The 207,034-nt window shown below is 49.9% G+C and overlaps 3 protein-coding genes and 1 non-coding gene across 6 annotated transcripts; 3 read left to right on the top strand and 1 right to left on the bottom strand.

Moving 5' to 3' along the window:
• Nucleotides 1–6,460: 6,460 nt before the first annotated feature.
• Sec24d (SEC24 homolog D, COPII coat complex component) lies at nt 6,461–79,993 on the top strand. Of its 2 annotated transcripts, none has more exons than XM_047566388.1 (23): nt 6,461–6,585; nt 8,998–9,156; nt 23,475–23,607; nt 34,828–34,967; nt 36,140–36,304; nt 36,483–36,604; nt 36,882–36,993; nt 39,728–39,855; nt 51,426–51,564; nt 53,626–53,741; nt 56,072–56,196; nt 60,981–61,172; nt 61,858–61,951; nt 62,943–63,059; nt 63,517–63,687; nt 64,568–64,664; nt 64,741–64,886; nt 66,581–66,719; nt 67,345–67,463; nt 71,696–71,875; nt 74,534–74,725; nt 76,627–76,716; nt 79,276–79,993. In XM_047566388.1, exons 2-23 carry the CDS (start codon nt 9,039–9,041, stop codon nt 79,414–79,416), a joined length of 2,976 nt encoding a protein of 991 aa, XP_047422344.1. In that variant the 5' UTR covers nt 6,461–6,585; nt 8,998–9,038; the 3' UTR covers nt 79,417–79,993. The 2 variants fall into 2 exon arrangements, with proteins under 2 accessions (XP_047422344.1, XP_047422343.1); XM_047566387.1 differs by having other exon boundaries at nt 36,480–36,604.
• Nucleotides 79,994–84,105: 4,112 nt separating this feature from the next.
• On the bottom strand, nt 84,106–111,005 carry Mettl14 (methyltransferase 14, N6-adenosine-methyltransferase subunit). 2 transcript variants are annotated; one of them, XM_047566625.1, is made up of 11 exons: nt 110,784–111,005; nt 107,476–107,564; nt 106,776–106,863; nt 105,595–105,675; nt 104,890–104,977; nt 101,901–101,991; nt 99,899–100,040; nt 91,466–91,558; nt 87,984–88,100; nt 86,777–86,987; nt 84,106–85,349 (listed from the first exon to the last, which is right to left on the bottom strand). In XM_047566625.1, the coding sequence occupies exons 1-11, from the start codon at nt 110,847–110,849 to the stop codon at nt 85,045–85,047; spliced, it is 1,371 nt and encodes a 456-aa protein (XP_047422581.1). In that variant the 5' UTR covers nt 110,850–111,005; the 3' UTR covers nt 84,106–85,044. The 2 variants fall into 2 exon arrangements, with proteins under 2 accessions (XP_047422581.1, XP_047422582.1); XM_047566626.1 differs by having other exon boundaries at nt 107,476–107,621; nt 110,784–110,909.
• Nucleotides 91,366–91,439, top strand: Trnav-cac (transfer RNA valine (anticodon CAC)). Its single transcript has one exon. It is a non-coding gene; the product is annotated as a tRNA-Val (tRNA).
• Nucleotides 111,006–143,759: 32,754 nt separating the features above from the next.
• Nucleotides 143,760–184,211, top strand: Prss12 (serine protease 12; the record flags this gene model as incomplete). Its single annotated transcript, XM_053743456.1, is given in 11 exon segments — nt 143,760–144,201; nt 164,149–164,200; nt 164,235–164,309; nt 167,045–167,220; nt 171,506–171,656; nt 179,490–179,668; nt 182,066–182,107; nt 182,110–182,155; nt 182,157–182,201; nt 184,018–184,131; nt 184,133–184,211. Coding segments are annotated over 11 exon segments (1,401 nt in total), but the record flags the coding sequence as incomplete, so codon positions are not given.
• Nucleotides 184,212–207,034: the final 22,823 nt, after the last annotated feature.

Genomic DNA, 207,034 nt, shown 5'->3' with positions numbered 1-207,034 from the left:
GACCTCTTTTCGTTATAAGGACCCAGCCTGGGTATTTTCTTACAGCATCAGAAAGCAGAGCAAGACATACACAACTGCATGGTTTCCTTGGTTCTTCCTACCTCCAGCCTCGCAACCTCCTCTTCCATTGCCACATGGCTGCCAAAGTCAAAAGCAGAAAACCAGCAACTATAATCACAGTGCTTTTTCTGCATTGAGTCCCTTACTGCCCTCTCCAGGATGAGCCACTAACACCTGAGTGGACCATAAAATGCTGTCCAGTACCTGGTGCTGGATTAGGACCTTCCTCAGCATGACCCCTGCTGTCTCTGTTTCTGCTGTATCCAAGCTATTGCTCCCACATGTCCTGGGGTACATCACAGCCCCAGGCCCTTGGCCAGTGCTGTCTTCTCTGGGAAAGCCTTCTCCTGTTCTGCCAGCAGAGAACATCAACTCATCCTTCCAGATTGTCCCCAGACCCATTTTCTCTGAGAACCCCTCTCTTCTCATTAGGCTAAACAAAGACTTAATTTCCTCTTTGGTTGTACTGTTTTGAAAGTGGTTATTTGCATTTGAAATCTGTTTGGGAAGCTATTGGCCATTAGCTTCTCTCCACAGCAGGAGGTGAGGACTTGCCCCTCCACAGGACAGAACATGGGGGTGTGGACGCGTGCCCAGGCTTGTGTTGTCTTAAGCACGCAGGAAAGGAAACTGAAACACTAGCAGGAACCACCAAATTAGGTGATTTCTGTAAAATTCCAACATAGAAACTGGCAAAAAGTTATGATTTATAAAATGTGTCCAATATCTGAGTGTTTATCGTGCCCTTTAAAAGCTAATTTAGAAAATAATCTTCTATTGCTGGATCTTATAGTCCTTGAATATTATGCAGTGCTGGTTTTTTATGGATTTGACATTCTTTTACATTCTTGCAGGGATTTTGTTTTTAAGAGTTTCTTTTTTCCCCAGAGCCATATTTCTAGTTTTTCATTTTATCATAGCTGGTCATTCACAGTTCATCTCAGAATAGGAAACTTCAGCAGCAGCCTCATGGCCCTTTCTACTGGGAGTAAAAGCCCCACTGGGAACGGCCTCCACCGGGACCTGCCTCTCTGCTCTCAGCCTCCAGCCCCTGGCTCCAGCCTCCTCCCTCTCCTCTCAGCCTCCAGCCCCTGGCTCCAGCCTCCTCCCTCTCCTCTCAGCCTCTAGCCCCTGGCTCCAGCCTCCTCCCGGCAGGAATCCTGCCCCAGACCCCCGGCCCGTGCCTTCCTGACCGGCACAGAGCCCTTCCCAAGGACGGGCTTGCCTCCAGGGCGAGGTGCAGTCTCACCTCTGGTGAGTGGGCCCCTGAGGTCCCCGGACAGCAGGACCAACGTGGAACTAGACACACAGGAGTTTTACTAGGACGACGCCCGTGTGGGACAGAAGTGAGGGACGGGGAGCGGAAGCCTTCAGAGCCGCACAGGTCCACGCCTGTGGACACTGGGACCGGAAGCTTTGGGGACGAGCCGGGGACACAGTGGACCTGAGGATACCAGCGCGGGCGCAGGAGCTCCACCGAGGTGTCCCTTTCACGCAGCACTGCTCTGGCTCCAGGACCCCATGCCGGAACATGGACCTGTGGCGCTGAGAGCAGGGCTTCAGGAACCTCAGTGCAGCCCAACCTGGCAGCCGGCTGGCTGCCCTGCACCTGGCACAGCAGCACCTCCCGGGACTCACCCTCCACAGCCCCGCATTCCCGACCCTCTCCACCCACTCCACCTGACGCTGCTCCGCGGCCCTTTCTGCTTCAGTTCACGGCCACAGGAGCGTAGTGCCTCGAATTACACAGAGCCAAGACTTGGCGAGTTTAGAAATGCCCATGTGGCCTCCACTGTCACGTGTATACTGTTCATCATAGTGACATGGTGACGGTTCCTGCTACAGCTCCTGAGTGAGACAATGCAAGAAGGTTCACATGTGACGTGATCACATCTTGAGAGCCCTGACGTCTTCCTTGGAGTAATGAATTGATAGGGGTTAACTGGGAGGTGAAGTAGGCGGGTAGGATGTGTCTGCAGGACGTAGGTGACCAGGGGCCTGCCTCCGAGGTTTGCATTTTGTCCTGGTGAGCAGAGCTCTCTCAGGTTCCCAGCTGTCGAGTCCCGAGCCGCTCTCCTCCATCACACCCTTCTGCTGTGCTGTTCTGCCTCCTCTTGGCCACAGCAATGGAGTTAGCTGACTGTGGACTAAACCTCTGAAACCATGAGCCAAATAAACATTTCCTCCTCTGATTGCTCATCCGGCCTTTGGTCACAGTGGTGCCATAATATTATTGAGCACTTGGGTACCAAACATTGTGCCAAGAGCTTTGTGTTAATTTAATACAAACAACGACCCTGAAGTTGCTGTTACTATTATTGCTTTCAATTATATAGATGAGGAGCCCGAGATTTAGAAAAGGTGCATGCAGCTGGTGAGTGACAGGAGCAGAAATATGATAGGCTTGACTGCAGAGCCCTTGTCTTTCTGCAGACTGACTTCTAAATGTTCACCACTGGTTGCCTTTAATTTTTTTTGGCACAGATGCCTCCCTACCTCCAGGAGACCCAGCAGGTGACTGGACATCTCCGCTCAGATGTCCCACAGAATATCACTGAAGCAGATCCCTGCTCTCATTCCTGGCTCCCCAATCCCTCAATAGCACCGATACCCACCAACTGCCAGGTCAGAAGCCTGAGAGTGGTTGACAGTATTCTGCCTCTCCTCCCCTGTCTCCTGCACCTGTCCCGTCCCATGCATCCACCCGTGGCCCCCTCTTGCCACCTTACTTTGCTGGCCACACCCCACTGTCTTTGCTTAGGCCATCATGTGCTCTTACCTCAATTGTTGCCAACAGTGCCCCAGCAGAGCCATCCCACCATCCTGCCTCTTCCTGCCTCCATCCTTTCACCAACTCTGACTGATCTTTCTGGAAAAATGTCCATTGTGTCATTCCTGTGTTATCTTTTGCTGCCTCTCCAGTGCCTTCAGGGGATCTCGGGGACTGCCCTCTCTACCTGCCTGAGCTCCTACCATAGCACGCCTCTCCAGAAACCCATGGGCAAGCCAGACCTGACCCCACAGCGCCTCTGAGGGCCTGTGCTCTCCACTTGGACCTTGCCTAACTTACGCCTGTCCTCAGGGCCACAGCAAGGTGCCATCCCCACCAGGGAGTTGGGTGTGTCCCTTCTTACCTGTTTCTGTGGCAGCCTGCATCTCCCACAGAACAAGCCGCTGGTTGTGAGTGCAGGTTCTCTGAGGCCAGGGGCTGACACACTTTTTATGCAAAGGGCCAGGTGGTGTGTATTTTAAGTTTTGCAGGCTTCAAGATCTCAGCTCTGCCATTAGAGTGCACAAGAAACCACAAGATCAGAAAATGAAAAATGCCCAAGTTCCAAGAAAGCTTTATTGATGGACACTGGGATTTGAATTTCATATATTTTTTGTGTGTCACAAAATATCTTTTTCTTTCCTTTTTTTTTTTTTTTACCATTTAAAAGTGTAAGCTTGTATGTGGTCCAGAGTTTGCCTGCAGGCTATGATTTGCCAATTCCTATGCTATTCCATAAACTTTTAACAGCCAGAGCAGTGTTTCACCCAACTGTGTATCAGTGCTTAGTCCAGTACCCAACTCATAGTAGGTACTTAACAAACACCACCTGATGCTATCTACAGGGTTTAGAATGCTTAGTTAAGTACCCAACTTAAGGTAGATGCTAAACAAACATGTTGAATAAATAAAACTTATCCAGATACTTGGGAACCAGACCTGAGTCGAGGTCAGCGCAGCGGGATGTCATATACACCATGATGTCACATAGGGTGACATCGCACTGCCCCAGGGGCTGGAGCTGAAGTGGTGTATTCTGCACAGAATAAACAAATGTGAGTCAGAATTACAAAAATAATTTTAAAATACACTTACTGTATTTTTGAGTTACACTTATTGAGTGTAACTGTGGTTGGCGAAGGTAAGCTAAGTCCAAAACCTGATAGGTTGTAACAGGAGTGTGCCCATCTATTTCCATGAAAGTGTAGTAGCTCAGAGCAAGAGTTTGAGATACTGGAAAAGGAACCCTAGAAATACCTTGATATTGCGCCTTGATGGACACTCGACCTGTCATTGTTGTTGTTAATTCTTGCTCCACTCAGCCTATTTGTACCTTTGCTATCAGCCCAATTTAACAAGGCTTCATTTGCTGTGCTTCTCAAATTTAAAATAGTCCAGTTTAAAAAAAATTAAAAAATAAAAAAAATAGTCCATGTTTTGTCATTTTAATAATGAGAATGAGCTTCTTCAAAAACTCTCTTCAGAATTAGAAACCTCCAGACTGAGCTGCATAAATGCTTTGAGCATCACAGCTCTGACCTTTGAAGGTCATTCATTAGAAGGAATCCTGAGTGTTGTCAGGGCATTCCTTCTCTTATGCACAATTGACTCTGCTCTCTTTCCCCTTTAAAACTTAGTGCAGAATCGCCAAAGAGCAGAGAGCTAATACCTGGGCCTTGCCTTGACTGATCATCTGCAGTCAGGCTATGGTTACCCGGGTGACCGAGTGGTTGCACACGGAACGCCAGAGGCTAGGCAACAGGGCCGGTGGCCTGTGGCAGGCTGGGAAGCCACCTGGCCCTCAGAGCAGAAGGCAGCAGCCACCACAGGAATAAGATCAGTCACAAAAGAGGTGGGCACTTGGGGCCAGGAGAGTGGAAGCAAAATGAAACCAAGTGTCCACTTCACAAGAGCAAGAGGCCTGTGATCAGCACTTCGGCTGCTGGTGGAACCGTGCAGCCACTCAGCACCTCAGTTAGTGGAGAGCTCAGAGGTCACACAGTTCCAGAAGATGGAAACTGTGAAGAACAGCAGATTGGAGGACACCAAAGTGCCAAGATATAGGTGAATGTGGGGGGAGGTGCTGGCACGATTTCCAACTAGCTGTAAGAATAGTGGCTCACTTTATGTTCTGGGTAAACCTCAGTTTGCTAACCTATTGCATGATTAGAACAAATTCAGTCCTCAATGAATATGGAGTTGATGACTCACACCTCTAAAGTCTCTTCCAGCTTCATCATTTAGGAACTGGAAACCACAGCTGCTGGTCCTGGTGTCAGACAAGCTGGCCTCTGAGCCAGGGTGAGGATGAATTTACAATCCGGACAACTTGTGCAGGGCCAGTGAGCCAGCAGGACATCTAGAGGTGTGGCTGCCCTCCTCTGCTGAGCTGTGACATGCCAACCTCTTCCAGCTCTCTTAGAAGCTGTACTTCTTAACAGAGGCCAGACTTCACAAACTCATCCTATGTGGAATATGAGAAACAACAAAATGGATTTTCAAACCTCTTTGTAAGCTCGGGCGCAGGGCTAATAAAATAAAATCGGGCCAAATAAAATCGGACAGAAAGTGACCCAAGCAAGCTTTATCTCGGGTGAAATTCCCAGCCCCCCGGGGTACAGGTCAGGGTAGGGAGCCGGAGAAAATCACACATGGCTCCGGCTGCCCAGGGTCTTTATAGGCCGGAATAGGTGTGTATGGGGGTCCGGCTGAGTGACAGGTGGAGGTAAGGATCAGTGTTTTTCTGCCCGTTTGATTGGACGCCGCGTGGCGCCCTGCCCTTTGCCTCAGTGGCTCCGCTCTCCCTCATACAGAGGCTCAAATTCCGACCCCACACTCTTCAAGGTTGAAGCTGAACGTGGACGGTCACCATACCCTAAAATCCTACACAAGTCGGGAAAGGCGCCACAGCCCAGACGGGCTTACGGTTCTGCACAGCTCACCTACCACCAGCATATTCCTCGAGTTTCACCTGGTGGAGCTCCGGTAAGGAATGCGTCAAGGGATTTCAATTTTTGGTAGCCCAAAGAAGCTACGTGTCGAAACCCAATCAGGGGCTGGGTTTGCTCTGTGAATGGAAGGAGCACTGGACGGGCCGAACCGCTGGCTGAAGGCCTTCTGCTTAGCAGCAGGGCGGTCCGACCTCGGGCCTGCAGGAGAGGCAGGCGGGCTCCCGCAGCCGCGGCTCCGCGCCGGCTGGGGGTCCTGCCCGGGGCGCCATCGCGCCTCCCGTACGCCGCTGCCGCAGCCCCGGGCGCAGAAGCCCGGGCTGCCCCTCCCAGGCCGGGGGGCGTCGGCGCCGGGGAAGCTCGGGCCTGCCTGCGCGCCCGCCAGCCCGGGCCCCGCACCGAGCGCCGGCTCCGCTAAGCACCGCGGCCCAAGTGCGGCGCGCGGAAGGGGCGGGGCGCGCCCGCCGAGAAACCGGCGAAAGCCGGCAACCGGGCGGGAAGGCCAGCGGGCGGGCGCCGGATAGGCCCCGCCCCGCGGCCCGGCGGCTCTCGGCGGCCCCTCCCCGCGCTGAGGCCCCGCCCCGCCCTGCCTGGCGGCCCCGCCCCGCCCCGTGGCCACGCCCCCGTGGTCCCGCCCGCGGGCCGTGCGCTTGCGCGTTGGGGCGCGCTGGTCCAGCCCGGCGACGCTGGGCAGCGGGTCTGACGTGGCAGTCCAGCTCTGGGAGTGGAGCAGGGAGTGGAGACTCGGGCAGGAAAAGGAGCGGAGGAGCGGTCTCCAGGCCACCGGCACGAGGAGCCGAGCCTCAGGTACTGCCCTCGGCCCAGGCTCGCGGGAGGCGTGAGGGACTTGCTCAGCTAGGTGGTCCTCAGGCAGGTTGGAGGCCAGGATAGGGACCCTCCCAACCCGGTGGACCTCAGACAGGCTGGGAGCCAGGGGAGGGAGGCACTCTACTGGTGGTCCTCAGGCAGGTTGGAGGCCAGGGGAGTGACCCGCCCATCCCAGTGGCCTCGGGAAGGTTGGGGGGAGGGGCAGGGGAAGGACCCGCTCATCCCGGTGTCCCTCAGGTAGGTGGGGGCCAGGGGAGGGAGGCACTCTGTCCGTGGTCCTCGGGCAGGTTAGAAATGATGGCGAGGACGGCGATGCTCTCAGTCCTTGGTCCTCAGGCAAGTTAGAGATGCTGGAGAGGGATTCCCTATGCTGTCTGGCCCCGAGTAGAGATGAAGGGGAGGGACCTGCTCAGCGTGAAGGTCCTCTGGCGGACTAGACCTTGGGGAGGGCAGGGGAGGGCTGCCCTCTGCTCCCTGGTCCGTCGGAGATGACTGGGAGGGACGCACCCTGCCTGTGGTCTTCAGGCTGGTTGGAGGTCAGGAGAGGCAGGGGGCGGGCACTTCACCTGTCCTTCCCAGCCTTGGGCGAGGAAGCTACCCGGTAGGTCCTGAGGCCACGTCCTCCAGTGTCATCGCTGGGTGTCCTTGTCCCATATTAACTTAGTCCACTCATTCTTAGAGGAAGAACGTGTTAGAGGTGTTCCTAGTGGAAATGGCAACAGTATCCATAAGCCTAGGGAAGTCCTGATGTCGACATGGACTTGACCAAGCCCCCAGCGTGCTCCAGGGTGAGAGATGTGCATGGCTAGGCAGGGGGCTGGGGTCTCTCCGGGTTGTGACTGGCCAGGTTTTGACCCCAGGCCATCAGTGCCAGGTGGCTTTCTGCCACGTTGCAGCTTGAAGCTGAGTCAGGTTTCTGAACTCTGTACGGTGCGAGGAAGTTTGACGTGGCAGGGGTGGGGAGGAAGCAGTTCCTCAGGACCCATCGAGACTGGTTCCATGCTCTCTGGAGAACATCCCTGCTTCCTTTCCTCATCAGCCACCGGCTACTCTCAGGATTCCGCTGGCTTCTTAAACGCCTGGGAAGGAAGCTGAGGCTGCCACGTCTCTCCACTATGTGGGAGGAGGGGAAGAAGTTGTGGCCAGCAAAGCAGACCAGAGACCTGTTGCCTCTTTCTGCCAGTCCAAGGAGAACAAAGCCATCTCATATTTTTTACTTGATTGCTTTGATTTTACAAACTTATAATATAACATGAAAATGAAACCAAATCACCAACTTTGGGCTTCAGATTTTAAATTTGAATGTCATTTCCTGGACATGGACAGATCCCAAGTCTTGGCAGGTATCACCAACCTTTACCTTAAAAGGCACTGAATAAGAGAGCAAAAGGAAGAATGTGCCGGTGCTGGGTGACAAGACTGGAGAGAAACTGCAGAAACAGTGTTTATATCTCAAAAGGCTTTGGGGGGGGGGTGCTTTCTTTTCTAAGAGAACAGAGGCTGGAGGTGTTTTCAGTCTATTCCATGTCACACAGCTAACTGTCGGCAGACATGAGTTGAAAACCCACTTGTGTGGGGCAGGATTTAGAACACTTTCTGCCTTGTTATAAAATGCTGTTTGAAAATAGTCCTAAGAACTGTCTCTAATATGAAAATCTGGAAAAATGAAAATTTTAAAGCAAAACGATGTTGGAGTTCTGAGAGACTTGAGATGGTTCTGTTACATTTGTGAGTGTGTGCGCCTACACACACATGAAATTACACTTTTTTTCTTACAGGATGAATATGTTCTTGGAAGTGTGATTATCATTTAAATCAGAAAAAATTCTGTCTGCTACTGAGAAACCACTGGTAACTCTGAAATGGTGTAGCTGCCTCCCAGCTTGGCCAAATTGTGACTCATAAAACAAGGCCATGACCAACTTCATCTTCTGCTATATTTGCTGGGCTGATTTCTCTTTGTCAGAACTACCGGGTTATAATTGCTGGTTAGAAGAGCACTATACAGGTTCGAGTCAGAAAGCCTGTGGCCGCAGCTGGCTAGCAGCCAGTGGCTGGCCAATTGCATGGCATGGTGCTGCCCTGTGGCCATGGAAACCTGGCCCTGGAGAGAGACTGCCAGATACTCGGGGCCTCAGGCTACAGATGTTTCCAGGTGTTGTGCCCAAGAATCAGTCCACGACTGTTGAAGTGATGCTATTGAGTTCCAAAGAACTGTGACTAACTTCCAGGGTCTATGGCATGACAGGGTAGCAGTGTGAGATAGAGATGCTCCTGCACCTGCTCCTTCTGCCTTTCCTCGAACTGCTAGAAACGTGTACTAGTAGTATCTGTATTTTGAATATTAAGTAACTAACACCTTCTGTTGACAGTAGCATTTTTCTGTTGCAGGGTTCTTTTGTAGAACTATCCTTGGGAATGGTATTTTCACAATGAGCCAACAAGGTTACGTGGCCACACCCCCTTACTCTCAGTCCCAGCCTGGAATAGGCCTTTCTGCTCCTCATTATGGGCACTATGGGGATCCTTCCCATGCCGCTTCTCTGCCAGGTAAGGCATATTCCTTTGACTTGGGTGTGATCATTTAGCCCTCAGGGTCAGAGAGTGGATGTTCTGAAGAGGGGCTTTGAAAGAGTGGAATTGCCATCATCTGAAGCCATGATTTCCCATTCAGGGTCACTGCCATCACCAGTGTGGCTATTGCATGTACGATAAGTCGAGTTTTTAAATATAGAGTCTTTCTTGAGTTTTACTGTCGCACTTATTCTTGCTGTTAATAATTAGGGTGAGGTTATTGTGAACATTCAGCAAAAATAAATATATTTGTGTTAAGTAGTTTGGACAATTCTATCATATCTCCAAATCAATTTTGAGATTAGAAAAATACTGTTAGATTTATACAGTAAAGACTCCTCATTTTTAATAGTAGCCAGAAAAGCAAGGCCTTTTCTTAATCATTATTGGACAATATTGGTTACTTTTTGTGGGGGAGGAGTACCAGGGATTGAACTCAGGGGCACTCAACCACTGAGCCACATCCCAAGTCCTGTTTTGTATTTTATTTGGAGACAGGATCTCACTGAGTTGCTTAGCACCTTGCCGTTGCTGAGGATGTTTTTGAACTCGCGATCCTCCTGTCTCAGCCTCCTGAGCTGCTGGGATTCATTTGTGTGCCACTGTGCCTGGCTCAACATTGTTTACTTTAATGTGGTACCCAGAGGAGAATCTTGCCTTTAGGGGCAGAGGTGAGGAAAGAAGAGGTGATGGAATGGACCAAGGGCTCTTGCTGATGTCAGTTCACACTGTGATGCCTCAGAGGACTGTTGTGGGGATCCAGCTTGAGTGAACAGGGCTGAGGCCAATATTGACTTGTTTCAGGTCTGATGGTCCCAGGTTTCCTGGGCTTCCTCCAACAAGTAACAACAGATCCCTCATTATGTCTTACACCGAGGAGGAATGGTCGTTCAAGTAAGAGAGAAACTGGAGCCAGGTGGAGGTGTGGTTCCCATAGACTCCCGAAAGCAAGATTGTACCAGCAGGAGAGGGCATTGCTCACACACAGTGACCGTCTGTCGTGGGCAGGGCTCTGTGCGAATGCAGGAGATGCAGTCAGGCCCTGGGATATCTAGAGGACAGAGCAAGGGCAGGAGAGCCCCCAGGCTCAGTTGGCATTCGCAGCACACTCAGGAGACACTTGGGACTATGCTCTTCCCGTGAAAAAGAGTCCTTCATGATTTGGTCCTCGAGTGTCAGAGGTCTTCAGAAGAGACTGCCCTCTGGAGCAGGCCTGTCCCCTGTGACACTGGGCCCTGCGGGAAGCCTGTGCCCACCTTTGCCCACTTCTCACTCTCCGGTTCCTTCCTGCCTAGCATGCATATGTAATGGCCCCTGTGGATTGGTCTTTCTTGGTTATTTACCATGTGTCAAAGTCTGGCCCTGGACGTTTTCTGTCTCTTATCCTAATCCTCACAGGACACTCTACGGCCACATAGGGGCGCTCTTGCAGCTGTGTAATGATGTCTGGTATGAGGTGGCTTGCCCCAGGTCACAGAGCTAGCACTCATGAGGCCAGGATTCGTGCCCACCCTCGAGGAAGCTGGTAGCAGCTCTCCTCCATACCCCGGTGTCTGCCCTCCCTGCCTGTCCTCGGCCATCTTCTCCAGGAAGTGCTGCTTTCTCAGGGTCTCTCAGTGCTGGCCTCCTGTTCCCTCTCTGCCCGGGGGAGGAGGGTGTGCCCTCAGCATGTGTGTGTCCACCACCCTCCTCCTCTGCATGTGGCCTCCCGTGACAGTGCGGTAGACACTGCCCTGTCTGCTTGGAATCCGATGTCCGGTACTGTGGTTCGGTTTCAGGGGCACTGTCCCTTGCTCTTCTTGCTGCACTCTGGACAGCTCTGTTGAAGGAGCACCTCCTCCTGCAGACCCCTGGATGTTGCAGTTTCCCCTGCTCGGTCTCCGCCTCCTCTCCTTCCCTCAACTGAGCCACTCCACCTGCAGTGCTGTATCTCAGTCTGTGTGTGCAGCCGTCCGCTCTCCCCGGCCCCCGGCAGTGCTTTCCATTCCCACTTGTTCAAGCAGCACGTCGAGCTCCTGTCCAAAGCAGTTTGGTATTGCTTCATTGAAACCTAGTTTTTCTGACTTTTCATATCACATCTGTGCATCATTTATTTAGTGATTCACACCAAAAATTTGCTCTAGTAAAAGAATGTCTCCCTTCTAAGTGATCTCCAGTCAGTTGATCTCCCAAATCTCTTTAGAAGTATTGTAAATATTTCCCAGGTGCTCCCTCCTTTTCACCCCTGCCGCTTTTCTCTTTGGTCTCCCCCTCCTGGATTGCTGGTGAGCACTCTTTGACTTCGTGCCCGTCCAGTGCTGCCTCTCTCCCTACCGTCAGCTCTTGACTGGAGGGATCTGTGCAGCCTGCCAGTCTCATCCGGACTTTGCTGGAGGGATCTGTGCAGCCTGCCAGTCTCATCCGGACTTTGCTGGAGGGATCTGTGCAGCCTGCCAGTCTCATCCGGACTTTGCTGGAGGGATCTGTGCAGCCTGCCAGTCTCATCCGGACTTTGCTGGAGGGATCTGTGCAGCCTGCCAGTCTCATCCGGACTTTGCTGGAGGGATCTGTGCAGCCTGCCAGTCTCATCCGGACTTTGCTGGAGGGATCTGTGCAGCCTGCCAGTCTCATCCGGACTTTGCTGGAGGGATCTGTGCAGCCTGCCAGTCTCATCCGGACTTTGCTGGAGGGATCTGTGCAGTCTGCCAGTCTCATCCGGACTTTGCTGGAGGGATCTGTGCAGTCTGCCAGTCTCATCCGGACTTTGCTGGAGGGATCTGTGCAGTCTGCCAGTCTCATCTGGACTTTGCTGGAGGGATCTGTGCAGCCTGCCAGTCTCATCTGGACTTTGCTTTGCTTAAAACCTTGTACGGTTCCCATTGCTCCTGTTTGTACTGAAGCTCCTTTGCCCTCATGATTCTACCCATTTCCTGCTTTGCAACTCATCTGCCCCATTCGATTGCTCCTTGCTCCACAGCTACTAAGTTACTATCATTTGGAGGGTGAGCCCTCTTGCTGCCCACTCAGCGGCCCTCTGCAGAGCCAGCCTGTGACCCGTGCAGTCTTTTTGGGTGGGTGTATCCTTATACCTCCTTCAGACTCCCACAGGCATCTCTCTGACCACGTTCACCCCCAAGCTGGCTCGTAGTCATCCCCTAACCCAGAGTCGGCCTTAACCACTCACCCTGTGCCTGAAGCAGTGATGGCACCCTTTGTTCAAAAATGTTCAAGAACATTGTTGAAACTCATATATTTAAAAACTCATTTGTCAATTAAAGTATTGTAATGTATCCTACCAACGCCTTTTGAAATGTGTGTGTCCTGCAGCGCCTAACCTGAACCCCTGTAGATGCTCTTCAGAGGCTGGTGGCAGGCCGCAGCCTGTGTCCACAGCTGTTCTTGCCAGATCAACCCCTGTGTGCTCCAGCTGAAGCCTCTCTCTTTCTCTTATTTGGGGTCACGTGGAGGACTGCTGTCATACCCTGTGATGAGGCTTTCTGTAAATCATGGTGCTTTCCTTATCTACTTCAGGTGTTCCTAGATCTCCCCACCTTTATTTCTCAGTGCGGAGTGCCCAGATACCTCCCTTGGAGCACCTGTCTTCTTTCTGATCCTGTGGCGAGCCTTTTGTTGGTTTTCTGACAGATGCAGGCAGCTGCGTTGAGGTTTCCTGAAGCACCTGTTCTGCTATAGATCTGGCCAGTGGAACTCTGACTGTGTATTTCTCATGTCACATCTCCATTAGTGCTGGTTAATTGTGTGTGTGTGTGTTTAATTCTTGTGCTGTGTAGTAACAAATTTAACAGATTTACTGAGTGGGCAAACTACTTGTGATAAAGCAGTGGATAAGGTAGCCCTCACCTCAGTCTTACTGTACTTACTTATCTGGACGAATGCACCGAGTACCCTGCCGTTGGAGTTGGGGCAGCGGTCTCACCAGGATGCAGCAGGTGTGCAGCATGCACACTCTGTGCTGTGGCCATTGTGCCTACAGGACGGGGGCAAGGACATGCCTTGGTGGACATGAGTGTTGTCGGATTGGGTCAGCTTGCTGGTTGGGGCAGTGGCATTGGTGAGGACCTGTGTGGCTGGGGCAGACTGCAGTGGACAGTGAGCTGCATCAAGGATCTAGGCGTGAAGGGCAGGAAGTACCCCTGCAGTGCTCAGGTCACAGCCCAGTGGGCCCTTAAGAGAGCTTTGCCTCACACCAGCTCTGCACTGTCCAGGGTGAGGAGGGATGGGGTGTGCTTGCTGCTTTCTGGAACAGGACTCCTCAGGCTCTGCATTGTTGGCTTCTGGGAACAGCTAACTCTGTGTGGAGGGCTCTGCCCTGCTCATTATGGGCTGTTCAGCCGTGTCCTTAGCCTCTACCTGCTGGGTGACACTGAGATGTCCCTCACCCTCAGGGTGTGCCAGACATGACCTGAGGTCCTTCCAGGGAAGATCATTCCTGACTGAGGAGCGGTGACATGCTGTGAGAGGCAGAAAGTGAGAATCAGGGCAGGGTCTTTACAGTAAGAGTCAACAGGACCTGTCCCTCCAGCAGGAAGCTTGTATTTGCTCATTTCAGACAGAAGTGTTCCCCACAGATGCTTTTTAATGACGGTTTTAGTGTGTTAAGTCTGGAGCCAAATTCAAGGTATGCTTTTCTGCAGTGCTGTACTGGTTAGGGTTCCTGTGCTGACAACTGAATCCCTTGCAGTGGATTTACTGATAGTCATCCAAAGTCTGGTGGGTATTAGAGAAAGGCTTATCCAGGACAGAGTGGGCCACAGAGAAGCACAAATCATGCAGCGCCTTTCCCTGGTTACTGCCTTTCTAGCCCAGAAGGATCTACCACACGCCATCTGGCCCAGGGGTGTGAGCCTTTGTGAGTTTAGAGTGTGCGACAACCCAGATCCACAGAAAGGATGGAAACAGAGGTTGCATTGCCCCGGTCAGGACCACACAGAAGGACAAGACCATGGGGACTGGACGAGTTGTTGAGCAAAACAGTCTGCAGCATTGGCCACTGTAGGAAGCCACGGATGTCTCAACGAGTCTTCCGTTGGCAGACCATAGTTGGCGTGTGCCCACCGTGTGCTGCTCCTTTGCTATCCAGATTCTCCTGCTGCTGGGTAAAGAACGTGATTCCCTCGTACATAGTCAATAATCTAGCCAGAGGAAGACTTTGGCTTTCCAGATAACAGTGATGCTGATTCCCTTTGCCCAGGTTGGAGTCCAGAGTCAAAGGACCTTGAAATCTGACCCAGCCAACCTGTATACCTCCCTCCCAGCCACACCCAGTCTCCCCAGACTGGCCTGTAGCTGGGCCCATGGTGCCAAACTCTGGGTTAGTTGTTACGCAATCTGACTGGAACACTTACCTGTCTCTATATATTAACAGATCTTCTTCTGATTCCCACCATGGAGCTAAACACTCACCCCAGAGTCCACCCTGTCTACTCCAGGGGAACCTCTGCCTGTCCCCACCATGCACTCAACAGTCCTGCTTAGGTCCACCCTGTCTATTCCAGGGGAGCCTCTGCCTGTCCCCACCATGCACTCAACAGTCCTGCTTAGGTCCACCCTGTCTCTACTCCATGGGAGCCTCTGCCTGTCCCCACCATGCACTCAACAGTCCTGCTTAGGTCCACCCTGTCTCTACTCCAAGGGAGCCTGTAGCTGTCCCCACCATGCAGTCAACACTCCTCCTTAGGTCCAAGCTGTCTCTACTCCATGGGAGCCTCTGCCTGTCCCCACCATGCACTCAACAGTCCTGCTTAGGTCCACCCTCTCTCTACTCCCGGGGAACCTCTGGCTGTCCCCACCATGCACTCAACAGTCCTACTTAGGTCCACCCTGTCTCTACTCCAGGGGAGCCTCTGCCTGTTCCCACCATGCACTCAACAGTCCTGCTTAGGTCCACCCTGTCTCTACTGCAGGGGAGCCTCTGCCTGTCCCCACCATGCAGTCAACAGTCCTGCTTAGGTCCACCCTGTCTCCACTCCAGGGGAGCCTCTGCCTGTCCCCACCATGCACTCAACAGTCCTACTTAGGTCCACCCTGTCTCCACTCCAGGGGAGCCTCTGCCTGTCCCCACCATGCACTCAACAGTCCTACCTAGGTCCACCCTGTCTCTACTCCAGGGGAGCCTCTGCCTGTCCCCACGATGCACTCAACAGTCCTACTTGGGTCCACCCTGTCTCTACTTCCGGGGAGCTTCTGCCTGTCCCCACCATGCACTCAACAGTCCTGCTTCGTTCCACCCTGTATACTCCAGGGAATTTCTCCATGTCCCCACGATGCACTCAACAGTCCTGCTTAGGTCCACCGTGTCTACTCCACGGGAGCCTCTGCCTGTCCCAACCATGCACTCAACAGTCCTGCTTAGGACCAACCTGTCTCTATTCTAGGGGAGCCTCTGCCTGTCCCCACCATGCACTCAACAGTCCTGCTTAGGTCCACCCTTTCTCTACTCCAGGGGAGTCTCTGCCTGTCCCGACCATGCACTCAACAGTCCTGCTTAGGTCCACCCTGTCTCTACTCCAGTGGGGCTCTTGCTGTCCCCACCATGCACTCAACAGTCCTGCTTAATTCACCCTGTCTCCACTCCACGGGAGCCTCTGACTGTCCCCACCATGCACTCAACAGTCCTGCTTAGGTCCACCCTGTCTCTACTCCATGGGAGCCTCTGACTGTCCCCACCATGCACTCAACAGTCCTGCTTAGGTGCACCCTGTCTCTACTCCAGGGGAGCCTGTAGCTGTCCCCACCAGGCAGTCAACAGTCCTGCTTAGTCCACCCTTTCTCTACTCCAGGAGAGCTCCTGCTGTCCCCACCATGCACTCAACAGTCCTGCTTAGGTGCACCCTGTCTCTATTGCAGGGGAGCCTCTGCCTGTCCCCACCATACACACAACAGTCCTGCTTAGGTCGACCCTGTCTCCACTCCAGGGGAGCCTCTGCCTGTACCCACCAAGCACTCAACAGTCCTACTAGGTCCACCCTGTCTCTACTCCCGGGGAGCCTCTGCCTGTCCCCACCATGCACTCAACAGTCCTGCTTAGGTCCACCGTGTCTACTCCAGGGGAGCCTGTGGCTGTCCCCACCATGCACTCAACAGTCCTGCTTAGGTCCACCCTGTCTCTACTCCAGGGGAGCCTGTAGCTGTCCCCACCATGCACTCAACAGTCCGGCTTAGGTCCAAGCTGTCTCTACTCCATGGGAGCCTCTGCCTGTCCCCACCATGCACTCAAAGTCCTGCTTAGGTCCACCCTGTCTCTACTCCAGGGGAGCCTGTAGCTGTCCCCACCATGCACTCAACAGTCCGGCTTAGGTCCAAGCTGTCTCTACTCCAGGGGAGCCTCTGCCTGTCCCCACCATGCACTCAACATCCCTGCTTAGGTGCACCGTTTCTACTCCAGGGGAGCCTCTGCCTGTCCCCACCATGCACTCAACAGTCCTACTTGGGTCCACCCTGTCTCTACTTCCGGGGAGCTTCTGCCTGTCCCCACCATGCACTCAACAGTCCTGCTTCGTTCCACCCTGTATACTCCAGAGAATTTCTCCATGTCCCCACGATGCACTCAACAGTCCTGCTTAGGTCCACCCTGTCTCTACTCCACGGGAGCCTCTGCCTGTCCCCACCATGCTCTCAACAGTCCTGCTTAGATCCACCCTTTCTCTACTCCAGGGGAGCCTCTGCCTGTCCCGACCATGCACTCAACAGTCCTGCTTAGGTCCACCCTGTCCACTCCAGGGTAGCCTGTGGCTGTCCCCACCATGCACTCAACACTCCAGCTTAGGTCCACCCTATCTACTCCAGGGGAGCCTCTGCCTGTCCCCACCATGCAATCAACAGTCCTGCTTAGATCCACCCTTTCTCTACTCCAGGGGAGCCTCTGCCTGTCCCGACCATGCACTCAACAGTCCTGCTTTGGTCCACCCTGTATACTCCCGGGAACCTCTCCATGTCCCCGCGATGCACTCAGCAGTCCTGCTTAGGTCCACCGTGTCTACTCCACGGGAGCCTCTGCCTGTCCCCACCATGCACTCAACAGTCCTGCTTAGGTCCACCCTTTCTCTACTTCCGGGGAGCCTCTGCCTGTCTCCATGATGCACTCAACAGTCCTGCTTAGGTCCACCCTGTCTCTATTCCAGGGGAGCCTCTGCCTGTCCCCACCATACACTCAACAGTCCTGCTTAGGTCGACCCTGTCTCCACTCCAGGGCAGCCTCTGACTGTCCCCACCATGCACTCAACAGTCCTACCTAGGTCCACCCTGTCTCTACTCCCAGGGAGCCTCTGCCTGTCCCCACCATGCACTCAACAGTCCTGCTTAGGTCCACCCTGTCTCTACTCCCGGGGGGCCTCTGCCTGTCCCCACCATGCACTCAACAGTCCTGCTTAGGTCCACCGTGTCTACTCCAGGGGAGCCTGTGGCTGTCCCCACCATGCACTCAACAGTCCTGCTTAGGTCCACCCTGTCTACTCCAGGGGAGCCTCTGCCTGTCCACACGATGCACTCAACAGTCCTGCTTAGGTCGACCCTGTCTCTACTCCAGGGGAGCCTGCAGCTGTCCCCACCATGCTCTCAACATCTCTGCTTAGGTCCAAGCTGTCTCTACTCCATGGGAGCCTCTGCCTGTCCCCACCATGCACTCAACAGTCCTGCTTAGGTCCACCGTGTCTACTCCACGGGAGCCTCTGCCTGTCCCCACCATGCACTCAACAGTCCTGCTTAGGACTAACCTGTCTCTATTCTAGGGGAGCCTCAGCCTGTCCCCACCATGCACTCAACAGTCCTGCTTAGGTCCACCCTGTCTCTACTCCAGGGGAGCTCCTGGTGTCGCCACTATGCACTCAACAGTCCTGCTTCGGTCCACCCTGTCTCCACTCCAGGGGAGCCTCTGCCTGTCCCCACCATGCACTCAACAGTCCTGCTTAGGTCCACCCTGTCTCTACTCCAGGGGAGCCTGTAGCTGTCCCCACCATGCACTCAACAGTCCTGCTTAGGTCAACCCTGTCTCTACTCCATGGGAGCCTCTGCCTGTCCCCACCATACACTCAACAGTCCTGCTTAGGTCCACCCTCTCTCTACTCCTGAGGAGCCTCTGCCTGTCCCCACCATGCACTCAACAGTCCTGCTTAGGTCCACCCTTTCTCTACTCCAGGGGAGCCTCTGCCTGTCCCGACCATGCACTCAACAGTCCTGCTTAGGTCCACCCTGTCTCTACTCCAGTGGGGTTCTTGCTGTCCCCACCATGCACTCAACAGTCCTGCTTAATTCACCTTGTCTCCACTCCTGGGGAGCCTCTGACTGTCCCCACCATGCACTCAACAGTCCTGCTTAGGTCCACCCTGTCTCTACTCCCGGGGAGCCTGTAGCTGTCCCCACCATGCACTCAACAGTCCTGCTTAATTCACCCTGTCTCTACTCCAGGGGAGCCTCTAGCTGTCCCCACCAGGCAGTCAACAGTCCTGCTTAGGTCCATCCTGTCTCTAATCCAGGGGAGCCTCTGCCTGTCCCCACCGTGCACTCAACAGTCCTGATTAATTCACCCTGTCCCTACTCCAGGGGAGCTTGTGGCTGTCCCCACCATGCACTCAACATCCCTGCTTAGGTCCACCCTGTCTCTACTCCAGGGGAGCTCCTGGTGTCGCCACTATGCACTCAACAGTCCTGCTTCGGTCCACCCTCTCTCCACTCCAGGGGAGCCTCTGCCTGTCCCCACCATGCACTCAACAGTCCTGCTTAGGTCCACCCTGTCTCTACTCCAGGGGAGCCTGTAGCTGTCCCCACCATGCACTCAACAGTCCTGCTTAGGTCCACCCTGTCTGTACTCCCGGTGATCCTCTGCCTGTCCCCACCATGCACTCAATAGTCCTGTTTAATTCACCCTGTCTCTACTCTAGGGGAGCCTCTGCTTGTCCCCACCATGCACTCAACAGTCCTGCTTAGGTCCACCCTGTCTGTACTCCCGGGGATCCTCTGCCTGTCCCCACCATGCACTCAATAGTCCTGTTTAATTCACCCTGTCTCTACTCTAGGGGAGCCTCTGCTTGTCCCCACCATGCACTCAATAGTCCTGCTTAGGTCCACCCTGTCTCTAGTCCAGGGGAACCTCTGCCTGTCCCCACCATGCACTCAACAGTCCTGCTTAGGTCCACCCGGTCTCTACTCCAGGGGAGCCTGTAGCTGTCCCCACCATGCACTCAACAGTCCTGCTTAGGTCCACCCTGTCTCTACTCCTAGGAGCCTCTGCCTGTCCCCACCATGCACTCAACAGTCCTGCTTAGGTCCACCCTCTCTCTACTCCCGGGGAGCCTCTGCCTGTCCCCACCATGCACTCAACAGTCCTGCTTAGGACCAACCTGTCTCTACTCCATGGGAGCCTCTGCCTGTCCCCACCATGCACTCAACAGTCCTGCTTAGGTCCACCCTCTCTCTACTCCCGGGGAGCCTCTGCCTGTCCCCACCATGCACTCAACAGTCCTTATTAGGTCCACCCTGTCTACTCCAGGGGAGCCTCTGCTTGTCCCCACCATGCACTCAACAGTCCTGCTTAGGTCCACCCTGCCTCTACTCCAGGGGAGCCTCTGCCTGTCCCCACCATGCACTCAACAGTCCTTCTTAGGTCCACCCTGTCTCTACTCCCGGGGAGCCTCTGCCTGTCCCCACTGTGCACTCAATAGTCCTGCTTAGGTCCATCCTGTCTCTACTCCAGGGGAGCCTCTGCCTGTCCCCACCATGCACTCAATAGGCCTGCTTAGGTCCACCCTGTCTACTCCAGGGGAGCCTCTGCCTGTCCCCACCGTGCACTCAACAGTCCTGCTTAATTCACCCTGTCCCTACTCCAGGGGAGCCTGTGGCTGTCCCCACCATGCACTCAACATCCCTGCTTAGGTCCACCCTGTCTCCACTCCAGGGGAGCCTCTGACTGTCCCCACCATGCACTCAACAGTCCTGCTTAGGTCCACCCTATCTGCCCCAGGGGAGTCTCTCCCTGTCCCCACCATGCACTCAACAGTCCTGCTTATTTCACTCTGTCTCCACTCCAGGGGAGCCCCTGACTGTCCCCACCATGCACTCAACAGTCCTGCTAAGGTCCATCCTGTCTCTACTCCAGGGTAGCCTGTAGCTGTCCCCACCAGGCAGTCAACAGTCCTGCTTAGATCCACCCTTTCTCTACTCCAGGAGAGCTCCTGCTGTCCCCACCGTGCACTCAACAGTCCTGCTTAGGTCCACCTTGTCTCTACTCCATGGGAGCCTCTGCCTGTCCACACCATGCACTCAACAGTCCTGCTTAGGTCCACCCCGTCTCTATTCCCGGGGAGCCTCTGCCTGTCCCCACCATGCACTGAACAGTCCTGCTTAGGTCCACCCTGTCTGTACTCCCGGGGATCCTCTGCCTGTCCCCACCATGCACTCAATAGTCCTGTTTAATTCACCCTGTCTCTACTCTAGGGGAGCCTCTGCTTGTCCCCACCATGCACTCAACAGTCCTGCTTAGGTCCACCCTGCCTCTACTCCAGGGGAGCTCCTGCTGTCCCCACTATGCACTCAAAGTCCTGCTTAGGTCCACCCTGTCTCTACTCCAGGGGAACCTCTGCCTGTCCCCACCATGCACTCAACAGTCCTGCTTAGGTCCACCCTGCCTCTACTCCAGGGGAGCTCCTGCTGTCCCCACTATGCACTCAACAGTCCTGCTTAGGTCCTCCCTGTCTCTACTCCAGGGGAACCTCTGCCTGTCCCCACCATGCACTCAATAGTCCTGCTCAGGTCCACCCTGTCTACTCCAGGGGAACCTCTGCCTGTCCCCACCATGCACTGAACAGTCCTGCTTAGGTCCACCCTGTCTCCACTCCAGGGGAGCCTCTGCCTGTCCCCACCATGCTTTCAACAGTCCTACCTAGGTCCCCCCTGTCTCTACTCCCGGGGATCCTCTGCCTGTCCCCACCATGCACTCAACAGTCCTGCTTAGGTCAACCCTGTCTCTACCCCCGGGTAGCCTCTTCCTGTCCCCCCATGCACTCAACATCCCTGTTTAGGTCAACCCTGTCTCTACTGTAGGAGAGTCTCTTCCTGTCCCCACCATGCACTCAGCGTCTCTGCTTAGGTCAACCCTGTCTCTACTCCAGGGGATCCTCTGCCTGTCCCCACCATGCACTCAACTGTCCTGCTAGGTCCACCCTGTCTCTACTCCAGGGGAACCTCTGCCTGTCCCCACCATGCACTCAACAGTCCTGCTTACGTCCACCCTGTCTCTACTCCAGAGGAGCCTCTCCCTGTCCCCACCATGCACTCAACAGTCCTGTAGGTCCACCCTGTCTCTACTCCAGGGGAACCTCTGCCTGCCCCCACCAGGCAGCTCAACAGTCCTGCTTAAATATAAAAATACTACTTAATATGGTTGTAGTATTTAAAAATTCTAACTATACTTGTGGAGGTAATATACTTTTTCTGCTTTCGGATTTTGTTTAAGGGAAGTCACCCTTGTGAACGTCTCAGTGGTACCTCATGGAAACGCCACTTCGGTGTGCAGGCTGCTCCAGAGCACCTGGCTGTCTGAAGCAGCTTCCAGAAGTGGCTCCTTGCTGGACTGCTCACCCAGGCACCTGCCTGCAGGAAGGTAGCCGAGCAAGGTGCTGTCAGCATGAAGCAGTGGCCAAGGTCCCCTGGAGGGGTGCAGGCAGGTCCAGGTCACTGGGGATGCCAGCGAGCAGGCAGGGTCTCAAGCAGACTGACCGAGCTGGAGCAAAAGGCAGACCAAAGGGAGAGAACTGACTCGAATTGTGGCTCTTGCTTTTCCCTCTGAGAGGCTGGAGGCAATGTTGCTCATATTTTCTAGAGAGGAAACTGAACCCTGAAAGAAAGCAGCTAGCCCAGGGCCTACGACTGCTAGTGAGCAGCTGGCTTTGGGCTACTCTATCCACGGTGGGATTCTCCTCCTCCACCACATCTCTCTAGCAGCAAAGAGTACAGGGCCTGACCCTCCAGAGAGAAACACAGGATCTGTCTGAGGAGGGCCGCTGAGGGCCGTTGTGCAGGGTGCCTGCCGATGGCCAGTGACCCCAAGGCTGCGCTGGACTCTTGGGGACTTGAGCAGACTGCGCTGGACTCTTGGGGACTTGACCCTCTTCCCACTCTGGGTCAGGCTGCAGGGTCTGTCTACCTCTCTAGCATGAGGGTGCTCCGCCTTGCCTCTCACAGTGGTCTCCAGGGGAATGTTCTGGTATCTACTGCATTTTTAAAAAATATTGTTTTTAGTGTATGGACACAGTGCCTTTACTTTATTTTTATGTGATACTGTGGATTGAACCCAGTGCCTCACGCGTGCTAGGCAAACGCTCCACCACTGAGCCGTAGCCCAGCACTCAATTTCTCTCTCTCTCTCTCTCTCTCTCTCTCCTCTCTCTCTCTCTCTCTCTCTCCCCCCGCCTCCCTCCCTCCCTCCCTCCCTCTCCCTCTCCCCCTCCCTCCTTCCCTCCCTTCCTCTCTCTCCCCCTCCCTCCCTCTCCCTCTCCCTCTCCCTCTCCCCCTCCCTCCTTCCCTCCCTCCCTCTCTCTCCCTCCCTTCCTCTCTCTCTCCCTCCCCCTCTCTCCCTCCCTCTCCCTTTCCCTCTCCCTCTCCCTCTCCCTCTTCCTCTCCCTCTTCCTGCCTCCCTCCTTTCCTCCCTCCCTCTCTCTCTCTCTCTCCCCCTCCCTCTCCCTCCCTCTCTCTCTCCCTCCCTTCCTCTCTCTCCCTCTCCCTCTTCCTCCCTCCCTCCTTCCCTCCCTTCCTCTCTCTCTCCCTCTCTCTCTCTCTCTCTCTCTCTCTCTCTCTCCCCCCCTCCCTCCCTTTCTCTCTCTCTCTCTCTCTCTCTCTCTCTCCTCTGCCCACCTCTTCTGTCTTCCTTCTTTCCTTCTTTTTTGGTACTGAGAGTTGAACCCAGGGGTGCTTAACCACTGAGCCACATCCCAGCCTCCTTTAAGTGGCTTAGAGTTTCTCTAAGTTGCTGAAGCGGTCTTTGAACTCAGGATCTTCCTGCCTCAGCCTCCTGAGCTGCTGGGATCAGGGGTCTGACCGCTGTGCCCAGCTTAATGGCATTTTCCACTGTGTGGACTGGTGTTCTACAAAGGTGCCTCCGCCCCGTGCAGTGTTGCTTCCTGCCCTGGTTTCTTTTCCCCTGTGTCATTGTGATGTTGGACCTGGCCAGAGCCTGGCCCTGCAGGCCTCAGCGCTGAGAGCAAGTGAGGCCTCTGCCCGACCTGTCCTTCTCTTTTCTCACCCAGATCTGCCTTTGTTTCCCCTCTGCCTCTGAACAGGCTTCTGACCATGCCCCTCTGTTGCAGGCGTGATGAAGCCACCGGGGCCTTTGGGGGCGGCTGCCCCTGGGGCCATGCTACCTCCCCTACCTCCTGGACCACAGCAGTTTGGCCAGAATGGAGCCCATGCCTCCAGTGCCCCAGGCCCGCCTCCCCACAGGTGAGCAGAGTGGGTTCCAACCCTGTGCACACGTGCACTGAAATCACCCGGGAAGTACTTGTAGGCTTGCATGTTCACTGGTGGGAAGTTCTTCTTCATGATAACCACATTCTTGGGAAGGTCTACTGGAAGCTGCCCTGGAAACAAAGCATTCAGAAGAGTTGTGGGGAGGGAATATTTAAATAGATAAAAAGTTTTTTGTCTCAATACCACATGATTCCATTTTGGCTTTTATTCAGTATTTAGAACTTTATATTATAAGTCCCAACTCCTTCAGAGGCCTGTGATCTTCATAAAATTTTAAATTGCCCCATTCTCTTGGGTCCTTCACAGAACTGAACTCGGTGCCTGTAAGTGCTCAACAGATAGTTTTAGATAAAATTGGATTGAAGCTGGGATGAGGCCTGTAGGTTCCATGTGGAAGGCACACAGTTGCCAGGGAGGGGGTTCCACTTGGCAGAAAAGCAACTGGAAAATGAACCTTGAGCTTGTGATGGCAACAGATTGAGGAAGAAGTTAGAGGTTGGTCTGGAGGAGCCCAGTGTGAGATGTCCCGGATCTTCTGAGCCTGCCACTCACAAGGGACTGTCCCCTGGGACCAGAGCCAACTTCAAGTCCTCCCTGTTGGAAACACCTCTATTGTCCTGTGAGCTCTTGCTGCCAGCCACAGAGCCAGGCTGTGGGCAGCCATCCTGGGAGCTTCTCCAAAGATGCCTGAGGCTCCTTCCCCAGGTTCCTTTCCCAGGTTGTTAGGCGGGGGCAGGGCAGGGAGGAGCCTCCACGTGACCTGGACCCTGCTAGTGCCAAAGCCATTAGCTCCTGCTGGTCAGGAGACTCCCTCTGGGAGAGTTGTGATTTCAAGTTCACGTTCCTGCAGGGCATTTGTGTCTGATGCTTCCTGATAGCATTTGCCACAGAGGCCAGCCTGGGTCTGCAGAGGGAGGGGCCTAGGGAACACAGAGGACGTGGTCTGGTTTGGTTTAAGTGTGCTTAGCGCACCGAGGGGGAAGTCAAGGAACCTGCGTGGCCTGAGCCCCCAGAGCATGGTGGATGGCCCCAGGGGAAGCACAGCCAGCGGCCACCTCTGCTTCAAGCAGGCAAGTGGATGCTGGTGATCCTCCTGCAGCCCTGCTCTGCACGGGTAAAAAGGAGACAGAACTCTCAGTCCAGAGGGAAGAGGAGAATCCAGGAAAATTCATCATTGTGAACCTCAGGCATCCAGCCATTCTCAAGACAAATGTAAGACTGAGCAGCGTGACAACGGCTTTGGTCCCTGGCACCTGCGTGGATTGGTTCCATCTTTGTGACGGATGGCCTTCTCCCTTGCAGCAGGCCACGTAGAGTGCGAGCTGGACTTCGCCATCATGCCCAGTGCGTCATGGTGAGCGGAGCCCAGGTCTGGCTTGAGGTGAGACGGGGCGACAGGACATGCCTGGAACCCTGAGGGTCCATTGCGGTGGCCACAGGTAGCCCTGGGCTACAGGACCGTGCTTCCACAACCACAGGCCTCGAGACAACCTGCGCAATTGTGCGTCAGCGAGGAGTCCCAAGCCTCCTGATGTAGGCCCGTTGCTGGTGTCACACACGCAGAAGACTCCCTGCGTCTCACATGCTGCGAAAACACCATGGGTCAGGCACATGGCATGCCAGGGACAGCCCTGCACACCGTGTAACAACTGCTAAAGGAGGTGTCCCTCCTGTGGGCTGCTGTCCCCGTCACTGTGAGGACATGGCCCTTCTCCTGAGGACACTTGGTCAGGTGTCCCACCTGTGGGCTGCTGTCCCCGTCACTGTGAGGACATGGCCCTACTCCTGAGGACGCATGGTCAGGTGTCCCTCCTGTGGGCTGCTGTCCCCGTCACTGTCAGGACGTGGCCCTTCTCCTGAGGACTCTTGGTCAGGTGTCCCTCCTGTGGTCTGCTGTCCCCATCACTGTGAGGACATGGCCCTTCTCCTGAGGATGCTTGGTGAGGTGTCCCTCCTGCGTCTCTGCTGTCCCCATCACTGTGAGGACATGGCCCTTCTCCTGAGGACGCTTGGTCAGGTGTCCCTCCTGTGGTCTGCTGTCCCCATCACTGTGAGGACATGGCCCTTCTCCTGAGGATGCTTGGTCAGGTGTCCCTCCTGCGTCTCTGCTGTCCCCATCACTGTGAGGACATGGCCCTTCTCCTGAGGACTCTTGGTCAGGTGTCCCTCCTGCGTCTCTGCTGTCCCCATCACTGTGAGGACATGGCTCTTCTCCTGAGGACGCTTGGTCAGGTGTCCCTCCTGTGGTCTGCTGTCCCCATCACTGTGAGGACATGGCTCTTCTCCTGAGGACGCTTGGTCAGGTGTCCCTCCTGTGGTCTGCTGTCCCCATCACTGTGAGGACATGGCTCTTCTCCTGAGGACGCTTGGTCAGGTGTCCCTCCTGTGGTCTGCTGTCCCCATCACTGTGAGGACATGGCACTTCTCCTGAGGATGCTTGGTCAGGTGTCCCTCCTGCGTCTCTGCTGTCCCCATCACTGTTAGGACATGGCCCTTCTCCTGAGGACGCTTGGTCAGGTGTCCCTCCTGTGGTCTGCTGTCCCCATCACTGTGAGGACATGGCCCTTCTCCTGAGGACGCTTGGTCAGGTGTCCCTCCTGTGGTCTGCTGTCCCCATCACTGTTAGGACGTGGCCCTTCTCCTGAGGACGCTTGGACAGGTGTCCCTCCTGACGGCTTCTGTCCCCATCACTGTGAGGACATGGCCCTTCTCCTGAGGACGCTTGGTCAGGTGTCCCTCCTGTGGTCTGCTGTCCCCATCACTGTGAGGACATGGCCCTTCTCCTGAGGACGCTTGGTCAGGTGTCCCTCCTGTGGTCTGCTGTCCCCATCACTGTGAGGACATGGCCCTTCTCCTGAGGATGCTTGGTGAGGTGTCCCTCCTGCGTCTCTGCTGTCCCCATCACTGTGAGGACGTGGCCCTTTTCCTCAGGACGCTTGGTCAGATGTCCCTCCTGCGTCTCTGCTGTCCCCATCACTGTGAGGACATGGCCCTTCTCCTGAGGATGCTTGGTCAGGTGTCCCTCCTGTGGTCTGCTGTCCCCATCACTGTGAGGACATGGCCCTTCTCCTGAGGACGCTTGGTCAGGTGTCCCTCCTGCGTCTCTGCTGTCCCCATCACTGTGAGGACGTGGCCCTTCTCCTGAGGATGCTTGGTCAGGTGTCCCTCCTGTGGTCTGCTGTCCCCATCACTGTGAGGACATGGCCCTTCTCCTGAGGACGCTTGGTCAGGTGTCCCTCCTGTGGTCTGCTGTCCCCGTCACTGTTAGGACATGGCCATTCTCCTGAGGACGCTTGGTCAGGTGTCCCTCCTGTGGTCTGCTGTCCCCGTCACTGTGAGGACATGGCCTTTCTCCTGAGGACTCTTGGTCAGGTGTCCCTCCTGTGGTCTGCTGTCCCCGTCACTGTTAGGACATGGCCCTTCTCCTGAGGACGCTTGGTCAGGTGTCCCTCCTGCGTCTCTGTTGTCCCCATCACTGTGAGGACATGGCCCTTCTCCTGAGGACGCTTGGTCAGGTGTCCCTCCTGCGTCTCTGCTGTCCCCATCACTGTGAGGACATGGCCCTTCTCCTGAGGATGCTTGGTGAGATGTCCCTCCTGCGTCTCTGCTGTCCCCATCACTGTGAGGACATGGCCCTTCTCCTGAGGACGCTTGGTCAGGTGTCCCTCCTGCGTCTCTGCTGTCCCCATCACTGTGAGGACATGGCCCTTCTCCTGAGGATGCTTGGTGAGGTGTCCCTCCTGCGTCTCTGCTGTCCCCATCACTGTGAGGACATGGCCCTTCTCCTGAGGACGCTTGGTCAGGTGTCCCTCCTGTGGTCTGCTGTCCCCATCACTGTTAGGACGTGGCCCTTCTCCTGAGGACGCTTGGACAGGTGTCCCTCCTGACGGCTTCTGTCCCCATCACTGTGAGGACATGGCCCTTCTCCTGAGGACGCTTGGTCAGGTGTCCCTCCTGTGGTCTGCTGTCCCCATCACTGTGAGGACATGGCCCTTCTCCTGAGGACGCTTGGTCAGGTGTCCCTCCTGTGGTCTGCTGTCCCCATCACTGTGAGGACATGGCCCTTCTCCTGAGGATGCTTGGTGAGGTGTCCCTCCTGCGTCTCTGCTGTCCCCATCACTGTGAGGACGTGGCCCTTTTCCTCAGGACGCTTGGTCAGATGTCCCTCCTGCGTCTCTGCTGTCCCCATCACTGTGAGGACATGGCCCTTCTCCTGAGGATGCTTGGTCAGGTGTCCCTCCTGTGGTCTGCTGTCCCCATCACTGTGAGGACATGGCCCTTCTCCTGAGGACGCTTGGTCAGGTGTCCCTCCTGCGTCTCTGCTGTCCCCATCACTGTGAGGACGTGGCCCTTCTCCTGAGGATGCTTGGTCAGGTGTCCCTCCTGTGGTCTGCTGTCCCCATCACTGTGAGGACATGGCCCTTCTCCTGAGGACGCTTGGTCAGGTGTCCCTCCTGTGGTCTGCTGTCCCCGTCACTGTTAGGACATGGCCATTCTCCTGAGGACGCTTGGTCAGGTGTCCCTCCTGTGGTCTGCTGTCCCCGTCACTGTGAGGACATGGCCTTTCTCCTGAGGACTCTTGGTCAGGTGTCCCTCCTGTGGTCTGCTGTCCCCGTCACTGTTAGGACATGGCCCTTCTCCTGAGGACGCTTGGTCAGGTGTCCCTCCTGCGTCTCTGTTGTCCCCATCACTGTGAGGACATGGCCCTTCTCCTGAGGACGCTTGGTCAGGTGTCCCTCCTGCGTCTCTGCTGTCCCCATCACTGTGAGGACATGGCCCTTCTCCTGAGGATGCTTGGTGAGATGTCCCTCCTGCGTCTCTGCTGTCCCCATCACTGTGAGGACATGGCCCTTCTCCTGAGGACGCTTGGTCAGGTGTCCCTCCTGCGTCTCTGCTGTCCCCATCACTGTGAGGACATGGCCCTTCTCCTGAGGATGCTTGGTGAGGTGTCCCTCCTGCGTCTCTGCTGTCCCCATCACTGTGAGGACATGGCCCTTCTCCTGAGGACGCTTGGTCAGGTGTCCCTCCTGTGGTCTGCTGTCCCCGTCACTGTGAGGACATGGCTCTTCTCCTGAGGACGCTTGGTCAGGTGTCCCTCCTGTGGTCTGCTGTCCCCATCACTGTGAGGACATGGCCCTTCACCTGAGGACGCTAGGTGAAGTGTCCCTCCTGTGGGCTGTTGTCCCCGTCACTGTGAGGACATGGCCCTTCTCCTGAGGACGCTTGGTCTGGTGTCCCTCCTGCGTCTCTGCTGTCCCCATAATTGTTAGGTAATGGCCCTTCTCCTGAGGACGCGTGGTCAGGTGTCCCTCCTGTGGGCTGCTGTCCCCATCATAGTTAGGACATGGCCCTTCTCCTGAGGATGCTTGGTGAGGTGTCCCTCCTGCGTCTCTGCTGTCCCCGTCACTGTTAGGACGTGGCCCTTCTCCTGAGGACACTTGGTCAGGTGTCCCTCCTGTGGGCTGCTGTCCCCATCACTGTGAGGACATGGCCCTTCTCCTGAGGATGCTTGGTCAGGTGTCCCTCCTGTGGTCTGCTGTCCCCATCATTGTTAGCCATGGCCCTTCTCCTGAGGACGCTTGGTCAGGTGTCTCCTGTCGTCTGCTGTCCCCATCACTGTGAGGACATGGCCCTTCTCCTGAGGACGCTTGGTCAGGTGTCCCTCCTGTGGTCTGCTGTCCCCATCACTGTTAGGACGTGGCCCTTCTCCTGAGGACGCTTGGACAGGTGTCCCTCCTGACGGCTTCTGTCCCCATCACTGTGAGGACATGGCCCTTCTCCTGAGGACGCTTGGTCAGGTGTCCCTCCTGCGTCTCTGCTGTCCCCATCACTGTGAGGACATGGCCCTTCTCCTGAGGATGCTTGGTGAGATGTCCCTCCTGCGTCTCTGCTGTCCCCATCACTGTGAGGACATGGCCCTTCTCCTGAGGACGCTTGGTCAGGTGTCCCTCCTGCGTCTCTGCTGTCCCCATCACTGTGAGGACATGGCCCTTCTCCTGAGGATGCTTGGTGAGGTGTCCCTCCTGCGTCTCTGCTGTCCCCATCACTGTGAGGACATGGCCCTTCTCCTGAGGACGCTTGGTCAGGTGTCCCTCCTGTGGTCTGCTGTCCCCGTCACTGTGAGGACATGGCTCTTCTCCTGAGGACGCTTGGTCAGGTGTCCCTCCTGTGGTCTGCTGTCCCCATCACTGTGAGGACATGGCCCTTCACCTGAGGACGCTAGGTGAAGTGTCCCTCCTGTGGGCTGTTGTCCCCGTCACTGTGAGGACATGGCCCTTCTCCTGAGGACGCTTGGTCTGGTGTCCCTCCTGCGTCTCTGCTGTCCCCATAATTGTTAGGTAATGGCCCTTCTCCTGAGGACGCGTGGTCAGGTGTCCCTCCTGTGGTCTGCTGTCCCCATCATAGTTAGGACATGGCCCTTCTCCTGAGGATGCTTGGTGAGGTGTCCCTCCTGCGTCTCTGCTGTCCCCGTCACTGTTAGGACGTGGCCCTTCTCCTGAGGACGCTTGGTCAGGTGTCCCTCCTGTGGGCTGCTGTCCCCATCACTGTGAGGACATGGCCCTTCTCCTGAGGATGCTTGGTCAGGTGTCCCTCCTGTGGTCTGCTGTCCCCATCATTGTTAGCCATGGCCCTTCTCCTGAGGACGCTTGGTCAGGTGTCTCCTGTCGTCTGCTGTCCCCATCACTGTGAGGACATGGCCCTTCTCCTGAGGACGCTTGGTCAGGTGTCCCTCCTGTGGTCTGCTGTCCCCATCACTGTTAGGACGTGGCCCTTCTCCTGAGGACGCTTGGACAGGTGTCCCTCCTGACGGCTTCTGTCCCCATCACTGTGAGGACATGGCCCTTCTCCTGAGGACGCTTGGTCTGGTGTCCCTCCTGTGGGCTGCTGTCCCCATCACTGTGAGGACACGGCCCTTCACCTGAGGACGCTTGGTGAAGTGTCCCTCCTGTGGGCTGTTGTCCCCGTCACTGTGAGGACATGGCCCTTCTCCTGAGGACGCTTGGTCTGGTGTCCCTCCTGCGTCTCTGCTGTCCCCATAATTGTTAGGTAATGGCCCTTCTCCTGAGGACGCGTGGTCAGGTGTCCCTCCTGTGGGCTGCTGTCCCCGTCACTGTGAGGACATGGCCCTTCTCCTGAGGACGATTGGTCAGGTGTCCCTCCTGTGGTCTGCTGTCCCCATCATAGTTAGGACATGGCCCTTCTCCTGAGGATGCTTGGTGAGGTGTCCCTCCTGCGTCTCTGCTGTCCCCGTCACTGTTAGGACGTGGCCCTTCTCCTGAGGACGCTTGGTCAGGTGTCCCTCCTGTGGGCTGCTGTCCCCATCACTGTGAGGACATGGCCCTTCTCCTGAGGATGCTTGGTCAGGTGTCCCTCCTGTGGGCTGCTGTCCCCATCATTGTTAGCCATGGCCCTTCTCCTGAGGACGCTTGGTCAGGTGTCTCCTGTCGTCTGCTGTCCCCATCACTGTGAGGACATGGCCCTTCTCCTGAGGATGCTTGGTGAGGTGTCCCTCCTGCGTCTCTGCTGTCCCCGTCACTGTTAGGACGTGGCCCTTCTCCTGAGGACTCTTGGTCAGGTGTCCCTCCTGTGGGCTGCTGTCCCTGTCACTTTCATCGAGCTCTGCCTTCACAGTGCTCTGGTGCTGAGTCGCTCTGCCCCTGGCATGGCTTGGGGCTAATCTCTAGAGCCTTCTGCGTCTCATTGGTTCTTTCTTGGCTCCTTCTCGTAGCCTCGCCCCTGCCCCTAACAGAGGTGGGAAGCTGCCTGGCCTGTGAAGGGTGCCTGCCCTGGTGTCCCTGCTGGCACAGTGACAGACCAAGCAGTGAGCCTCTCGGGCTGACCCTCCACGGCATAGTCACTACTTGTCACCCGGGTCCTTGTTCCGCTCAGAACAGTTGTGGCATGGTGTGGTTGGGGATTTCAGTTTTTCTGCACCCCAATACCTTGCCCAGTGGGCAGCACCGGGCTACGTGCGTGGACAGGTGCGGGCTGTGTTGCTGTGCCGATTCCTTGGATATGCAGTGCCCTGTCATTGTGCGGAGGTCTGTCCCGCACCGCGTCCTCCCTCAGCGGGCAGTCTGGTTACTCAGGCCCACCCAACCTCAGAATCTGCCCTGGCTGGGGCTCAGGGGGCACAGGGGCATCGCCTCCCTCTGTTCACCTGGGACACTCGAGAGCGGCTGAGGGTGGAAGTGGGCAGGCATGCTGCCCTGCGTGCAGACAGTGTGCAAGCAGAGGCAGGAGGCTGGCCGGCGAGGCCCGCGGAGCCCTGGCTTCACCAGCACGGTGGCTGTGGCCTCAGGTCTTTCATCTTTGTTGTTTCTACTTAGAGGATCCGTCAAGGAGATCCTGATCTCACTAAATCTCAAATGTCAAATAAAGACAGTTAATTCAGAGTCCTGTGTTGATTTGCGTTTTAAATATATAATGTTCTTGTTTTTAAAATTCTGCCATTCCAGAGGTAATATTTGATAAAAGTTAAAAAATCACACCTAGGGGCCAGGACTGTAGCTCAGTGGCAGAGCGCTTGCCTAGATGTGGGAGGCACTGAGTTTGATCTTCAGTACCACATAAAAATAAATAAATAAAATAAAAGCATTCTGTCCTTCTACAACTACAAAAAAATTAAAAAAAAAAAAACCACAGCTAGTCATTTGTCCTTTTGATCTTCACTGAGGCAGAGCTAACGTCTCATAGGTAGCCCTCCAGTGTTCTGCCTCGGGTCATTGCTGGGAGGGATTCGCTGAAAAATACAATCTACAACCTAAAAGTCATTTTTTAATTGCAAGAGAAAAAAATCAGTCAGTCAGTTGTAATCAATCTATTTTGACCAAGAACTGATAAATTGTAGTCAAAAGGGACTCAGCTTCCCACACTGAAGATAATGCATTTGCATCTACTAAGAAAATTGTTTTCAGTGGAAAAGGAAGAAGCAACAAAAATAAGAAACCGTTTTCTCCTTACATGTTTTTAAACATGCAGTGCAATGGTAGGACAGCAGTTTTCGTTTTCTCTGCTCCGTGGCTGTTCAGACTCCAGGCTTGTTCAATCAGACCTTGGACAGCCTGTCACCTGCCTCGGCCCACTTTCTGCTGCTGCTGTAGTGGAAACCTGCGGCTGGGTGTTTATGAAGAGAACTTTGTTCTTGAGGTCCAGGCCCCGGGGCAGGACTGGTGTCCTCAGAAGGGGCCGCAGGTATTGTTTCCTCCAGGGGCCCCCTTCCTTCCTCCCCCTCATGCACGCCCGTGCATGCTCCTGTGGACCAGGCAGCACCGCGGGCTTCGCTCCTCCTGAAAGCCCAGCTCAGTGACTGCCCAGCAGCACTGCCTGCTCCACGCCGCTGCACCATGCCCCTGGATGCAGGCCTCATGCCCTCACCTCTGCACCTGGCTGCTGCGGCTCAGGGGCGTGCTGAGCAGGGCCGCTGAGCAGCTCTGCAGAAGCTTGAGTTTAAGCCGAGCCCCAATTCCACTTATCAATCGTCTGATGGTGATTTCTTGTTGATCATTCGTTTCAATAGAAAATCTGCCCTCTTCTGACATTGAATGAAATAATAGATAAAATCTATATTCGCCTGTTTCTCAGCCCAAAACAAAACTCGATCTGACTCTTCATTTTAACCACATTATATTTGTAGCAGAGAAGGGGGCCACTCCACCCTCCCTGCTCACCTGTACAGCCTGAAAACTGAGGCCTGTTAAGATGGGGTGGCGTGCCATGGTCACACGCCAGTCTTCAGGACAGGGTGGGAAGACCTGGGTCCCTACCCAAGTGCTGACATCCACATGCTTTGTGGATGTGTAAATTGAAAAGTAATGAGATCGAAAAAAATATTTAACAATTTGTATGTTTTAAATGTCCTATTAATCTCATTTGGGATGTGACTTTTGTTAGGTATTAAATACTGTTCTATTTTTATTTTTATATTGATAACTTTGCTTTTAAAATCCAAGTCTGCGTAAGACAGAGTTTAAGTTGAGGGGAAGGACACCCTTTATGAACCTCTAAAGACATCCTCCTTCCTGGGCGTTTGTGAAGCCTCTCAGAACTCATCTGCCACAGGGAAGCCGGGCCTCTGAGGGGCCTGGAAAGCACTCTGCCATTTCTTCATCCCTTAGTGCAAGGCACGGGCGTCATCTTTGGGAAGCATGGTCAATAGAGGAATCATTTGAAGGTCAATACAGAGATTTATTTAACTTTTTGGGGGGGGCTAGGGATTGAACTCAGGGGCACTCAACCACTAAGCCACATCCCTAGACTATTTTGTATTTTATTTAGAGAGAGGGTCTCACTGAGTTGCTTAGGTTCTCACTAAGTTACTGAGGCAGGCTTTGAACTCGAGATCTTCCTGCCTCAGCCTCCTGAGCCACTGGGATTGTAGACAAGATTTATTTTAAAAAAAAGTCATTCAGTTTCACGGAGGAAAGTGAGGAGAGATTAGCGTGATGTTTCAGGAAGCGTGCTCCCTGGGCCTAGGACGGCAACTGCTGGCCTCCTCGGGCCCTGCTCCAGCCTCTCTCTGGGTGGGGCCCCACAGAAATGCTTCCCAGTGCACAGAGAAATGAAGTCAGACTCAGCATTTGGGAACATGTAATTTTTATTCACACTTTAAAGCTGTAAGAAGAGTCACAATAGTGTGGCTACAAAGCACACTGCCTTGGCAGATTAACTTGACAGGAGCACCATCCAGATGGTGGCCGAGGCTCAGATGTGGAAGAAGGAAAGAGGTCACACTGCCCCCAGGACCTGAGCATCTCAGCTCTGCCCCGGCAGCTCTGCTCACCAGGGAAGGTGCTGCTGGGCTCAGACCAGAGTGCAGGGGACGCTGTGCTCGTAGCATGGTGGGGTAAGCGGAACTGTCAGGAAGGTGGCCTGGACCGTGCAGTTTCCTCGACCCGCCCTTGACCACCGGCCTTGGTCTGCGCACCACTGCAGTGGGCTCAGCTTCCGTGCTGACTGCAGGCCGGCTTTGTGCTCACCTCAGAAATGTCCTTTTCTCTGTCTGGACACATTTCAAGGTGGGAGTGGAGACATGGGAGGAGGTGCCACGCGATTCCTGCGGAGGGACCTCAGGCTTAACCCTGGCACCCTGGGCATTCCCCGCCCCCGCCCTTTGCTTGGCTTTGAGGTCAGGACGCTCGCTCTGTGCCACCTACGATGAGGCGACGGCACTAGCATGCTCTCTCTCTCCAGGTTTGCAGGCCCTGCGCCGGTGGGCAATGTGGCCTCCGCGTACCAGCCCTCTGCACAGCCATCCTACCCGAGTCCCATGTCCACCCCACCTGTCGTCCAGCTGGGCGGCCAGCTTGGGGCCATGCAGCTCGACAGCCATGGTAAGGCCTTGTGTTGGGCCCTTCCCCTGAGGGGTCTTCATTTTGGGATGGCTCTGACTCCGGCACACCATGGCCGTGTGGTGTTTTGGGCCGTGGGGCATGACTCACGGCGTGATGTGTGGCTGCGCTTAGTGTGCCTCCTGGTGCCACTGCCCTTAGGGTAGCTGAAGGAGCCTCGGAGTCCTCTGCATTTAGTGCCAGAACAACAAAAGGCAAAAATACTGATTTCACAAAGAGACTTTAGAGCAGAGGAATTATTTTGAGAAATATGAGGGGATTTCAAACTTGCATTGTTTATTTTGGATCCCCAAAATAAAAAATAAAATACTCCCTGGCCCACAGTGCATTTAAATTCTGCGAAGACAGTGGAAGAAGAGAACTCAGACTTGGTGAGGCAGAGCAGAGTGAAGTTCTGAGAGCTGCCCCTGGAAGAGGTGTAGCCACTGAGGAAGTCTCTACTGTGGTGATAGGACAGTCAGACATCGGTTGTGTTGAAGGTTTCAATTTGCTTAAACTTATTTTTTTAGAAGTATCAATTTTAAAAAGTCCTCAGAATATTTCCTATAGTTGACTAATTTCAGCTGGGTAGGTCTTGGGGCTGTGGCTGTAGCTCAGAGGTGGAGCGCGTGCCTTGGGTGCAGGAGGCCCTGTTTGAGTCTCCCCCTAAAGGACTCTTAGAGAAAAAACTCGATTTCCCACGATGCAGGAAAACAATCTGGCTTTCTAGTTATTTCCACAGAGATTGGATGCTAGTGGCCCATCCCTTCTCTCTGGTTATTTGTACTTAGTTCAGAAATTCATTTGATGGAGACAAGCCCAGGATGCAAATACCTCATTGAATGTGCACATTACCTGAGTAATGCTGGTTATATAGTAAGAATGTTTGCTATATCGTTTTCTAGGTTTTGCACTCGGTTAATTCATTCATCCCATAAACTCAATGCTACTGGGTGAAAATGTATCCTGTTCTCACTAAAATCAGCAATGTCGCTTTTCCCCTTTGTAAGCCTTCCAGTCCTACCGAGTGCCCCAGATCGCGTCTTATCGCCGAGTGAGGACCTCTGGGTGAGGCACAGATGCCATGAACCGCCCTCTCCTGGCCTGGGCCACGTGGCTGCTCTTGGTGGTCAGAGGCCCAGGCTGTGCTCAGCGACAGCTCTTGTCTCCCACAGGTCCCGGTGCGGGCCCCACGGGCCCTGCTGCATTCCAGGGCCCTCCACTGCCCGCAGCGCCCTCCATTCTACAGCCTGGCCCCCGGGTGCTGCCGCCGCCACCCACTGCGCTGAACGGCCCGGGCGCACCCCCACTGGCCGCCGGCGCCGCCTTCCCGCCGCAGGGTAAGGGCAGGCGCTGGGCCTGGGTTCCCAGGAGCCCGTGGCTCACTGTCAGGTGGCAGAAGGGAGCAGCGAGCGCCCCTCGCTTGGCAGGGCGAGTAGGCAAGGTCTCCCTCCAGCACGCCGCAGGGGGCCCGGGCCCTGCCGGCGGGCATGACCCTCCTTTCCCTTCTCCTAGCAGCCGGCTACGGCCCGCAGATGGGCGCACCCGCATCCTACCCGGGAGGCCTCCCTGCAGGTCCCGCGCGCATGGCTGGGCCACAGCCCCCGAAGCAGCTGGACCCGGATGCCGTCCCCAGCCCAGTAAGCGCTGTCTCCCTGGAAGGACTCTCGTTCTGTTCCAGGACTCTTCGTTCATTAGCATTTGCCCTGCCCTGGACTGCAGGAGCCCGGGTCCCCATCTGGGCATCCACAGGAGGCATGCAGGGAGAGGGCAGGCGGTGGGTGCAGGGCGGGCTGCGGTGAGGGCAGGCTCTGGCGGGGGTCTTAGAAATGCCCCTGGCGGGGAAGGAGAGGGTCAGGCCTGGCTGGGGCGGAGGTCTCAGCTTCCTTTAACTCCTCTTGCTGTGTCCCGCCCCAGATCCAGGTGATCGAGAGTGACAGAGCTGCCAGAGGGGGACAGGTGTATGCCACCAACACCAGAGGCCAGGTCCCGCCCCTGGTCACCACGGACTGTGTGATTCAGGACCAAGGTGCTTGTTTTCAGAGGTCTTTATTGAGTGTTCTCGCCGGCGGTGAGCCTTGGGCCCTCTGGCCAGCCTGGGAGCCCCAGCACAGCTGAGAACAGCCCCTCTGCTCCCAGCAGCCTGGGGCTTCTGTGCAGGCAGCCACAGCGTCTCCATTCCAGAACCTTCTGTTCTGAACCACGTCTGAACTGACGCTCGCCCGCCTAGGCTCCTCAGCTGGTGACTGGCATCCTTACAGGGGCAGAGGCTCTTGGGAGGTTAGCAGACCTGGTTCTGGTCTGGAGATGTCTTCCGGTGGGCCCTTTGACCTTTGGGTCCTGGTTGCCCACACACGCCAGGAGGAGGACAGGCCGAGCCCCCTACTGCTGTGGCTCCAGTGTGTCCCTCAGCACTGGGCAGCTTGGCTTTCCTTACTCTGTGCCACCCGTCGCTTGTGGCGAGGGGAAGACGCAGCCTCATGGCTGCCCCAGCCGTGCCCAGCACACTCTGGGCCAGGGTTCCTTCCCCAGCACCAGGAAAAGCATCCTCCGGGGCTGAGGCTCTGGGTGTGCCGTTCTAGCGGGTGGGGGGCTCGTGGCCAGAAGAGCAGCGCTGCCTGCGGGCTTCCTGAGGCAGTGCCAGCTGGGCCGGAGGCAGGGGCCCAGGGAGCGGGTCAGGCTGACGGGCGCCCCGTGTTGCTCTGGAGCTCCATCCAGGTGGTTCATGCCACTCACTTGCTCTGAAGAGTTCCTGTTTGTAAAGCCCTATGACTAGGCGGAGCTACGTGAAACCGCTGGGTTTTCTCCACCAGTGTTGCTGCTTAAAAATGGCGACTTCATGTCAGTCTGGTAGTGTGGCACAATTGCTTGAGTTCCTCAATCTGGTTTAATACATACGTAAATACTGTCCTGCGACTCCTCGCACCCTCCTCAGGCCCCGGCTGGAGAGCCTGGTGGCCCCGGGTCTGGCCACTCTGCCATGGCTGCCCTCGCCAGCCGCGCTATCTTCCATCTCCTCGCCCTTCAGCCCTTCTCCTCCTCTGGCCCTTCTTGGAGCCCCTGGCCTTGTCCTGCTACCTTACTCCTAGCCTCGTGTTGTGCTCAGTCACCACTGTGTGCCTAGAGCCCTGACCCTCCCAGCCCTGCAGACTCAGCACAGGCCTGCGGGCACTGCCTGTGGGCTGCCCTAAACCAGGCTCCTGATCTCCACATGCTTCCTCCGTGGCCCTCCTCCCGGCCTGTCCCTGCTTGGGTGAGGCTACTTTGACATCCTCCTAGTTCCTCAGGCCAAAGGCTTGGGTTAACCTGGCCCTCTCTCCTGCTCTCACCCGCAGCTGCACCCCAGGTCCCCCGGCCCATCCCCAGACCTCACTGCACCTTCAGAGCATGCAGAAGCTAGCTGTTCCTCCAGAGCTCCTCAGCCTCTCTGGCTCCCCACACCCTTGCATCCATTTCCAAAATCGCCATCAGAGGGAGCCCTGAATTTAGAAATGAAAATCCTACTTACAGCAAGAATGTTACTTTTGAGGGGCGGGGACCAGGGATTGAATCCAGGGACACTTAACCACTAAGCCACATCCTCAGCCCTTTTTGTACCCAGTTTGAGCAGAGGGTTGTTTTAAAAGTAACGTTCTTGTATTTTATTTAGGGACAGGGTCTCACCAAGAACACCCCTCTGCTCAGGCCCAGCCATGGCTCTCATTGTACCTGGACTGAGAACCAGCGGGTCTTGAGAGCGGCCTGCCCCCCGCTTCTTGAAGGTGTCGCCGGCTGCTGGCCAGCAGTGGTGTGGCCACGCGGGCCTCCTCTGTCTCCTGCCAGGCTGAGCATGCCTGGCGATCCCTTGCTGGCTCCCAGCTCTGCCGAGCGTTGCCTTCCAGCACTTGCCCTGCCCTGAGCCCATCCAGGGGTCTCTGTCTCCTTGTCCCACTCTGTGTCCATCAGCAGGCCTGGGTTTCATCACCCATGACCTCTGCCAGAACTGAACTCCACAGGAAGCACCTGGGCCAGGGCCAGAGACAGAGCAGGCTCCGTGGGCCTCGCTGAGGGCCACGGGCTTTGGCTTGTGGTGCACTGCAAATCTCAAGATTCTAGTTAAGTTTTCTAGTGATTAAAAATATCCTTTAGGGCTGGGAGATAGCTCAGTTGATAGAGTGCTTGCCTTGCAAGCACAAGGCCCTGGGTTCGATCCCCAGCACCCCCCAAAAAACAATATTCCTTATGTTGTGCGAGATGTTCAGCATGCACGTGTGCATGGAATAAAAGATGTGGTAGAATACACATTAAAATGGACTAGGCTGTTCCTGGAAGTAATACTCTTGTTACAAGTAGACTTTTCATTTCTAAATTCAATTTCTGAGTTTAGGAAAAACAGTCAAAATGGAATGCTGTTTGACAAAGTGTCCCTGATCATCAGAGTGGTCTGGTGGCTTCCCAGCCAGTGGTGGGCAGCTGGTGAAGGATGGCCACGGGAGTGCTGTCCTCCAGGTTTCTGTGCCCCTTTGTTTCCTGTCTCACTGAATCTAACACTTCCCAAGTCCAGAGTCCACATGAAGACCCTGCTATGGAAAACGATAGCGTAATGGCGGTGTCTCCATTGATGTGTGCAGTAGGATTCAGAGGGCTCCCGGGAGGTGGGCTGCAGATTTCTGTAGAAAGGAGCCTTCTACAAACAAGGCATCACCTGCAGTGCCTCTGGGACATTGCAGCGTCAGGGTGCAATTCTTCCAGCCGACTCTCACGTGTGTCCCTCTGGGTTGCAGGCCACGCCAGTCCTCGGTACATCCGCTGCACCACCTACTGCTTCCCCAGCTCTTCCGACCTGGCCAAGCAGGCACAGGTCCCGCTGGCCGCAGTACTCCAGCCCTTCGCCACGCCCCCTGCTGACGAGGTGAGTGCTGCCAGGGGCTCTTCCTCCGCGCCCTTCCGCATCACCCAGGGCGCCAGGACGCCGGGTCCTTGGAGTCACTAGGAAGGCCACGTCTCACGGCCGTGCTCTTCCCATCTCGTGCACCAAGCTCTGACGGACGCACACCTGTAGGACTTGTGGACCCTCACAGGCAACAGCCCAGGGCCTGGCGAGGCCCCTTGGCCCCTCCTGTTCAGGGCCTGACGTCTGAGTCCTGCCGGGATGCAATAGGCCTGCAAATGTCCATGCACTGCAGACCCCAAAGCTTGGGTGCAGAGGTCTGCCCACATGGACCTGGAAGGCGGTAGCCAGTATATGGTCCAGAAGGGAAAAGAGACTGGTGTGCATTTCAACTCTGTGACCTGCGGGTCTGTCAGTGGGTTTGGTCAGCTACCTGAGGGTCTGTCAGTGGGTTTGGTCAGTGACCTGAGGGTGCCATCAGTGGGTTTGGTCAGTGACCTGAGGGTGCCATCAGTGGGTTTGGTCAGCTACCTGAGGGTCTGTCAGTGGGTTTGGGCAGCCACCTGAGAGAGCCACCTGAGGGGTTTGGTCAGGCTGAAATAGCCTGGGTGCACCTCCACCGCTGCCACCCTTTCCTAGCCACTGGTGGCAGCTGCTTCCAGCACACAGATCCAACAGCAGGGAGAGGAGCTCTACCCCCCGCAGTGCCCCTCATACCAAGCACAGCGGGCATTCCCTATTGCTCAGTAGTCCACCTGTTGCAGAACTTTCATAGTTGCTCCTGAATCTGTGGTTTGCCAGTTTCAGTCTTAGACACACAATCCTGTCTAAGCAAGAATAGGGGCATCTGCAGAAGGCAGCAGACCTGCCCCGTCTTTCACAATGCTCCAGCTGGTGTGGAAGCACTGAGGCTGGGGACCGCGGGTGGTGGGCCACTCCAAATCAGCAGAGGACAGGAAGAGGAAGAGGTGACGTCCCCTGGACAGTGGCTCTCACCCTCGGGACCTCTGCTTCCTGCCCGTGAGTGCTGGCACTGCTGCCGCCTCTGGGCTACAGTAGGTCACGGGGAGAGTCTGAGCTGCTCCTGGAAGCCAGCCTTCCTTGTGGCATGGCTTCCTATTTGCAAACCAGGAAGAGCATCCGTGTTCACCTCACCCCTTTTGTACCTGCCCCTCCCACCATGGTCCCACACATTCAGTGAAGGGCTGTACATCCTTCTTCAGAACCACAGTACCTTTTGCAGGTGAGGCAGACCACTTGCTGCATTTTAAAGTGTACATTTTAAAGACTATCTTCATAGAAGTATTTTAAGCTGTTTTCTTCATTTTATGACGAAAAATTTTAAGCATACAGAAAACTTGAAAGCATTCCACAGTGAACATCTATATTCCTGCCACCTAAAGACCTGAACGACCATTTCACTGCCCTTGTTTTTCACGGGTGCCTCCTTTTTATTCCCGGGTGTGTATCAAGGTGAGTGGCAGTGTGAGCACACTTACCTCTGGCATGCAGGTTGTCAAATAGTGGTCAATAATTGCTTGCAGATTATTTTTCCTTTGGATGCAAAATTCATTTACAACAAAATATACATATCTTACACAGTCATTGAGTTTCAACAAATACATCTGCCATCAGCCTAAGCTAAGGGAATGCAGAACGTCAGTGAGCCCAGAAGGTCCCTCACGCTTCCCAGTCAGCCCTTCACACAGCCCTTCCCTCCCCCTGTTCTTTCCACGGAGATTTGTCTTGCTTGTCTAGGACTTCATACATACAGCTAGAGTCATGGGGGCACAGCTGGCACAGGATCTCCCATAGTGTTCTACAGTCGCCATCCCCTTGCTTGTATAATAGTTGACTTCTTGTTTCCTGCTGACTACTGTTTCACTGTGTGGATATGCCAGTGTGCTCACCTAGTCTCTTATTGATGGATGCCTGGCTGTTTTCACTCTTTGGCCATCATGAATAGGACTGCTAAGAGCAGTGTGAGTGGATAGTGCAACACTCAGTGCACACCACCCATGACTAACAAGTGTTGATATTCCGTCAACTTTCTTACAGTAGCCTTCTTAGAGAACTGTGACTTCATGGCTGTGGACACCCCCTTTTATCAGGCCTCTCCTTTCCCTTCCCTCTCATGGCAGACACTGATGCCTGTGGTGTGTCCCTCCCTTCGTGGGTTCCATGTGCGCACTTCACACGCAAGCGTCCATGGCAACATGATGACATTCAGAGAGGACAGGGCACAGTGAGAATCGGCCCTTCCTGCCGTTGCTGCTGCCCCTGCAGGATGGCCCCACCATCCTGTGACTCCGTGTACCTAAGGCATGCTTGCCGCAGCACACACCACCACCTGTGCAGGACCCACCTGGTGTGGTGCCACCGCGCCCGCTTTGCACCTCCCTCCACCTGCACGCGGGGCGCGTCCCTGCTGCTGCCCAGCAGCCTGGTCCTCTAGCGTAGTGTCAGTTCACGATGTGTGCAGACTGCAGAAATGCACAGCCTCTGCAGATGACCCAGTGCTGATGAACAGCGTCGAGGCCACCACGCCGTGGGTGCTGCACCCTGGAGTCGCTCGCTCTCTGCCGCACTGTCTGAGGCTGTCGTTCTCATAATCAGGAAAAGCTGATCTTTTTATCCTGAAAGAAATCCGCGATGTGTATGAAGGAACACCTTGCTGCCAATCAGCAGGGTTCAGCCCCACAGGTGCTCCGGGTCCAGCTGGACTGAAGCAGAACCCTCTCCCGGCCACACACGCAGGGAACAGAGGAAAACCCAGTAGTGTCTCCGGGGTCAGAGCCTAACCTCACCATCGGTTAGTGCACAGTGAAGCCGGTGCTTCCGGACGTGAACCCAGCCTTGCTGAGGAGCTGCGGACCTCCCACACACTGACCCAGCGCCCATTCTCTCAGGCTATTTGATTTAGCCAAATGCTATCTGTCTTCCCTCCAACGTGAAGTTTTCCTTCTGTGAAAACTTGTCCTGAGGTGAAATCTCTGTGCTTTTTCCAAAGTAATGAACAGCAGCTGGTGGCTTATTCCTGAAATCTGACTTTGGAGGAAGCTGTACTTGAGAGCATGTCTGCTCTGGGCATGTGCCTTTGCATGCTGACAGGCGGGCATGCCTGACAGTGTGGCCTCTCCTCTCAGCTCTTCTGAGGAAGCCCTGTCCCCACGCAGGAGCTGGGGTTGCTCTGGACTCCCTCCTGTGGGGAGGGCAGCCTGTGAGGGTCACTCTTTCTCAGGAGGGTGCGGCAGGAGCTGGGCTTGCTCTGGGGTTGCTCTCTCCCTCCTGTGGGGAGGGCAGCCTGTGAGGGTCACTCTTTCTCAGGAGGGTGCGGCAGGAGCTGGACTTGCTCTGGACTCCGTCCCTCCTGTGGGGAGGGCAGCCTGTGAGGGTCACTCTTTCTCAGGAGGGTGCGGCAGGAGCTGGGTTGCTCTGGACTCCCTCCCTCCTGTGGGGAGGGCAGCCTGTGAGGGTCACTCTTTCTCAGGAGGGTGCGGCAGGAGCTGGGCTTGCTCTGGACTCCCTCCTGTGGGGAGGGCAGCCTGTGAGGGTCACTCTTTCTCAGGAGGGTGCAGCAGGAGCTGGGCTTGCTCTGGACTCTCTCCTGTGGGGAGGGCAGCCTGTGAGGGTCACTCTTTCTCAGGAGGGTGCGGCAGGAGCTGGGCTTGCTCTGGACTCCCTCCTGTGGGGAGGGCAGCCTGTGAGGGTCACTCTTTCTCAGGAGGGTGCGGCAGGAACTGGGCTTGCTCTGGACTCCCTCCCTCCTGTGGGGAGGGCAGCCTGTGAGGGTCACTCTTTCTCAGGAGGGTGCGGCAGAGCTGCTCTTGGAGCCCTGAGCCCTGATCCCTGGCAGAGCTTCTGGAGCTCTCGGGATCCTAGGGCCTGTGCATGAGCCCCTTGAGTTCTAGGCTGCTCTCGGCACAGCTTCCCTGCTCTTGCTGGTGGTGGTTCAGCAAGGAGCCTTTTCCCTGCAGGCTTGTGAGTCATCTTAGACTTCTTTTCCTGAAATCTTTTGACCCTGCGCAACTGCTTAGTTTCCTTGAAGGCAAAGACCACAGAGTTCAGCCCTGGACCCAGCACCGTCAGGGCTGGGCTGAATGGGCTCCCTCAGGGGCACAGACCTCAAAACACCAGGGTAGCCCAACTCCAGACAGTACGGACTCTAAACTGGTAGTGAGTCCTAGCTGTGCCTGGGCAGCAGTTGGTCTTAGGATAGGCCTGTTGCTCAGGAAGCGAAAGCTCCCATCCTGCCTTGGCTGTCTCCTGAAGAGACTTCACTTGTAACTCTTTACCTGCCCAGCGAACTCCATGGGGAGGAGCATCACTTGAGAACCCATTCTGTATCTTATCCAAGGCCACCAACGTGTGAGGAGTAGCCATTTGTTCCATCACGTGGTAGTGAAAGGGCCTACTTCATTGTAAAGGACGCATCGGCAAAACAACCACAAACAGTTCTCATCAAGATATTTTGGAAACCAATATGAATTGGGTGCCTTCTTGAAAGCTTAGTGTGTAGTAGCCACACATGGACACAGGCCCAGGAGCCAGGAGCAGTCTCAGGCTGTCTGCTTGTCGCCGGTTCACGGGCTTTCCCAGGAGAAGGGTGTGGCTGGTGCTGTCCTGCATGTCCAGCTACACTGTGCGTTCGGCGTATGGCTACCATTTGTATGGAAATCCCATATGACTAGAAATTCCTGTGAACAACTGCATAGCCCAGCTCTCCTGTGCAAGCTGTCACTCAGGCAGACCTCACACGCCCTCTGTCCAGTGTCAGAACTTAGTGAGTGACAGTGAATCCCAGGCTGCACCACTTCCATCGGGGGCAGTTCACTGGATACCTGTGGGTCACCTGCTGCCATGAACCAGGCAGCCACAGGTTCGTAATTCCAATCCTGACCTCTGGTATCTGGAACACCCCAGTCACACACTTCACACACTGATACGTAACTAGGTCACAGAAAGACTAAGAAAGCGTTAAAGGGCCGCAGGGTCACCGGGTGCTGAGCCCAGGGCACAGGCAGAGAGAGAGAGGAAGGCAGAGTCTACGAGCCACTTTGGGTGGTCAGAGAAGGACTGTAATGCAGCAGCTCTGCAGAGCTGTCACGGCGGAGGTCCAGGTGGGTGGCAGTTTAAGGATCAGAGGACCAGCTTGGAGCGTCAGCTTGGAGTGGGCTGGGCATGGTCACCATGGGCAGGAGGGACTGCTGGAACCCAATGGGAACAGGAAATTGGAGGTTCGTTGCTGTGGCGATTTGCCTGGGCAAAGCCTGGAATGAGTGACCAGGTGATGGGGAGAAAGTGCTGCTGTGTCCAGCCTTGGGGGCTTCTCCTTCTGTGTCTAGAGTGAGGGGTTGTGCCTGATGAGGCTGATAAGCTCCTGTGTCTGGTGTTCCTGACATCATGGGATGTCCACATGCCCAGGTGCTCCTGATTTAGTCTGATAAGTTGGCACATAAAATTATTCTTCAGTTTGAGCCTTATGTGGTGCCAGCTGATGGTGGTCATTTACTTCTAGAAATATGATATGGCTCATACTACCTTGGCTCTTGAACTCAAAATGGATCCACTCAGGGCAAACTACAGTTACACACCATGGAGTAACGCAGGCTCAAGAAAGCCTGAGAGCTGCTGTTCTGCACACCATGGAGTCACTCAGGGCAGGCACAGCCTGAGAGCTGCTGTTCTGCACACCATGGAGTCACTCGGGGCAGGCACAGCCTGAGAGCTGCTGTTCTACACACCATGGAGTCACTTGGGGCAGGCACAGCCTGAGAGCTGCTGTTCTGCACACCATGGAGTCACTTGGGGCAGGCACAGCCTGAGAGCATTGTTCTTCAACGTGGAGTCACCCAGGGCAGGCACAGCCTGAGAGCTGCTGTTCTACACCATGGAGTCACTCAGGGCAGGCACAGCCTGAGAGCTGCTGTTCTGCACACCATGGAGTCACTCAGGGCAGCACAGCCTGAGAGCTGCTGTTCTACACACCATGGAGTCACTCAGGACAGCACAGACTGAGAGCTGCTATTCTATATATCAAGAATAACTTGCATCAAGGCACAACCTTCTCTCCATGATCCACACCCTGATTCCTGAGAATATGAGCCTAAAGTCTCTGAATGGAGAGTAATCTCAGATTGTTTTTTCTACATGATGCTGTACAATGGCTGACATGCAAGTTTTGAGCAAATAGGATCCAACTACTATTGCCAATAGTGAGCAATGTTTCTTTCAGATAAGACCAAATTGTGCTGGTGAGGTTATACCAACCAGTCCTGATCCAGCAGTTCCAGTCGGACCATAAACCTGTGTGTGGTGTGTGTGTTGAAGGATTTCCCAGCTAACTGGAAGAACATGCCTTTTGCAGGATGCCATCAATATTTTTTACTTCTTTTTTTTTTTTTGCCAGAATATTTTCTGAATTTATTTTAAAGAAAAATATACTTCCATAGATAAAACAAGCTAAATAACTGCAAGAGGGTAAGCAAAAAGAAAATAAATCAAGTGCATCAAAATCAGTTTTCCGAAAAATATTTGTGATATTTAATCTTTTTTTATTTTTTTATATCTTTTTCAAGTGCAATTAAATTTGCATTTAGCACTGCAACAGCATGTTTGGTAAGCTCAGTTGAATTCCTGACAGCAGCTTATTGTTTGTGGAAGGCATTGGATGCTCTTTTGAATTCCTCCTGGTTGTGTGAATACCAGTGTCCTTGTGTGTCAGGTGGACCCACAGAATCCTTGGGTTCTACCATGCCGTGGTTGAGGAAGGTCCCTGCAGGACATTTCTTGGGCCCAGGAGGTGAGGTCAGGTTTTCTATTCACAGTAACATTGATCACGTTTGTCCACGCCACATGTCCTGAGTTCATGACATGAGCATCTGACCTGAGTGTGGTGGCGATGCCGCACCTCAGCCACTGGCGCGTGGCTCAGTGGCCACACGGTTTCCTGTGTCCCGACATCTGCAGGTGCTGCTGCCGTGTCTGTGGTTGGGGAGGTTGCTCAACATGACCATGTGTGACCACTTCTTGGTTAATCGAGCATCATGCTGTATGTGACAGATCTCCCCTGGCTGAGGTTTGACCTTCGTGGTCATCACATGTTGTGGCACCCCTGTGAAGGGGCGCAGTGTCAGCCGTGTGCTACCTGGATGCTGAATGGCAAGCCCTGAGCAGCCTACTGCCGCCGAGCACCAGGGCCTGGAGGGGTCTGTGTGCTGCTGCTGTGCTGATCCAGCTGTCAGGGTGAGAAGACCCCGGCTGTGCTCCTTCTAGTGGCTGTTGTGTCTGGCACAGTGTTGTCTTAACTTCCTGGATTTCTTCTTCTATCCCTGAAACTGCTAAACTTGCTGTTATTCCCTGTGCTGCAAGCCTGGCAGGGCTTCCTCGAATGGTTACCTGCAGGGTGTTGTTTTCTGCAAACATTGTGCAAAGTGGCATGACTTCAGCTGTGACAAGTCATCCTTCCTAAAACTGTGCCACTCTTGTCAGTGTTGGTTTGTAGGTGATCTAATCAGAGGTGGTTGGGTTTATGAGGTCGCAGTGCAGGTAGCTTTGTGGCTGCTGCGTGCTGCTCTCTGACACCCTCTGCAAATACATCTCATCCTGCACCCCTGCACACCACGTTATATCCCAGCACCCTGCACACGTGTGTCACCCTGGCAACCCTGCACATGTGTGTCGTATCCCAGCACCCTGCACACGTGTGTGTCACCCTGGCACCCCTGCACATGTGTCTCATCCCAGAACCCTGCATATGCATGTGTCACCCTGGCACCCCTGCACACGTGTCTCATCCCAGAACCCTGCATATGCTTGTGTCACCCTGGCACCCCTGCACACGTGTCTCATCCCAGAACCTTGCATATGCATGTGTCACCCTGGCACCCCTGCACATGTGTGTCGTATCCCAGCACCCTGCATATGCTTGTGTCATCCTGGCACCCCTGCACATGCATGTCATATCCCAGCACCCTGCACACGCGTGTGTCACCCTGGCACCTCTGCACATGTGTGTCGTATCCCAGCACCCTGCACACGCGTGTGTCACCCTGGCACCCCTGCACATGCGTGTCGTATCCCAGCACCCTGCACACGCGTGTGTCACCCTGGCACCCCTGGCACATGTGTGAGGGTCCTGGGGAGGTGTGGTCAACACAGCAAGGTTGACATGGTACATCTACAGCTACGTGTGGGCATTCTCTTGCCCCATGGTGTTAGGCTGTTTCCTGGGTGTTTTGCTGAAAAATGTGCCCTTCCAGGATCCTTCTACAGGTAAAAATCATAAATTATAACCTGTGATCCAGGTCCTGCCTGACTCTGTCGTCAGTTAGCTCTGTGCCGTGTCTTCCACTCAGAATGCCCTTCCTGCGTGCAGTGCTATCCTGTGAGCCTTTGGAAGTCTGAATTCGTGTCTTCCTGTGTGTGTCTGGGCAGTGTGCTGGTAACAATGGGTTTATATTTGTCTTGCTTTCAGAGGTGTCTACTATGTTTTTAATGTGTCGCTAACTGGGTATGCCTTAAATGATTGGAGTGTGGCCCCATGGTCAATGGTGAATTAGCAAGTAGCACACCATAATTTGGAAGTAATTCTTCACACGTCCAGTGCAGCCCCATGGGTATAAAGAAACTGCACACTCCACGTTCTTTTAATCTGTCATAATGAGTCCATTGCACCACAGGAGTGTGGGATGACTCCCTCTGGGAAAGTCTTTCTGGGCTTCTGCAACTGCCTTGAGTGTTCTCCCAGGTCCATGGTGGATGGAACCCATGGTGGGTGTCCCCAAGGTGGTGGGTTTTTCTTGGTTCTGGAAAGGTTGTGCTGTCTCATGGCATCTGAGTCATTAATCACGTCTCTCCATAGTTTCTTCCCAGTTCATGTCTTTGGAATGCATGCAGTTCATGTTACTGTGTGGTGTGAGGCCAAGCCCTTGACTGCTCTTACTGTTTTGTGTTTTGTTGTGATGTGTGCGAGTTTAGAAGAGTAAGAAGTCTGTGTCTGGAGAGGATTGCTTCTGCCAGGAAATCCTGAGTTCTTGTTTGCAGAAGAAATCTTTTATTGCGTCTTTTCTGCTGCATGTTTGTCAGGGGTTCTTGGGTGTCGCTGTCCTTGTGGGAAATGTGTGTTCTATTTTGCTTACCCGTCCATCATCTGCTTTGCAAAAGAATGGAAGTAGGAGAAATGCAGGTATTTAGTAGCCTGGGCAGAGGCATGGCTCGACTCCAGTTGGCCCCTGGACAACTGTTTTCAGTTCTGGAAGCTGGACTCTGCCCACTTTGGAATTCTCAGGTGTTGGCTGCTGACAGTTCACAGTAATATGGGGTCGGGTTGCCTTTGAGAATCATAGTGGAAAAAGGCAGATTTCCTTCCCCTACCTCTGGCTTCTCTGAAACATAATTCCATCCTTTTATTTCTAGAGTCTCTTAGGGACTTGATCAGTCTCTTCACTCTTGGAGAATAAAACACAAGGAAAGCAAATTTGGCAAGAGTGAAAGCAGCCTGCAGGATTTCTGCATCTGGCTGAGCCTGGAGCAGCACGGGGCTGCAGCAGTGAGATCAGCAGCCACCACACCCAGTGCACATCCCCATGGCCCACTGTCCTTGTCCTCCACCAAAGGCTCAGTGTCCCTGGCCTGTTTTCAGTGCCCTATCTTCTGCCCTCTCATCAGGTCCTTTCTTACTGTGCAAGGACTTGTCACTCCTCGCCTTTCTTTCCAAATCATGTTTAAGTTGTGCCTTACAGTCACACATACTGTGGGTTCACTGCATCTGTGTCTTTCATACCAGAGGTCTGCATGAACGAGCGGGTACAGTGAATTTGTGTGTATGAATATACATGTGGAGCAAATTCCTAACAAGTTTAAAAATCCACTCTGCCTCTCCACTGCTTATGGTAGATCATATCTAAGTCTCTTGAGAGGTAGATTCTGTCTTCTAGATCAGTTTCAGGACAACATTTTGTGTAACTATTAGGTTAGCTTCTGGGACCTCACTCCCATCTCACACTTACCCAGCTGTGGCCCTCCAGGTAAGGACGAAGACACTCTGGGTTGGGAGTGTGACTCTGTGGGGGGTGCATGCTTAGCATGCCTAGGCCTGGCTCCACCCCTGCACCACAGGCACACATAAGTGCATGCACACACTCACACATGTGCACACATGCATGCACACACATACACACATGCACGTGCACTGCACATAAGTACTCACACACATACACACACATGCGCACTTGCGAGAGAGTGGAGTAGGGAGCACAGGCACACAGTCCAGCCGTCTGCGCTCATCCTGCGCAGCTTGCTGTTCTCTGCTCTCCTTTCATCTCAGCCCTCCAGTGGAGCACCAGAGCCATGTCCACTGGCTGGGTCAGAAGACCCCCTCCAGCTGGGCCTGGGGGCTCACACCTTGATCCAAGTGGCTGCGGAGGCCAAGGTCAAAGGATCCCAAGTTCAAAGTCAGCTTCAGCAACTTGGGAGGCCCTGTCTCCAAATTTTAAAAATAATTAAATAAAAGAGCTGGGGTGTGGCTCATTTGTTAAGCACCCCTGGATTCTATCCCTGAAAGAAAGAAAAAGAAGAGATGCATTTGGAAGGAAACCCTGTCCTCCCGCCTCCTGCAGGGAGCAGGCACAGTGCTGGGGCCCGTGGAGGCCTGAATGCACTTTCCAGCCCTTCCTCGGCTCTTGTGTCTGTTGCACTAGACCTGCCTGTGTCCGTCCATTCGTTCATTCCCTCTGCTCTGGGGCCTCACGACTCCTGCACCCTCAGCTGGGGATCAGTTTTCACATGGAATGTGCAGGCAGGACAAGAGCAAGCCTCGTTTTCCAAGGGTCTAGCAGGAAAGGGCCTGATGACCCACAGCCCTCCCTCCGGCTGCAGGCCTCCCCTGAGAAGCAGTCTGCTTTACTTTTCATCTCACTGACATGCCAAGACCTGCCTGTCTCCAGCTTTCCTCACCATTGTTCTGCGAGGCCGTTTGAAAGATGAGAAGGGTCTCTGGTTTCACTCGAAGGCTGCCTTGTTCTCTCTGGTGCTTCCTGCCTGGGTTGTGGAGGAGCAGGCGGCATGCGCTGCTGGATCTGGCCAGGCACCAGCGCGTGGGGAGAGCGCCGAGCTCTGCCCTGGTGTGGGAAGGCACACGGTTCGGCTGCTCCAGGTGGCGCATTGCACGCGCCTCGAGGGAACCACCTGACCACAATCCGCTCTGCAGAGCAGGACCTTCTAAAACCAGGGCTGGTCCTCCTTACTCACAATCATAAGGAAACTGAGCACGTGCATGATGCAGGTGTGCAGGGCCTTCTAGTGCGAGCACAATGGTCACCTGCACCATTATGCCCTCTCCCCACACAGGTACCGGCAGGTGTGTGTGCACCTGGACTCAACGTGCTTATAAACAAGATGTCTTGTGCTTATCAGTGAGATATGAGTTTAAATGAGTTTTTGTTGGGTATTGCTTTGAACTCAAGTGTATCAAGTGAGGATTCCTCACTGTCCTAGCAAAGGCTGGGTGTGGAAGAGCCCGTAGTGGGCCTCGGTGGTCCTGCTGAGAAGCCCTGTGCCTGTCGCCTCATGGAGTCTTCCTCTTCTTGTAGACGCCCCTCTACCTGGTGAACCACGGAGAGAACGGGCCAGTCAGGTGCAACAGGTGCAAGGCCTACATGTGTCCCTTCATGCAGTTCATCGAGGGCGGCAGGAGGTATCAGTGTGGGTTTTGCAACTGTGTGAATGACGGTAAGTGATGCCGAGTGCTCTCTGGGGAAGCCCTTCATTTAAACCTGCAGGCACTTTACCACCTGGTGGGAAGACAGCAGCGTTGGTTTCTGAGTAGCGCCCTCTCATGATTCCCCTGGAAACTAGGTGTCTGGGAAATCCACGTCCCTCTTAGCCCACGTCCCTCTTAGCTTAGGTAACAGCTCAAACCCATGTGGAAGTTGTGAACTCAAAAGGAGGGTAGTCCCCTTCCACAAAGCTGCAGCTGGAGGCAAGATGAGCTTCCACTCCTGAGCTCAAGTGACAGTCAGTGGGGATTGCTCTTTTGTCCTGAAGTGAGCTTGCTGGCCTCAGGAAAAGCTAAGGAACGGGAGGGGATCTAACACTGCGTAGACGTGCTCCTCTGGTGTGAGCCTGTGCTCGTATAAAAGGAACGTCTCGGGAGGTGCCTTCCACAGTCCTGTTTGCAGCTTCATCTGGTGACGATGAAACAGCTGTGCACATGCAGAGGCGTAACCACGCCACGTTCATCCCGTTTTACCCTCTGGTGTTGAATGCACACCCTGTTGCTGAGGACATTCCCAGTTGGTCTTGGTTACAGTTTGTAACAACGTGACAATTACTGGTGTGGGTGTTCTCTGGCTCCACACTGGCCCTGGGATTGGACCTGGTCTGCCTGGTTGTCTCCCTCAGCATTGGGTGCTCTGAGGGCTGTGAGCTCAGTTTTCTTCCTGTGTCACTGTGGGCTTGCTTCTTGGCTTCTAGATTCTCTGTGGGGCGCTCTGCTGGATCCATTTCCCTCCACAGTCACACATGGTCCCTGGCCTTGTCCAACAGAGAGGCTGGAGACTGGCCTTGAGAGTCTTTCCCACAACACCATGGCAGGTGCCTGCGGGGACTTCGGGCTCCTCTGCAACTGCACATCTGCTTGGTGCCGGATGCGGGGGGCCTGGGTCTCAGGCATGCTAGGCAGGTGCTAGGCAGGTGCTTAATGTGCTACGCCCCAGCTCCTTCTATTTTATTTTGAGTCAGGATCTCACTAAGTTGCTGAGGCTGCCTTGAATGTGCCATCCCCCTGCCTCAGTGGACCTACAGAGTCCACTCCTATAATCTCTATAAGGCATTGAATTTTCCATATTCAGGGAGCCACATGTAAATATGTGCTTTATACAACTTATTTTAAAAGAAACGACCATGAGATTGTAAGAGAATAGAAAAGTCAGGCTTCCAGTGAATTCTTCAAAACAGCCCTGTGGTGCTTCACAGGAGGAACCCTGGGCTGCTGTCTCAGAGCGAGCGCTTTGCTCTGGTGGTTTTTATGAGTGGGGATGCTCCTCGCTGGGTGCTTGAAGCCAGCGTATCCAGCTCTCCTGAGTCTTGCTGCAGGCACCCTCTGACCACAGGCTTTTCCCGCAGACTTCAGGACTCAGGTGTGCAGTGTTCAGTGTGTGACTACTTTCAAACTGACCTTCGGAGCCTTTGAATCGAGCCAGAGTTCTGCTGAGACCTCATAGCCAAGTCTTTCCCAGTGCAGCCATCCTCTGCACTCTTAAACCAAATGCTCAGAGATCACTGTGCAGACTCACCTCTGCTGAAGACGATTCTTCATCAAAGTATAAATGTGTCATAGTTCATAGTAAACCCAAATAACCAGAGTTTATCTCTGTGAGGTATAGTGAAATTTCAAACAGAAATCTCAGAATTCTTTTAGAAAGATTTAATTAAATATGGACCATTAAATATTTGGGTTGCAAAGACTTAAAAACAACACTTTTTTTTAAATACTCTTTTTGCAGTGTTGGTTGGGGTTATGTTATATCAAAAGTACTTTCATTCTGTTTCTCTAGGTTGCTCCAGATCATGCATGTCCTCAATAACTTATAGAAGGGTCAAGGGGTTTTCAGGAACATCCTTATACTTTCCCAGGAATGCGTTTGAAGGAGTGGGCATTTGGAACACACTGTATTCCAGCCGTAGAACTTGTTTTTCTCACGCTAACTCCTTTCCTCCATAATAAATTCTGAGAGTTCCTTAAGCCGTCTGTGTTCATGCACGTAGCTTTCTTTTCCTTTCTTTTATCAGTCCCACCCTTCTACTTCCAACATCTGGACCACCTCGGGAGAAGACTGGACCACTACGAGAAGCCCGAGCTTTCCCTGGGGTCTTATGAGTACGTTGCCACGTTGGACTACTGCAGGGTGAGTGTCCCGGGCTTGGGGTCAAGGTCACCTTCAGGTGAACACCTTGCTATGTGCACACAGATGCCTGGCAGCACCATGGCTGCAGGGAGGTGGGAGACAGATGTGGCCTCCGGGAGGTCAGCCTGATCCAGTGGCCAGACCATTGCTGATGCGCCAGAAAGAGGAAGCAATGATTTTTCTCTTCTCCAAACAGAAAATGCTGACTTCCTAGTACAGCAGTTCCACCGGGGCCCCCAGGGTCCCCCAGGGCCTCTGCCTCAGTCACCTCTGGGCCATGTGCTCAGAGGACGTTGCTGGCCCTGTCTCCTTGCTCCTCTTCAGCTGTTGCCTCAGGGGCCTGGGGTCGGTCTCTGCTTTCCTTGTTCCAAAATACACTCATAAGCCTCCCAACTGCCTCTCACGAACCGATTCTAGTTAGGTTTTTTTCCTAAAAACTTGAGTTAAAGTATTTTGCCTTCCTTATAAAGCCTTTTTTTTTTTTAATTTTTTTTTTTCTTTTGGGTGCTGGGGATTTGAACCCAGGGCCTTGTGCTTATAAGGCAAGCACTCTACCAACTGAGCTATAACCCCAGCCCCTCTTTATAAAGCCTTGACTATTGGGCCCCAACTGCCCTTAGCTCTGTCTTCCACATGCTCTGGGCTCCCGGCCCTGAGAGTTCATGCTTACCTGTGTCCTTAGACGGGGACGTCTCCCTCTCCGTCAGGAGCCTCTGCTCGTGCTCCGTTGCCTGGCTGAACTTCATCTTGTGCATCACGGTCGTCCCTGTGGGCAGGGCTTGCTGCCACCTCTGTCCCCATCAGATGTGGTCTGGATCGCTCTTTCAACATTCCTCCCGTGGAATTTAGGTCTGGCACATTCTACCGTCCTTGGGCCCCAGTCTTGGCCTAGTCGTCAAGGGCATTTCCCAGTGACTGGTAGAAGCCTGTGTTGGCGCCACTGACCCGCAGGCTTGGAGGTACTCAGTGACATCCAGTCGTTTCGCTAAATCAAAACCAATTTCAGATAGAGAAATGAGGGCTGGTCTGGGTGTCGCACAGCCACACGGGGCCTCCTGTGAGGGAGCGTGGGTGGCGAGTGAGGTGGATGGTCTGCAGGGGGACAGATGGCCGGTCCTCCCAGTTTTGTAGAGCATGCTCTGGGGAAGTTCCTTGAGGAGTTGCTAGGGTAACTGCAGCTTCTGAAACCCCGAGTCTGTGGTGCCCGCAGACCTTGCTTGGAGCTGTGCAGAAGCTCCCGGAAAGTGCTGGTCTGGAGCCCAGGCTAGGGGAGCCAATGAGGCTGCCCTCACAGTGGCTGGAAGACGAACTTCAGGCACCTGAGAGTGAGGCTGCGACCAAACACAGTAGAGGAATCGCTCTGGAGACGGGCCCCTGACCTGGGGAGGGGCGTGGTCAGGCCTGAGCCGTCCAGCCGCGCTGATGCCCAGGTGGAAGAGGAGCCCCTGGGCAACGTTGCTGGAGCAGACAGGCTGGGCAGGAGTGTGCTCAGAGGGAACTGCTGACCAGGGCAGAGGCAGGAGTGGCAGGACGGCAGGCGTTGAGGGGAAAGGCTGCTGGGCTCACCTAGCGTGGGTCAGCAGACCTGCTAGGGAGAGGAGGCGGGAGTTGCCTCTGCCAGGAAAGCACGTGGTCGCAGCAGGGTCCCTTGGCCCTTGACTTTGGGAGTGGCAAAGGTCTGAAGTTTTCACGCTGATGATCTTACCCCTTGTGCTCTGAGAACTTAAGCGGATACTTTGGGCCAGGCGGTGGTGATGCCTGTTATCCCAGCTTCCTGGGTGGCCAAGGCAGGAGGATCAGAAATTTCAGGCCTGCCTGGACGAGTTGGTGAGACCCTGTCTCCAGACAAAAAATTCAAAAAGGGTGAGAAATAGGTTCTAAGAGAGTACCTCTGGGTTCAACCCTCAGCACCACGAAAATACATCAACAAAATGAAGTTCTATTAGAAAGCATTATATCTGCCTTGAAGTACATGCAGAGTGAATCAGTAACTTGCACACATTGTCTGATTTTATAATCAAAATATAATTTTAGAACATTTTCGTGGTTCAGATGATGGTTCTGATTCAGTCAGAGCATCACCCCAGGCTGGGCTCTGCAGGAGGGCACCCTTTCTGCTGGGCATCCCAGGGCTGCCTGATTCAGTCGGATCCTGGAAATAAGCTGCTGTTTGGTTTCTATTTTGGCATCCGACCGCAGTCTTGGAAATAATTTGATTCCCCAGATGTTATATCCTAAATATTCAGTGAGACTTCTGAAGACCTTTCCTTGTCCAGTGAGTGAATTTAACACGAAAGGTATTACTGTATGTGCTTTCTGCTTTCCTGCAGAAGAACAAGCCTCCCAACCCCCCAGCCTTTATCTTCATGATCAACGTTTCGTACAGCAACATCAAGAGTGGTCTGGTCAAGCTCATCTGTGAGGAACTGAAGACGCTGCTGGAGCAGTTACCAAGGTAAGATGCTCCTCTGCGACCTGCACAGGGTTGCTGGCTAACTTGGCCAGAACCCAGGACTGAGTGGCCAGTTAAGGTCATTTGCTAGTGAGGATATTGGGTAATTACTTACAGATCAAATGGCACTATCCTTTTGAGTTTTTTAAATGTTAGAATGATGTTCTGGATAAGGCAAAAGAAGCAAACCAATAAAATAATTTGCTCAACCACATTGCAAATTAAAAGGAGAGTCCCACAGTGCCAGGAAACCTTGGAATCTGCCCTTTAACTTTCAAAGCACTGATTTTCCAGTGGGATTGAGTCTTGTGGTGGATGTAGAATGAATCAATAATTCACTCACATCATCAGCTGATTTCATGATAATTAAGATATCATTTTATTTTAGAATATTTTATGGTCTATCAGAAGGTTAAAAACTGAGCTGGTCTGTACTCCACGTAGGTCTTGGAGACTAATTAATGGGGTATCGGTCTTGGAATTCTCCCACAGGCTCTTGGTTCTAAATCTGAATTTTGAGCTGCTGCAGTTTCTGTGATAGGTTTTCCCTCCTCCCGTTCTTTCAGCCCCATCTACACTTGAGCCAGCTTCTCCCTTTGCGTCCAGTGGGTAAGGGTGCTTGCCATGCATGGACCCCAGGTGTGAGACCACAGCTATGCCCTGGAGGAGACCTGGCAGGATGGAAGGGTGCCCCAGCTCCTGAGCCCGCTGCCTTTCCCTCGAAGTGTCCTGAGGCCCCTCATCCCACCTGCGTTAGGACAGATCTGGCCATTTCTCCTCCTGGGAAACATTCTGGCTGTGCAGGTGTGGCTTTAAGGTTGCCTTGTCAGTTTGACTCACCTCTGTGCTGCAGCAGGTAACGTGCCGGATGGCCTCTTGGTGTGGTTTGGAGTCCTGATGGATGTCTTAGGGTGTGTTCGCCTTTTAGCTGATCCTTTGAAAGGAAAGGCCCCATGCTTCACTATCTAACTCTGAATTTCTGACTCTGAATTCATGTCTTTGGCCTGGTCAACTTGCCAGACTTTTCCAACCTGTCTGTTACAGGAAAAAAAGCTTTGAGATGTTTCACCTGGTGTCCCTACCTGGCTGCTAGGCTGAGTGTGTGGCTGTTTGTGTTTCTGGGATTTTCTGGTTCCTCTACTTGCTAACATCCTCAGCATTGCTCTGGTTGGTTTGCTCTGATAAAACCATGGCACGTTTTCAGGAAGTGAGAGAGGAAGCAGGATGTCACAGGCCACACACTCATGACATGGGTGGGACTGTGGATATAATTGAATGAGGTAGTTATAATGTCGAAGAAAACTTTAGGTCAGTGTTTGATTTTTCAAAGAAACTTTAAGAAATAAAATGTGTTCCCGTGGAGATAATGATATCTTCCCAAGAGAGGCATCCTGACCAGGTGCTTTTGGAAACGCTCCTTCAGGTTCTGAGGGAGCCCTGTGAGCCCCAGCCTTCTCCCTCTTGCCTGTGCCCCTGCCCAGTGGGATCCGTGATCCAGATTGTTTCGGGCCATTTTTCTTCGGTGTCTTTTGCCCTCTGTGACTCCAAACTAACTACTAAAGGGAATACAAGTCTTCTGGGATTTGCTGGACATTTTCACCTCGTGTGATAGAAGTCAACTGGGAAGTGGAGGCCTAACCATAGTTCGGGGGTAAACTGTCCCTCAGATAAACAAAGCCTGGGTTGGCAGTGTCAGTACTGTGGCCAGGCTGGCCCCACAGTCACAGCTGGGACATTGTGCAACGTGCATGGACTCATCCATGAAACCCAACCCAGGGTCTCACCAGCATGGTCATCCCCAGCAGACCTCTGGCTCTCCCCTGTGCTACAACCTGTAGGGCAGAGGACAGAGCCCGGATGCTCCCGAGCCTCGGACTGTGTGCAGTACTCAGTAAAGATGCTGTACACCAAGAGCACAGGGATAGTGACTTACAGGAATCCAGAAGAGGAAACGGCCTCTGGTCAGCACGGGGTGCGGGAAGTCTTCACAGGAAAGAAGGGTCCGCGCTTGGTATTGAAAAGTAAATTCTAACGTGAGAGGAAGAGGAGAGTGTGGCTGCAGCTTGGTATGGCGTGACGTGGCTTGGTGTGGTATGGCATAGTATGGCTTGGGTGTGGCATGGCGTGGTGTGGCTTGGCATGGCTTTGTATGGTGTAGTATGACTTGGACATGATGTGGTATGGTGTGGGGTGGCTTGGTATGGTATGGTGTGGCATGGTGTGCCATGGTGTGGTGTGCCGTGGTATGGCGTGGTGTAGTCTGGCTCAGGTGTGGCATGGCATGGCATGGCTTTTATGGTATGGCTTTTATGGTATGGCATGGCATGGCATGGCGTGGTGTGGCTTGGCATGGCTTCGTATGGTGTAGTATGACTTGGATATGATGTGGTAAGGTGTGGCGTGGCTTGGTATGGTATGGTGTGGCTTGGTATGGTATATAGTATGACTTGGGTATGGCGTGGCATGGCATGGCTTGATATGGTGTGGCATGGTATTGTGTAGCATGGCTTGGTCATGGCATGGCATGACATAGCATGGCTTGGTATGATCTGCTGTGGTGTAAGATGGTGTGGACATGGCCCGGCTTGGCATGTTGTGGCGTGGCCTGTCCTGAGTATGGAACTCTATGGTACAGCATAGTGCAAATGACCTGAAGTCATACATCTAGGTTACTGGGGTGCACCTCAGCATCTCTGTCTCTGTAGTCACCAAAGATGAGGGCTCCTACCTCTGAAAACTTTGCAAGTGTCCACAGTGCCAACGTACACTGATTATATCTGCAAGGGGTTATGAGAATCTATAAACTGTTCACGCTTTTATCAAGGCTGCAATAAAGAATACCCTCAGTTGGCAGAGGAAGTAGACAAGAAATGAAACAGTCCAAACAGCGCTTGCCAGCCTGCCCTCTGCTGGACATCAAAGAAACCAAGGGGCCTGCAGCAGAAGCAGATACTCAAACTAGGCAGTTCTCATCTGAATTCTCCTATCTGCCTTTTTCTTGTAACTCATGCCATGTGGAATTGGACCAGCCAGGTCCTTCAGAAAAGTTGTCCCAAGCAAAATGAGCTGCACTGGGTCTCAGGGTCAGAGAAAAGGGCATGTGTCCACTGTGTCTCTCACGGAACCAGAGCAGGACGCAGTGCATGCTGGAGATGAGAGGGTTTCAGTTCCTCCCTGTGGTTAATCGTGTCTTAGGGAGAGAAGAGCGGGAAACAGTGATCCCATTCACACGACCACTGAGTGCAGACCACTTCATTCTCAGCAGCCCTCCCCAGACCGCACCTGGAACATTCCAGGTTCTACACTCTCAGGATGTCAAGGCCTTGTCAAATTCACAACACGATCCACTCTATTACATTTTAGTGCTTTTGATACTTTATCATGACCTTCACAAAAGGACCCCTAATTAGAACTATGTTGTAAACTCCCAATGTAATCCACTTTGAATGGTGACATTGTTTATACGACACAGAGTACCAAAACCAAGCCTACTGGGATCCTGCGGGAAGGGCAGGTCCTTTCCTGGAGAAGTTGAGAACCCTGTGCTCATGACAATGGAAGTCCTCCCTGTTCTGTCCTCTGCTGCCCTGTGCTATGTCCTGGTGACAGCTGAGGGCCTGTGCTCATGAGGAACAGAGCTGCTCCCTGTCCCCGCTGCTCTGTGCCATGTCCTGGTGACAGCTGAGGGCCTGTGCTCATGAGGAAGGAGATGCTCCCTGTCCCCACTGCTCTGTGCCATGTCCTGGTGACAGCTGAGGGCCTGTGATCATGAGGAAGGAGGTGCTCCCTGTCCTCATCTGCCCTGTTCTGTGTCCTGGTGACAGTTGAAGGCATGTGCTGAAGAGGAAGGAGGTGATCCCTGTCCTCATCTGCCCTGTTCTGTGTCCTGGTGAAAGCTGAGGGCCCGTGCTCATGAGGAAGGAGGTGCTCCCTGTCATCATCTGCCCTGTTCTGTGTCCTGGTGACAGCTGAGGGCCCGTGCTCATGAGGAAGGAGGTGCTCCCTCTCCCCGCTGCTCTGTGCCATGTCCTGGTGACAGCTGAGGGCCCGTGCTCATGAGGAAGGAGGTGCTCCCTGTCCTCATCTGCCCTGTTCTGTGTCCTGGTGAAAGCTGAGGGCCCGTGCTCATGAGGAAGGAGGTGCTCCCTGTCCTCATCTGCCCTGTTCTGTGTCCTGGTGAAAGCTGAGGGCCCATGCTCATGAGGAAGGAGGTGCTCCCTGTCCTCATCTGCCCTGTTCTGTGTCCTGGTGAAAACTGAGGGCCCGTGCTCATGAGGAAGGAGGTGCTCCCTGTCCTCATCTGCCCTGTTCTGTGTCCTGGTGACAGCTGAGGGCCTGTGCTCTTGAGGAATGAGATGTCCCTGTCCCCAACTGCTCTGTGCATGTCCTGGTGACAGCTGAGTGCCCGTGCTCATGTGGAATTGTGGTGCTCCCTGCCCTGCTCATCTCCTCTGGGTTCCTTCCTGGTGACTGCTGAGGTCCCTGTGTTCATGAAGGGTGGGATAAGCCTGGCTTGCTCATAGGTATAAAAGATTGAAATTACACAGATTAAAAAATGTGAGCAAGGGTTCTCTTAATATCTATTTTTTTTCACACAGAATTTTGAAAGTCTTCACCAGCTTGCCTGGTTTTTATCCCCGCCCCCATCCCTATGCTGTCGCTTGACATTGTTTTCTTCAAGAAACAGCAAATCAAACACATACTCATTAGATGTCCAGCTGCTAAGTCTAGACAGAAACACCTCTCAAACCTGTTTTCGAAAGCCCCACAAGTGTGCTCCCTTGCAGGGAAGAACAGGAAGAAACGTCTGCAGTTCGAGTTGGCTTCATCACCTACCACACAGTTCTCCACTTCTTCAACGTGAAAAGCAACTTGGCCCAGCCTCAGATGATGGTGGTGACAGATGTTGGAGAGGTGTTTGTTCCTCTGCTCGACGGGCTCCTTGTCAGCTACCAGGAGTCCCAGTCGGTGATTCACAAGTAAGCGTCAAGTGTCCTGTCGCTTCACCCAGCCCGAGCCTGTTGGAGTACGGGGTCTCGATTCCGTCACTCTGTGCTGCCGTCAGCGGGGCTAAGACATGGACCATGGTCCTGCTGTTCACGCTCTGCCTAGCTCTCTTTAATGTGGCCCGGAATCTCTGCCGTGGGTCACACTCGGCTCGACCCTCTGAATTCTTCCTCTGCTGGGAGTGCGTGGGAGGTGCTTCCCACGTGTGAGTGAGTGTCCACGATGACAATGATAGAGACACAGCCAGGTGGCATTCCTGCACCCCCGCTACTGGAGGCCGAGGCAGAGGAGCACAAGCTCCAGCCAGCCTGGGTGATGTCGTGAGGCCCGTTCTCAGAATATGAAGAGCTGGGGCGGCCCAGAGCTCTCGCGCCCTCGATTTCCAGCCCTGGTGCTGTGAACAAACCCATGAACTCTCTCAGAGACTGTGGTCTGAGAGACCAAGAATGTGCATAGGAACACTCGCAGCGTCCTGTCCAGGTCCCACACCTGTTCCCACCGTGCTAGGAGGCCCTGCCCTGAGCAAGGCCTGGCTTCCCGGAGGCCTGGGGCATGTGGGGCCCTCACCGTGTGCTGGGCCCGTGCCGCCAGGTTGGCTCCTGGAGTCTGCGGCAGGCCCGCAGGGCGCTCAGCACCTCCGCGCTCCCTGTCTTGCAGCTTACTGGACCAGATTCCCGGGATGTTCTCGGACTCCAGCGAGAGCGAGGCCGTCTTCGCTCCTGTGGTGCAGGCCGGCATGGAGGCTCTGAAGGTGAGAGCTGCCCCTCTGTGTGCTTGCAGCCGCACCTACGCCCGACCTGGCTCAAGTGCCCTGCCCAGCCAGCCCACCAGGCCCGAGCCCTGACCCGGAGACCGCAGCCTGGCACCCCTCTTGGCTGCAGGAGACCTGTTTTAAAATCAGCTGAGCAATAGCCGACCCACCAAATAGGAGAGAGAGCCCCTTCCCATGGGGTTTCCAGGCACGCAGGGCAGGGACTCGGGGCCCAGTGACAGGGACGGCAGTGTCACGTGGGCCTGGCTGAGGCTGAAGAGTGGAGGTGGCCAGGTAGCCACTGGGGACGTGGTGCCCAAATGGTTCGGGCGGTTGCCACAGTGATGGGCAGTGAAAGCAGACAGCAGGTCGGCGGGAAGCCTCGCTGGAGGTCGCTGAAGCCTCAGCGCACGCCAGGCCCAGCTGCAGCTGCCCAGGGTTGGTTCTGAAGTTCTGCCCGTGAAGTTAGACAAGTGCTGGGCAGCACTGGCAGCAGGCAGCCTTGTCCCTCCTGCCCTGGGGCGGCCGTCTGTCCCCTCCACAGCCTCTGCCCCCGGCCCAGTCTGCCAGATGCCTCGGCCTCCTCCTGAGGGTCCACCTGGTTTGCCCTGCTGTGGAGACTTGACGCGCAGCCCGTCTCCCAGACCCGGACCCTGCCATCCTCCCTCTGTGGGACTCACCTGCCCAGAAGGCTGAGGCAGGGCCGGACACGGTGCTGCCGCTGTGCTGGGCTTCACAGCCTTCAAGGCTCCCGCACGCAGACCGGCACTTGGCTCTGGCCCATTGGAAGCCTGCTCGGTGGGAGGCCTGGCCTTGCTGAGCCTGTTTCTTAGCCTGTAGCATGGAAGGCACCTGCCCGAGGACACAGAGTTGGAAGACGGCGGCACTTGCCTCGCAGAACCAACCTGTGCATTGTGACGTATTTCTGACCCCCTTAAGACAGAGTCCCCACACTGAAGCCTTTTCCAAGCTTCTTCTGTCTCTGTTCTAGGCCGCAGATTGTCCTGGCAAGCTGTTCATCTTCCATTCCTCCTTGCCAACTGCCGAAGCACCAGGGAAGCTCAAAAACAGAGATGACAAGAGGCTGCTCAACACAGACAAAGAGAAGGTGCTTTGCAGACGGGCAGCTGTGGCGGCAGGGCCTGGCGCCCTGCGGTTAAGCGGGGAGGGTGGAGCGGACGGCTGCGTACCTTGCTTGGTGCAGGGATGCTTGGCGTTGCAGAAATCCTTCAAGTTTTATATTCCTAGGAAAACATAAATATCGGAAATAGCTACATTAAAATAAGACTCCAGACAGGTTCTGGGCATAATCTGTGTGGCAGGCCAAGCGAGGAGACGAGAGATGAACCAGTGGGGATCCCGAGCACGGGCTGGGCACCAAGGCAGAGCTGCTGGGGACCACGGGGCTGGCACGTGGCCGTGCGAGGAATGAGGACAGGTTTCCTCAGCCCGCTTAGCCGGGAAACACGCTCTTCATTTTAAAATCTCAATAGTAATTCAACAGAAACTTAGATCTCGTGCCTCAAATGCCTGGTGGTTCTTCTCTTTCTTTCTTGCACCCTCAGGTTCTTTTCCAGCCCCAGACCAGTGTCTATGAGTCTCTGGCCAAGGACTGTGTGGCCCATGGCTGCTCCGTGACCCTCTTCCTCTTCCCCAGCCAGTACGTGGATGTGGCCTCCCTGGGCCTCGTTCCTCTGCTCACGGGAGGGACTCTTTACAAGTACAGCAATTTCCAGGTAGGTGACACCTTTGCCCTGGGCTCCCACTGTAACGCAGGGCGAAGGCCGTGGGCGGGGAGCCGTGCTGCGGTGGGCACCCGACAGGGGTAAAGGCAAGTGGCAGGAGCGCAGGCCGAGGCGGTTCCTGCCGCCTGGTGTTTGCCAGCAGGTCTCACTCTCGGGTCTCACTCAGTCTGAGTCAGACTCCTACCTACCCTGTCGTGATGGGAAAGTGACGGGTTTGAGGTAGCAGTTAGAAACATAAATACTTGTGTCCAGGCCTTGGGGTGGAGGTCAGGGTGTCACACGCTCTCGTCCATGTTCGCCCAGAGACAAACCTGAGGTGGTCAGAGCCGCTGCCCTGCAGGCCCCAGGCTGTGGGCGAGTGGCTCCCCTGTGTCGCCCTCAGTCTACAGCCCACACCCGGCGGCCCCGCGTCTCCATGTTTAAAGCTCGACCTCCCTCAGGACGAGTGGTTGTGCTGGGCTGTCAGCATGGCTCCCAAACAGCCTCCGACCTGGTGAGAGCAGAGGGCCAGCGTGGCGGGTGAGCAGGCCCCTGGCTAGCCTGGAGGTGAGGGTGGTCCGGCCACCGTCTTCCCGCAGCCTTGTGATGTGGGCAGCACGTGGTCTTGGTCTTGCCTCTAACCTCTCCCTGAAATTAGCGCCTATTTCCCATTCAACCATTATGGAAGTGAAAGAAGAGACACAAGTTTCATTTGAAAACTTAAGGATCTCTGTCCAAAGGTCCTATATTTTATTTAGCCAAAGAATATAAGCTGTGCACATAAATATGCTAAATCATGATTAAAAATGACGACTACTGTAAATCAGGTTTTAAAAACGAGGATCATGGGGTATTTTACCGCCACGCGTGCGTGACCGTCCTGTCTCCCCAGATGCATGTGGACAGCCAGCAGTTCCTCCGCGACCTCCGGGGCGACATCGAGAAGAAGATCGGCTTTGATGCCATCATGCGGGTGCGCACCAGCACAGGTACCTGCCCGCACCGCTGGCGGAGGAGGGCTGCGTGCCACACAGCCGGCGGTAAGCAGCGCCCTCCTGCACGCAGGGTTCAGAGCCACCGACTTCTTCGGCGGGGTCTTCATGAACAACACCACGGACGTGGAGATGGCCGCCCTGGACTGTGACAAGGCAGTGACGGTGGAGTTCAAGCATGATGACCGGCTGAGCGAGGACAGCGGCGCCTTGATCCAGGTGACTCGCCGGCCCACGCTGCAGCACAGCCCCTGGGGCCAGGGCAGGGCTGACCAGAGAGGACAGGACAGCAGGCCCTTCACCAGGAAGTGCAGCCCTTCTCAGTGGAAGGCCCTGCAAGTGTGGCAGTGTGCCCACAGTGTCCTGTCCCGCACAGGACAGCTCCTGGCTGCACCCACGTCCAGGGTCCCCACCAGGGCCCACCCACTCTGTCCTCCAGAGAGCCAGGCTCCAGGCTGCACCCACGTCCAGGGTCCCCACCAGGGCCCACCCACTCTGTCCTCCAGAGAGCCAGGCTCCGGGCTGCCCCCCACATCCAGGGTCCCCACCAGGGCCCACCCACTCTGTCCTCCAGAGAGCCAGGCTCTGGGCTGCCCCCCACATCCAGGGTCCCCACCAGGGCCCACCCACTCTGTCCTCCAGAGAGCCAGGCTCCAGGCTGCACCCACGTCCAGGGTCCCCACCAGGGCCCACCCACTCTGTCCTCCAGAGAGCCAGGCTCTGGGCTGCACCCCACATCCAGGGTCCCCACCAGGGCCCACCCACTCTGTCCTCCAGAGAGCCAGGCTCCGGGCTGCACCCACGTCCAGGGTCCCCACCAGGGCCCACCCACTCTGTCCTCCAGAGAGCCAGGCTCTGGGCTGCCCCCCACATCCAGGGTCCCCATCAGGGCCCACCCACTCTGTCCTCCAGAGAGCCAGGCTCTGGGCTGCACCCACATCCAGGGTCCCCAGCATCCAGCATCCACCCACTCTGTCCTCCACAAAGCCAGCTCTGGGCTGCACCCAGTGTCCAGGGCCCACCCACTCCGTCCTCCACAGATCCAGCTCTGGGCTGTACCCAGCGTCCAGGGCCCACCCACTCCGTCCTCCACAGAGCCAGCTCTGGGCTCCCCCAGCGTCCAGGGCCCACCCACTCCATCCTCCACAGAGCCAGCTCTGGGCTGCCCCCAGCGTCCAGGGTTCCCTCTAGAGCTCACCCATTCCTGCCGCACGTGCATCACTCAGCTCAGGCCTCCTGAGTGCAGATCTTGTGGAGGCGGCCAGAACTCTGTTCTGGTGGTTCTGGGGGTTGTGCAGGCTGGTGGCCCGGAGCTGGTCCTCCTGAGTGTCTGGTCCCCCTCCTGCCCTCATGTCTGTGCCAGGCTCTTTCCCTGTGAGGACCACAGTCGGGTTGGAGTTGGCCTCCCTACCCTGTCCCATGGCATTGCTGCCTGGGTCCCTCTCCAGCACGGGCGCCTCCCAGGGCCGGGCTCGGGTCACAACTCAGCTCCAGCAGCCCTCGAGCTCGTGATCAGCATCAGCAGGGGCCAGAGTGTGCTTCTGTGGGAACGGTGACTAGAGGCCGTGGTGGCAGAGAGGTCGGGCTTTCCGAGGGAGCTCTGACGTCCACAGCCACGGCACTCGGGCTCTTTGAGGCACATGTGGTCAGCATGAGCCTAAGCACCCCATGGACCTCACTGTGGCTGTGAGTGGACAGAGCCCGGTGTGGCCACCCACTGGAGGTGCGGTGCTCCCTGTGTGTCTCTAGGCAACGTAGGCCAGTGGACAGCTCCCAGAAACTCAGGGACAAGCAGGGCACCGCCGAGGGAGTGTGGGCTTGTAGGGGTCCCCTCCACGCACACAGCGTGGCGAATGAGAGCCCAGCGCCCAGTCTGGCTGGACGGCACCAAAGCCCAGGCCTCGCCCCCACAGTGTGCTGTGCTCTACACCACGGTTGGGGGCCAGCGGAGACTGCGCATCCACAACCTGGGCTTGAGCTGCAGCTCCCAGCTGGCCGACCTGTACAAGAGCTGCGAGACGGACGCCCTCGTCAACTTCTTCGCCAAGTCCGGTAAGCCCTCCGGGCGCTGGGTCCGGGCTGAGCGTGGTGGTGGCGGGAGTGGGTGGAGGTGCAGCCAGGCGGGTGGGCACCAAGCGCGTGGAGGCAGAGGGCAGGAGGACGCACGTCTGCAGGCTGCAGCCGCAGGTGCCAGGCCGCAGCTCCACACCGGGCTGGGAGACCCACCCGTCCGCCCCAGCGGGGGTCAGACTGGAGTGCAGGCAGCAGGGGGCGCTGCAGGAGGCTGCAGGCCTGGCTGGCCTGGCACCCTCGCCTCGCGGGCCCTGAGCTGCACAGACCCAGCACCTTTCTGCACGAGGTCACGGAACACGCAGCAGTCCAGCCTCAGGGATTCAGGACTCCAGAAAGGGACAAGCTGGCCCTTCTCTCTGTGCAGGACTGTTTCTAATGTTCTGGAGATGATTCTGGGGCCACAGTGGCCTCCTGCTGTAGGCAGGCCACTGCTCTGCACTGAACTAGATGCCACCCCGTCAGGAGGGGCGGTCAGCAGGATTCCCACTTCTGAACACGGCCATCCTCACATCAGCCCTGAGAACAATAGCAGTTTGCTCTACTATTTGAAGAGATCAGTATCTGGAAGTTTGATGCCCGTTGACTAATGGCTTTTTGCATTCAGCTTTTAAAGCAGTTTTACACCAGCCTGTGAAGGTCATCCGGGAAATCCTAGTTAATCAGACTGCACACATGTTGGCGTGTTACCGGAAGAACTGTGCCAGCCCGTCTGCAGCCAGCCAGGTGAGCGGAGGGAAGGGTGGCAGGAGAGCGAGAGCGGCTGCTCCTTCGGCACACAGGCCAAGGGTGCGGTGCCACATGGGGAGCAGGCAGTGGCCACATGGCAGGGGGCCAAGGACTGGTCTTGGGGGCCATGATTATTTATAGCCAGCATTAACAATGGTTTCACAGAGCGCCTGAGCCAAAGACGCTCCGTGTTTAACTGGGGGTCCGTATGGATGTGTGGACAGCAGAGCACGGCATCATCAGTTCCCTGCCACCCACGGATGGCGTTTGCATTGCTCGCTGACCACATACTCTTGCAACTGAGTCACTGCTGGGGAGCTGCTCCGAAAGCCTTGCTGCACCCGCACCAGGAAGCAGAGGCCTGAGGGCCCTTTAATTATCTGGAACTATCAGTATCAGTATCTGGAAGTTTGATGCCCGTTGACTAATGGCTGTTTTTCGGAGCTCTGCTCTGAAGGTGGACCCCTGCCTCTGCGCTGGCCCTCCCTGAGGCAGTGGGCCCTGGGTGCTGGCCCTCCCTGAGGCAGTGGGCCCTGGGTGCTGGCCCTGCCTGAGGCAGTGGGCCCTGGGTGCTGGCCCTGCCTGAGGCAGTGGGCCCTGGGTGCTGGCCCTGCCTGAGGCAGTGGGCCCTGGGTGCTGGCCCTGCCTGAGGCAGTGGGCCCTGGGTGCTGGCCCTGCCTGAGGCAGTGGGCCCTGGGTGCTGGCCCTGCCTGAGGCAGTGGGCCCTGGGTGCTGGCCCTGCCTGAGGCAGTGGGCCCTGGGTGCTGGCCCTGCCTGAGGCAGTGGGCCCTGGGTGCTGGCCCTGCCTGAGGCAGTGGGCCCTGGGTGCTGGCCCTGCCTGAGGCAGTGGGCCCTGGGTGCTGGCCCTGCCTGAGGCAGTGGGCCCTGGGTGTTGGCCCTCCCTGAGGCAGTGGGCCCTGGGTGCTGGCCTCCCTGAAGCAGTGGGCCCTGGGTGCTGGCCCTGCCTGAGGCAGTGGGCCCTGGGTGCTGGCTTCATTGCCCTGCACTGAATAGCTGGACATAGAATCTTGGTTAAAGGTGAAGATGGTGAGCGATCATCAGAAGTGGTCAGTGGGTAGAACAGGAGGCTCCTGCCCAGGGCCTTCAGTGGCCAAGGTGGTGCGGTGGCTCTGGGTCCACATCCATCATCTGGGGAGGGGTGGGAGATGACGCACACAGGCCTACTGGATCTCCAGGAAGCTCCCTTCTGTGTGGTCTGGGACGGTCAGCCGTGCACTCCTTCCTCTCCCGCACCCACAGTCACATGAGTGTCTGTGGTTCTGTGACTGAGAGGTCGGCCACCTCAGCTCATGGCAGCACCATGCAGAGACACAGCCAGCGCATGGGCCCCACAGGCCTCGGCACCTGTGGTCGGGCACCGGAGACCAGGACCAGCGCTGGCCGGGCTGCGAGGCTTGTCCCTGAGTCCCTCCCTCAGGATGCAGTGATTGGGACAGTGCAGTTGGCGTCCTCTGCAGCTTTGCTCGCTAATGGCAGGATGACTAGGAACCTCAAGAGGAGAGAAGATCTGCCAAAGGAAGAGGACACCCAGCTGTCCTCCCTCCTGGTCAGCAGCGCACAGTGCTGGCCGCGGCCAGGCCTTCCCTTAGGCAGTCCGCTCTGTGTAGACACCACAATGCCCCTGCTCTCTGGCACTCGACCGAGACCATTCCTGTTCACATAATGGATCTTTCTTTCTCCGCCAGCACATTTGAAGCCTTCAACCGACAATGCACTTGAAATAGTGATGTAACGTAGATGCCATCGTGGAGTCCAGAAAACATAGAGGCTGAACACCATTACAACAGTTCTGTCAAAACAAGCCGGTAGCCAAAAGTAGACGGCCGAGCTTTCGGTTCTCTGCAGAAAATGCAATGCAAGCTGCCTAGGGAGCCCGAGGGTCTGCCTCTGCTGGAGCTGCCGTGTCCTTGACGTGACCCTGCCCTCCATGTAGGAAGCACGGACCAGGCAGGAGAAAGGGCTAGGGACAGAGTTCGGGGAGCCCCAGGAAGTGGGAGGTGCAGGGCTGAGACAGGCCAGAGACATAATTAAACAGTGTGAGGGTTGCTTGCTTTGTCAGATCCAACAGCTCATGGCTCTGAGCTAACACATATTACATTATTTGGGTAAAGTAATTCAAAAGACGAATCAGATGACCTTATTGCAAATTAATCCTTGTTTTGTCAATTAAAGGCAAAGAAAGGTTTTTAAACTCAAGCAGACTACAATCCCTCCCTCCTCACCTACAGCTTTTTTCTCCCAGAATGATTTGTTGCGAAGGGGGCCACAGAGCTTGAGAGAAACATTTTATGCTCACAATATGATACTACATTTTCTTTTCCCCTCACATATTTTGACTAAGTCGTCACCATGCTTTCTTCTACCATGACCTGTGTGGTGCAGTGGAACCCAGGCCTCAGCCTGCTAGACATGCTCTACCATCAGGTGTGAGCTGCACTGGAACCCAGGCCTCAGCCTGTAGACATGATCTACCATCAGGTGTGAGCTGCAGTGGAACCCAGGCCTCAGCCTGTAGACATGCTCTACCATCAGGTGTGAGCTGCAGTGGAACCCAGGCCTCAGCCTGTAGACATGCTCTACCATCAGGTGTGAGCTGCAGTGGAACCCAGGCCTCAGCCTGCTAGACATGCTCTACCATCAGGTGTGTGCTGCAGTGGAACCCAGGCCTCAGCCTGTAGACATGCTCTACCATCAGGTGTGTGGGTAGTGGAACCCAGGCCTCAGCCTGTAGACATGCTCTACCATCAGGTGTGAGCTGCAGTGGAACCCAGGCCTCAGCATGTAGACATGCTCTACCATCAGGTGTGAGGTGCAGTGGAACCCAGGCCTCAGCCTGTAGACATGCTCTACCATCAGGTGTGAGGTGCAGTGGAACCCAGGCCTCAGCCTGTAGACATGCTCTACCATCAGGTGTGTGGTGCAGTGGAACCCAGGCCTCAGCATGTAGCCATGCTCTACCATCAGGTGTGAGGTGCAGTGGAACCCAGGCCTCAGCCTGCTAGACATGCTCTACCATCAGGTGTGAGCTGCAGTGGAACCCAGGCCTCAGCCTGCTAGACATGCTCTACCATCAGGTGTGTGGGCAGTGGAACCCAGGCCTCAGCCTGCTAGACAGTGCTCTCCTGGTGGGCTACACTCCTCCCTTTCCTTAACTCTTTACTCCACTCCTTCTCCTCTCCTCCTCATTCTCCTTCTTCTTCTTTGTCTTTCTCCTCTTCCTTCTCCTCCTCCTCCTCATCCTCCTCCTCCTCTTCCTTCTCCTCGTCCTCCTGCTCTTCCTTCTCCTCGTCCTCCTCCTCCTCCTCGTCCTTCTCCTCCTCCTCCTCCTCCTCCTCTTCCTCCCTTCCTCCTCCTTTCATTGTCATTCACCTCTTGTTTTATTCCCTGTACTCCCTGTCATCCTACGTCCCGTTTTCAGGTATTTGGGTCCTTTTTGGGTCCTCTTCGCCAAGGCCACCCCTATGTCTTTTAGGTCAACAAATGTCTGAACTGTAGTAAACCAACCTGCACCTTTAAGTTTTAAGATATATTCTTTAACTGTACTGTTGTCACAAATAGTACGAGCTTCTTAGAACATTCTGAGTCCACAATGGTATGTAATATGCCTACCCTGTAACCAGCTCAGAAATAGCACCCAGACTCCATGACTCTGGCACATGACCATGATCTGATTCCCACACCTTTGGTCAGTTTCCTCGCTGAGAATTAACAGGGTTCCAAGTGTTGTCAAGTGGAAATGTTATGCTAGAGAAGAAATAAACATCAGGTGACCCTTGACTGCCTGTGGCTTTGTGAAAGGAGTCCAGAGGTGGGGCAGAGGGAGCTGCAGGCAGGCTTGGGGTGTTTCCCAGGCTGGTTGGGAAGCCCTCTCCTGTGCCTAGCTTCCTGGACCATGAGAGACCTTGATGTGAGGAGAGTCAGCAGAGCCCCAGGGAGACCATCTTTTCCATCTGGATTCTGTCTTTTCATCATTAACAGCTAAGAGAACCCCTGGGCTTGCAAGCCAGCTTTGTGGGGATCTGCTGCAGTTCTCATGGTCTCCTGCGGATGGTCTTTCTGGGTGTTTCATCAGCTGCTTGTATGAATGGCTGGGAGGGACCAAGAAGCGTGGGCTGTCAGCAAGGACGTGGACGTGGCTGGCTTGCTGTGCGGCATGGCATCCTGGCACGGACTCCAGGGCAGTAGGGACATGCATCTTTCTTTTTCAGCTCATTCTACCAGATTCCATGAAGATATTGCCAGTGTACATGAACTCCTTGCTGAAAAGCTGCGTGCTGCTCGGCAGGCCCGACACCCCCACAGACGAGCGGGCGTTCCAGAGGCAGCTGGTCATGACCATGGGAGTGGCGGACTCGCAGCTCTTCTTCTACCCACAGCTCCTGCCAATCGTAAGCTGCTCTGGGAGGAGAGCCTTCCGCTAGGCGGAAACCGGAGGCTGCAGCGCCCACAGCACATGCAGGGCAGCTTGAGCAAGTCGCACGTGTGCAGGACACACGCAGGTGTCTGGAGGGCATCAGTGCAGCCGCTCGCTCCCTGACGGGCTCACAGCACTCTCTCCTCTCCTCCCTCCACTGTGCATCCCGGGCAGGTGCATGGAGAGCCACAGCAAGGCCAGGCCCCTAACCCAGCTGTGGAAGGGCTGAGCATCAGACAGCCTGGGCACGTGAACATGGGATCGCACACGCCTGCACTCGCACACACGTGGGATCTCCGGTGCTCACACGTGCCCGTCGTGTGTACAGACATCACGTGAGCACATGTCCATGACGTGTACAGAATTGTACGGCACATGTGCTCATCGTGTGACTGGGGAATCATGTGCATGTGTGTTCATATGCACATGTGCACACCATGTTTACCAGATCTCACGGGCAAACGTGTGCACCACCTGCACACATTTGTTGTGTGTCTAGATCCCACATTCATGTGCCTTTCATGTGTGGGAGATGCCGTGTGCACACACATTCACCATGTGTTTGGGATCACACAAGCACACGCTTCCTCCTGTTAGGGTGTAAATGTCTAGGGGTCTGGTTATCCGATGAGGTCAGCACCACTGGCCTGGCTCAGGTGCAGTCAGGGTAACAGCTGACTTCCCAGAATGACGTTCCCTGAAGGTTCTCCCCTCTGCTCCTGCTTATGCCTGGACAGCCTCTGTGTGGCCAGGTCTTTCCCTGAGACCCAGCAGGTCAGGCTGGCGGTGTGAGGCAGGGCCCTGGGGAAGGGGCCCTGAGGCTAATGCAGCTGGAATAGGAAACTACAGTTCCTTCTGTCTTTATGACTGGCAGAAGTGACTCTTCAGCTAGAGCTGGACAGTCCAGTCCTCAGAGTAGAAAGAGTGGGAATCTGTGGGCCACAACACCACCTCTCCTCAGAAATGCCTGGCAAGCCACCTGCAGCCAGCCTTGGGCTCATCCCCTGGCAGAACCCAGTCTCCTCGTTCCTCCGTTGTCTCCTTATGGCCAGGACTCACCCTCTCCTCACTCCCACCCTCCCAGAGTCCCTTCTCCAGCCATCTGGCGCTTCCCCTGCCTGGGAGCTCGTGCTCTCCCCAGAGTGGTCTGGAGCGCAGGAGCCGAGTTCACTTTCTGTACAGTCTACGTCTCTGCAGAGTCTGGTCTTCCTTCTGTTCTTAAATGTCATTTACATACAAGTCACCCTGAAGCCTTTCAGAGGGCCTCCAGCTGCCCTCCAGTCGCAACGTCCCCATTACCTGCTGTGTGTCTCTCTCCTGGGATACGACCTCAAAGCCCAGCCCTCCCCCTGCCCCAGCTGCCTCCCTGCCCCTCCCCCTTGCCCCCAGATGCCTCCCTGCCCCTCCCCCTTGCTCCCAGCTGCCTCCCTGCCCCTCCCCCTTGCCCCCAGATGCCTCCCTGCCCCTCCCCCTTGCTCCCAGCTGCCTCCCTGCCCCTCCCCCTTGCTCCCAGCTGCCTCCCTGCCCCTCCCCCTGCCCCAGCTGCCTCCCTGCCCCTCCCCCTTGCCCCCAGCTGCCTCCCTGCCCCTCCCCCTGCCCCAGCTGCCTCCCTGCCCCTCCCCCTTGCTCCCAGCTGCCTCCCTGCCCCTCCCCCTTGCTCCCAGCTGCCTCCCTGCCCCTCCCCCTTGCTCCCAGCTGCCTCCCTGCCCCTCCCCCTGCCCCAGCTGCCTCCCTGCCCCTCCCCCTTGCCCCCAGCTGCCTCCCTGCCCCTCCCCCTTGCCCCCAGCTGCCTCCCTGCCCCTCCCCCTTGCTCCCAGCTGCCTCCCTGCCCCTCCCTCCTGCTCCCGCCCCTCCCACATGCCAGCTCCCTCCTGTCTCCTGACTTCTGCTTCTTCCTCCAGGTCCTCAGGCTGCAGTCTGGGAGTCTGGCAGCCTTCCCTGCAGTCCTCTCCCTCATACCCGCACACCTCTAGCAAGCTGTCCAGAGCTTCCCTCCCTGCCCCTTGTCTGCCTCAGTGTACATGCAGTCCAGAGCCCCCACTCTGTGCCTGTTCCACCAGATCCCAGGGTGCCCTCCCTCCTCCACTAACAAGTTCCTGCTGCACCGCTCCCTCTCCTTGCGCCTGCTAAATACCGTCAGCTCATGTCTGCGGGAGTGCGCTCACATGTCCCCTCTCAGGGGGAGCCAGGGCTTCTGATCCCTGGCCACTGGCCCTTGTATTCTGCTGCCCTCCCTTCTCAGCCTCCTCTCGCTGGCCCTCAAACCCCCATCAGCTCTTGCCCAGGACCTTTGAGTGGCTCTTCCATCCACAGTGTCTCCTAGATGTTCCCCCAGCTCACTTCCCTGCACGCAAGTCCACCCACCTCCCTGGAACACCTCTTCCACCTGGTGCTCCCGGCGCCCTTCTCAGTTCTCTGCTTCCTAGCTCTGACCCCCATCCACAATGCTGCATGTGTTCCTGTTTCCTGCCCTGGCTGTAACTTCACGAGGCAGAGGGCAGACATCTTCCCCCACATGTCCTGGGGCAGGAGGGAGGGGCGGGGAGGCAGGTGGGCACTCAGGGAAAAGGGAGGGAGGGAGAAGAACCGGCAGGCAGGAGGGCGGCCTCTCGACCCCACCTCTCCTGCACAGCACACCTTGGATGTCAAGAGCACAGCCTTACCTGCTGCCATCCGCTGCTCCGAGTCCCGTCTCTCAGAAGGAGGGGTCTTCCTGCTGGCCAACGGTCTGAACATGTTCTTGTGGTTGGGAGTGAGCAGCCCACCCGAGCTGATCCAAGGGATTTTTAACGTGCCGTCTCTTGCACACGTCAATACAGATATGGTAAGAGCCTTCCACTGTTTTTATAGTAATATACAAGATGTAAATTCTTAAATAAATGCTGTCTGCAATTTTATAGCACAAAGAAGAAAACAATAAGACCTAGTTTTGTATAAGGACGAGAAGTTGGTGATTTCATAAAGCTACAGCTAGCCGATGTGAAAACGTTTGGACAGGGGTCAGCCATCACGGTGACTGACAGAATGGGCAGCACGGCAGAGTGTGCTCGGTGCCAGCCCCACGCTTCCTCTCCCCTCACAGCCAGTGAGCTGGGCGCTGGCCTGCATTCTGCAGATGCAGGTGAAGACTGTAGCAGCCCAGGCAGCTCTTGAGCTGGGGTCCCCCTCCACCGCAGTGCTGAGCTGGCAGAGCACTCAGAACAGTCACATCTCGGGGCGCAGATGACATCAGATAGAGTCACAGAAACAAACCCCCCTTCTGTTAAGATCATAGCAAGAAATCGTGGGTCTGATGTGGGAACGACTGCAGATGTCTGTCTTGAAAGTAGTTTAGGAGCCGGCAGCTGCCGTTGGCTGGAGAGTGGAGCTCGCTGTGAGCGGCTCACACACGGGTGCCTCGGCTGTGGCGTGGGGACCCAGAACCTCACTCCGGCTGCGGCGGGTGGCTCGTTTCTGGGCATCACACCTGATTTCTGTCTGAATGTATCGGTAGTATCTACAGCATCGTGAAGATCGGGCAGGGCCAAACTCCAAAGCTAAAAGGCAGGAGGTCAGTGCCGTCCACAGGAATGTCAGTCTGTGCGGCGTCCAGTTCTCACCAAAAGACCGGTCAGGTTAAGATTCACAGACAGTAGTCTGCCTGTGACTGAAAGTAAAGAATGGTTAGAAATGCAGTTTTCAAAAAATATTAAACAAAACTAAAATTCAGTAGGCAAGAACTGCATCCAAGAGGTTTGTAAAATTTAAGGAAACACCCTCTCGTATCATGAGTACAGGCTCAGAGCCGAAAGAACATGCTTGCAAAACAGCCCGTCTCTCCACCGAGAGTGGGTTGGCAGTTTGTGCTGCCAGCACACCCGCTTCTCACCTTCGCCCACAGTGACACAGTCAGAACCCAGGGCAGGCCTTTGCTTTAGAGGAGTAGGTACCTGAGACAGGCACAGAGGCAGACTCAGAGTTCGGGTAGCAGGACGCTCGTGAGGGAGCAGGGTGCATGGGACACGCGGCAGGGTCTTCTCCCAGGCCTTGAGGCTCTGCAGGGAGCCTCCTGCTGCCTCCAGCGACTCTGGGGCCTGGGCATCTGAGAAGGAAGCCTTGGCGCTCCTGGAGGCCAGGTACAGCTGGACTGTCCCCAAATAGCAGCTGGACTTCTGGGACCTCCAAGGCCATGCACCCTGGAGAAGTGGGCGCCTGGACCTGGCTGCACGGTGGCCCTGGGCAGTGCCTCCCAGGCAGCCTCTGAAGGCGCAGACCCGCTCTGCTAACTGGAGAAGGCACTGACCCTTCACGGGAGGTGGCCCCAGGTGTCCTCTGTGTAAAGCACACCGCGTGTCACCAGGGATGTGCCTGTCGAGTCCAGAGAGGGAGGTCCACTCTCAAAAGACGGAGACATTGGCTGGCTGGTGAGAATGTCCACCCACTAAACGAGCCACCTTCCCTTCACCCCTCACTTTGATTTTCTGGTAAATCGAGGCAGTGTTCCCCTTGGCATTAGAGGCGTTTTCCACGCCCTCAGCCCCTTTGCTGAAGGTCCCCTTGGCATCAGAGGCGTTTTCCACGCTCTCAGCCCCTTTGCTGAAGGTCCCCTTGGCATCAGAGGCGTTTTCCACGCTCTCAGCCCCTTTGCTGAAAGGTCCCCTTGGCATTAGAGGCGTTTTCCACGCTCTCAGCCCCTTTGCTGGAAGCATTGTGAACTGCTCTCAACCTTGGTCTCCTTGAACCCAGACGCAGCTGCCTGAGGTGGGAAGCCCACACTCCCAGCAGCTCCGAATGCTAATGGGCATCGTCCAGCGGAAGAGGCCGTACTCCATGAAGGTAGGAGCCCCTCTCCTTTCCTCAAGCTTCACTGTTCCCCTAAAGACTTCGGGAAGTGTGTGTTCTGTGACTTCGTGACATGATCTGCATATCGACCTGCTTGGCTGGCACGTGCCCAAGAGCTCCAAGTGCGTGACGGCCCAGACCCGGTGGCACAGGGGCCCAGGAGCCCTGGCCAGCTGACGTCGCCTTTCCTTGAGTACCATTCAGAAATTCATGACACTTGCATTTTTTTTTAAATAAAGGGGTTGAACTGAAGTAAACTGAACCAATGAGCCACCTGAAGCCTCTAGCATGCATCTGGGTCAACACAGAACCTTCCAGAACTGTGTCCATACCCTCTGTTACCTACTGCAGTTTGTTTTAAGGGCAAGACCTGGAGGTGGCTGAGGAGGTCACATCTGGGCCACTTGAGCAAGCCAGTTCTCCTACTGAGAAGGCACACGGGAAGCTAGGGAGGCCTGTGACCACATTCCGTCCCACTCCACAAGGCCACCTCCCCCAGTAGAAAGGCAAAGAAGGAAGCAGCAGGTCCCTCCTGTCCACCCAGTGTTGCCCCTCGGGGTGGGTGAGCCCTTGAGGAGCCACCTCCCTGTGCAGCACCGGACAGCCCACCCACCCATCCTGACCCGCGCAGGAGTGGGCAGCCTCCGTGCTGGAGCAAGAGTTCACTCCTGGTTCTCTAAGCCCCTCCGTCCATGGCCAGGCATTGCCAGAGGACATTGTGTGGTGGTCACCCTGTGAGAACTCAAGCAAAACTGAATGCCCCGCAAGATGAGCCGTATCAGCTTCTCCACTGACCTCCATGGAGGAAGCAAACTTTAAAGACATGGACCCCGGGGTCCTCCTTCCACAGGTCCCATTCGCAGCCTCTGGCTTGAGTTGCACTTCTGATATGGACCACACCGTGCTGCCCCACCTGGCAGGCCCCATGGCGCGGGGAGCGAGTGGCACAGCGTTCCAGGCGAGTGCGAAGTCTTTCAGACGCACTCCGAGAACTCCTTGGAGAAGTCTCCACAGGGAAGCCCCCAGCTGCAGCAGCACGCCACGCACTGCCTGGCCTCCCGCGAGGAGTGGCGCCCGCCACGCAGGCAGCAGTCGCAGTGCCACTCTCAGTGCCCACGCGGCCCCACACCACCACTCAGGGCAAGAACCAGCTGCTCACCTCATGCCGGGCACCAGGACTGCTCTTTTCTGTGACATTTGACAGAGACTCAGAGCAAATGAAAACATGCTTTCAGAAAGTCAAGACTGAAGAGGAAGCCGGGCACGGTGGTGCTTGTCTGAAATCCCAGCAGCTCCTCTGAGGCAGGAGGATCCTGAGTTCAAAACCGGCCTCAGCGAAAGGGAGACCCTGTCTCTAAATAAAATACAAAATAGGGCTGGGGATGCGGCTCAGTGGTCAAGTGCCTCTGAGCTCAATCCCCAGTACCAAAAAGAAAAAGAAAATTAAAAAAAGACTGAATGGGAGGAAACAAGTTGGAATGGAGGTATCAACAATAAAATCCAACCACGTCCACAGGGAGTGAGCAGGGCGTGGGGCCAGAGTCACGCGTGTGATTGAGGGTCTTATTAGGCCAGAGCACTTGGAAGCTCATCAGCCTCAGGCACAGGTCAAAGCAGCAGGTCAGAAGGATCCTGCTTTCCCAGAGCAGACGAGGCAAGGGTGGGGAGGCCGGCCCGGCTCACAGGCCCAGGCCTGGGGAGGGTCAGTTCTGCCCCTCTCAGCTTTCTGCAGGAAGCCTACTTAACCGTGGAGCCTGCCTCTCAGTTGTGCATAGCTGCCCCCTCGTGAGGTGCAGCAGGTGCCTGTGAAAAGGGCTCTTTCCTCCTACCTGTTTTGTGCACAAGGCCTTCGGCCACATAGATTCAGAATTTTTTTTTTAAAAAGAGGAACAAGCCCAGTGATAGGATGGGTCTAAGATGACATCAAGACCTACGAACACCGTGAGAAGCCATGAATCAGGGCTCAGAATCTGGAGTTTCATTTTCCTCGGGCCTCTTGGCATGAAGCTTGGAGTCCTCCTCTGATGCTGCGCTGCGTCCCCGCCAGTCTGTTTCCCTTGAGGCCCTCTGTGCAGGACAGAACTGTTCCCGCTCCCGTGGGGTCACTGTGCGCCACTGCAGGGGCTCTTCACGTTTTCCTTGCCACGTTGTCTTCTACGGCTCGGAAGCACATGTGGCTGTGACTTGTCCTAGCAGCAGGGCCCTGAAGCACTGGGCCAAGCAGGGAGTAGCCTCCACCACCCCCACATCGGCCATCCGTGTCCTCTCCCTGTCCAGTCTCCCTCGCCTGCTCGCTGTTACACCTGCTACCAGTTGGCTGCCCCATTCTGATCTGCACTGCCACAAGGTCACATTGCCTTAAAGTCAAATGTCCCAGAGCCCCTGCCTCCTAAAGCCTGTTGCGTCACAAGCCAGCCGGCCCCAGCTCAGGCCTGGGAATTGAAGGCCACCCACAGCTCGCCCCTGGGAAGACTCTCCAAGGGCACTGTGCCTGGCCGGTGTGGTGAGGCGGGGCCCTGGGACGGCCCCTAACCACTGCTCTTGTTTCCTCAGCTCACCATAGTGAAGCAGCGGGAGCAGCCAGAGGCGGCCTTCCGCCAGCTCCTGGTGGAGGACCGGGGCCTGCACGGAGGCTCTTCCTACGTGGATTTTCTCTGCTGTGTCCACAAGGAGATATGCCAGCTGCTCAGCTAGCCGGGGCCAGCGGTCTCTGGGCACCCACGTTTCCAGAAGGCAGCAGGCTTGCTCTGATGCCCGCCACCCTGCAGGGACGCACTGGGGAGCGCAGAGAAGGCGCCTCGTATCATGAAGGAAGAGCCTACTTCTGATTGCAAGGTTTTAATTTTTAAAACTGATGCAGTTTGCATTTGATGAAGAACAGAGTTTACAGAATATTCTCAATTTCTTTCTTTGTGCTAGACATATAAATTATTTTTTAAACTGTATAGATTTGGGGTAAAAAATTGTCTTGGTTCCCCTCCTATTTCCAGTGAGGGGAAAAACTTAATTTTTACATTAAACCTAATTTTTTTAAACCACATAGCTCCATTGAACATACTTTTCAATGAAGATTTGCAGATTTTAATAACTTGGACTCTATCTAGTAGAACAATGTGTGCTCTACTCTTTTTTCATAATTATATATTGTCTTTATTTTCCAGTTGTTTTGTCTATAAAACTGTCTTAGTATTCTTAATGGTTCTTTGTACAATTTCAGCAGTTTCTACCTGTATATAATGAATCTTTACCTGTAACAATAAATAACTTCATATAAAAATTCAATGTGTAGAATCACTTTTATGTATTGTGAGATTCAAAAAAACTGGATGAAGCACTAAGCAAACCAGGATAACAACGTTATCTTTATTCAGGGTTGAGGACTGTTAGGCAATAAACCTAGGAAGTGTCGGAGACAGAAAGTGGAAAGGGTACTTGACGGCCTTGGCTGTCCCCTGGGTGCCGTCAGCGGACGCTGGTCCCACAGGACCACACCGATGGCACGTCAGGCCAGGAGTGGCTGAAGTGGGCCTCGGCGCCCGTCCCCACCAGGAGCAGGCGTGATGCTGCTGGAGTGGACATGGGTCCTGTTCCAGGAGCTGCGGTGCCATGAGGCCTGAGCAGACTGACCACGTTTCCAGCTCACTCTCGGAGCAGCCCGAGGCTCAGTGGGGCTGTTCATCAGCTGGTGGAGGCTGTGGGGCGAGGGCAGGGACAGACACTGTCGGGATGGGCCCCAGGCCTATCACCACTGTTTCAGGAGGACTGGCCAGTTTAACAAGTGCTGCAGGCTCTGCGGCCTGTGTCCAGGACACACAGCCTGCCTGCCAGAGGCCCTGGGAACAGCAGCTGCAGAGGGTAGCTGGTCGCTGTCAGTGGTGGGAGACCATGAACGTGATCTCGGGCTTCTTCAGTGCATTAGGAACCCAGCAGACAATGGGAATGCTGGCAATCTGGGTGGCCACTTGCCCAAAACAGGGTCCATCCACCTGCGGAGTCTGAGGCCTTCGGAAACAGTGCTCCTGCGCTGCAGCAGCACCGCAGGGCGCGTGCAGCCCAGGCAGTCAGAACACTGGAGGCAGGGAGTGCACAGGGCGTGTGGGCTGCTGCAGAATCCCTTGCTAGGGCTTTCCTGAATGGGCCAGGGTGACAAGGGCGGGGATTGTCCAGCTCCCAACTGGATTTGCTGCGGTGTCACGGAGGTTTAACTGACCGAGCTCCTATCTTTAAGTAACAGTTTCAGGGATGAGACACAGGGCCTCGATGCCAGAACCTCTCTGATGTATGAACCAAGGTGAGGATTCTGTTTCGAAGTCGCATCATTAGGAAGAGGTCACTCACTCAAGAAGGCCATGTGACCTGCACTTCCCAGAGGTCTAACCTAATGACAACAGGCCAAGAATAACTAAGAAAGATCTGTCAATGACTTTCCAGTTTGGCCAGATGGGAACATGTTTTATGAACGTAACGAGGAGTCCAGATCCAATTCCAGCTTGTCTTTGAACATGGAAAATGACCTAAACTGGATTTGAGGGCTCCACCAGGAGGCACCACACGCCCTACCCCGGGCATGCTGGGAAGTGAACGGCCGCCCTGGGGCCAGCACCTTCCCAGGCCCACCCAGCCCCTGTGCAGTGGCCGCCTCCCTGTGGGCATCATTCTTGACCACGCAGCTTCCCAGGACTCGGGGGGCCACCCTGCACTCCTCCCCTGCGCCTGTCCCTTCAGGAGGAACAGATGGTCCCTTTCCATTCGGGTTACTAATGAGGAGGTTCAGTAAACCACTCTTCTTCATATTTTAACAGGCTGTGTGTGGCAGAAAAGTAACGAAAAACTTATATCCTGAGCAGAGTTGCCTTTTAAAATTCAGTCAGTGCAAAGGAGGCTGACTGTTCAAGATGGCTGATAAATGGTAATTCACTGGACACTACTGCTTCCTCATCCTCAAGATAATGTTCTTGAGACAGTGGGCAGGGAACCCTTTTAGAGCAACAGCCTCCCCACTCAGCAAGAAGGCATCAGCAGAATGGAAAAGGCCTGGGAGGCTGAAGCCGCTGGAAACCACCATGGGAAGCAGGCCATGGAGAGCTACTCTTTCCTGAGCGGTCTCTGCATGCACAGGGACAGGTGAGAAAGGACCCCGTGGTCTTCAGGTAACAAGCCACAGACTCATTCCCCACAGCCAGGACCTGCAGAAGGGCAGACTCATTCCCCACAGTGAGCTGTCTGACCAAGGAGAAGTGAGAGCGGCCCGAGACCCTGAGACCACGTCCCGCGTCCGCGTCTTCCCAGGGAGCAGTTGGGACTCAGACTTGGGGAGCTCGTCAGCTCAAAATCTTGCATCGGCGTTTACATTTCTCTAAATTTTGCGCTGAAGTTATTTTTATAAATGCAGTAGTCTTTTCTCCTTTCCCTGCGATGCTGAGATGGAGCCCTGAGCCCTGTGCAGGAGCCACACGCTCTAGTGAGCCACGCGCCCAGCCCCAGTGTTCTTAACCATGCACATGTTCCGCTTTCAGCAAGCCTCACAGTAGTAAAGAAAGCTGTACTCTTGAGCTCCTGTTGACCAGTGTAAGCTCAGCTTCCTGGGGTTCTTAGTTTCACCTGAATTACGGGCAACAGCATTACATCAAGCTTTTTTTGAAGTTGCCTTGAAATCCATAAGCTATACAACGGCAGCAGATTGGACCACTGGACTCCACAACTACTGACCTGGCGACATCTGCTTTCCAGCGGCCCGTCTGACGCAGCACCGCAGCCCACCACACGGCACGGCTAGACTGGCTACCAGCCCCTCCAAGGTGCCCTCAGTGCACTGCAGAGCTCTGCAGCCGCTGGCCACCTCCTGTAACCTACATGCTGTGGCTTCAAAGGTGATGGCTTCTTGTTCTTCCTCTTAGTAAATTTTATCAGAGTATTTATTTATTTTTTTTTAATTTTTGGGCACTAGGGACTGAAGAACCTAGGGGTACCCTACCACTGATTCCCAGTCCTTTTTCTTTTTTACTTGAGACAGAGTCTTGCTCAGTTGCCCAATCTGGCCTCCAACTTGTGATCCTCCTGCCTCAGCCTCCTCAGTTTCCAGGACTACGAGTGTGCACCACTGCACCAGGACAGGCTTTTGAACAAGCTGCTGTAGCTCCTTGAAAGACACACATTAGCGGAGATCAGCAGCTTCTAAAATAAGCTGCTACAACTAATGGAAGGTATGAATTAGCGGTGAAGATGAATACACACCTACCAATGTCTCTGCTGCTGATGCTCACTGTGGCTCCAGGTCCCCAGCACAACCCCCTGGGCGTGGGCACAGGAGCTGATCTCTCCGCAGGGAGCCAAGGCTCGTAAGGCAGCAATCCTGTTCCTGTCCTGCCTACTAGGTGCCCTGGCACCAAGTCAGACCCCACGCTGACCCTGCCCCTAGTCTGACACTGACCTCTTGCACTGAGCTGCTTTTCACAATTGCCTGATAAGAAGAGCAACTCAAAGTTCATTTCTAGACTGAAAATGTGGGACATGTAAACATAAAGAGGACCAAAAACTAGGCAAGGCCAGAATATGAACTTCCACCAAAACCTTCTTGAGTATCCAGCCTTCCTAAGGGAGAAGGCAGCGGAGCCAGGGGTCTCTCCCAGCCTGCTGCTTGGAAGGCCAGGCTGTCTCTCAAAGGGATCAATTCTAGTCACACCTTGTTTCCCTTGACCTACTCTCTCTCTCTTGCTCTTCTCTATTTATGGGGGGCTACTGTGCCCCAACTTCCAACAGACCAAAGAGCCACTCCTCTCCTCTGTAAGACCAATTATGAAGCGGCTCTCACAGGGCCTGGGCCACCAGCCACAAGAAGGCCCAGGTGTGGAACACAGGAGGGCCCTGAGCCAGCCCTTCTGCAGGCCTGTCAGTGGGCACCTGGAACTTCTCGGTCCTCTGCATTCCCAGGTCAAGTTGACACTTCACTTCCGCCTCCAGTTAGTTTATAATGTCATTACAACAAACACTCTACCAACTGGGAGACACAACACCTGCGTCAAGAAAGACATGCTCTGGGCTGGGGAGATAGCTCGGTTGGTAAAGTGCGTGCCTGTACAGGGCCCTGGGTTCCATCCCCAGCACCAAAAAAAAAAAAAAAAAAAAAAAAAGACAGACACGATCGGACGCTGTCAAGACGCACTGGAAAGCCTAACCGGCTGAGCGAGCGAAGCTCGCCAGGCTTTCAGGTATCCCTCTCTCTCTATTGAGCTGTCCTCTCCACCCGAGGGTCTGGTGGGTGTCCCGCGTCCCTCTTACGTGTGAGGACACAAGGGCTACCGCCACGCAGAGACCAAGGGAACTCTGTTCCACGTCAATCCTCTCACCTGGCAACAGCAGTAATTCCACTTACGGAAAACACTCTCAAATTTCAAAGATTTATAGTTTCATTAGAAAAATAACAAAATAAAGGTCTCATTTCATTCATCCAATTCCCTTAAACACGAGTCACGGTACAGAAAGGAGAGCACGAAGTCTCAGGCGACAGCACGGGGCCAACATGGGCCTGACCCAGGGCAGCTGTGTCCGCGAAGGGTCTGCACACAAGCTATTCCTCATTCCTTCACCTCCGAGTACTGCCCGGGGCGCAGGCCCAGCCTGGCGACCCAGGGTCTCCACTGGTGCCTCGGCTGCTTTCACTTGCTGTGGAAAGGGGACTTCCAGCCTGCTCTGTCCTGCCATCAGGAGGACGGGCGGCCTCGTCTGCCTGCCTGCTGAGCCTGCCTCCTCCTTGTCCTGCCCTGGCCGTCCACCCTGCCTCTCAGATTCAGACCTGGAGGGAAGGGATTTTGTTCAAAGCCTCTCAATTTCTTCAGTACTCAAATTACACCTGAATTTATTTAAAGTCTTTTTAAAAGAAAGTAAACTGCAGTCTGCACTTTCACTACTTCAACGAGGAAATGCTGAGCCCCAGCAGGAGCGCCGAGCGCCCCACTCCATCATGGCTTAAGCAGTTTCCCGCCTGCCCGTAGACTCCCGTCACTCGGCCGACACTGCAGACCGGCCTCTCGCTCCCAGCCATTCCCAGAAAGCAGAAGCCGCTGGACGGTCTGAAACGGAGGGGACCCAGCCTCGAGCCTCCGAGCTCCGACAGGGAGGCTGCCAGTGCTGCTCCTCCCGCTCAGGGACGTGCCCGCCACACAGGCTGACTGCTCCCCAGCAGACGGGCGCGTGGCAGCTGCGGGGAAGTCGGCAGGCGCTCCTGGCAGGCAGGGCAGCCAGGCAAGGGCGGGCGGGACGAGTCCTGAAGGGGGGCTCCCACCCCAAGGCCGGGGGCAGGACCCGGACGGGCGTCCCAGAACGCTACCGAGGGGGGAAGCCGCCTCTGTGCGCTCCTCCTCGGCCTCCCCGGAAGCCACCCCTTTCTCCTCGGAAGTTGGATCGATTTCTTTCTCGACCGCGGCCAGCAGAAGTCCCCCCTCTTCCTCCTCCTCTGGGAGCGCCTCCACCCCGATCGGACTTGGATTTGGGAGGAGGCGACTTTGGTCGAAGTCTCTCGATTTCCTCCGTGCAGCCAGTCAAGTAGGAGTTAGGGGCACTGAAATAGGATGCATAGGTCTCTGCGTTGTAGTTGCTGTTCGTGAGCGTCGGTCCAACTGTGAGCCAGCCTGACAGGAGGAAGAGAGACAACCTGTGAGCTGCATCCTCCCCGCTGAGCCTTCAGGGTGGACTCAGATGCCCTGTGCATCCTTGAGCCAGCCCTTCGCTGGCCCAGGAGTCTGGCCTCCCTTACAGAACGCACAGCACCACACCATGGTCACATCTTGAGGATCGCACACTGCGCAGCGTGCCTTTGTGCTATATCCCACTCACTGGTCCCCACCCGTGTGAGAACAGCACGTATATACTATGCTGAGTCTCGCATCTGTGAAAACTTAATGAATCATATATAACTTTGCTCCTCATGATAACAGTACCACTGTTTTGTGAGTCAACTCTCAGAAGCGATTTCTGCTCTACTTTTCCCAACCACAAAATATTTCCGTTGATAGGTCCTAGAAATCCAACTACTATGGCACTTCTCAAGAGGATAAGCACATGGCCAAGGCTGTGAAGAAATGTTTAACACCAAAAATCATCAAGAAAATGCAAATCAAAACCACGGAAAACATCACCTCGCCCCTGTTAGAATGGCTATTATTCAAAAGACAAGAAATAATATGCTGGTGAGGATGCAGATAAAGGGGCTCATGTGCTGTTGGTTGGAAAGTAAGTTAGAACAGCCACCATGGGAACAGTATGGGGCTCCTCAAAGACTGGATGCGGACTCCCTAGGACAGACCCACGCCGCTACAGGCAGGCAGTTGAGCGACCCGCCCTGGCACACCTGCACAGCGGCTCACCATGGCAGGCGGCGCCACACGGCAATGTGGGTGCAGCAGACAGCAGCACGACACGTTCTCAGCTACAGGAAGAGGCTGGGAAGCTGTGGGCTGGGGAGAGGGCTCATGGGTCAGGGCGAGCGAGGAGGAGCGGCTCTGACTTCCACACGGCAGAGCAGGATGACCACCGCTGGCACCGGAGTGCTTAAAACAGCAGGTAGGGAGATTTTCAATGTTCCCAGTACAAAAGAGCAACGTGCACCTGAGGTGGAAGATCTGGCCGTCACCCTGATCCGGTCAGTACGCTCTGTACGCACACACTGAAATGTCAACCGGTACCCCGCAGACGTGTGATTACTATGTGACAATTAAAAATAAAAATATAGTCAAGAAATAAGGGGAGCAGAGAAGACTTTCAGGGTGGTGAGTCACCTGACAGGGCACTCCAGTGGTGCAGGCAGGTCGCTGGCTGATCATTAAGTGTCCCGTGCAGGTGGGGAGCCCTAAGAAGAGAGCATGTGAGGCGCCTGCGAGCAGGCAGGACGTGGGAGCCCTCCGCACCATCCTCTTAGTTTGCTGCAAACCTAAAACTGCCAATATCTGAAGTACTGCAAAACAAGCCGAACACGGAAGGACCTCATCTCGCTGCCCTGCTTTCCTTTTCATATCCACGTCCCAAGGAATCACAGTCTTTGTATTGACTGAGGTCCTACCTGGTCGAATTGTACTGTCTCTTCCAAACAGATGGAGACGTCTTCTACCGAGACAGAAGTGCTCGATGATGTGGAAGATCTCCACGGGCTTCTCTATGTTTCCGATCTCGGGCTCTTCCGTGATGATCAAGTCAATGTCGACGTTGGCATGGATGAAGTCCCCGTCCGTGCTTCGCTTCACGGTGCCTTTGATCCCCATGAGGCAGTGTTCCTGCGCGGCAAGAGCAGAGCATCACACTTTCTATCAAGTCAGAGCTCGGGACATTTTGTGATCCTCAATCCAAACCATCTTTGTCTCTGAGTCTGTGGGATTCAGTCAGGTGTCTCTATCAGGCGACAGGAAAGTGCAGCACGTCTTCTATACCCTCCCTCGTGACACGCCTCACTTCAGAATGTGTCACTTCCGCCACGATGTGCGTGCGGGCTGTTCCCTCACCCACAAGTCTCCACTTCTGTGCTGAAGCCAAAGTTCAGGTCGATGCTGACACTCTACCCATTACCAAACCACAGGTCGGGGCTTGGTCCCACAGGGCTGCTGACTTAGATGCCACCTGTGCTTCTGATCAAAGGCTACACACTGTGGGTTCCAACGGTCCCTCCTGGATTTGATCATTCACCACAGTGGCTCACGGCATTCAGGACATTATCATGAAAGGACACACCTCAGAGTCAGCCAGATGAAGAAAGACTATGGCAAGGTACAGGCAAGAGGTAAAGAGCTCCCAGTCCTAGCTAGGAGTCCACAGCTCAACAACCGGACACTCCCCAAATCCTGCCCTTGCCCAACACAACTCCAGCCCAAGAGACCTCCCACCAGGGCTCCCTGTAGAGCCTGACACCAGCAGTCACACGAGCGGTTTCTCAGAGGTGCCCGCATACGGAAAAGAGGGGAAGAGAAGATGTCTCCAGGCTACTCAACCGTCTGCTGTCATCTTTTCATACTTGGTCTAGAGAAAAGGGAGTTCTGGAAGTCAGGGGCATCAAATGCCCAACCTAACTGGAAAATGTGGCAGCTGAGGACACGTGGGCACAGAGTCCCCTCCTAGCACAGGAGGGACTGTAGAACATGTGGCCGTCTTGGATGCTCACGCTCTGCTGACGAGCCCAAAAAAGGACCCTTCCACCAGATTAACTCAACAGGAAACGCTGATTTGAAACACCTGAGAAAAATATGAGATAAAGAAAACAAAACAGTGGAGGCCAATACCTTTGTTCTCTGGAAAACAGCCTTAGGATCCAAAGTCTTTGTCTTCCCAGGATTGTTTTTGTTGGTTTTAATCCAACAAATATCTTCACATCTTCTGTAACCCCACTTGCGTAAACACTAGAAATACAAGAATTAAAGACAGAAATCCTGAACTTAAACAATACTTAAAATGACCGACCAACCATACAGAGCTCGCCAAGTTCCAGGGGTCATGGTAAATGCTTTAGTTGAGACAGAAAAGAAACCCCAGGCTCAAAACCAGAGCCATGATGGAGCGCACACTCTTTGGACACACTGTTAGATACCAAGTACTGAAGCATCACATCCTGCCCCAACTGTTTAACACAGATCGAGCGTTCCTAATCAGAATATCTGACAGCTGAAATGCTTCAGAGTTCAAAATTTTTGAGTGCCAACAGCTCCAAAGGTTTCAGATTTCAGAGCATTTTGGATTTTGATTTTGGGATAAAAGAAGTTCAATCTGCAAAGTCTGTGCAAATAGTTGAAAATTCAAAACCTCGAAAATCAGCACTCTGGCCCCCGCATCCTGGATAGGGTACCCGTATCACCTTCCATTGTCAGCAACAGATGTGTTTCAGACGCTTTTTCAAACTTCAAGACTTTTCAAACTGATTCAAACTGTTAACTTCTCTTCAAATGAGAATCTAATAAAACCTTATTTCTTCATTTATTACTAACTACTGCAGAAAGTTCAGACTTAAAAGCTGTTGCGCATCTCTCTTTGGGTAGAACTATTCTGTCTTCATCCAATCCTGGAACTAGAGGTATAAGGCTCAGCATCCCAAATGCTACCCATGAGCATGAAACCAGCTGGGTGCCCACGACAAGTTGGTGCAGGCTAGGACTAAACAGGCACAGAGCACAGCTGCCACCCTATTGGTCAGAGTCAAGAGGGGGACGATGGACTGAGCAGCACAGCACTGATGGACTGTGATCCAGTACCAAGATGCCGCAGAACACGAAACGTGCTTCCCGAGAACTTTCAAAGTGAGACAGACCTCAAACTGAGATTTCTTAAATCTATTTAAAATCTCAAAAATCAAGGTCAATACGAGAGTCCTCCTTATCCACAAGGAGATGTTCCAAGTCCCCTGGTGGGTGCCTGAGACCGGAGGGTACTGAGCCCTACACATACTGTGACTTTTTCCTACAGGCGTACTGTGATGAACTTTAAGTTATATATCAGGCAGGTAGGAGATTAGTAACAGTAACTATTAACAGAAAAATTACAGCATATGTAAATAAAAAGACATGTGATGTGGGGGGTTCTCCACGTCCCACATGGATGAGAGAAAGAGTTTCTGTTGGAGGATGATGGTGCCAGCAATCAATTAATTACTAATAAATTTACCTAATCAATAAACACAAAAACCAATACTATTTTCAAATGTAAGGGAGTGTGATGATCAGGCCATACCAGCTCAAGCCTCTAACAAGATGGAGGAGCCCACCCACCTTCACTTTTATTTACAGTTATACAGGTAAAGGTGCCAAGACCAGGAGGAGCGGTTTCTGTGAGGAATAGGATGGGGTGGAGTTAGGGCAGTCATTTGCTTAGAGAATTAGCATTTCCTCAGGGTGAGCCACCTACTCCCCAGCTGTCTGGAACAGTCTCTCATGACTGTCAATTCCTGGGAGTCAGACCTCTGTATCCCATGGCTCAGCCACGCCATGGACATGGACGGCTCCCCACAATGTGATTGGTCTGCCTCTCTGTCTCCCGCATGCTGCATGCTGCATGCAAGTCACCCTGACAACCCAGAAGGCCATCAAGAGAGGAACAGGCAGGTGGCATACACAACACATACACAATTAAAAATTTATGATTTCTGGAATTTTCCACTTAATGTTTTCAGACTACAGATGCCAAAACTGCAGGGGTGAAGATTGGGGGTATTTGTTTCTGTTACAAATATTTGGTTTTTGCTGGGTGTAGTGATGCACGCCTATGATCCCAGTGACTTGGAAGGCTAAAGTAGGAGGATGACCAGCCTCAGCAATGAATCAAGACCCTGTCTCAAAATAAAAAGGGCTGGGGACATGGCTCAGTGGTAGAGCACCTGTGGGTTGAATCCCCAGTACTGCCAAAAGTTTGTTCTGCAGTGGGTGTTCATAATATCACCATGACCTGGTCCACTAATTTACTGATAGCTAATGTATTCTATTGTAATCATTTTAGCCAAACTCTGCTTCCACTAAGGAGATGCACTGCTCCATAAATGAAAAGGATAAACCCTTCTAGTAATTTTCAGCCTAATTTGGGGCTAGGGGTGTGGTTCAGTGGTAGAGCACTTGCCTAGCATACATGAAACCCTAGGAGAAATCCCCAAAACTGGAGAAGGAAAAAAAAACCTGAAAACACATCAACCTAATTTGAGGGTGAGGAGGAAAGTCCAAAGTCAGACATTAGAACCAGAAAAGGTAAATACCACTACGCCTATAAAAGCAAACAGGGCTCCTTTCTCTCCACTTTCTTGCTTTTCCACAGCACCTTGGGGAATTAACACTTAAAAAAAGGACAGACCCAACTAGAATACCCTTATGGTCTCACCTTGGAGCCAGCAAATGAGGGAAACAGCAAGGCTGCCCAACAGTCTCAGCTCTCTGCTTCCATGGAGCAGAGTGACCACAGAGCTTCAGTGCTGGGGCAGATTTAACCCAGCATGCGCCTGCTTGTCATCGCACACACTCCTACCTAAACTCTTCAGCTGCCTCCCCAATCAGCATGGTGGAATGAGACACCTGCCACACGCCAGGCAGGGTGTCCTGACTGGGAAGTCTCACTCCATAACGCATATCCAGGACGGAGACCCAGTGCCTGAATCTCAGTGCTGGGGAGGGCTGAGCGACTCCTGAGCCCGCTGTGTCGCTCTGAAGTTTATTATTTTGTTTCCTTTGGCACAGAGAAGCTCTGATATAACTGAATATAAAGGCACTGAAATTTACTAAAAGTGCTATAACTTCTTTCTCACTCATTCATTCAAACTATGTTTCAAATGCAGTCACTACTCCAGTTTGATCTGACTTCCATTTGCGATTCAGGAGTCCATGCTATTCAGAGCAACAATAATAAGGAGCCATAAATGACACCAAGCTCATTTTTGTGCTATGGTTTGGAGCTTCAAATCTCTAAACTGTTGTGCTCTTGGAGCTGTGACAAACTGTATTTTGAAAGAGCTGCATTCTCCCTAGTGAACCTTAGCTGAGTCAGGGGTACTGCCTTACATTCTTTTTCCAAACCTTTTTTTTCTTGAAAATATTTAAAACTATTCAAGAAACAAAGGACAAAATAACACCAATCTTCAAACTTATTATGTAACATATTATTTTATACTTTATAAAAACAGCATCTCTAGCAGGCTGGGGATATAGCTCAGTTGGTAGAGTGCTTGCCTCACAAGCACAAGGCCCTGGGTTCAATCCCCAGTACCTCAAAAAAAAAAAAAAAAACAGCATCTCACCACTCTTCCAAGGTCCAATCCCTCCCCAGAACCACACCAGAGAAATATAAATGACCGGGGTGCTGCAATCTCATCGATTTCTAACTTCATGATCTGTAAGAAACCAAACGTACATAAAATTATGATTCATCCCACATGGAAACTAACAATCACCAAATGTTCCTACACCAGGATTCTCAGATGTGTTCTTTAAATACACCCATTAGGAAATACAATGGAAAATCAATTTTATCCTTAAAAATCACTGATTCTACTGTTGTTTTGTTAGTTTATATACAAGCAACACAGACACATGCAAACATGCACATATATTCACTTCTATATGGAAAGAATTTACAGGAAATTGTATTTACAGAATTACGGCATTTTATAAGAGAACTTTAGAGATACATAAGCAACATTTTACTAGAAAAAAGAAACTAAAATGGAATGAGGTTAAATGAACCCAGAGTTAGGGACAAAATTAAAATAAAATTAAACAACAAATGTTTGGAATGTACTATGATTTTGGTATCTGTAAGAATATTTCTCAATAAGTCGATATACATTGTTTTTTATGATTACTTTAAGTACAAAATACCTTCCTCCAGTCCATTATTGTTTGCCTTGAATGTGTTATAACATATTTTTTAAAAAAGTCCTTCAATAATTAAATCTCTGAATTTTGGGAAGTGACTGTAGAAGCAACCAATTTATATGACATTCTTTTTCTTTCAGTTTTCTCTAAAGTTAAGAAATTTCTGAGACCATGGTTCACTCAAGAATTTACTGGTTTCATCTATTAAAATCTTTAAGCACAAGGCCCTGGGTTCAATCCCCAGCACCGCAAAAAAAAAAGAAAAAGAAAAAAAGAAAATCTTAATTTCTACCTCAATCAAATCAATGTTAGTTAAAACCATTCCATTTCTAACTTAAATCAAAAATATTTTTTGTAGTAATAATGAAAATAACACGTGTATAAACCTATTTTTTATACTTCAGATGTTTTTTAAGTCCTGAAATCTCTCCTCATCTAATATGCTCATAACATAGTAATCTTTTATCAAATGTAAGACTATGAATAAATACATACAAGTACATACACATACATTCCTACATGTGCATAAGTGGTACAGCAATAGATAGGTGATGATACACCTCAGAGAAGAATGGACAGCATATATTAATTATTCTCTAAAGCTACCTGTGGGTGTTTTAAAAAGTGCTTATGTCCCCTAGTTAAAACCCATCAACCACTAATGGCTCTCCAACGTGAAAATGAATGCTTATAAAGTCAACATTTCTCTTTTTCACATTCTGCTTACTACAGTAACCATCAGTACTTTCTTTAGAATAATGCCCCATAAAATTTAAGAGTTTAGCAATCTGGGGGCCAGGCAGAACTTTTCAATATGCCAGCCAGAGCTGAAACTCAGTAAATTAAACTCAAATCAAGAATCTGCATACACACAAACCAAAGGAATGCACTATCTTTTCAATGAAATAATATTGGAAAATTCCCCAAACCTGAAGAATCAAATGGAAAATCAAATACAAGAGGCTTTCAGGGGCTGGGGAGATAGCTCAGCTGGTAGAGTGCTTGCCTTGCAATCACAAGGCCCTGAGTTTGATCCCCAGTACCGCAGGAAAAAAAAAAAAAAAAAAAAAAAAAAAAAAAGAGGCTTTCAGGACCCCAAATATACAAAATTACAACAGACCCACAAAAAGGGTCTAGCATAATGAAAATGCCTAGCATACAGAATAAGGATAGACTTTTAAAGGCCACAAGAGTAAAGTATCAGATTCCATATAGGGAGACAACAATTCAGACTTCAGTCATTTACTCAACCCAGACCCTCAAAGCAAAGAGGTCCTGGGACCACACACACCAAGCTCTGAAAGAAAATGAATGCCAACCAGCAAAACTAAGCTTCAGATCTGAAGACGGAATAACAACTTTCCACAACAAACAAAAGTTAAAAGATTCACAACTAGAAAGCCTGCACTGCAGAACATTTTCAGCAAAATACTCCATGGGGAAGAAATTAAAAAAAAAAAAAAAAATGAAAGGAACTACACTAAAGAAAAGGTCAATTAAAGGAGAAACTAAGTCAAGTTAAAAACCAAAAAATACCAAAATGACCAGGAATACAAATCATATCTCAAAAATAACCCTGAATGACAATGGCCTGAACTCATCCATCAAAAGACATAGACTGGCAGAATGGATTTAAAAACAAGACCCAACAATGTGCTGTCTTCAAGAGCCTCACCTCATAGGCAAAGACATCCACAGACTAAAGGTGAAAACGATGGGCAAAAGCATCACGCACAGGGACCGCGTAAACAAGCAGGGGTTTTCATTCTCAGATCGACAAAGTGGACTTCAAGCCAAAGTCAGAAGAGACAAAGGAGGACTCTGCATACTGCTTAAGGGAATCACACATCAACAAGACACAACAATCTTAAAAATCTATGCCCCTAACAATGGAGCATCAATGTACATCAACAAACCCTTCTCAATTTCAAGAATCAAACAGACCACAACACAGAAATACGGGTGACTTTAACACACCTCTCTCACCACTGGATAGACCTTTCAAACAAAAACTAAATAAAGAAACTATAGAACTAAATAATATAGAACTTTAGATTTAACAGACATATGTAGAACATTCCATCCATCAATGAGCAAATAAAATTTCTTCTCAGCAGCACATGGATCCTTCTCTAAAATAGATCATGTTATGCCATAAAGCAACTCTTGGCAAATACAAAAAAATAGAGATACTACCCTGCATTTTATCAGATCATAATGGAATTAAATTTAAAAATCAATGATAAAATAAAAAATAGAAGCTCCTCCAATACCAGGAGACTAAACAGCATGCTACTGAATGATGAATGGATAGCACAAGAACTCAGGAAGGAAATAAAAAAACACTTAGAGGTAAATGAGAACACCAATGCAACATATCAAAATCTCTGGGAGGCTATGAAGGCAGTGCTATGAAGAAAATTCATGGCATTGAGCTCATTCATCAAAAGACTAATCAGAGATGAAATTGAAACAAGAAACAATTCAAAATATTGACAAAAGGAAAAGCTGGTTCTTTAAAAAATAAATAAATACAATTGATAAACCCTTAGCCATGCTAACAGAGAAAACTCTACTAAAATTCATGATGAAAAAGGAAATAGCACAAAAGACACTACTGAAATACAGAAGATAATTAGAAACTATTTTGAAAATTTATACTCCAAAAAAATAGAAAATTTCAAAAACATCAAAATATTTCTAGAGACATACAATCTACCCAAATTGAATCAGGAGGACATATACAATTTAAACAGATCAATTTCAAGCATCAAGATGCCATCAAAAGCCTACCAACCAAGAAAAGTCCAGGACCAAATGGATTCTCAGCTAAGTTCAATCAGACCTTCAAAGAAGAGCTAACACCAATACTCCTCAAAGTATTCCATGAAATAGAAAAGAGGGAACCCTTCCAAACTTGTTCTATAAGACTAGTATCACCCTGATACCAAAACTAGACAAAGACACATCAAGGAAGGAAATTTTTCAGATCAATACCCCTGATGAACATAGATGCAAAAATTCTCAATAAAATTCTGGCAAATCACATACAAAAACATTTTTAAAAGGTGCATCACAATCAAATGGGGTTCATCCCAGGGATGCAAGGTTGGTTCGACATACAGAAATCAATAAATGAAATATATCACATCAATAGACTTAAAGACAAGAATCATAATATCATCTTAAGAGATGCAGAAAAAGCATCTGACAAAATACAGCACCCCTTCATGTTTGAAACACTAGAAAAATTAGGGACAGTAGGAACATACCTCAACATTGTAAAAGCTATTTATGGTAAGCCCAAGGCCAACATCATTCTAAATGGAGAAAAATTAAAAGCATTCCCTCTAAAAACTGGAACAAGACAGGGATGCCCTATTTCACCACTTCTATTCAACACAGTCCTAGAAACTCAAACCAGAGCAATTAGACAGACCAAAGAAATTACAGGGATATGAATAGGAAAAGAAAACCTCAAACAATCACCATTTGCTGCAGACATGATTCTATATTTAGAAGATTCAAAAAATTCCACCAGAAAACTTCTAGAATAAATGAATTCAGCAAAGTAGCAGGATATAAAATCCACAACCATACATCAAATGCATTTCTATACATCAGTAACGACTCCACTGAAAGAGAAATTAGGAAAACTAATTAGGAAAATGACTTCACAATAGCCTCAAAAAAAAAAAAAAAAAAAAAAAACTTGGGAATCAATCTAACAAAAGAGATGAAAGACCTCTACAATGAGAACTACAGAACACTAAAAGAAGTTGAAGAAGATCTTAGAAGATGGAAAGATCTCCTATGTTCTTGGATAGGCAGAATTAATATTGTCAAAATAGCCATACTACCAAAAGCATTATACAGATTTAATGTAATTCCTATTAAAATCCCAATGACATTCTTCATAGAACTGGAAAATGTAATCATGAAACTCATTTGGAAAAATAAGAGACCCTTTGATGGTTTAGATGAGAGGTGTCTCCCAAAAGCTCACGTGTGAGACCATATAAGAAGGTCAGAGGAGAAATAACTGGGGTTTGAGTGTTAACCTGATCAGTGATTAATTCCTGATGGGATTTAACTGAGTGGTAGCTGTAGGCAGGTAGGGTGTGGCTGGAGGAGGTGGGAATTGGGGTGTGGCTTTGGGGTATATATATTTGTGTCTGGCAAGTGGAGTCTCTCTCTCTACTTCCTGATGATGCAAGCTACTTCCCTCTGCCACACTCTTCTGCCGTGATGTTCAGCCTCACCTCGCCCTGAGGAATGAAGCCAGCCTTCTATGGACTAAGACCTCTGAAACTGTGAGCCCTCAAATAAACTCTTCCTCCTCTACAGTTGTGCTGGTTGGGTCCTTTTAGTCACAGCAATGAAAAGGTTGACTAAAACAGACCCAGAATAACCAAAGCAATCCTTAGCAAGAAGAATGAAACTGGAGGCATCACAATACCAGACCTTAAGCTATACTGAAAAGCAATAGTAACATAAATGGCATGGTACTGACACTAAGATAGTCAATGTAGATCAATGGTACAGAATACAAGACACAGAGACAAACCCACATAAATATGGCTATCTCATACTAGACAAAGATGCGAAAAATATACATTGGAGAAAAGATAGCCTATTCAACAAATGGTGCTGAGAAAACTGGAATCCATATGTAGCAAAATGAAATTAAAACCCTATCTCTCACCCTGCACAAAACTCAACTCAAAATGGATCAAAGACTCAAGCACTGGAACACAGACCCTGTGCCTAAGAGAAGAAACAGCAGGCCCAAATCTTCATCATATCTGCTTGGAACCTGACATCCTAAGCAAGACTTCTAAAGAGCAAGAAGTAAAATCAAGAATCAATAAATGGGATAGATTCAAACTAAAAAGCTTCTTCTTAGCAAAGGAAACAAAAACATGAAGAGAGAGAGCCTACAGAATAGGAGAAAATCTTTACCACATGCACCTCACATACAGCACTGATCTCCAGGACACATAAGAACTCAAAACACTTAACACCAAAACACCAAATAACCCAGTCAATAAATGGGCTAAGGAACTGAACGGAAACTTCACAGAAGAAAAAATATAATCAATCAATAAATACATGAAAAAATGCTCCACATCTTTAGCAACTAAAGAAATGCAAATCAAAACCACTCTAAAATTTCATCTCGCTCCAGTCAGAATGGCAATTATCAAGAATACAAGCAACAATAAGTGTTGGTGAGGATGTGGGGAAAAAGGCACACTTGTACATTGCTGGTGGGAATGCAAATTGGTGCAGTCACTTTGGAAAGTAGTACAGAGATTTCTCAGAAAACTTGGGAGGAAACCACCATTTGACCCAGCTATTCCACTCCTTGGTTTATACCCAAAGGACTTAAAATCAGAATACTACAGTGACGCAGCCACATCAATATTTATAGCAGTTCAATTCACAATAGCTAAACTATGGAACAAACCTAGATGCTATTCAACAGCTGAATGGATAAATAAAATGCGGTATGTATACACAATGGAATATTACTCAGCCTTAAAGAAGAATAAAATTATAGCATTTGCAGGTAAATGGATGGAATTGGAAAATATCATGCTAAGTGACATAAACTAATCCCAAAAAACACAAAGGTCAAATGTTTTCTCTGATATGCTGATAGTGTTCCATAATGGGGGTGAGGGTAGGGCCCTAGGGAAGAATGGAGGAACTTTGGATTGGGCTGAGGGGTGTGAGAGGAGGGGAAGGGGTGTGGAGTAGGAAGGATGGTGGAACGAGACGGACATTATTACCTTATGTACATATATGACTGCACAACCACTGTGCTCTCCATCATGCACAGCCAGAGCAATAAGTTGTGCTCTATTTGTACACAATGTGTCAAAATGCACTCTGCTGTCATGTACAACTAATTAGGATTAAAAAAAAAGAATCTGCATGCACAACAGATGAATCTGTCACATGTAACTGAAACTCTGTGCCTTTAAGATCAAACCTCACAGACTGGCGAGAGAATGCAGAATTCAACCCAGTGTCAATCCTAAATGTGATAAAACTCAATGCTTAGATTTTCTTTACTTTTGACCAAACTGACAGAAAGACGTTTTCCAAATTACTCCTCAGCTTTGATGAGGACATGATGAACTGGAGGCTGTTAAACAGGTCTGGAGAGAATGTGATTCTGTACAACCAAGATGGAAGCTTCTCAGCTACTAAATCTTTACGTCTGGGGACACTGCATTCTGTACACTTTTGATTTTTCAACAATGAGCACACATTAAGAGTTATGTCAGGGAGAACATTTCTAAAGTGGTAATAGCCATCAAAACCTAAATAAAAATGCTAAGGGTATTAAAGCTAATAGGAAAAACTTCAAGAAGGAGGAAAACATTATTTAGAATAGTAACAACCATTAAAGGAGAATGAACACGCAAGGACCCACGGCAGTTTTCCATGTGGTACCAGGCTTATGGCTTCAGCCCTTCCTGACCTCCTGCACAAGACACTTCTAACTGCGCTTCTTGAAACCTCCTGTTCCTTGGTTCCTAGGACATTCCCTTTCTCCTGGTTCTCCTCACTCAACTGTGGCTGCTCTTTTTTATATTTCTTTTATATGTGCCCTTTAACTGTAAATGCTTCCCTAGACTTCACTGAGATATTACCCCAGAATGAACTCACCTGTTCACATGGGGTAATGTGCTTATCCTCCAAAATCTGAACAGATTTATCAGTTCTTTGAGTTTCGCATTCTTCCACTTGGATGTCTTACATACACCCCAAGTCAACATGTTCAATATCATCAAGTCCACCTACTCTGCTTCTTTCCTTAAATTCACTCTGTCAATACTCAATCCTCTTATCTCAGAATGGAAATCTTGACTCTTTCCCTCATCCCACACATTCAACCTTACCAAATGTGTCTCCTGAACTTTACTAAATGTGTCCACCTTTTTTTAGGACTAGGGTACTCCAAGAGACTTCTAACTGTCCTCCCCATCACTTCCTTGCCTCCAATCCAGCCTCTACGTACTAATCCAGTCTTCTTACTTAAGGTGGTTAAAACCTTCAAAGTCTTTGTATTGTCTTCAGAATGAAAGTCAAGCTCCTAGCACAGCTTAATCTGTGTCCAACAAGAGCAGCACCTATGAAAACCTGCTCCACCTACAAGCCAGTCTGTGGCTTCCATTCCTCTTGTTCTCATGGTTCCTTTTGCCCAGAAGGCCTATCCAACATCTTCCTCTGCCTGGCCAACTCAACTGCTCCGCTGTCCTCTTCTCTGAGCTCACATATCCCATACTGCTAGGCTCAGCTCACTGTACTCTGGTCGTCTCACGCAGTCCTCCATTACTGAGCCAGGGAAACTGCAATGCACCTATTGGTCTAGAGCAACGTGAGCCCTGTAAGACTCTAAGGCGGAACACCAAGTCCTGTTCATCTGTGAGTCTCCACGTATTACATACCAGCATGGTTCTTGGTGTCTGGGATTTTCATCACTGCAGACGCCTGTGTAACTGAGGTTAATAGCTTACTTCACTTCCTTCACTCCTGTAGAATGAGTAATCAATCATTCTACACTCTTTCATACTTTCCTAGCCATATATCCAAGTACGCTAAAACCAAGAATGAGTCTTCCACAGTTTATACTCACTACTTGCTCAATTTTTGCCTCAAAAAGAAGAATCAAACTAAAGATATGTAATACCTGTCAATGCACCTTGGACCTTCCTTCATAATACATACTTGAAACCTGTATTTGTGACCCCTACAAAAGCAGGGATGGCATATGTGACCTTACATTCTATCACGTAACCCCTATTCATCTGAAAAGCAGAACACCCCTCACGCCACCATACATCATCCCACGTCCAGCATCTCTCACTGGCGGTGATGCCAGTCTCTCTGTAATACTCTTCCAGAGGAGGCTCCAGGAGAATCACGTCAAACTTGGGGGTCAGTTCTCTAATGTCAAAAGCTTCTATATCGGCTTGTAAATACCTGTGATTAAAGCAAAAAAGGGTTAAAAGATTTTCAAACATGTTAAGATATAATGAAATCTCTTCAATAGCACTGAACATTTCTTACTAAGTGATCATGAGCTCATTATTCAAAGTCTTTTTTATGGAGCGTTTTCTTTCTTCAGCACAGACATTAAGCCATCTACCAAAAGCCTTCTCTAGGACACAGATATGATCACTAAAAAGCAAAAATAACGCTATTCCCCATGCATATCTGGACTTTTTTTATGTTTACACTGAAAATGTAAGGAAAGATGTGCATCTCTGAGCCTCCTTCTATTGTCACTCGAATTTCCTAAGGAATATGACTGGCTTTTTTCCTCAGAGCTTCAGGTAATTCAGAAAAACTCTTCCTCCAGTAAGTTCAAATTAGGCCCTTTAAAAAATGGCTTCTAAATAAGAATATAATTTTCTTTTGTGAGTTTGTTCATTAGTAAAACACTCATATTAACATATTAATAGTCTTTTCACATTACCTAGCAAATTATTATTTGTTGTTTTCATATAGTATGAAAGTATTTTAAGCCTAATATGCTTTAAGTGTTGAAAGTATTTTTTTTTTTTTTTGCGGTACTGGGGATTGAACTCAGGGCCTTGTGCTTGCGAGGCAAGCACTCTACCAGTGAAAGTATTCTTAATAGGACAGATATTAGAGTGTAAGACTTGCCCACAACAAGACTTACCTGTGGATCTTCTAATGACTAACAGAATACATTTTTAACTTGTTTACAGTATACAACATTCAAAGTTAGTTAAATGTGATATGTACATTCTCCAATTTCAAAGACATTACACACGTTTTGGAGGAAAGTGTCATGTTGAGGGCTGTGGCTGGGCTGTGGCTCCGTGGCAGAGCGCTTGCCTAGCATGTGTGAGGCACTGGGTTCGATCCTTAGCACCACATAAAAATAAAACAACTAAAATAAAGGTATTCTGTCCATCTACAATTACAAAAATTTTTTTTTAAAAAGTCAAGTTGAGCAAAGGTTAAAAGGTATGGTCACCTTCCAAGTCATTAAGGGGCTGGGGATGTGGCTCAGCTCTGTGGCAGAGCTACACGCAAGCAAGGTCCTGGGTATCAATCCCCAGCACCCTAGAAGGAAGGAGGGACCTCAGGATGGCAAGTTATAATTAACTTGTTTTCTTTTCTTCCTTCACCTAAGTTTTTTAAGTTTTCTTCAATAAACAAATTGCTTTGTAAGGAAAAGTTATTTAAAAGAATTTTAGGCAAATCATCAAGCATACGATATACCTGAATGACTTTCTAAAAAGAAAAAGAAAAAGAAAACACTCAGAGGTGCAAGCCAATTTTCTGTAAAGCTGAAAAAGAACTAGAGAATGTGTTTCAAACCAGAGTTTCAAACTAACAAAGAAGAAATACAGCAAGTTACTCTTAAATAGGTACGTGGCCCCCTCCCCACCAGTTTTAACTTTACTATTCAACCCAAAGTATCAAGCAGTCAAATTTTATCTGGGTAGAATGAACCCTGTGGCCTCCTCTGACGCAGTGTAGATCCCTGCCGCCCATGGGCACATCTGTGTCCCAGTCCACCAGAGGGGAGGCCCACAAATGTGGGTGTGCAGCACACCCTTGTTCCCTGAGATCCGCATGGGGGCACAAGGAGTTCAGCAGGCCTGCCTCCCTCCTGGAGACCCCAAATACCACCTTTCTCTAGAGTCACTTCACAGGCAGGATCAGAATACCAGAGTCTGGTACCAGGATGACACCTATAGAGCTGAGAGGTTCATTTTTCTTTTACAAAAAGGAAGGTTAGAGGATAAATAGCCTGACATTTAAACCTGAACCGGGAAGGAAGGGTAATTGAATAAAACCACTCACATAGGAGGAGTGTTAGATTTTGCTATTAACTCGTCCTTGAGTCTAATGAGCTCCCTCAGTTTAGGGTATTCTTCAAATCTGTCAGCTAAACCTGAGAAGAAAAAACAGTGAATGAAATTCAATTCAACCGAACTCAAAGCTGAGTGCTCTGGGCAGGACGACGCACACACTGCACCACCAACTCTCACAGCCTCTCTCTCTTCTTTTCTAGCCCACTCCCCAAGGAATTATATTCATAACAATATAAATTATGTCGATTTCTTAGTTTAAAAACCAAAGGTTTTTATTATGAAGAGAAAACAAGAGGGCTGGGGTTGTAGCTCAGAGGTAGAGTGCTTGCCTAGCACATGTGAGTCACTAGGTTCAATTCTCAGCACCATATATAAATGAATAAATAAAATGACAACTAAAGAACTATTTAAAGAACGAGTAAACATGAAAACATCTTGAGTTTCCTCAGCTAGTGGTATAGATTACATTCCAAAGAAAACAAGAGTGAAGATCTTATTGCAATCAGGTTTCCACAGTCAGTTCCCAACACTACAAAACAGAAGGCACAACCTGAAACCACCCTGACCATGACCTCCTGTGGCCTGAGGAACCCGTGTGGTGCCTGCTTGCAACCTGGGAATGTGGTCAGGCCTGCTCCTTGTCAGCGGCTTTCAGATCTCACACAAATCACTTATTCTTTCTAAGTCTTCCTTTCCCAACTTCTTTCATCATGTCATCTTTGAAACGTTCAGCACTCTTTGTTCCCAGCATACAAGGAGTTTCACTCTGATTTTGAACTCCAACTTCTATTTGATTCAAAATACATTCATAAAACTTTTTCTCAATCCACAATAGTTTTCCTTGCCTTGGATAATTATGCAAATAAATGTCTTAAGAAATGTTTATATCCAAATATGGGTATAACATTTGTCATAACTGGAGTCGTGGTATATAGTTCAGTGGCAGAGTGCTTGCCTAGCATGTACAAGGCCCTGGGTTCAATCCCCAGCAACACACACACACATACACAAACACTCATGAAGAAGAAAAAAGAAAAAAAATTATAAATTTTTATGCTACATCTAAATTTTGCTTATAAAAACATTAAAACTAATTTACAATTCAGAAATGTTGCTTACAAGTGACAAAGAAAAAAATTGGATCATACCAAAATTAAAATCTGTGTTACAAAAAACACTATCAAGAAAATGAGCCAGGCAGGGTGGCACACTCCTGTAATCCCACCAGCTCAGGAGGATGAGGCAAGGCGATTATGAGTTCAAAGCCAGTCTCAGCAACTTAGTGAGGACCTAAGCAACTCAGGGAGACCCTGTCTCTAAAAAAAATACCAAGAAGGTGTGGGGATATGGCTCAGAGGTTGAATGCCCCTGAGTTTAATCCCCGGTACCCACCCCCGACGGATGGAAGGAAGGAAGGGAGGGAGGGAGGGAGGAAGGAAGGAAGGAGGGAAAAAGGAAGGAAGGAAGGAAGGAAGGAAGGAGGGAAGGGAAGGGAAGGGAAGGGAAGGGAAGGGAAGGAAGAGAGGGGAGGGGAGGGAAGGAAGAGGGAGGGGAGGGAAGGGGAGGAGAGGGGAGGAGAGGGGAGGGAAGGAAGAGGAAAGGAAGAGGGAAGGGAAGGGAAGGAAGAGGGAGGGAGGGAGAGGAGAGGGGAGGGGAGGGAAGAAGGAAGGAAGGAAGGAAGGAAAGAAAGGAAGAAAATGAAAAGTCAATTAACAGAATGGGAGAGAACACATTTTTTTGTAACAATAAAACAAATTTTGGACTGAAGACTTACTGAGAAATGTCCAAACGGATATTTCTCCAAAGAAGATATTTAAATAGTCAATACACCTATGTAAAGATACTAAACATATCATTAGTCAGTAGGAAATGCAAATCAAAACTACGAGGGCATACCACTCAACACCACTAAGAGCTGTAATCAAAAACTTGGACAAGTGTCCAGGATGTGAAGAGACTAAAACTTTCCACAATGACGGTGGGCATGTAAAATGTGCAGCCACCTTGAAAACAGTGGAATAGTTCCTCAAAGAGTGAAACACAGAATCATCCCATTAAAACTAAACCCAACAATAAAGTAGTTTAACAAATTTTTTTTTGTAAAAAGAAAAATAATTACACAAGCTCCAGCAATTGTACTCCTTGGTATATATTAAAGAAAATGAGGAAGGGAAAAAAATAACAAAATGAATCAAACAGCATTACCCTATGTAAATTTATGATTACACAAATGGTATGCCTTTACGCCATGTACAAACAGAGAAACAACATGTATCCCATTTGTTTACAATAAAATAAAAATAAAAAAAAAAGAAAATGAAAACATACATTCACATAAAAACTTTTACCTAACTATTCATAACAGCATTGTTCCTAACAGACAAAGGTACAAAACCAAATGAATGGGTAAACAAAATACAGTGTGTACACACACACATATGCAACAAAATATTATTTGTCACCAAAAAGAAATGATGGGCTGATACATGCTAGGACATTAACTGCCCCTGGAAATAGGTGAAATGAAAGAATCCAGGCAGAAGAGATCACCTACTATATGATTCCAATTATATGAAATGTCCTGAAGAGGCAAATTTATACAGAAAGAAAGTTAATTAATGGTCATGTAAGACTGGGGGCAGATGAGAGGAAGTATGGACTACCTGATAATGTACGGTATAAGGCTTCCTTCCTCACAGGAGATGAAGATGTTGTAAATTAGACTGGTAATAGCTGACAATTCACTGTGGACACACTAAACACTGAATTACACCCATAAAATGGGGGTGAACTACTCTGTATAGAAACTATAATAAAAAACTAATCTTGCTAATGAAAAAGGAAGGTGTACCAGAAGCGCAGGAAACTGAAAGAGGAAGTCAGCTAAAAAAAATAATTTTGTTACAAATAATCTACAAAACTGAAAAACAACAGGCATATAATCTAGCAAAAGCATTATCCAAATAAATCTGACATACCTACATCCCTGATGAAATTCTGAGGTCTGTGTCCAGTGTCTACAAAATGCTGGCAGTAATCATTATGGGGATTTAAGCTCTGCGTTCCCTGAAGAAAAATTCAAAGTTAATGGCATGCACTCTGATCCAAATACACTAACTTCACACTGTCTTTTCTTACAAAGCCAGACAAAATATGATTTTAAAAAGTTGTATATTTGAAAATAACACTGAAATGTCAGTATCACTTTTTAACAGCTACTGATGTGAATATACCATTATCTCATCCTAACTAGCCAACTATCAGAAGAATATTTCACAAATAATTTACATAATCCTTATAATAATTAGCCCTCAATAAATAAAAAAAAAATCCTGAAGAAAAATAGGTACTTAAAATCTTTTCTGGCATGGCTTGATATGCACATGCCTGTGAACCAGCAATTTGGGAGGCTGGGGCAGGAGGATCCCAAGTTCAAGGTCTTAGGGAGAACCTGTCTTAGAACAAAAAATAAAAAGGGCTGTGAATATAGCTCAGTGGTAAAGAGCCCTGGGTTTGATCCCAGTACTGTTAAAAAGAGAGAGAGAGAAAGAGAAAGAGAGAAAGAGAGAGAGAGAGAGAGAGAGAGAGAGAGAGAGAGAGAGAGGGGAGAGAGAGAAAATCTTTCAGGCACAGAGCTTAAATGTGAAGCAGTATAAGATTTGAAAATTACTTGTTTCATTTACCTTAAGAAAAGTACTAGAATCTTTGTAAATCTCTTCTTCATATGGCAAATTTTCCTCCTCCTGCTGCATTTCTAGTTCATCCTTAAAAATAAAGATATAAAGAAACATTTTATATATACAGGCTATTTTTAAAATTATAACACTTGGCATATATAGTTTCCATAAGACATAATAAATGTTTCATATTAGCATTAAAGTGAAACATTGAAGTCTTTTCTTTCTCATTATTAGATCTAACTAGTAAATAAGCTGGTGAGGGGGTGGATGTGGTAATTATCTTGACCTAATTTTTCTACAATGTTGATGAAGACCCAATCATTACATGGTACCTCATAAATATACAAAATATTTGTCTATTAAAAATAAAGGAAAAAATTTTCTAAAAAGAACTAGTTGATTACATTTACAATAAAACAAATTTTCTATCATTATCATGAGTAATAATTACCTGTTCAACTACTAGTGTTTGGCTGACTGTACTGTCCAGAACTATTTATCTCTATAAATTACTATAATGTTAGCATTTAGCCTGAATCATGAAAGGTAGGATCACATATGGAGGAATTCTGTTTTTATTAGATTGAACCATATGAAATTGTACATTTTACAGGTCAAAAATGTTAGAATACCAGAAATTGACATGATTTGACCTAATATAGTCACAATATTTAAGTGTAAACACACATCAAAGTGTAAGACAAAACACAATATTCATGAGAATTCTGGGAAAATGTACCTTTCTCAAATGATTAATTTTGAAGGGAAAAAAAAAGAATTTAGGCTTTTCTTCCATAATACTTTCTTTTAAACTAAATAATGCAATTACAAGTACAGAAGCTGGATTTTTCTTGGGTTGATTTCAGAAATGGTTCTACACTGCTCTCCAGCCCCTGAGTTCCCAGAATATTCCCATTATCCTACTCTATACTGTTAACATGAAATAACCCAACTCAATAAAGACTGGACCAGTCTCTCGGAATTCTAATCAAACATGCATTTCTTCCTTCTTCTGATAAATATTATGGCCAGAGTTCACCAGAACTGACAGTCTCTGCTACCAACAACTATTTTAACCTGCCTTAAAACTCAGCTTTCTATCAAATTTGTTTTCTTGGATGTCAACCTGTGATTATAACGATTTATTTTTTCTAGACTATAAAATCACTCCATTCTCCACTTGCCTTATATTCCTCCACTTTATCTTCATCAGTCTCTCCTTCATCCAAGCACTTACGCTTTGCATTTGGAGCAGAGGTGTCATAAGAAGCCCTGAATATTAAAACAGAAGAATCACACACAATTACAAATAAGATGCTACATGCACCTACTGGAAATAAGGTATAGGCAAAATTTTCCTGATGAAACAGTATCTCTTTGCCCAAATTATAAATCATCCAAGACACTGATACAATGACAATTCTGTACTTTAGGAGAAAGGAACCAAATGAGAAAATAAGCTATTATAAAGAAGTATTATGAAAAGAACTTTTATATTATGTGTCATTCTAATTGTCTTGAGCAAAACTATGTCTAAATTGATAAACTAGAATACTGAAAGAATTCTGAACTGCTTTCTTAACTATCAGATGTATACATTTTGAGGGTCGAGTACATTCTTTATAAATGTATAAAAATTATAATTTTATCACACCTGCAAGCCAATTCTAGTCTAACATTCCATTTTCTAACTATTTATAAATGGGCAGTGAATATAGTAAAAAATAAATATTTCATGATTCACAAACTGACAATACAAACCTGCGTTTCTAAAACTTTATTTTGATGTTTTTCATAACATCACTCATACCAAGAGTTACTTATGTATTAAAACAAAGATCCTTGCCCAATATCAACGTGCCACTGGAAGACCATCTGGCTCACCTGCAGGTCTCCCTCGCTTCTGCGATTTCCCTCTGCTCATCTTTGCTGTTCAATACGGCCCCAATGCTGTCGGCGCTCTCAGCTCCCAACTGAGGAATGGCAAAAACCAAATCAGATCACGATGCACTGGACAGCCCTTCCTGGAACTGTGGCAGAATGGAGTGGATCGAGCATTCAAAAACAAACCAGTGGGAAAAAGCATGACTTGCACAAAGAGATGGATTAGCTGGTAAGACAAACTGGAAATACTCTGGAACAAAACCATGTGAGTTAAGAATGACTCTGACAGCTAGAGAAGTATCTTATTACGCTTTCAGTTATACTTGAAATGAAGACCCAACTTTAGCCAATCTCCTGCTTTTATATAAAGTATATAAAAGTGATTTGGAAATAGTAGCAACAAACAAAAAAGAGCAGATGATGGAGATTTTATATAAGATACTTACTATGAGTTAATTCATATATTGTACCTATTTATTCTATGCTCTAAGAAAAACCTATTCCATTTTATTCAGGCACAATTACGGGCACAATTGTGAACTTACTAGTTCCTTAAACATTGTAATGTTGATTTGGGTAGGCCACTGGGAAAACCATGCAATTAAATGTGGCAGAAAATGTGAACACAGGCTGGTCAAGTCAAAAGGGCCAACTCACATGAACTGAAAGCCAGATCAAGGGGCCAGAGTGCCAGGAGGAGCCATTTACATGTTTATACACAAGAAGGTCACAGGGAAATCTGCACTAAATAGCCCCTTGAGCTCAGTAGAGAGGAGGCTTATCACAGCAGCAAGTTACTAGCCTTGACTTTAAACAGCTACCCACTATCCTTGTAGTACACCCACTTCACATGGTTACCCTCAGGCTTCTCCAGTGATAAATCTCTTCCAATCTTATCATTGTTCATAAAATTTCAACTCCTCCATAAAATCATCTTGGCTCCTTTTCTTTTTAGTTAGAGACACATTTGCTTCCTATGGTTAGAAGTCTTGCTCACTCTTCCCTCTCAGAGCTCAGGTGCCTCCTTAGTCTATCCATGAGCACTACGGATAGGATAGTGAGTCCCTCTATTATTCTCCTTCCTAACCCACCACGATTCACTTCACAGCACTTAATACGACTTTCAGTTCGTAGTTTTGCTTTTCTATGTGCAGTATTTTATAGTCTCTACCACAACTTCCAATTATTTGTACACTTCAATTACTTTTAAGTTAATTTTGTTCACTTCTCCCCAATATAGTGTGAATTTCCTGAGGGGAAGAATCATGTCTGTCATGTTGACACCTGTTATGTTCAGTAGCCTGGTCCATAGTAACTGCTCAATAAATATATAAATAACAGAATAAGGTTGTCTACCAGGGTCTAAATGAGGATACAATGCATTACAAGAGAAATACCTTATATCAAAATTCTGCTTCTATTACTTCTCACATTCAAACTTCTTAAATTGCAGAATGACTATACCAAGTCATTCATTTTTTGTTAACTTTCAAATAAGTATATTATTGCACTAATATGATTGTTTCAAGTATATTACCAGTACTAAGAATATTACCCAAGTGATCTCTGACAATCTGTTATCTTTTGAAGGCATACATTTTCTCTGAAACAAAGGCAGAAGTTAAAATAAAAGGCAGGTGTAAATTGTTGCTGGTCATATCTACAGCCACCACCATAGCCTGGGCCTACTTATCGTACCCATGTCTTCACACCACAGACAACGCTGAACTGGGTTCTACTCCTATGGTTCATCAACCAACAAAGTTTTATTACAGGCTTACTTTGTGCAAGCATCAATGCTGGGGTAGAAGTCAAATGCAAAGACCGTGCCCTCACACTGTTTATAGTGTATGTGACAATAAATAAGCAATATCCAGTACCAGATTAAATAATAAGGGCAAGAATGTCTCAGAGGAAGAGCTTCGGCCAAGGAAATCAGTACAGATTTCTTCACTAAGTTCTGAGTTGTGCCATGGAGGACAAACAGAATTTAGAAAGGAAGAATACATTTTAAAAAATGAAAGTATATACTGTATAAACTGTGTTCTGGAGACTACTACACCATTTGCCCTGTTCACAGAGTGCATGAGGTTGAGATTAGTGGTAAAGCGGGTGTTTGTCACTAACTGCATCAGGCATTCTAACGTAAATGAAATAGTTCATATCCACCTGAAGACTGGGGGCAGCTAGGTGTACTAGAAAGACTCAGTAAGGCCCATGCTAAAATTGCAGCTCATGAACTTCCAGTTTGTGGCCTTGGGCATATAACTTAAATTCTTTAAGTATATTTCTTTCATCTACAGAATACTGAGAGCATCCTACTAGCAAGATCAAAGATAATGAATGTTCAAAGCTTAGCAAGTATGACATATAGAAAGCAATTAATAAACGGCAGCCATTATTAAATCTTATACTTTGTAAGCTCTTTGAGGGTAGGAGCTACCTACACTATTCACAGTTCATTTGCCAACACCTACTAAGAGTCCCTAGTATCTACTGAATGTAAGGCTATCAACAAATAATCATTCTGTGAATGTATTTTGACTTAAATATGTTTGAATAAAAATTAAGGTCTAAAACGCCTTTCTTGGGGGCAACAGGAGCCACTGAACCCTTCTGAAGTAATAATAGAAGGTGGAACAAGCACAACTTAGACACCTGGTTTGTCCAAGCTCTTAATGCAAGAGGGAAAAGGTATAGATCCGATTCAAATCCCCACATTTTGAATAGGATACCACACATTTATTCATCAGATCATAAAGGAGGAGAGGTTTCAGACTGCCATTCACTATAACTAAGATCTAACGCTGAAAATCAGCAAGATGTCTCACAGAGCCGGTGTGCATTTCCCGCTCCCTGTGACGATCCGAGCGGCAGAAGTGAAGTCTCTGATAATACGTGTACTCTGATCATCTGCCAGCTCGGCCTGACCCCCGGAGGGCAGCTAAGAAAGGAGGGCCAGGAGAGAAGCTGGGACAACTGGGCCCAGGGCGAGGCCGTGTCCCCGAGCTCCCAAGCCCGCCTTCCAGGGCAGTAAGTGAAGACACTACCACCCATTTCCGGGGCCGTGCGGCTCTGCACACTGGAATTCCAGCTCTGGCCGCGGACGCGACCAGTAGGCGAGCAGACGCAGAAGCTAAAGCCTGCACTCCCTGCGGAGCGATCTCCGGTCCCCAGCGGGTACTGCAAGCGCGCGAAGTCGGCGCTGGCCGCGAGGGCGAGGCACCATCGCCGGAACAGGAGGGAGAGAGGGAGCCCCGCCGACCCACGCCGCCGACTCCGCGGGCCCGGCCCCGGCCTCCGCCGACCTGCTGCGCGAGGAGCTGCCGCCGCAACTTCTGCCGCTCCCGGATCTCCTGCAGGCGACTGTCCATGTCCCCGCGGCTCGCCGCACCTGGCACTGGACACTCGCGAACCAGGCCCCGCCCAGGCCTTCCCAGTTCGCGGGACGCCACGTTCACCCAGAGATCCACTCCGCGAGGGTCCCCGCTTCCCGTCTCAGGACCGACTTCCGGCACGGTCCGCACCACCGGAAGTCCCGCCCCCAGAGCGCCGCGACGGATCCTTTCGCACCGGCAGACGAGGGGCGCGCGTCGGAAGCCGCGGCGGGGGTGCCGGAAGCGCGGCGGACCGCGGGTGGCGCGCTCGTCTCCCGTGCGGCGCCGGCCTCCTCGCGTGCTCCTCGCTGGCTCTGAGGTATCGGTTCCCTTCTCCGTGAATCGCGGGCGTGGCGTTTCCCGCAGCTCACACTCAGGCCTCGGGACGCGAGGTGTTGGGCCCGGCGTCGGGAGGACCCTCGGCCCCGCTCCTGCAGCAGGGCGGCCCGCACTGGGGAGGCGGGGAGGAGCAGCCGGTGCGCACAGATGCGGGAGCCTACTGGGTATTTTCAGCTGTTGGGGACGGCAGTTTTGTGGGAGGGTTCGCTTGATGCCTGGCTGTGTCCCTTGTCGCTCCGAAACTCGCACGCTTTTTCTTTTCCCAGCCTTCTCCCTGACCTCTCTGACCTACTCCCTGACCTTCTCCCTCATCACTTCTCCCTGACCTTCTCCCTGACCTTCTCCCTCATCCTCTTCTCCCTAATGGTATTCCCCTGAGTCACCTCTGCAACAGCGCCCTGTTCCTGCTCGTGGGCAGAACCACAGCCTTTGGGACAGGAGTCTCCTGTTTCTCCTTTGCTAGCAAAGCAATAAACTGTCTTCTTCCTTTTTCTCAAACCTGTGTCCTCATTATTGGCTTGGCATCATGGACAAGGACCGAGCTTTTGGTAACAGTTTCAAGAGGAAGACCTGAAAAAATAGCTCGAGTAATGGCAGCATTATTTGGAAAACATGAACTTCAAGGCGCTATGCCCTCAGACGTTGAACATACATGTTAAAGCATTTTTTTTTTTCTGTAGAAGTTTATTTAGGAAGTAGGTACACAGAAGGGAGAATGCAGACTATCTCCAGAAGGAGATGCCCCTCCTTGGCTTGAACTCCAATATTTATAGGGGGGCAGTAGACTGGAGGTGGGGCCAGGGCGGAGCCTGGGGGCTTTTCCCTATTTTAGGAGGGTGGAGGCCAAGTCATGGCACTCCAGAGTTATGACTTTTTTTTTTTTTAAGTATGTGTGTGTGTGTGTGTGTGTGTATTTTAATTGTCAATGGACACAATATCTTTATTTTGTTTATTTATCCTTATGTGGTGCTGAGGATAAAAACCCAGGCCCTCACACGTGCTAGAGCCACAACCCGATCTCCAGTTATGACTCTTGAGCACAACTCTTGAGCACTTTCTGCAGCTCAGTTGCTCATGGGTGTTCCCTTTGAGAGACAGTGTATCTCTTTACCGAAATCCCTACCTCCTCAGCCCCACAAGTTAAAAGTTTAGTGAAGGGTGAAGATCTGACTTCTATGGCTGCTCAGGCTGGCAAGGGGTAATGACCTTGCCTGGTCAGGGATTAGTTGTCTCATCCTGACTGATCTGCAGATGGTTGTGGGAATGGATTAGAATTCTTACACTGCCTTACTTTTAACATGAAATTGTGATCTGGAAGAGACAAAAGGGCCACCAAGAGATGTCACAGGAGAAAAGATTTCTCCAGAGAAGAGTGTGAAGACTTCCCAGTGGAGGTGGGGAGATTCAACTTGTGGGGGGGGGACGCTCTTAGCATAGGTGATAGAATCTCAATGGGCACCATAGGAAGGCATAAGCAGATGTTTGTGTAGGAAATAGGTTCTCATTCAAGGGAAAACAGGCTATCGAGGGTGGGGGGATATGCAAAAGTGCATTTCTGTTGGGCGGGGGTACCAGGGATTGAACCCAGAGGCACTTAACCCCTGAGCCACATCCCCAGCCCTTTTTATTTTATATTTAGAAACAGGGTCTCACTAAGTTGCTTAGGGCCTCTCTAGTTTGCTGAGTCTGGTCTCCAACTTGTAATTCTCCTGCCTCAGCCTCCTGAGCCACTAGGATTACAGGCATGCCCCACCTTGCCTGACTTTAAAGTGTATTTCTTGACAAGTAAGTTGAGTATTGATTTGAACTATTTACTTACTAATGATGGGACTAAGCATTTGTTCAGATATTTATTGATAACTGAGCATTTTGCATAGACCCCAGAGAATACAAAGTCTATTGAAGATTAAAGACCAAATAGCCCAGTCTTTCTGTATAGTGTTCACTGTCTAATGGAGAGCCCTGCCCAAAGTGTCACATCAGCTGCTCACTTGTGGGCTATGCCCTGTGGTCACCCGCATCCTGCTCTGAGATGGTGGTTGGGCCAGGAGTTTACACACTGCATTTTGCAGCCATCCTTGTCATTTGGCCTTCGGGAAGAATCTTCCCAGAGAATACAGGGACTCAAAAGGCAGAAATAGGGAAAGCTGTAGTTCTTAATTTCTCTTATGCTTCTGGAATCCAGGGAATTGGCTGTCTCCCTTGCAGACTCCAGAACCAGTTAGAGCAGCCCCTTTCCCTCCTTGTGTGGCTCCCTAGCAATGACTGTTTGGGCTCTGATAATACAACCCAGCCACCAGCACTAGGATTGGTAGCCACTCCCCCTGAAGGAGTTTCTGCTGTAACCACACCTTCCACTTTTGCTCTTCAACACCTGCGTGAATATTTCTCTGTAATAGATGATGTCTCTTTAAAGTAATTTGAATTATTTGTTTTTCTGTCTGGGAACAGGACTGATAAAGATACTGATAATCAGTACCTTATGGTGTTTACAAAGCTATTGGACTCATCAGAGGATTATTGCGATTTTTGTAAGTGGGGATGTAACTCCAAACCAACAGATTTTAAAACACTCCACCCATAACTGGGTTCAAATGGATGAAGTTTAAGCAATTGGCATTTTATATAACACTCTACTGCCCTGTCTAGCCTTTCTGTTCTCCTTTATGTGCCAAATCTTATAGGCACAGTTAAGCTTTGGGGTTCCCCCTCAAAAAAATGTACCTTTTTTCTTGTGTATTTTATGAATTTACAACTGGGTAAGAGAAAATTCTCCTAGGGAAAAAAAGGGTCTTTGATGTTTTCAATCTGGAATATCCCCCAAAAGTTTGTGTGTTGAGAACTCGGTCCTCAGGGCTGCAAGGTCCAGAGATGGGCTTTTAGGCAATGATTGGACCATGAATGTTCTGGCCTCATTAGTGGACTAAGGGGTGGGACCTAACTGGAGAAAGTAGGTCTCTGGGGGTGTGTCCTGGAAGAGCGTCCTCTGCCCCACACTCTCTGGCTCTCCGCCCCCTCCTCCCTCATTAGGTGCAGAAGCATTCTGGCCTGTGCGTTTATTGTGCATAGCAGGACAGCAGCCCAGGTCTCGAGTGCTGCATTTAACAAGCCTCGTGTGTTAACCAAGCACCTATATGAGAAACTGGCGAAAGCTGTTTTTCTCATCACTTAAAGTTTTTAAGAATATTGTGTTTATATAGAAATAATCGTAAAGCTTGACTTGCTGGAATATAAAGTAAGAAGAAATATATTTCATAGCCTATATGTCTATCAGATGGAAATATGTGATTAATAAGTATAATATTTTGAAAATTTGTACAAAACATACTTATTGTACTTTCAAAATTATGAGATTTATGGTTTTGTCAATATTGTATGTGTCTTTTATGCCAATTATTAAATCTCTGAGACCAAAATAACTATTTTTAGAGGTAAATACAACAAAGTCCAACAAGTTTCTTTTAATTTGTTCTAAGTAGCATTGCAATTGTTTTAAAAAATGTTTACTGCATTTTTAAATCATGTAAACTATCAAGAAGAGAGAAAAAACTGAAGCTTTAAAAATATGTATAACTTAGAGGAAAAGCATATGAAATACTGCTTTCTGTAAAAGTCTAATACCTATAAACAGTTCCTGAAACATTTCCTGTATAAACAGTATTTTTAAAACAGTAATAATGCAACTGTTTAACAGTCTGTGGGATTAATGATTTAGTGAAATTAAATATTCCCTCAAAAGGAAAGTATCATTTATTTTCCCTGGTCACTGGCTTGAATGTGTCCCCCCAAAAGCACACGTGGAAGATAAATCCCCAGTGTGAGTCGTTGGGGTGGGCCTGTGCCAGGTGGTGGGGCGGATGCTCCATTGTCACGAATGAGCTACCTATAAGGTAGGTTCATCATAAAGGGACAGTTCTGCCTTCTGCTCTTTGTTTTTTAATTTTTTTCTTCCTCTCTCTCTTTCCTCCCCTCCCCCTTCTGCCAAGGAATGGCACACCTAAGAGGCCCTTTCCAGAAGCCAGCCCTTGACCTTGCACTTCCAGCCTCCAGAACTGTGAGCCAATAAGTTTACATTTGTTATGAATTACTGGATTTGTGGTATTCTGTTCAAACAGCACAAAATGGACTAAGATATTGTACCTCCTTGCATCACACAGAAGATTGAATTAAGACCCATCAACGTTAGTAGAAGAGCTACGTATATAAACTGCATCTAGGGATCTCTTACATACGAAAGAAAATGATGCATGAAGCCAATGCTTTTGGAGGTTTAGCTTGTGCTGTTTAAAGAATATGAAATACTGCAATTTAGTTCATTTAAATTAGCAAACATTATATTTAACACCTTTTTAAAATTACAATTTAAATTTACAATTAGTTTGAAGTTGAGTGTTTCCTCCCTTACAAAGCTATGTTTGAAATGGTAGAAGCACCTAAAAAAAGAAAGTGCATTCTGTGATGAATCACGAATAAAACCTGCACTTAAAGAAAATGATAGAAAGTATGATATCATTAAGACCTTATTTTTTTTAATGATCTTTTCAGGATTTTAAATATTTATGTTATTTTATAACTAAAAAAAGAAATAAAAGATCTGTTCTTAGAATTTATGAAGTACTAGTGAACTGTGAGGCATTAAAAAATATTTATTAATACAAAGAAAGCCACTCCTCTAGAGCTTTGGATCAGATGTTAGAACACTTAAAAATATTAACTTATATCAAACTGCCATAAAATTTGATTTAGTTATATACAATCCTTACAACACAAGCCATCTTATTGCAGTCAATGCAAATACTGTAATTTTTACCCTAAATAATTTAATTTCAAGTGAATGTGAAAGGCAATCCTTCTAGTGTTCTCAAAAGAAAGATGTTGAAGCCAAATTGAGGCTGCCACACCAGACCTGTTTCTGATCAAGAGCAGGTGCATCTGCAGAAGTCTCCACCTCCCCAGCTCTCCAGTGCTCCTCTGAGCATGTGCAGAATCTGTGTTCCTTACAGTATGGGTAATGAATGTATGTCTGCACTCTTTACCCAGAATTCCCTCTGATTGGAATTAGCTGCACTGCTTTTCCTCCCATCCGTTCACGGGGAAAACATAAAATCAATCAAAACATGTTGATTCTAGTGAAACTCAGAAGAGAAACGGACCTTTTCTCATATGTGATAAGAACTGGGTTCCAACTGGACTTGGCCCCTGTCATTGTTTTTCTATTCTGGAGTCTGAACCTTGTAGACAACAGGCCCAGACACAGAGTTTCATGGTGATTTATTCAGGAGAAGTGGGAATTGTACCATGAAGAAGACTCTGCCATTCCCATGTCCACCCCTGGGCTGGCTGCTGCGAGGAGCCCATGTGTGCACCTAGGGAAGAGAGCATGATGTGCATGGGCGTGCATGCACACACCACTGCAGAGGTGTGCAGGAAAGTCCCCTTGGTGTTCAGAATGCTGAACAAGCAGGACTTGGCACACAGTGTAAAGCTGATTGAATTTCCTCCTGCTACCCTCTGTGGGGCGGGTCCTGCCCTGCCCAGGATGGAAGTGGGAGTGGCTTTTCTGGGCATTCTCAGATGTCAGAAACAGTTATATGGGTATTTAAGCTTAAGTCTCCATTTAGGAATCGAAACATGGGTCAGTGCCATTCTGGCATTAAGAGTTCAGGCTTCTTTCCTTGGCCATCTCCAGGCCAGGTGCCTCCTGAATGGAGGTGGATGGCCCCACCTTGAGGGCCCTTGCAAGGGCAAGGAGTAGCCTAGGGTCAGTTCTAACTGAACTGATGCTGCTTTCATGACTTAGTGTCAGAACTTTCTGGATTTGACAGAGGTTCAAACTGCTCTCTCTTCATGAGCATTCCCATGGGTTCTCCCATGACCCTTCCTGCTTACCCAGTGGGTTCCCATGAGAACTGTTGAATCTCTGTTCTGACTGGTCTTTAATTTGTTTTTTTCTGCCAATCTTTTGAGCAAAATCCAGGAGGACACCATGCTGGCTGTCTTCAGTGAGTAGCTTGCTTTGGTTCATGAGAAAACCACATTGTTTGCCTGGCAGTCTGGAAGCAGTACTTTACTGTTGAAATTCAGGAAAACCAGAAATCCTATTACAAAACAGCCACTCTAAACATCCTCACTACCCCTTCACGTCTGTGCCTTTAACCAGCTAGCAGCTACCTAGTGCCTGGTACTCGAGTGAGAAGCAAACACTCCCAGGCACCCAAGACCTTGCCTTCTCTCCGTGTCCTCCTTGAAGTTGCCCTCTCCATCAAGGGTGAGCGGGGTCACCTCCAGCTGCCCTCCTGTGGGCAAGGGGGATATGAGAGTAACAGGGTGATCTCCAAAAGTGTGCTCTGGTCTCTGCTCCTTGGCTTGTCAGACATGCAGTGGGTGTAGTACCTTCCACCCTTGCAAACAGCGTGGCTTCCTGGAGGAGCCCCACCGGGGTCTGAATCCTTGCTGGGAAGTCACAGTTCCTTTCTTAAGGTTCTACCAACTCACCTCTTGCACAGTAAGTCTTTTGGTACACTTGTGTGAGATACATATATATTACACACACATTAATTTTAAGATAATAGTTGATTTCCATACAGTTCTAATAAGAAGTAATACAGAGTTCTCATGCCCCCATTACACTGTCTCCCAGGATGATATCTTGAAAATCTATGGAATCCCAAGGCCCCCACAGGATGCTGAGGTTGACCACAGGGTCTCTTTGCTGCCTGTTTGCCAACAAGCTTACTGCCTACCCACTTAGCCTAGCACCTGTGGTTGCAGTGCCCTAAGGGTTTATCTGTGGAGTAACACAGTACGGAATCTTTTCCACTCAGCAGAGCTCGTAGCCATTCGGTGGTCATCTGTACTGTGGTCTGTTTACTTCATAGTGTGACTTTGCCCGAGCTCACTTAGCCACCCTTCTGAGGAGGGGTGTATTGTGATGTTATGAGCAACACAGCTGTCACCCTTCACATGCAGGTTTCCGTGCTATCTCTGTTCTCTAGACTGAATGGCCAGAGAGAAAGTGCTTTGGCCGTGTGGTAGTTCCATATCTTGTTTTTAAAGAAACTGCCAGCCTGTTTTCCATACGTCATTCAGCATGCTCACCTGCAGTGTAGGAGCCGCCTGGTCTTTCCACACCCTCGCCTGCCTCTGATCTCATCTCCATCTTCCTCTGCCCCTTCTGATGGGCCAGTGGAGCTCACTGTGGTTTTAACTTGCACTTCCCTGATGGAAAGTGCGACTACACATCATTTCACAGGCGCAGTTGCCATCTGTGTGTCTCTCAGTGAGCTGTCTCTCCATCACCCATGTTCTCATGGGATTGTGTGGATCTTCTTACTGTTAAGGTTTTTTTGTTTGTTTGTTTGTTTTGTTTTGTTTTGTTTTTGTGGTGCTGGGGATTGAACCCAGGGCCTTATGCTTGCAAAGCAAGCACTCTGCCCACTGTGCTATATCCCCAGCCCCTCTTAGGGTTAAGTTTTGAGATTTTTTTTTGCTTTTTGTGTTTTTTTTTTTTTTTTTAATAATTAGGGTCAGGTTTATTTGCAAGTAACAGGCCCAAGTTCTGTTGGTGTACACACATAAGACTTATTCTCTGACCTAAAAGAACCCTGGATGGGCAACTCAGCTTGAATGGGGTTGAGGTGTCCAGAGATACACACTTCTTTCTCCTCCTCTGTGCTGCCTTGTTGAGATAACCTTTTTTGGGGGGCAGGGGGTTACTGGGATTTGAACCCGGGGTACCTAACCACTGAGTCATATCCCCAGCCTCTTTTTTGTATTTTATTAGAGACAAGATCTTACTGACTTCCTTAGGTCCTTGCTAAGTTGCTGAGGCTGTCTTTGAACTCATGATCCTCCTGCCTCATCCTCCTGAGCCAGTGGGATTACAGTATGTGCCACTGTGCTTGACTTTGAGATAAACTTTTGTCTCCCGGTGGCTGTCAGATCTCCAATCGTTGCACCTCATTCCAGCCAGGAAGAAGAAGGAAAGAGAGAGGAGAGAGGTGGTCCCTCCTTTAAGGACCGTTTGGAAGTCTCACATAGCCTGTCGTCTTCTGGGTTGGAGAAGTGCTGGAAGACGGCTGTGACTGTGATTCCTTTTTCTGCCACTCATGTGTTGCAAGTACGGTCCAGTCCTGTCCACCTTCTCTCCCTCTTCCTCCTCTTCTTCCTTCCTCCAGCACAAACCTATTACGTACTCACTATAAAAGACTTTAAAGGTTCAGGAATGCAGACGTAAAGAATGGAGTATGTTCCCCATGCTTACATCTTCCTTGGTTACTGGCTTGGTATGCATCCCTCTATTATCCTGTGGATTTTTGGAAGCATGATTTAATTACCATGATGTACTCCTTTTAGACACACAGGTCTGTGTTTGGTAGACTTAGCTTTTGTGCAACTCTTGCCACTGCCCAGAGGCAGAGTGCGTGCCTGCCCGGGCCTGGTCTGTGCTGCGTTGTGCTCCTCACACCATCTCCCAGTCATGGCCGCCTACTTGTGCTCTCCATGGTCTTTCACAAAGGGAAAGTCTTGACAGGACAATTCCAGGTTGCCCTTGACCTAGTGAACGTTAACGTGTGTGGGGGACATGTGTCCTCTCACTCCCTTTCTCCCACGTGCAGTCCAGTACCTTCCCAGTGTGATGGGCTGACAGATCTGGCTCCATGGGAATGTCACAGGCCAGACTCTAAGGAGATGACTAAACAGACTCCATTTTGCTCTGAGACTCCATGTTATGTAGGAGGAAATAAGCTTCTCCCATGGGAACACCCCACCTCTGTGCCCATCCCCAGTTACTTGGTGTGACATGTTTAATAATATACAATGGCAACTCCTATGTAGTAAAGAATTGCTCTCTTTTGATTCCTATTGCTCCTAAACAATGTACCATGTGAACAGTGATTGTGTGGATATTAGTAACCATTCTTTAGTTTGTACCTAGGTAAGGGTCATTTTGACCCACTTCCCCCTCTGTCGATGATCTCATGATGTTAGTTTGTAATTTCGAATCATAGCAACAGACACTTATGATTGATGTGATTTTTGGTATAAGAACCCCTACAACCCTGTGGTCGGGGCTGTTCTCCCAATAGCCATTTTTTGGGGCATTGTGTGAGACAGTCAGCTTAATAAAGACTCTCAAATTTGGACTTCTCAGTGGGGATCGGTCCGTTCTTAAGTTGCGCCCCACAACACCAGGCTGTGGGCCAGTGTGTCCACTTCTCCATGCTGCAGCTGTTGCTGGGCCCTGAGCACCACCACAGTTGCCCAATTGCTTCCGTTCCTTTTTTAAAAATATTTTTTAGTTGTCAGTGGACCTTCATTTTACTTATACGTGGTGCTGATGATCAAACCCAGTGCCTCACACATGCTAAGCAAGTGCTCTTCCACTGAGCCACAACCCCAGCTCCTGCTCCCCTTCTTCTTATCTCACCTGCTCTTACAGTCCCCAAGGTTTCCCACACACCAGAAAGGAACCCGCTCCACCAGGCTCCAAGGACCTGCCTCACTCACCTCCCCGTCACCCTGGTGCACTAGCTAGACCTCCTCCTCCTCACCCTGGGCACAGCTAAAACCACACCCGTTCCCTTTGGTCCCTTAAACACAGGCTCCCTCTCTCGGGTCCTCACCTGCAGGTCCCTCCCCAGCATCTGAGGGCCAGCTCCCCACATCAGGACTGAGTGCTGTGATTGAAGGAGCTGTGTCTCTCATCACTTTGTGTCGTTGGCCTTATTTTGTAGCACTTTACTTACTGAAGCATCAGTGCGCTCGCTGTGTCTCCACCATGCAAAGGTCTGTGGGCAGGGCCAGGCCTCGCCTGCCACCACCCCATCTCCAGCTCCACTAGGTGTGCAGCACTCCCTCCTCTCCAGAAGGCTGACTTCCTCCACATGTCCAGCTACTGCTAGGTCCACTCTCTGTGACAATCAGGTCCATCAGAGGAACAAAGAAGCATGGGTTCTTCTGGTTTCCCGTCCAATTCATACCACACATCGCCCGAAATACACAATGTGATAGCAAGTGAAACGTGTCTCAGACATATCGATTCTGACTACAGTCAGTAGTACTGAGGGCACCTCTGATGCACTTTCACAAACCTCAAGAACTGTAAATTTGCATTCTTGGCTTCACCAATACCTCTGTGACTTGTCCCAGGCTAGTCTGAACATGTCTTCGCAGTTTAGATTCTTGCCCTATTGAAGACTGCAACAGGAGCTTACCTCACCACAATGCTATGGAAAATAGTTTCTATTTATTCTAAGTGCTGTGTGATTTCTGTGTTTATGTTGGTGTGGAACAGCACATTTGTTACTTGCTTCTATCAGAAGACTTATGCCTTGAGGGAAGGTCATTCTTCATACTAAAGGGATTACATTGCACATGTCAAATTAATTTTTGGTATTGTGCTGTACTTAAACCCAAAGGTAAATTTAGAATTTAGCTAAGCTGAAAAATTGTCTCAAATCAATTGTGTTTTTAGAACACAACGTGGATCTCCCAGAATAGCCTCACAGCTTCAGTAGGGAATCCGTGAAGTGTAACACATACATATGCCAAGCTTCCAAGTATGCACCGATAGTATAGATGGAACGTTGTGTGTGGGTGTAAACAGGCATTGCAGACACAGACCTTACTTTTAAATGAATCCCCAATATTTCTTTACTTAAGACTTTGTCTTAAGTAAATTTCAGGCATTTCTTTACTTAAGACTTTGTGGAATGCAATGACAAAAAAAAAAAAAAAAAAAAAAAAGGAACTATAGAAAGGGTGGTTAACCGATAAAAAGGGATGTAACCGATTCTGAAGTGACACTCTCCATGTTCCTCAAAGAAACTGACTAGCAGAGTACAGTTTGGTAAGAATCACCATACGGTTTTTAGAAGGGTTTAAAAAGTCAAAAGAGCCTCATGATTACCTTAGTATAGCTAGCTATATTCTATTCTGTTAGAAATTCAGGAAAATCAGATTTCAGGGACTTAGATTGAGTCATTAGCCAGTTTCTGTCAAGATTCCCCAACTGCAATTTAAAGGGAATGAAATAATTCTCAGATTATCAACATTTTGGTGAGTATTCTATTACTTTCTTCACACTGGAGGATCTCAAAGATCTCAATCTGCATCTGTCTGAATGGTCTACATCACTTACAATATTGTAAATTAAAATTGAAGGAAAATAGGATTTACTAGCCGGGTGTGTTGGTGCACACTTGTAATCCTAGTAACTTGGGAGACTGAGTAGGAGCGTTTCAAATTAAAGACCACCCTGGGCAACTTAGTGAGACTGCTTCAAAATGAAAAATAAAAATGGCTGGGATCCTCATCATACCGCTCTTGAGTCTATTAAAGTGCCTGGAATGACATTTTCCCTTTTATCTCAGGAGTTCCTTTTGATCAGTCCCTCTAAGTGAAGGTTTGGTCCTTATTCTCTGATGAAGTAAGGGTTTTACGTTATAGTCAGAGAACAGTCCCCAGAATAGCTTTTCTAGTTGCTGTCCTTGATGAGGGATCACCTGGTACTGCAGAGAAGCAGACCCGTGAGGTCCACCTATTCTCCATGTCCTCCTGAGGGGGACTCCCTGTCCCATTCATTAATAACCCCCTGACCATTCAGATGTCGGGTCTACTTCTTCCGTGTGACCCAGGATAGATCTCATGCTAGCAACTTGCTCCCAATACTGCATTTTATAATCCTTGCCTACAGTCAGGTGCTCCAGAGCTGCAGTCTCAAGAAGCCTGCAGAATGTCATCAGGGAGGAGCAAGGAAGATGCATCAGAGTAGAGGGTTGGGATTTCCTCTGAACTTCCCACAGAGTTGTGACTCCCCAGCTGAAGAGTCTCAGGAAGGAATGTCTGTGTGGAGAAAGCCCACACAATCACATCCGACCAGTTACAGATCTGTGCACTTTTCCATCAAGGATCCCTTGAGGGTAAGCTACTTAAGATACCTTGGACCAGGATGCCTGGGAAGCTCGGAACAAGTTTTCCCCACCTACAGTTTCCCAGTGGTAGGAGTGGCTCTCAGAGACCAGCCCCAAGACGCCCAGAGCTTGATGGAAAATCAAGCTACACTCCTCTCACTCGAGCCAGGTCACTGGGGCCTCTTCACTTCGCCTTGTGCTATGGGTACTGAGATATGGTCACTGTTGACCTGGACAAGCCAAGACTGTACCCTAATGTGAGTGGGTGGGCAAGCCCCTCCAGGCAAGAAGAGACCAGAAACTGCCTAAACAGGCATTTCTGAGTGAGACCTCTGCTCATATTTTAAAAGAGGCCACTGCAGACACCACTGAATATTCCTTTTGCTTACCTTTCTTTTGATATTCTCAATGATTTTGTTAAAACTGCTAAATCAGAAAAATAGCTTGTACCTTGTGGTTGATCAGAAGATGTTTCAAAGTGAAAAACTGAAGTGATTAAGATAGGGCAAGGTGGCCATGCATACCATCCCAGCAATGTGGGAGGCTGAGGCAGGAGGATCACAAGCTCAAGGCCAGCTTGGGCAACTTAGTGAGACTCTGTCTCAAAATGAAAAAAAAAAAAAGGAAAGGAAAAGAAGTTGAAAAGGCTGGGATGTAGCTCAGTAGTTGAGCACCCCGGGTTCAATCCCCAGCACCACATCCAAACACTGAAGTGGTTAACAGAATATGCAAGTGAGAAACTGCTAAAACCTACCATTGGAAAGGACAGACATGGACGAGTTCTGTGGGGAGTCCGGACAGCCAGCAGGAGATGAAGAGGGCTCCACTTCACCTGTGGTCAGAGCATCTCACAGGAAGTCAGCAGGAGTTGAAAGCCAACACCAGCCAGCTAGAGGAGCATGAGCAAGCTCATGTGCTTTGGGAGGGGAGAGCTGCAGTTGCCAGCAGCCTGAGACAAGGCGTGTTCTGAAAAGAGTTGGAAGGACTCGCATGTGCAAGCAGCATCGTGGAGGGCCCTGACAGAGTCATGGACACAAGGTCATCAATCAAGGCCGCCAGTGCCAGGGGGGCCTCCGCTGACCTGAGAGTGTGCGGCCACTGCTGTGTAACTGGGCATGCTGTCCACAGTAAGTTTTTTTTTATATGAAGGAAAGCAGACTCTAAAACAGAGATAAAAGTACAGCACAGTTCACCCTGGAGCCAGTGCCACAGCCGCTTGCAGTCCTTACCGAGTGTCGCGTGCTGTGCACAGTGTACATGCTGTGCTTCTGCTGACCTTTCACGAGATGGGAGCACAGCAGCTGTCACGCTAGGATGCCCAGACTGAGGGTGGTGTGGTGTGCAGCAGTGCCTGACTGGTGGGAGCCTCCCAACTCCACTGCATCTGTGGATCCACCATGGCATACGTGGGCCATTCCCACCTGGGCTCTCACTGTGCACGGGTCCTGAGGGGGACACCATGAGAGCAGCATCCTGGCAAAATTTCTGTGAGCTAAAGGTGGAGCCAGACCCCTCCCTGGGGAAGGGCCGACCAGGAAGCAGGAAACACGGCACAGTTGTAAGAAGTTGTGGACCATTTTTATCTGGCACTGAGGATAGATCTCAGACATGCAGAATGTATTTCACAGGACAGAAGAATATAAATTCAAAACACATGCTCAGCTGAGCATGGTGGCACACACCTGTAATCCCAACCGCTCAGGAGCCTGAGACAGGAGGGTCATGAGTTCAAAGCCAGCCTCAGCATGGCAAGGTGCTAAGCAACTCAGTGAGACCCTGTCTCTAAATAAAATACAAAATAGGGCTGGGGATGCGGCTCAGTGGAGTGCTTGGTTATTCAAATTCAGTCCCTGGTAACCCCCCCCCCCAAAAAAAAAAGTACACAATGCACACAGGTGGAAAACAGTAGCATGTTGTGTCTCAGGGCTGTTCAGATGACCAAGGAAACCTTGTGTATATTGGTGTGAACATCTCTGGGGAAAAGGGTAGTGTGAATGAGGATGGACAGAACCCAGGGAGAAGAGGAAGGATAAAACGGGTCGTGTGGCCCCTAAGGATGGCAAGGCTGGGGTCTGCTCTGGAGGCGCATGGCACAGGGGGAATGCATGAGCATCCCAGTCTTCAGGGGGAATGTTTAAGGAGTGTTTCCAGCAGCAGCACACAGATTTTAAAAGGCTCTGGGAGATTTGAACGGCTTCCTGGAGAAGACAGATACTTGACTAATACAAATCCTTACTTTAAATATATTTCTTCACCAAAAGTGTTAGAAATGAGTCTGAAAAGTGTTAGAAATGAGTCTGAAATGAGTTGGCCTCCCACAACCATTCTAGGAAAGGAGGGGAAAACTTCTGAATGTGGTTGTTTAATATTCAAAGGGAATTTCCCCATAAACCTGGAAAGTGTAGATGCCCTGTCAAGGCTGTCTTTTGCTGAGTTTTGTGTCCGTAGCTGGCAGTACTTTTAAGAGCTTCTGCTGGATTTGTTCTGATAGTGTTTCATTGTGTGCGCTCACCATCCAGACCTCTTGTTTCTTAGTGAGATCCCCGTCGCTGGTTGTGAGGCCAGCACACCACGGTGAACAGCTCCTCAGGGGCATTGTTGCAGGTGTGCTGAGTGTTTCTCTTGGGCTCCTAGTAATGCCTCCTGGGCAGCCTGTTCTGCCCATCGCACTGCATAAACAACAGCAGTGCTACCCGTGCAACCAAGTGAGGGATGTTCCAGACTAAAACATTCAGAGAGCACCACTTCCTCATTATTCAGCTGTATGTGGAATGTTTCTCTTGTTTTAAAAAGATAGTGTTTGCCACGATAACTTTTGCTCTGACTTCTTCACATTATAGAAACATGATTTGCACTGCTTTTAAACAAATGTTTTAAATAAAATCCTTTAAATCACAATTAACATCTCTATGAAAATGTCTTAAAGCTTATCAAAAGTGTTCCTAATAATGTTCTTTATATATTTTTGTGTTTCTTATTGTTTATGAATTTTGTGATTATTCAATGCATCTAGTTCTTTTCCAATATAAGGAAAAGGGAGTCAGTGAACAAGTGTTCTGAGCCTACCAGTGTATTTCTTTCTAACATTTTCCATGCTCTGGTAACACACTGAGAGACCTGGTGAAGTGGCTTCCAGCAGAGGAGTCGCCTGCCTGGACCCTGCATCACCCCTCAGCCCAGAGGCTGCCCCACACTCTGGATAGCTGTTTGTGCCCAGCAGTAATTGGAAAGCTCTGAGTTACTGCTCTGGATTTTTCAAAAGAAAGGACTTCCTCTGCAGGCTCAGGAGGTGAAATCAACTCCAGAACTTCAAAGTCTCCTCTAGACTTCAGAAGGAGTCAAAGATGAAGTAGTACAGCCCCTAGAGTGGGGCAGACTCCAGGAAGGCCTCAAGGTGTTTACTTTCTTATTTCCGTCATGATTATGTGTGCCTGGTGTCTGGAATCACCCAGTGGGGGTCTGCTGCATTAGCTCTCAAGAAATGCCAGCAACCTGGGGAGAGGTGAGGGCGAGCAGGAGAGAACACCTGGAAGTGGTTATGGGGGAGGTGACAGGAAGCTCAGTTAGACACGAGACAGAATATTCCAGAGCAAGGAGCCACCTGTGTCCACCTGACCCTTTAACATCCAACACAGTGGGAGTGCACTGTCTGCATTTCCCAAGCTGGAGCCATAAGTAATTTTTGTGAGGTATTCATACGTGTTGGGAGGGAACACTGAATCCTCTTAAATAAATTTGAGAAGTCCTGAAACACCAAGTTAAACTCAATGTCGGATCTCTCACACTTTAAAATGCTGGAATGTTTTGTGTTTTTGGAGCATTTGAGTGCATTTGGCCACATGAATTGTATCTTATTTTTTCTCAAAGCACCTGTTAACTTCTGTCAGAACAGGAGGCTTTTCCCTAGGAGAAGGACATTCACAGCGGGAATGTGCGCTGTTAGGAACAATGTATACCACCCCCTGCAGCAAAGTCAAAGCTGAAGAGATCCTGAAGAGCTGTGGCTCTTAAGGGTGGGGCCCAAGCAGGCGCAGCAGTCCTGGGAAGGCATGCGCCAGTCAGCTGAGAACATTTTAAAAAGAAGCTCTTGAGACAGAGCTGAGAACCGGAAACAGCTCAGGAATTGGACATGCACCTATAAGGTCTTAGGAGTCTGAGAAGTACATTCAAACCCAAATTTCAGCAGCCTAACATAATGAAAACACTTGCCACCAGGGAGTGTAGAGTCTTGGTAATGTGCTAATAACCAACCCTGAGCCAGACCTTTGGCTCCTGGTCATCCTGAGTTAGGTGGTTTTTGGTTTGGTTTGGTTTGGTACTGGGGATTGAACCCAGGGGCGGTTAACCACTGAGCCACATCCCCAGACCTTGTTTGTTGTTAGGTCGGAAATTAGGCGACTGTAGGGGGCAAAGCTGAGCAGCCGGAACAAAGACCAGCCCACCAAAGGTGGCCAGAAAGTTCCACTGACCCTTTACACCCACCTGTCACTCAACAGGACCCCCTCCCATCCCAGTCTATAAAAACCCTGGGCAGCCAGGGCCACGTATTTTCTCCTGGTCACTATACCCCCAGGGTCTGGGAATTTCGCCCTAGAGCCAAATTCCAATAAAGCTTGCTCTGGCCACTTTCTGTCCAATCTTATTTGGCCGCTAACTGTGCCCGCCAAGCCCGCCTAGCTTACATTTGGTCCCGCCTCCGAGACCCGCTGAGCTTACATTTGTATTTTATTTAGAGACAAGTTCTCACTGAGTTGCTTAGGGCCTCACTAAGTTGCTGATGCTGACTTTGAATTTGGGATTCTCCTGTCTCGGCTCCCAAGCTGCTGGGATTTAGAGGTGTGTGCCACCAAGCCTGGCTGAGTTAGATCTTAATAGTTCTGCTCACAGGTGGGAGCCCTGAGGATGTTGGCTGTGAACTGTAGAGCAAGGCTTTAAGCAAGGCCTTGCTCTGGAAACCAAGCTCTGAACCTAGGCCTGACCTGCCTCTGTACCATAAGACCTTCTGAATCACACTTTTGTTTCTAGAAATTTACTCAAAGGGCTGATAATTAAGTTATTAAAATATATGTGCAACTTGGAGATAGTGGCGACAGATGATAAGCATCAAAATGAGGCCATAGATCCTTGGAGTCAAGACCCCGTGGTCAGTTTCTGGTCAGATCCTGTCTGTTGAGACCAGAGATGATGCAGGTGTTTAAAATAAGGACCTGGGTCCCCATTCCCCTAGTGTTGAAGATTGAACACTGGAGAAAAACCCAAGCAAGAGCAAAAAGTTTCATTTAAAGGATAGAATAGAGGGAGAGACTCCTCCACAGAGGAGGGGGCCCAAGCTGGTGTCCCAGGGAGTGGGCGTGTCCTGCCCCTTTTATAGATTTGAGACCTCCTTTGTTCTTATGCCCTCCCCACATCCTGCCTACTGGACCCCAAAGGTGGAGTGATCCAATGGCGGGAAAGGAGCCAACCAGGGGTACCGGCAGGCAGGAAGCCACCCAGGGTCTACTCATTAGCAACTCCTCACAGGGAGGAACAATTCCTGGAGGAAGGTGGCCTTAGCAACAGGTTGGGGGGGGAAGTGTTCTGGAGGTATCACATTTTATTTCCTTTGAACCAGCCCCCATCTTCTTGACCAACCATTCATTACCTACCCTGACCCTCCTTTTGCCCTGGCCTCACTGTCAACAACCAAGAGACTTCAGTAAGTCACTGACCCCCTCCAGGCCTCTTCCATAAATAGATCAGCTAGAGCTGACCATGGGAATTTGAAGTAGGAAAGCTCTGCTCTCTGCAGGGCTGTTACAGAGTGGCTGTATACAGCAACGGAAGTCCTCCAAAGTCTCCCTGTTAGTGCTGACAGTCACAGAGCTGAAGGAGACTGATGCTTTGCGCTGACGCTAGTGGTTCAGTCTTCGGCAGATGACAGTTTGGTAAACCTTAAGGGAAACTGTAAACAGCAGATCCCAATATACCCCCAGCTCCCTGCTGCAGTGGCACGGTGGCCACTGCCTTCCCTCTCCGTCCTTCACAGACCAGCGTTCCCTGCTGGTGAAGTTCTGTACCACCTCCACAGAGGCAGTGCCCCATGTCTCCAACCACATCTGCTTAGTTTTAGTTGTAAAAATTATTCCATCCGGTTTTACACCTCCAAAACGCTATGTAATTTTCAAGATTTCACAACCAGAGGCAGAAACTTGTTGAATACCATGGTGCTGTGTGCTCCTCTCAAGCTGGACGGCCAAAGGGGACGTTGATTTCTGCGAGTGCTGTGGAACTGCAGTGCTTTAAACTTTTATCTTCACTCTGTTTGCTGTTATATTCCCTTTTTTGTCCATTTGGAAAGATAGTATTAAAGACAGAATTAAAAGAGAGAAATTATGTTTCTGTTACACTGATTTGGACAAAGCAATCTACTGAATCCTGCATTTTTTTGGAAAGGCTGCCCACAAGTTTAAAAAGAGAAGTTTATAGCCCCATATGGTAATCCCAGCTCTCAGGGAGGCTGAGGCAGGAGGATTGCAAGTTCAAAGACAGCCTCAGCAACTTAGTAAGATTCTTAGCAACTTAGGGAGACCCTGTCTCAAAAGAAAAAGGAGGGGGTGTTTGGTGATATGACTCGGTGATTAAGCGTCCCTGCGTTCAATCCCTGATACCAAAAAAATAAATAAATTAAGAGAAGTGGCACACCCCTCATACATGTAACAGATTCCAGAAGTGGAGTTTGTAAGGAAAAATGTGGCTCAGCTCGGGGTGGCTCCAGCCCTTCCAACGGAACTGGTGCTCCGTCCGCCCGGTCTCAGTTGTGGCTCAACAATAGCTCCCAGAAATCCACGATGGACACAGGACCTCATGCAAGAGACCTTATTATACGGACAACCAGCGCCTCCGCTCCAGGGTTGGCAAAGAAGAGAAAGAGAAAGATGGCGTGGACGCTTCTCCCAGATATTGGAATCTCTGGGGCTGGAAGGAACCAATAGCGGAGGAGAATACTTGCAAGCTGACTGATGAACCAATAGCTAGCTAGCATGTTCAGACTGACAAGCTAGGATGTAGCGTGGGAAGCAGGAAATGGCGGGAAATTCCTGCAACGTAAGGGGCGGGCAGAGCAACTTTCAGACTGGCAAGTTAGGTTGTGGTGCAACGGAAGGGGCAGGAGATGGGCTTTGTACTCAGAGTTCAGTAAGGATCGTCTGCTCCTGGAAGAGGAGACAGGCAGAGGAGGGAGGAGAACAACACCAGTTGTGGCACCCTCCTGACCTGGGTGTGGGCGGGAGCGAGCCTCGAGGTGTTCAGAAGCCCCCAGAGGTAGAGCAGCAGGTGGGCACTTCTCCTTCCCTGAGCGGGTCAGGTAGATTCCTAACCAGGCTGCTCACCACAAGCCTCTGACCACCTGCTGTCCCTATTACTCCTACCTGCTCTGCATTTTAGCCTCTTCTCCTGTTCCTTTGGGTGACATGCCAAAGGGACTGCTGTCTTTAAAAGCCACTATTAATTCTTCTCAAGGGGGCTGGGGATATGGCTCAGTTGGTAGAGTGCTTGCCTTGCAAGCACAAGGCCCTGGGCTCAATCCAGTACCACAAAAAAAAAAAAAAAAAAAAAAAAAAAAAAGTGTTCTCAAGGGAGGGAAGATGCCCAAGGGCACCTTCAGTGAATTTATCAAATTCACTGGCACCACTGGAGCACCAAGAACCTGCCATGTCCAGTAGAGGTCCTACTGAGGGCATCACAGAGGGACAGTCTGCCCAAGGCCACTTTCAGGGACATACACCTGAAGGCAGGGGGCCTGGGAAGGGAGGCCCAGGACCTTTCACAGAGGGTGAGAGGCTCCCGAGTGAAGGACAGGCTTTGTTTCATGCAGGGCTCACGTGGCTTGACCTCTACCAACAGCCCAGCCTGCAGGGGCTGCTCCTGCAGTAGCCCAAGGACCATGCTGCTGTGCTTCCCAGTGCTCCAGGTGGGAGACATCGCAGGCTGACGCACTGGAGGACACACTCCCCAAGCTGTGTCACGTTGACTCCAGCCCTAACACAGTGGCTGGCACTTGGGTCACTACTGGGAGCAAAGAACAGTCCAAGCAGGGTGGGTTCTAAAGGCAGACCTGGGATGGCTGTTTTAACCACACTGGGCTGGACTCCTGCAAGGACATTTGTGGGCAAATAGAGCTCTTAACTGCTGAGCTTCGGATGGTTGGAGAAGAGTGCAGATGGCTTCATTCATCCATTTGTGCTTTCAAGAATGTTTATGAGGGCTGGGGAGATGGCCCAGTTGGTAGAGTGCCTGCCTCGCAAGCACAGGGCCCTGGGCTCAATCCCCAGCACTGCAAAAAAAAAGTATGTTTATGAAACTACGACAGATAGAATTTGATGGCCTCCTTGTCTCATAGTTTCACTATTGTGGAAAAATGTTAGGACTCCCAGGTGGGAAAACGAGTGTCAGCACATAGTTTAGTTCTTAGAGGTGATATTTCATTTGTTCTGTGTCTCGAAGGCTCAACGACACTTGAATCCAGTCCAGATTCCTTTGTCCACCAACTTGAAAGACAAAGTTCACTTCTTTCTCTGTGAGCAAGGATTTTAATCAAGTGCACATTGTTTATGGGACTCCAAGGTCCCAGATGAACACGGGGAGAAATTTCTTTTCTGAAGGCCAGCATGTCCTCAAGGTTCTACCACAACTGTTTCCGACCAGTTTCATTTTGGCCTGGTTTGTGAAATGCCTGCTTGACACACACTTTTGAAAAAGGGAATAAGCTTTCATCTCTATAATGATGTTGAGCAAACAGGGGAGTTTATACAAAGGAGAAAATGGAACGAAAACCTACCACGCATCGAGGGCCTAAAGTAGTGAACACAGCACTAGACCTCACCACTGTGAAGTGGCCTGTCTCCCACAGATGCAACTCAGAGAATGAGCAAAGGCTCGAGTCCTCACAATGGAGCAGAAACCCACACAGTGGGGCCACCAGCCCAGCTGCTGTTCAGACAGCACTGTGCCCCATATCTATTTTTGTGTGCTGGGGGCTGGGAATTGAACCCAAGGCTTCATGCTTTCCAGGCGAGCACTCTACCACGAGCCACATTCTCAACCCACTGCCCCATATCTAGACGTGACAGAAGAGGAACAGTAACTGTATCTACTAACATTAAGAAAAAATAGTACTCAGCTTATGAATTGCAACACTGCTTTGTTCTAGGGAAAAGGGAACCCTGAGAAATTCACCAAGAGTGAAGTGTGCCTTTTATGACATGGGAGGCCGGGGACAGTGGGGAGCCCTGGAGGAGTCACACAGAGCTGAGCTGCCCACCTGGAAATATCAGAAACAAGCGGTCCTCATTTTTCCTTTTTTAACAACAAACACAGTCATGAGCCACAGACAGGACATGTCTGAGAAGCACACTGTTGGAGACTGTGCCATGAGCACACTAGGAGTGGCCTTGCAAGAAGCAGGACAGCTGTGACACCGCCAAGTGGCAGGATCTTATGGGACCATCTTCGTACATGTGGTCTGCTGTGGCAGGATCTTATGGGACCATCTTCGTACATGTGGTCTGCTGTGGTGAGCGAGCTGTCACCCAGGCAGACCTCACATGCCCTCTGTCCAGTGTCAGAACTTAGTGAGTGACACTGAATCCCAGGCTGCACCACTTCCATCGGGGGCAGTTCCCTGGATACCTGTGGGTCACCTGCTGCCATGAACCAGGCAGCCACAGGTTCGTAATTCCAATCCTGACCTCTGGTATCTGGAACACCCCAGTCACACACTTCACACACTGATACGTAACTAGGTCACAGAAAGACTAAGAAAGCATTAAAGGGCTGCAGGGTCATGGGGTGCTGAGCCCAGGGCACAGGCAGAGAGAGAGAGGAAGGCAGAGTCTACAAGCCACTGTGGGTGGTCAGAGAAGGGCTGTAATGCAGCAGCTCTGCAGAGCTGTCACGGCGGAGGTCCAGGTGGGTGGCAGCTTAAGGATCAGAGGACCAGCTTGGAGCGTCAGCTTGGAGTGGGCTGGGCATGGTCACCACAGGCAGGAGGGACTGCTGGAACCCAATGGGAACAGGAAATTGGAGGTTCGTTGCTGTGGTGATTTGCCTGGGCAAGGCCTGGAATGAGTGACCAGGTGATGGGGAGAAAGTGCTGCTGTGTACAGGCTTGGGGGCTCCTCCTCCTGTGTCTAGAGTGAGGGGTTGTGCCTGGTGAGGCTGATAAGCTCCCGCGTCTGGTGTTCCTGACATGATGGGGATGTCCACATGCCCAGGTGCTCCTGATTTAGTCTGATAAGTTGGCACATAAAATTATTCTTCAGTTTGAGCCTTATGTGGTGCCAGCTGATGGTGGTCATTTACTTCTAGAAATATGATATGGCTCATCCTACCTTGGCTCTTGAACTCAAAATGGATCCACTCAGGGCAAACTACAGTTACACACCATGGAGTAACGCAGGCTCAAGGAAGCCTGAGAGCTGCTGTTCTGCACACCATGGAGTCACTCAGGGCAGGCATAGCCTGAGAGCTGCTGTTCTGCACACCATGGAGTCACTCAGGGCAGGCATAGCCTGAGAGCTGCTGTTCTGCACACCATGGAGTCACTCAGGGCAGCACAGCCTGAGAGCTGCTGTTCTGCACACCATGGAGTCACTCAGGGCAGGCACAGCCTGAGAGCTGCTGTTCTGCACACCATGGAGTCACTCAGGGCAGGCACAGCCTGAGAGTTGCTGTTCTGCACACCATGGAGTCACTCAGGGCAGTCACAGCCTGAGAGTTGCTGTTCTGCACACCATGGAGTCACTCAGGGCAGCACAGCCTGAGAGTTGCTGTTCTGCACACCATGGAGTCACTCAGGGCAGCACAGCCTGAGAGCTGCTGTTCCACACAGTGGAGTCACTCAGGGCAGCACAGCCTGAGAGCTGCTGTTCTGTATACTGTGGATTTGCTCCAGGTAAGCACAGCCCACTCTTTCCATCTGTCCTTGATGGAAATGTCATCCTACATTGATTGAAATCATCAAGCACAGAAGCTCTCAGATAACGTTTGCATTTATGGATCCATTTTCCCTTGACAGGAGATTGTTTTTCAGCCTGTGGGATCAGAGTACCCATTACTTACCTAGCTTGGGCAGGTCACATCTAATTGTTATCCAGCCTCAGACTTTTTAACCATGTGCACAGTCACCTCTCTTTGATCTTTCAGGGACATTTGTCCAGTGTGTGGCCAAACCAGTGGAAAGCAGTTGGGGAAAGTCAGTGTTCTTTTCCTCGGCTTTCACCTGAGCTTTAGGGTTCTCATTTTGTACTCATGTTTTAACAGTAATAATTGTAATGATATGAGCACCTGCCACTTATCCCAAACCAGCCATCTTTCATGTGACCAGCTGTCGCTGCACTGTCTGACTTCATCCTGGGAAGCTGTCTTCCCTGAGTTACTTCCCTCTCAGCATACAGACGGGAACTCACCCAGGGCAGCAGTGATGGGTTAGAGCCCAGACTTATTCTGGCTGCTCTGGTGTCTTGGTGCTTAACAGATACATCTCAGAACAAGTACAAAATTCTTTGAGATGCTTCTGTTGGAGGCCAGCAGTTTTCACATGCTCACTATTATTTTCAACAAGAGCAGTTATGAACTCAGCCCTTGTCTCTTTCTCTTTGACCAACACCCTGTTCTGCTTGCCTAGACAACAACACAAGCCAGGCCACAGCACAGTCAGTGCTGTACAAATCTACCCGCTTTCCCTTTCCACAACCAGCAGGCTCACAGCCCAGCGACAGGCACACGCTGAGCCTGTAGGACACTCCCATTTGGTTTCCATCTTCTCAACCAGCCAAGCTTCACATTCAGTTGCGCTCAGGAGTCAGACTCCTCCTCACAAGTGAAGTCTCCAGAGCCCAGAGAACTTCAGGTCTTCTGGTCTGCTTTGCTGCATAGCGACCACTTGACCCTGATTCTGGTCTCCCAGAATCATATAATTTGTAGGTTCGTTAATTCTTATTAGGATCTTTGTCTTTGCCTCTGAGAAACAGTAAATAGTGCATCTGCACTGAATTCTACAGTTGAAGGTAACAGTTAGGGTAGTTTGATGGAAAAGGAAACTGGTCTTATTCTGTGATGAAGTGGTCTCCACACATCATCTCCATCTGCTACCTGTACAGACTTGGCAAGATGACTGAACTCTCCGACCCTCAGTGTTTTCTTCTGTTTTACCCCCAATGGGATAAATTAAGCCTATATTGTAGGATTTTTTCAGGATCGATGAATATATATTAAATGAGTGATTAATAATGCACTTAGAGCAGGTTCTTGAGCAGAGTAACTATTCTGTTAATGTCGATTTTTTGAATTTTTAAAATTCAATTGTCCAGATGTTCACTTTGGCTCTTCCCCAGCCTGTAAACTACTTGCTGAAGCTTTGACTATGAGCTGGGATCAGCCCTCAGATGATCAAAAGAATAAGGGTGCATTTTGAAACCCAGAATTTATGAATTAGATTTATTATTTATATTTCTTTAGAGGGGTTTGTTCCTCATTAGTTCAAAATATTTTCTCAAGAACAACAGCTGCAGGTAGATGTTTAAAGTGTGTTTACTCTGCACCCTTACTTGAATGATCTACAAAAAGATACCAAGTACAAAATCATAACTTCCAAAGACAATTCTGAACACAGGGATACTGAAACTCATGTCCTTATATAGCTCCTGAAAACTCATGCCCTTGTTCAGCTTTTGCACCAATATTCAGTGTTTAAACACTTCAACTTTTCACTTGAAGAGATCTGTTTCTTGGGTCTTCCATCTGCTTTACTCATTAGATGCCCCTTGGGCTACTTATGGTGCAACAGTCACTGTCATTCAAAGTTGTTGTTGGGTCCTTGAAATAGCTTGCTTAAAATGTATCTGAAGACAGGCTCTCCACCGGCGCCCGCCTGCGGGAGTGGGCACAGAGCCAGCTCCAGCTCCTGTGGAAAGGGCCTGGCGCGGCCCAGCACCTCCTCAAGGTCCTGCTCAGCCCAGCTGTGGCTCCCGCGTGCAGGACGTCTGGTGCCACACCGCCTGCATCTCATGACCTCTCCATGGCACGGAGCATTGAGTCATAGGCAGATGCTTTTTACATGAGGAGTGAGTTTTAAGCCTTCTAAAAATAAAGGCCAGTCTAGGGTAGCGTCATGCTTTCAATGCCCTGAGTTTTTTTAATTACACAATTCAGCTATAAATACTGCCAATGCGTCTTTGTTTGAAAGCAGTGTCAGTCTTTGAGTACCAAAGTGAAACTGTTGTGTCCTTCACAATGTAACTTTTTCATGCAAGAGGGGAGAAAAGAAATTCTGGCTGCTTTCAACTCTACCAGCTATTTGTTTCTAGTTGTTATAGCTGCATGGTGGTGAATACATGCTGTATGATGCTCTGGGATTTTTTTGTTTGGGAAAAGGTACATGGGCAAGCCATAGAAATATGTGTGGCAGAGTCTCTTGCACAGGAAGCTGCTGTGTTACAAAAGGCCCAGGGTGATCTGACCGGACACACTTGGCAACCTTAGCAGTTAGGCTAGAGCTGGTTTCTGTGTTTCCTCCTCTGCAGCAACGTTCTAATACAGATGACCTCAGCAGCGTTCTCATCACCTTATCCAAATCCCGCTCTGCTGCATCTCAGTTCAGGGGATGCCAGATTCCTCTGTCTGCCTGCTTTCTTCCATCCCTGTTGGAATATTGACAGCTGCAGACTGGCACACATGTCCAGCCTCATCAGACAGCTGATACACTAGAGGCTTCTACTGGGAATCTGGATGCCTGATTTCATTTATAGAATCTTGTTTTCTTGCAACCAAATAACCATCTCATTTTCTGAGTCTGTTCAGAAAATGAGATGGGAGATGATATCACCTCTGCTTGGAGCTGGCACTGTATCTAAAATGGCTCTTTGGTTGACAGTGATATTCAACATTTGGAAAACTCATGGCCACACTGCGAGACCCCAACAGCATAGTTAGGCTCTGAAGCAATCGATTCTGGAATCTCAGTGCTTAGAAAGTTGGAGACCACAAAGTCCTTTAAAGAACCTTATTTAAAGGCAATTTGAGTTGAGGGTTATTTTACTTGCAGCCAGAAGCATTCAAACAGATGTGCAGGGGAAGCTAGTACACTTTAAATGCTCCGTTTCAGAGTGACTCTACAGGACACAGCTGTGGCAGCCGGCCTCAGAGATGGCCCCATGGCCCTCGTCTTCCAGTCCGCACATCCCTGTGTGGCCCTCCTGCGATGCCAGGGCAGGTGTTCTCCGAGCGGCTGAACATGAGCGGAGCACCAGTGCCATCTCTGGGGCACACTCCAGCCCTGGTGGCTCTGCCTCCGTCGCTCCTGGACCTCCCACACTCAGGGATGCTGCTGTGTGCTGTGAGTGCGCCGTGGAGACACACAGGTGGACAATCTCAGAAGCAGGTCCTCCAGCCAGGCAGGCCTTCAGACAACTGCAGTCCACTGGCATCCTGCTGAACATCAGAGGAGGTGCTCCCAGGAGCCAACCCTCCAAAGCTCTGCAATAATAAAGGCCTCTTGTTCTAAGTCACTAAGTGATGGGACGGCTTGTCACTTCGCTATAGACAACCAGCGCTGTTATCCATTCACCATTAGGGAATCTATAGGCTCGGACACCCACAAACATCAAAACAGCTGAAATTCCTCTAGATAAAGAAGTACGAACCAGGTGTGCAAACCAAGTTCAGACAAAGGCCAGGCCCAGGACCATGGGGAGCAGAGCACTGTTCTCTAGGTCCAAGGATGGAGACAGCTACAGACATTAAAGACTCTGTGGACAGACGTTTGACTTTTCATGGTGTGGTACACGTGGGCTGGTGTTTCCAAGCATCCATTATTTCTCAGATAAGTAACCCAAGCTGAGCAGGGAAGTGTCTTCTTCCTGCAGGGAGGGTTTCATGGAGAGGCATGTGACCCAGTTCTGGCCCACAGGCTCGGGGGTCATCTATGAGGCTTCCAGGAAAGAGATTTTGCTTCTAAAAGAGAGGTCCAGCAAGAATAATTCTCTTCTTTCTCCAAACAGAGGCTCTGTTTTGTCATTTGCTGGCAGTCTGCAGACGAAACCAACATTAAGACAGACAAGCAGAGAGAAAAAAGGACACTGAGACCCCCAACAGCATAGTTAGACCCTGAAGCAATCACTCCTGGGAATCTTAGAAACAGTCTGAGACTACACGTTCCTTTAAAGAAACTTTTTAAAGGCAGTTTGAGTTGAGGGTTATTTTATTTTCAGTCAAAAGCATTCTAACAGATGTGCAAGGGAAACTATTAAGTTTTAATTTTATGTTAACCACTAATTTAAAAAATATACATAAAATTCCATTTCTAAAGTGATTCTTATTCCAAGGAAAACATACCTGGATGGCATGTCCATCCTGCTGACTGCTGCTTTCTGACCTCTGTCCTGAACTCGACACTCTACACCACAGAGCACGAGGACTCTCATGCACATTCAGCTGGCAGGCCTCATGTCCAGTAACTCTCAGTGGCCACTCCAGGCCGGTCACCACGGGGCATACAGCTCTCCATCAGGAGGCTGTCGTGAGGGAACTCTGGAACGATGTGCGTGGCGTGAAGCGGTACAGGTGCGGCTGCCAGGCCAACACGTATTTGAGAGCAGAGTTTGGTCAGGGAGACCTCGAAGTTTGAACAGGACCTGAAAGGACATGGTACAAGCTCGGCAGCTCTGTGCTCACGGTGTCAGGGCCCAGGGCTTGGGCTACGAAGAAGCACTTGCCATCACACTGTGCTATTTGAAGCCCTTTCCCCTTGAAATCTGCATTGCTCAAGTAATCGCTGAGTGTGGTTTTAATACAATGAGCTTCAGTTTAGTGAGTCCACTTCCAGGCTTGGGTTCCAGCACATGGCATGGCAGTCAGAAACGGTAGAGGAAATGGTGGCATGTTTAGTCAAGGAAAAGCAGGAGGGCCTGGATAATTGTCCTCACATACTGAAGGGTGGTCATTCAGCAGCATCTAGCACTTGACAGGGAGGTTCTTGTCCCAACAACTCTGCGAAGCAGAATTGTCATCTCCACCTTACCAACAGCCCACCCATGCCTAGTGAGGCTCGCAGCAACGGATGGGTGGCCAGAAAACAGTCCCTAACTCTAGCCCTGTCCCCTGAGGCCCCAGGCAAGGGCAAGCTAGGGATTTGCCAAGCCCTGGCATAACTTCCTAGGAGCCAGGCCTAGCAGCTCTCTTCTTTCCACCTCAACCCATACCAAATCTCAGCTATGTTACGGTTCCTAAGAGTCCAATGATGATGTAAAGAAAAACATGCTGAGCAAAGGGAGGAAGAATGGGGAATGGATCCACCATTCACAGCTCAGCAGGAAACCACTAAGGGGCTCTAGCATTGGGGAGTGACTGATGTTGTGAATCAGCCTCTCCAGACCACAGAGCCGTATACCTCCTCCCAGAGGGAGAGGAGCAGGGGGCCAAGGGTTTTCAGCACACTGAAGCCCTGGAGCAGTGCACACCGACTGTGTGAGCCCAGCTCTGCAGGACCAGGTCACCCCACCCCACAGGGCGGGGGAGGGTGGAACCAGAAGTGCAGTTGGACACTAGTTTCTACTGGGGACCACCTGACCCTGCAGAAGAGGAGATTTCAGATGGTCTGGGCTCCTAGGCATGGAGCATGTGGCTTCCAAGCAGACATTCCCCATGATCAGTTTTTAAGAAATGGGTGGCGGTCCACTGTCAGGATGCTCTGGGAAAGACTCACATTTGACCAGAAGGTGGAACTCTGAGTGCTTGTCAACACCAAGATTTTGAGATCCCCAGACACCGGCAGCAGCTGAGAGCAGCTCTTCTTCCCCTCCATTTGCTCTTTACATATGTGGCTGCAGCCCACTCGCAGCTGCAATACTGCCGAGGGACTGGAGGCACCTGTGGTACTTGGCCAAACTCCCCAGGGAAGCGTCTCAAGGACATTCTTAGTATGTCATTGGTCTTAGGGACAAAAGCTGTTGAGAGGGAAAGCAGGAGGGGAAGAGGGACATGGCTCAGTGGGCAGAGTGGGGCAGCCTCCTGCCTGCCAGGCTCAGAGGGTGAGTGGGTGAGGTGTAGTGGAGAGCCAGGGTGTGGTGGGGAGGGCCCCTGTCCTCCCGGCTTCAGGGAGGGGGGTTCCCGCAGGTGACACTGTGAGGCTTGCCACTCCTGTGGAGGACGTTCAGCTGTTCTCTGCCCTGCAGTCTTCAGGCACTGCTCCTGTCGGCCTGGCACAGGGCTGTTCCCTCAGGATATGTCCAGTGCCCCACAGTGGCTAAGGTCTGCAGCCAGACTGAGCGCAGATTCACATCTGAGGCCAGAGAGACCACTTACGGGAGACATGTGCACATGCATATTTCTCTTGATTGTGTGTAGTTTGAATAACCCTGAATATGAGCTTGAAGAACTAATTTCTGTATATACCAACCTTAGACAAATTTTAAAAGTAAATTCAAACCTAAAATGCATTTTGTTCTGCTTTGAAAATTCAGCCTTAAAGAGAAAAGTATATCAAATGACTCAGGAGTGTTAAGGACCCATCCAGCCAAGCAAACCCCTTCTTCTCTTGAACACCACCACCCCTCCACTTCTTGCCAGCTCAGAGCAGGCAGGGAGGGAGTGACCAGTACCAGGGAGATGCTGAAGTCTTACCTTCACTGCCAGAGACCTCTGCCCCTGGGACCTCCAGCCTGAATCAGCATCCTTTCAGTGGGTAGCTCCTCTTGTACTTTGGGTCTTTCTCTCTGTTTTGTTACTATTGCATTGCTATGTTTTCACCCCTCTGAAAGCCTGACAACAGTAACTTATAGTTTCAAATCTCCCGTAACCTAGAGACAGGTTTCTTTTGGTGTGAAATAGCAATGCTCAGAGTTCTTTTAGCACATTCTTTTGCACTTGGTATCATCAAAGTAAACACAGCTCTTACGCCATCTGTTTAAAAGCTCTTAGTTCTTCCAAATACAAGCAGTGCCTAAATTACAAATGGGCCTTTTCCAAAAGTTATTTTGTATATTGTTTTTTGGAACTCTGTAAAAATTATATTTATATATATATATATATATATATATATATATGATCCATTTCCAAATTAAACTACACAAAAGGCCTTTGGGCTACCGTGTATGTGAAGCAAAATGATCACCATAAAACCAAATGTCCACGTGACAGTCTTCCTGGAGAGTGCAGCTGTGCAGCACCCAAGGATAGCCATCCCTGCCTACTGAGGTGGATGGGAGCTCCTCCTGCAGTCCCCCAGCGCTCCATCTGTGTTCTGGATCTAGGCTCTACCGGGCTTTGGGCTGGGGGAGTCGCATTCTTGGGTGCCAAATCAATGAGCTGTGTAATGGAATCGTGTCAGAGGAGGATTAAGGGGGCTTCTGGGAACTTCCAGGTGTTGTGGTGTAGAGTGCCTGCAAGGTGTCATTTGTTTCTTTGTTCCCTGTCTTTGCTCCTCTGCTGCTGCTGAAGCTGCTGAAGGCAGAGAGAACCGACTGTGGGGCTGCTGCAGGAGACAGAGTTGCCTTCCCTCTTCTTTGGCTTTAAGTCTGTGAGAGAGGCAGTGAGAATGGAGGGAGCGTGGCCAGGACGTGGCCTAATGGAAGTTGAATGGGTTCTAGTCCCTCCACTGCTATGGATGGGGTGGAGCAATGCTTGTCAGATCGCTCTGGAATTTGGAAATACAAAACACCTGCATGTGGGTAGCTGTGCCGAAGTGGAGGACAGCGAAAGGGAAAGTGTTAACAGAGGAGGGCAGTAACAAGGGAGAACAGACTTAAATCACACTGTGACTGTGAACAGGAAGCAAAGCCCAGACTGAGGCCCTCAACTGTGTGCTCCCATGATATAAAAGCCATTTTATTTTCTAAGAAAGGTATGTTTTAAAACTTAAATGATTCACTCCAGATGTGGGGCTTTCTGTGCGTGACCCCATTTTTACCTATCGATCTTACAGTCTGTTAATGTGAGCAGGTCTTGGGGAATCTTTCATTCCTCTTCCATACGGGCCCTGCCCAAGGCCCTGCTTCTCTCTGGAGCTTAGTTCCCACAGTCTTCTCTTCGCCCCCTTTTCTTCTCCTTATTTCCCTCTCTGAAGGGTGTGTGGACGTGCGGGAAGTGGCTGTGTCTACAGTGTCCAGTTATGTGAGTCAGGGATCCTGAATGGTGCAGGGGAGGTGGGGGTAGCAGGGTCCAGGTCAGCCCACCAGTGAAGCAGATTTAATCCTGAGAGCCTTCCTGGGCCATAAAGCAGCCCAGGGTGGAAGACAGACAGAGAAGAGGGGCTGTCTCTGATGAGAACTCTCCCACTGTGCTTAGAATCTGTGATTGGAAAACTCAGTTCCTGCTAAAATAAGCAAACAGACCACCCCAGATGTGTATTCATCTTGCACTTTCTTCCACAAGTACGGTTTAACTGTGATTTTGGAGCCTGAAGAATATTAATAAAAAGGGAAACAGTGCATCTTGAACAACAAGAATCTTGAATAAAGACTTGACAAATACATTCCTATATTTCTAATACCAATTCTCTTTGAATTAAAACCAAGTATATCATTAGTAGGAGTGAACAAGGATCCCAATAAGATGACTCACAAAAGGTAAGCAAAGATGAGTTATTTAAATAGGAGTAAGGGATTCGGCTTCTAATTGAAACCTCAGTTCTAACAGCAAACACTTAACCTTTGCTTTTCGGGGTACATTTGCTTGTTCCTCCCTGGTAATGAAACACAAAAAGGAAGACGTTACCTTCGTTTTCCTTGTTTCACTGTAGCGGCACTGTCAGCAACTGAATGGGAGATTTTAAAACCTCTGGCCCAGTTAACTTTTTACACATTCTAAGCTGACTTAATTCTGGACGGGGGCGGCGTGGAAGGGAGCTACTCAGCGAAGCTCAGGCCAGCAGTTGCTGTAGAAGTGCTTGCAGGTCAGAGACAAGGAATAGACTTAACTCAAGTCCCTTGTCCGCAAAACCCGACAGGTGCTGAAAGGATGGAGTTTTGGATAGAATGGAGACCGGGACAGTTGACGTATCCTCTGGTTACCGAGGACATTTGATATGAAGAGAGCCTCCCTGAATCCCCATAATAACCCACAACTGGCATTGTCCAAGGTGCGGGGAAGTGGGAGGCTCCCGCTCCTTTCCTTGGGTCGGTTCAGGAATTAATTTCGGCACTGTTCGCTGGGCACGAAGCTCAGCACCCGGACAGGGAGCTGAACAAGACGCGGTTCTGCCCTTGAAGAGCTCACAGCTCAGCAGAAGGCCGGAACATCTTCCCGCGCTTTGGTAAGGCGGCCCTGGGAAGTGGCCAGGCAGGGCTGCATCCACTTTCAGCCACACTTTCTAAAGACTTCAAAGCAGAGAAAGCGCGACAGGGTCCGGGTGGGAACAAGGCCGCGGGCAGCGTGACCCGGGACCGCTGGACTCGGGCTGCGCAGTGTTCCTGGCGGCAGGGGGTCGGCAGCTGCCCGGGTCTCCCCACCCGCGCCTGGGCGCCCGGAACTCGGAACCCGCCTCTCCCTGACTGGCGACCCCGCCACCCCCTAGGCACGGGGGTGGGTGGGGCGGTGTCCGTTCGCGGGCTGGGAGGGGGCGCGCTCCGCCCCTTCGGACCCGCCGCGCCGGGCATGGACCAAACCTCGCAGTGCCGGCACCATGACGCCCGCCGGCCTGCTGCTGGCGCTCATGCTAGGGGTTCTCCGCGAGGCCACCAGCGTGGATCCGCTGCGTGGATACCCGCTCCGCCCCCGCCACCCGCCCCCGGGGCGCCAGCACGCGTTCTCCAGCACCGTGGCTCAGCGGAGACCTGGGACGCCCGCGCCGTCCCCGCGCTCCCCGCCTGCTGCCCGGGCTCCGCGCCTTCCCGGGGTCTGCCCCGCGGGCGCGCCGTGGGTCAACGAGACGGCCCGGGGCGCCCCGTGTCTGCGCTGGGCGGAGGTGCCCGCCCTCCTGGAGCGGTCGCCCCCGGAGGGCTGGGCGCCGCTGCGAGGGCAGCGCCACAACTTCTGCCGCAGCCCCGACGGTGCGGGCGCTCCCTGGTGCTTCTACCGCAGCGCCCCGGGCAAGGCGGACTGGGGCTACTGCGGCTGCTGGCACGGTGAGTGGGGTGGGTGGCGGCGGACGGCGCGCCGGCCTCCGGGTGCGTGTGTGTTGCTTGTGGGGTGCCTGTGCATGTGTGGGGTGCCTGTGCATGTGAGGGATGCCTGTGGATGTGTGGGGTGCCTGTGGATGTGTGTGTGGTGCTTGTTGGGCCTGTGCATATGTGGGGTGCCTGCGCATGTGTGGGGTGCCTGTGGATGTGTGGGGTGCCTGTGGATGTGTGGGGTGCCTGTGGATGTGTGTGTGGCGGGGGAGTGCCTGTGGATGTGTGTGTGGTGCTTGTGGGGTGCCTGTGGGTGTGTGTGGGTGTAGTTGTGGGGCGTGGGCGTGGGGAATGTGGTGATAGGGGCATGGTGTATAGGCTAGGAGCATGTGTGCTGGCGGGGGGCATATGGGCGTGGGGGATGGGCGTGTGTGTAGGTGGTGTGCTTATGGGGGGTCCTGCGGGGTTGTAGGGGTGTGAGGTTGTGCCCCTCAGAGGGTGGCTGTGTGCTTGTTGGCTTTTTCTCTGAGTCATTTTGCTTTGAGGGCTTTATATTTACCTAAAGGAAGCAGAGTCAAGGAGGCAAAGTTGCCAATTATTATTATTATTATTTTTTAACCAGTTATTGAACCCAGGGGCACTTAACCACTGAGCCACATCCCCAGCCCTTTTTTGTATTTTATTTAGAGACAGGGTCTTCCAGAGTTTCTTGGGGCCTTACTGAATTGGGGAGGCTGACTTTGGACTCTTGTTCCTCCTGCCTCAGCCTCCTGAGCCTCTGGGAATACAAGCATGTGCCATTGTGCCCATCGCCAATTACTCCTTTTAGAAAGGAAAATACTATTGTCTTTGATTATAACTGTCATCTAACTTGACAACCAGCAACCTTCCTTCTTTCCTGTAGAACCGGATTTGAGGGAAAATGTGGTAGATTTTTGCCTAGATCCCATCATTTGTGTTTGGACAAGTAGACAAAATTCCCCAGGCCAAGATAAAAGGTGTTCTGGGTGGCAGTGTGTTGGACACCTCATGAGTGACCAAGAGAGGGAGGGAGTGAGGGCTGGAAGCCATCTTAGTAAAGTAGCAGTTCTGTGTCCAGCGGTGCCTGACTTGACTCTGTAAGCTGTTTGTGGGGAATCTGGATGAGCTGATGGCATCGGGAGGAACTTGGTAAGATGGTTTAGCTGGGTAGCAGTAAAAGCAGTACATCAGTAACTTGCATGTAAATGAGCAAGGTGCCTTAAGACAGTGCTTCATTTTGAATTGTTGGGATTTTGTTAAATATTAACTTTTTTATCTTCCATAACAACTGGGAAATGAAAACCTTCAAAAGTTGAAATTTCTTCTTTAAAAAAAAAAAATTGGCGACTTTTCATCCAAGCGGTGGGGCAGGGCTGAGTCGTGCTGCGATTTTCGTGGTCCACCTCGCCTCCCAGGGACCTTCTGTTTATCTGCCTCAGTCCCAGCTGTGCCTTAGCTGCAGCAAAGTGACAGGAAGGTTGAGCTCAGTTGTCCTTCATCCCAGAGAATGAAGTCATCGCTCGTTGTGTTCCTGGGCAGAACGTCAATTGGCTGTGAAGGGTTTGAGGTGATATCAAGCAAAGAGCCTTGAGATTGTCTTATTATTTACTGTCAGAGAATATTTATCATAAAATTTCATGTCTAGCAAGCATTGATAGTTTTTTCATTTTCCAATTAGTTCTAGTTTTATAAGTAGATGATGGTGGAGAAGAATTAGGGAATAAATGTATAGGAAATAATACACAACTTCTTAAATTATATAAAAACATACTTCAAAAGGAATTCAAAGTTTAAAAATTATAGTGATCTACTCTTTTTCTCAGATGTATATCACTGTCAGTTTTACATTCCCAATGAGAGAAGTAGCTTATCCTTGGATTCCCAGCACCCCATCCCCTTCAGTTGGATAATAATTTAAATATTTTCAATGCCTATGTGTCATAGCTAACTTTCCTGGGGGGGGGGAGAAGGAAACATTGCATAATAGTTGTGTATAGGGCTGGGGAGATAGCTCAGTTGGTAGAGTGCTCGCTTTGCAAGCACAAGGCCCTGGGTTCAATCCCCAGCACCTCAAAAGAAAGAAAGAAAAAAAAAAAGTTGTGTATGAGAGGCCTCAACACAAGAAGGACAAAAGGAACTACCAAGGTCCCCACTTCAGACGAGATCGGGCGCGTTCAGAGTGGTATGGCCGTAGACAAGGTCCCCACTTCAAAAGACCAGACAGGCAGCGGCACCTACTGATGGATAAGCGTCAACCAGAGCCCCGTCTGTGGTGGCCCTCCTGACTGTGTGACTCTCCTGCTCCTCCCCTGCGGGGCTGTGACCACAGGTGCCCTGGCGTGTGGGAGAATGCTGCTTGTGTGTTGGAAAACACGGGTGCTGTTTCGGCACTCGGTGTTGAGTGTTTGACTCCTAAAGCTTCAGCTTTCTGCCCTGGAGAAAAGCTTTGAACAGATTGGTTCCAAGGCCCTTTTCTGATACTGACAGGTAGGGTTGAGCATTTGTTCTGTGCTGACTGCTGGGGAAGCATTTCATGTTTCACATGTGATTTTCATGGCAGAGGTAAGGAGTCCTACATTTACCATGGAAAACACAAAAGGCATGTTACTAGGAGTGCAAGAGAACACAGGGTTAGGTACATATGTTTTCACTTTGCAGCTTGTTTCGCTGTGTTTCTTCACTTACATATCATGTGTAAGTATCTGTGTGGTGTAGGAACCCTCACTTGGTAGCTCATGGACTAGGAAGAGAAAGGGAATTATTTTTAGTGTATTGAATGTTATTTCCAGTTTCTTGTTCTCTTAAAAAAATGTGTGTGTGTTTTATGGAAAACCAGGGTAAAAAATATGGTTTATAGTAATATGACCCCTTCTTTAAAAATAAACTGGTGGCATTAGGGAAAGGAGGAGGTTGGTGGCTCTTGAGTGGGGACTTGGTTGAAGTCAAGCTGAAGGGACAGGGTGGGGTCTCCTGTGAGCCAGCATGGTCTCAGGTGAGCCTGGGCAGGGTGGGGTCTCAGGTGAACCCGGGCAGGGTCTTCAGTGAGCCAGGGCAAGACAGGTCTCGGTGGGCAGGCTTTCAGGTGAGCTAGGAAAGGTAGGCTCTCAGGTGAGCGTGGGCAGGCCTGGCCATGCCAGAGGCTCCATCTTGGAGCAGAGATGTGGTGCCTGAGCCCTGGACTCATGGAGCTTGCAGATCAGTAATGAAGAATCAGTCTGGGGATTGGAACCCGCGTCAGCCCAGGAAGCAGCGCTTGTCCTGAGCTTTTGTCACTGGGGGTTGTTCGAAGGCAGACTTGTGGTCTTGAGTGTGCGCCCTCCGTGAGTCTCCGATCTGTCTCAGAAGTGGAATGTGCCTTTCTAAGAGATTCGAATAGAAAACTCCCACAGCCACACCCTCGTGGGAGGCCCTGCAAGCTTTCTAGAAAGTGCGGTGGGCCACAACGCAGAGCGGCTCAGCCCGACGCCGCGACGTGACCCTGCCGGGCTCGGGCGCACGGGGCACCCCAGGAGCGCCTCGGTGTGGTTCAGAAACGGTGCTGCCGACAACTATGTGACTGCTGTGGGGCAGACAGCCTAGCTCACCAGAAGGGGACGTGGACTGAGTGTGGGCAGGGCATTGCCCCCGTCCACAGGAGGAGGTAGCGGGCAGCTCCCCGAATCCCTCCACAACCCCTTGCAGAACGTCGGTGCATCCTGACCAGAGGGGCAGTGCCCTCCCAGCCCAGGGTGGCCCAGCAGGTGGGGCGACTTGCGTGGCGCCGTGACAGGAGCCCCTTTCTCACGAGCATGGCTGAGTTCCGCTTGGGAGGCTGGTGACCTGAGTCGCAGGTGGAGCAGACGGTCACGTGCAGCGTGGAGATCCGCGAGTGTGGGGAGGTGTGTCCTGGCTCTGGGCTGCCTGGCCCTGCGGTTTCAGTCTGTAGTGAGGCAGCGCTTGCTGACAGTGAGACGGTGGAGGGAAGCTGCTCACCGCCCGACAGAAGACGAAGGTAGAGAGGGCAGGGGTCCCGCCCTCTGTCCCCTGCTGGGGCATCCCCCGCAGCCTCGCTCCCTTCCACCAGGCCTGGCCCTCCAGGTGATGACCAAGCCTTCCTGGGCTTCTGGGGACGTTTTAAGATCCAGACAGTAGGTAGCGCAGTGAGCCGCAGCTGGCTTCCCGGCGGTGATGGCCTGCGTGCATGGAGCCCCCTGTCATGGCTTAGGTGTGGGGCATCCCCCAAAGCTCTGGGGAGCCAGTGCAAGAACATTCTGGGTGAGGGGATCGGGCTGTGAGGGCTGCGGCCTCGTCCATGGGCCAGTCCGCTGATATGGATGGGCTGGGTGGTGACTGTCGGCAGTGTGGTGTGGCTGAGGAGAGGGATTTGGGTGCCTGTGGTAAGTGGACCCCGTGAGTGGAGCTCTGCCTCTGCTCCCTGGCTGTCACACCCCCAGCTGTCCCTCCTCCACACCTCCCTCATGATGAGCTCTGCACCCAGAGCTGTGGAGTTGGCTGACCAGGAACTGAACCCCTAAAACCAAAATAAACTTTTCCTCCCCTACCTGGTTCTTGTCAGGTCTTCTGGTCACAGCAATGGAAGGCTAAAAACACCACCCAAATCTCTTGACTTGCACAGAGAGGATGGACGTGTGAGCAGGTTCTGCGGCTCACAAGCTGTCCTCTGAAGTCCACCTGCTGTTTTAAGCGAGCTAACTAAGAAGTGATCTGACTGCTGCCCCTCTTGCTCACCACTGTCTTGACTCTAGGTAACAGTGGTTGAAAAGTTTATTAGCAGTATCAGACCTGATACCTTTCCTGGCTGGATTTTAAATATTGAGCTCAATCTGGCTAAGGAAGATGTACAGTATTTAAACTTGAAGCGTTATTTGACTCTTAAATCTTTGTTCTAAAAAGAAAGATATCCAGTTACTATTGCTTTTTATGAGGTTTTTTCCAAGGTGTATATGTCTGTGGTCACTGTCTTGCGTATGTGCCTGTGTGTTAACTAACTTGCACAATAATTTGATTTATAACCATTTGGTGGGACCAAACAAATATTCAGCAGTTAAGTGCTGCTCAGAGTACTTTACATGGGGCGGATCCAGTGCCTACATAAAGTAATAGTTAAAGAGATCATGCATAGGAAGTAATGATGCCTGTGGACATCAGGAGAAGAAAGCAAATGACGATCATTAACTTGGGTCTGGATGTGGCTCGGGTCAGCTGCGTTGGTTTTGATGGCTGAGCATGGAACCCCGCTTGAGTGACTGGAACTCTAGGGAGATTTGTCGTCCACATTGCTGGGTCTGGCAGATGGGCAGCTGCCGTGTGGTCCACACTGTTGCTTGCTTTTTTCTCCTGCTGCTCTGTGTGGGACCTCAGCCCTGGGCTGGTGGGCACCCAGGCTCCAGGTAGAGACAGAACTGTATGGGTCCTCTTCAGGCATGTCCCTTTAAGAGAGCAAGGAGTCCGTTCTGGAATTTCTTCACTCAGGCATGTCATGAACCCAGAGTGGAGCACATGCTTCTTCTGGTTCTCAGAGAAGAGACAACAGTGCTGTTGCCTGGATTGGCGGCTTCAGCCTTGAGTCCTGTGCAGGCCTGCTGGTGAGGCTGGAGCAAAGTGTGGGTCACCACCAGGTTCTGCTCCGGAGCATGCTCCGGTTTGTTCTTGTATTTGGGTAACAGTGCAGTTAAAGAGTAAGCAGCTAAAAGAGTCATGCTATGAAGTGCTGCATCTTTCTTTTTAAATCCATGTCTAGATGCATAACATTTAGACCTTGGTTTGGTGGGTAAAGCATATTTTCTTATTTGCAGATGCTATCTGCAGACAAATATTACTTGCAAATTTATTTCTGAAAGGAATAATTCTCTAATTGTTGAGGATACTAAAATTGGTTTTGTCATTAGGTGAGAATGATTTTAATTCTTGCTGTTCAACATTTTCCTTTTTTTTAAATGAATATGTGGAGAGTGCTGTCCTCTGAAGCTGACCTCTGCAGGCTGTGCCCACATGAAGGACTGGTGTACACTGCCTACCACGTGGTTGGCACATCGATGTCAGAAGTCAGGGACAGCTTATTCTTGCATCCTCAGCCACCTCTTCCTCCCTCCTCTCCTTGCAAACAACACAATATTAATAAATTTCATTGTGAACAAAGAACTAAAGTAATGAGATTCCCCCACCGTGCACCGTTCAGGCACACTCACCGTGAATGCTTCTTGTCAGGATTGCCCGAAGGGAAGGGTGGAAATATTGATTCCTGTAATGCAGCAAGGATAGATTTCATTCTCTGTTGAACATTGACTTAGTTTGCACGAGGTACAGTATTTACCAAGATAAAGAAAGGCATCTGGTGCCCTGTATTGAGGGTGTTTGGAGAACAGTGTTTTTGTTGCCTTCCCCAAGGTGTGTGCTCTGGAGACAGATGAGCGGCTGCTGCTCGGTGCTGTGTGCTCGCTCATGCTGTTGTGTAATGGTTCCAGGACGCTCCCCTTGTGGGGTGCTCTGCTGGGCGTGTGCGCATGATGGTGTGCCAGAGCTTAACCACAACGGAGATGACTTCATGCAGTGTTTCAAACCAAGAGATAACCTAAGATTTGCATAATGTAAGTGGATGAAATGCTTTCTCATTTGAACAGACCAATTCAGGATTTTTCCTCAGCACTAAAGGTAGCCACATGAATAAAGAATGAACAATTAATATGAATTATAGATGTGAACTAATGGAGGCAAATGCAGTTCCGCTGGATTCATGCCCTGTATGTTGGAAGGGGATTTGATTTCATTTTGACCTGGGGCAATTTGAATAAGTCTACTCTTTTTCAGTGTTAAAACATGTGAGTTATGGGTCAGTATAATTATAGAAAAGAATAGCATGTCTTAGTATCATCCAGGTGTGGAAAGAAACTCCAGATTAGCCTCACACCCTGTACTGTACTTGAAAAATGCAACTACAGTTCCCCAAACCGGTTGTTTCAGATGCTGTGATTTTCTGTGTACTTCATGGTTAAGATAGAAGATGTTTATTTCACACACTTTCCCCAGTGCTTGGAACAAAGCAGCAGGATATTTTTAACTCAGTGATAAATGTGTGTACTCAATTGCCCACCGTGTAATGGGTTTTTCCTGTTCCTTTGATAGTGCATAAATTGAAATCACTGTGTTGCTCACAGCTTTATGTGTATTTTTGTCAAGGATCTGAACAATATCTTGATGTTACCAGCATGCTTTCTGTCCCACCATAACAGAAATGACTAAGATTAATTGTTCTGTGCATCTGTGAAGTTCAGTAACAGATAAAAAATATTTATGTGATAACCTGATTTTTTTTCACTATATATTTTTTCTTATATTTCTTATTTCTACAGACACGTTTTGATTCATCGTACACAAATGGGGAACAACTTTTCATTTCTATGGTTGTACACAATGTAGATTCAGACCATTCATAATAATACATATACATAGGGTAATACTGTCTTTTTTCCTACTGTTTTTCCATCTGCACCCCCTCCCACGCCTTTTTTCTCTACATCATCCAAAGTTCCTTCATTCTTCTCTTCCCCCCATCACCCCCCATCGTTATATATTGTCATACACTTATCAGAGAAAACATTGGGCCTTTGGTTTTTTGGGCTTGGCCTGTTTCACTTAGCATGATATTTTCCAGCTTCATCCATTCACCAGCAAATGCCATAATTTTATTCTTCTTTATGGCCAAGTAATATTCCATTGTGTATATATACCACAGTTTCTTTATCCATTCGTCAGTTGAAGGGCATCTAGGTTGGTTCCACAATCTAGCTATTGGGAATTGAATCAATGTGAACATTGATGTGGCTGCATCACTGTAGTATGCTGATTTTAAGTTTTTTTTTTTTTTTTGCGGTGCTGGGGATTGAACCCAGGGCCTTGTGCTTGCAAGGCAAGCACTCTACCAACTGAGCTATCTCCCCAGCCCCTAATTTTAAGTCTTTTGGGTATAAAACAAGGAGTGGGATAGCTGGGTCAAATGGTGGGTCCATTCCAAACTTTCTGAGGAATCTCCACACTGCTTTCCAGAGTGGCTGTACGAATTTGCAACTCTACCAGCAATGTATGAGTGTGCCTTTTTCCCCACATCCTCGCCAACACTTATTATTGCTTGTGTTCTTGATAATAGCCATTCTAATTGGAGTTAGATGAAATCTTAGGGTGGTTTTAATTTGCATTTCTCTAATTAGTAGGGATGATGAGCACTTTTTCATATATTTGTTGATCACCTGTATATCTTCTTCTGTGAAGTGTCTGCCCATTTCCTTAGCCCACTTATTGATTGGGTTCTTTGTATTTTGGGTGTAAAGTTTTTTAAGTTCTTTATAAACTTTGGAGATGAGTGCTCTATCTAAAGTGTGTGTGGAAAAGATTTTCTCCCACTCTGTAGCTCTCTTTTCACATTATTGATTGTTTCCTGTGCTGAAAAAAAGCTTTTTAGTTTGAATTCATCCCATTTGTTGATTCTTGATTTTATTTCTTGCATTATGGGGGGTCTTGTTAAGGAAATCTGGTCCTAAGCCAACATGATAGAGATTTGGGCCTAATTTTTCTTCTATTTGGTGAAGGGTCTCAGGTCTAATTCCTAGATCCCTGATACATTTTGAGTTGAGTTTTGTGCAGGGTGAGAGATAGGGGTTTGGTTTCATTTTACTGCATTTGGATTTCCAGTTTTCCTATTTGTTGAAGAGGCTATCTTTTCTCCATTTTATGTTTTTGGCACCCTTGTCTAGTATGAGGTTACTGTACTTATGTGGGTCTGTCTCTGTGTCTTCTATCCTGTACCATTGATCTACCTGTCTGTTTTGGTGCCAGTACCATGCTGTTTTTGTTACTAATGCCCTATAGTAGAGTTTAAGGTCTGGTACTGTGATACCTCCTGCATCACTCTTCCTACCCAGGATTGCTTTGGTTCTGGGTCTTTTGTTCTTCCAGATGAATTTCATGATTGCTTTTTCTGTTTCTATGAGAAATGTCATAGGTATTTTAATTGGAATTGCATTAAATCTGTATAGCGCATTTGGTAGATGGCCATTTTGATAATATTAATTTTGCCTATCTAAGAACATGGGGAGATCTTTCCATCTTCTAAGGTCTTCCTCAATTTCTTTCTTCAATGTTCTGTAGTTTTCATTGTAGAGATCTCTCACCTCTTGGAGAGATTGATTCCCAAGTATTTTATTTTTTTGAGGCCATTGCAAATAGAGTTGTTGTCCTCATTTCCCTTTCAGATGTTTCGTCGCTTGCGTATAAAAATAGTTTAGATTTATGCGTATTGATTTTATAGCCTGCTATTTTGCTGAATTCACTCATGAAGTCTAGAAGTTTCTGGAGGAGTTTTTTGGATCCTCTAAGTAGAGAATCATGTCATCAGCAAATAGTGACAACTTAAGTTCCTCTTTTCCTTTTCGCATGCCTTTAATTTCTTTAGTCTGTCTAATTGCTCTGGCTAGTATTTCAAGGATGATGTTGAATAGAAGGGGTGAAAGAGGACATCCCTGTCTTGTTCCTGTTTTTAAAGGGAATGCTTTCAATATTTCTCCACTAAGAATGATGTTGGCCGTGGGCTTAGCATAAATAGCCTTTACAATGTTCAGGTGTGTTGCTACTATCCCTATTTTTTCCAGTGTTTTCAGCATGAAGGCATGTTGTATTTTGTCAAACACTTTTTCTGCATCAATTGAAATAACCATATGATTCTTATCCTTAAGTCTATTGACATGATGGATTACGTTTATTGGTTTACAGATGTTAAACCATCCTTGCATTCCAGGAATGAACCCCATTTGATCATGGTGCAGAATTTTCTTTCTGGTTTGCCAGTATTTTGTTAATGATCTTTGCATCTATATTCATCAAGGATATTGGTCTAAAATTTTCTTTCCTCAATGTGTCTTTGCCTGGTTTGTGTGTGGGGGTGATATTAGCTTCATAGAATGAGTTTGGTAGGGTAACCTCCTTTTCTATTTCCTGGAATACTTTGAGAAGTATTGGAATGAGTTCTTCTTTGAAGGTCTTGTAGAACTCAGGTGAGAATCCATCTGGTCCTGGGCTTTTCTTGGATGGTAGGCTTTTGATGACTTCTTCTATTTCATTGCTTGATATATATCTGTTTAAATTGTGTATGTCCTCCTGGTTCAGTTTAGGAGGATCATATGTCTCCAGAAATTTGTCGATGTCTTCGATATTTTCTATTTTGTTGAAATATAGGTTTTCAAAGTAGCTTCTCATTATGTTATGTATTTCAGTGGTGTCTTGTGATATTTCCTTTTTCATCATGAATTTTAGTAATTCGAGTTTTCTCTCTCCTGTTTGTTAGTGTGGCTAAGGGTTTGTCTATTTTGTTTACTTTCTCAAAGAACCAACTTTTTGTTTTGTCGATATTTTGAATTGTTTCTTTTGTTTCAATTTCATTGATTTCAGCTCTGATTTTAATTATTTCCTGTCTTCTACTTTTGGTGTGTTCTGTTCTTCTTTTTCTAGGGCTTTGAGCTGTAATGTTAGGTCATTTAGTTGTTGACTTTTCTTTTTTTCTTGGATGCGTTCCATGCAATGAATTTTCCTCTCAATACTGCTTTCATAGTGTCCCAGAAATTTTGAAATGTTGTATTGTCGTTCTCATTGACCTCTAAGAATTTTTTATCTCCTCCCTGATGTTTTCTGTTATCCATGCTTCATTCAGTAGCATATTATTTAATCTCCAGGTGTTGGAGTAATTTGTTTTTTATTTTGTCATTGATTTCTAATTTCATTCCATTATGATCTGATAGAACACAAGGCAGAATCTCTTTTTTTGCATTTACTAAGGGCTGCTTTGTGGCATAACCTATGGTCTATTGTTGAGAAGGTTCCATGTGCTGCTGAGAAGAAAGTGAATCTGCTCGTTGATGGATGGAATAATCTATATATGTCTGTTAAGTCTAAGTTATTGATTGTGTTATTGAGTTTTACAGTTTCTTTGTTTAGTTTTTGTTTGGAAGATCTATCCAGTGGTGACAGTGGTGCGTTAAAGTCACCCAGAATTATTCTGTTGTGGTCTATGTGATTACTGGAATTGAGAAGGATTTGTTTGATGTACAGGGATGCACCATTGTTTGGGGCATAAATATTTACTATTGTTATGTCTTCCTGATTTATGGTTCCCTTAAGCACTATGAAATGTCCTTCTTTATCCTTTCTGACTAACTTTGGCTTGAAGTCCACTTTATCTGATATAAGGATGGAAACCCCCGCTTTTTTACTGAGTCCATGTGCATAGTAGGTTTTTTCCCATCCTTTTACCTTTAGTCTATGGGTATCTCTTTCTATGAGATGAGTCTCTTGCAGGCAGCATATTGTTGGGTCTTTCTTTTTAATCCATTCTGCCAGTCTATGTCTTTTGATTGATGAGTTTAGGCCATTAATGTTCAGGGTTATTATTGAGACATGATTTGTATTCCCAGTCATTTGGGCTTATTTTTGGTTTTTAACTTGACGTGGTTTCTCCTTTGAAAGGATTTTTCTTTAAGGTAGTTCCTCCCTTTGCTGACCTACATTGTTGTTTTTCATTTTCCTCTTCATGGAATATTTTGCTGAGAATGTTCTGTAGTGCAGGCTTTCTATTTGTTTATTTTTTTAACTTTTGTTTATTATGTTTATTATGGAAGGATTTTATTTCATCTTCAAATATGAGGGTTAGTTTTGTTGGGTATAGGATTCTTGGTTGGCAACCATGTTCTTTCAGAGCTTGAAATACGTTGTTCCATGCCCTTCTAGCTTTTAGAGTCTGGGTTGAGAAGCGGCTGCTATCTGTATTGGTTTCCCCTTATGTGTGATCTGATGCTTTTCTCTTGTAGCCTTCAAAATCCTATCTTTATTTTGTATGTTAGGCATTTTCATTATACTATGCTTTGGTGTGGATCTGTTGTGATTTTGTGCATTTGGTATTGTGTAAGCCTCTTGTATTTGATTTTCCATTTCATTCTTCAGGTTTGGGAAATTTTCTGATAGTATTTCATTGAATAGGTTGTTCATTTCTTTGGTTTGTATCTCTGTGCCTTCCTCAATCCTGATAATTCTTAAATTTGGTCTTTTCATGATGTCCCATAGTTCTTGGAGATTCTGTTCATGATTTCTTACCATCTTCTCTGTTTGGGCAACTTTATTTTCAAGATTAAATATTTTGTCTTCATTGTCTGAGGTTCTGTCTTCCAAGTGGTCTAGTCTTTTGGTGATGCTTTCCATTGAGTTTATTTGGTTTATTGTTTCCTTCATTTCTGTTTGTTGTTTTTGAGAATCTCTATCTCTTTGTTGAAATGATCTTTTGCTTCCTGCAGTTGCTCTTTCAACTGCTTATTGGTATTATCATTGATTGCCTTCATTTACTCTCTTATCTCATCCTTTGCTTCACGAATCATTTTAATCATGTTTAATCTGAAGTCCTTTTCTGACATTTCTTCTACCATGCTGTCACTGGGTTCTATTAATATAGAATCTAAATTTGTTTGGATCATTTTCTTCCCTTGTTTTTTCATGTTGTTCATGTATCTTCCCCTCTAGCAGTGCAGACCTGGGGTGTTGCAGTTTCCCCCCTGTAGGCGTAAAGTGACCCTATAGGTTTCCAAATCCTTTTCTTTAAGGGGGAGATTAATATTAGCAGTGCCTGTTCAGACAGTATGCAACCCTAGACCAAATAGCCCCTATGAGGACATTAACAATATTGTCAAAATAAACAGAATGAGTTCAATTATTATCTTCAGTATAACAAACAGATTTGCAATAAGGTCTTCAATTTCTAATGGAGGAAAAAGAGGATGGGGAGGGGTGTAGTATGTAGCTGTTAATGGAATAAGAAAATATATAGAAGTTCTAGATAATAGAAAGAGTGAAAGTGTAATCAAAAGAAGTTGGTTGTTAGCATGTGAAAAGGGAGAGTCTTTGAGGGAACAAGTAAACAAAAGGAAAAGAGAGTAAGAAAAGTAAAGAAATAAAAACTTAAAATTTTTTAATAAGGAGAAAAAAAAATCTAGACTCTAACAGCCATAAAGTATTCAAACCTCCCAGTCTTCAGTAGGCTGATGCATGAGAGGTACCTTTCAATGAGCTTCCAGGACTATCCAAAATGGCCACTCTGGCTTCCAAATGTGTTTGCAAATGGGGAGCTGCAGCTCGGGATGTGGGCGTGCTCGGCTGCAGGTCCTGGAGGTGGGGTGTGGTTGGTTGGGCTGGGGTCCTAGAGGTGGGGCATGGTCAGTCTGGTTTCAGGATCCTGGAAGCAGGGTGCAGTCAGTCTGGGGGTCCTGGTGGTAGGGTGCAGTCAGTTGGTCTGAGGGTTCTGGTGGCGGGGAGCAGTCAATCGATGTGAGGGCCCTGGAGGCAGGGAATGATCAGTCAGGCTGAGGGATCCTGGAGACGGGCTCAGTCAGATCGGCCAGGGGTCCTATGGGCCCTGGCTGTTGTCTCAAAATGGCGGCAGCCACGTGTAACCAAACATTGCAGGTACTGTGACACTGAACTTCCAAGCAACAGCAGGCAGCTGGTGCTCTGTTGGTGGTCTCTGGTTGGTCTGCTGACTGCTGTCGAACCTTCAGGAGGTGAACCTCAGGCAGTGGGTGATGGGTAAGTGAAAGGCAGGCAATGGACAGGCAAAAGGCAGGCAAATGGCGAATGGTAGGTGCCAGTGAGCAATCTGCATTCAAAAAGTAGTCGATGTACTGGCAGACTGCAGGTGATCACAGCAGACAAATGGGGTAAACAGCAGGGGATTGACAAGATGCAAAAACTGCCTCACCAAGAAACAGATATCCTCTGCTTGAAACCCGAGTTATGGAGTGACAAGGAACGCAGCCTCCCTCTAGTCCACCATTTTGGATCTCCTCGATAACCTGAATGTTTAAACTTGTTTCCACACTGATTTTAAAAGATTTAAAACTATTTATTATTAATTCTGTTCAGAAAACTTCTGTGTCTTTGTTTTTGCTGGCTTTCCCTCTTTAAATGAGCATATGTTATTTTATAAGTACATTTTATTCAACTGAGTAGTCTTATCTTTTAGTTTGCCTTATTTTGGAAAGAACTGGATTCACAGAATAAAGGTAGCTGTTCTATTGGTTCCTCCCAGAGTCTTTCCTTGATTTGTGGAGTTCAGGAAGAGGAGGGGCAAAGCCATAGATGTGCCTTGGCTTTCCTAGTGCTGCCTGAGAAACACCACCCACTGAATGATTTAAAAACAGACATTCAGAATGGTTCTCTGGGTTCTGGAGGCTGTGTGTCCACCACCAAGGTGTGGGCCAGGCTGTGCTCCTTTGTAGGCTCCAGGGAGGGATCTGCTGCAGGGCTCTCTCCTCACTTCTCCTGGGAGGGTGTTGCCATTGTGCACATGGCATGACCTTGTGCATCTGTGTCCAGGTCCCCCTTCATGTGAGAACAGTCGTGCTGGACTAGTGCCCTTCCTAAGACCTCATCTTAACCAGCCCATCTGCAGAGACCCAGATTACATGTCTCTCACAGGTATGGGGGGGGGTCAGCATTTCACCATCTGGGGTGCACAAGTCAATCACAGCAGCGACCTGGGGATGCAAAACCAAGGAGACTTGTGGGGGAATTCCAGTGTCATCCTTGAATTGGTAGCAAGGGATAAGATGGTTAAAGAGAACCTTCTTGAATGTTCTCAGTTTGGGGAATTCCTAGTTCTAGCAAGGTTGTCCATAAAGCAAATTTCTTATAACATGAATCTTTCATGTTTCCTTAGTTTATAAAGCTAGAGGTATATCCCTATAAAAGAAAAATACTTGTAAACTAAAATGACAGTAATCTAAACATTTCTGTCACAGATTTAGGAAAGTAAAATTCTAAGCATTATTGACCATCAGAACTTTTGCCTTGGAGTAGCTGGATAGCAGCTGACTTTCTTCAGTGGCAGCTCATTTCATGAATGCTGGGGCTCTTCTAGGCCTGTGCAGTCCCAGGCTTCCTCCCTTATGGGTTTGGTATACCCACTTGTAAGGACTGATAGAGTCGACCTAAAACCTGTAAGTTTTACAGTGTTCAATTATAATTATTAACAAAGCTTTAGGACAAGAATATTTAGAAGAATTCCCATCAAATTAGCACTGGAGAGACTTCCAGGTAGTGCAGTAGTCCATTGCTGGGTGCCATCCAGAGATGGTAGCTGCGGCCCCCAGGGGCAGAGCAGAATACTTTGCTGCACTAGGAAGGGCCAGGGGAAGGGGAGGGCGTGTTCTTGATAATATGGATGGTGTCAATTAAGAAAGAGTTTTAGCCAAAGAATTTGGGCTAGGTGTATGTGAAGAACTTTATTGTCAGGAGGATTAGAAGAGAAATTAGTTAACCTGGCTTGGGGAGCAGGCTGTACCTGTCCTGAGTGACTCCATGGTGTGTAGAACAGCAGCTCTCAGGCTGTGCTGCCCTGGGTGACTCCTTGGTGTGCAGAACAGCAGCTCTCAGGCTGTGCCCACCCTGAGTGACTCCATGGTGTGTAGAACAGCAGTTCTCAGGCTGTGCCTGCCCTGAGTGACTCCATGGTGTAGAACAGCAGCTCTCAGGCTGTGCTGCCCTGGGTGACTCCTTGGTGTGCAGAACAGCAGCTCTCAGGCTGTGCCTGCCCTGAGTGACTCCATGGTGTGCAGAACAGCAGCTCTCAGACTGTGCCTGCCCTGAGTGACTCCATGGTGTGCAGAACAGCAGCTCTCAGGCTGTGCCTGCCCTGTGTGACTCCATGGTGTGCAGAACAGCAGCTCTCAGGCTGTGCCTGCCCTGAGTGACTCCATGGTGTGCAGAACAGCAGCTGTCAGGCTGTGCCCACCCTGAGTGAGTCCATGGTATGTAGAACAGCAGCTCTCAGGCTATGCCCACCCTGAGTGAGTCCATGGTATGTAGAACAGCAGCTCTCAGGCTGTGACTGCCCTGAGTGACTCCATGGTGTGCAGAACAGCAGCTCTCAGGCTGTGCCTGCCCTGAGTGACTCCATGGTGTGCAGAACAGCAGCTCTCAGGCTGTGCCTGCCCTGTGTGACTCCATGGTGTGCAGAACAGCAGCTCTCAGGCTGTGCCTGCTCTGTGTGACTCCATGGTGTGCAGAACAGCAGCTGTCAGGCTGTGCCCACCCTGAGTGAGTCCATGGTATGTAGAACAGCAGCTTTCAGGCTGTGACTGCCCTGAGTGACTCCATGGTGTGCAGAACAGCAGCTCTCAGGCTGTGCCTGCTCTGAGTGACTTCTTGGTGTGCAGAACAGCAGCTCTCAGGCTGTGCTTTGTAGAGACATGCTTACAGCCATTTGAGGAAGTAGCTCTAAGATGGCGGCTGGCATTGGGCCAAGAGGTGGCGCATAATTAGTGTTAACATGGTGTGATCTCTCATGACCTTTTGCCTGATTGGTTGATGTCTCTTCAGCACTCGTGGTCAACAGATGTTCCTCATTCTTTCTTGATTGGTACCGTGGCGCATGATCCAATCGTACTACTTAATCCTAAGCTGATTGGCTGCCTTAGTGTATATAAGACATTCTCTTCACCTGGGAAAAAGGACACACCTCTAAGAAGGACGCCCCTCTAAAGAAGCAGCCTCTCTGAAAGTGTAGCCTCTCTGAAAGCAAGTAAGCCTCTCTAAAAGCAAGCTCTATAAAAGTCTCTTCCTCTATAAACTAGGGAGCAAGCAAGCAAGGAAGCAAGCAAGGAAGCAACACAAAAAAGATAAAGAAGTAGTTCATTCCCAGTCCACCTCCGATAAATTCCCATGGTCTCGTTACTGCAGGCGGCAACAGTGCCTGCCCTGGGTGACTCCTTGGTGGGCAGAACAGCAGCTCGCAGGCTGTGCGTGCTCTCAGTATTTTGAGTTTTGAGTGCTGAGGTGGAATGACTCCACACCTTCTTTGTATAATTCAAGAACCACCATCTGCCTGGCCTAACCATAAGGCACGAACTGATAAAATTAATCTTGCTAAGAACGATGGCTGCCTGGAATTTATTGGGTCAGTCAGAAGTGCGTGATGCACGGGAGTATGAAACTCATGTCAGAAAGCAGGCGCAGGAGCTTAAGGAACACAGCGGGTCTTCAAATGTCTCAGCCCCTCACTTGAGACCTGTAGAAGGAGGGGCACCCTGAGGCTGGACGCAGTGGCACCCTGACCCTGCCACCTGGTCGTTCATTGAGCCTTGCCTGGGAGTGTTGCCGCAGCGATGAGCTCTGCATTTCTGTCCTTGGCCTTCAGCAGTCTGGCTCCTCCTGCCCCTGAGGACCTCGTCAGTCCCACTCGGAGCTGACATCTTAGTCCGTGCTCCAAGGGGACCTGACACTGCGCCTTCTGGACCTTGGCCTGGAGTGACTCTGTGCTCTGACAGCTGTGCGCCTGGACAGGTGCTGCTGGTTCCTACTCGTGTCTGACCACCTGTGGTGCCTGCCTCCTCGCTGCTTCTGCCTTTGCTCTCAGTGCAGCCTCCTGGACCCCGTGTCTGCCTTGCCCCTTCCCTAGCCTTTCTGTAACCTGTACTTATAATTGTGTCCAGTGTGATGTGCGACCCGAGTGTTTAGATATTAGAAGTGACGACGGGAGTACCAGAACCTGGAGTGCCCAGGTGATGACCCCAGGTGACCTGCAGGCATTCAGTGACCTTCCGCTGCTGGACGTGGTGCTGCCTGTGGATTTGCTGTCGTCCAGGGACTGACCTTGTGGAAACACACAAACGCGTTTCATCTGTTTTGTGACACAGCTCACTCACAACATTGGAGTTGACCTTGTAATTTCTTTACTGTTTTATCAGTTTTTCCATTGAGCAAAGGTTGTTTCTCCTTTTTGTAATTGTGTGTCTATAACTTTGTGCAGTAGATTTATAGGTGCATAGACAGACACTCGTATTCCTGCTACAGATTTGTACAGTTCATGGACAAATTGATCTTCCCAGGACCATCAGCCTCAAATGTAAGGTAGCCAAAAGCCACTCCTCTTTTGTAGTGGACAGAGACTCTCCAGGCTCTCTTGTCCTTCTACAGGGCTGGTTCATTCCCATGTAGAGTGTGGTGGGCTCTGCAGTGTTTCCAGTAGAAGGGGAGTGCCCACAGGATACAGTGCATGTGGTAAAGAATGGGATTTCAACAGGTGCTGGTGTGCAGCAGGATCCTTGCAAAGGTTAGGCAGGGGACAGGGATCTAGGTAGCACTGGCTGTGGCTCTGCACTTCCTCTTGCATGAACTGAGGGAGAACTCAACCACCACATCAGCCTAAGACAACGCCTGGAGCAAAAGCTTCTCCCTGCCCTAAATGTGCACGGGGTAAATTGGATAAATTGTGTGTTCAAATTTTGACCCATTTTAGAGACTATTATTATGCTGCTGTTTTTAAAAAGCCAATTCAAAATTATTAGAACAATTGAGAATTCACAGCCTGTTGTCATGGCTTGGCCCTGAGGTGTCCCAGAAGCACCTGTTGATGCAGGGATGCTCAGAGCGGGATGACTGGGTTATGCACCCTGATGGGTCTGTCCTGGTTTTAATGGGTGGTAATGAGAGGAGGTGTGTCATGGGGCCTGCCTAGAAGGGCACTTCTTCCCTGCGGCCCCTTCCCCTCTCTTCCTCTCTCTGCTTCCTGGTCCCACCCTGAACCGAGTTGCTTCCATCCTCTGGTCCCTTTCCCCATGATCCTCTGCCTCATCTGGGCCCAGAGCAATGGAGCCAATTAAGGCAAGACAGGGCCTGCTCAGCCTGGTCTGCAGGGGAGGCCTTGGCGTCTGCCTGGGGTGCAGAGGATTCACTGCGATGACCCACGCCACAGTCTCTGAGTCATCAGGTCCTGTCAGGGCCGCATTTGCTCCTTCACTGTTGCCTTTGTGTGAATTAAGGGGACTTTGCTTTTGTCATGAGAAATACCAGTATTTTCTTATGTTTGCTTACATTTTTTAGGGATGATGATGTGGAAAATGGAGTGGTGGGTGGTGAAGCCAGTGCACATGAAGTGGAAGGATAATTTGTGAATAGAATATTCCTTGAAAATTTTTCGGAAAGGTGTGCATAAGAACTTTGAAATGCACAAGTCAAATCAGAATTTTTTTGTAGGACTTAGTCTTTTCTTCTTAGAGTCTTGGCCTGTGGAAGAAAGGCTACTGTAGGCGACTTTCAGCAGAGTTCGATGAATGTTGCTAAATCTAATTCAGCCTCTGCCGAAGCGTCCATGGCCTTCTTGCAGCCTTGAAGGAGAGTGCAGGCCTCCACTCTCACCTGGAGGTAAAGTTGAAGTTGTTCTTTCCTGGGTGCTGAGACTTAACTAAAGACTGAAAAGTGACTCAGATGTGGGTTTTGGGACAGCTCAGTAGGGTGGTGTGTGAGAGGAGGCAACGTCCAGGTCCAGTTATACCAAAACACTCTACTGCCTGTTCTCCTAGGACTAACATTAGGCCATGTCTGCAAAACTAGCATCTTTTTTTTTAAATTGTGGTCATAATCTTTAGAATTCTCATGAATAGTGTTTGAGGCTGAAATTAGAAAAAAAAAAAAAACCTCTTTAGCCTTCTTCAGTGGATGAGCAAATCAAGTAGAAAGAAGAAATAGCACAGCCAATTGCAGCCGATTTTAAGCGAGAGCTCATAACTTGTTTCTGATTGATGACCGTGTGTGAAGGTGGCAGGAAATACTAGATGATAAGAAGGCCATCTGATGCATTCTGATACTTGGGATGCAAGACCTGATTCTAGACTGTCACTTTTCCTCTTTCAAAGTTATAACTGGACTCCGTTGACCAAGATAAAAAGAGAGAGTTTGATTTGCATTGATACAAGGTTGTTAATTGAAAGAAAAGCAAAAGAGGGTGTTGAACCTCCCTTAAGAAAAGAGGCACACCTGGATCTCTCGCCACATAGGTGCCTGGACGGTGTCCACAAAGAACACATCTGTTCCTGTGGTCGTGAGCTATTCAAGACTGGGGACTTTCTTCCCCTTTAGGGTCTGTTCGACTTCATGGTGGCAAGAATGAGTCTGAAGGCACTGTGGAAGTGTGTGAACGGAGGCTGGGGTGCCGTATGCAGCAGCCACTGGGGCGCCATATGCAGCAGCCACTGGGGCGACCCTGATGCGTCCGTCATCTGTTGCCAGCTGCAGTTGGGGTGAGTCGGCCACATCCGACCCAATCAGCCTCTAGTACAGGTGCACGTAGGGATCATTCTGTAGTCCAGAAGGATTGAAATGGGCCCAAAGTTCCTTTAATCCACTACTTTTACTGTACCTTTTCAATATTTAGATATGCTTAGATGCACAAATACCACAGAGCTTCAGATCACAGGATCCAGTACAGTGATATGCTGTTCAGTTTGAAGCTTAGGTTCAGCAGACTCTAACCAAACCCCGGGGAGCTGCAGGCACACATCTGGGTTGTGTAAGTACACTCCATGAGGTTTACACAACAAAGGAATCGCCACGGATGCTTCTCAGAGCGTCTCCTGGTGGCGGCCTGGAGTGGGGCTGTGCCTGACCCTTGCTGGACAGGTGCGAGTTCCTTCCTCCTTGTCAGTTCCTCCAGGAGTGCCAGGAAGGAGCTGTCCCCACAGACGTCACTCCGCTAGTAATGAACCACCACTGCTCATGCAGGAAAAGTGCAGATACCAAGCAGGCGAGAGCTTGCTGGGAAGCTGGATGTCGCTGTTCGCGATGTAGGGCTGGAGCCCAGAGCCTCTCGCAAACAGCTAGCTATCACCAGCTACCCCGCCTGAGACACAGCTAGCTATCACCTACTACCCCTCCTGAGACACAGCTAGCTATCACCTCCCTCCTGAGACACAGCTAGCTATCACCAGCTACCCCTCCTGAGACAGGGCTAGCTATCACCTCCCTCCAGAGACACAACTAGCTATCACCTCCTACCCCTCCTGAGACACAGCTAGCTATCACCTGCTACCCCTCCTGAGACACAGCTAGCTATCACCTCCTACCCCTCCTGAGACACAGCTAGCTATCACCTGCTACCCCTCCTGAGACACAGCTAGCTATCACCTGCTACCCCTCCTGAGACACACCTAGCTATCACCTCCCTCCAGAGACACAGCTAGCTATCACCTGCTACCCCTCCTGAGACACAGCTAGCTATCACCTGCTACCCCTCCTGAGACATAGCCAGCTATCACCTGCTACCCCTCCTGAGACACAGCTAGCTATCACCTCCTACCCCTCCTGAGACACAGCTAGCTATCACCTGCTACCCCTCCTGAGACACAGCTAGCTATCACCTGCTACCCCTCCTGAGACACACCTAGCTATCACCTCCCTCCAGAGACACAGCTAGCTATCACCTCCCTCCTGAGACACAGCTAGCTATCACCTCCTACCCCTCCTGAGACACAGCTATCACCTACTACCCCTCCTGAGACACAGCTAGCTATCACCTCCTACCCCTCCTGAGACACAGCTAGCTATCACCTCCTACCCCTCCTGAGACACAGCTATCACCTACTACCCCTCCTGAGACACAGCTAGCTATCACCTCCTACCCCACCTGAGACACAGCTAGCTATCACCGGCTACCCCCCCAACCCAGATCGGACTGTGAGCTGCCAGAGACCTCCCGTCCTCCCCTTGGAAGAAGAATAAGGAATATTCAGTAGACAGAGACCCTGAGTCGTAGGGTTTGTTCAGAGTTCTGATTCCATTGTAGCAGCACATATTTTTCCTTAATAGAAGTTGGTGTGATCCAGGACAAAAGAGGAGTAAGACCAGAGCCTAGAAGTTTTGGTGCTTAGAAATTTAATTGCTGATTTTATCAATGGATATTACGTCCTGAAAAAGTGATTGGCAGGTCGTGAGGAATGTGGATATGCTTTTTTCTTTCAAGGCCAGGAGGTGTAGCGGATTTGTGTACAGGCGTCAACATCCTCTTTTATGTGCAGACCACGTGCACCTTTATAGCCCTGAAAACCAGAAAGGAATAAAACAATGTGTGAGATGTGAAGAAAACGAACAGAGCTCTAATGTAGTTATAGAGTGGTTACCGGTCTTTTGATTATGAAAGAATGTAGCTGTGATCCAGCAGGTATAAATGCCAGAGAAGCCACTCTGATGGCTCATGCCATCACAGCCACCCCTCTCCTAAACACACACCTCGCACACTGAAAGCAGAGCACCCAGCTCTGCTGTGGTGAAGACACATTCATGGTTACAGAGCTCACCCTGTGAATCCAGTGAGTGTTGAATCCTTTGAAGCTTAATACTAGTTTGTACACATAAGAGGTTGCCTATGAAAATATGTGACAAGATGAGCTAAAAGCAGGGCCCTTCTGCATATTATTGTTTTATTAATCAGTTTCAGTGTCTTGCTGGCATACAGTATATGTAAGATTCAAAAACTTGTAGACAGATTCTAGACTATTATTGTGCTTAGACATAGTAATCAATTTGAAAATTCTAAGCTAGAATGCCGAAACTGGAAAAAGAAAAACATCTGAACTTCTGCTTTTAGAGATTAGAAGGAAGAGCCACAGAGATTGCAGCTCAGAGTGACTGTTAGCTGGGTCCAGATCAGAACCCAGGTCCCACAGGGCCTCGCAGCACGTTGTGGGCAGGTCACCCATGCTCCCGTTTTGTGTCAGCAGCTTGTCTGTCTTCTAGAGTCAGCCCTGGGTAGCAAGGCACACAGAGATAGGTAGTCATGGCTGATGAAAAGGTCTCCCTGTAACCAGCAGCCCATGTTCTGATCTGTGTTCAAATCCCTTGTGGCTTACACACTTGGTGCTCTTTCTCTTTCTTTGCTGCACATCCATCTTCTCGATTTCTTCCGGTTTTTAAAAATCTGCCTCTTTGGATGAGAAATGTGGCTGTCATTTGATGGACCTAACATCTGTTGCGTTTCCAGAGGAAAGGGAGTAGCAAGGCACACCCCGGTCTCGGGACTGCGCCACATTCCCATTCACTGGCGCAGTGTCCACTGTCGCGGAGACGAAGAGAGCATACTGCTCTGCGAAAAGGAGGCCCGGAGGGGTGGGGCGTGTCCCCAGGAGACAGCCTCCGTCTCCTGCTTCGCATCCCATGGTAAAACAAAAGCTTGCCTTAGCTGCATCGTGTTTTAACACGATTCTAGATTATAAAGTTCTCTTACTCAATCATTTCTTTTAAGGATTTAAATACAGAAATAGTGTGAATCATCATATTTGAGAGTCTGTTGTGCATTTCTTTGAATTCTATTTGATTTTCAAATAGTATCTAATGTTTAACACTTTACTTTTAATGCAATTTGGTTTCAGAAATACGTACTGTGTAATATGTTGCATGTGAAATGCTTACTCTGGTAATGGGAAGACATGACGGAGGCAAGATGGGCAATGGTCTTGAAACCCAACATAAAATGCAGCAACTAGATCGAAATGACGTGGAGGCTCGAGTGACCTTCAGACAGGTCGTGTCCGCAGGAGTGCACGGGAGGAGGCACAGCACCTGAAGGTGGCGCCTGCTTTTGTTCCAGGGCGTCACCGCGGCTGGGGCCCAGTGTGCTCCCAGGAGCCCTTTTTGTGTACTGGTTGTGGGTAGCAGCATGGCCAGGTGTCCCAGGTGGTGACAAGCTAGCAGCCAGGGCGTGGCTTCTGTTGGAGGGGGATTGTCCGGGGAACACAAAGCCTGCCACCACAAGACACCAAGAGGCCCAGGAGCGTGATGCTGAGGTGGCTGAGCTCCTGCTGAGCTCCTGCTGCAGACGCTGCCCGAGCCCAGGCCTCTGCAGGGTGGGAGCCACCTGTCGTCTCCAGGACAGGTGGGTCTTCCTTCACCACTTGAGGATGAGGGCACATTTGCCAGGACTATTGATACAGTGGCGCACCATTGTATCAGTAAAGCACTGCATAGGCCACACTGTTGGTGTAATTCTGTGATCAATGTGATTGATCAAATATCTCACACTTTATAGTAAAGTGAAATCCTGAAGCGATATATTATGATTTTTATTCAGTATCTAATTTTATACTCTCTATCCTTTGTAATATATCCACTTACATTCTAATTAGTAATCATTTTCAGGTTATTTATAAAAAACTATAAGACACGCAAGGTTGGGAAAAAGATGGATTTGAAAAGAAGATTCCCTTATGATTGAGTAAGAGAGAACTTGAGGTAGTGTGGGTGGAGTTGGGGAGCACAGTGAGGGCCCCAGCACCTGCCTTAAAGGGGAAGTGGGTTCAGTGAGCACTGCACCTGCCTCAGGTAGAGAGATGACCCTCAGCACCTCCCTTAAAGGTGAGGAGGAGTCATGAGCACTGCACCTGCCTCAGGTAGAGAGATGACCCTCAGCACCTCCCTTAAAGGTGAGGAGGAGTCATGAGCACTGCACCTGCCTCAGGTAGAGAGATGACCCTCAGCACCTCCCTTAAAGGTGAGGAGCAGTCATGAGCACTGCGCCTGCCTCAGGTAGAGAGATGACCCTCAGCACCTCCCTTAAAGGTGAGGAGGAGTCAGTGAGCACTGCGCCTGCCTCAGGTAGAGAGATGACCCTCAGCACCTCCCTTAAAGGTGAGGAGCAGTCAGTGAGCACTGCGCCTGCCTCAGGTAGAGAGATGACCCTCAGCACCTACCTTAAAGGTGAGGAGCAGTCAGTGAGCACTGCGCCTGCCTCAGGTAGAGAGATGACCCTCAGCACCTCCTTTAAAGGTGAGGAGGAGTCAGTGAGCACTGCGCCTGCCTCAGGTAGAGATGACCCTCAGCACCTCCCTTAAAGGTGAGGAGGAGTCAGTGAGCACTGCGCCTGCCTCAGGTAGAGAGATGACCCTCAGCACCTCCCTTAAAGGTGAGGAGGAGTCATAAGCACTGGGCCTGCCTCAGGTACCTCCCCTAAAGGTGAAGTAGAGTCTGAAGGGTTAGGGAAAATAATATTCCTACAAGATAGCCCTTGAAGAAAAGCAGAGAGAGGTGCAGCTTGGGAGGAGGGAGGGAAGCTAGCCAAGGATTAACCTCCCAGTAAATCCTTTCCTAATAACAATGGGCCCTTAAAGGAAAGGGGAGAATACTGAATTCTGGGCCCTGAATTTTGACCTTCCCCCATTGCAAATTAGTCCTAAATAGAGGCACAGAGAATATTGAAACTCTGGGAAACAATGGATCCCAGAGAAAGTAAAGCAATGGGCAAGATCTGAGTACTCATCCCTCAGGATCTGGACTCCTATCTCCCCAGATAATGAGTTTCAACCTTTTTACAACTACCCTCCTAGGTAGAGTATGATGAGCAACAACTGAATGTTCTTTCCCACGATTTTTGTGATTTTCTTAAGATGATGAGGATGTTAACTAAATTTTATGGTATGGCCTCTATATTTTTAATCTTTGACAGTTTCTTTTCTTTTTTTAGTTGTAGATGGACACAGTGTCTTTATTTTACTTGTTTATTTTTATGTGGTGCTGAGGACTGAATCCAGTGCCTCACACAAGCTAGGCACGCACTCTATCACTGAGCCACAACCCCAGCCTCCATTGACAATTTCTTATCTAAACAGAAAAAAAATCTTAAATAGACTGTCACAATGATAAAATGAAAGGTAGTGTGTTGTGAAGGCGCTAGGGTGTAGATGACTGCAAACTCTTTATTTGAATTATCACCTACCAGGCTTACTGTGAGATGACCATTAATCAAGAAACATACTCTTTGTTTCATGATTTTTGTTGTATATCTCAGACTTTTTAAAAGAAAAAAAACAATACAATTTATAAAAATTAAGGTTTTTATCACAATTTAATCATATATTCTGATCCTATTTTTAACCTTTTACAAAATGCATGCTGGTTGACTTATGTGTCTTGACTTCACTACAAGTAGAGGAATGTGAGTCTATGCAGATACTGGAATCTGGATCTTGCTTCAGGTATGGTGTTCATCATGAACGCAGCCATCCGCTGCTGTGGACGGTCCTCCTGCTGTGGAGACTGAGCGGCGCACTCACCGCCTCAGTGCAGTGTGCTCTTGCCCCGTCTCTGGCTCCCAGCACCTCTTGCACCCATTGCCCTTTCTCACAGATGACCTAACCTCCACCTGTGCTGAGCATTAGGGTTTCCTTGGTGTTTCGTACCTTTACTTATTTAATCTGCCTCTGTGGAGGATGAACTCCAGGAGGGCAGGCTCGGTCTGGTGCCCAGAGCAACACCTGGCAGGCTGCGGATGTGGATTCTTGTTGTTGAACACAGTGAATGCTGGACGTTGTGAATTATTTTTTGTTTGGAATGCCCTTTCTCAGTTTTGAGCATCTCTTGCTAACCCAGTCAGTCTGTAAACACTTATGACATGCTTTCTATATACCAGGCACCTGAAATACACAGGCGAGAGGGAAGGTCCTCATTCTAGCTGACAGGGAGTGAACTGTTTGAGATGAACACAAACACTCTGAGGAGGACACGATCAGGAAGGTGGCAGGTGGTGCCTGCAGCCTGAGGAAGGGAAGTTGGGAAGGTGGGGCTGAGAACTGAATGATGAGAGGAGGGAGCCACCTGAAGACCCTGGGAGGAGAGATAGGTAGCAGCAGCCGCAGGCAAGACTGAGGTGGAGGGAGCCACCTGAAGACCCTGGGAGGAGAGATAGGTAGCAGCAGCCGCAGGCAAGACTGAGGTGGGAGCCTTGGCCGAGCCTTTGCTCTGGAAGAGGACATTGTAGGTATAGCCTAGTGGTTTTAGGGGCCTCCAAGAAGAGCAGCAGCAGACAGGGAAGGTCAGACGCCAGCAAGGGCCTCAGACTGGGAATGAGGACATTTGGGGGCTCTTTGTTTTTGTGATGCTAAGGATGGAACCCAGGGCAGGGCAGGCCTCTCCCACTGAGTTTCCCCACCCCTCTGGGTGGCTCTGAGCTGAGGAAATGCGTGTGAGCTGATTCTCACCCAAGCGAACCTGCAGCTATCCAGACTATCAGCTTGCTGCAGAGAGTTATATGATTTTGACTTGATTTCTACAGATATAAAAATAATTCTGTCCTGAAAACAATTATGTTATAAACATGCCATTTTTAATAATTAACATGTCGATAAAGCTCAAGCTGCTATAATTAAAATAATCCATGTCTCCATCATATTCTAAATTGCTTCCGGTAATCTTCAGGTTTTAGTGTCTTTCTGGTCTCTGAGGTGGTTGGGAAGATGGATTTAAACTGTGCTGTGAAGGCTGTCGAATGGACGTGATTCAGTGTGGAGTGTCTGCCCGGGTCGAGAGCACCCTGATACCTATGTTTATATGTGCAGGTCATGCACACATGGCGTAGCTCATCAAGTGCTGTTGAGAGGGTAGTGGACTCAGCCCATGCTTATGGAGCTGTGTTGCCAAGGTGCAAGCTGACCTGTCAGTCTTACGTCAACAGGCCCAGAGCCGCTGGCCATCCGCCTGGCTGGTGGCCGCAGCCCCCGTGAAGGGCAAGTGGAGCTCTACCGTGCTGGTCGGTGGGGCACCATCTGTGATGACCAGTGGGACGATGCAGATGCAGCAGTGGTCTGCAGGCAGCTAGGTCTCAGGTTTGTTTTTACTGTTCTTGTTTGGTTTTGCTTAGATTTTTGAATCTGTCGTTTCTATACCCAAAGGAAGGCACTGTTTGTTTAAACGGCACGTATCCTTAAGCAAGTCGGAAGCCCAGCGCTGGTTCTCTGTGCTGGCGGCTCCTGCAGCGTGCTCCCTGTGCTCTCAGGCCTAACCTGCTTGTGCTGCGCTGGTGGTTGCATGTCAGCAGGAGCCGAGGTTCTTGATGGTTTCCAGGGTCGCCCTTATGGCTCCCGGGTAAGGACCAAGCACTGTCAGGCAGAGACGTGGGTCATCTGATCACAAAACTTACTTTGAACACTTGTCCCCAAATGTCGTCTGACCTTTGAGCCTCTCTTCCTCATTCGTTAGGAATGTGCTTAGAACAAAGGCTGTTGACTGATGCCTGTAGGACAAAGTTCCCAGGTGGGAAGTGGAGATGCAGCTGAGCAAGGGAGACAGCAGCACAAAGTCTGCCTTCCACCTTGACTGCAGACCTCCTAATCCTAATCCCTCTCTGTCGTGATTCTGAACATTGGCATAACAAACTTAAAGTTCATCTAAAACTCTACCAGGGGATCTTTTAAACATTGACACTGTGCTTTAAGTTTTCAGAGTGTCCATCCGGCACCTTGAGGGGACTCCCTGGGCCTGGGCTACCTATCACGTGTCCTTCGTGCGGTCAGCCGCACTCCTTGATGGTGGAGCATGATCTTTGACCCTCCAGCCATTCCTACTCAGGTGCTGGTGGGATTGTTTTTACAGGTGTTTCCCCTCTTTGAAGTGTCTTAAAGTACAGACATTCTAACACTTCATCTCCAAGTCTCCAGAGTGTCTCTTAAGAATGGGAACACTGTCCTGCATGGCAGACTATCATTCTCGTGACCATCGTACTCAGCAATCAGGCTTAACGCTGATTCCCATCACCCTCACACCTGTATGCTGTACCACCGAGCTCAGACAGGTGGTCCGGGGTGTGGGTGCGTGTGGCACTTGTCCCTTGGTCTCTTCATGGAGGGCAGTCTCCTGGTTTCTATGACACTAGCTGGCCCCAGGAGTGTCCCCCTGCTCTGCAGAAGTCCCATCCGCTGCTTTGTCTCCTTCCTCCTCCTGGTGCCGTCTGGTTGGTTGGTCTGGTCCTTGTAGTTCCTGAAGTTGGAAGTGAGGGTCAGAGGCTGGACTAGTTCAAAGCAGACGCTTGGCTGGAAGTCCCACAGGCGGGCGATGGGTGTTCCTCAGGTCTGTTTCTCCACCAACTGGGGCAGACCTCCACAGGCTCGCTGCCATTAGTGTGGTGCTCCCACTACTGTGATTGTTTTCTTGGAAAGGTTACGGGAGGACCAGTTGGTTCCTCTGGAGAGAACTAAGAAATCACTAAAATTTCAAGGCTTTATTTTGAGTGTTCCGACGGGGCTTCAGTTCGAGGACTGATTTTGTTAGCGCGCCCAGGTTCTGAAGTTGGGGTTGGCAGAGTGTGAGGTTGTGGCAGGTGCTGGATACAGAGCAGCCTGAGTCTGAGCCCCACTTGGGATGGAGAAGAGTTGTGGGACATCTCTTACCAACATGTCCTCAGCTGTGGTGTTTCCTAGTGCGGTCAGCACGCAGAGTAGGCATAAAGTACATGTTGACTCTCTTGGTCAGTGAATTAGGGAGTGTGTATTTAGAAGGTGTTGTTAAATTTCAAAGTAAAGTGGGCATTGGCTGGGCTCATCAACACTTTTCTTTTGTACAGAACCTCTACTTAGTTAGCTATGAGTTTTATAAAACACGACTGTGCATGTATATCTGAGATTGTGGGATTATCAGTTATGTGTTCTGTGTTACATATGTGCAACAGTGTGCCAGTTGATTTTTATATTGATTACTAAGAAATCTGTCTTTCCAAAAACATTAAGAACTGTCTGAGTATAGTATAATCTGTTAATATCACCAACCATAGGAAAGTTTGTTCTAAATTCAAGCTGGAAAGAATTATTTGTATTATTGATAACATTTCTATGCAGAAAGGGCAAAATTTGTTGCTTAGAAAATTGCATGTAAAACTTAAGTGACACTGAATATTCATAACATTTGCAGTATCAAAGTCAGTCTAGAAATTCATGATTCTTTCATGAAATACAAAGATTCTTTTACTCATAAATAGTTCTTTAACAAAGACCATGTTGATGACAACAGCCTTTATACAAAGGCAGATGAAGATGGGATCCCCAGGAAGACATTATTGCTGAGTATCCTCCTGGGTTAAGTAAGGTATTAAGGTCTTTTTCAGGCGTTAGCTCATCGTATCTCTCTGTAATGAGATTCACGTTTGGAAAAATGATTAAAAGGAAAAATATCTCCAGATAAACAAGGGTGTTAGCTTTCTGTTGCTATAACAAAAGGCCAGAGATAATCAACTTAAAGAAGGTAGGTTTATTTTTTCTCACAGGTTTGGAGGTTTCAAGTCTTAGTCTGTTGGCCCCTTTGCTTTTGGGCCTAAGGTGAGGCAGCTTGTCATGGCAGAGAGCATGTGGTGGAGAGAGGAGGAGGGAGACTGGGGACCACAGTCTCTTGGAGGGCAGGTCTTCACGCTAAGGCCTCCCCTGGGACCTCCCCCTGAGAGCTCCCCAGCCCCTTGCAGGGCCACATGGGGCACATGAGTGGCTGAGGCTAGCCAGGCAGCAAGGTCCTCCACGTGCCCTGTGGCGGCCAGTGCCCAGCGGCGTGGAGACTGTCTGCAGCACCCGCACTCGGGCTCTGACTGATGTCCTTCTGTCACTCTGCTCTTCCTTGGTTTTGTGGTTCTCCGTGAACCTGCATTAAAGCACACCTGGGTCTACAGCTCCTCATTGGCTTTTCTTGCACATTTGAAGGCTGAGGACTTTCAGACGAAATTGTTCTCAGGGGCACAGGGTTGGTGGCAGGAAGCAGGACTGCTCTTGTGACAGTGTGTCCTGGAGCCAGCTTCCCCAGTCCTGCTGCTGTGCTGGCTCCCAGGGGTGGGGACTGTGTCCTGGAGCCAGCTTCCCCAGTCCTGCTGCTGTGCTGGCTCCCAGGGGTGGGGACTGTGTCCTGGAGCCAGCTTCCCCAGTCCTGCTGCTGTGCTGGCTCCCAGGGGTGGGGACTGTGTCCTGGAGCCAGCTTCCCCAGTCCTGCTGCTGTGCCTGTTCCCAGGGGTGGGGACTGTGTGCCTGGAGCCAGCTTCCCCAGTCCTGCTGCTGTGCCTGTTCCCAGGGTGGGGACTGTGTCCTGGAGCCAGCTTCCCCAGTCCTGCTGCTGTGCCTGTTCCCAGGGTGGGGACTGTGTCCTGGAGCCAGCTTCCCCAGTCCTGCTGCTGTGCTGGTCCCAGGGTGGGGACTGTGTGTCCTGGAGCCAGCTTCCCCAGTCCTGCTGCTGTGCTGGTCCCAGGGTGGGGACTGTGTGCCTGGAGCCAGCTTCCCCAGTCCTGCTGCTGTGCTGGTTCCAGGGTGAGGACTGTGTGCCTGGAGCCAGCTTCCCCAGTCCTGCTGCTGTGCCTGTTCCCAGGGTGGGGACTCTGTGCCTGGAGCCAGCTTCCCCAGTCCTGCTGCTGTGCTGGTTCCCAGGGTGGGGACTGTGTGCCTGGAGCCAGCTTCCCCAGTCCTGCTGCTGTGCTGGTTCCCAGGGTGGGGACTGTGTGCCTGGAGCCAGCTTCCCCAGTCCTGCTGCTGTGCTGGTTCCAGGGTGGGGACTGTGTGCCTGGAGCCAGCTTCCCCAGTCCTGGTGCTGTGCTGGTTCCAGGGTGGGGACTGTGTGCCTGGAGCCAGCTTCCCCAGTCCTGCCTGCTGTGCTGGTTCCAGGGTGAGGACTGTGTCCTGGAGCCAGCTTCCCCAGTCCTGCTGCTGTGCTGGTTCCAGTGTGAGGACTGTGTGCCTGGAGCCAGCTTCCCCAGTCCTGCTGCTGTGCTGGTTCCAGGGTGAGGACTGTGTGCCTGGAGCCAGCTTCCCCAGTCCTGCTGCTGTGCTGGTTCCCAGGGGTGGGGACTGTGTGCCTGGAGCCAGCTTCCCCAGTCCTGCTGCTGTGGTGTTCCCAGGGGTGGGGACTGTGTGCCTGGAGCCAGCTTCCCCAGTCCTGCTGCTGTGCCTGTTCCCAGGGTGGGGACTGTGTCCTGGAGCCAGCTTCCCCAGTCCTGCTGCTGTGCTGTTCCCAGGGGTGGGGACTGTGTTCCTGGAGCCAGCTTCCCCAGTCCTGCTGCTGTGCTGGTTCCCAGGTGTGGGGACTGTGTGCCTAGAGCCAGCTTCCCCAGTCCTGCTGCTCTGCTGGTTCCCAGGGGTGTGGACTGTGCTGCTGGAGAGTGGCTGGCTCTCCAGGAGATGCACTTTGTTGACCCTTGTTATGTACCTGCTTAGTCTGATAGCCAGCAGCTTCCTAAATACACAGGGTGTTGCTGCACTTAATGCACTAAAATATAGTTGACCCAGAGCTTGGAGGGAGGTGATGGGGGCAGCCAGATGCTAGAGACCTGGGTGGACCGAGCTCAGCCCCCTGCCCAGTGGAGGCCCAGTGTAGACATGCGAGCTCTTTCTCAAGCACTTCCCGTGTCATTTGAGACCCATAGAAGCGTAGTGTAGACTGCTGGCATCACACATCTGTGTGTTGATGTGCCATTTTGAATCTTAGGGCTTTTTTCCTATAAAGTTATCATATAATATATTGAGTAGTCAGAATAAAAATTTTTCTGGTATCAATTACTTTAAAGCATTTTTTCTTTTCTCTCTTATTTTGCTATCCCCTAAATTAAAAAAAAATATATTGTGTAATAAAGATAACTGGTAGATGAAATTATTGAGCAGGAAAGAGACTTGTATTCCACTGGTGGGGAAGTTAGGGCCTTGGAGATGACCAGCACCCTGTCGGTGGGAAGCAGAGTCCCGAGGTTAGGACTCCCTTAGTTTAGGATCTTTTCCACAGGACCACAGCACGGAGCAGGAGGGAGGCCGGCCGGTGTGTTGTGAGCCAGGTGGAGGGACTGTCTTCTTAAATGGTCGCACAGTAAGTATTTTAGACTTCACATTTCCTTAGTGGTGTGATGTCTCACAAAAGCGGCCTTCGACCAAAATTTAGGGGCAAGTGTGGCTTTGTTCCAGGAAAATTTTGCTTTTAGACAATGAAATTTAAATTTTATTTAATTTTCATAATATAAGTCATCTTATCTTTTTGTTTTTCCCCAACCATTATAAAACATAGAAACCACTCTTAAGTCACCTGCCACATAAAGCAGGGGCACGCAAGCAGACTTGGGTGGTATGACCTCTTTCCTCCCTTGGAGGAAGCTGGGGTCTCAGGCAGCTGCCTTCTCCAGACCACACTGGTGTGTGTGAGCGGCTACCTCTGACCCTCCCTCCCTGCACATTCTGGAAATCCCTCACAGTGCTGTATAACTTCACAGCCTGTGGACACCTAACTACTGCAAGATCAGTCTGCCTTAAAATACTTTTCTAGAAACATCAATGCTTTCTTTACACGAAATGCTTTGTTTAGCCCACTGCAGCCTTTTTGTGAAACATTAAAGTGTATTAAAACACTTCGAAATGCTTGTTCTGATCGTCTCCACCACAGGAGCCCGAGGCCCAGGGAGGAAGCCATGGGCACGGGAGGCCTTTGGGCCATCGCTTTATGATCGGCGATGAAAACAACACGTAGCTATGAATTACCTCCATAAATGTTCTTTCTAAAATTATCTTTTTAAAAAAATTATTTGTCTATTTTAAAAAACATCTACATTCTTTTAAAAATAATTACTTATTTCAGTAAAACAAAGCATAAGACCAGAAAATACTAAGGCACGATTGACCCTGGCTCCCTCCTTTCAGCCTCCACCTAGCTTCAGTCACCTGCAGTCTGAAAACGTCAAGGGGGATTTCAGCAACAGCTGATTCCTGGGGTCTGTTTATTTTTCTGGGCCCCAGCGCAGAGCCTGGCTCGCACTGCAGTCCGGGTTTTCCGCGGGCGAAGGCCTGCACGGGCGTGCAGAGCCTCCTGGGGGTCAGGTCGCCGTGTGGGCAGCCACCCAGCCCAGGCCACTAGAGGTCGGAGGAAGTGCGGGCCGCGCCGGAGCCCGGCACACCGCACCCTGGGCCTCAGTCGCTCAGAGTCCTGTTTGATGAACAGCTAGCTGCTGGGCACCCAGTTCACGAGGCGACCTCAATGCAGGCGCGGGGGAGGAGCGGGGGTGGGGCCAGGGCCCTGGTCTAGAGGCTCAGGCCTGCCTGCCCTGGCCACTGAGGGTGAGTAGCCCTGCTCAGAACAGCCGGAGACCTCCCGAGAGCAGCTCTGTGACCGAGGTCACTGCTTCTCTCCAGGGGAGCGGGAGTGCCTGTCTGTCATTGCATTTCCATAGCAAATGGAAAACAGAAGAGTAAGCCGTGTGGGGCCCCTGGTGGCGTGTTGGTGCCCCGTTTGCGGTGGGGTCCCATGTGGTTTTTTCAATTTTGTCCAGTGGGCTGTAGTCTTTGGTATGTGCTGGATCTGACTGCTCAGAGCCCACTGTTCCCCAGATATCAGGGAGCCATTCAGGTGTCAGGACTCTAAATTTTAAAGTTCTAACTCCTGAGAAGTTGGTGTTTAAGCAGGCAGGGACACCCCCTTTCCTCAGCTTCCTCCTCCTTCCAGCTGTGGATGGCTCTATCCTTCACTGGCACTGGGTGTTAAGCAGAAAGGGTCTTGAGTGGAGCAAGCCTTCCCTTGGACTCTGCCTTGATGTTTGCAGAGCGCTTCACCCTTCACTTCCAAGTGTTCTGGGCTTTTAGATGTGTGTACTCTTGAGAGAAACTTCCAGAATGTCACTCGGGTCAGTCCAGGCCCTCTTTAGCCACAAAGTCCAGATTCACCGCTGCTGCAGTTTATGACAACTTGGCAGAGAGCTCTTCTTCAGCTGGGTTGTCTGTGAATTATCAACTTAGTTATAATGTTGTGAGAACAAGACATCTGGAACAATGGGATGGAGTAATTTATTAAACAACAAAGTGGCAAATATAAATGCTGAAAGTCTGAAACTTAAAAGGCTAAAAGGGGCTGGAAGGCAGTTTGTCAGGTCATTCATCTTTGTGGATGGCGATCTCAACCTTCCCTGGAACCTGGGGTTCTAGAACCTGCTATCGCTTTGAATTGTGGGAAAGGTAGATTTAGTACAAATGCATTAGTGTGAAAACACTTTTGTTAGAAATCGATCGTTGGTGAGTAACAGGAGTGGAGCGCAGCCACCCTGGGAACAGCACCAGGCAAGGGCTCCCTTCCCTCACCCGCTGGAGGCTGTCTTGGTGGCCCACAGCCATGGCCCCAGGCTCCTCCTTGCTGCACCCTGTCATTTCTGATGAGGCATCTGGGGCCCAAGCTCAGAGCGGCTGCTCAGGCTCTGCAGCAGCCCCCGGTCCAGTCAGGGCAGGAGGAGGAGCAGGGCTGTCCTCAGGTGGTACAGGCTTCTGTGCCTAGGTGTCCGTGGAGAAACTCGGTCATGGTGCAGAGTCTATGTTGTGAGGATGGAAAGGCTCTGGAAGGGGTGGTTCTGATGGTTCCTGACCTGAGAATGCACTGGGCACCCTGGATGCCTAAAATGCTTGAAATGGCACATTTTATGTCGTGCCTCTTGAGGGAAGGGTGTTCTGTGTTTTGGACAACCATTGCCCTCTTAAAAATGTGAAGAAGAGGAGGGTCAATTAGGGACTACCTAGCAGACTCAGAGATAAAGAGCACACGCAGCAAAGACATGCAGAAAGGTGTGCGGTGGAAGGAATTGACACATGGGGATTGATAATGATCATGGTTTACAAGAGGCAAGAAAATAAGTCAGGTCAACCTGTGCTGTCGAACCCAGAGATCTTTTTCTGTTTGTTCAGCGGCATTGCTAAGGCATGGACTCAGGCATATTTTGGGGAAGGATCTGGCCCCATAATGTTGGATGAAGTGCACTGCACTGGGAATGAGCTCTCCATTGAGCAGTGTCCCAAGAGTTCCTGGGGAGATCATAACTGTGGCCACAGAGAAGACGCTGGAGTGTCCTGTGCACCTCTGACAGGTAAGGTCCCACACCCAGCCCCTGCCTCCAGCCCCTCAGCTTGCCTGAGTGTCCCTCCTCAATTCAGACAGTGCTTCCAAATGAACAGGCAAATAACTCTCCCAAATAAGACTGAAAAGTCTAGAACAAATTATGTATCAATATGCTAGCTTCTTATTCATGATATTTCTGAATTTTTCAGTTTAAGGCTGTATAGTCCTCTAAAGCTAGATCGAAAGCAGGACTTTGTTGTAATATGTAGCACCCAGTTATCAAACTGGACGTGGGACGATACACTGCAAACATTAGGTGTTGTAAGACATCTTCAGTTCATCTGTTCACCCTCTTGTCTCGGAATGTGTTTGCAGCTGGCAGAAAGCATTGCTGTGATTGTTGACTAAAGAACCAGGTTGGCTCTGCCATGCTCAGTGTTCATGCTATTACCACTGCAGCGTGCCTGTCAGACAGGCCTAGCGTCCCAAGGAGGCGAGTCTGACTGCGGAGCGCCATGTGTGCACCTGCTCATGTGCTGGACGGGAAAGGGAAGAAGAGGCAAGAGCTGTCACCACATAGCCATTGCTTCTGCGACGAAAAGAACTTGAGAAAAGGGGCTGGGCTGTGGCTCCTGGCGAGCGCTTGCCCAGCATGTGTGAGGCACTGGGTTCAATCCTCAGCTCCACATAAAAGTAAATAAACAAAATAAAGACATTCTTTCCATCGACAACTAAGTATATAAATATTTAAATTTTTTTTTAAAAACTTGAAGAAAAAATTAGTTTGATCTTCCTTTAAACACTAAAAGAATGACTTCTTAGGGCCTATGGAGTACCGAATTCAAGTCCTTGATTGATAGGTGTGCATCTGTTCTTGTCAGCAGCACACAGCAGCAGTCTGTGGCTCATGCCAGTGACCTCCAGACCACAGTCTTGTCTGAGCTGCCTGCCTCCTGCAGCTGATGGCAGCCTTGCCCTGCTGCTGTGGCGTTTGGATGAGCTGATGTGCCTCAGCGCTGTGCAGACGGTGAAGTAGGAGACCCTTCTTGCTTTAAAAGATCCCTGGTATTCACGGACAGTATGACCATTATCCAAGATATTTGTGTTTCATTGAGAGGGGGTCAGATTATCTCAGATGGAAATGGCTTTTAAATATTGTTTTTTAAAAATAAATTCATTGTACTGTGTGTCTTCTTAGAAGCCTTTTTTGGTCTAGTATGACATTTTTGTTTTAATTAGTTATACATGACAGTAAAATGCACTTTGATACATCATATATAGTGGAGTATAATTTCTCATTCTTCTGGTTATACACAATGTAGAATACCACCGGTCGTATAGTTATATGTGTACATGGGGTAATAATGTTTGATTCACTCTACTGTCCTTCCTACCCCCACAACACCTCCCCTCCCTTCACTCCCCTCTACATAATCTAAAGTAACTCTATTCTTCCCTGCCGCCCCATTGTGAATTAGTATCTGCATATCAAAGAAAACAGTTGGCTTTTGTTTTTTTGGGATTGGCTAATTTTGTTTAGTATCATATTCTCTAGCTCCATCCTTATGGGCAAGTATCATAATTTCATTCTTCTTTAAGGCTGAGTAATATTCTGAGTAATATATATATATATATATATATATATATATATATACACATATATATGCGCCACTTTTTTATCCATTCATCTGTTGAAGGACACCTAGGTTGGTTACATAGTTTAGCTATTGTGAGTTTAACTGCTATAAACATTGATGTGGCTGCATCACTGTAATATGCTGATTTTAAGTCCTTTGGGTATAAATTGAGAAGTGGGATAGGATAGCTGGGTCAAATAGTGGTTCCATAGAAACCTTTTATAGAATTCTCTGGGAATTAATTATTCACTGAGTTACTAATTCAGTGATTCAAATTTCAGACGTGTATTATCAGTTAAAGAACAAGTGCAAGGTGTGTATGCAGCTGTATAATTCGTGAATGCCTAAGGATTAATAAATGCATTGACTTGGTAGATTATTTACCCAGCATAGCCTTTTCTGTCTTCGTAATCCTGTGTTTTTCATTCATAGTTAGAATTTTGAACTATTTTCGAGTTACTGTATTTTCTTGATTTTTTTAAAAGGCCAATGACTAGTCTTGCTCAGACTTAAGGGGACTGAAGTTATGGAAGCTTCCCACATGTAACGTAAGGTAGGGAAGACAAACAGATCCTCGCAGTCGTGTCAGAATGTGCTTCTGTGTCTGGGGGACAGGAGCGGAGACCCGAGGCCTCCACGCTGCGTCGGGCGGAGCGGGAGCCGCTCAAGGACCTGCGGCGAAGGCCCGCAGCGCCCTGGGAGGCCTGCGGTGCAGCTGGTGCAGGCAGCCGGGAAGCTGGCTCTGCCCTCCCCAGGGCCGACTCGCTGTCTCCGCCCTCTCACCGCAGACGGCCGCAGACTTGCCGGCGGGCCAGGCAGCCGCGAGGGCCGCCTGAGGTGCACCACCCCGGGCGGTGGGGAAGCGTCTGCGACCATGGCCGAGCCGCTCGACACCCGCGTGGCCTGCCACTAGCTGAGACTCAGGTATGCCCGTGGGGGCACAGAGGCCGGCTGCACTCTGGAGGCCGGGTGCAGCCCGCTGTGACCCCACAGTTCTGACCCGAGGACCCACCCGCAGCAGCACGGCCCTCGGCGTCCTGCTTCCTCCCTTCCTTTCTCTTTGGGGCCTTGCCCGCGCTGGGGAGCACTTGCCCTGAGGCGCACCGGCCAGGACCTCCTGCCAGCCTGGACCTCCCGCCAGCCTCTCCTTTGCCTTTCCTGCCCCCTCTTCTTGAATCGCTGGTGAAGCGAGGCGGCCAGGTCCCTTTGTGTCTGTGCAGTGAGACTCTGAAGGCCTGGTCCTGCTCTGGCTCTGCCTTTGAGGTGTGGTCTTGACACCAGGGGGCCTCAGGTTGCAGCAAAGCCCTGGAAACATCTGTCCCTTGATCCCCTCCTCAGAGTGCAGTGGTCATTAGGAGGTGACACAGCCTCTTGTCATGGTGACCTCTGGGGCTGGCTGTGACGGCACCCACTTACAGGCAGTGTCTGCGTGGCATTTCCACGTCCCTTGCACAGTGCCTTCCAGAGCGAAGATGTGGGGGCTGGAGGACCAGGAGCAGGCCTTTGGGCCAGGCATTTGCATGAAGCCCCTTTCTTTCTGGCCTGCTTGGAGTGATACTCCAAAGCTTGAAGAAAGTGGCAGCATGCTCTCATTTCAGCTTGAGCTGGGCTTACTGCCAGTGCACTGGGCCGTTCAAGCTAGGCAAGGCTGTGGTTCAACACAGATACTAAGATTTGTAAAAGTTATATAAAACGATGTTTAGAAGAGAAGCAAAATTGGAAAACTACCCATAATTTTTCCATAAGATATAAATGTAATTACCTCACATTTTCGATTTTCTTGAGCAGAACACTTACTAAAATTATAAGGTCAGGGTATGACATAGCATCTCAAAGCATGTTGACACTCATCAGTGAGGATTCATCCATGTCATTAGTGCGGGTGGACTTGACAGCTGCCCCCACCCCGTCTTCACGACCTGAGGGGATTCGTAGATGCTTTACTGGCCTTTTGTTCCTCTGTTGGTGAAGGCCGTGAGTACTCCTGGACTTGTCCTCCACTTTCGGCTTTGTTTCCTGAGTCCACTCAGTCTTCCTTTCTCTGCAGCTTTGAGACTGACGTGTGGCAGAGTTGCTCTCCGCGGCGTGCTCAGAGTTCTGGGATGGCGGCACTGTCAAGTGGAGAGTGGGGGCGGGAGGACAAGGCGCGGACCGCCTCACCGCGGTTTAGAAACACTTCCCGAGTGACTTACTGCAACACGTACAGTGTCGGGAGAGTGATCTCAACTGAGCCCACGTAATCTACAAGACTTTTAAAAGTTAGATTTATGAAAAGCGAGAACGTTGTCATCGTCCTGGTGTTGAATCAGAATCCGCCCTGGGCTGAGTGTCGGTGGAGCAGAGGGTTCCTGCACACTTCTGGTCTTGGGGAAGATGCCCGGGCGGCCTGGAGAGGCTGGCGGACCACAGGAGCCCAGGTGGCCCCTGCAGATGAGCATCCTCCCTCTGCTTCTGGCTACTTCATGGGCAGCAGTAAAGGCTCAGTGCCTCATCTGCATTCTCTCTGGTTGGTAGGCTAGATTGTAGACAGAACACAAAAATGAGCTGTCTGCTAGTTGATTGTTGAATTAACCAGAGTTGTTAAAGTGATTAAAATGTGTGATGAAGCAAACACAGCCGTGAGGCTCCCAGAGAGGAGGGAGTGCCTGCCCTCTGAAGGCCGCCACCCGTAGGTGTCTGCGTTCTGCTTCCTGGAAACAGGAGCCCACAGCTCTGTGCACTCTTCGTTCTGTTGCCACAGGCATGGCAGACAAGCCCCTGCAAACCACTGTGAAGCCAGCACAGGGCCCGTGTGGCTGGACGACGTCCGATGCTCGGGAAGGGAGGCCAGCTTCCTCCGTGCTCCAGGGGCCCGTGGGCCGGCATGACTGCAGCCATGGGGAGGACGTGGGCCTCCCCTGCTGCCCGGGCAGCGAGGGGCATGCCTGCATCTGGGTGAGGGCTAGCACACCCTGAGTCTCTAGGTCACAGGGCCACTGCATCCCCTGCCCCTGCGCCAGAATGTGAAGCGTCTCTCTTGGTGGCTGGTTTTTAAAGTCCATTTGCCAAGAAAAATCGTTTGAATATTTGCACTAACATTATGAAATTTCTACCTGTAAATTTGTACAAGTGGGTATTTCTCACCAAAATGGTTTACAGTCACTTGTTCCTGGAAGGTGCTTGTCCATCCACCATCCCTCAGTCACCTGTTCTGATTTCCTTGAGCTCCATGAGCCGCTCAAGACAGGACTTTTTTTTTTTTTTTTTTTTTTTTTGCGGTACTGGGGATGGAACTCAGGGCCTTGTGCTTGTGAGGCAAGCACTCTACCAGCTGAGCCATCTCCCCAGCAAGACAGGACTTTTAAAGAAGAAGAAGACACTCCTCCCTGTGTCATGACTGACTTCCTCTCTGGTCCCAAGGCCTGACGGGTCCTTGGTCCTGGCCAGCTGTTGCCCTTTCAGGTTTCCCAGAGGGTCTCTGAGTGGACTCCTTGGAGGTCCTTCCACCATCTTCCTCAGAGGCACAGTTCTAGAAACCCACCAGGGGCCTTTTCTGCTCCCAGGTACAGATTTCTTCAGACCTGTATTTACAGGTTAAGGTCTTGAAGAGTGGTGGGTAAACTCCGGTGGGAGCACAGAGCGGTGAGCCATTCTTGAACTCTTCAGGCCTGATGGGAGGCAGAGGAGTGGCCCTTATTTTGACCTCGGGATTGAGTCAGCCGCTGGGTGTCCTCCTGTTTCGAAGCTGTGAAGCGGAACTCCTCATTTTGCAGTGTAATGGACGGTGCTGAGGCGTGCTGCCCGAGCAGGGCTGAGTCCTGATTTGCTTGGAGGGGTGAGACCCGACCCCCAGTGCTGGTGCCGCCCTTGTGGGAGGGGCGGCTTCTCCATCCCTCACAGGCCAAGTTTCCAGCCTCCTGTCTTCTCAGCACTTCTCTTTCCCTGCCCTTTCTTATGGAGGGTTTTTAATGCCTCAGGGTGGTGTGGTGCAGGGTCCTGTTTGGATTGGTGGAGGTAGAACCTGTTTGCGTGAAATGGATCTTCTCAGCCTCAAGTAGCAGATTTGGATCAAGGAGTAATCCATTCAGACTTGTCCATCGGTGCTGGAGACAAATTCTGTATGATCTGAGGTCTTTATTTATTTATTTATTTTTTGGTACTGGGGATTGAATTCAGGGGAACTGAACACTGAGCAATATCCCAAGCCCTATTTTGTATTTTATTTAGAGAAAGGGTCTTACTGAGCTGCTCAGCACTCAGCCTTTGCTAAGGCTGACTTCCAACTTGCATTCCTCCTGTCTAAGCTTCCTGAGTCGCTGTGATTACAGGCGTGCACCACTACACCTGGCAAGATCCGAGTTCTTGGAAGGCTTGTGTTGCCTGGCATTTAGTTAGGACAACTAATGATGTTCTCAGGAAATCATTTTCATCCTGGATTCTACATGGGTTTAAATTTTTTAAAGCTGAGGATGATGATTATTGATCAACTGTATGATTGTTGTTATGAGTTCCTTCATCCTGATCTCAGTGGTTGCTCTATGAACTAAAGTCACCAATCTGAAGAACACTGTCTGAGCCAGACAACTCTGGGGACAGAAAGGAATGGCCATTGATCCCTCAAACGGAGCCTAGCCTTCCGACTACTGTACTGAAGTAGAGGCTTATAAAAAAGGCTGGGGTGGTGACATGAACGCCTTCCCACTTACTGTACTGAAGTCGAGGCTTATAGAAGGGGTTGGGGTGGTGACAAGAACATCTTCCCACTTATGGGACTGAAGTAGAAACTTATAGAAGGGGTTGGGTGGTGACATGAACACCTTCCCACTTACTGTATTGAAGTAGAGGCTTATAGAAGGAGTTGGGGTGGTGACATGAACACCTTCCCACTTACTGTAGTGAAGTAGAGGCTTATAGAGGGGGTTGGGGTGGTGACATGAACATCTTCCCACTTACTGTACTGAAGTAGAGGCTTATAGATGAGGTTGGGGTGGTGACATGAATGCCTTCCCACTTACTGTACTGAAGTAGAGGCTTATAGAAGGGGTTGGGTGGTGACCTGAACACCTTCCCACTTACTGTAGTGAAGTAGAGGCTTATAGAAGGGGTTGGGGTGGTGACATGAACACCTTCCCACTTATTGTACTGAAGTAGAGGCTTATTGAAGGGGTTCGGGTGGTGACATGAACACCTTTCCACTTACTGTACTGAAGTAGAGGCTTATAGAAGGGGTTGGAGTGGTGACATGAACACCTTCCCACTTACTGTACTGAAGTAGAGGCTTATAGACGGGGTTGGGGTGGTGACATGAGCACCTTCCCACTTACTGTACTGAAGTAGGGCTTATAGAAGGGGTTGGGGTGGTGACATGAACGCCTTCCCACTTACTGTACTGAAGTAGAGGCTTATAGAAGGGGTTGGAGTGGTGACATGAACACCTTCCCACTTACTGTACTGAAGTAGAGGCTTATAGAAGGGGTTGGAGTGGTGACATGAACACCTTCCCACTTACTGTACTGAAGTAGAGGCTTATAGAAGGGTTGGTGTGGTGACATGAACACCTTCCCACTTACTGTAGTGAAGTAGAGGCTTATAGAAGGGGTTGGGGTGGTGACATGAACACCTTCCCACTTACTGTACTGAAGTAGAGGCTTATAGAAGGGGTTGGGGTGGTGACATGAACACCTTTCCACTTACTGTACTGAAGTAGAGGCTTATAGAAGGGGTTGGGGTGGTGACATGAGCACCTTTCCACTTACTGTACTGAAGTAGGGGCTTATAGAAGGAGTTCGGGTGGTGACATGAGCACCTTCCCACTTACTGTACTGAAGTAGAGACTTATGGAAGGGGTTTGGGTGGTGACATGAACACCTTCTCACTTACTGTATTGAAGTAGAGGCTTATAGAAGGAGTTGGGTGGTGACATGAGCACCTTCCCACTTACTGTACTGAAGTACAGCCTTATAGTAGGGGTTGGGTGGTGACATGAACACATTCCCACTTACGGTAGTGAAGTAGAGGCTTATAGAAGGGGTTGGGTGGTGACATGAACACCTTCCCACTTACTGTACTGAAGTAGAAGCTTATAGAAGGGGTTGGGTGGTGACATGAACACCTTGCCACTTACTGTACTGAAGTAGGGGCTTATAGAAGGGGTTGGGGTGGTGACATGAACGCCTTCCCATTACTGTACTGAAGTATAAGCTTATAGAAGGGTTAGTTGGTGACATGAACATCTTCCCACGTACTGTACTGAAGTAGGGGTTTATAGAAGGGCTTGGGTGGTGACATGAACACCTTCCTACTTAGTGTATTGAAGTAGAGGCTTATAGAAGGGGTTGGGGTGGTGACATGAACACCTTCCCACTTACTGTACTGAAGTCGAGGCTTATAGAAGGGGTTGGGGTGGTGACATGAACACCTTCCCACTTACTGTACTGAAGTAGAGGCTTATAGAAGGGGTTGGGGTGGTGACATGAAAACCTTCCCACTTACTGTACTGAAGTAGAGGCTTATAGAAGGGCTTGGGGTGGTGACATGAACACCTTCCCACTTACTGTACTGAAGTAGAGGCTTATAGAAGGGGTTGGGGTGGTGACATGAAAACCTTCCCACTTACTGTACTGAAGTAGAGGCTTATAGAAGGGGTTGGCGTGGTGACATGAACACCTTCCCTCTTACTGTACTGAAGTAGAAGCTTATAGAAGGGGTTGGAGTGGTGACATGAACATCTGCCCACTTACTGTACTGAAGTAGAGGCTTATAGAAGGGGTTGGCGTGGTGACATGAACACCTTCCCACTTACTGTACTGAAGTAGGGGTTTGTAGAAGGGGTTGGGGTGGTGAAATGAACACATTCCCACTTACTGTACTGAAGTAGAAGCTTATAGAAGGGGTTGGGTGGTGACGTGAACACCTTCCCACTTACTGTACTGAAGTCAAGGCTTATAGAAGGGGTTGGCGTGGTGACATGAACAGCCTTCCCACTTACTGTACTGAAGTAGAGGCTTATAGAAGGGGTTGGGTGGTGACATGAACACCTTCCCACTTACTGTACTGAAGTAGAGGCTTATAGAAGGGGTTGGGTGGTGACATGAACACCTTCCCACTTACTGTACTGAAGTAGAGGCTTATAGAAGGGGTTGGGTGGTGACATGAACACCTTCCCACTTACTGTACTGAAGTAGAGGCTTATAGAAGGGGTTGGGTGGTGACATGAACACCTTCCCACTTACTGTACTGAAGTAGAGGCTTATAGAAGGGGTTGGTGTGGTGACATGAACACATTCCCACTTACTTTACTGAAGTAGAGGCTTATAGAAGGGGTTGGTGTGGTGACATGAGCACCTTTCCACTTACTGTACTGAAGTAGAGGCTTATAGAAGGGGTTGGGGTGGTGACATGAGCACCTTCCCACTTACTGTACTGAAGTAGAGGCTTATGGAAGGGGTTCGGGTGGTGACATGAAAGCCTTCCCACTTACTGTACTGAAGTAGAGGCTTATAGAAGGGGTTGGGGTGGTGACATGAGCACCTTTCCACTTACTGTACTGAAGTAGGGGCTTATAGAAGGTGTTCGGGTGGTGACATGAGCACCTTCCCACTTACTGTACTGAAGTAGAGACTTATGGAAGGAGTTTGGGTGGTGACATGAACACCTTCCCACTTACTGTATTGAAGTAGAGGCTTATAGAAGGGGTTGTGTGGTGACATGAGCACCTTCCCACTTACTGTACTGAAGTAGAGCCTTATAGAAGGGGTTGGGTGGTGACATGAACACCTTCCCACTTACTGTAGTGAAGTAGAGGCTTATAGAAGGGGTTGGGTGGTGACATGAACGCCTTCCCACTTACTGTACTGAAGTAGAAGCTTATAGAAGGGGTTGGGTGGTGACATGAACACCTTGCCACTTACTGTACTGAAGTAGGGGCTTATAGAAGGGGTTGGGTGGTGACATGAACGCCTTCCCACTTACTGTACTGAAGTATAAGCTTATAGAAGGGTTGGTTGGTGACATGAACATCTTCCCACTTACTGTACTGAAGTAGAGGCTTATAGAAGGGGTTGGGTGGTGACATGAAACCTTCCTACTTAGTGTATTGAAGTAGAGGCTTATAGAAGGGGTTGGGGTGGTGACATGAACACCTTCCCACTTACTGTACTGAAGTAGAGGCTTATAGAAGGGTTTGGGTGGTGACATGAACACCTTCCCACTTACTGTACTGAAGTAGAGGCTTATAGAAGGGGTTGGGTGGTGACATGAACACCTTCCCACTTACTGTACTGAAGTAGAGCCTTATAGAAGGGGTTGGGTGGTGACATGAACACATTCCCACTTACTGTAGTGAAGTAGAGGCTTATAGAAGGGGTTGGGTGGTGACATGAACACCTTCCCACTTACTGTACTGAAGTAGAAGCTTATAGAAGGGGTTGGGTGGTGACATGAACACCTTGCCACTTACTGTACTGAAGTAGGGGCTTATAGAAGGGGTTGGGGTGGGGACATGAACGCCTTCCCACTTACTGTACTGAAGTATAAGCTTATAGCAGGGTTGTTTGGTGACATGAACATCTTCCCACTTACTGTACTGAAGTAGGGGTTTATAGAAGGGTTGGGTGGTGACATGAACACCTTCCCACTTACTGTATTGAAGTAGAGGCTTATAGAAGGGGTTGGGGTGGTGACATGAACACATTCCCACTTACTGTACTGAAATACAGGCTTATAGAAGGGGTTGCGGTGGTGACATGAACGCCTTCCCACTTACTGTACTGAAGTGGAAGCTTATAGAAGGGGTTGGGTGGTGACATGAACACCTTCCCACTTACTGTACTGAAGTCAAGGCTTATAGAAGGGGTTGGCGTGGTTACGTGAACACCTTCCCACTTACTGTACTGAAGTTGACGCTTATAGCAGGGGTTGGGGTGGTGACATGAACACTGTCCCACTTACTGTACTGAATTAGAGACTTATACAAGGGGTTGGGTGGTGACATGAACACCTTCCCACTTACTGTAGTGAAGTAGAGGCTTATAGAAGGGGTTGGGTGGTGACATGAACACCTTCCCACTTACTGTACTGAAGTAGAGGCTTATAGAAGGGGTTGGAGTGGTGACATGAGCACCTTCCCACTTACTGTACTGAAGTAGAGGATTATAGATGAGGTAGGGGTGGTGACATGTGCACCTTCCCACTTACTGTACTGAAGTAGGGGCTTATAGAAGGGGTTGGCGTGGTGACATGAACGCCTTCACACTTACTGTACTGAAGTAGAGGCTTATAGAAGGGGTTGGATGGTGACATGAACACCTTCCCACTTACTGTACTGAAGTAGAAGCTTATAGAAGGGGTTGGTGTGGTGACATGAACACATTCCCACTTACTTTACTGAAGTAGAGGCTTATAGAAGGGGTTGGGGTGGTGACATGAGCACCTTTCCACTTACTGTACTGAAGTAGAGGCTTATAGAAGGGGTTGGGGTGGTGACATGAGCACCTTCCCACTTACTGTACTGAAGTAGAGTCTTATGGAAGTGGTTCGGGTGGTGACATGAAAGCCTTCCCACTTACTGTAGTGAAGTAGAGGCTTATAGAAGGGGTTGGGTGGTGACATGAACACCTTCCCACTTACTGTACTGAAGTAGAGGCTTATAGAAGGGGTTGGTGTGGTGACATGAACACATTCCCACTTACTTTACTGAAGTAGAGGCTTATAGAAGGGGTTGGGGTGGTGACATGAGCACCTTTCCACTTACTGTACTGAAGTAGAGGCTTATAGAAGGGGTTGGGGTGGTGACATGAGCACCTTCCCACTTACTGTACTGAAGTAGAGTCTTATGGAAGTGGTTCGGGTGGTGACATGAAAGCCTTCCCACTTACTGTAGTGAAGTAGAGGCTTATAGAAGGGGTTGGGTGGTGACATGAACACCTTCCCACTTACTGTACTGAAGTAGAGGCTTATAGAAGGGGTTGGGTGGTGACATGAACACCTTCCAACTTACTGTACTGAAGTCAAGGCTTATAGAAGGGGTTGGGGTGGTGACATGAACACCTTCCCAGTTACTGTACTGAATTAGAGGCTTATAGAAGGGGTTGGGTGGTGACATGAACACCTTCCCACTTACTGTAGTGAAGTAGAGGCTTATAGAAGGGGTTGGGTGGTGACATGAACACCTTCCCACTTACTGTACTGAAGTAGAGGCTTATAGAAGGGGTTGGAGTGGTGACATGAACACCTTCCCACTTACTGTACTGAAGTAGAGGCTTATAGAAGGGGTTGGGTGGTGACATGAACACCTTCCCACTTACTGTACTGAAGTAGGGGCTTATAGATGAGGTTGGGGTGGTGACATGAGCACCTTCCCACTTACTGTACTGACGTAGGGGCTTATAGAAGGGGTTGGCGTGGTGACATGAACGCCTTCCCACTTATTGTACTGAAGTAGAGGCTTATAGAAGGGGTTGGGTGGTGACATGAACACCTTCCCACTTACTGTACTGAAGTAAAAGTTTATAGAAGGGGTTGGTGTGGTGACATGAACACATTCCCACTTACTTTACTGAAGTAGAGGCTTATAGAAGGGGTTGGTGTGGTGACATGAGCACCTTTCCACTTACTGTACTGCAGTAGAGGCTTATAGAAGGGTTTGGGGTAGTGACATGAGCACATTCCCACTTACTGTACTGAAGTAGAGGCTTATGGAAGGGCTTCGGGTGGTGATATGAAAGCCTTCCCACTTACTGTACTGAAGTAGAGGCTTATAGAAGGGGTTGGGGTGGTGACATGAGCACCTTTCCACTTACTGTACTGAAGTAGGTGCTTATAGAAGGTGTTCGGGTGGTGACATGAGCACCTTCCCACTTACTGTACTGAAGTAGAGACTTATGGAAGGAGTTTGGGTGGTGACATGAACGCCTTCCCATTTACTGTACTGAAGTAGAGGCTTATAGAAGGGGTTGTGTGGTGACATGAGCACCTTCCCACTTACTGTACTGAAGTAGAGCCTTGTAGAAGGGGTTGGGTGGTGACATGAACACCTTCCCACTTACTGTACTGAAGTAGGGGTTTGTAGAAGGGGTTGGGGTGGTGACATGAACACATTCCCACTTACTGTACTGAAGTAGAAGCTTATAGAAGGGGTTGGGGTGGTGACATGAACACCTTCCCACATACTGTACTAAATTAGAGGCTTATAGAAGGGGTTGGGTGTTGACATGAACACCTTCCCACTTACTGTAGTGAAGTAGAGGCTTATAGAAGGGGTTGGGTGGTGACATGAGCACCTGCCCACTTACTGTAGTGAAGTAGAGGCTTATAGAAGGGGTTGGGTGGTGACATGAACGCCTTCCCACTTACTGTACTGAAGTAGAAGCTTATAGAAGGGGTTGGGTGGTGACATGAACACCTTGCCACTTACTGTACTGAAGTAGGGGCTTATCGAAGGGGTGGGGGGGGTGACATGAACGCTGTCCCACTTACTGTACTGAAGTATAAGATTATAAAAGGGTTGTTTGGTGACATGAACATCTTCCCACTTACTGTACTGAAGTAGGGGTTTATAGAAGGGGTTGGGTGGTGACATGAACACCTTCCTACTTAGTGTATTGAAGTAGAGGCTTATAGAAGGGGTTGGGGTGGTGACATGAACACCTTCCCACTTACTGTACTGAAGTCGAGGCTTATAGAAGGGGTTGGGGTGGTGACATGAAAACCTTCCCACTTACTATACTGAAGTAGAGGCTTATAGAGGGGCTTGGGGTGGTGACATGAACACCTTCCCACTTACTGTACTGAAGTAGAGGCTTATAGAAGGGGTTGGGGTGGTGACGTGAACACCTTCCCACTTACTGTACTGAAGTCGAGGCTTATAGAAGTGGTTGGGCTGGTGACATGAAAGCCTTCCCACTTACTGTACTGAAGTAGAGGCTTATAGAAGGGCTTGGCGTGGTGACATGAACACCTTTCCACTTACTGTACTGAAGTAGAAGCTTATAGAAGGGTTTGGAGTGGTGACATGAACATCGTCCCACTTACTGTACTGAAGAAGAGGCTTATACAAGGGGTTGGGGTTGTGACATGAACACCTTCCCACTTACTGTACTGAAGTAGGGGTTTGTAGAAGGGGTTGGGGTGGTGACATGAACACATTCCCACTTACTGTACTGAAGTAGAAGCTTATAGAAGGGGTTGGTGTGGTGACATGAACACATTCCCACTTACTTTACTGAAGTAGAGGCTTATAGAAGGGGTTGGTGTGGTGACATGAGCACCTTTCCACTTACTGTACTGAAGTAGAGGCTTATAGAAGGGGTTGGGGTGGTGACATGAGCACCTTCCCACTTACTGTACTGAAGTAGAGGCTTATGGAAGGGGTTCGGGTGGTGACATGAAAGCCTTCCCACTTACTGTACTGAAGTAGAGGCTTATAGAAGGGGTTGGGGTGGTGACATGAGCACCTTTCCACTTACTGTGCTGAAGTAGGGGCTTATAGAAGGAGTTCGGGTGGTGACATGAGCACCTTCCCACTTACTGTACTGAAGTAGAGACTTATGGAAGGGGATTTGGGTGGTGACATGAACACCTTCTCACTTACTGTATTGAAGTAGAGGCTTATAGAAGGAGTTGGGTGGTGACATGAGCACCTTCCCACTCACTGTACTGAAGTACAGCCTTATAGTAGGGGTTGGGTGGTGACATGAACACATTCCCACTTACGGTAGTGAAGTAGAGCCTTATAGAAGGGGTTGGGTGGTGACATGAACACCTTCCCACTTACTGTACTGAAGTAGAAGCTTATAGAAGGGGTTGGGTGGTGACATGAACACCTTGCCACTTACTGTACTGAAGTAGGGGCTTATAGAAGGGGTTGGGGTGGTGACATGAACGCCTTCCCATTACTGTACTGAAGTATAAGCTTATAGAAGGGTTAGTTGGTGACATGAACATCTTCCCACGTACTGTACTGAAGTAGGGGTTTATAGAAGGGCTTGGGTGGTGACATGAACACCTTCCTACTTAGTGTATTGAAGTAGAGGCTTATAGAAGGGGTTGGGGTGGTGACATGAACACCTTCCCACTTACTGTACTGAAGTCGAGGCTTATAGAAGGGGTTGGGGTGGTGACATGAACACCTTCCCACTTACTGTACTGAAGTCGAGGCTTATAGAAGGGGTTGGGGTGGTGACATGAAAACCTTCCCACTTACTGTACTGAAGTAGAGGCTTATAGAAGGGCTTGGGGTGGTGACATGAAAATCTTCCCACTTACTGTACTGAAGTAGAGGCTTACAAAGGGGTTGGGGTGGTGACATGAAAACCTTCCCACTTACTGTACTGAAGTAGAGGCTTATAGAAGGGGTTGGGGTGGTGACATGAGCACCTTCCCACTTACTGTACTAAAGTAGAGTCTTATGGAAGTGGTTCGGGTGGTGACATGAAAGCCTTCCCACTTACTGTAGTGAAGTAGAGGCTTATAGAAGGGGTTGGGTGGTGACATGAACACCTTCCCACTTACTGTACTGAAGTAGAGGCTTATAGAAGGGGTTGGGTGGTGACATGAACACCTTCCAACTTACTGTACTGAAGTCAAGGCTTATAGAAGGGGTTGGGGTGGTGACATGAACACCTTCCCAGTTACTGTACTGAATTAGAGGCTTATAGAAGGGGTTGGGTGGTGACATGAACACCTTCCCACTTACTGTAGTGAAGTAGAGGCTTATAGAAGGGGTTGGGTGGTGACATGAACACCTTCCCACTTACTGTACTGAAGTAGAGGCTTATAGAAGGGGTTGGAGTGGTGACATGAACACCTTCCCACTTACTGTACTGAAGTAGAGGCTTATAGAAGGGGTTGGGTGGTGACATGAACACCTTCCCACTTACTGTACTGAAGTAGAGGCTTATAGATGAGGTTGGGGTGGTGACATGAGCACCTTCCCACTTACTGTACTGAAGTAGAGGCTTATAGAAGGGGTTGGCGTGGTGACATGAACGCCTTCCCACTTACTGTACTGAAGTAGAGGCTTATAGAAGGGGTTGGGTGGTGACATGAACACCTTGCCACTTACTGTACTGAAGTAGGGGCTTATAGAAGGGGTTGGGGTGGGGACATGAACGCCTTCCCACTTACTGTACTGAAGTATAAGCTTATAGCAGGGTTGTTTGGTGACATGAACATCTTCCCACTTACTGTACTGAAGTAGGGGTTTATAGAAGGGTTGGGTGGTGACATGAACACCTTCCCACTTACTGTATTGAAGTAGAGGCTTATAGAAGGGGTTGGGTGGTGACATGAACACATTCCCACTTACTGTACTGAATACAGGCTTATAGAAGGGGTTGCGGTGGTGACATGAACGCCTTCCCACTTACTGTACTGAAGTGGAAGCTTATAGAAGGGGTTGGGTGGTGACATGAACACCTTCCCACTTACTGTACTGAAGTCAAGGCTTATAGAAGGGGTTGGCGTGGTGACATGAACACCTTCCCACTTACTGTACTGAAGTTGACGCTTATAGCAGGGGTTGGGGTGGTGACATGAACACTGTCCCACTTACTGTACTGAATTAGAGACTTATACAAGGAGTTGGGTGGTGACATGAACACCTTCCCACTTACTGTAGTGAAGTAGAGGCTTATAGAAGGGGTTGGGTGGTGACATGAACACCTTCCCACTTACTGTACTGAAGTAGAGGCTTATAGAAGGGGTTGGAGTGGTGACATGACACCTTCCCACTTACTGTACTGAAGTAGAGGATTATGGATGAGGTAGGGGTGGTGACATGTGCACCTTCCCACTTACTGTACTGAAGTAGGGGCTTATAGAAGGGGTTGGCGTGGTGACATGAACGCCTTCACACTTACTGTACTGAAGTAGAGGCTTATAGAAGGGGTTGGATGGTGACATGAACACCTTCCCACTTACTGTACTGAAGTAGAAGCTTATAGAAGGGGTTGGTGTGGTGACATGAACACCTTCCCACTTACTGTACTGAAGTAGAGGCTTATAGAAGGGGTTGGGGTGGTGACATGAGCACCTTTCCACTTACTGTACTGAAGTAGAGGCTTATAGAAGGGGTTGGGGTGGTGACATGAGCACCTTCCCACTTACTGTACTGAAGTAGAGTCTTATGGAAGGGGTTCGGGTGGTGACATGAAAGCCTTCCCACTTACTGTAGTGAAGTAGAGGCTTATAGAAGGGGTTGGGTGGTGACATGAACACCTTCCCACTTACTGTACTGAAGTAGAGGCTTATAGAAGGGGTTGGTGTGGTGACATGAACACATTCCCACTTACTGTACTGAAGTAGAGGCTTATAGAAGGGGTTGGGTGGTGACATGAGCACCTTTCCACTTACTGTACTGAAGTAGAGGCTTATAGAAGGGGTTGGGGTGGTGACATGAGCACCTTCCCACTTACTGTACTGAAGTAGAGTCTTATGGAAGGGGTTCGGGTGGTGACATGAAAGCCTTCCCACTTACTGTAGTGAAGTAGAGGCTTATAGAAGGGGTTGGGTGGTGACATGAACACCTTCCCACTTACTGTACTGAAGTAGAGGCTTATAGAAGGGGTTGGGTGGTGACATGAACACCTTCCCACTTACTGTACTGAAGTAGAGGCTTATAGAAGGGGTTGGGGTGGTGACATGAACACCTTCCCACTTACTGTACTGAAGTAGAGGCTTATAGAAGGGGTTGGGTGGTGACATGAACACCTTCCCACTTACTGTAGTGAAGTAGAGGCTTATAGAAGGGGTTGGGTGGTGACATGAACACCTTCCCACTTACTGTACTGAAGTAGAGGCTTATAGAAGGGGTTGGAGTGGTGACATGAACACCTTCCCACTTACTGTACTGAAGTAGAGGCTTATAGAAGGGGTTGGGTGGTGACATGAACACCTTCCCACTTACTGTACTGAAGTAGGGGCTTATAGATGAGGTTGGGGTGGTGACATGAGCACCTTCCCACTTACTGTACTGAAGTAGGGGCTTATAGAAGGGGTTGGCGTGGTGACATGAACGCCTTCCCACTTACTGTACTGAAGTAGAGGCTTATAGAAGGGGTTGGGTGGTGACATGAACACCTTCCCACTTACTGTACTGAAGTAAAAGTTTATAGAAGGGGTTGGTGTGGTGACATGAACACATTCCCACTTACTTTACTGAAGTAGAGGCTTATAGAAGGGGTTGGTGTGGTGACATGAGCACCTTTCCACTTACTGTACTGAAGTAGAGGCTTATAGAAGGGTTTGGGGTAGTGACATAGGCACATTCCCACTTACTGTACTGAAGTAGAGGCTTATGGAAGGGCTTCGGGTGGTGACATGAAAGCCTTCCCACTTACTGTACTGAAGTAGAGGCTTATAGAAGGGGTTGGGGTGGTGACATGAGCACCTTTCCACTTACTGTACTGAAGTAGGTGCTTATAGAAGGTGTTCGGGTGGTGACATGAGCACCTTCCCACTTACTGTACTGAAGTAGAGACTTATGGAAGGAGTTTGGGTGGTGACATGAACGCCTTCCCATTTACTGTACTGAAGTAGAGGCTTATAGAAGGGGTTGTGTGGTGACATGAGCACCTTCCCACTTACTGTACTGAAGTAGAGCCTTGTAGAAGGGGTTGGGTGGTGACATGAACACCTTCCCACTTACTGTACTGAAGTAGGGGTTTGTAGAAGGGGTTGGGGTGGTGACATGAACACATTCCCACTTACTGTACTGAAGTAGAAGCTTATAGAAGGGGTTGGGGTGGTGACATGAACACCTTCCCACATACTGTACTAAATTAGAGGCTTATAGAAGGGGTTGGGTGTTGACATGAACACCTTCCCACTTACTGTAGTGAAGTAGAGGCTTATAGAAGGGGTTGGGTGGTGACATGAGCACCTGCCCACTTACTGTAGTGAAGTAGAGGCTTATAGAAGGGGTTGGGTGGTGACATGAACGCCTTCCCACTTACTGTACTGAAGTAGAAGCTTATAGAAGGGGTTGGGTGGTGACATGAACACCTTGCCACTTACTGTACTGAAGTAGGGGCTTATCGAAGGGGTGGGGGGGGTGACATGAACGCTGTCCCACTTACTGTACTGAAGTATAAGCTTATAAAAGGGTTGTTTGGTGACATGAACATCTTCCCACTTACTGTACTGAAGTAGGGGTTTATAGAAGGGGTTGGGTGGTGACATGAACACCTTCCTACTTAGTGTATTGAAGTAGAGGCTTATAGAAGGGGTTGGGGTGGTGACATGAACACCTTCCCACTTACTGTACTGAAGTCGAGGCTTATAGAAGGGGTTGGGGTGGTGACATGAAAACCTTCCCACTTACTATACTGAAGTAGAGGCTTATAGAGGGGCTTGGGGTGGTGACATGAACACCTTCCCACTTACTGTACTGAAGTAGAGGCTTATAGAAGGGGTTGGGGTGGTGACGTGAACACCTTCCCACTTACTGTACTGAAGTCGAGGCTTATAGAAGTGGTTGGGCTGGTGACATGAAAGCCTTCCCACTTACTGTACTGAAGTAGAGGCTTATAGAAGGGCTTGGCGTGGTGACATGAACACCTTTCCACTTACTGTACTGAAGTAGAAGCTTATAGAAGGGTTTGGAGTGGTGACATGAACATCGTCCCACTTACTGTACTGAAGAAGAGGCTTATAGAAGGGGTTGGGGTTGTGACATGAACACCTTCCCACTTACTGTACTGAAGTAGGGGTTTGTAGAAGGGGTTGGGGTGGTGACATGAACACATTCCCACTTACTGTACTGAAGTAGAAGCTTATAGAAGGGGTTGGTGTGGTGACATGAACACATTCCCACTTACTGTACTGAAGTAGAGGCTTATAGAAGGGGTTGGTGTGGTGACATGAGCACCTTTCCACTTACTGTACTGAAGTAGAGGCTTATAGAAGGGGTTGGGGTGGTGACATGAGCACCTTCCCACTTACTGTACTGAAGTAGAGGCTTATGGAAGGGGTTCGGGTGGTGACATGAAAGCCTTCCCACTTACTGTACTGAAGTAGAGGCTTATAGAAGGGGTTGGGGTGGTGACATGAGCACCTTTCCACTTACTGTGCTGAAGTAGGGGCTTATAGAAGGAGTTCGGGTGGTGACATGAGCACCTTCCCACTTACTGTACTGAAGTAGAGACTTATGGAAGGGGTTTGGGTGGTGACATGAACACCTTCTCACTTACTGTATTGAAGTAGAGGCTTATAGAAGGAGTTGGGTGGTGACATGAGCACCTTCCCACTCACTGTACTGAAGTACAGCCTTATAGTAGGGGTTGGGTGGTGACATGAACACATTCCCACTTACGGTAGTGAAGTAGAGCCTTATAGAAGGGGTTGGGTGGTGACATGAACACCTTCCCACTTACTGTACTGAAGTAGAAGCTTATAGAAGGGGTTGGGTGGTGACATGAACACCTTGCCACTTACTGTACTGAAGTAGGGGCTTATAGAAGGGGTTGGGGTGGTGACATGAACGCCTTCCCATTACTGTACTGAAGTATAAGCTTATAGAAGGGTTAGTTGGTGACATGAACATCTTCCCACGTACTGTACTGAAGTAGGGGTTTATAGAAGGGCTTGGGTGGTGACATGAACACCTTCCTACTTAGTGTATTGAAGTAGAGGCTTATAGAAGGGGTTGGGGTGGTGACATGAACACCTTCCCACTTACTGTACTGAAGTCGAGGCTTATAGAAGGGGTTGGGGTGGTGACATGAACACCTTCCCACTTACTGTACTGAAGTCGAGGCTTATAGAAGGGGTTGGGGTGGTGACATGAAAACCTTCCCACTTACTGTACTGAAGTAGAGGCTTATAGAAGGGCTTGGGGTGGTGACATGAAAATCTTCCCACTTACTGTACTGAAGTAGAGGCTTACAAAAGGGGTTGGGGTGGTGACATGAAAACCTTCCCACTTACTGTACTGAAGTAGAGGCTTATAGAAGGGGTTGGGGTGGTGACATGAACACCTTCCCACTTACTGTACTGAAGTAGAGGCTTATGGAAGTGGTTCGGGTGGTGACATGAAAGCCTTCCCACTTACTGTACTGAAGTAGAGGCTTATAGAAGGGGTTGGGTGGTGACATGAACACCTTCCCACTTACTGTACTGAAGTAGAGGCTTATAGAAGGGGTTGGGTGGTGACATGAACACCTTCCCACTTACTGTACTGAAGTAGAGGCTTATAGAAGGGGTTGGGGTGGTGACATGAACACCTTCCCACTTACTGTACTGAATTAGAGGCTTATAGAAGGGGTTGGGTGGTGACATGAACACCTTCCCACTTACTGTAGTGAAGTAGAGGCTTATAGAAGGGGTTGGGTGGTGACATGAACACCTTCCCACTTACTGTACTGAAGTAGAGGCTTATAGAAGGGGTTGGAGTGGTGACATGAACACCTTCCCACTTACTGTACTGAAGTAGAGGCTTATAGAAGGGGTTGGGTGGTGACATGAACACCTTCCCACTTACTGTACTGAAGTAGGGGCTTATAGATGAGGTTGGGGTGGTGACATGAGCACCTTCCCACTTACTGTACTGACGTAGGGGCTTATAGAAGGGGTTGGCGTGGTGACATGAACGCCTTCCCACTTACTGTACTGAAGTAGAGGCTTATAGAAGGGGTTGGGTGGTGACATGAACACCTTCCCACTTACTGTACTGAAGTAAAGTTTATAGAAGGGGTTGGTGTGGTGACATGAACACATTCCCACTTACTTTACTGAAGTAGAGGCTTATAGAAGGGGTTGGTGTGGTGACATGAGCACCTTTCCACTTACTGTACTGCAGTAGAGGCTTATAGAAGGGTTTGGGGTAGTGACATAGGCACATTCCCACTTACTGTACTGAAGTAGAGGCTTATGGAAGGGCTTCGGGTGGTGACATGAAAGCCTTCCCACTTACTGTACTGAAGTAGAGGCTTATAGAAGGGGTTGGGGTGGTGACATGAGCACCTTTCCACTTACTGTACTGAAGTAGGTGCTTATAGAAGGTGTTCGGGTGGTGACATGAGCACCTTCCCACTTACTGTACTGAAGTAGAGACTTATGGAAGGAGTTTGGGTGGTGACATGAACGCCTTCCCATTTACTGTACTGAAGTAGAGGCTTATAGAAGGGGTTGTGTGGTGACATGAGCACCTTCCCACTTACTGTACTGAAGTAGAGCCTTGTAGAAGGGGTTGGGTGGTGACATGAACACCTTCCCACTTACTGTACTGAAGTAGGGGTTTGTAGAAGGGGTTGGGGTGGTGACATGAACACATTCCCACTTACTGTACTGAAGTAGAAGCTTATAGAAGGGGTTGGGGTGGTGACATGAACACCTTCCCACATACTGTACTAAATTAGAGGCTTATAGAAGGGGTTGGGTGTTGACATGAACACCTTCCCACTTACTGTAGTGAAGTAGAGGCTTATAGAAGGGGTTGGGTGGTGACATGAGCACCTGCCCACTTACTGTAGTGAAGTAGAGGCTTATAGAAGGGGTTGGGTGGTGACATGAACGCCTTCCCACTTACTGTACTGAAGTAGAAGCTTATAGAAGGGGTTGGGTGGTGACATGAACACCTTGCCACTTACTGTACTGAAGTAGGGGCTTATCGAAAGGGTGGGGGGGGTGACATGAACGCTGTCCCACTTACTGTACTGAAGTATAAGATTATAAAGGGTTGTTTGGTGACATGAACATCTTCCCACTTACTGTACTGAAGTAGGGGTTTATAGAAGGGGTTGGGTGGTGACATGAACACCTTCCTACTTAGTGTATTGAAGTAGAGGCTTATAGAAGGGGTTGGGGTGGTGACATGAACACCTTCCCACTTACTGTACTGAAGTCGAGGCTTATAGAAGGGGTTGGGGTGGTGACATGAAAACCTTCCACTTACTATACTGAAGTAGAGGCTTATAGAGGGGCTTGGGGTGGTGACATGAACACCTTCCCACTTACTGTACTGAAGTAGAGGCTTATAGAAGGGGTTGGGGTGGTGACGTGAACACCTTCCCACTTACTGTACTGAAGTCGAGGCTTATAGAAGTGGTTGGGCTGGTGACATGAAAGCCTTCCCACTTACTGTACTGAAGTAGAGGCTTATAGAAGGGGTTGGCGTGGTGACATGAACACCTTTCCACTTACTGTACTGAAGTAGAAGCTTATAGAAGGGTTTGGAGTGGTGACATGAACATCGTCCCACTTACTGTACTGAAGAAGAGGCTTATACAAGGGGTTGGGGTTGTGACATGAACACCTTCCCACTTACTGTACTGAAGTAGGGGTTTGTAGAAGGGGTTGGGGTGGTGACATGAACACATTCCCACTTACTGTACTGAAGTAGAAGCTTATAGAAGGGGTTGGTGTGGTGACATGAACACATTCCCACTTACTTTACTGAAGTAGAGGCTTATAGAAGGGGTTGGTGTGGTGACATGAGCACCTTTCCACTTACTGTACTGAAGTAGAGGCTTATAGAAGGGGTTGGGGTGGTGACATGAGCACCTTTCCACTTACTGTACTGAAGTAGAGGCTTATGGAAGGGGTTCGGGTGGTGACATGAAAGCCTTCCCACTTACTGTACTGAAGTAGAGACTTATAGAAGGGGTTGGGGTGGTGACATGAGCACCTTTCCACTTACTGTGCTGAAGTAGGGGCTTATAGAAGGAGTTCGGGTGGTGACATGAGCACCTTCCCACTTACTGTACTGAAGTAGAGACTTATGGAAGGGGTTTGGGTGGTGACATGAACACCTTCTCACTTACTGTATTGAAGTAGAGGCTTATAGAAGGAGTTGGGTGGTGACATGAGCACCTTCCCACTCACTGTACTGAAGTACAGCCTTATAGTAGGGGTTGGGTGGTGACATGAACACATTCCCACTTACGGTAGTGAAGTAGAGCCTTATAGAAGGGGTTGGGTGGTGACATGAACACCTTCCCACTTACTGTACTGAAGTAGAAGCTTATAGAAGGGGTTGGGTGGTGACATGAACACCTTGCCACTTACTGTACTGAAGTAGGGGCTTATAGAAGGGGTTGGGGTGGTGACATGAACGCCTTCCCATTACTGTACTGAAGTATAAGCTTATAGAAGGGTTAGTTGGTGACATGAACATCTTCCCACGTACTGTACTGAAGTAGGGGTTTATAGAAGGGCTTGGGTGGTGACATGAACACCTTCCTACTTAGTGTATTGAAGTAGAGGCTTATAGAAGGGGTTGGGGTGGTGACATGAACACCTTCCCACTTACTGTACTGAAGTCGAGGCTTATAGAAGGGGTTGGGGTGGTGACATGAACACCTTCCCACTTACTGTACTGAAGTCGAGGCTTATAGAAGGGGTTGGGGTGGTGACATGAAAACCTTCCCACTTACTGTACTGAAGTAGAGGCTTATAGAAGGGCTTGGGGTGGTGACATGAAAACCTTCCCACTTACTGTACTGAAGTAGAGGCTTACAAAAGGGGTTGGGGTGGTGACATGAAAACCTTCCCACTTACTGTACTGAAGTAGAGGCTTATAGAAGGGGTTGGCGTGGTGACATGAACACCTTCCCTCTTACTGTACTGAAGTAGAAGCTTATCGAAGGGGTTGGAGTGGTGACATGAACATCTGCCCACGTACTGTACTGAAGTAGAGGCTTATAGAAGGGGTTGGCGTGGTGACATGAACACCTTCCCACTTACTGTACTGAAGTAGGGGTTTGTAGAAGGGGCTGGGGTGGTGAAATGAACACATTCCCACTTACTGTACTGAAGTAGAAGCTTATAGAAGGGGTTGGGTGGTGACGTGAACACCTTCCCACTTACTGTACTGAAGTCAAGGCTTATAGAAGGGGTTGGTGTGGTGACATGAACAGCTTCCCACTTATTGTACTGAAGTAGAGGCTTATAGAAGGGGTTGGGTGGTGACATGAACACCTTCCCACTTACTGTACTGAAGTAAAAGTTTATAGAAGGGGTTGGTGTGGTGACATGAACACATTCCCACTTACTTTACTGAAGTAGAGGCTTATAGAAGGGGTTGGTGTGGTGACATGAGCACCTTTCCACTTACTGTACTGCAGTAGAGGCTTATAGAAGGGTTTGGGGTAGTGACATGAGCACATTCCCACTTACTGTACTGAAGTAGAGGCTTATGGAAGGGCTTCGGGTGGTGATATGAAAGCCTTCCCACTTACTGTACTGAAGTAGAGGCTTATAGAAGGGGTTGGGGTGGTGACATGAGCACCTTTCCACTTACTGTACTGAAGTAGGTGCTTATAGAAGGTGTTCGGGTGGTGACATGAGCACCTTCCCACTTACTGTACTGAAGTAGAGACTTACGGAAGGAGTTTGGGTGGTGACATGAACGCCTTCCCATTTACTGTACTGAAGTAGAGGCTTATAGAAGGGGTTGTGTGGTGACATGAGCACCTTCCCACTTACTGTACTGAAGTAGAGCCTTGTAGAAGGGGTTGGGTGGTGACATGAACACCTTCCCACTTACTGTACTGAAGTAGGGGTTTGTAGAAGGGGTTGGGGTGGTGACATGAACACATTCCCACTTACTGTACTGAAGTAGAAGCTTATAGAAGGGGTTGGGGTGGTGACATGAACACCTTCCCACATACTGTACTAAATTAGAGGCTTATAGAAGGGGTTGGGTGTTGACATGAACACCTTCCCACTTACTGTAGTGAAGTAGAGGCTTATAGAAGGGGTTGGGTGGTGACATGAGCACCTGCCCACTTACTGTAGTGAAGTAGAGGCTTATAGAAGGGGTTGGGTGGTGACATGAACGCCTTCCCACTTACTGTACTGAATTAGAGGCTTATAGAAGGGGTTGGGTGGTGACATGAACACCTTCCCACTTACTGTAGTGAGGTAGAGGCTTATAGAAGGGGTTGGGTGGTGACATGAACACCTTCCCACTTACTGTACTGAAGTAGAGGCTTATAGAAGGGGTTGGAGTGGTGACATGAACACCTTCCCACTTACTGTAGTGAAGTAGAGGCTTATAGAAGGGGTTGGGTGGTGACATGAACACCTTCCCACTTACTGTACTGAAGTAGAAGGTTATAGAAGGGGTTGGTGTGGTGACATGAACACATTCCCACTTAGTTTACTGAAGTAGAGGCTTATAGAAGGGGTCGGTGTCGTGACATGAGCACCTTTCCACTTACTGTACTGAAGTAGAGGCTTATAGAAGGGGTTGGGGTGGTGACATGAACGCCTTCCCACTTACTGTACTGAAGTATAAGCTTATAGAAGGGTTGGTTGGTGCATGAACATCTTCCCACTTACTGTACTGAATTAGAGGCTTATAGAAGGGGTTGTGTGGTGACATGAGCACCTTCCCACTTACTGTACTGAAGTAGAGCCTTATAGAAGGGGTTGGGTGGTGACATGAACACATTCCCACTTACTGTAGTGAAGTAGAGGATTATGGATGAGGTAGGGGTGGTGACATGTGCATCTTCCCACTTACTGTACTGAAGTAGGGGCTTATAGAAGGGGTTGTGGTGGTGACATGAACGCCTTCCCACTTACTGTACTGAAGTATAAGCTTATAGAAGGGTTGGTTGGTGCATGAACATCTTCCCACTTACTGTACTGAATTAGAGGCTTATAGAAGGGGTTGGGTGGTGACATGAAAACCTTCCTACTTAGTGTATTGAAGTAGAGGCTTATAGAAGGGGTTGGGGTGGTGACATGAAAACCTTCCCACTTACTGTACTGAAGTAGAGACTTATGGAAGGAGTTTGGGTGGTGACATGAACACCTTCCCACTTAATGTATTGAAGTAGAGGCTTATAGAAGGGGTTGGGTGGTGACATGAGCACCTTGCCACTTACTGTACTGAAGTAGAGCCTTATAGAAGGGGTTGGGTGGTGACATGAACACATTCCCACTTACTGTAGTGAAGTAGAGGCTTATAGAAGGGGTTGGGTGGTGACATGAACGCCTTCCCACTTACTGTACTGAAGTAGAAGCTTATAGAAGGGGTTGGGTGGTGACATGAATACCTTGCCACTTACTGTACTGAAGTAGGGGCTTATAGAAGGGGTTGGGGTGGGGACATGAACGCCTTCCCACTTACTGTACTGAAGTATAAGCTTATAGCAGGGTTGGTTGGTGACATGAACATCTTCCCACTTACTGTACTGAAGTAGGGGTTTATAGAAGGGTTGGGTGGTGACATGAACACCTTCCCACTTACTGTATTGAAGTAGAGGCTTATAGAAGGGGTTGGGGTGGTGACATGAACACATTCCCACTTACTGTACTGAAATAGAGGCTTATAGAAGGGGTTGCGGTGGTGACATGAACGCCTTCCCACTTACTGTACTGAAGTGGAAGCTTATAGAAGGGGTTGGGTGGTGACATGAACACCTTCCCACTTACTGTACTGAAGTCAAGGCTTATAGAAGGGGATGGCGTGGTTACATGAACACCTTCCCACTTACTGTACTGAAGTTGACGCTTATAGCAGGGGTTGGGGTGGTGACATGAACACTGTCCCACTTACTGTACTGAATTAGAGACTTATACAAGGGGTTGGGTGGTGACATGAACACCTTCCCACTTAATGTAGTGAAGTAGAGGCTTATAGAAGGGTTTGGGTGGTGACATGAACACCTTCCCACTTACTGTACTGAAGTAGAGGCTTATAGAAGGGGTTGGAGTGGTGACATGAACACCTTCCCACTTACTGTACTGAAGTAGAGGCTTATAGAAGGGGTTGGGTGGTGACATGAACACCTTCCCACTTACTGTACTGAAGTAGGGGCTTATAGATGAGG

Source organism: Sciurus carolinensis, chromosome 10 (genome assembly GCF_902686445.1).
Source record: "Sciurus carolinensis chromosome 10, mSciCar1.2, whole genome shotgun sequence".
NCBI lineage: Eukaryota > Metazoa > Chordata > Mammalia > Rodentia > Sciuridae > Sciurus > Sciurus carolinensis.
Note: the sequence above shows the minus strand (reverse complement) of the source record. Positions and strands in the feature narration are given on the sequence as shown.

Excerpts from the sequence above, each read along its gene's own strand:
- Sec24d (XM_047566387.1), top strand. The coding sequence starts at position 9,039 with ATGAGCCAACAAGGTTACGTGGCCACACCCCCTTACTCTCAGTCCCAG. Across the intron at positions 36,994-39,727 it reads CTGTGTGATTCAGGACCAAG|GCCACGCCAGTCCTCGGTAC; the intron begins GTGCTTGTTTTC and ends TCTGGGTTGCAG. Across the intron at positions 61,952-62,942 it reads CCGGCATGGAGGCTCTGAAG|GCCGCAGATTGTCCTGGCAA; the intron begins GTGAGAGCTGCC and ends TCTCTGTTCTAG.
- Mettl14 (XM_047566625.1), bottom strand. The coding sequence starts at position 110,849 with ATGGACAGTCGCCTGCAGGAGATCCGGGAGCGGCAGAAGTTGCGGCGG. Across the intron at positions 106,864-107,475 it reads GAAGCGAGGGAGACCTGCAG|GGCTTCTTATGACACCTCTG; the intron begins GTGAGCCAGATG and ends TTTAATATTCAG. Across the intron at positions 100,041-101,900 it reads AAATCTAACACTCCTCCTAT|GTATTTACAAGCCGATATAG; the intron begins GTGAGTGGTTTT and ends CTTTAATCACAG.